The sequence below is a fragment of the Callospermophilus lateralis genome, chromosome 1 (assembly GCF_048772815.1).
Source record: "Callospermophilus lateralis isolate mCalLat2 chromosome 1, mCalLat2.hap1, whole genome shotgun sequence".
NCBI classification, from domain to species: domain Eukaryota; kingdom Metazoa; phylum Chordata; class Mammalia; order Rodentia; family Sciuridae; genus Callospermophilus; species Callospermophilus lateralis.
Window position 1 is genome coordinate 36,484,104 of NC_135305.1, and position 288,358 is coordinate 36,772,461.

Sequence of the window (288,358 nt, forward strand, 5' to 3'; positions counted from 1 at the left end):
AAAATTTTTAGAAACAAACAAAAATGAAAACACAACATACTATATAACCTATGAGATATAGCAAAATCAATATTAAGAAGGTTGTTTAATTTCTTTTTGTTGTATATGGACTTCTAATTTTCCCAGCACCATCTGTTAAAGAGGCTATCTTTTTTCCAATGCATGTTTTTGGTGCCTTTTTCTAATATAAGATAACTGTAATTTTGTGGGTTAGCCTCTGTACCAATGGTCTACCAGTCTCTTTTTGGTGTCCGTACCATGCTGTTTTTGTTATTATTGCTCTCTACTATAGTTTAAGTTATAGTGATGCCACCTGCTTCACTCTTCCTGCTAAGGATTGCTTTAGCTATTCTGGGTCTCTTATTTTTCCAGATGAATTTCATGACTGTTTTTTCTATTTCTATGAGGAATGTCATTCAGATTTTGATTGGACATGTTCATCATCACTAGCAATTAGAGAAATGCAAATCAAAACTACTCTAAGATTTCATTTCACTCTAGTCAGAATGGCAGCTGAATACAAACAACAATAACTATTGGCAAGGATGTGGGGGAAAAGGTACACTCATACGCTGCTGGTGGGACTGCAAATTAGTGCAGCAAATATGGAAAACAGTACAGAGATTCCTTGGAAAATTGGTAATGGAACCATCTTTTGACCCAGATATCCCACTCCTTGGTTTATACTCAAAGGACTTAAAAACAGCATACTATAGGGACACAACCACATCAATGTTTATAGCAGCACAATTCACAATAGCTAAACTGTGGATCCAACCTAGATGCCCTTCAGTAGATGAATGGATTAAAAAATGTGGCCTATACACACAATGGAATATTACCCAGCAATAAAAGATAATAAAATCATGGCATTTGCAGGCAAATTGATGGAGTTAGAGAAGATAATGCTAAGTGAAGTTAGCCAATCCCCAAAAAAACAAATGCTAAATGTTTTCTCTGATATAAGGAGGCTGATTCATAGTGGGGTAGGGAGCGGGAGCATGGGAGGAATAGATGAACTATCTAAATAGGGTAGAGGGGTGGAAGGATAAGGAGGTGCATGGGTTTAGAAATGATGGTGGAATGTGATGGATCTCATTATCTAAAGTACATGTATGAAGACATGAATTGGTGTGATATACTTTGTATACAATAACCAAATGATGAACCATGATAATTTAGAAAAAAAAACTAAATCCAAGAGCAGTAGAATTAATGAAATAATAAATTGGAGAGAGAAGAAGTAATAAAAACTCTCACAATAAATCAAAGCCAAAGTCCAGATGAATTTAATTCTGATTCTATGAGATTTTTAAAGAAGTAATAGTAATGATACTCAAATTATTCCATAAACCCAAAAGGGAAAGAACCATTCCAAAGTCATTCTATAAAGACAGTATTACCATGCTTCTCAAGCCTGAATGTGATTTAACATACAGAAAACTATTGACTGTTGTCTATATCACAATATCTACACATATATGGTATCCACATAGATGTCAAAATCCTGTACAAAATACTTACAAATTGAACACAACATCACATTGAAAAGATCATACCCCATGACCAGGTGGATCTCATTCTTGGAATGCATGGATGGTTCACTACATACAAATCAAACCACATAATAAGGCACATAAATAGAATGGGGAATAAAAGATAAATGATCACTTAGCAGATGCTTTTATAAAGCCGTTTATGAAATTTAACACCCCTTTATGATGAATGTTTAGGTATAGAGAGATCATAACTCAACGTTTTAGAGGCTATATATGTCAGATCCTTGGATAACATCATACTGAATGGGGGTAAACTGAAAGCATTTCCTCTAAAGTGAAGAACAAGACAAAGGTGTCTACTCTCACCACTCTTAAAAATCTAACTAGAACTGTTAGGCAAGATAATTTATAAAAGGGATACAAATAGGAAAGAGAGAAATCAAATTCTCCTTGTTTTCAGATGATCTGATTATGTGTGTGTGTATGTGTCTGTATGTAATATATATATTGTACTGAGGATTGCATTTAGGGGCACTCAACCACTGAGCCACATACCCAGCCCTGTTTTGTATTCTCTTTAGAGACAGGGTCTCATTCAGTTGCTTAGTGCTTCACTTTTGCTGAGGCTGGCTTTGAACTAACCATCCTTTTGTCTCAGCCTCCTGAGCTGCTGGGATTACAGGTGTGTGCCAGTTAATCAGGAAAACAAACCTAATTTACATTAGCTACAAAAAGTAAATCTGGGAATAAATATAACCAAGGAAATGAATAACTTTTCCAACAAAAGTGGCAAACACTGAAGAAACAAATTAAAAACACAATACAAACTGGAAAGTTCCCTCCATGTTTTTGGAGTGTGAGAATTAAAATTTTGTAAAAAGTCCATTCTATTCAAAGTGATCTACAAATTCAATATAGTCCCCCCAAAATATCAATTGCATTCTTCAAAGAACTAGAAAAATAAATCCACAGGGCAGCACAAAGACCTCACATGGCAAACGCAAACTTGAGCAAAAAAGCAATACTGGAAATATCACAATATCTGATTTCAAAATACACCACAAAGCTTAATAACCAAAACACTCCATTATTTTACATAAAAGGAGACAGACAGCCCACTGAAACAGAAGGTGGTCAGAAATAAACCCATGCATCTATGGGCAATTGAGTTTCAACAAAGATGCCAAAAATATACATTGGAGAAAAGACAGCCTTTTCAACAAATGGTCCTGGGAAAACTGAATATCCACATGCAGAAGTTTGAAAACCACCCCTATTTCAAACCCCGTAGAAAAGCCAACTAGAAAATGGATTAAATTCTGAAACTACTAGAAGGACACATAGGATAAACACTCCAAGATATTGGCACAGATAAGGATTTCCTGAACAGAACTTTAATAGCTCAGGAAACAAAAGCAAGAATGATAAGATGAGATTACACCAAATTAAAAAAGTTTCTGCTCAGCAAAATGCAATTAATAAAGTGAAGAGGCAACCTACAGATTAGGAGAAATCTTTGCCCGCTATTCATCTGACATAAGGTTAATATCAAGAATACGTAAAGAAATGAAAAAAAAAAAAACCAATAACAAAAGAATAAGTAATACAGTAAGAATGTTCAAATGACCTGAAGAGAGATTTCTCACAAAGAAGAGGTACAAATGATCAATCAATCTATGAAAAATACTCAATAGCTTTATTTATCAGGAAAATGTAACTAAAATCTATATTGAGATTCCATGTTACAAAAATGAGAATGGCTATTATAAAAATGAATATGTAAATAGATAACAAATATTGGTAAGGATGTGAAGAAAACATCCTTTTTACACTCTTGGTGGGAATGCAAATTAATGTAACCACTAAGGAACACAGTGTGGAGACACCTCAAAAAATCTCAAAATAGAGCTACCATGTGATCCAGCTAATTCATTCCTGTGTACATATACCTAAAAATTGAAGCCCATATTTGATAGTGATACCTATCTACCAATGTTTATTACAGCAGTGTTCAAAGTTACTAAGACATGGAATCAACCTAGGCACACATCTGCAGAAGAATGGATGCTAACAACATGGTATAATAAATAATGAAATATTCAGCAAGCAAAAAAGAATAAAATCATGTCATTTGCAGGAAAATGGACAGAATTGGAGGTTATCATATTAAGAGAGATAAGTTATACGTAGAAAGACAATATTGCATGTTTTTTCACACATGGAAACTAAAGCATAATTTTTTTAAAGTGACCTGAAAGTATGACTTTCAAGGATCAGACTTGGGGACTGGGAAGAAAAGGGAGGACAAAAGTATAGAAGGGAAGGTGAATGTGATAAAGCCACAACATATGCATGTGGGTAAATGCCACTGTGAAACTCACTGATTTGTATAATTCATATGTGTAGTAATTGTAATAAAAATTTAAAAATATCAAATTAACAATATATCTCTTAAACACTGTTTAGACCAACTTGCTTATATCTAGAGCTCTGTATAAGAACACAGAGTAAAAAAGCACACACAGATAGTACCAAAAAAATCTTAAGGAAGACTAATTTTCATATGTTTATATGAAATATTGAATTTGATTACTAACTTAAATTAGTAAAAAATGAAATACTTCTCAGCAATATTTAAATATACATAATAAAATATGAATAAATATGTTTTTTTGTATACATAACATAGTTTTCATTTAATTCTCTTGATTTTAAAATCCTGAAATACAAAAATCACTACAGCAAGACATGGTGGCATATGCCTATAATCCCAGAGGCTTGGGAGGTTGAGACAGGAAGATTGCAAGTTCAAAGTCAGTTTCAACAAAATGGAGGCACTAAGCAACTCAGTGAAACACTGTCTCTAAATAAAATACAGAATAGGGTTATGGATGTGGCTCAGTAATGGAATGCCCCTGAGTTGAATCCCCCACACCACCCACCAAAATCACTACAATAACAATTTTCACAGACACAGAAATACTTCCTGAAATCATAACTGGCAGTTAGTAGCAGCCTGATATTAACAGATTTAGCATTAAGGAGAAAACATTAAAGAACAAAAAAAAGTTGTAAAATAAGTTTTCCCATCAGCCAACTATAAAACTATTACTATTTCCACCAGCTCATCTTATAGGACTTCTTTCATGAGTAACTGGATTTCTCATGAGTGTCTGGAATTCCGAATTCCACATCATTTTTACACATACGCGCACACACACACACACACACGCACACACACACACACACACACACAAATGTTCTTGAGGGAATGGAAAAGATAAAAGTGAAAATTAAAATGATAAATAAACAAACATACCATTTTAACTTTAGAGATGAAAGCTATTTTTAAAAATGCAAGGACATAATTGGTTAATAGGGCCCATCACGGATTCAGGCACCAAGAAACTAACATGGTTTCAATAGCTTTATTGAGGGGTTCATCTCACATACACCAGGGTCAGAAGTCGTAAACTAAAAGAAAGCTGCAGTGTTCTCTTTCCTTTGGCTGAGTCTTAGCATTTTGGGAAGCTGCTTAAAGAATCAAGAATCAAAAGAAAGATGACTTGGGAGCTTATTTTGTAGAGAGGGATGCTTTAGTAGAAGCTTAGAGTGGGGATGCACTGGCCCTGTGTTAAGCCCTACAGCACAGGCATCACTAATTATTTATATCCTGCTGTTCAGCGTAAAACAGGCTTGACTGCCCTTACAACAGCTGCAGTCTCACCACGTGTGCGGCACCATGAACTTTATGTGTGAGCTTTCCTGAAGAGCTTTCAGGGGCACGGGGCACTACAAGCAGGTAGAATCATTGTCAGAAGAGCCTTCTGAAGAGTCCTGGTGCACAGGCAGCAATTAATGCAGGTGGTATTTTAGACAAGGGAGCTAATGAGCTTTAATATGCATGCAGGTGAGGGAGTGCTGAATCAGTAGAGCCATTAATGAACCTATGACAGCCTAATTAGCTAGAATTTAAAATCTATGGAATCTAATCAGAGGAGCTGAACACTGCTGCAAATCTGTGTATGAATGAGTCTTTCTAAATACTCCAATCTGTTGCTTAGTCACTGATTGATAGTAATTGCTTTTTTTCCTCTATTGTGTATAGGAAAATGCCCAATTTTGCTCTGATAGGGGAGGACACAGCATTGAAGTTAAATGCCTAAGATGTTTAGCTGCTTAAGTTTAATCAGTAGATGTTTAAAAAAAATCAAAGCAAAATTAATTTTCAACTCTGAATATAGATGATTTAAAATATACCACCAACTTCCTTATATATTGAATTGGCAAAGATGACATATCTGCTAATCAACTTTAAACAGCATCTCTTAAAAGTAAGCAAAGACACTGAAATATGCAAATACATAAAATACACTTATTAATCCATAATTTGTTTTAAAAGAGTTGATTTATGTTAGTTATTAGAAATAACAGGGCAACATAGTTTTATCAAATACTTGAGGTAAAAATAGTTATCTGAGATTAACAGGATTTATTAAGCCTTCTGTTTTAAAGTGGCTGGACTAAATGTTCTTTTACAAAATGAGAATAATTTTGTAAAGGTGTAGGGTGATATTATTTTGTAGTGCCCATTTGACTATAATTGATGTATAAAAGGTACAAGCAGTTTTTCTACTCTGACATTTCACCCTTGTATAGTACAATTCATCTGAAAACCTTAAAGAACTTTGTAGGCTCTGATTTATTGAGTCTTATAACACCACTGAGAGACAGGTCACTATGACTATCCTGGTTTTACAGTCAGCTCAACTAAGCTCCATTTGCTGAAGGTCACAGGGGAGTCAATGGAAGAACAATAAAAGGAGGCTCAAAAAAGCCCAGAGTGCTAGACCCTTACATTCCCTATTTGATAAATGGTGCATTTCACTATTCTGACATTTCAGATAAAAAAATCTATGTATCTAATTTTCTAATATAAACAAAAAAGAACTATAATGAAAATAGTTCAACAGGACTTACATTTAAATACTGATAGTTGGTCCCTACTTATGGTATTAACAGTTAAAAACTAAATGAAAAGAATTGTCATATTTCTTACGGTTGGTGGTAGAAGTAATTGTAAAATGCTGTTTCTGTTAGATTAGCTTCCAGGTACTAAGGTTGAAACCTAAAGAAGAGATGAAAACAGAATGTTCTCCATATTTTAAAATAGCTTTTAAAAAAAAGGAAGAAGGAGAAGGAGAAAAAGATGATGAAGAAGGAGGGAAGAAAATGAAAGAGGAAGGGAGGAAGTGAAGAGAAAGAAAAAGAGAAAAACAAAACACACATATAAATATATACATTCACCAAAAAAAAACTTTAGTGAGATGTCTCAGGAGGCACAACTTCCTTTAAGCTTATTTATTATTTGTGTGTGTGCATGTAATACATAAATAAAGGGAATGAGAAAATGTAGAAGGAAATGGACAATTTAAATATGTCAAAATAGTTTTAACTTATGTTCTAGCATTTCTCTAAATCATTTTTACTAGTTTAAAAATATGTACTATCTAAATCATTTTTACTAGTTTAAAAATATGTACTAAACGGACAACTTCATGCAATCTGATATTTAAATGAAATTCACCTGATTCTTGGTCCAATGGGTTATATTTTTCTTTCAAGTTGACAATATTATAGAAATTTCACATTTATTCTCATATCATCCATTATATATTATGAGCAAAATTACCCCTGAAGCAAATAGTTTTTAAAAACCTGATCATTAACAATGTTTAAAGTGTCCATTGTTTTGAAATAGCTAAGAAAAACATTGTCAAAACTTTAGTATGTTGCTGGAAAAAACATTTCTATCAAAAATACATCTAACTGCTAAATCCATCAAATTAGTCATTGTTTTCTTAAAGCAGTTAGCAACAAAAAAAAATGATCCTCATATCCTATTTTGTTTTCATATGCTATGATATAATATCACTTAATTTAAAATTGTCCATTATATTTGAAATAGTTTTTTTTATTGTTGTTCATATGAGAATAATTTGTCTTGACTAGCTTTATTAATACACTCATTAGTAAAATATTATATGTGCTATTAAGTGTGATCATATCTGTAGCATTTTATTGGTATATTTGATAGTTAAAACTGCTATATGAATTTCACTGATTGAGCAAGTTAGAATTGGGAGATTTCATGTAAAATACTACAAATACTTGTATAATTTTTACTTTTCCAATTAAAATCAAACATGAACATTTCATACCATCATTAATTTTTTTAAAGATAGCATTTATTTTACCAATCACCATTGCCTTAACAGGTTGGATTCAGAATATATTTTATGGTATATGCATCATATGTTTTGAAACAAATTAGTACTTGGCTATAGATTATTCTATACATTGAAATATTGCATTTAGTTAACCAACTTTCTTGAAATTTATTTAATTGTGGAAACCATAGTGATTTGAATATATGTAGTGAATGGAGTCATTATATTTATGAATCAATGAGTTGTATTAAGACTTTTTTTAAATTAACCTACTGTGGTAGTAGGTTCAGATATGTCCAGAAGTAAACATTTGTTTATATTAGAATCTTTAAAACCTCTTGTATTTTATTACCAAATATTTTATAACTATGGCTACATGGTCATTATGAATATTTGGGATATATATATGAATAGTTATATTTATTGGTAGGTATAATTTTAAACTTCTTTTAAGTAGAGACACTACGTACCTATTAATTCAGTTAGACATTCAATTTATTAATTTAGTACATAAAAACACATGTTCACTTAGAAAATATTTATTTTTTTATATGCCATTTACTGTGGTTGATATTCTGTATATAAAGATCAGCAAAACAAAAACAGTGGAGCATCTTGTCAAGTTTATAATGATAAAGTATTAACGTGAAAATTCTACAAAAGTCAAGTTCAGATGCAGGTTGGGAGTCTAATTTGAGTTGAAATGTTAGGGAAAAACTTAGAATAATATGTAATCAAATTAAGCAAAAAAAGAAAATTTTTAGAAATTAATCTTACCAAGAGTTGGTTATAAGGAACACTCTACAGAAACAATTCCATATGTGAATACTTTGAATATGGAAGGATCTCTTCTGTCAAGGAACCAAAAGATTTAAGTGGCAGAAGAGAAAGAGAGAGAGGAATATAATTTATGATTAATGAGTTAGATGTCAGATCATGTAGCAACTTGTGGCCAAAGTAAGAATTTTAGATTGTTCTAAGAGGAATGAAAAATTTTGGAGAAATTTAAATGTGGGATTTGATTAATTGGATTCATATTTTTTAATTTGTCTTGTTCTGTTCATGATGGATAAGAAGAGATAGAAAGCACAGTTTAGAGTCCAGCTTGAACACACTGTTGTTAGTTCAGGTTCTGAGACATTGCTGTCTTAGGATATGGTAGTAGCAATAGAAATCAGAAAAGGGAGAATTCAGTCTGTTTTGATGGCAGAGTCTCAATAGTTGGTGGAAGGTTTGCTTATGCTAGATGAGGGAGGAATATATGTCCAGAGAATGCCCACAGAATAGTGAGTAAAAACAAATCTAATTTGAAAGCACACTGTGGAATGAAAGAGGCAATCTTATCTGTATTTTGAAAATGATTTTGATAATCATATCAGACATTTAACAATATATAAACCAGGTATAGCAAAGAAATGTGGTTAGAAGATAAATATATGCATGGCAAATGAGTCCTATATAAAACATGGAAATAGGAGTGTCTTTTTGAAACAACAACAACAAAAAAGTAGGCTGAGATGGTTGATGTCCAAAAGGACAAATAAAGGAAAAATATGGGAAAAGATCCTGAGATGGAGCATCCAGGGATATAAAAATCAAAATAAGAGATTGTGAATTAATAAAATCTATGGTAAAATGCCAAGGAGAAAGGGTCGAATGTATAAAATGCTACAAAGAATGCAAGGGAGATGAGATCTTCTATTGGACTCAATTCATCTCCAATGCAGTTTGGTGAGATCAGTAGTTACCACATCGAAAACAGCCTCAGTGATGTGGTGATGTGGTGAAAGAACTTCAAATGAGATATCAGAGAACAGAAGAGTGAATAAACATACTTCCTTTAAATGATGGAAGAGTAAAATTTAATTTCACAACTATTTTTCCCTGAAAATTAATTAAAACAAAAACATAAGATTAAATACACACACACAAAGAAAACATACAATTAAACACACACACATGCATACACACAAACTACATAAGACACAATTTGAAGAAATCAAATGATCAAATGATCTTAGGTAAACATTTCAAATATGAACCAAAATAAGGGAGGGAATACAAAGCTAATACTCATTAGATTGTCATCACGAAATTTTTTTCTTAAAAATGAATTTCATAGTACTGGGAAAACCTATCCCAAAGTGCCTCTTGATTAAACAATTATAAAAGTTCATGGGTAGGTCACAGAGAATGGGGAGTGTACCATACTACTTGAAAATCAAAAAGCAGAGCCATCTTTTGGGATGAAAGAACAAATAGCCTAAAGTGATTTAATTTGCTATATACACAACTTTTTTTTTTTTTAAAGAGAGAGTGAGAGAGAGGGAGAGAGAGAGAATTTTTTTTTTTAATATTTATTTTTTAGTTTTCGGCGGACACAACATCTTCTGTTTGTATGTGGTGCTGAGGATCGAACCCGGGCCACACGCATGCCAGGCTAGCGCGCTACCGCTTGAGCCACATCCCCAGCCCTATATACACAACTTTTTAAAGAACACTTTTTTCTAGGCAATGTGCATAGGAATTATGAATTACTTTTTGCATAGATACTCAAAAAATAGAGAAATTATAGCATAGGAAGAATAATCTGAAAGAATAGAAAAACTCATCTAAGAAAACAAAGTAATTTTAAATATTATATTATTTAAAATCATCTCAAAGAAGAATTAAATTTAAATTTAAAAAAAAAGATTTTTAATTTTTAGAAAAAAAGATCAAAAATTAACAAAAGGAGAAAAGAAAATTGCCAATGCCAATAATAACAATGTGGAAAAGAAATACAGCAATATAAAAATATAGAGAAATGAGAAATTAAATCTAAATAAATATGCCAGTAAATTAAGAGAATGTCTAGTTTATAGAACATCTCATCAAAGTGCATAACCAAAATATTAAATAATTATGCAGGAAATTATAGATATAATAAAGTAATAAGAATACTCAAGATATGCATTATTGGTTTTTATAAAGAGAATAATATATACAATAAAATCAAAGATATTAGAAATTTTTCATAGAATAACTTAAAAATATTTATCATAAATGAAAAATATTTTATAATGATATAAATAGATAAATAGTTAAAATAGATATGCTTAAATAACACATATTTACTGATCTTAAGGAATAACTGAAGTATCATTTGGTCATCATGGTAGAGAAAACACATTATATAGTGGTAAAAAACCCTCTGCTTTTACATATTCCTTCATAGCAATACTCACTGCAGGATATAGTGGGACAATGTCTACAAAATTTTGAAAAGAAAGTATGAAGCAGGAAATGTCATGACAGAGATTTTATGTGATATAGGATTTGTATTAAAAAATAGATTAAAACAATGTGCAAAAATATGAGGCCATACCTTTGACTTTGAAAGAATTTTGTTTTGATGAACTGATAAAAGTCTTTAATTAGACATTATAGATATAATACCTTTAGTAAAAACTGAAAGATAGAAAAATAGTTACTATGTGAGGTCTTTGATATCTTACCTTGATTTTGATAATCATTTCAAAATGTGCACATATATCAAAATGACATGTTGTATACCTTAAATTTATGAACTTTTTAATTGCCAATTATGTATTAGTAAAATTAGAAAAAGGGAAGAATATTCAAACTTATTATATTTTATTAGTCTGTCAAATTACCTATTTAACTGTCCTTTTATATGCAATTATATATTTGAGTAATTTGAACCTAGGTTCACCGAATCCGAAGGTTATTTCTAGGTGTTGTGATGTTGGTCATTCTTTGTACACTTTGTAATTGCTCACAATATTTTAAAGAAGCATATAATATTATTTTAAATATAATAAAGAAATTTAAAAAATATATATATGAGGTGAGGGCATGGAGACTGAATATAAGAACTATTCTGTGAATTTTCTTTGTAAGGGATAGAAAATATAGATGACAAACTATAGTTGTTGAGTCAGTTCAGGCTGCTACAATAAAGTACAGAAAGGCAAGTTGCTTATAATGGCAATGTATTTCTTCTAGTTTTGGAGGACAGAGTCCAATATCAAAGAGCAGGTATAATGCTCTGTGAGGGTCCTTCTTCCTGGTGATGTCTTCATATGTCCTTCCTTGGTGTGTGCAGAGAAAGAGATGTCTTAATTTCTCTTCTTTTTATAAAGGCATCAATTCAATGGCAAGGGCCCCACTCTATGACCTATTTTAACTTTGATGTATCTCCCAAAGAATGTATCTCCTAGTATTAGGAATTAACTAATCTTAACTCCTTGTATTAGGAGTTAAGGATTCAACATATAAAATCCTATGCAGAGTGGGCACAGCATACAGTTACTAACAATGGGTTTTGAATGTGGATATGGTAAGTACATTTTATATGCTTATATTTTGTACTAATGGTGATGGATAGTGGTTTATTGTCTTGGATACATAGTAAGTCATCCCAAAAGATTACAGAATTCAACTGAAATTATTTGAAGAAATTTGTTGTGCCAGTTCCTATGTGATACTTCTAATTCAACAGAAACAGAAACAGAAACACCCCAGTCTTGAACATATTTCATTGAAAAGTAAAAATTAGAATTTGAAATGAAAATTATATATTATTACTACATTGCATGTATTTAATACAATGCATATACTGCTTAAATTTTGTATTCTTCAATTAAAGAGCTCTTTGTAGACATTCCTCAGGTGTTTGTTGAATCCAAGAAAAAGCAGTCAAGGAACTGAGAGAACGAGAAGAAAAAATTTCAAATTCCAATTTAAATTTAACAATCAAGTAAATCATACTGCTTGTTTGAGGGAATTGATTGACATCAAGTCAAAATCAAGAACAGAAACATAAGGAACAAAGCATAAAACATAATGTCAAAAGTTAAGGTGTTACACAAAAGAAAAGAAGAAATAGATATAATCAATCACCCCTAGTGAGACTGTTGACTTACCACAAATGTTTGTGACCCTGACTGCTGTGAACAGTGATTTGTTCTTTCAAATACAATAAGTAACAGATTTATTTATTTATTAATATCTTTATTTTGTTTAATTTATTTATTTATTTTTTTGGTGGTGCTAAGGATTGAATCCAGGGTCTCAAATGTGCAAGGCGAGCACTCTACCGCTGAGCCACAATCCCAGCCCAGTAACAGAATTTATATAGTGTACTTTAAATTAATCCTATAAATTAGTTTTGGAAGTAAAATAAGTCTTTAAATATGTATTTTTAATGCATGAGTCCATGTAGTAGCATTAACCTTTCTGAAAGAATTCTTATGTTTCAGTGTTCGAATACTAACCAATGTAATAATATTTGCAATTATTTTCTAGTATCTGACTATTGCCAAAGCTAGCAATTCTTTACAAACACATCAAGAGAAAAAATGAAAGAGAAAACAATGTGAATGTTTTTATGACATACTGTGACCTGAAGAAATTAAAATAAAAATTTCATTTTTATTTCAAAAAAAGTTATATTAATTTCAATCATAAAACCAAAAGCCAAGAAGACAGAAAAAATTCATTCATTTTTTTAAAAGAAATGAGCTTATGAAGCAATATATATCTTAGTGCTTAATTTGAGACAGTTTAGAGTCACTTAGCAATTACATCAGAATGAACACAAAATTCAATGACTATTTTTAGGTGGGAAATATTTGCCATAAAATAAATATCAAGATTATTACTGTAGAGTAATTAATGCTTTCTTTTAAAACTTTATTTTTAGAATTAATTTTAAATATTAACATTTGTCATGTTATTTTTTCAGTGTTAAAATTTTTGTGATTTATTTTTGTGTTAATGTTTCATTCTTATGATATTTGAATCATAAACATTGATATAGGTATGTTTCAATTTTGTGTGATAAATTATATAATCTTATTAATTATATGCTTGTAATAATAAACCACCTGTTTATCATTGCATATTATTAGAAAGGCAATCTCCAAAATATTTAATATGTACCTAATACACAAGCAAATGAAAAAAAATGAATGCTGTTTATTTCTACAATCACTCATTATTACTTCACAAATGCATAAAAAAGAACAGATCTTCAAATAAAAAATCATTTCTAACTTTTTTTTGGATACTTTTATATCTTTATTTATGGCAGCATCAATCACAATAGCCAAAATTTGGCAACAGTCTTCATGTATTCATCAATAGATGATCAGTTAAGTGAAGTATGGTATAGGCATACAGTTGTATATTATTCATCTGTAATACAGAATAAAATTCTGACTCATAATATAGATGAAACATTTTTAATTTCATATTTTTGGTGCATTATAATTATGCATAATGATAGAATTTGTTGTTACATATCTAATTGCACACAATATAGCAATGTATTTTGGCCAGTATCACTCCCTAGCACCCACCTGCTCCCTCCCGATCCCTGTTCTCTACTTATCTCCCTTTGATTTTCATGAGATCCCCAACCCCTATTCTTTTTCTTTTTTCTTTCTAGCTTCTCTAATATGAGAAAACAACATGAATGGGCAAATAAACAGAGGCTTCTCAAAAAGAAGAAATGCATTTGGCCAACGAAAAGAAAGGCTCAACATTATCAGTAATTAGGGAAATATATATCAAACTACATTAAGATTTTGTCTCACACCAGTCAGAATAGCAGTCATCAAGAATATAAACTATAATAAATGCTTTACAGAATGCAGAGAAAAAGGAACATTTTTACACTGTTTGTGTGATTGTAAATTATTATAACCACAATGGAATTCAACATGGAGGTTCCTCAAAAGACTAGGCATTGGAACCACCATATGACTGAGCTATACCACTCTTTGGTAGTTATCCTAAAGAATTAAGTCATCATACTACAGTGATACATTCACACCCATGTTTATAGCATCACAATTCACAATTCACATGTCCATCAGCCAATGAATAAAGGAAATGTTATACACACACACAAACACACACACACACCACATGATGGAGTATTATTGAACCATAAAGAAAAATGAAATTATGACATCTTCAGGAAAATGGATGGAACTTGAGGCCATTATGTTAAACTAAATAAGCCAAAACTTATTTTGATATTTCAAAATATCTTAATCATAATGGGATTTCTGTCACGATTCCTACTGTGAAGAGATATTGGCACTTACAGGAAAGGAGCATTATCTCCTTTTCTAGGTCTGTTTAGACAAGAACCTATCCTTGTTGCAACTCTCATGGATATCTATAGAGTAGTGGTCTTCCTTCGGTTGTATCACTTCTCTGTCTAGAGGAGTTAGGGGGAAAAGTCTAGAGCAATAGCATTTGCAATATATATGAACTGACTGATGTTAAGAGCAAATCCCAGAAAAGAAAAGTAATTGCACAAAAGTCCAGTGGACATCCAGTGACTGTGGGAAAGGATCTGGTTCTTGACCTGTGATAGGCCTTGCTATCATCTACATCTTCTTTACAGAAGAGTACCTAGTCAGTGATCAAAAGAACACAAGGACCCAGATATTCTCACCATCAAGCAGAGCTACATTCGTTCATTGATGGAGGTCCAGATAATGTACTGGTAAATTAATTTATCAGTTGGCACAACATTTTAATCTGAAACTATCAGAACTGATTTACAAATCAGATCTATGAAAACACACTGCCAAATTGAAAAACAATAATTTCTCCAGAATTACTGAGGTCAGAATTCATGGATGCAACAAGAAATTTGATTAAACGTGTCTAAGTTTTCAAAGACTCAGCTCCTTCAGCTAACAAAAAATGAAACCAAAGACATACCAGATCGCTGCTGCATGGCCTTTTATTCCCCCTTTTTTTTTTTTTTTTTTTTTTTTTGCTTCGCTTGGATGTGGAGATATCCTGTGTGACTGAGTGTCTCATACTGAAGAGTCAGCACTGCTGTTGCTGTTGAAAGAGCTATATTGAGCACTTTATTATGCTCCTCTGAAAAGCAGAATCAGTGATTATGAACAACTTACAGGACAGCTGAAAGTAGTTAAATCATTTACTTGTAATGCTCCCAAGATCTTAAAATGCGACAGTATATAAAACACATTCAGTCACTGCAGCACTTTTACACTCAGATGAACCCTCTGGAATCCATGGGAGTGTCTCATTTCATCCCTTTCTCCCAATTCTGTTGGAAAACAAAAGTATTCGCAAGTAGACAGTTTCCTACTTTTTTGCTGTGAACTCAAGGTTTAAGCTCATAGATTTCCAAATCCAGAAAAGCAAGCATCACTTTAATAAGAGGTCTTATGAGATTTTGTTTATTGATAATCATCAAAGCTCCATTGAGTGTTCAAGCCCAGTGTGTTCAAGAAAAGTCTGTCGCCAATCACCCAAATACCTTTAGCTTGAATTTATCTTCAGTAACCTTGTAGTAGACCCAAAGACTCGGTCTCTGTATTAGGACTCTGTTAAAAGCAGATGCCATCAGAATTCCCAATTGCCCAGGTCAACAATCACCATCACTATCATCATTGTCATCATCTTCAGTAGTCTTAAGGCTCTGAATAAACACTAATTAGGCCCAATTTTTAGCACCAATATGTCCTTGCAAACCTTCCAATGTGCCTTCTTGAGTGTGCTGCCATTAAGTTTTATGTGGTATTAATGGCCTTTTCTAAATTATTTCTCCTTTCCCTCTTATAGAAATTCCCATTGCCCAAATTCTTAATTATAATCTCTGATGCAAGGATTGTAGCCACTATTTTACGATTCCAGTCCCCACTCTTACTGTGCATTCCTTCTTACATAGCTACATTTCCTTGGCCCATAATGAAGATGTCATTGAATCTAACCTTAATCCTTTGGCCTCGCTCTTCCCCTCTAAAACTTTCTGAATGCCTCTCCATGTTGTCGGCACCTGTGAAGCTGCAATAATCCAGACAAAAACTACAAGTGTGCTAACTAGTCTCATTTTAAAATATAGCATAAATTTCAAATGGGCACCCAGTAGTGTCCTATGTGCTCATTAAATTTCTGTGAGTTTGCTTTTTCACTTACAAAAGTGATCACTTCAGACATTCTTCTAAATCATTAAATTTCCATCTGCTGATTCTTACAAACTACTTACACATACAAATACTCTTAAGTACATGTACACTTTCAGCCAATGATTTGGCTTTCCTTTTTTTTCCTTAATACTTAGATACAGTACTATGAAAACTCTCTTGTCTTTATATTTGCAATTATATCACCCTCTCAGTGTCTTTTGCACTCAATTTTTCTTCCCTAAATTATGTTGTATAATATTTTTCTACTCTTATCAGAAAATATTCCACTGTCTCATGGGCTTCCTTCATTGTTATAATTAATCTTTATCAGCACTATAGTTTAACCTTAATTTCATCTTCAGATGTCAAAAACTGTAGCTACCTCAAATTGGGGGACTTATGCTGTGATGTCTTACTGGAGCCCAGCACATACAACCAACTCTCTGTTGAAAATCTCCCCTTAGCTGTCTAATGGGCAGCTATGTGATCCTTTTAGGCATGCAGTCACCAGCACCTTGCATTTAGATTGGTCTCATACTTAGTTTAATGCTCAGCTCTAACTATTTTGAAATTATTGATGATTTATAAAGCAGGACTCTTCATTTTCAGTTTAAACTGGGACCCCAAGATAAATAGTCAGACCTATTTAGAAATCTCAAATTTAATATTGTCAAACAAAAGAACTGATTTTCATCTACCAAACTAATCTTTTCTCTTTTTATCCATTTTTTGAACTATCACCAGTATCTATTGGTTACTCAGGTATAAATCTAGAGGTCACATTAATTTTTCCTTTCTCCAATATTCAATATGACAAAAATTTGCCTCTGTTCATGCATCTACATTTTATCCCATTGTTCAATATAATATATACATTTTTTATGACAAAATTGGAGAGTTTGTATAAGCTCTATCTTGCAGTATCCTTTGAATTTGACTCTTTTCCATTTTTAATTCTTTTAAGCCATTTGCCATATAGCAGCCAAAAACACACATGGAAAATATAATTGCATAATAATGCTCCTTTGCCAATTTTCTTTTCCTGGTACTTTCCCATTGTATTTAAATACAAGTCAAACATTTTTCATTGCCTTTCATGAATTATCATCACCTCTTTCTTTGCCTTGATTAACTTCTTTTTTTTATTTGCTCTCTATTCTGTTTTCTGTTCTTATTTATATTAAACAGTTTTGACCTAAGAAATTCTTACTTGCTGATTTTTTTGTGTGAAATGTTCTGTCTCTGATATGTGCATGATCATGGCTGTCTATGTCCTGTCCTTACTTCTCATTTCAAATGATCCTCATAGAAAGAGATCTAGGGATCTTCCCTGACAAAACGGTCTAATTAGTATGTTTTCGACTACTCACTAGCTTAGCATAGTATTGTTATTTTTAAAAATATTACTTATTATATTTCAAATCATCTCATGTTTTTATGGAAGCTCCAGGACATCAAAAATCATTCACAGGGGGGGGTGGGGATGTGGCTCAAGCGGTAGCGCGCTCGCCTGGCATGCGTGCGGCCTGGGTTCAATCCTCAGCACAACATACAAACAAAGATGTTGTGTCCGCCGAAAACTAAAAAATAAATATTAAAAGTTCTAAAAAAAAAAAAAATCATTCATAGGATCCAAGATGTCAGACTAGAGAAAGGCTGCATTCTGTGTTGCTCTGTGACCTGGAATTCAAGTAGTGGGGATACTGTTTCTCTGTGAGGTATTAGAGGACCCATAACAGCTACTTTCATGTAGGAATCACAAGTGCCATGTGTATGCAGGTCTCCAGGTCTCAGCATCAATGAAGGACTCCTGGCCACTAGTCAAAACAGGACCTCCAGCTGCCGTGCCTGAACAGGACCACCAGCATCAGCACACATACAGGAAACTTGGCCACCACTTCCATGTGGACCTCCATCTACCAATGGGGGCCTACCAGTCGTCTGCATCTTGGGAAACTGCAACCACAGCCATAGTCCTCTACACGTGGTAGCCTGTACCTGGGGACACCACATAGAGTCTGGAGACAGCTGCCAGCCACAACACTGCATGCCATAGAGCTTCATCTCTGAACAGTCCCTACAGTGCTAGCATCCAGCCCCACCTTACCCAACACCCCATTGCTGAAAATAGCTGCCTCCATCTTGGGACACCTTTTTTACCATTTTAATTGGAGCAACTCCTAGCCTAGGACACTGGCTGAGGCTTAGAAGCTCTATCAAGGTACCTATAGACCTCAACTTTCCCCTCTCTCCTGCAGCCACTCACCTGGCACAGTGCCCAGAGGAGGCTGGTTTATAACTCTCAAAACCTGGTCCTGAACTTCCCAATACAAAACAACTCCCTTCAGCAGATGTTCAGACCCCAGAGTGCAGCAAACAAACCTCTGTTGAGAGGGTTTCTTGATTGGGAAGTAGAAAAGGAGCGGGTGAGATACAGTTTAGAAACTAAATTAGAGACCAGAAATTGTGAGGTCTATAGGTGATAGAAGGAGATAAGACCAGGTGCCCACATCACATGAGCGGGCCCCAGAGGAGATCCTTGGGGTGTAGTCTCTCACTGGGGACTGGCAAGTGCTATACCCCACTTCCAGACTCTCAGCCCCCAATACCAACCCTCCCACTCTAATAACTTTTACTATCCTGAGGGTGGAGATACCAGCACACAACAGACAATCCCACCTACTGGATGAGAAGGGAAGCAGGACAATGCTGATCTCCAACAAAAACAATGCTTATATCTTCCCTTGGGATTGTTTTTTTCCTCTTTTCTCTCCCTCTCTCTTCTCCCACCTTCACATCCCCAACATCTATGAAACCAAGTACTTTTCATGAATTGGGCTACTGAGGACTGGAATATCTGAATAGTATATTACAGTTGTGTTGAATATTTTTTAATCTTTTATCTTTTTTTACATTTTTATTTTTACTTAATATTTAGGTTGTTTGTTTTTTGTAGCCTCTATTGTCTTCCCACTTATTTTTCTCCCCCAAATCATTTTCTCTCTTTCTTGTGCTACTAACCAACTTCTTTAGATTCCTCTTTCATACTTCCTAAGAACTAATAATTCTATATCTTCACCTCCAACCCTCTTAACATCTCATCTTATGCCTATCCCTGGTTCTCTTTTTAAAAACTATCAAAACTGTTGACCCTTATCCAAACCTACTGTTTATGTTGTAGATAATAATTAAACTCATCATTTCTGTATATTCGGACAAAACCATAAATGTCTTAATAGCAACTATTTGGTTTAAGGATGTATATTGTTTGTATTGGGACCTGTTAGTATTGTTCTCTCCCTTAAAGGTGAGGTATTGGAATTCTGCAGGGATGCTATAAGTCTATAGGGTAAAAACTATAACACTTTGGATCTGCAGTGTTAGAAGGAAAAACACAGGAACTACATGAAAAAAAAAAAGTGCCCCAAACAAACCAAGAAACTACATTATTAGAATCCACAGCCCACACAAGAAAAGAAATTACAGAGAAGGAGTTCATGAAAAACATAATGAAAATGTCCTGTGAATTAAAGGATGATATAAAAGAGCAGACACAGGAAGAAAAAGATCATTTTGATAAAGAACTACATAAGCAAATACAGGAAGCAAAAAATTATTTCAATAAGAAGATGGAGGTTCTGGGAAAAAAAAGGAAATCTTTGAAATAAAAGAAACAAACAAAAAAACAAATTAAAAACTCAATAGAAAGAACCACCAATAGATTAGATCACTTGGAAGGCAGAACCTCAGACAATGAAGACAAAATATTAATTTTGAAAAGAATGTTGACCAAACAGTGAAAATGGTAAGAAACTGTGAGCAGAACATTCAAGAATTATGGGATAACATAAAAAGAACAAATTTTAGAATTATTTGGATAGAGGAAGGCATACAGTTCTAAACCAAAAGAATGAACAATATATTCAATAAAATAATATTAGAAAAATTTCTAAACATGAAGAATGATTTGGAAAATCAAATACAAGAGGCTTACAGGATACCTAATGTACAAAACCACAGCAGATACATACCAAGGCACATTATAATGAAAATGCCTGGAATACAGAGTAAGGTGAGAATTTTAAAAGGTAAAAGAGAAAAGAATCAGATTACATATATGGGGAAACCAATTAGGATATCTGCAGATTCTCAACCCAGACCCTGAAATCTAGAAGATTCTGGAGCAACATATATATAAGAAAATGGATGCCAACCAAGAATCTTATATCCAGCAAAATTAAGTTTTAGATTTAATTATGAATAAAAATCTTCCATGATACACAAAAGTTAAAAGAATTTACAACTAGAAAGCTTACACTAAAGAACATCCTCTGCAAAATATTCCATGAGGAGGAAATGAAAAACAATAATGAAAATCAGCAAAGGGAGGTATTACACTAAAGGAAAAACCAGTAAAAGAAGAAATCAAGTCAAGTTCAATACCAAAAATAAACAAAAATGATTAGAATACAAATCATGTCTCAATAATAGTCCTGAATATTAATGGTATAAACTCACCAATCAAAAGGCATTGACTGGCAAATTGTATTTAAAAAAAAAGACCCAATAATATGCTGCCTCCAAGAGACTTATTTCACAGGAAAAGACATCCACAGATTGAAGGTAAAAGGTTGGGAAATCATACCACTCACATCAGTTGTGGAAACAAGCAGGGGTTTCCATTCTCACATCAAATAAAGTAGACTTCAAGTCAAAGTTAATCAAACTGGATCAAGAAGGATATTTTATACTGCTTAAGGGAAACATACATCAATAAAACATAACAATTATAAATATATATGCCCCAAACAATGGAGCATCTATGTTCATCAAACAAACTCTTCTCAAATTCAAGAGTCAAACAGAACACAACTCAATAAGTTTGGGTGACGATAACACACCTCTTCCATCACTAGGTAGATGTTCCAAACAAAAGTTGAACAAAGAAAGTATATAACTCAATAATAAAATCAATAAACTTAGACATAACTGACATATATAGAATATTTTATCCTTCAATGAGTGAATACACTTTCTTCTCAGCAGCACATGGATCCTTCTCTAAAGTAGACAATATATTATGCCACAAAGCAATGCTGGGAGCCATCAGCCAAGTAGGTATGACAAATTCCTTGCCAGCTTACTCCCATGCTGTCTAGTGGAAGGACTTCTGAAAGGTGACCTTGCTCAAGGACCAGGGCAGGATCCGTGTTTAGGGTGTTCCCCCTTTAGAATAGGGCAGTTTAGCATAATAGGAGAGTAGGGTGTTTCCCCTTTAGAATAGGGCGGTTTAGTAATAGGAGATTAGGGTGTTCCTCTTTTGGAATAGGGCGTATCCTGCTGCTGAGTTCCTCTTGAGTGCTTAGGGTCAAACAGTATATTTTGGGAGACAGAAGCCCATGCGGAGTGGATTTGGGAGAGAGTGGATTAGGGCAGAGTGTGGATTTGGGAAGAGAACGTGGATTCCCCCAGAACGTGTTTGTAGACGGCCGGTGTGAGTTCGGGAATAAAGAATTGCTGTTTGAATCTACAAGCTGTGTGGAGACTCGTGATTTGTGCCCAGCCGAGAGACTGCGGCATCTGGTGGCCCGTACGCGGAACGTCTGAAACTTGGAGGTAAGTGAAATTCCTCGCCCCTGAGGGAAGGCGAAAGAATGGGTGAGCATTTCAAAAAACAGTGTGTTCTTGTTTTGATTTATTTTGTTTTTCTTTCAAGCTGCCTATCCCTAGAAATTTCTCAGGCAAACTGGAAAAAATGGTTGACTAAAGGTTTGAAGTTTGTCGGCCCTGAGGAAGAGAAAATTGATACAACGATTTTTTATTCTGTTTTTGCTTCATTCAGTTTCGGTTTTGTTTTGTGTTATCTTATTGGGTTGCGTTATCTTTATAGTAGATTAAAACAAACTGAAAAGATGTTAAGTAAATTGTTAGAGGTTCAGAACATGGTGAAAGACATTTTAGATCAAGCAAAAGAGAAGGTCTCTCGAGCTAGTCAGACAGAGGAAGAAAATTTAAAGGAAAAGGGGTTGTTAGGAAAAAGGCCACACCAGGAGGCTGTTACTAACTCCGTTTTATCACAAGAGGGTTTAATTCAACCAACAGCCCCACCGATAGAGACAGCTGAGTGGCCCTCAAACCCCGTAGTTGATAAATGGAATCCTGAGACAGGACCTCAAAGATTAGCATGCCCTGTACTTGAACAGGTAGGAGGGCAGCGAATTCACCATGCTTTAGATTTTAAAACAGTGAAGCAGTTAAAGGAGGCTGTAACAACCTATGGTCCCCAAGCTCCCTTCACGGTGAGCATGGTCGAGTCCATTACTAACTTGGACATGACGCCAGCAGATTGGGCTAGCATGTGTAAATCTGTGCTAAATGGAGGGCAATATTTGTTATGGAAGGTTGCCAATGAGGAATTTTGTGCAGAGACAGCTAGGAGAAATGCAGCAGCCGGTTACCCTCAAAGAAATTTAGAAATGTTGCTAGGAAAAGGACCTTATGAGGGTCAGCGGCAACAAATTGAATATGATCCTGCTATATATGCACAAATTGCTGCAGACGCAGTTAGGGCATGGAAGACTTTACAAGGACATGGAGATTTACAAGGTCAGCTATCTAAGGTAATACAGAGAGCTAATGAACCTTACGCTGACTTTGTAGATAGGCTAATTCAAACGGCTGCCAAAATTTTTGGGGATACGGAACAAGCAATGCCATTAATAAAACAACTGGCTTATGACCAAGCAAATCGTTGCTGCAGAGAGGTTATTAGACCATGGAGACATGAAGATTTAAACACATATATTAAATTATGTAGAGATATTAATGAACAAGGGCAAGTCTTGGCAGCTGCAGTACAACAGGCTTTAGATGCCAGGCCAAAAACATGCTATGATTGTGAACAAACAGGACATTTTAAAAGGAGTTGCCCCATAGGAGGAGGATTTAACAAAACTAGGTATCAAAGAAATAGAATACCGGGTATTTGCCCACGATGCCGTAGAGGGAGACATTGGGCTAATGAATGCCGTTCTCAAACTACCATAGAGGGTACTCCCTTACCAAAAAACGGAAAAGGACCAGGTATTTACCCACGATACCGTGGAGAAAGGCATCAGGCTCCGTTGCCAAAAAACGGACAGCCAGGCCCAATGCTCCGGGGCCCACAACCACAAATATACGGGGCAGTGGAGGAACCCAGCAACACCATCAGAGTAGTGCCCAGGACACATTGTCCATTAAATCCCTCATCAGACAAACCCGAGGGAGCGCAGGGTTGGACATCTGCGCCTCTGCCAGAGCAGTACTAACTCCAGAGATGGGAGTTCAAATCATTCCTACAGGAATAAAAGGACCTCTTCCCCAAGGGACAGTAGGCTTATTATTGGGACGTAGTTCATCTACATTAAAAGGACTTATGATAAGTCCCGGGGTAATTGATCCCGATTATGTAGGTGAAATAAAAATTATAGCTAGTTCTCCAAGAGGTATATCAGTAATTTCACCTGGAGACAGAATAGCACAGTTGTTAATAATACCCAGCCTACATAATAAATTTCCTAGTCATAGTGTAAAAAGAGGTTCCAGGGGATTAGGCTCCACAGGTGTAGATTGGGCTATGTTGTCTTTAAATTTAGATTCTCGCCCAATGTTAAAACTAAATATTCAAGGACACGACTTTAATGGGCTACTGGACACAGGTGCAGACCTTAGCATCATATCTAGTAAGGAATGGCCAAAACATTGGCCATTACAACAAGCCACTCAAACGCTTCGAGGCCTAGGAGTGGCTACTAATCCCCATAGAAGTGCAATGATATTAGATTGGAAGGATCCTGAAGGTTGTGAGGGAACTATACAGCCCTATGTATTGGATCATCTTCCTATAAATTTATGGGGACGAGATGTCCTAGATCAATTAGGTTTGACGTTAACAAATAACATCAATCCTAATGCCCCCACTACTAGGGCTAGACAAGGTTTTAGGAAAGAAAAAAGATTAGGAAAACAAGGACAAGGTACAGCAGCACCAATTCAAATAGATCAAGGAACAGACAGACATGGGTTGGATTTTCAGAAAGGGCCACTGAGACAATCAAAATTACTTGGAAATCAGAAAGACCAGTGTGGGTTCCTCAGTGGCCCCTGACTAAAGAAAAGATACAAGTAGCCCATGATCTGGTCAAACAACAATTAGCAGAAGGACATATACAACCTTCCATATCTCCCCATAATACTCCCATTTTTGTCATTAAAAAGAAATCTGGTAAATGGAGATTATTGCAAGATTTAAGAGTCATTAATAATGAAATGGTTATTATGGGACCTGCTCAATCAGGGATTCCTCAATTGTCTGCTTTGCCAAAAACCTGGCATGTTTTAGCCATAGATATTAAAGATTGTTTTTTTTTCAATTCCAATTCATCCCGAGGATAGTCCACATTTTGCATTTACTATCCCTGCATTAAATCATGAAGGTCCTGATCAGAGATATGAATGGAAAGTACTCCCTCAAGGGATGGCTAACAGTCCAACTATGTGTCAAATATATGTTAATAAAGCAATCCAGCCACTTAGAAATCAAAATCCTGAACTACAAATATTTCACTATATGGATGATGTATTATTGGCACATAAAGATAAAAACATATTGCTGGAATGTTATGCCACACTTACAAACTTATTAAAAAATTATAATCTAGAGATAGCAATAGATAAAGTACAATTAAATTTTCCAATTAATTATTTAGGAGTTCTATTATCCTCAACCATGGTCCGTCCACCAAAAATTCAAATACGAGTAGATCAACTCAAGTCACTTAACGACTTTCAAAAGTTATTGGGAGACATAAATTGGATAAGGCCTTATCTAGGCATACCAACAGGAGAGTTGGGACCTTTATTTGATATTCTAAAAGGTCCATCAGATCCAAACTCACCTCGCATGTTAACTCCTGAAGCAAGAAAGGCATTGAAAATTATTGAAACATATATGGAAAATATACATTTGGATAGAATTGATATAAGTTTGCCTTTATTATTTATTGTACTACCAACAAAAAATATTCCTACAGGAGTATTTTGGCAAGAAGGTCCATTATTGTGGATACATTTATCTTATTCTCCTAACACTATTCTTACTAGGTATCCTGAGGCTGTAGGACAATTAATACTCAAAGGAATAAAAGCAGCGAAGGGAGTGTTTGGAATTTCTCCCAATAAAATTATTACTCCATATACTATGGATCAAATTGATGAGTTAGCTAATGAGTTAAATACTTGGGCAATAATCATGTGTAAATCTAATGTTTCATTTGATAATCACTTACCATCTAATCCTTTGTTGTCTTTTTGGTCTAAGCATCCTGTAGTTTTTCCAAAAGTGACAAGAAAAACCCCTATCATGAATGCTCCAAATATATTCACTGATGGGTCAAATAATGGTACAGCAGCAGTAGTTACCCCTGATCAAACTTTTACATTTTTAGTACCCAAACAATCAGCTCAAAAGGTAGAGCTTAATGCAGTATTACAAGCCTTTTTAATGTTTAAAGATTCTGTATTTAATTTATTTTCTGATAGTCAGTATGTAGTTAATGCTATAGTATCTCTTGAAGATGCTGGTAGGATTTCCCCTTCTTCTACTGTTTTCTCTTTGTTTTCCACTATACAAAGTCTAATCTGGGACAGAAAAGATCCATTCTTTATAGGACATATTAGAGCACATACAGGATTGCCTGGAGCCCTTAGTTTGGGCAATGATTTAGCAGATAAAACTACACATGACATACATATTTTCTCTACACTAGAAGAAGCTACGAATTTTCATAAAAAATTCCATGTTAATGCTAATACTTTACAAAAGCGTTTTAAAATAACTAAGGAACAAGCCAGACATATAATAAAACAATGTCAAAATTGTGTGACCTTTTTACCACAAGTTAATCTTGGAGTCAATCCTAGAGGACTGATACCTAACCATATTTGGCAGATGGACGTCACACACTTGCCAGAATTTGGAAAATTAAAATATTTACATGTTACAATTGATACTTCTTCCGGATTTTTGATGGGCTCCCTTCATGCCGGAGAAAAAACTAAAGATGTTATAGCTCATTGCTTACAAAATTTTGCCACTGTGGGCGTTCCTAAACAGTTAAAAACTGATAACGGTCCTGGCTATACCTCTACCTCTTTTAAACAATTTTGCTCATCATTTGGTATTACTCATATAACAGGAATTCCATACAATCCACAGGGACAAGGCATAGTTGAAAGAGCTCATCAAACTATTAAAACGTACTTACTAAAACAAAAAGAGGGAATTGGAAAGGGGTATATATCCCCCAAAGATAAACTTAAAATAACCCTTTTTACTCTAAACTTTTTAAATTTGGATTCATCAGGACTTAGTGCTGCGGAAAGGCATATGTATCCAAAAAATGTGCATAAGCCTAAAGTTCTTTGGAAAGATATTCTAACAGGACAATGGAAAGGTCCAGACCCAGTGATTGTCTGGAGTCGGGGCTCTGTTTGTGTGTTTCCACAGGGAGAACAGCAGCCGATTTGGATTCCAGAAAGACTAACCAAAACGATTTCTACAGATCAAAAAGAAGATAATTTGACTCAAATCCATAACAGCTGATATCCAGAACTCCAGCTTGGCCATTCTTACATCTGCGACTGTGATTAACCAGGATGCTTTTTTCAATATCTATTTTATTATTGCATTTTTCCCACATCATAAGGTTCTATTTTAATTTTTTGAGCTCATACAAACCTAGGTTAATGTTTTTCTGATCAGTTTTATTTTTTGACTGTGGAGTTTTTAAACATTGCAATGGAGATTTCACCTAGGTAAAGCTACAAGGCCTTTATTATTATCTTATGTGTTGTACGTTTGTTTGCACATTTGTGTTTTGTGTTATATGTCTGTGTGTGCGTATGTCCATATTTCATATATGAGGAGCGCTCATGAGAAAATGGATCCAAATTATTATTATTATTTTTTTTATTCACGTGATTTAAATGGCTTAATTTAAATTAGGTAAACAGCTGTTAAAGATTGTTTTTAAAGGTGGTTAACAGATCTGCTTGTTTACTAATTTAAATCAGGTAAACAGCTGTTAAGGATTGTTTTTTAAGTAGGTTAACAGATCTGTTTGTTTACTTTCACCTTTCCTTTTCATTATATTTAATAATTCTTTTCAGGATAATGTCTTTTTAGCATCATTGCCAGAATTCCTATCTTCATCCCAATGAATATAACTCAACAAGTATGCTCAATCAAGGAGTCAACTTACTTTGGGAGGAAACGGACTTTGGGACGAGACGGACAGATTGATAGATTCCTCCCCTTTGAACTGCTTACAGAACTTGCCTGGACTATGTAACTACGTTTAGTGCAGCAAATTGTGGTAATGCTGGCATATCTTTGCTGATGGTGTCACCAGTGATCTTTGCTGATGGTGTCACCAATGATGCAATTTTTCCAAAGGAACTGTCAATTGGCTTGGTGTCGTGGCATTTCTGTATCCTCCTCCCTTCTGCTAGTGATGGTCTAAATTTGGGGGCCAATGGCTATATGCTGGACCGGCAGTCAGTGACGGGTATGATCCAATTGCAATGGTATCAACCTCAGACAGGAGGCTGACGCCTAAAGGTCAGTTACCTAAAGGTCAGTTTTCCGATGACGGGTAAGAGCCATATGTTGAATTGGACAACCTACCAGGCGCGGTCCTTAAGCCACATTAACCTCACTCCCCCACTGGCACCAAGGCCAAATTTGGGGGCCAACAGAGGTGAGGCAAAGAACCTCACCCCCCCACTGGTGCATAGACCTATCCACAAGTATGGCTGTATGCTGGACCGGTAGTCAGTGACGGGTATGATCCAGTTGCAATGGTATCAACCTAAGACAGGAGGCTGACGCCTAAAGGTCAGTTACCTAAAGGTCAGTTTTCCGATGACGGGTAAGAGCCATATGTTGAACTGGACAACCTACCAGGCACGGTCCTTAAGCCACATTACTTGTTGTTTAATTAATCAGAAGGGGGGAGATGCTGGGAGCCATCAGCCAAGTAGGTATGACAAATTCCTTGCCAGCTTACTCCCATGCTGTCTAGTGGAAGGACTTCTGAAAGGTGACCTTGCTCAAGGACCAGGGCAGGATCCGTGTTTAGGGTGTTCCCCCTTTAGAATAGGGCAGTTTAGCATAATAGGAGAGTAGGGTGTTTCCCCTTTAGAATAGGGCGGTTTAGTAATAGGAGATTAGGGTGTTCCTCTTTTGGAATAGGGCGTATCCTGCTGCTGAGTTCCTCTTGAGTGCTTAGGGTCAAACAGTATATTTTGGGAGACAGAAGCCCATGCGGAGTGGATTTGGGAGAGAGTGGATTAGGGCAGAGTGTGGATTTGGGAAGAGAACGTGGATTCCCCCAGAACGTGTTTGTAGACGGCCGGTGTGAGTTCGGGAATAAAGAATTGCTGTTTGAATCTACAAGCTGTGTGGAGACTCGTGATTTGTGCCCAGCCGAAAGACTGCGGCAAAGCAACTCTTAGGAAATATAAAAAAAAGTAGAGATACTGCCCTGAATTCCATCAGATCATAATGGAATGAAATTAGGAATAAATGATAAAATAAAAAGCAGAAGATACTCCAACACCAGGAGACTAAATAATATGCTATTGAATGAGCAAGGGATTGCAAAAGACATCAAAGAGGAAATTTAAAAATTCTTAGCGGTGAATAAGAACACTGATACAATATATCAAAATCTCTGGGACCCTATAAAGGCATTACTAAGAGAAAAGTTCATTGCATGGAGTTCATCCCTTAAAAGAAGAAATAGTCAACAAATAAATAACCTATCATTACATCTCAAAGCCCTAGAAAAAGAAAAACAAATCTACACCAATAACAGTAGAAGACATGTAATAATTAAAATAAGCTGAAATCAATGAAATTGAAACAAAACAATTGAAAATATTTACAAAACAAAAAGTTGATTCTTTGAAAAAATTAATAAACTTGATTAACCCTTAGCCATGATAATGAAGAGGAGACAGAAAACTCAAATTACTAACATACATGATGAAAAAGGAAATATCATGATGTACACTACATAAATACAGAAGATAACTAGAAATTATTTTGAAAATTGTATTTCAATAAAATAAAAAATATTGAAGGCATCAACAAATTTCTAGAGTCATATGATTTGCCCAAACTGAATAAGGCTGATATACACAAGAAAAAACATAACATTTTCAAGTAATGAAATTGAAGATGTCATCAGAAGCCTACTAACCAAGAAAAGCCCAGGAGCAGATGGATACACAGCTGAGTCCCACAAGACATTCAAAAAGAATTAATACCAATACTCCTCAAATTATTTCAATAAATAAAACAGAGGGAACACATCCAAACTCATTCTATATCACTCTGATTCCAAAACCAAAGACAAATCAAAAAGAGAAAACTTTAGACCAATATCTCTAATGAATATAGATGCAAAGATTCTCAATAAAATTCTGGAAAATTGAGTACAAAAATATAGCAAAAAGATAGTGCACCATGATCAAGTGGGGTTCATCCCAGGGATATAAGGTTGGTTCAAAATATGGATATCAAAAATTGTAATTCACCACATCAATATACTTAAAGATAGGAATCATATGATCATCTTGATAGTTGTAGAAAAAGCATTTGACAAAATACAGCACCCCTTCATGTTCAAAACATTAGAAAAACTAGGGATAACCAGGACATATTTCAACATTGTAAAAGCTATCTATGTTAAACCCTAGGCTGACATCATTCTAAATGGAGAAAAATTGAAAGCATTCTGTCCAGAAACTGCAACAAGACAAGGATGCCCTCTTTCACCACTTTTAGTCCTTGAAACATAGTTCTTGAAATTCTAGCAAGAGCAATTTTAACATAGTCCTTGAAATTCTAGTAAGAGAAACTAGACGAGAGAAATTAAAATGATACAGATAGGAAAACAGAACTCAAAGGATCATTATTTGCTGATGACATAATTCTATACCCAGAGGATCCAAAAAATTCCACCAGAAAACTTCTAAAACTAATAAGTCAATTCAGCAAAGTAGCAGAATATAAAATCAACAGCCATAAATCAAAGGCATTTCTGTACATCAGTGACAAAACCACTGAAAAGAAACTAGGAAAACTACCCCACTTAAAATAGCCTAAAAAAATGGAAATCAATGAAAGAGATGAAAGCTCTCTACAACAAAAACTACAAAACACTAAAGAAATAAATTAATGAGGACCTTAGAAGATTAAAAAATATCCCTGTTCTTTAATAGGCAGAATTAATGTTGTCAAAATGACTATACCACCAAAAGCAATATACAAATTTAGAGCAATTCCAATTAAAATCCCAATGACATTCCTCATAGAAATAGAAAAAGCAATAATGAAATTCATCTGGAAAAATAAGAGACTAAGAATAGAAATAGCTATTCTTAGCAAGAAGAGTGAAGCAGGTGGAATCACTATACAAGATCTTAAACTATACTACAGAGTAATAGTAACAAAACAGCATGGTATTAGCACAAAAATAGACTTGTAGACCAATGGTACAGAATAGAGGACACACAGACAAACCCACATAAATACAGTTATATAATATTAGACAAAGGTACCAAAAACATATATTGGAGAAAAGATGACCTGTTCAACAAATGGTGCTAGGTAAACTGGAAAACCTTTTGCTGCAGAATGAAATTAGGCCTCTATCTGTCACCATGCACAAAACTCATTCAAAGTGGATCAATGACCTAGAAATTATACCAGAGACCCTATGCCTAATAGAAGAAAAAATAGGCTCAAATAATCATTATGTTGAATTAGACCCTGACTTCCTTAATAAGTCTCCTATAGCACAATAAATAAAATCAAGAATCAACAAATGGGATGAATTTAAACTAAAAAGCTTCTTCTCAGCAAAAGAAACATTCAGTGAGGTGAACAGAGAGCCTACAGAATGGGAGCAAATTTTTACCACATGTACATCAGATAGAGCATAATTCTCTAGTATATAGAAAGAACTAAAAAAATCTTAACATCAAAAAACAAATAACCCAATCAATAAATGAGCCAAGGAACTAAACAAACACTTCTCAGAACATGATGTACAATCAATCAATAAATATATGAAAAATATTCAACATCTCTAGAGAAATGAAAATCAAAACTAAGATTTCATTTTACTTCAGTCAGAATGGTAACTATTAAGAATAGGAAGAAAAAGTATTGGCAAGAATATGGGTAAAAAGCACACTCATACATTGCTGGTGGGACTGCAAGTTGGTGCAACCAATTTAAAAAATAGTATGGTAATTCCTTGGAAAACCTGGAATGGAACCACCATTTGACCCAGCTATCTCAATCCTTGTTTTATACCCAAAGGACTTAAAAACAGCATACTACAGTGACAAAGTCATATCAATGTTTATAACAACACTATGTACAATAGCTAAGTTGTGGAACCAACCTAGATGCCCTTCAGTAGATGAATGGATAAAGAAAATGTGGTATATACACAGAATGGAACATTACTCAGCATTAAAAGAGAATAAAATCATGACTTTTGCAATGGATGGAGTTGGAGAAGTAAACCAATTCCCCTGCCCCGCCCCCCCCCCAAAAGCAAATCTGAATGTTTTCTCTTTTATTTGTATGCTGATCCATAATGGGGATTTGGGGGGAACTTTGGAGGAATGGAGGAACTTTAGATAAGGCAAAGGGGAGGGAGGAGAAGATAGGGGGCATAGAGATTTGAAAGATGGTGGAATGAGTTGGACATCAGTACTCTAAGTACATGTAAGAAGACATGAATAGTATGACTCTACTTTGTGTACAACCAGAGGCATATAAAACTTCTACACTCTATATGTACTATGCATTGAAATGCATTCTGCTGTCATATATAACAAATTAGAATAAATAAATAAATTTTAAAAAACATGCATGTACATTGTTTGTATGCCTGGAATATTTGCTATTTATGGAACTTAATGTACTTAGCATAACACTTCTCTTATTTTCAATGTGCACTAACTAGCATGTGTTATTATGCTAATTGTTTTATTATATGTAAAAGAATTTATCAACTTGCACACATTGTTAAATCAATGCTTTTATTAATTTTTTATATAACAATATTAATAGTCTTAAGACTTTTGAGATTGCTATTTATTCTTAGTCAATAGTGTGTGTTTCTTAATCTTTAAATTAGATCTCCACAGTATCATTTTAACAAAGGAACAATTTTGTTTGTTTTCAGATGTAAGATATAATATGTTAAATAAAATAAAATGAAAATATTAATCAAAATATTAATAGGAAAAACACATTCAGTGTGGCGCAATAAGGATCTCCAAAAATCTCCTGCTTCATTAGAGGAATAAGATTATGGCAAATATGTCAAAATCAGCTTTTTCAGAATTCTTAAAATTAACTAAAGACTTAAAAGTGTCCCTGGGGTGTCTATTCTAGACACAGCTGAAACTAGAAAAGAACAGTGAAGTTTGTGGTATTTTAATTTACCCTGATCCCATTATGCTCTTCTGAGCAACATCCTTGAAAAGTAGCAGTGTCACTGTAGCTGTGACAACCAACAGCCTGTTATATGCTGGGAAAGTGGAGAGTTCAGACTGTTACTGGAACTCCCCAAGTGTGGAAAGCTCAGAAAATTGTCATCATTTGACCTATCTACCATCTTCTTGGAGTTTTATTTAACATGATTTATAGATTGTTATGTGAAAACAATACTCTCCACGTGATGTTTATTTTTTTTAAGTTTAAAATAAATCAAGGAAATTGTTTTAATTTGCAGATGCTTGAGGTGGCAATAAGAGTGGGGGCAAACAAGAAGTTGAGCTAAAAACTTAAAACAAAAAGATGAATATAGAAACGTCCATAGCGAATAGCTCTGACAGAAAGCTCAGACAAATTCCTGGGAATGTAGGAGGTCAAGTCCATATGCAGGGCTGTGTGAAAGACTAGGAATACCAACTAGACACTAACACCTAAACCTTGGCTAACCGTCAGTCTTCCTCTAGTAGGGAAGGTTGAGGTGTACATGTTGACTTACTGTTATGGGAGTCATTCTGTAATACACAGGCATAAAGTCCCTGGGCAAAGGCTGAGATATGTATTAATCAAAGGCTTATAAGGAGACTTCTCTCCAACTACTACTAGCTCAAGACATTAAACAAGCAAGTCAAGACATTACTGGCCACAGATGATAAAGAATATGGACCTTGCAGAATTAATCCAGAAAAGTCACTAACAATGAGCAACAACAGCAAACCTAGGAAAGAAAGATCTGATTACCAGAGTTATCACGCTGTGTTATTTAAAATATTTAATTTGGGACAAAAGAAAATTGACACACAAAGAAACAAAAACACATAGTTCACTTATGGAGGGTAGAGGAGCATTAAAAGTAAATGTCCTAAGTTAGTCCAGACATTGGGCTTATTAGACAAAGTCTTTAACTCAGCTATTATAAACACATTCCTAGAATTAAAGAATATCCTTAAAGGAGAGAATGAAAATGACAACTCAGAAATAGAGAAAATTGAAAAAAGAGACAAATTATTTTAAACAGAACTACATAAAAATTCTGGAATTGATAATTACAGTAAGTGAAGAAAAAGTTTCACTGTAAAAATTGACATATTTGTACTTGCAGAAAAAGAGAAAATGTTACTTAAGTCAATTAATATTATATATTTGTAGAGATCAGAAGTTAGTGTGATAATATACTTAATGTTTAAAAAAAATCTAACAATAACTGAGAGAAATTGTATCTTTCAGGATGGCCCAACAAGAATAATAATTGCTGTCTCTCAGGCTGAAATGAAAATGCTACACAATAACTTAAATGCACATATAGAAGTAAAGAGACTAGTAAACGTAATTACATAGGTAAATGCAAAACCAAGAAAATATATATTTGATTATAGATCTTTACTTCTACATAATTTAAGGATAACTGCATGAAGTAATTATAAAACTGCATTGATGCACTTATAATATGCAATGCTATAATTTGTATGAGCATGATAGCATGAAAGACGATGGGAAGGAATGGAATAAGAGTGGAAATGTTTTCACATAATGTGGAAAGTAAATTCACATACTGTTGAAATTAAAAAAAATAAATGGATAGTAGTTTAAATCTTTAGGAGAAACTCTAAGAAACGTGGATATTAAAAGTTATAGTAAAATATCTGCTTAAAGAAAAAGCAGGCAGTAATGAGGGAATGAAGGAATAAAATGCATCAAAGGTGTACACACCCTAGAAAAATGGTGGATGTAAAATTTAATTCATTAATTAATGAAATTTCAATGAACTAAGCACTACAATAAAAGGCAGATATCAGAAGAACATTTAAAAAATTCATGATCTAACTATATGGACATATTTTAGAATTAAAGAAACAAGTAGTTTAAAAGATAGAAATATATATACCACACAGATAGTAACCTGAGTAGAAATGGAAATGTAATACCAAAATCATAAAGAGACACTTAGATGACTATTGTTACTAGAGACACAGAAGAAAAATTAACAAGTAAAAAGAAGCAACACATCAGGAAGTCAGAGCAGGAAATATAAATAAATAAAGAGCATCCAAATTAGAAAGGAAAGAAGCAAAACTATTTGCTTAGAGAGAACATGATCGTATGTAGAAAACTTTAAGGAATGTACCAACTAACTCTTATAACTAATAAATGAGTTCAATGAGTTTGCAGAATACAAGATTGAGACAAACCACTATTATTAATTGTACTTGCCATTCAGTGCTTTAGGTCTCTAGTACTTACTCATACTTGAAAATCTGGACCTTAGGACCAATATCTTCTCTTATCCCCTTCCACCTCAACCTCTGGTAATCACACATGTTAGACTTTTTTTTTTTTAATGATAAGCCATATTTGTCCTCTGTGTCTGGCTCATCTGACATAGCATAATGTCCTCAAATGTGTTGTATACATGAAATTTGCTGAGAGTAGATCCCAGGTGTTTTCACCACACACAAAAAAAACCTAACTATGTAAATGATGGATAGTTAGCTTGATTATAGCAGTTATTTGTAATGGATATTTATGTAAAAATGCCACACTTTACACTCAAAATATAGACAATTTTTATTATTTATCATTCTTCAATAATGCTGAGGAAAAAATTAAATATAGGAAAGTCCACTGTATATATATATTCACAAGCAAGTAACAATCTAAAAAATATTAAAACATCAAAAAGAACAAAATATATAATAATATTTTTGAAAAAGGAATTTCAAGACTTATACACTGAAAACTAATAATAGTGTTCAGGAAAATAAAGACTAAAATGAATGGAAAGACATATAACATTCATGGATTAGAAGATTTAATATTATTAATGGAGCAATCCTCTCCAAATTCATCTATTTAGTCACTGTATGTACTATCAAAATACCACATTTTTTGTAGATAGTTTAGCTGATCCTAAAATTCATACAGAAATACAAAAAAACCAAAATAGTCAAAATTATATTGAAAGAATAAACCTAAATTATTTACATATCCTATTGCAAGACTTAATAAAGCTAGAATAAAAAAGAGTATGGTCCTAGAATAAATATAATTACTTGGGTTTATGGAACAGAATGGTGAGTGCACAAATTAACCCTTATATTAATGGTTAATAGATACTCAACAGGTGCCAAAAGTTGCAATGGGAAAAAAAAATGTGTTTTTAACATGATGGTACCAAGAAAACTAGATATCCACACAAGAAAAAATGAAGTTGGGTTCCTAATTTTCAACATATAAAAAAATGTTAAAAATAAATAATGAGAGCTGGGGATGTACCTCAGAGGTAGAACATATGCTTAACATATATAAGATCCTGTGTTTGAACCCAATAAAACACACACCCCCACACACATACACATACACATACACAAATCACACACACAGTCATAGATTTACATGTAATAAGGTAATATTATATAAAAAATAACAGTAAAACTCTTAGAATATAACAGGAATAAATCTTTGTGGCCTTCTATTTGTTATTTTTTAGAGATGGTTCTAAATTCATAAAGATAAAATAGATGTCCTGCTTTATCAAAATTAGAAAATATACTTCAAAGACAGCACTAAGCAAGTGAAAATCAACTCACAGAATGGGTAAAACTGCACAACATATATATGATGAGAGATTTTTTTAAACACAGAGAGAGAATATTTTAATATTTATTTTTAATTTTTGGGCAGTCACAACATCCTTAATGTATTTTCATGTGGTGCTGAGGACTGAACCTAGCACCCCGTGCATGCCAGGTGAGCACGTTACCTCAAACCTTGGCAAATGATTTGAGTGAATATTTCTTCTAAAATGATATAAAATTGGCTAATAAGCTAAATAAAAGATGATCAACATCTTTATTCATTAGAGAAATTCAATTCAAATTCATAATGGTTTTGATTGTGTGTTCATAACCTTTATTATGGCTAACATAAAGTAAGATAACACCAAGTGTTGCAAGAATACGGAATCATTAAATGTCTCATACACTAGTGATGGGATGGCAATAGAACAGTGAATTTTAAATATTGCTTTATCACTCTCAGGAAGTTAAATATACAATTACCATGCAGTTTAGTAATTCCACTTAGGTGTAAATTCAAAAGTATTGAAAACAAATATTTAAATGCAAGTTTATATAAGTGTATTCTTAGCAGCACTATTCACAATTATCCAAAGTGAAAAAAACAAATGTTCATCAACTTCTGAATGGTTAAATAAAACATCTGTATTCATGCCATGAAATATTGTTGACATTAAAAAGGAGTGATATACTGATACAACAACATGAATGACATTGAAAACACGCTAAATGAAAATAGTAGTCACAAAAAGATACACACTATGATTTTATATCTATCTATACATGCATACACATACACATAAACTACTTATATCAGGCACATCACAAAAAGAAAAGATAGCATAATTTTATACACACACACACACACACACACACACACACACTACTTAGATCAGGCACATCCAGTGAGAAATAAAGTAGATTAATGATATTCAGGGTTTCAAAGAGGACAAATATGCAGTCACCAATAATAAGTTTGGGATTTCTGTTTGGGGTGATGATGATGTCCTAATGTTGAGAGTTTTGATTTGGGGAAAAAACAAACAAACAAACATTTATAAACTGTTGCTGGGATTGGAACTCAATACAGAACTTTGGAAAGCAGTATGGGGATCCTCAAAAGATTAGAAATGGAACCACCACATGACCCAGCTATAGAATTCCTCAGCATATATCCCAAAGTATGTAAATCAGCATATTATAGTGATACATGTACCAGTGTTTCCAGTAGCACAATTCACTATAGTCAAGTTATGGAACCATGTAGGTGTTGGTCAAAAGATGTATAGGTAATAAAAATTTGGCATACATATATAAATTGAGTATTTTCTCCAAACGTGAATATGTTGGAAACCACTGAACTGTGGATGCTAGTTCATTGTTCTTGAAACTGGATCAAAACTTCTGAGTTTTGTGAAAACCAGTTTGAACAGTTTTGATTACATTATTATTTGAAAGAAGATCATTCATTTGCAAAATATGCCTTAAAATGGTTAATTTATATTTGGTTACTTAATGGCTGTATGTGTAAAATTAGAACCCAAAGAAACCCTTATTGTGAAGGTATGATTTTTGGTGATACAATTTTCTTTCTTTATTTTCTTCTTTACTTTTTACAGTGTTTTTTTTTTCCATATTTAGTCTCAAAATTCCAATCTTTTGAGCAAATTCAACTTCAGAATGGAAATTCCACTAAAAAGTTGGTAAAACATGTTGTAGTTTTTCAAGAGCATTTAGATTGACATCTCCTAACCTTGAGCAGATTTCCACATTTGCTTTTCAGTCAAGAAGTTTCTCTAAAATAGGACAGGACTTCAAGTACATTATCAGCTGCAAATTCAATCTTGATGTAGTCTAGCTTTTCTATTCTTCTTCTAGTCATCTCGCCATGGGGATTGATTGCCAAAGTGGATTCCTAGCACTTATCTTACTCTTTGAAAACTTCCAAACCATTTTTGATTAAAATATATAAGACTGTGCTCCATTTTCTCTTTCAAATTTTAATGGAAAAAATTACTAGTAGTTGTCAGTACATAAGAAGTAAAGTAACTAAAAAGAGGTGTTTTCAACAATGTTTGCCCAATATTACAATTGTTGCTATAATAATCCCCAAACATAAAGAACGCATCTGTTCTGAAAAGGTCATACACTAGTCTTCCAAACTTTAGACCTACTCTATGTTACCTCTTCTAGTTATCACAAAAATATATTATGCATAATAGTTTGTTAGCCTTTCTGATATTTAAAAAATATATTCTGGGAAACATATTGCACATAAATCCTGTCACTATCTTATTTTCACTTCATTATTATCACTTGAAAATCCTTTAAAATTGGAACAATAATTATGATATTGCTTATCTCTGTGTATTGTCTATGAGCAAAACTGCAATACAATGCAGGATGTAAAGTAGTATCATTCAGAGAACATGTGATGTGGTGTTTGGAACACCCTGCTATCCATTACCTACTGACTATATGGCTTCCTTTTCCTCATTTTTGAAATAGCAAGGGATATATCCAAAAGTGTTTGGCATATCCACATCTGATATTCAACGTGATGCATTTGGTAAACAACAAAACCATCTGCAAGTGCCAAATCTCATTAATATTTTAATCAGAGCAGGGAAAATAAAGCAGAAAAACTGCAAATGTCCTAAATATTTATGACCTCTCCAATAAAAATTACTGTTCTCACATATCCTTCTTTTCCCAACATAGACCTTTATTTTAAAAAGGAACAACTGCTTTGATTTTACCTATTCTTTATATAAATACTTTTAGTTACTTCTAATTAACAGTTACTTTTGAAATTATATTTGCACCCAATGACTAGTACAAAGAATAATTTTGAGGCATATTTTCACTGTGTCCTATATAAAATAACATTACATTTCCATTTGCCTTTACAATGTATGAAAAGAAGCATATTATCTAAAACTTTCTGGCATTTATTTTTGATAGAATTAAAGGCATCTAATTTTCATATGAAATCAATAAAGGAAACATAATATCAATTAAGTTTTCTGATGGAAAATAAACACTGAAAATTGTTTAACAGAAATATGAGAAATAAACTTATATGGGACAAATCTTCTAGATATTCAACTCATTTAAATGCAGACAGAATAATATTCAAACTATGGTTAACTTGACATAATGATGAGCAGGCATAATTGTAGATTTACTTTATCATATCTTTGCAACTTTTCTTGGGTGCATATGTTATTATCTCTATAGTTAGTGTTTCAAGATAGTATTTTATTCTTACGACTTTATGTAATGGAGTTTTCCATTTTCATTTCTTATTTCTTGTCTTATGTGAATGTATATTCAAAACTTAATCTTATCATCTATTTAAAATGCTTTTACATCATCATGACTTTAATTTATGTGTTCTTATACAAGAATCAATTAACACATATATAATATAAAATAATCTGAAGTTATGTGAACATCAGACTTTAAATAACAAAAGATCAAGAGTTTTATCACTCTGTTGAAGACATGTGCAACTGGGTTCATCTGGGTTAAATCCTCAAGGCAAAGACTTTGTTGTTGTTTTTGAATGACGTTTTCCCAGTTAGAAATGAAATCAGTACCAGGAAGATCAGAATAAAGCAGTAGGAGATCATTGACCTAGAACTTGGCTCATATTCCAAAGACTGGGTTTGTTCACGGGGCATTGGTCACCATGTGGTGCTATTGTAACACAGCAGTCCTGGGTCTTTTTGCACAATGAAAACTAGCATTATGCCTGTAAAAAAGCATTGGTGGAAATATGAAGCCTTCATTCTTTATTTAATACATCTATAATAGCACAAGAAATAAAACAAGCCAATGAAAAATTATCAATGATAAATTGAATTTCTCTTCTAATGTTAATGTTCCTGATTTAACTTGACAACATATTTAAAATTCAAGTATATTAAGAAAAAATGACACCAGTTTTCCCCCCACACTCTCTCCATTTTCTTTTCTCTCTTGCTCTTACACAAACAGACATAGAAACACACACACACATACATATACACACAGATGCAGACACAAATATGTATCTAATTAATTACTGAAATAAATGATCTCACTATTTTTTTGAAAGAAATATTCGACAGAACCTCTCAAATTCTCCAAATGTATTATTGGTAATGGGAATGCATTGTAAACTGGGATGTTTGATAATTTTAGAATTCTGGTTTAAGCTTGAACAAAAAGTTTACTAGAAGAAAATATTTTTCTCAAAAATCTAGGTATTTCTTTTCAGAAATGTATCGTCTAGTGTCATATATAGCTTACTTTATTTCTGGTAAAAAGCAAAAATACTTTTGTGTTCTTGGATTCATTTTGGTGAATTGAAGAAGAAAATACCAGCAAAAATACAAAGAAACAGACACAAAATATTTTTTATTCTGGTTCATTTGAACATCTTGATCATTATTATTTCTTTCACTCCATCCAGATTCTGGATAATAATTCTTGCTTACTTGTGCAAAGCAGGAAATCATTTTTATTGCACCCATTTGCATAGTTAGTAAATGCATGTGTATATTAATACATGACATACATTCACGAGAAAGTTAGCAGTCAATTGTAGTATGAAGCTAAGTTAGAGAGAAAATTCTCCACTTTCTTGAGTGAATGAATGTAACAATAGAATCAAGTGACTCTTTAGGGCCTTTTTATGGCCACAGAGTCTATAATGGAGAATATATGATTATATGAGAACTCTAGATTTGTTGTTTTAAGTGGAAGAGATATTCAGGAGATAGCTTTACAGGGGATAGATCCTCATTTGGAGTAGTGGTGACATTTATTCTTTTATTTATTTTGTATATGCTTATCCTATAAATGCAAGCATGGCATTTGGACTGATTAATGACGAGGACTAAATAAGGCATGGGTGTGACCTATAGGAGTAGATTTAGCAGCTCTGTTGAGCTCTATCAGAGTGAGCATCTCCTGTTTATATTTTCAGTGCAACGGTTGTAAGAGTGAAAAGAGAGAAAATAAAAGAATCAGAAGAACATTCCCCTTGCCCTGGTCTCTGCAGTTGGCAGTGTGAATCCCTTCTGATAAGGAGAAATTAGGCACCTTATGTATGTTCACTTCCATGTGTTTTGAGATTAATTATAAATGCAAACAAAACACAAATACTCTATATTACAGTATATGTGATTATCATTTGTTCGAATTTTGGAAAAGCTTCAGAAAAAGCGAACATATTTTCTAGTAGAAATAAAAACCTACTAATTTCTGACCCTCTCTGGTCCCCAAGATAGTCTGTCATTTCAACTTTTCTTTGCCAGGTAAGCCAGATGTTGGACATATGAAAAAAAGAGTCAGTGCACATAGTCAGAAGGGAACCCGAAGGCCCATAGCAACACCTTTTTCTAAACTTCCAGGAAAACATTTCAAATGTCTTTCAATGGTTTTGTATGCATTTGTGTGTGCATTTGTACAAGGAGAATTCCTCAGGAAGTGAAAGGTTGACATTAAAACAAATGGACTAAAGGGGGATCTGATTAAAATTAGTTATTCAGAATTGCTGGAGTCCTCTATACAGGTCCCCAGAATGTGCACTATGTGTATACAGGGACACTCTGGATTTCTCCAGTAAATTGCTTGCATACCTGTAGCGGTGTTGAGTCCTTTAGGATGGGAATAACGTAGTTGTTTCATGTCTTTTATACTTGCAGTATTCAATATAAATTATCCCCTTACAGAAGTTTTTCTGACTACTATCTACTCCACACAAATTCCAAGCTGACACACTACAGTGATTTCCAGTGTTAAAAGAGGATCAAGGGTCTTCAAAATATCTCTATATTTTCATATCCTCGCTCTCCATTTATAAGCTCACTGATTTTGAATATATTATGTTCTGTGTCTTCTCATCTTTAAATGGAAACAATACAGTTAATGTTTAACTTCCTTGCAGAGTTCCTCTGCAAATTACTTGAAATGTTATGCAAATTACCTAAGAAAACAGAGTTTTAAACAAATGTTAATTCCAATGGAATTCTACATTAAAAACTTTACATTCTATTTTGTTGAACAAATATTAATTGAATACTACATTTGCTTATTATCCCTATTGTCTGGGTAGTCAGGAATCTATGTAAAGTGTTATTGATCCAACTTAAAAATTGCTCTGGGGCTGTAGCTCAGTAGTAGAGCATTTGCCTAGCATGAGCATGGCACTGGGTTTGAACTCTAACACTGACCAAAAAAAAAAAAAAAAAAATAGAGGAGGAATGAATGAAGAATGAACCAAATTAAGAATTCCGTTGTACATGCAATCCAGTTAGTATAGTCAGACTTTGCTTGTATTACAAATTGATGGATGCTTATGTGTTTCCAATTCAATATAATTAAGTCTTCACATAGACCATTAGTTTCTACTTCTTTAGCTGATTTTAATGATTGTCTTCATTATATTGATAGTGTGAATACATAAAAACTCATACTAAATTTTAGTGTCTTTTATATTAAAATTTATAGCTAATATTTTAATGAAAAGATGAAAATGCAATTCATTTTTTGAACTAACAGAGATCTGTAAAACTTTCAAAATTACATTCGTATATTTAAAAGCATTATTTAGCTTGGTTTTATATTTTTGTGGGCTACATATTCCATCCTAAACACTTTATTGTCTTTTGATATCAAAGACTATATTTCTAAAGTCCTTGTTATTATCATTTGTTTAACTTATTTTTTACTTTTTCTTTACTTTCCTTACTTCCTTTCCTTCTTTTTGTTCCTTATCTCAGAAATGTTACTCATTATACTGTACTTTAGAATGATATACATTTTCTTGGAAAAAATTTCCAGAATGGAGTCTTCATTGATATTATTATTATTATTATTATTATTATTATTATTATTATTATTAAAGAGAGCATATCTTATAAATTCAGGTCATATTATAAAATATGTGACTATATTTTAAAAATATATTTTTCATTAAACTATTAATATACTTATTATGATTCCTTTCTTTTCTTTATAACCATTCTAATATTATTTTACTTTTTAACTGAAGTGGAAATATGCTTATTAAAAATTTATAATTTAAGAGTATGTTGAAGCCCAGCTTGGCAAGATGAAAACAAGAGTTGAAAATAATACTGATGCTTATGGCTGCCTCTCTGGAAGAAAGCTGATGTTCAGTTTTCAGAGAGCCTATCACCCTCTCATTCATTCTGTGAAACAGGAATGTTGAATATCCATAGACAGAATGAAATTATATCTAACATCATGGGTATGGATGGTAGTGCATTAAGAGCAAAAACAGAATCCAGGTCTCATTTGATGAGGTCAGTACACTCACTAGAACATTTTTAAGATAACAATTCCATTGGTGATGATAATCTGTTAGAGAAACTTCTTCACTTTACAGGTAGCTCATATTTCTATATTTCTTCTGATTATATTTTAAGTGTGAAGAGATAAAGTAAAACTCTAATAAATACTTTTGCCATGCAGCATTACTCTTTCTTTGTTTTATTTTAAATATTAAAATTGTAACAGTAGAAATAAAATAAGGAAGTAAAATTTAAATTTAAAAATGCAAATAGGACTTCAACACTATATATAATGTTTCATCTTATTTTACATTTAAAAATTATTTAACACTATATATATACATCCATATGTATATATATATGCACATGTATATATGCACACAAAGATTTCATTTATTTATCTATATAATAGCTAGTGAAGAACTCTCTTAATATTAATATTTTAATAATATAAGTATGAAGGGAAGGATAAAACAAATTGTATAGTATTTGGAAAGAAGCAAATTCTCTAAGGTCCAGTGTCTAGAGGTAGATATATATTTTTTATACTGAGTGAGCTGAACATAATGGTCTGTTTAAAGTAGCATCACCATGTGATCTATCATAACCTTTAAGGAAACATAAGATTTTTACTGAGTGGATATTCTATAGTACAAAGGTGTCTTGAGCTTAACTGAGGTGTTGAAGGTATAAATGTTGGGAAATGGTCACATTTTTCTCTAACCTGAGTATAAAACCCACAAAATATGCTAATGAATGTATTTGGAGAAAAGGAAAGAAGTCAAGATTGATAATCTGCATGAACAATGTAAGAATGGAGTTAATATTTATAGAGATAAGGTAGACTGTGGGAGATAGTTACTTGAGTATACACTATCAGACTTAAGGGGAGAAACTCATGTCTTATATAGAGAGTTCTTAGTTGTATTATATTATACTTCTTGGATTTTATCCATAATCCCTAAACGACACATTCTCAGATGCCATAATCCCAAATGTTGAAATCTAGAAAGATAAAAATGTCTAGTGCCCAAAATCATGAAAGATCAAAATGCAAAAAATATAATTCTGAAAAAATAATTTTGAAAGTTCTCTAAAAGATACTTGCTTATATTTTAAAAATGGAATTTATTTGAGAAACAAAAGACACCAGAGGTTATTTTACACAATCAAATAGGCAATAGCATACAGACTCATATTTAAGATTCAAATGAGTTAAGAATTATGATCTAAACTTCTTATAAGGAAATAAGTCAAAATATACAATATATAGACACATATCACTATGGTTGGTGATTATGCTCACACAGCTTTAAAACCAGTGTCATCTAAAATACTAATGACAAGGAATCTAAGGTTTTTGCCAACATATGTCAAAGATGACAATGGATCACTTCCACATAAGCAATTGTCCAAAGAAAATAATCTCAAAATTTTGTCCTTCACAAATGCAAATTTATGATGTGATATCTCTTTATTTATTGAGGAAGTTTCAGTGTTTTTACATATCTGTACAATGATGTTGTAGTTTAGATACAAAATGTCCCCTGAAAGCTCATGTGTGAAAAACACTCAAGAATATTCAGATGTAATATGATTAGTTCACAAATGTAATCATATTAAATAAATAATCAAATCCATCTAAACAGTGGATTTATACATTTGATGGATTCATAATTTGAATGGATTAATGAGTGGTATCTAAAGGAAGATAGGACCTGGTAGGATAGTAAGTCACTGGGGATGTGTCTTGGGTGTTTTATTTTGACACCGGCAAGCAGATCTCTCTCTGCTTCCTGACTGTCAGGTACTAAGCAGATTTCTTTCCTGCCACACCTTCCATGATGTTTTTTCTTACAAATGTAGAGGTATAGAGGTGGCAGATGGACTAAAACTCTGAAACTAAACCAAAATAAACTACATTCTTTAAGTTGTTCTTTATCAGGTCTCATACTCACAGTGAAGAAAAATTGAGAAACAGATAGTTAAACACAAAGTCAGTGTTGTAATAATGCACTTTGGCAGAGTCAAATTTGCAAACAAAAGCATAAAATAATATTCTTTAAAAGTCTTTACATAATTTACAATTATGTAATATTGGAAATGATGGGAGGATGAAGTGTATGTCATAGCAAATTAAAAAACTAATGTCCACAATTTAAAATAGTGGAAATAAATAAAAGAAACAAACCAAAATAAAATAAAACTGAAAAGAATTTTTTATCTGTAAAAAAATATTACAGGGGTACATTATGGTCATATTTCCAGAGGTAATTTATTTTAACTGGTCAACTTTTAATGATCATTTACTATATTTTGAAGATGTGCAAAACCACAAATAACTGCCCTCTATTTTTTAAGACCTGACTCTCCTTCGGTATATGTTCATATTAATTTTCTACATAGCACTGGCCTTTTTGAAACACTTCTAAATTTTGATATATACTACCTTAATGATTCTCTGTTAATTTTTCTGATTTTCTGTATCATGCTTCTGTGTTTCTTAGGTATGCAGAAATCCATTCTACACACACACACACACACACACACACACACTACAAATGTTTGTATGTATTCTTTTATTAACTTTTAAACAAATCATCTAGCATGATGCACTTACCTTAACTGAAATGCTGACTATTATTTTTAAGAGCAAGTTATATCAAGGCACATAGTTATTTATAATCATTCAATAGTTTTCACTTTTTTTTTCAGAGGAAAATCCAATATTATTTTTATGGCATATACCATACACACTGCTTCACTGACCTTATCTCTTTTAATATTAATAGCCTAATATTCTTGCCTGGAAATTAACTGTATGTATCTCTATGATATATTTTGTAGCTATATTTTTCTATTTTCACATATTCCTCTACATAAATAAATTCTAAGTTCTGTTAAATTAAAGATGCAACACTTCCTTGGACTTAGCAATAATAATCAAAGTATATACATAGCAGATATGCACATAAAAGTTTTCAATATATATATGACACAATGAAAGTAGTTGCTTCCTTGATTTAGTATAATATTGGAATAATAGACATGCATTTCCAAGTGTTTCAGAAATATAATATTTCACTGAACACCTAATATCACATTAGAGACTATGTAGATTCTCAGGAGTCTGTTGGCTAATCCATCTTTTTTTCAACCACAAAATTAGTTTGACATTTCAGATTTTACTTCCGCCATATAAAGTAGATGTCAAACTATGCTTCTACTAAAAATAATGTCTAGTGTATGTTTCTAGTAGTAGGAGCCACTTGCTAATAGCATAAACAAGAGCACTATGGGTTCCACTGCAAATGACATTACCTGGAAAGGAGATTTCAGAAATATTTTTATAGGAAAATTAAACTATTTGCATGTTATGGGATAAAAGCAAACTAGGAGATACATTGTGAAGAACAAAACCAAATTCTTTATTTAACATACATTCCAAACCACTTAGAGATTTATATTTTTATAAAAGAGCTAAAACAAAGGTAAGATAGGTGGAAAAATGTCTGCAGGAATAACAAAGGATCAAAAATCTTATATAGAATTGTCAGATCTTTTAAATATAAAATCTTAAAAGGATTCAGCTAAGAATTATAAAAAGCAGGTGTTTGTTCTATAACCAGAATACCAGAACAATGAAAACTTCTGAAATAAAAATTGATGAAAGGAAATCTCATAAATGTGTCAGAAAAAGATAATTATTATCTCAGATATAAGCCAGATGCTCTCCTGTGGGCTGCATGTTAATATTCACAGTTCTGTTTACACCGAATCTATTTGATGGGTTATATATGCAGTATGTAGAGAAAGGTGATAATAACTGGACCATAGTAGAAGCATGATTTCAGATTTGGAGAAGTGTTTGGATACTGAGTATTGCATCTGGCTTTAAAATATGCTTTCCCTTTTAAGGCATGAATGATCGATCATAATTTTGTGACTTTTGTAAATTAGAGTTTTGTGAAATTCATCTTTCCTACAAAGTTCCTGCTTTTATATGAATGATAAAGTAGGTTATAGATGTATATTATATACAGCCTTGCAATGCCCCTTTGTTCAATTGATTCAAATTTTGTTATTAAAGGTAAATAAACAGTTATTAGGAATTATGTAAATTCTTTAGGAAATTAAATTCTATTCAATTAAATACTTATTTAAGTTTCTTAATATGTGGTCTGAGATGGTGTTAAATAATGGTAGCTCTGGATCAGGCAAATGATCAGTGATCCTAGGCAAATTAACCCATCAAAAAAGAACAAGCTCCAAATACTGACCAACGAGATGAACATGACTCAATCAACATCAAAATCAATGAGGTGGAAACAGTCTGCCTTCAGTGAAAATCAATGAGGGTGAAAATGAACTACCTTGAACTTGACTTTTACAAATTCAGAGCCTGTCTTGAATAAGTGAATTTCAGGCATAATGGATTCCTATCTCTTGCTAGTCCCTTTCTAATACCATAGAATTTAAGAATGATTCCTCATTATTGTACTTAGAACCTCTTATTATGGAAATCAACCAAAGCCATAGACCTGAAGAGTTAAAAATAAGAGCATCATCTATAAGCTCTGAAGGGTGACACCACTTAAATGGAAAGAATGAGCACATCATTAATAAACCTATAGGTGAACAGTTTACATGTCATGTTAAGAATCTCCTTACTCATTTCCATCCCTTTTCAACAGTGTAACAATACAGCAAAATATCTGTTCATAGGTGGCTTAAAAGAGGATTTTTAGATGATTAATAATACAGCATCATTTTGGTACCCTAGGTTTCCCCCCCAAACAAAATAAAATAACTTTGTTCTATGTTAGGGTCTGTAAACAAGTCAAGATGGTGCCTGGCATTTTGCCAGAGGGAGTGGTTTGTGAAGTAATGCCAGCAAGCCATTAAGTGTGGAGATTCCTTATTGGTTGACTGCTGTATCTAGTTTATGTTAATTAAGATAAGCTGTGTGTAATGTATATATACCCCTCCAGTCCTACAATAAATGGCTCCCACTCCTGCTGTATCAATGTACACAAGTTGTTTGTCACACCCCACCCACCCCCACCCCACCCCCCCACACCTGGTTATTTTGCTGCAGCCAGACTGCAGCAGTTCTGTTTAAGTACAGTCTGAAATTTCAATATTGATTCTTGGAAAAGGGGTGATGGAAAGGGGTCTGCAAACTGTATTCATTACTTAGTCTTGCAGTCTAAAAAATTCCTGCCATTCAACCCTCTCACTTTCTCCCCTAATGTTGAATAAAGGAGTGCCTAAGTTACTGATTCCAAAACCATATTACCTGTATACCCTAAGAACAATAGTTTTTTTTCCCCCCAATGCTATCTATGTACCTCCCAGTGAGTTTTCTGATTTTTCTAAGACATCAACCTGAATAATTTTGTCACCAAAATACAGTAATTCCCAGACTGTATAAATTCTTTGGAAATTGTAGCTTATAATTAATATTTATCTGATGTAGGGTACAGGATGTGTTACTGTAAAGAAATAGATGGTAAATATTCTTGATTTTGTTGTGTGTACAATCTGTCAAACTGCTTAATTCTGCTGAAGGACCCCATAGATACTGCCTAAGAATGAATATGGTTGTGTCCTAATACAGTTTTTAATTTTCATGTGTCAAAACATTATTCTTATTTGATTTTCAGTCATTTGAATTTGCAAAATTTAGTAAGTTGTGAGAAGTACAAAATGAAGTGACAGGCCAGATTTGCCTTCCAAGTAGTAGTGTATTAACTAAGGTGTTCATATTGTGTACTAAGTTGTTCATATAGTGAATTTTTATATATTTATGGACATATATATTTTAAGTTCCTCTTACAAACAAGTGAAAAAAATTAAACATATTAAAGATGCTGATGCTCTGTTTCCTTTACTATTCCATACAAAATATTAATCTATAATTAACTAACTTTGCTGATTAAGATCTTCTCTGGAAACATTGGTTGAGTTCTCTTAAAATACAGATTGAGTATCCTGGATAAAGCAAAATAAATAATTACTGTTCTCAAGGGTATCAGTATTAAATTTTTATATTTCAGCATAGATTGATTTAGATAGATTTTTGATTCTTCCATCATAATGAAGCAATTAAACTATAAACATACATGAACTTGTTGTTATCAAGGTTATCAGTTTCATTTTTTCAGCATACAGTTAGTGTTTTATGGTTGAATTTTTATGGTTGAATATCTTCTATTTCAAGATATGATATATAGCTATGAATTTCTACTATATTATTTACTTTTTCTGAAGTGGATATAATTTTCTTCAACCTTATTTCCATTTAGAGCTTGTTGAAGAACTACTTTAGACTACTCAGTGGTTGTTCTTGCCCATTCAATGGCCTGAACTGTAGGAATTTCAGATGTCATCAATGGTGGGCTTGGTGCTCTGGTTTTCAGAGGGGAACTACTGACAAGGCACAGGGTGTACCTACCCACCCACAAATCAGTCTGAAACTTCAGATTGATAGAAATGAACTCAGGGCTTGGGCAGCCCATTCACCCTGAAATTCCTTCATGGTTGCAGCTTTCTCAGCAATGGTCTGCTTTTCCTTTCCAATTTCTTCAAGATTTCTGTACAAGTTGAGATCAGACATCACCTCTTGTGATTATTCATAGGAGATGATATCATGGCTGCAAAGAACTTCTGGGGTCAATAGAGACCATATCAGACCTACTGAGAGAGCTCCTGTTTTGTTGCATGGGATGACAATGTCCACACAGTGCAGAGGAGAATCTGCAATACACACAGCAATGTTAGGCATGTTAACATGAGACTCCTTGGTAAGAGTCTGGTGAAGTTTCTGGGAGTAAAGTAACCAGCAAAAAGAATGGTTCTAGTGCAGCATCAAGCTTCAGCACCCTGGACTAGAATTCCTAGAGAATATGACACCAAGAAAGGTAGGGGTTTCAATGGACACAATGGCACAAGCTGCCAATAGAAATTTCTCCCAGTCCTCTTTAGATTCGTGATGTAGATACCACCACTTTACATTTTGTAGATGTACTATTCCATCTGGAAATCAAGATTGGTGCCAACTAAGTTGATTTTTGCTCCAAAAAATTTGAGGATGTCCTCCTTCATTACTAGGACATCCAGGGATCTGAACATTTTGAAAGTTTCCCTTTAAGTTATGATGGAAATTCAGAACAGTGACATATGGACCACTCTTTGGATAGCTATATTACATCATCGCATTCATTTATTGAAAATGTAACAAATTTTATAATCTTCAGTTTTTAAAACCAATAGGTCAATAGGATTATCACTCTTGTCTAATTTAAAATACTTTGTTTGGACAGAGTACCCAAAAATAACAATTTGAGTTTCGATTCTGTTCATTTTACTTATAGTTATTAATTGATTAATTCAACAAATGTTTTCTTGGTTCCTACAAATTATTAGATACTATTCTATAATATTGATTTACAAAATGGCTTTTTGTTCTTGTGTTGTTTGCTACTCTCTAGAGGCAGACTGGAGGTCAGAAGAATATTCATTGATGCACCAAGAAAAAATTTAAAAGTGCACTTTTAATTACAGAGTGATGACAAAAGAAGACTTGATCAAAATGACCCCATTAACATTTTTAGATCCTCCCTTAGGGAAATTTTTTCTACCTGGGAAATGAGGAATGTAGAAGCTGGATTTGCTAGGGCCCAGAGCATTTCAAGGAGAATTCGTCAAGAGTAGTATACCATTAAGCAGAGTAGAAGTAGAGGTTAATGGTAGAGGAGAGCCAGAGGATAGAACAATAAATTGGGACTCAATTTTTGCTTTTAGTTGAATGTAAAGAAAAATTGAGCTCATATTGGTGTAAATGATTAAAATAATTTGTAGACCTTGCTTCCCTTTATGTTTTTTTAAAAATTACTGTGTTCCAAGTACAATATTCCACAGGCTCTTCAAGCAACTTTCTATAAAGATAAAGAAAGACTCTTGACCCCCATGAATCCCCAATAAAATTCCCCTGTGTGTCTCAACCGCAGACTATATTTGATGTCTTTTTCTCTACCAACCCAATAACTATTAGACAGTGTGCAGCCATTGGTTTAGGCCTCACTTTTCTGAATCAACCACTGGCAAGACCATGTCTCAACACTGGAGAACAGGGACAGTGTGGTGACTGGATGGTTACTAGAAACAAAACTCACATTTATCTGGCAATAGACAATGATATGTGAGAAAGTGGTTGCAATAATAAAATATCTGGACTTCATCCTGTAAAGTGAACAACAGAAAGATATCAGTTTGTATTTCACAGGGAGTGTTCATGTAATCACATTTATAATTCTGTAAATTTTGTGTGTTTATCTTACTTCCTTTCTTTATCAGTAGCTGCAAAAGCATGTCTAAATTGACATGTTTCAATTTTTTAAAATTTGCATATTTTAACAGCTTTATTAAATGATTACTCAAATACAATTTATGCATTTAAATTGTATAATTCAATGACTTTTAGTATATTCACAGATATATCCAACCATTACCATAGACAATTTTAGAACTTTTTTTATTACCTCAAAAGAAACCACCTTAAGCTCTTCTTTCTTCCTTTTTCTCCAGCCTCTGTGCAGACACTGAACTACTTTCCATCTCAACTCCTTAACTCCTGACTTTTCAGATGAATGGGACCATACATATATGTGGCCTTTGAGACTGGCTTTTTTCACTTAGCATAATATCTTCAATATTCATCTGAATTTTAGCATGCATTAGTACTTTATTTATTTTTGTGACTGAATGATACTTCATCGCTTTATTTTATCTATTTGTAAGTTCATGGACTTTTGGTTTGTTTCCACCTTTTGATGATTAACATTTTATAATTGGATCATTTGGTTTTATGATATGGACCTGAAAGTGTCTTTTTAGATAGTCTGGATGTAAGTCTGTAATCAGATACACAGTCTGCAGATATTTTTATTTTCCATATTCTCTGTACTGCATGTTTCATTGAGGGAAAATTACATCATATTTTTGTAACTTAAGTTCCTTAAGGGTATAATTTTTGTAATTATAGAACTTATCTCATAGAATTTTATAAAGATTGAATGAGTTAGCACTTTTAAATTGCTTAATGGAATATCCATGAGAGTACAATGACCTTAACATATCATACATTTGAATCAGATGGGAAATAATATCTCATTTTTTCTGAGTATATAGGTTGCAGAATCACATTGGTCATGCATTCACATATATATACACAATAACAATAATGTTTGTTTCATGTGTAACTAATTAAAACAAATAAAAAAGTAAAAATTTAAAAAAGAAAATAAATAAATAAAAGAATATCCAAGTCATAATGAGTACCAAGAAAAAAAATTTTTTTCTTGAAGCACAGAAGGATCAAGATGAAGTTATTTGTTCTGGAATTGTAGTGGAAGAGTTAATCTAAAACTAGAAAGTTCATACTCCAGACTGTATTAAATACATTACATTGTTAAACCCTCCTTTATGATCTGCTATCAGTCTTAAACATACTACAGTTCTCAAAGTAAAAATGTATGATATATCTCTGAATAAAGTCTTTTAACCTGGTCTAACATTCAAATACTGGCTTTAATTAACACCTTCTGCTGAAGAGTTACAAGTATTTTTTACCCCAGATCTCTCTACTACAACTCCCAAACAATTATAAAGTTGTCTATTGTAATCACTACTTTTATATCTGGTCAACCTAAATGGTTTCAATCTTAATATGTGCAAAATGGAATACCCTCTTTTTATTCTTTGTTCACTGTCTCTAAATCTGTATTTCTGCCTAGTCATCCAACTCAGAGATCTAAGAGTTCTCCAGGAAATTCTGACCAATGTCTAATACAGTGTGGGTTTTATGTATAGATAATTTCCTCACAAACTGTAGACAAATTTTTAAAATTGTATTCTAATCCATGTCTAAAATACAAGTGTGACTTCTTTTTTCAGATCTAGCCAAAATAATAACTGTTCTTTATTATGATTATTAATATGCCTTAGTTGAAGTGCATGTATTTATTTTTGTTCTTTTTAGTTATACATGACACTAGAGTATATTTTCACGTATTTATACAAACATGAATTATTTTTTAATACTTTGCCTCACTTAACCATCCCAGTGTTCCATTACAAATGGGTATTACAAATGTGTACATCTGGCAGGAAGACACAAATCCAGCACAGATTTTCAATCATGAGACCAGAGTTACAGGAAAGCCAGAATATAGATCTAGAATTTGAAACCAGCTCCATCTCATTTCTAAAATAGTCCATATAACATTGTTTCTCCTCTTAAGTTCTTCTGCTGACCATTCTTCAGAATTTCCTGTGGAATCAGGTAGAAACCTAGAAACCTCTTGGTATGACTTACAGCTAAGGCCTTATGAGTTGTGGCTTCTCTCCAACACAGCCTGAGCACCTTTACAGACTGAGTTCTTGTTATGTTAAAGTCTTGCCTATATCCTTTCTTGGCCTTTGTTTCCTCTGTCTACAATCTTCTGAGTGCCTGCAGAGCCAGCTACATAATTAACCTGGATCGGTGCAAAATGAAAATTCAGAACCACTCCTTCAAAAAGCAAGAAAAAAGTGCTATTAATAGCACTAACACATAAAGGTTTTCTTTCTTCTATGGCCTCTGTCCATACATGTGAAATCATTTTAATTTTCTATTAGACATCATTTTAAGTAACAAAAAAGTTAAATTAAAAATTAGTAAAAGGAATTTTATCTGTCATCTTTCTTGTATAATGTTAATTCTTAAGACTACTATAAGGAATCACCAAAAGGGGGCTAGGAATATACCTCAATTGGTAGAGTGCTTGTCTTGAATGCACAAGGCCCTGGGTTCAATCGCTACTACCTTAGAGGAGAGAGAGAGAGAGAGAGAGAGAGGGAGAGAGAAATCACCAAGATTACACTATTTGTATTTTGTAGCTCATGTATTTCACTTTTACTAGAATAATGGGAAAGTTGCATGAAAGTAATTTAGCTGTTTTTATTTTTCTCTCTTTATTGTGCACAGGTTCTACCAACACTCTGCCACTTTGACTTACTGATAACTAAGGAAGCACTTAAATAAATAGGAAGCATGACTGCTCTCTTTAAGTTTTTCCTTATGCCATGCTTTTAAGCATAAAAAGTTGGGTATTACTGAATAGTAACATATGTAATAAATAATATAGTGTTCTCTGATAATTTGTGTTTCTTGTAACACTATCTCTTTATGCATTTGAATCAAGCTCTGGGTTGGAGGGAAAGCAAAGTGTCAATGTTATGTGATTACCTTCATTTACTGAGTCTTGCTGAATTCCCACACAACATAGTTTCACCAGAATATTGTGTTCTGGGGGTGTTGTGAATGCTACATGCAAATATAGTTACAAGGAACAATGGACTCGCACGGTCCGCTCTATGTATCTCTGACATCCATGCTCTGATGTCCCTTATAAAAGACAAGTTTAGGGATAAAATGATAAAGAATTTCAAGGTTGTTACACCAGAGCATTAAATAAAGTGCAGAATTTCTAAATTTTTTGGCCCTGGTTGCCTGGTTAATATTAGTTCTCTTTAAAAACTCTGCTTAGCTCAAGCTTTACATTGTTGAGCAGTCCCTCAATTCCCACTTATTGAATTCTCCACAATCTCTCTGAGCACAGGCTATACCTCAGAGGTCATTTATTTTAGCATCTGTCATTTATTTTCTTTATAGATTTATTAGCCTCTTACTTTATATGAGTGTAAGTATTTGACAGCAGAAACCTTGTTTTATTTCCTTTTGAAATTTTTCTCACAGCAGAGGAGGAAAATATATACTTATTAATATATATTATAGAAGATGAAAAAATATATGCATTATATATATACTTATTATATAAGTTTATAAATTTATAAAATAAATTTATATATAAGCTACTATATAAACTTATATATAATAAAAATATGTAAATTATATACTTATATATACATATAATAAGTAAACATCTAAGTATAGCTTCCAAGCTTGTTCTTAATTCTGATCTCAAGACTAAATTATTCAATCTACGATTTTACCCTGTATTTCTCTTTAATGCTCAGCTGTTAATAAACATTTGCAAGAATATTATGAAAAAATATGCCATATTATAGAATGAAAATTTAATGTCTTTCCAACATTCACATGTTGAAGCCCTAATCCCAACAAATGATATTTGAAGGCTTTTTAAAGAAACTAGCTCTAGATAAGTTATTAGGGTAGACTCCCCTTCATTAGATTTTTGTCTCTTACAAAAAGGGGAGAACACAGCATGTTCATATTCTCTCCCATATGTGAAGACACAACAAGAAGACAGCCATCTGCCATTTGCAAGTCTGAAGGAGAGCCATCACCAGGAACTGAATCTGTCACCACTTGGATTTAGACTTCTAGGCTCCAGAAATATGAGAAATTTTAACTACTCAGTCTATAGTATTTTGTTATGGCAACCTGAGGTAAGTAGTAGAATATATAAGCTATATAATGAGTTATGTAATGAGTTGGAGAGTTTACATATAAATATAATTGTTATTCCCTATGCTTCTTACTTTATTGTCTCAATATGCTTAAATATCATGTTTTCTAGTCACGTTTAACTGTAAGCATCTAGTCTTTTTCCATTTTGTTATTCAATGTATATACAGCAATAAAATGGAGAAAAGTCAATTTGAAAGCACCATAAAAGTTGTTAAGATTTTATACACTACACAATTTTAAATCTGAAAATATTCAATGCTGATCTTTATGATAAATTTTTAGTTGTGGGTTTCTTAAAAATTATTCAAATATATAAATAACCTAACTTATTTAGTTCTAAAAATTTTATAATTCAAATCATCTTTAGTGGAATATTTTTGTCAGCATTCATATTATGTTTTATATATAAACATATGACATATACATCAATCTATCTCTCTATAGATTGATGTATATGTCATATGTTTATATATATGAATTACTGTTAACATTAATTATTTTTCTTTAATTATAATTTTTGTCAAGACAATAACATGTTCAGTAAGATCTTTATTGGGATATCTTACAGAAAAATGGCCCAAAGAATTTAAGAGACATTGCTTTACCCTATTCTCAGAACTTTCGGCTTTCTAGAGTGTCATTAGGTGTCATTTATTTAGCCTCATAGATATAATAAAAAATATACATCACTTAAGACAATATATGGAGATAAATATCCCTTTGGGTGGATGCTTCTCTTCAAAGACCCAAAGATGAATTATTTTGAAACATATCTTACCCATTTCACCAAAAACCTGGTCCACTTTGAATGACATATTTTTCCACACATAATTTTACAATTAGAGGATAAGTATAAATATGTAATCTCTTAACAGATTGGATACATTTTTTACACAAAATATTTCTTTTAGCAGGAAATTCTTTTCAAAGTAAAAGAAAATCTCACCATATTGTGGGAACACATTTTTAAATACTGTGTCAGATAAAATATTTTCAAAACACATCGTGCTGTTAATTTAAAATTAAGTCTGGCCTGTTAACTGTGGAAAAGCACAGCTTTCATTATTCCTCTCAGAGCAAGTCTGCGAGCTCAGCTCTGTTGGCCCAAGGACCTTGAGGGCCCATTCAAACTTTCCTCCTCCCTCCTTTGAAATGGAACAGTTCCCTCTGCTCAAATGGAATTTATGTTCAGATTCTTTTAAGTTCACACTAAATATCTCATCAAAAATCAAGTGAACACTTCATTAATTGGAGTGTTGAGTAACTAAATTCCTTTCTTCAAGGCCATGTAACCACATCAGAGGAAAAAAATGCAACAATCATTTGCTGACTTTTCTATAACCTGGAAAAGGAGGTGGAGATGTGTGTGGTGGTGCAAGCCTAAAATCCCAGCGACTTGGGAGGCTGAGGCAGGAGGATTAAATTCAGTGCCAACATGTGTCGAGAAAATAGAGATGACATGACTTGACGTTACATGTGAAATCACACAGGGTTTGATATTCTCAACAATTTAGCAAGGATCTAAGCTATTCCTTGAGACCCTGTCTCAAAATAAAATATAAAAAGGTGTGGAGATGTGGTTCAATGGTAAAATGCTCTTGAATTCAATCCTGGCACAAAAATAAATAAATAGATAGATAGATGGATAAATAAATAAATAATAAAAAAATAAAGTAGACATTGACTTACTTCATATAACAAGAAATAAGTCACTCTGATGAGGGGAAAGAGTGATGGAAATTTATATATTCCCAGTAAAAACATATTATTATTGTTTGGAAATGAAGCGTACCCCAACAACTTGTGGAAGGCTTATTTACCAAAGCAGTGGTGTCCAGTTGTGGGGGCTTTGGGGGAGTGAATGGATCATGAAGACCTTGACGTCATTAGCAAATTAGTTCATGGTGTACTAATAATTTGATTCAATTTGAGAGATGGTGGAAATTGTAGAATGTGAGGCCTAGTTAAAGGAAATAGTTCACTGTGGGTTTACCCAGTAAGGGCATTTTTTTTGTTTCTGGTCCCTTCTGTTTTCCCTCTTTTTCTGCTTCCTGGCTGCCATGAAGTGAGCAGCTTCCCTCCAGTAAGCCCTTCTACCATGATGTGCTGCTTACTCAGCCTGGCTGACCACTGAGTACCCTGAAACCATGAGCCAAAATAAATCTTTTTTTCCTCTGAGTTGTTTTTCTCAGGCATTTGTCACACAACAAAAGCTGACTACCACACAAGTTGATAGATACACAGATGTGTTAACTGGTGGGGGTTTTTTTATTTTATTTTTTTACAAAATGGAATAAGATAGGGACTTTACATTTAAGTTGCTAAAAGAATGGCCAAGGAATTGTATATGGCAACCTTGGTATGCTCTGGGCAACAGACACAAGGATTCTGAAACATAGAAGGTAGATACCAGGAAGTTAAAAATCATGAACCCTGTAACTTAAGATCTCTTTCTAACCCCCTTTTGCAATATTCCAGAGGAAAACACGCCTAGCATTCTCCCTCAAGTATTTGGATCTCAGCTGTGACTTTAACAAGTTGGTTAGTGACTTTAATAGTGTAAACTCACATGGCCAAATGACTGTGTGTGTAAATCTACAGTGCAAAATTGTTTAATAAATGTGTTAATATTGGCAGGACAAGTAATCCTAAATTATCTCTTAATAAAATTAAGAATTCCATTAATTTATAGTCCATGTTAATAACATTATCCTATAAGTAATTAATCTGTCCCATGAAAAAAATTGAATAAATTTAAAATTCTGGATACTATTGGCCACGTCTCAAAGGATGGTTAGACTTTATCCAATTGAGTTTTAGCGTTTAGTTTATTCTAATTTATGGTAGTATGAATATAGGAAATTATTATTTAGTTGGATTAAGTGGATGTTTTCTTGCATATTTCTGTACTAGTAAGGGTCCATATGGTATACAAAAGAACAGTGAATAATATTCCAAATATTAAATCTGTCCAAATAATTTTAAATATAATAATTCTAAACATTAAAGCTATGCAAATATATTGAGCCATAATAACACTAACACATGTAAAAAATGGTTTGGTAGGATGATACATATTATTAGGATGAAATGCTAAATCATCCTGTGATTACTATTCAAAGCCTTTGGAAAATTATAGATCTCCAAAGATATTTTTAGTTCAATTTCAGTAGAAACATATCTTCACACCTACACATCATTTTTCTTGTATCTAAATGTTTCTTGAAATTATAGGGTGCAAAAAAATTATAACAGTAAAATCTTAGGTTCATGTTTTAATGGAAATAAAAACACACACTATAGAACATATATGAGAAAAAAATAATTTTATATAAATACTGAAATTTTTTATCTCAAGAACATCTGTGCACTTAAAATTTCTATATGGGTCATATATGTATTCAAATCAGACTTAAAACATCAGAAAATTAATATTCTCTAAACTATCATAAGATTTTTTTCTCCAATGGAACAAATTAATAGCCTTGATTAGAATAATTATCTGATAAAGTAGCATAGAATGGCCTTAGTGTACTGTATAAAATTTGCATCTCAAAGAATAATGTAATATGGTATTGCAGAATTTTGCCTGATGCTTATCTTTTATTATGGGATTTTCAACTGGTGAATAAGGAAAGCTGTTTTAAAAAAGATTTCTTAAGATAATATGTATTGACAAGATAATTTGTCTACAACATAGTTAAACCACCTGCTTTACTCCCTGGTTTTCTTTTAGGAATATAACTATTCTGCATGTGCTTTAAATTATTCTGAGGGCAAATGCTCTTTTCATGAATACCAGCTGTGCTGAGTAAATGCAAATATGTGTCACATTACAATTTACTGAAGGGACAGAGCAAAAGCAAAACCTTTTGCTGTACTAATTAATTGTGAATCAAAGCTTCATCAGAGTCTATTGTCTGTTGCTGTATGAAAATCTTCTAGGTACAAGGAACAGTTTCACAACATGCCAATTATATAAATCTAGGGATATGTAAGAGCTAATAAAGCACTAACAAACTACAACATACTGAAAAAATGGTCATTTTTAAAAACCAAAAATACTTCAATCAAGAGCTTGCATGATGGTAGATTATATACTAGTGCACATCAGTACCTACTACCTTGAGTGGTGACATCATTAAGAGTACATATTCATATTGGCTGGTAAATACTGCTTTTTTAGATTCAGGAAGTCAATTCAGTAAAAATTGACTATTGTTGGCACATTCTACAAATGGACAAAGCAGTCTTTAATATGGCGAGTTCACATTTTGTGGGAAAATATTTTATCAAGGTTGGTAAAAATCTTTAGAGGGCATCATTTATATAAATTATGATTAGCACTATATAAACATAACATAGACTCTTCTCTGAATGGAATGTCCTGAATCTGTGCAGCACTCACTGTATAGCAGTATGATGTTCTTTTGCAACAAGAATAATTGCCTAGAGATGACTAAGAATATATGGATGGGCAATTAATAATGCAAATGTTTCTGAAAAAAAAGTTAGGTAAAGGCTTTTAAATGGTATAATTATTTTGCTGGTTCTTGTACTGTAAGGAGGGACTTTTTTTTACCATGGTAAGATGAGAAAGGCATTTCAGGAAGAATGTGTAACATGTGCAAAGGAAACAGAACTGAGTTTATCATATGTTCAGGAAGTGAGCAGAGATCAAGTATGACTCTAGCTGGGAAGGGTAGAAACAGATACAGGCAGGAGTTAATATTGAGGGATTTTTATGAAATACAATTAGGAGAATGAGGTCATTATTTTGTAGACTGAAAAAAAAATATTCAGTCTGATTCCACTGTTAAAATGGAATGAAGACACTAGATGGAGTGAAACCAATCAAGAGGTTGTCATAGTTGAAGCAAGAAATGATAAGGGCAGGAAACTTGTCTCTCCCTTTCATCATTATATTCCCAGTGACAAGAATAGTACTTGGAACATAGAGTTGAACTAATGAGCAGACAAGTGGAGGGATCCAAGATGTGTCAAGAAAATAGAGCTGACAGAACTTGACATTCCAAGGGATAAGATCAGAATCCTTCAAATTACATCCTCTAACAAGCAATATTAAGTTAAGGGAAACTAATATGTTGCCCAAAGTTGTATTATTATATTTGGTCAAATTTTGATGACCTGAACACCTAGATTGATCAAACTGAATCACTTCCCATATTGTTTGCAACGCATTTCTGAGAGTGTACAATGGTTTTGTTTAGGCTTCTATATGTTGCGATTCATCTGCAGTTGTAAGGACTAGCTGTGTCTGTCTTGTATTGATTTGCACGCACTGATTCTGTGAATCTCATCTGAACTCTGTTGGACAACTTCATGCCTCTAGCAACCACAACTTTACTTTGTCTCCATGAGGTAGACTACTTAGCCTAATGTTCAACCTATTTTTTAGTCGATTTCCTGTTTTTTTAATTGTTTTTCTTATTTATTGTTACATATCTTTTTGTTCTTTTTATGTATTTTAAATATCTTGTTCCCTCATTTTAATAGTTTTGTATTTAATGGTGACCAATTCAACAGTTTTCTTTATGGTGAATATTTTTTGAGTCTGACCACTTCACAGTAAAAAAAAAAAAAAAAAAAAAAAAAAAAAAAAGTTTCACTAAATATAGGCAAATAGATATTTTTGATTATAGGACCTTGATTATTCAATTTTTCACTTTTTGATCAATAATTCCCCTGGAACTGATTTTTTACATGGTGCAAATAAGAGTTGAAGCTCTTCTTTTCTTTTCTTATGTATCTAATTAATTTACCCAATACCAGTTACAGACAACACAGTTCTTTCACAACCACCCTGAATATCTATCAGTGTACATGTTAGTGTTTGAACACTTTTTTCTTTCCATTGGTTTAATTTTTATCACACAATTTGTACTAGTGCCCAAAGTCATAATTACTGTTGCTTTACAAAATTTTGTATCATTATCATTCATACTATTTCTTCAAGATTGTTTGACTATATTTTTCCATATAAATTTTAAAATCATTTTTTTTCCCTAAATAGCACACACAAAAGATGGAGGCTTATCACTAAATCTCTGTAAATCTGGAGACAACTGACAATTTTGTAATGTGAATCTTCACAAATATTGACATGATTTATCACTATATTTACCAAGGTCTACTTTAATTTCTTTTAATATTTTATAGCAGTCTTTGGAAAGGATTTATATATTCTTTACTTGGTTTATTTCTAGAATTTTACAGCTTTTATTCTTGTATAAAATCTACTTTTATAAATTATAATTTGCTAGTGATTTCTTCCTTGTATATAAAAATATTTCTATGTATCAATCTTGTATCTAGTAAACTTGCTACAGTAAATTACTAATTCTTATAGTTTATCCATAGGTTTACATAAATTATCTTCATAGACCTTAAGATTTCAGATTTAATTACAGTTAAATCTTTCCGTTTCCTGTTATTTATTTAACTGATTGCAATATCTATAATTTCTGGCAAAATATAAAATAAAAAGATGGTAACAGACATATTAGCAATGAGACTCATATTTTATCTTAAAGTATTATGTGTGCTGGAATTTTAAAAATTGTTTAAGCAGATTATGAAGGGTACCTTTATTCCCAATTTGAAAACAAATTTAATAATACACAGGAGTTTATCATTATGATTTTATGAATCTGTGGAGATAATCATATATAGTTTATCTTTTAATCTATTAATGTGATTAATTAAATTGATTAATTTTGAAATATGAATCTACCAGTTTAAATAAATATTGATGGCATTAAAATATTCATTTTCAATGTTATTTATTTGTACTTCAGTTATGAGTCTAGCATTAAATATTAATACTATTAATGAAATTGACAAACAAGCTTATATTCCAGAGAAATCATTACAAATATCTGCCGGAATATTGTCCAGAATGGAAAATAAAGCAAAGGAAAAAAAACTACACAAGAAAAATGCCTCTTCACTGGGAGCTGTGGCACATGCCTGTAATCACTGTGGCTCAGATAAGAGCTGAGATAGGAGGATTATGAGTTCAAATCCAGTCTCAGCAAAAGTGAGGTGCTAAGAAATTCAGTGAGACTCTGTCTCTAATTAAAATACAAAATAGGGCCCCCGGGATGTGCCTCAGTGGTTGAGTGCCCCTGAGTTCAATCCCTGGTAGCTGCCCCCCACCCCCACCAAAAAAGAATAATGCCTCTACTTTTCAATTCTGTGGCACCAAAGCCATTACTAATAGACCATTGTTTCAGGTTTGGGCCTTAAGAGATATTAAATGAACTTTAATATAATTAAAGTTTAAATTTAATTTAAACATAATTATGTATAGAAATTAGTGACTGACTATATGCTAGGAATGAGTAGAAATGAAGAATTTGGAAGTGAGTGGAAATGAGGCATTCATATTTGGTTAGATGCTAGAGAAGAGCAAAAGGTAGTTCCCTAGGTCTTTGTCCTCAGCAGTGGCAAAGAGAGTGAAGATCTGGGATGTGCAGAAGGGAAAAAAGGAACAGAGAGAAAAATATTTTTTTGAGATATTTTGAAATGAATGTGGATTTGAGACATGAAAAAGTTATTTTGATAGTAGACAAGTAGTTTTTCATTGTTTCTTACTTTCCAGTACCATTTAAATTCTAAAATGAGCCTAGAAACATAATGAATTGTGTTATAAATAGAACATTTGAGAATGTCCATTTATTCCTATGGATTATAATTTCTATTAACTCTTAATCACTACTAAATAATAATTAAATAACACTTTTGTTAATATAGTTATTGAAGTAGATATTTGGATAACATATAAAAATATTGAAAGCCAGGTTAGAATATTCTTCCTCCATTACATATTAGCCATGTTGTCTTGGAAGTTCACAAACTTCTTAAAGCACTGATATATTTAATATTGGAGAAATAATTATATTGCCTGTTTCTGATAATGACTATAAAGGCAGTATCTGATGAAACCACAGTGATAAGTAATTCTTCATTATTGACTATTTGGTATTTAATCTGAAAAATGGAGAAAATAGTACAAAATAAACAAAATGAATATTTCTAAATTACTAAAAATTGCCAATAGTTGTTAAGAATAATTGCTTAAAAGTGCTTTAAATGTTGGATATTCCTTAGTACCATCTAAGTTCCTGATCTTCTATTGTTTATCTTTTTATTGTTGGATTTAAAAAAATTACAATCAATCAAAGTTAACAATGATTAAGGAGGTTGGACATCATTTTAAAAAATAACTATGGGTAGATTGTAGAAAAATCAATAGAGGGAAGGGGAAGGAGACTGATTTAGAATAAGATATATTCCATGCTTTTATAATTATATCAAAATGGATTCTACTCTCACGTATAATTAAAAAGAACCAATTAAGAAAAAGAAAACGATGGAAATGTCCTATTTCTATGATATAAGAAAGACTTTATTCCAGTGTTGGGCCATTATACATATTTCCATACTAGTTTCAATTGATTTTTATGTGAGGTCCTGGATTCAAAACCTAGCACCGAAAAAAATAAATAGATCTTCAGTTTTAAATCCCAAGAGATACTTCCCTGTCCCAAGATTCAATACAGAGGTGTAGACTTTCAGCTGCCACTATGTAGTATCTTTTACATTGCCATTTTAAAACAAAATATTCCTATTTCCTTAGCTTAGATGGCATATAATTACTTAAGAAATGTGTGTTGAATCTAAGCCAAATTTTGTAAATGATGAAAAATAGGAAAATGCTTCCAATGTGAATTTAAGAAATTTAGAATATTAAAAATTATCCCCCAAGCTATACTGAATACATTGTAACTTTTTGCTTAAATTATACTTCTTGGAATTATCAAAATAATGATAATCATTTTACTATAATTCAAATAGAACATTTAGTTGAATAACTTTTATAGTATACCACAGAACCTGGGATTAACATATTTTGTGACTTGAGAAACATTATTTCTTTTTAATTTTGAAATAGCATAAAGTTCAAATAAAGTACTGGGATGGGGAGCACAGTACATCACGATAGTCTATGTGGTAGGCTTTGTAGCTGTCCTGTCTGGTCTTCTGTGCTACTAGTTCTACCACCTTGTATAAAAGATTCAATCTATTTCTCGTCTCTCTCCCCGCCCTCCTTCCCTTCCTTAATGTTATAATTTGTAAAGCATTAAAGCACTAATTAATTCAAAATATGCACTTAACACATTTCCTGTCAGAAACTCCTGGGTTAATTGAAATTAATGTTCATTGAGCAGATGAATAAAGGAGAGTCTAAACTTTGGGTAAAATCTTTGCAAAGATTTCACAATGAAATACAGATTTTTACCTTCATACAGTGTTATCTTCTTCCAATCATTTCCAGACATGAACCATTTCTGCAGCATTTACCACTCAAATAACAGAATTCTGATATTGGCATTAGGTTTAGTCAATATATGGAATGTAAACTTAAATATTAGCATTGGCATGGATTCTATTAATATGTGTTACACATTCATGAGATGCATGAATAGAGCTTTGATTTTTCACCTCTGAATTTCAATAGTGAGTTGGTAATGTGTTATAACTTTATAACTAATCTGATACCCAATATCCTATCACTATTGTAATCTTAAATAAAATGCATATAAGCAATTCAGTTCAATCTAAACAGTTTATGGCAGCAATCTTTAAAATACTTAAATACATGTGAAATGTTTCAGTTGTCTTCATAAAATCTACAACACAACTATAGATGAAGATATAAATTCCATGATATTAAGTAATTTGACAAGGTTCCTAACATTGTAAAAGGTAAGGATCATGCTATTGGGTAGCATGTAATCTCTTTAAAAATTCTGTCAGCTGAGGAACTTGCAAGAAATTCATGATATATTTACAGGTAATTCAGGAACAGCAAATGAAGGGACTATTTACAAATATGAGGGTGGATTAAGAATAATAGTGAGGATGGGTCAATAACCTCTGTCTCCTAATATGGGATGAGATAGGAGTTGTAGCCATTAAAAGAAGAAGCAACAAACCCATGGTGACTGGACTGGGAGGCAGCTGAGAAAATAAAAATGGCAGACATTTTACACAATCCAAGCTGAGATGTGGATCCAGAACACAAGTGTATCTCTTAAGTAGGTAGGAAGTATTTGAGAGGATCCCTTGAGAAGAGAACCTTGATTCTTATATCATTTGTTGATTATCAAGCGTACCTCTTTGGGTTCTTTGGATAGTGAATAAAAAGGTTAATTTAATGTAAAATTAAGAGAATGTAATGCATTTACTAATTAATAAGTACAAGTGATAATGTATTATCAGAATTGAAATGAACAAAATCCCAGAAATCAACAGATTTCAACATACTCTTAGGAAACAATAGGTACTTTCCACTTGTTTCCATCTGCTACCCTCTTGCATCCATTTTTTTTTTCTTCAGAAACTACAAACCCCATGATGCTTCATTTTATTGTAACAGGGTACTAAAGTCTCAAGACAGTTCATTCAGAATGCGTTTTTATTTCAGGAAAAGTTATAAACCTGGTTGGATAGGAAGTAGACCACAGCAATCCAAAAAGAATGCTCATTTTCTTTCATGTACTATGTTGCACTATGACCACCTAAGGGTGGAATTATTCTCCCTTTAAAATATTGAAATACCTAAAAGATTGGGACATGAAACTGTCACACTTTTAAATCTTAAAAAAAAAATAATTTAAGTGTCCACCCTTGATCTACTTGATGGTGCTAGCTATACTGTATCTTTGCTGAGAACAAGATAAAAAATAAATTACTTCTTTAAAACATTGGAAAAACCCCTGTAATGTTGAAAAAGTTTAAACAAGAATCAGAAACTATGAGAACTTTCCTGAATAAAAAGATAAATATCTTTGAAAATATTTTTGTTATAAAAAATAAAAGTTCAGAAAAATCACAATTGCTATCTCTAAAGTTTAAGTGCTTATGCCTTCTATAAATCTACGACAAAGAAACAGGGTGAGGTTTATAATAAATGGATGACTGAAATAAAAGAAAACAAACTAAATTTAAAATTTAATGGTAGAACTAAAATATATAGTAAAGGAAGAAATATAGAAAAGACAAGTCTATGCTATGGATGATAAACATGAGAAACTCTCAATAATAGATGAAAAGCAAACACATTTTGAAAATAATACTTTTTAAAGAAAATTAAATTAGGAAATAGAGAACTTGGCTAAAATTTAGTCATGCCTATAAAATATATCAGATAACAGGAAACATAATTTTCAACATGTATGAAGAAAATATTAAATTAAAATGTCTAAGTCAACAACCCTAAAGGGAATACTTTGTTTAATTAATAAAATTGTTGAAACAAACACAGATTTAGTGAAAGTCTATTAAATTAACATTAATGATAAAGATGGCAAATATCCATACAGAATATTACTCATATTAACTATCAAATAAATATGGTTTCCTAGTAACAAAATAAAAAATACTCTATCATAAACAAACATATAAGGAAGAAGGATTTTGACAAAATAATTCTGAACTCAGTGAAATTTTAATAAATGAAGATAGCATTATGAATAATGATACTTTTGCATACTTGACAATTCAGAAAAAACTAATCGCACTATAATTTTGAAGGATATTTTACTTCGTTAAAAATAAATAATAATCCAGAAATAAAAAAAGTCATACTTTAACGCAACTGCAAGATTTGAAATTAACTAGGCACAAATTTAAATATTGGCAGGGTTTATGAATATAGTTTAAGTTAATTGTACATCTAAAACATGATAAAATTTTTATAAATTAAAAATGATTGATGAAAATATTTACAATCTTAAATGATATATATAATAAATTTATATAATAAAAATCTAGTCCATATTCCAAATTTAAAATTTCAAACACCAAATATTTTAACACATGACAGGTATTAAATTTTTGTTTAAACTAGCTATCGTGTAAAAATCAGTTTTTATTCCAAAATTTTTAATTTAGATACAAATCCACTATATACAAAAATTAGAAATTAATGAAAACAAATTTAGTTCCATAATAAACACAGAATATGAAAGCAAATAATACATCATATATTGACTAATTAAACAAAATAAAACCACAACAAGAGCATAAAAACAAAGGCATGGAGAGGTAGAACTATTAAACTACTAAAGCCACATAGTTTGTTCTATTTGAAGAAAAAATGTATTTTGATTTTATTCAAAGTTGAATTTAAATTTTTGCTATTTAGTGAAAAACTTTGATTTTAACAAATAAAGCAAAATAGTCAAGAATAGTATATTGCCTTTTAAATGAAGCAGAGGGGGTGGTCACAAAACCTCACAGAATAAGCAGAAGGCTCAGAGGAGTGCATTCTGTATTTCCCAACTTCATCATTTTCGCCAAAGTGATTACAAAATATTGAAATATATGTATTTTTAAGATTAATTAAAAAGTAAAAATAGTCGAATACAGAAATGGAAGGCAGGATTGATAATAAATACCCCCAAAATAGTTTGTTGAGGCAAATAAGGCATAACAAAGTGAAAGAAATGACTAATCTTTATTTAAATAAAACTTTATTTAAAACTTTAGCATATGAATGGAAATTTTAAAAGTATAACCATATAAACATTTTATTGGCACATTAATGTATTGTTGCTAATCTATGAGCTCAAAGACTATTCATAGATAATAATTTCAAAGTAGATAGGCATTAAAATATTCTAACAAGATTTTATCCTAATAGTTTGAGGAGAAATGAATATATTCCCCTTGGCAATTGTTTTTCTTCTCCTTGAAAGAAAGCTCAGTAATAATTGTATACCTTCATTTAGGTCCTTTTAGCATAATAATTCTAGGTATCTATACAAATGCAATCAGTATGACTGTAGAAAGCAACTTAAACTTGAGTTGTTCTTCTAGCAGAAACTGGAAGCAGTATACCAGGGTAATAGTAGCAAAACTCAGAAAATTTTAGTAAACCACCCAATATAACATCATGACTAAAATTTTGCATTAAAACAAAAAGTACTTAATGACCTCATATATGATTAAAAATAACACCAGGTGGAAAATCAGGATGTCACAATGTTGTCTCACCTACATAAAGACAAATTCATACTTATTAAAAAAACTAAATTGGGAAGAAATTACACTGGCATATTAATATTGATATTAGCCAGTGATGAGATTTTTACACTTGTTGTTGCTTAACATCTTTCCTAATTTCCTATAATTTAAATAAAATATCAAAAATCTATAATAATAATGAAAAAGAAATTTTAATGCAATAGGGCAATCCTGGTTTTTAAAAAATTCCATATAGATATAAACAAATGTATGTATATTTGTTTCCTACAAGGAAAAATGTAATAAAAAGCCTCATTCTTTTAACATAGTATCTTTCTCCAAAACTCAGTTGTAAAGAGAGAATTGTAAAGTTCTATGAATGCTACAGTTTGAAAGTTTTAAGGCTGTTTGTTCCCAAGAGGTTCATGTGTAGGAAGCTTGCATCTCAGGGTGGCAGAATCTAGATGGTATGACCTTTGAGAGGTGAGGCCTACTGGCAAGTGGGTAGGACATGGGTGGGTGGGGACTGTCTTCCAAAGGTATTCAAGGTGGTTCCCCATTTGTTTCCATGACTAAATTATAAAAATGTGAATCTGGCCCCTGAAATCATTCTGGCTTCCTGTCTTGCTGTCTAATCTTTCTACCTCATGTGTGTTCCACTATGACATTAACCACCACAGTATGGGGTGAGCAAAGGGTCCCTTGCCATACTAGAGGCAGCACCATACTAGTTGGATTTCCAACCTCCAGAACTGTGAGCTTATTATTTGTGACCTTTAATTTACTCTCTTTTATATCATATTTTCAATATAGGTAAGGCCTTAATAAATGTTGACTCAAAAGAATTTGTTTAAGAGTAATAAATAATAGTCTTATTTTTGGTTTTGAGATTAGGAACAGTACTTTGTTGTACTCATCAATCCTCACAATATTTATCAGTTTCACAGTTAGAGTTCAATAAAATGTTTTGAATAAATGAACTAAAAAAATTAAAATATTGATACACTGCTGTTGTTTTTTGCTAAAATTTATGTGTTTTTTTAAACCTTAGATATAGCAGATGAATGGACTAGGATTATACATGTAGTGGTAAAAGGACATGGATGAATGTATCTTTTTATTGTGTTTTCTTAAGTGGATCTATAAAGTGAAATAAGTAATGTACTACATTTTAGTTCTGAATATAAAATACCATATGCATTTTGAAATTTTGGTAGGGTGTTTTAGATTATATGTGATTATTGTCTCAATTTACCTTTCCAAAATCTTTCTGTTTTGTCTATAACTAACAATGTGAACTGTGTTTACAATTGACAATTCTATTTTAATCTCACTAAAGCCATAAAGAAAACATTTGAATAAAATGTTACATAATCATCAAGACAGTTTGATTGCATATCCTCTTCAAATTCCATATGCATGCACATTTTCTATTACTGCTAATGACAGTTCAGCTTGTGCTTTGAGGATGACTAGCATCCAGTAATTTTCAGAAAATGCACATATTGTTAAGTTCTACTTTTCTCCTTGTTCTGTCTTTTGATGGTGGTTGAGGAAACAAATTCCTAGTGTATCACTATCTTCAGTCTTACAAAGGGATTCTCCCAGTACTTTCAAAGTCTAATTATGTGACACATCATGGACAAAAATCTTCTTGTCTGGTAATGTAGCCCATTAAAAAACAGTTGGTTTAGTGGCTTATGTTTACTGTGTGATGATGAGTAACAGCATATTATTATCTTTTTCAAATTCAGAACCTCATTAAGGACATTAGCAGTACTCTTAATATTGAAAACTTCTTTAAGAATTACTTTTTTGTGTAGGGTACCAGGATTGAAATCAGAGGCACTCAACCACTTAGCTACAACCCCAGCCCTATTTTGTATTTTATTTAGAGACAGGGTCTCACTGAGTTGCTTAGCACCTGGCTTTTGCTGAGGTTGGCTTTGAACTTGTAGTCCTCCTGCCTCAGCCTCCTGAGCCACTGGGATTGCAGGTGTGTACCACTGTGCCCAATCTTAAGAATTACTTTTAATACCTCTTTAAAAATTTTAAAAATTTATCAACACTGAGTGATTTTATTTAGGGAAAGAATCAAAGTTTTCAATTATGTCTGCAAATGAAAGAAACTAAAATTTTATGTAAGTATGTATCAATTCTCCCTACTTCCCAATAATCAGAAATATTTGAGAAGCTTAAACAAAACACTAATGCCTCACCCATGCACCTAGTTAATTAAACCTGTGTCTGAGTCACACTTTGCATGAACAGACTGTTTAGCTCATGAACATTCAATAATCTAGCCAATAACATATATGGCAAAAAATAGACTGGTTTATCCACATAGAGTACAAAATTGTGTTACCTGACCATAATATAACCAAATATTTTTATCCATGACTTGCATTTTCAATTCACATATTATACATGAGGTGTGAAATTAAATAACCAACTTTGGGTTTACACATTAACCAGGGTTGGAGCTAATGTAATATAGATGTCTAACACAGAAAAACACATTGTATCTAGATTTGAATACATTTCTATTAGATAAGAAATAAATTATCAAGATGACAAAGATATTTTGTTTCCTTTTTACTTTTATAAAATTATAATTTGTAAGCCTAGAATTGAGTATAAAGAGAATTGTTTACAAAAACCTTGTGTTCAATCAGAGATATGAAAAATCATGTTCTATATGTGTAATAAGAATTGTGATACATTCTGCTGACATGTATTTAAAAAATAAAAGCAATTTTTTTTTAAAAAAGGAAACTTTATGTAACTCCTTCCTCTTTCTAAGTCTTTAATTAGCTATTTCATTATATGTCTTCCATAGAAATCTTGGAATTATATCAGCTTATCCTTTCCTTTTTGTTCACAATGTAAGAATTGGTAATCATCAATTTCAATTTAAGGCTAAAATTGCATACATTATTTAGGATTGGTTAATTAGTCATGATGGTCAAAATGTTTTCTTTTTCCTTTTACTGTGTTTTCAATTGACATGCCAGGTATGAAACTTAAATTTTCTTTCTTTTAAGACCACATAAGGGTTAGAAATGTTAGTGTTGATGGAAGTTGTCATTCTGTGCTCATAAAGTGCTTCAATGACCTTTAATTTTGATATGAATAAAGTTTGTTGTCATGTTCATGAAGACAAAGAGGCTTGTGCTGTTGAAAATGGAAGTTTGCTCTATATTTATCTTTAAAATGTGACTTTCTCACACTGTTAAATTTAACCCATTGTTGTTTAAAACTGATTCAATCCATATTCCTATGATCAAAAGTGATTAATTCTATTTCTAACTACTCTCAATCAAACTGGCATAAGCCTCAAATATTTTAATTATTTTTAACTTCCTGGTAAAATTTATGGGCAAGTATTCTAAGTTTTCAAGGCCAAAATCAATAAAATTGATGATATTTTATGTTTCCAATAATTCAGTCTGGAGAAGATGAGAACCATTAGGAAGTCTGTTAATGGAGGAGTATTAGGATTTAGAAATGAGGCATCTCCCAAAAGCTCATGTGTGATGCCGGTGTCTGGCTGGGCAAACTAGGGGGGGGGGTGGGGGGGGGGATGTGTGTGACAAGCAACTTGTGAAGGTTGATACAGCAAGAGCCGCTTTATTGTCGGACAGCAGAGGTATTTATACCTAACTCATTATACACAGCTTGTTTCAATTAACATCATCCAGAAACATCAATCAGCCATCAAGGAATCCTCATCATCTTAATTACACACAGCTTAACTCAATTAACATAAACTGCTGTCAGTCATTAAGGAATCTTCACACTTAATGGCTAGCATTACTTCACAAACCACTCCCTCTGGCAAAATGCCATGCGCCATCTTGACTTGTTTACTGACCCTAACAGTGTGAGACAGTGTAAGGTGTTCAGAGGTAAATAATAGGATGATGAGAACTGTAACCTAATCAGCGGATTCAGCCACTTGAATGGAATAACTGGGTGGTAACTGTAAGCAGGTAGGGTGTGGCTGGGGAAGTAGGCTCCTGCGGGTATGGTTTGGGGATTTATTTTGTTCCTGGTGAGTAGAGTTCTCTTTCCTTCTTGGCTATCATAATTGAGCTGTTTTCCTTCTCTCTGCCATTCCTCATGATGTTCTGCCTCACCCAGAGCTCACAGCCATTGTGTCAATCAAACATGGACTGAACCTCTGAAACAGTGAGCCAAAATAAACATTGCTTCCCCTATATTCCTTCTGTCAGATCTTTGGGTCACAGCATCACAAAGCTGACTAAAACAAGGGGTTGACCCAAAACAGTCATAGGAGGTTTAGGCATCAACCACTGTGTCTCAGGAAATTTGCCTTCTCTTTTTATCTTTCCTACCTAGACGGTAACTCACTGCAGTATCAAATAGAACTTCTTTTCTAACCTACTTTTATTTTATACCTTGATGAGAAATGTTCACTTAGTCTTTCATTTCTTCCTCTGGATACTGATTGATTGCATTTCTCTATACCTTCATAGCCTATCTCTGTTCATGAGTCTTGATATTATCTTGATTGATTAACATTTCTCTCACAAGACTCAGAAAATTCTTTATTCTTTAATTTTAACATATGCATTAAAATTAGAAAAGTATACTATAGTCTTGTGTAGTGGCAACTCACACTTAAGTTGTGTTGTTTTAGGATGGAAACCTGTATAGCAGTTTTCTTCTGTTAGGATCACAACATTGGTACTAGAATAACTATCCATACTTAAAGTACAGCACCTCATAAACCTGTAGTTCATTAGCAGATTAAAAACTTCCTACATTTTATCCTCCAGAAGCCTCCCAAGTAAAGCAACTTATGACACATGTACATGAAATCATTTTTTAAATTTTTAGTTTAATTTGTCAAGATCTGGAGTAAGTGCAAATAAACAAGCAAGGAAGCCCTATAGAGCATTACAAATCCACATGCTAATATTTGAAAATTAATGCTTATCTGAAACCCCAAACAACAAACACAAATTGATTCCTGAAATAATATGAAGAGAAAAAGCGAAAGCAATTTCCTCAGCAGAACAGAAAAGGGGAAACCAAGGAAGAATCCATCGTATATATTTCTAAATGTAAATACAGGAAATTGAAGGTTATATTGGATAATTCTAATGTCTGGAATTTTTAAACTTCTATTTGTGGACTTTAATGGAAAAAAAAAATGAAAATGCAAAGGCCTTATTTACTATGTAAAAAAAAAAAAACAATTTATGAATGAAGGTACTGTTACCATGTTAGCCTGAAACTCCTGGGAATTATGTTTGTAACTGCTACTAATACTATTTACACTAATAATTACATACTTTACAAATAGGGTGATATCAGCATATGTTTTCACCTTTTAATTCGATTGTGCTAATCATATAAAATTAGAGAATAAATCCTTTAATGATAACAGGTGTGCTTGTTAGCATGCTTAATGGGTATTTTGATTAGTTCATATCCAAAGTATGCAAACATTTTTGATTACCTGTATACAGTACAGCTTTATAGCAGAACTCTAAGATGAAGTCATAAAGAAATTCTGAATTGCAATTTGCAAAAAATCCTTCAGGTTAAAGTAATACCTTTGAGGAAAGGGGAAAAAAAATAAAAACTTCAGGCTGTTTCATACAGTTTAAATTCAGAGACTGATTACCTACTTAGAAAATCTGTCAATATTCTTAGCAACCATAGATAAAAGTTTAGAATCCTATTTATTTATCTATTAACAATGGTATTCACAATACTTTGTATGTTTAACTTGAAAATGAGTGGTAAATTCAACAGGATTTTCAGAGTCACACAATTAGGTAATACCATTAATTCCTGTTGACAGTCAAAATTCTATAATGATTGGCTTTTCATTATGTTATATGAATAAATACTAAAGAAAATAAATACTCTATTCTTAAACATATTTCTATTTTATTTAAATAATACACTTTAGACATTAATGTTTCTAAGCAATTTTGACTTTTTAGAAATATTTGTTTTTATGTCTTATGTGGTTATGAAATAATCTATAGAGGGAAGTGACAGGCTGACTGCTATTATAAAGCTCTGCCTTTATTTCTATATTAAGCAACAATAGCTTTGCTTATTCTAAAACATCAGTCTGTCAAACTCAGAAGTAAATTATTGCTGAAAAGTTATTTTTCCTTTTCTTTTCTCTCAAAAGCAGTATGTTAATTTAAAAAAGGATACAAAAAATGTATTACAAATGTTAAAACACACTGTATAGTGAATTGAACCACAGAAGAGAAACCTCTAATCCTATAAATAAGTGCTCTTGACTGAGCTCTTACTTTGCAGTAGGTAATGCAAGAAGATTTAAATCATTATGGAAACTATATGAGATTGACTGTGATCAGATCCTGTTTTAGATTTCATTAATGATATGACAGTTGAGGTTCAAAGACATTGCCAAATGAAATCTCATTAATAAAGATCAAAAATGTGTTTTGATGTCCTAGTTATGTCTTTACTTGCTTTGTGACATGTAGAACTTTTCTCTCACATAAAATTCATTTACATAAAGTTTCTCAAATGTTAAATGGGCATAAAGTCGTCTATCTTTATTTCCAAAATTAGCAAACATGTGGCTGAAATGCATAGCACGATCATGCATCCTGGTTGAAGCCATTACTAGTCTCTTCTCCAGGAGAATTTTCCTAGTAAGTTTTATAAAATCCCTAACCATGTCATATCTGCCAGTTAGAGATGAATTCCTTATCTCTAAAATTTAAACAAATTGTAAACACATTTTTGTGCTTTCTTAAGCAAGGGCAACAGATCATTTTCTAAATCAAAAGGGTTAAGTCCTTTGCCACAAAGCCCTGCTGATTATGCTTCCACAAACATTTGAATTGAAAATGTATGTCCTTATCACTGGGTTTTGTCTCAAGTTAAGATTAGTTATCACAAAATGAAAATATGCTTACCATTATTACCACATGTTTGAAGCCTGCTCATATTAAATTGTTAACATTGAAAAAATATTAAACAAAAAATCAAGTCAACCAAGTGAAATCCCAAAGACCTACACCTGGCAATCATATGTAGCAAAGCTCCAAACATTTGAAAGACCACCTAGGCCTGGAATTTCCACCTGGAGACTTTTGTATCAATGGTCAGTGCTTAGAACTTTTCCCCTTTTCCTCTCAGCTTCCTGGATTTATGGCACTTTGTAATTCCAGTCTATCCCAAGAAATCCCAGGGTCTGCAGCTAACATTACATATGTGCTGACAGCCTGAGAGCTATTTTTGAAATAAATGTGATACCTGGAGGCATCACAATCTCTGTCAAAGAAGTCTTACCAGGTTCTAATGGTAAGATGAGTTGTTTTTTTGATAATACATATGAAACTTTAGTGTCTAGATGGTATTGCCATTGTCCTAAATTAAAGTTTTATGTACTCTTATAAGATTTAAATGAATAATAAAAGAGAAATCTGTTTTAGGAAAGAGCTTCATATACAATCAACCTTATGTATTTTTGTATATTTATAGGTAAATGAGTGGCAAGAGAGGAATTTGAAACCTGATTGTGTTTTGGAAAGTTGAGAAAAGATTCAGGCCCTTTCCAAGATCCACACTTAGCCTAATATGTTGCCTGGGAATTTCCTCATGTGGAAAATCTCTTCCTCCTCTTGCTTACAGCTAGCTCTTCTTTCCACTCTCCCCCAGTCAGGCTTCCATATCTTCCATTTGCCCGCTTGTAATTCCTGTGTTAGTAGAACTCATAATCCCAGAAAAAGTAATTTATCATTACTGGCTTCACATTAGGAAGAAACTGCCTCCAGAACAACTGGTGGGTGGATAATAAGCTCAGTTTTGACTTCCTGGGCAGTATTGATTAAGAGTTTTATCAGAATTGCTATTCTTTATGGGACTAAATTGATAATTTTTTAAACGAAGTATTGCATTTCCTTCATTCATTGCTATAAAAATAGTGTTGTATGAAATCCTGCTTTAGTAATATATTTCAACAGGAAGTTTATGTCCCAATAAAACCATGACAGTAAGACATGAATATCACATTGCTGAGTTTAATATGTCACAGTAAAACTAGAGATAATACACTTTTCCTGTTCAGAAACAGAACACAAACATGTAGGCAGACTTTAACCATTAAACTGTATTTATAATATTTTCTCTAAGAAAATGTGATGCATGTTTTAATAAGAAACAAGAGAGTTAACTTTTGAAAAATAAATATTTTATATATATTGGAAATTACAGTGCTGGAAAAAAATATATTATTTCCAATATCATTAAGTAAATTAAAAACATATAAATATATCTTCATTGTCTTTTAAATGTTTTAATTATTCATAATCTTGTTTCCCAATTAGTTAATTTAAAAACTTTAATATGGCTAATATAGATATATTGAGATGTAAAAAAATGAAACTATTATGGCTTGCCATCTAGCCATATAAGAACAAAAGAGTAAAAAATAAATAAACATTTTATTAATTGTTATACCAGGATTATTTTTAAAAATATATTTAAGCGAAAGCCTCAGTTGTTGAAAGTCACTTAAAGTCAGAAAAAGCCAAAAATGTTACTTATATATTGTTTCCTTTTTATGTTAACGTCTGCCTTATATCATTACAACTACAGATTGATTGATTTATTGATTGATTTTGGTGGTGCTGGAGATTGAACCCAGGGCCTTGTGTATGCAAGGCAAGCACTCTACCAACTAAGCTATATCCCCAGCACCCCCAACTACCAATTTTTAAAAGGAATTCTGAATCTTCTGATCTATATTTCTGTGTACATACTTAATATAATTTATAAACTCACCAAATTTTCATATATATTAAAATATTATGCTAATAAAAGTGATTGATTTATCTGAAATAATCATTTATATTTTGATAGGAAACTCATAATGGATATTCATAAGTACATATGTGTGTGGTTACATGAATGCAATCACATGCACAGATGTATACACACAAACCTCCCATTATAATTTACAATGTTGTACAATAGTTTTTCTTACTTGTTTCTCACAATGATACTATTGAAATTTCTCCATAATTGAAAAAAATAATAATAACAATCTAGATACTAATAGTGAAGTAAAGTGAAAGGCTTTCCTCAATAACAGTGATCTCACCATGATCATTTTGCTATTCTGTGATAAACTTTATTAAAAAAAAATAAGGCATTTAATGAATTATGTTGAGATATTGTAAGTAGCTTATCTACTTGCAGAAAAATTCAAATGAAACACTATAAATATTTCATCAAGTTTAAAACTCTGAAACAATGAAGTGAGAATTTAAACAAAGTGATGGATGAAAAACGTTACCAAACTGATATTGGGGAACTGATGGGGATGATCACTGAACAGAAGAACTAACTAGAAGGATTTAATGGCAGTCTAGTTCAAGAATTGGTAAACTCAAAGGCAGGTTATCAAAAACCATTCTGAAAGACTTCCCCACCTTAGCAAGACCTGAGGAGTTTGACACTATTAGACCTGCATTACAAGGAATGACATTGCGAGCTAAATATCAACATAAAAGCATGGAAAGTGAGTAAATATAAAACTCACAGGTAAAGGCAAATGTATGTACAAATCTCTAATAGTGCTAAGTAAATAACTCTTAATTATTCTACAAAGTCAAAACACAAAAATGGTTAAAGAATTATCTGAATAGACGAATTGATATACAATATAAAAGGATGCAAATTGCATATCAACATAAAATGGGCAGGAAGAAGAAACATTGTAGAGTTTTTACATGCAATGGAAGGTGTTATTAACTTAAAATGGACAGTCATCACTTTCAGGTTGCCTTATACAAGTCCCATAGCAAACCACAAAGAAAATACCTATAGGAGATTAATAAAAGAAAAACAAATGAAAGCACATTAACATAAAACATCAGTGGGGCTGGGGATGTGGCTAAAGTGGTAGCAAGCTCGCCTGGCATGCGTGGGACACTGGGTTCGATCTTCATCACCACATAAAATGAAGATGTTGTGTCCCCCCCAAAATAAAAATAAATATTAAAAAATTCTCTGTCTCTCTCTCTCTCTCTCTCAACAAAGTCAGAAAGACAGCAAGTGACCAAAGAGAGAAAAACAGACTGTCAAACAAATGGAAAATGATTAACAAAATGGCAAAAGTCTGCTCCTAACAATCAAGAATTATTTTAAAGGTAACTGAATTAAAATTCTCAATCAAAAGACCAATAGCTGAATTAAGTAACAAGAAAGGAAACCCAACCATATAATGTACACAGGAGACTTCCTTAAAATTTAATGCCATACATGAGATGAAAGAGAAGAATGGAAAGAGACAGAGTATGCAATTTGTAAACAGAAGAGAGCAGGTGTGAGTAGACCTTTATGACACAAAACTTGAAAATGGTAACTAGAATCAAAGAGTGATCTCATATAATAAAAGGGTCAATTCACAATTAAATGGACAAAATATAAATATTTATACACCTGATATCACAGAACAAACTATATGAAAAAAACTGATGAATAAACAGAAATACAATAATTGTAGGAAATTTCAATTCTTTTGATTATGTTTAGATCTAGACAGAAAATTAAATAAACTGCAGATTTGATACTACTACAGATCAAATGGACTGGATGATGTAGACAGCATTTCAGGAACAGTTGCAGAATACACAATCTCCTGGAACACATGGAACATTCTTTAGGGATAAACTACCTGTTTGGTCACAAAACAAGTCTTGTTTTGTTTGTTGATTTTGGTTTTTGGTACCAGGGATTGAACTCAGGGGCACTTAAACACTGAGCCATGTCCCCAACCGTTTTTTGTATTTTATTTTGTGACAGGGTCTCACTGAATTGCTTAGGGCCTCCCTAAATTGCTGAGTCTGGTTTTGAACTCTTGATCCTCCTGCCTCAGCCTCCTGAGCCACTGGGATTACAGCAATTCCATGACAAGACAAGTCTCAACAAAGTTGTTATAGAAATGATGCCAACTCTCAATTCTGACCAAAATTAAACAAAGTGATAAATTAGTAACAAAAGAAACATGTGACAGTTTGAAATATGTGAAAATTATGCAACAGATGGTTAAAAAACCAATGGACTAAATAAGAAATTAAAATGAAAGTTAAAAATGCTGAGGTACAAAAAAACAAAAATGCAACTCACAAAAACTTACAGGATACAATAAAGCAATGCTAAGCAGGAAGTTTATAAGAACACTTCCATGAAAAAAGAAAAGAAAACAGGATTGAAAATAAACAGCTTCTATTTTACCTCAAAATACTAGAAAGGGAAGACCAAATAAACCCAGTTTGGGAAGGCAAAAAAATACAGATTCTAGCAGACCTAAAAAAAGAGAATGAAAAACCATAGAAAATGTCAATGAAATTGACAGGTTCCCCCAGACCCCGCAGAAAACATCAAAAAAGTTGCTAGTATTATTAATAAAAAAACAAAATAAATGGAGAATTAAAACTGATGCCACAGAATAAAAAGGACCTTCACAAAGTGCATGACTTAAAATCAATACATAAATTCCTTGAAATATTCAACCTGCCAGACTGAATCATGAAGAAATAGAAGACATGAACATATCTATAATGAGTAAGGAGACTGGATCAGAAATCAAAAGCCTCCCAAAAATAATTCCTCAGGACTAGAGTACTACAGAGTACCAAACATGAAAAAGCAGAATTAATGCACATTAATCTGAACCTCTGCACAAATAATTTGAAACTCATTTCATGATAACCTATACTGAAAACCACAAAGTGATTCTTTTAAGAAAAAAAGAAAAAATAAAGTGTGTGTGTGTGTGTGTATCACTGAAATGAAATTCTTGGTTAGTTTAGGTGCAAAAAAATCTCGAGAAAATACTAACAAACCAAATACAATAGCATAATAAAAGGTGATAAATCATGACCAAATAGAATTTATCCCTTGGGTAAAAGGATGGTTCCAGATAGTAAATATATTAATGAGCTATACTACATTAACAGAATAAAGGATATGTACTAGATAATCATATTCAACAGACACAGAAAAAACAAAATTTGATAAATATGACTTGTTTCATAATAAAGTCTCAACACACTGGCAATAGATGGAAATTACCTTAACATAATAAAAGCTGTGTATAACAACCCCACAGGTGATAGTTACCATGGTGAAAAACCTAAAGCTTTTCCTACAAATCAGAAGGAGGCAAGGAAACAGACTTTCTCCACTTTTGTTCAACACTCTGACAGTACTAGCAAGAACAATGAGGAAAGAAAAAGAAGTAAAGCATATAAATTGGAAAGAAGGAAGTATAACTTCCTTTCCCTGGAGATGACATATTTTCTGTGAAGAAAACCATAAAGACCACACACACACACACACACACACACACACACACACACATACACACATACTGGAATACTGGAACAAAATAGAAAGTCTCGAAAGAAACTCATGAATATAATGTCAACTAATTCTTGACAAGTTTGCCTAGAATACAAAATGGGGAAAGGACAGGATCTTCCACAAATGATGATGAGAAAACTGGTTGTCCATATACTGAAGAATGGGACTAGACCTTATCTTATGCCATATGTAAATATTAATTCAACACAGATCAAAGACTTGACTAAGTCTTAATAAAAACCTACAAAACTATTTGAGAAAACAAACCAGAAAAGCTTCATGATATTGGTCTTGGCAGTTATTTCTTGGATATGACACCAAAAGTCCAGGCAACAAAAGTAAAAGCAGATAAATGGGATTATATTATACTATAACTAAAAAGTACCAGCACAGCAAAGGAAAGAACTAGCAGAGTGAAAAGGTGACCAGTGTAAGGAGTGAAAATATTTGCAAAGCATGTATCCAATAAGGGATTAGCATCAGAAGTATAAATTAACTTACACAAATCAATAGCAAACAACTAAACAATTCAATCAAAAATGGCAAAAGACCTAAATAGATATTGTTCAAAAAAAGAGACCCAAATGACAAACATATGAAAAAGAGTTCAGCATCACTAGTTATTAGGAAATATGAAACAAAACCACAGTGAAATATCACCACACTGTTATGAGAATGGCTATTTCAGAGTGAGGTGGTACTGGTGTAGATGTGGAGAAATTTGCTGTCCACACACTGATAATGGGCCTTTATTCACAAGAATAGAAATTAGGATCTGAATTACAAAATTCCATGCTTATATTATTATGTTAAAATGGATTTTACTGTCATGAATATCTAAAAAATAAATTTAGAAATATGTCCTGATGGATTGATGGTTGATGTAAAATATAAAAAAAGAAGGATCTGAAAGGGACACTCCCACTCACTGTATCACTTGTCTCAATCACCAAGATGTGAAACAGCCTCAATGCTCATTTAGGTGGATGAATAAATAAAATGTGGTGTATACATACCAAGTAATATTGTTTAGCCTTCAAAATGTAGGAAATTCTGCCATATATGTCAGCATAGATAAATTTTGAGACTATTCTAAGTGAGAGAAGACATCTCAGAAGAACAAACACATGATTCTACTTACATGATTATTTAAAATAGTCAGTTATATAGAAGTAAACAGTTGAATCATCATGCAGGTGGATGGGTGAAAGGGGAAATAGCAAGTTGATATTCAAAAAAATAGAGTTTGGGTTATGCAAAAGTTTAGGATTTTGAGGTATGCTGTTTTGGTCAGTCTTTTCATTGCTCTGACCAAAAAATCCTGACAAGAATTATTTTAGAGGCAGAAAAGTTTATCTGGTGCTCAACTGTTTCAGAGATATCAGATGGCTGACTCCATGGCTTTAAACGCAAGAAGAGGCTTTGCTGAAGTGTGTGGAGCAGAAAAGCAGCACAGGACATGGCAATCAGGAAACAGAGAGAGATTTGACAAGACAAACAAAACTGATACCTTACCACAGGCAAAATACAAACCCAAAGACAAGCCCCAATAACCCTCCTCCTCCAGCCACATACTATCTGCCCACAGCTACCACCCAGTTAATCACTATCAGGTGGTGAATGCACTGATTAGGCTCAGGTTTTCATAATCCAATCTTTTCAACTCTAAGCTTTTGTGCATTGTCTTACACATGAGTTTTTTTGAGGATAACTCATATCGAAACTATAACATACGCTGTATAATATAGTGTCTACAGTTAACAATTCTGTATTGTAGGCTTAAAAATGTGGGAGAGTAGATCTTAAATTGTTTTCTTACCATAATAAGAAACTCTGAAAGATGATCCTGTGGATTTTTTTTCCTTCATGCTGTTAATGTAGTGTACGACATGTGTGGATTTTCATATGTTGAAACTCTCTTGTATTTCTGACATATATCCCACTTGATTGCCATGTTTAATCCTCTTATTGTGCTACTGGAATAGGTTTGCCAGTATTCTTTGAGGATTTTTGCATCTAGATTCATAAGGTATATTCATCTGTAGTTTTCTTGTGATATCTTCATCTGATTTTGATATCAAAGCACTGATGGCCTTTCAGAATAAGTGAAGAAGTGCCCCTTCTACTATTATGTTTAGAAAGAGTTTGTGAAGGATTAATGTTAATTTGTCTTCAAGTGATTATTATAATTCACTAGTTACATCTATTTGTTATAATTATTTTCAGATTTTCTATTTCTTCAGTATGTTTTCAAAGTTTGTTTATTTATAGAAATGTGTTCATTGTGTCTTGATTATCTAATATTATCAGTGTATGATTATTAAAACTACTCTTCTATTATCCTTTTTATTTTTGTGACATCTGTGATAATCTCAATTTTATTTCAGTAATTTGAGTTTTCTCTTTTTTCAATCTACCTAGCTTGTCAACTTTGTCTTTTCAAAACACCTATTTCTAGTTTCTCTATTCTGCATATACTTTATCTCTAATCTTTATCACTTAATTTTAACTTAGGGTTAGCTTGCACTTTTTTATTGTTATTATTTGGTTTCATTTCATCATTAGATGTGAACATGTTTATGATTATTATTTTTCTTAATTGACACTTTTATAAACATATAATGTCTTTCTTTGTCTTCCATAACAACCTTTTTTGGGGGTTGGGTACCAGGGATTGAACTAATGGGTACTCCACCACTGAGCCACATCCCCAGCCCTATTTTGGATTTTATTTAGAGACAAGATTTCACTGAGTTGCTTAACACCTTGCTTGTGCTGTGGCTGGCTTTGATCTCACAATGCTCCTGACTCAGCTTCCTGAGCTGATGGGATTACAGGCATGTGCCAATGAGTCAGGCTGCTTGTAACAACTTTTAAATCTATTTTATTATTCCTAGTTCAACTGTTTTGGGAAGGATTTTTTGTCCTTTCATTGCCAATCTATCTTTGCATCTCAAGGAAATCTCTGGTATCATGGAGTTAGATCTTAGTTATTATAATATTTTTTTAACTCTGCCTTTTTATTAGAAAGATTAGACTACTTATATTTAAAACAATTACATGGAAGGAATTATTTATTCCATTTGAGTTTTGTCTTATACTTTTATTGTCTCAATTTCTTCATTAGTAGATCCACCCACACCTGCCTCTGCAGGGCCCAGGCACACAGCAGGCCTGATCCACCCCTTTCCCTGCAGGGCAGACATTCACCAGAGCCTAGTCTTTGGTGCAAGACCACCCATTCGGACCAGTGGACTACAGCAGGAGATGAGATCCATCCCAGATGACTCACAACAGCCCACATAGGATCCAGGGTTTCACTATGCCCTGTTCACCTCTCCCCCAGCGGGGCAGACACTGTCAGAGCTTAGCCTTTGGTGCAGGGCCACCCCTTCCTTCCAGCAGACTTCCACAGGAGGTCAAGCCCAGTGGCCCAGATCTATCCACTCCAACTTACTCAGGTCCCAGACACAGGATACAGTAGGATCCATTGAGAGATACCAGCAGTGTCTAGAAGCCAACATCACGGTGAGGTCCAGACAATCTGCACAGGTACTTCAATAATACAGGGAAGAAACTGTAATATCTCAGGTCCACACTGCAAGAAAGGAAGACACATAGACAACATGAAAAAACAAGGGAGGAAAGTGCCCCAAATAAACCAGGACACTATAATAACAGAACCCATGATCAACGAAGTTGATGAAATGTCAGAGAAGGTGTTCAGAGTTTCATAATTAAAATAATCTTTGAATTAAAGAATCACCTAAATGAGCAAATACAAGCAAAAATTGATCACTCCAACAATGAGATAAGAGAGCAAATACAAATAGCAAAAGATTACTTCAAGAGAGAGATAAGACTCTCAAAAAAAAAGTCAGAAATCCTTGAAATGAAGGATACAATAAATTGAATAAAAAATTCAATGAAAAGCATAACCAACAGACCAGATTACTTGAAAAAAAGAACATCAGATAATAAAGACAAAGTATACAATCTGGAAAATAAAGTTGATCACACAGTGAAGAAAGTTAGGAACTATGGCAGAACATCCAAGGATCATGGGACAGCATCAAAAGACCAAATGTAAGAGTTATTGGGATAGAGGAAGGCACAAAGTTTCAAACCAAAGGAATGTACCATCTCTTCAATGAGATAATATCAGAAAAATTCCCAAGCATGAAGAATGAATTGGAAAACCAAATACAAGTGGCTTATAGAAAACCAAATGTACAAAATTACAACAGATCTACACCAAGTCACATTATAATGAAAATGTCCAGCATACAGAATAAGGATAGAATCTTGAAAGCTTCCAGAGAGGAATCAGATCACGTTTTAAGGGGAGACCAATTTGTATCTCAGCAGATTTTTCAAACCACACCTTCAATGATAAGAGATCCTGGAAACACATATACCAAGCTCTGAAAGAAAATGGATGACAACCAAGTTTCTTATATCTAGCAAAACTAAGTTTTAGATTTGATGATGAAATAAAAATCTTCCATGATAAACACAAGTTAAACAAATCTACAACTAGAAAGCCTGCACTACAGACCATCCTCAGCAAAATATTCCATGAAGAGAAAATGAAAAACAATGGTGAAAGTCAGCAGAGGGAGGGATTACACTAAAGGAAAATCAATCAGAGGAGAAACCAAGTCACGTTAAATACCAAAAATAAACAAAAATGGCTGGGAATACAAATCATGTTTCAATAATAACCCTAAAATCACCAATCAAAGACATAGACTAGCAGATTGGATTAAGAAAAACAAAAACAAAAACAAACAAACAAACAAAAAACAATATGCTGCCTCCAAGAGACTGATTGCATAGAAAAAAAAAATCACAGACTAAAGGTGAAGGGTTGGGAAAAATCCCACTCACATGGACTGCAGAAGCAAGCAGGGGTTTCCATCCTCATATAAAATAAAGTAGACTTCAAACAAAAGTCAATCAAAAAAAAAATAAATAAGGGCATTACATACTGCTCAAGGGAACCATACACCAATAAGACTTAACAATTATAAATATATATGCCCCAAACAACTAAGCAGCTATGTTCATCAAACAAACTATTCTCAAGTTCAAGAGTCAAATAGACCAAAACACAATAATTTTGGTGACTTCAGCACACCTCTTTCATCACTAGATAGATTTTCCAAACAAAAGCTAACAAAGAAACTATAGGATTCAATAATACAATCAATAACTTAGACTTAACTGACATATATAGAATATTTAATTCTTCAATGAGAGAATACACTTTCTTCTCAGCAGCACATGGATCCTTCTCTAAAGTAGACCATATACTATGCCACAAAACAACACTTAGTACATATAAAAGAGCAGAGATACTACCCTGCATTCTATCAGATCATAATGAAATTAAATTAGAAATCAATGATAATATGAGAAATAAAATCCACTCCAACACCTGGAGACTAAGTAATATGCTACTGAATGAACAATGGGTTACTGAAGACATCAAGGAGATTAAAAAGTTTTAGAAGTGAGTGAGAACACAGATACAACATATCAAAATCTCTGGCTATGAAAGCAGTTTTAAGAGGAGAGTTCATTACGTAGATTTCATTCCTTAAAAGAAGAAAAAGTCAACAAATAAATGACTGAACACTACATCTCAAAGCCCTAGAAAAAGAAGAACAAATCAACACCCAAAACAGCAGAAGACTGGAAATAATTAAAATCAGAGCTGAAATCAATGAAATTAAAACAAAAGAAAAAAATGAAAAAATTGACAGAACAAAAAGTTGGTTCTTTGAAAAAGTAATTTAAAATTGACTGACCCTTAGCCATGTTAATGAAGAGATAGAAAGAGAAAACTCAAATTACTAGCATACATGATGAAAAAGGAAATATCACAACAGACACTAAAGAAATACAGAAGATAATTAGAAATTATTTTGATATCTTCAATAAATACAAAATAAATTTCTAAAGTCATATAATTTGCCCAAATTGAATCAGAATGGTATACACAATTTAAACAGATTAATTTCAAGTAACGAGGTAGCAAATGCCATCAAAAGTCTACCAACCAAGAAAAGCCCAGGACCAGATGGATACACAGCAGAGTTTTACAAGACTTTTAAAGAAGAACTAATACCAATACTCTCAAATTTATTTCAGGAAATAGAAAAAGAGGCAGCACTTTTAAATTCATTCTATGAGGCCAATATTACTGATTCCAAAACCAGGCAAAGATACATCAAAAAAAAATGACTGAACACTTCACCCCAATATCTCTAATGAACATAGTTGCAAAAATTCTCAATAAAGTTCCAGCAAATCAAATACAGAAACATATCAAAAAGATCATGCACCATGATCAAGTGGCATTCATCCCAGGAATGCATGGTTGGTCCAACATATGGAAATAAATAAATGTAATTCATCACATCAATAGACTTAAAGATAAAATTATAGGATCATCTCAATAGACACAGAAAAAGCACTTGACAAATTAGAGTACCCCTTTATGTTCAAAACACTAGAAAACCTAGGGATAACAGAAACATATCTCAACATCATAAGGGCGACCTATGCAAAGTCCCAAGCCAACCTCATTATAAACAGAAAAAAATTGAAGGCAGTCCCTCTAAAAACTGGAACAAGACAGAGATGCCCTCTTTCATCACATCTATTTAACATAGTTCTTGAAACACTGGCCAGATCAATTTGACAGATTAAAGAAATTAAAGGGATACACTTAGGAAAAGAAGAACTCAAATTGGCACTATTTGATGATGATATGATTCTATACCTGGAGACACTAAAAGTTCCACCAGAAATCTTCTAGAATTAGTAAATGAATTCAGTAAAGTAGTAGGATATAAAATACATGCCCATGAATCAAAGGCATTTCAGTATATCAGTGACAAATCTTCAGAAAGGGAAATGAGGAAAACTGCTACCTACATTCTTAATAGCCTCTAAATAAATAAATTAAATACATGGCAATCAACTTAATGAAAGAGATGAAAGATTTTTATAATGAAAATTACAAAACCCTAAAGAAAGAAGTAAAAGTAGATCTTAGAAGATGGAAAGATCTACCTTGCTCTTGTATAGACAGAATTAATATTATCAAAATGATCATGTTTCCAAAATAACTATACAGATGTAATGCAATTCTGATTAAAATTCCAATGACATTCCTGATAGGAATAGAAAAGGCAATCATGAAATTTATTAGGAAAAATAAGAGACCTAGTATAGCTCAAGCAATCCTTAGCAGGAAGAGTGAAGCAGATGACATCAGATATTAAACTATACCAGATATTAAACTATACTACAGAGCAATAGTAACAAAAATACCATGTTATTGGCACCAAAAGAGACTGGTAGACCAATGGTACAGTATAGAGGACAGAGAGACTAACCCACAAAACTATAATTATCTTATATTGGGAAAAGGGGCCAAGAACATGCATTGGAGAAAAGATAGCTTTTTCAACAAATTGTGCTGGGAAGACTGGAAATCCATATTCAACAAAATGAAATCAAACCCCTATCTCTCACCTTGCACAAAACTCAACTCAAAATGGACCAAGGACTTAGGAATACAACCAGAGACACTGCTTCTAATAGAAGAAAAAGTAGGCCCTAATCTCCATTATGTGGGATTAGGCTCCAATTTCCTTAATAAGACTTCTGTGGCACAAGAATTAAAAGCAAGAATCAATAAATGGAATGGATTCAAACTAAAAAGCTTCTTCTCAGCAAAAGAAATAATATGTGAGGTGAATAGAGAGCCTACATCTTGGGAGAAAATCTTTACCCCTCACACATCAGATAGAGCACTAATCTCTAGGGTATATAAAGAACTCAAAAAGCTAAACACCAAAAAAAACCCACAAATAACCCAATCAATAAATAGGCCAAGGACCTGAAGAGACACTTCTCAGAAGCGATATACAATCAATCAACCAATATATGAAAAAATGTTTATCATCACTAGCAATTAGAGAAATGCAAACCAAAACCACTCTAAGATTTCATCTCACTCCTGTGAGAATGGCAGCTATTATGCACACAAACAACAATAAGTGTTGGTGAGGATGTGGGGGAAAAGATACACTCATACACTGCTGGTGGGACTGAAAATTGGTGCAGCCAATATGGAAAGCTGTATTAAGATTTCTTGGAAAATTGGGAATGAAACCACCATTTGACCCAGCTGTCCCTCTCCTCAGTCTATACACAAAGGACTTACAAACAGCATACTACAAGGACACAGCCATATCGATGTATATAGCAGCACATTTCACAATAGCTAAACTGTGAAACCAACCTATATGCCCTTCAATAGGTAAATGGATAAATCTAAGTGTGTCATATATACACAATGGAATATTACTCAGCAATAAAAGAGAATAACATCATGGCACTTGCAGATAAATGAATGGAGTAAGAGAAGGTATAGTTAGCCAATCCCAAAAAACTAAATACCAAATTCTAAGTGATGTTAGCCAATCCCCAAAAAACAAATACCAAATGTTTTATTTGATATAAGGAGGCTGATTCATAGTGGGATATGGAGCAGGAGGCTGAGAGGAATAGAAGAACTCTAAATAGGGCAGAGGGGTTGGAGGGGAAGGGATGCGGCATGGGGTTATTAATGATGGTGGAATGTGATGATCATGATCATTATTATCAAAAGTACAGGTATGCAGACATGAATTGGTGTGAGTATACTATGTATACATCCAGAGATATAAAAAATTGTGCTCTATATGTGTAATAATAATTGTAATGCATTCCACTGTCATATATAAATAACAAAACATTTCTTCATTAGTACTTTCTTTTGAGTTAAACTGAGTTTTTCTAAAATACCATTTTAAAAATTTATTTATTTATTTTAATTAGGTATATATGAAAGCAGAATGCATTTTGATCCACTGTACAAAATTGCAGAACAACATTCCATTTCTCTGGTTGTACATGATGTAGCATTGCACCATATATGCAGTCATACATGTACACAAGGTAAGATGTCCATCTCATTCCATCATCTTTCCTGCCTCCATGACCTCTCTCTCTCTTCTCCCTCCCCTTTGCCCAATCAAAGTTTCTCCATTTTTCTCATGCTCTCCATTATGATTGAGCATTTACTTATCAGAGAGACCATTCCACATTGGTTTTTTTGGGATTGGCTTACTTTGCTTAGTATCATATTCTCCAACTCCATCCATTTACCTGCAAATACCATGATTTTATTCTCTTTTATATTAAGTAATATTTTATTGTGTATATATGCAACAGTTTTTTTACCCATTCATCTATTAAAAGGCATCTAGGTTGCTTCTATAGTTTAGCCATTTATTAATGGAGCTGCTATGAACATTGATGTGGCTGTGATACTAGAATATGCTGATTTTAATTCCTCTGGGTATAGACTAAGGAGTGGAATAGCTGGATCAAATGTTGGTTCCATTCCAAGTTTGTAATCTCCATACTGCTTTCCAGATTGGTTGCACCAATTTGGAGTCCCACCTGCAATGCATGAGTGTGCCTTTTCTACCACATTTTTTTTCAATACATATTGTTGTTGGTGCTCTTGATAACTGCCATTCTGACTGGGATGGGGGGAAATCTGATAATATTTTTGATTCACATTTCTGTAATTACTAGAGATGTTGACCATTTTTTCATATATTTGTTGATCTATTATATATCTTCTGAGAAGAGTATGTTCATCTCCTGAGCCCTTATATTAATTTTTTTTTGGTTTTTTGAGTTAATTTTGGAGATTAGTGCTCTATCTGAAGTGCGTGTGGCAAAAATTTGCTCCCAAAAAGTAGGCACTCTCTTCACCTCATTGATTCGTTCTTTGGCTGAGAAGAAGCTTTTTAGTTTGAGTCCATTCCATTTATTAATTCTTGATTTTATTTCTTGCGCTTTGAGTCTCTTGTTAAGGAAGTTAGAGCCTAATCCGACATGATGAAGATTTGGGCCTACTGTTTCCTCTATTAGGCACAGGATATCTGGACTAATTCCTAGGTCCATGATCCACTTTGAATTGAGTTTTGTACATGATGAGACAGGGGCTTATTTTCATTTTACTGTATATGGATTTCCAGTTCTCCCAGGACCATATGTTGAAGAGGCTATCTTTTCTCTAATGTATGGTTTTGGTGCTTTTGTCTAGTATGAGATAAGTATATTTATGTGGGATAGTCTCTGTTTCTTCTACTCTTTATTACCATCAAATAGAATCGATATGAAATCATCAATATGAAATATCTGTTCTTTTACATTTTCATCCCTACTCCTCACATTGACATTCTCACAAATCATATATTTACATATTTTCTGATTATTGATATTGACTGATAATTATTTGTATATATTTGACTTTAGATATATAGAGAAATTACGAACTAAAAATGTAACATTACTGATTTTTCTTCCTTGAATGGGTACACATTACTCTATAGTTCCCTTTCCCTGATCCTGAAGGATGTTTTTAGTAGTTTTTTGAATGACAAAACTACAGATGCTCTCTTTCAGTTTTTTTATCTAAGAATTTCTTACTAACCACTAAACTTTTGAGAGATTGTCTTGTGAAATATAGTATGTATGGAGTGTGATACGTTGTGAACTTAAAACAACAGTTTTCTTTTATGTCAATACATACCTCAGGGAGTTAGTTTTATTTTCAACAGATTATTAACATCTTGTATAAAATAAGTGACACACACACATACACACACACACACACACACACACACACACACATATATATATATATATATACTGAGATATGGTCCTTTCAAATTGATAATGATACATAAATTAGTCAAAAATGTAACAGCATTTTGAATGAGTATTATGTGCCAAATTTTACAGTCCTATTAATTTGATAATGATACATAAATTGATAATTATGATGACATTTTGAGTGATTTTTGTGTGCCAAACTTTATACTAAGTTCTCTTCATATATTTGTATATTCTCACAATAACCCTTCTGGATAATATAATTAAAAATCTTTTTATATATATAAATGAGGAAATTGAGGTATAGAAAGGTGAAATACTTTACTTGAGATCAAATATTTCAGTTCTGTTTGAGTGAAGATTCAACTCTCAGCATCTGGTTTCCAGGATTGGTACTCTTTAATTTTAAGCCACTTTGAAATGACCATCAGTGATATCTGTGATTATACAATTATTCATTCTTGATTGAATGAAAAATTTGAGAAAAGTTTTAGGTCATGTGCTGAGATGCAGAGAAATATCTATATTGTCAAGTCTCTTAGACAATATCTTATATAAGGTATAAACAGAATGAACTCTCTAATAACTTTTGGAAAAATTAAAATTGAATGAATAAACTGAATGAATCAAAAATGGTGTACATGACTCTGAAATCAGACTTGTTTTAGAAGCTAATCTGACATGTTTTATTTTTTCAGGGATTTTTGATGGCTCATTTCTTCCTTTCTTATTCTTAAATCATGTTCTTATTGTCAACAAACATGCACTAACATTGATGATATCTATCATTTAATCCCCCTCATTAAAACAAACAAACAAACAAATATACAAAAACAAACTAGTGCATTCATTGATCTCCAGCTTTCCAGAAACTTGTCTGTTCTCTGTAATTCATGAGAAATAATTCGGTAGTCTTGAGTTTTCTCAGTACTCTGGGAAATATCTCATATGAACCAGGAAAAAACTCACTGAGAGCAGTTACTTGGTATTTTACCATCTCCAGCTTATTTTGAGTTTTGGATTTCTCTTTCAGATATTGACATTACATGGCTATCTTCCTTTAACATCTGTTTTCATAATTGTCCCTTCCTTTGTGTCTGTCTTGTCAACATTTGTCTTTTTCATAAGAACTGCACATGTATTATATTAGGGTTCCTATTTAGATATTTATTTATTGCAGTACTAAGATTAAATCCAGGGGAACTCTACCATTGAGCTACATTCCAAAAATCTTCCACTTCTTTTAAAAAAATTATTTTGAGACAGGGTATCAAAGTTTTCCAGCTGACCTCAGACTTGTGTTCCTCCTACTTCAACCTCCCTTAACACTGGGATATAGGTGTAGGACCAAATAGGGATCATTTTGAACAGATTGCCTTTGCAAAGTCCCTATCTCCAATAATGAATGGCCACATTCTGAGGTAAGAGTGGTAAGACCTACAACATACCATTTTTTTTGAGGGGGGGCGGAAGAAAGTTCAAACGATATCAAAAACCATAATAATTGTCCTGGTAACTTTATTTATTGAGGTTTAGATGGTTTCTGATTCTATCAAAAATATTGCAAATATTTCTGCTCATTTATAAATTTGAGGTCCTTCTTCAAATCATTATGTTACTGTAGCAGAAAATATAGAACAATAATTAAAAAGAAACAATCATGGAAAAGGATCAAATATCAACTTCTAACTGAATCTGTTGCCAATCTTTCCTTGATTTTTACATCCTTTATGTCCTTTACTGTAAAAATAAAGATTGTTTGGGCCCATCTCGCATCTGTTCCTGGAATTGCTGCTACTTGACATGAGTGTGATTGGCTTCAATGTTACTTCTCAGAGCCACGCAGGCCCTGAGGGCCTGTGGTCCCAATGGGGTGGTGCCAAGCACTCCATGGCTTCTTGAGGTGGTATTCCTACTGATGATGAGCAGGCCGATGACTGGGCTGGAGAGGAGGTGTTGACGGCTGCAAAGAATAAACTGGACCCATACAATACACTTCCCCCAAAGGCAGCTTCGGGCACCAAGGAAGACCCTAACTTAGTCCCATCCATCACCAACAAGCGAATTTTGGGTTGCATCTGTGAAGAGGACAACAGTGCTGTCATCTGGTCTGGCTGCACAAAGGCGAGAGTCAGCGATCCCCAAATTGTGGAACCCACTACAAGCTGATTCCCCACCAGTTTGCCCACTAGCCTCTGCACTCACTCACTCAGAATATGCTGTAAAGTTTCTTCTTTCCAATAAATTCTAGTCATTTCAGTGGCTCCCCTGCTGAAAAAAAAAAAAAAAAAAGGTTGGTTGTATTCTGTTATGTAAGAACAACATATTCAGCTGCATTCTATTTTCCATCTTGCAAAATCATGTACTATTGATTAAAATTTTGTCTTTTTTATTCTCAAATCCCACATTCTACTTGTCTCTTCTTTTTAGTCAGTAAGCCTGCTGTGCTCTAATATCCCTTATTAAGACATAAAACCTCACGGTTAACTAGATGCCTTTAGCTCTTTCATTAATTTATTATATTGCATATATTACCCTGACATTTTCAATATGAATAACATTTGCACCACTTCTCAAAACTTCTTAAAATTTTCAGTGACCACTGTCTTGTTGCATCCTGGTTCCAATTTGCTTAAGTACCCCTCAGCATTTGGCATATACCATCACTCAGTCACTTTAACACTCCCAAGACACTGTTCTAGTTATTATTAACATTTACATGAAGTTCTACCTTACATAACCATTTTCTATCCAACTGTAAATATTCTACTCTTTTTAAAAATATCTTCCTTGTTCTTTTTGTCTTCTTTAGATTCTCTTTAAGAATTTAAGAGGAATCATGCATTATATTCATTCCATGGCTTCATTTATCATCAACACATCAACTCTACTCTTGGCATTGAGGCTTCTTAATGCCTCCTCTCAGATCAGGGAGATATCTACCTATCTCATGGGTTTGTTCACTCAATCTGTATAGAACTTTATCTCTGAAAATCACAAAACTCTTTCTTGTTTCTCAGAACTGTAAGGGCATCACTGTTTACCAAGTGGTCAAGTAAAATTTCCTAATTGAGTTTATTTTGCCTCCCCTTATCTCTCCTTGAAATTTCAGAGAAATTTACCCAATAATAACAGTATTTTCATCATTGGGAAACAAAGATAGAGGAGAGTCAAACATATTTCCCTTTTCCCTCATATTATGGAATATACTGCAGCAATTTTTCTTTGCAACCTATTGCAGAAGGTTTTCTAGATGTGTGTACATATTTATAGTACCTTTCTTATGTTTCTTCTGAGATCCTCCTAAAAAGCATTTAATGTTATAGCACATCCAATTCCCAGGGAATCATATCTTTCCTCACCTCAGTTCAATTTGCATCATCTGCATTGAAATTGTACTTCCAAAGTAAAACACTGACCATTCCATCTTTCTCAGATTTTATTTTCAAAAGAATTGGGGATAAGACATCTCCATATATCTCATTTTCTTAAACATTATTCTTTGGCTTCCCATGTAAATGCATCTATTCACTTTTCTCTCTTCCAACCCACTTCACTGCTTGAACCCCTAACTTTTGCTTGTGAAGGATTTTGCAAGGGCTTTCTTACAGCCTATTATGTTTCCAACATTCTCCTCTTTGAAGTGTTTCCAAAAATCTTGTTAGAATGTTATTGATAAACTTTCAAGTTGATTTTGCCCATTTCTCTATCTTAAATTTTTCAAATGCTCTTCTTGTGTTTAGAATAAAGTCTAAGCATTGGGGGAGCTTTACTCAGCCATAGACAAGAATGATATCATGGTATTTTCTGGTAAATGGATGGAACTGGAGAACATCATCCTTAAGTGAAATAAGCCAGACATGGAAAGCCAGATGTTGAGTATTTTTTCCTCATATGCAGAAACTAGAAATAAATAGGGAAATAAATATCATGGATACCATGAAAATAGAGGGTGATCTGCAGAGTAGAAGAAGGGAATGGAGGGTGGGGAGAGATGAGAAAAGGGAGGAATTGGGAATAAAATTGACCAAATTATGCTATGTACATATATGAATAAACCACAATGAGTTCCACATTTATGTATATCTATGAAGCAACAATTAGGGAGGAAAACAATAAATAAATGAAACAAACATGAGTAGGAGAATGGGAGCAAGCCCCAGGGGGGGGGGTGATGGTGGTGGAGGGAAGTCTCAGTATAGAAGACTGAAATGGAGTTAATTGTATTTTATGCATATATAAATATGTCAAAAATAACACCTATTATGTATAATTATAATTCTATAATACATTATGAAATCATTTAAAAACAAAACAAAGCAACAATAACAAAAACTCAAAACCACTTTAAAACTGTTTATGGTAAGACGTGTTCAACTTTGCCTCTTCCAGCATTATGTCCCTCTTTCTTACCATTCTTTCTTTTTAGCATTGTAGTTCAGCTTCATTGATCTCTCATAGGATCCTGCAAAATAGCATTATCTGAAGATCTTCTCTGCTTCAAAACTTTCTTCCTGTACTAGAGCATTTTTCTCACCTCCTCTCCTAGGTAATGCCACATCTAACTTTTATCCCTTATATATTTATTTGAAGATGACTTCCACAGTGTTGCCTTCCTTAATATGCCTTTTACAATTTCCACTGGTTTTATAAGAGGATTATTGAACCTCATGAGTTTTCAAGCTCACAGAAGAGTTCCCTTGGCATGTACATCAGCTTCCCTTCTTATTGGAATATTTACTCTTTATAAGTTTGACTTTAATACTCTCTTGACTTATCTTTTATATGTAGTTTGGAAGAGTACTAATAGCCAATGTTACCTTCTCTGATTTCATCAGCTTTAAGAAGACAGAATCATTTTCTCAATTGTTCTCACTTCCATCCAATCAAGAAAATTCTAGCCAGGCATGGAGGTGCACACCTGTAATCCTAATGACACTATAGACTGAGGCAGGACAATTTCAAGTTAAGCCAGTCTCAGCAACTTAACAAGACCCTACTTCAAAATAAAATAATTAAAAAGTGCTAGGGATTTGGCTTACTGGGTAAGAGCCTCTGGGTTTAATCCCTAGTACCAAAGTGGGGAGAAAACAAAGGGAAAGAAAAAAGAAAAAGGAAAAAAAAAGAAAAGAAAAAGTATTTCTCTTTTCCTATCAGCAGCAAGCATAAGTATTTGGGTTTAATGTTTTTCTGCTTTCTGAGAGATTAAACAACCTCTTGTTAAATATGGTAGGTTCAGGGAAAAAAAGCTTCTAATCTTCATTCATCAATTACTGTATGGTATCTATAGATTAAATTTATGGTGATTTAAAAATAGTCTATTACTTGTCAATGTTGTGGCATCAAGAAATACTGAAACATTCATTAGGTGCCTTCAACTTTATAGTTCTTAAAGATTCAGATAAAGAAAGTGCATATGAAATGAGTTAATATGTTATGAAGCTGACAAAGAAGTACAGAAGCAAGCAAGTGAAAGATTTAAAACAGCTTTGGATTGGAACAGCAGTCCCTAGGTGGTCTAATTCGAGCAGAACATCGCCACAAGGCATAGGACCCCGGCATTGTTAGAAACCTCTCAAGTCATCTGCCATTTTGTCAGATGGAGAGCTTCCCCACCTCGTAGACGAAGCTCATCACAGCCTTGACAACGTTGGGTTCCACATCATTAGTTTCCATTTGATTCTATAGCAACAAAATAAGAGAAAATTAATTATAGTAGATGCTGGAAACCAAATAGTGGAATTAAAATCCCAGCATTCTCATTTAATGGCCAAGAAACAAATTACACTATTACAGCAGAACAGCTTTTTTAACCTCCTGTGCTGGTTTCTGTATTTTGTACAAATGTGGATCTTATACTCTGAAATAAACAACTTTCTTAAACATGAATTCTGGGACATTTCAGTGGAGAGTTTAGTCAGCGATTCCCTCCAGTATGTGAACCTTCATGAAGAAACCACTTCCACATTTCTGGGGGAAAACTACTTACCTCCTTCTGTTTGCTTAGTAAACAGAGTAACCCCTTTACTTCAAAATCATCTTTTCAATGGACTCAAGCTGGTGAGACAGACTGGAAAACACTGGCACCATCAGACAATTATACATTCCATTCCAATTTCACTCTAAGGCTGATTGAAAGAGGGAAGTGTAAACGGATCTCATTTTAAATGGAGCTGATCCAAATTGCTGGCTCAGAATAAGGTCAAAATCAGAAAGAGTGTGAAAGGGAAAGGCGGTAGGTAAATAACATAAAGACTCTCTCTTATTCTAATTCTTCCACCATAATTATGAAACTGCAAAATGAAAACTCTTGCAAAAAAGTACTTTACATAAATGACTTGTTTTCATTTCCTATACTTCATTTGCTAATAACAGTCTACATTAAGAAACTGCATTATAAGCTTTATTAGCAATTTGAATTCAAGGGTATGCTAAATTGAAAATAAAATACTCAACAACAATTTCAAACCTGCCATACTTTCGTCTAGTTTTATCTTTGATAGAAAGGGTAACATTTTCCAAATGACAAAAATATTAATATTTTTTTATTTTCCTGACATATGTGGTATGATTGTGATTTCCTTCAATTTATTCTTGAATTATCTGGAGAACACCTATATATTCTAGTACTTCTCTGAGAGGGTTCAGGGGAGATAGTCATGGATGTTTATAGTGTGCATTTCTTTGACAAGATATTTTTACCTGGTAGGTGGCCTATTATCTAAATCCCCAACCTGTTACCAGGTGATCCTCACATGGGAAACTGATTTATATAGTAGGTACCTTTGGAGCTCCTTTTTTATTTGTTTCTAGTTTATTGATAACACTATAATGACTCTTCAGAATAATCCTACCTGGGAGAAGAGTTAGGGTGAGGTGAGTCACTCAGGTGACAGAGCTAGAGGAAGCAGCACATCCAAACACATGAAATAACAGAAGCATTTTCTTAACAATATTTTCTTTTCAAATTTTATTGTAAATTGACAATGTATAATTGTATATACTTATAAGGTACACAGTATGAACAGTATGTCTCACAAGGCCAAGGGGAAACGTGGAACTGTCCAGAATATGCATTCACATGTTGAGGAAAAGCAGGAGACAGAGATCTGAGGGCCAAAGTCTGTACTGGGATCTTGGGTATTAGCCATGCAGCTTTCCTGAAGGAGTCTGACTGGTGGGTTGAGAGGGAGCAGCAGAAGCTCAGTGGAATCATGCTGTGACCAGAAGTGGCCACTGCCATATCTTTCAGTCCACAAAGGACATGGGTGTCAGTGAGAAAATCAATTAGCTTGTTCCTAACTATTCCACAGGGAAATCATCATCAGCAGGCACTTACATAGGGAGATTTCTGGATCCATCACCCTGAAGTACCTAGAGGAAGTAGAAGCTGCCTCATGAGTAGCTGACCCTTATTTCTAATATGAAGAAGTCTGCTTTCTATTCAAAATGGATTCTGAGACAACATAGAATTATAAGAATTCAATTATATAGAGAAGATAAGATGTAATTTGGATGCTCTAATGTAAAACATTTTTTATAAAGCCTTGAAAAATACTTTTAATTTCTAGAAGTCTCTTATTTGCCATTTCCTATCACATTTGAACTACTCTATTTCTTTTGTTTCACTGTATGATTTACCTTCCAGATGTGAGTCTATTTGTATACAACTTACAGAACTTCATCATATTGGAATAAATAAATCTGTTTCCCTGCGACTTCCTGAAGAGATTTTTTTCTATTGAAGGTCAGCTATCAAGTGTTTCCTTCTCTTTCTTCATCCATGTATTAAAATTCAACCTGCTTTCTTTGCTTAGTGTTTCACAAAGAAAAACATAAGAATTACTTTACGCATTGATCATGATTATTGCATTGTTATTTACTCTATGAGTAATTCTGAGATGTGTTTTAACTAAGCTCAAGAATCAAGTGGCTGTACTTAACTCATATCAATAGGAATGAATATAAAGCCCAGTATTTACAGGTAAGCATTATATTGCAAAGATTAGAGTGTGTGACAACTGACTGAAAATATCTAAAACAGAGAAATCATGAGTAAGTTACCTTGTTATAAGAAAAAATAGATAGCATATATAATTAAAGGAAACTGGGGCTGGGAATATTTGAAAATTGATATCAATGTCCAAAGGAATATGGAATAGGCATTATTTTCAAATGTCATATCAATTAAGCAACTTTATCTTCATGATAAACCTATATAGTAGGTACACTTATTCAGAATTGCTAAATAATCTATCAGTTGTCATTTATGACCTATTTTTTATCACTGTGTTCTCACTAAACAATAATATGATTGGAAAATAGTCTTATAGAAGAGCATTTCAAGTGTTTCCCCATTAATATTTTGACTCCTTTTTCCTTCAAGATGTACACAAATGACCATGGCATATTAGAGCTTTAAGTTTACATTTTTGTCCATTGCCTTTGATGCTTTTTACTGGTAATCTACTTCCAAGTAAGAAAGTAACTTAGGCAGAATAAAACAGACCTGGGAAAATTAGCATCTGGGAAAAATATTATATACAATTCTTTGGAAATACACACTCTGTCATATGATTAATGGTATTTCCTGATGAAATCCAGGTGACTTACATTCATTTGAACTATATGATTTTAATTAATAAAACAAGCCAATGACTACATATTTCCTTTCATCCAAACTAAGCTCCCCCCAAATAAAATCCTGGCTGGTATGCCTGTCTTGATGGAGAACACACCAAATTTTAATATATGTAAATGAAGCCAGGAAAATACATTCTCAACAAACTATTTAGATCAATTAGAAATGTAATATTTCTGACCTAATATCTAAATTCTTTTCATGAAGGGTTTAAGGGTTTTGATTTAGAAATTTAACCCAGAGTTTAAATGATGTGATCTACTCTACTAAAATAGAATGAACTTTCTAAGTGATACCATGACCCTGCTCAGTGTAAACAGCAATGATGTATGTTCATATGTTAAATATTTCCTCTCAATGGGAAGAATAGAGCAAGGTCCATATGAAATTGATTCCAGGAGAAATGGAGGCTTAGGCCTAGCACCACATAATGTGAGATTACACTCCTATGTGGAAACACAGACAGAAGAAGAGAAGGTCTTTGGAGGTATAGGGTCTTTTCAATGACATTCTCTGCCTACATAATCTTACCAACAGTTCACCTAACTCTATCAATACCTTTAAGATTTTCAAAAAGCAAAAGTAAAATGTTTTCATATAAATAGTTCTCTTCACCTTCACACTAAAATTTAATGGTAGTTTGATAATATTATTTTTCTTGTTTTCCCATTAAAGAAACAGAAATTGTGTTTAAGTTCTTGGTCTATTTTTTATTAGTTTTTTAATTTTGTTTCTTTGCTATTGAGTCATAGGGTTTCTTATATATTTTGGAGAGTAACCCCTGATTAGATGTAAATATTTCACAAATATTTTCTCCCATTCCATAAATTCTTTTTTTCACTATTTTTATTATTTCTTTTGTTGTATGGTAGATTTCTAGTTTCCCTTTTCCCATTTTTCTTTGTTGCCTGTGCTTTGGACACATTTTTTTTCTTTTTGCATAGAAAATATACAAATGGTCAACAGATATATGAAATATGCTTAATATCATCAATTATCAAATAAATGCAAATCAACATTATAATGAGTACAATGAGATAAAACCTGACACCTGTTATGATGACTATTCTCTATTATACTCTCTCTTTCTCTTAGTATATATAAATATATATGTGCATGTTGAGGGCTGAAAACAAGTCAAGATGGCGCCTAGCACTTTGCCAGGAGGAATGGTTTGTGAAGCAACGCCAGGGAGCCATTAAGATGATGAGAATTCCTTATTGGCTGACTGCTGTATCTAGATGATGTTAATTGAGTCAAGCTGTGTGTAATTAGTTAAGTATATATACCTCTGCTGTCCAGCAGAGAAGCGGCTCCTGTTATCTCAGGTGCCCGCTACTTTGAGTTCTCGCTCAGTTCCTGCTGAGTTCACTCGCAATAAAGTAGTTCCTGCTTGAACCTTCAAGTTGCTTGTCACCTCCTGGTTATTTAGCCCAGCCGTGCATATATGCATATATAGTATATATCAGTGTATTACATTTATGTATATATAATATTTGCAATATATAATATATATTTATTTTCTACATGTATAAATACACTAAATATAAATATGTGTGTGTGTGTGTGCACGCAAGAGCGTGCTCACTCTCTTCCTTCCCCTTCCCTTCTTTTCTGTTCTCAGAAGAGACCATAGAGTTCACCCCTAATGCTAACCCACCATGTAAGGACACAGAAAGAAGACAGCTGCCTAAGTTAGGATGGGAGCCCTTGTAAGGAAATAAATCAGCCAAAAACCTTAATTTTTGATTCTAGCATGCAGGACTGTGAGAAATACATTTTTTTTAAGTTACCCCAGTCTATAGTATTCTGTTATAGCACCTTGAGCTAAGATTGCCTGGGTATAAAATTTGTGAGAATCATTGCAAAATGAAAATGGAAGGCTCCTTGCTCAAAAAGCAAAGAGAATGTGCTATTAAATATACTAAAATATAAAATATTTTTGTTTTCTTTTCATGCTTCTCTGCCAAATTGTCAAGGTTGTGTTTTATTTGCCAAATAATATTCTAATGGAAGAAATTGCACAATTTTAAATTAATACCGTAAATTTTATTGTTCATATTTATATGTTGTGAAATACTAGTTATAAATATAAGAGCATTTAACTTGTATATGGAATCATGTATGCAGTCCATTCTAAATGTTCTGCGAAACTGTTTTCATTTTACTTTTTGGTTAGCACATTTTACCCTAATACTCTACTTTCAGCTGAAACAAAAAAAAAAGAGTCCAATGGATTGACCTATTTTTCTCTTTCCTTATGTCATCCTTTTCAACATGAATGATTAGCTAGGGTAAAGTAACATGGATAAGAAAGGACATTACAGGGTTTCTTGGACATCCATGTTTCTCAAAATGCTATTGTCTTCTCTCTATCTTCAAAATTGCTTCTGGATCAAATGAAAATTATGATCTTCCAGGATTTTCTATGTTTCTGGTTATACAATCATAGGCTTAACGCAGTTAGTGCTTGCTCTGAGTTTGATTAACTCCCATGCAGTATGCTCCACTGAAATTTTATGATCATGGGATATCCCAAAGACTACTTATGGATGGATCAGTAAAGAATGGCAGAAACAAACACACTGTTTGTAGCTCTTGTGCTCATGTTCCATCATCAGACTTCCCTTATAAAATACAACTTCATTGAAAACTATTAGATGCCACCAGCAGAGTATTAACCCAAGCATGGGGCTTTTCTGAACCATGGACCTCTGTATAATTGAAAGCCCATGACACACACTCTGCTTGCAGCTGTTTCATTCCTTCACTTGAGTGTGATTTGGTATGAACATTAATCTCCTTAGGAGCTTCCAAGTCTCATCTACAAGAAAATTCTCACTGTCTTGACAAATCTGGTACATTGCAACCTTTTTAAATTCATCTCTGGCACAAATGTTGCATTGAAATTCCAAAAAGACCTTTTAAAAAAGAATCTTTCATTTTTCTAAAAGATTGAGAAGACAAGAAAATTTCTGATTAGATTTAGTTCAGTGTTGAGCATTATAGTCTCAAAAAACTTGATACAAATTTTGTGAAATTGCATACATTATTGAATTTTCTTAATTTTGGCAAAATGTAGATAACGCATCAAATTTAGTTGGTTCCTGTAAGAATTATTTCTCATCATCTGTAAATTACCTAGCATAGTGTTTAGAATATAGCAAAATTTAAATAATCATCTTCATTATTATTATTTAACATCAACTTGAGGATTTTTCAATACAAGCCAAGCTTTTTCTCCTGTTTAAATGACAAACAAGGACCATTGAAAATGATGAGATAGGTTTGGAAAAAAAATCTCATAGGAATTTAACTAAATCATTGAAATCAAATTTGCAAAGGATTCAACCATAGATTTAACACAGCTGAAATGAACATTAGCAAACTATAAGAGTTGAATACATCACACAGAATAGAGACTGCAGTAAGACACATTTCCTGTGAAGGCACACTGGATTTACCATCTGTTTAATTTCTTCTGCTCAATTTTCCCTTACTCCACACACATAATGCTTTAAAAAACAAAGTGTCCTTTTGTTTTATTTTTAGACACTTGCAGATTTCTGACACTGGTCTTTTTCTCCATCTTAATCATTTTTATTCTCCCATTGTAATAGTCTCTTTCTGTTCCTTATACTAATTCTTTTGAATAAAATTTTTATCTTGCATATTCTTTCCCTTCTCGTCCAACTTCATTTTAGTGGTTGTAAGTGGGCACTTCACAGGGGTTTTTCCTCTATCAAGAATGTTTTTGTCTCTCTTTTTTCATCTAAATGGTTTTTCCTCAACAAGCAATCTCAGTTAAAATATAATTTCCTTAGGGAAAGTTAACCCTATGTGGCAAATGAGATCCAATTTCCCTTTTTATGAATTCTCAAAGCAAATAAGAATTTTATCCTTCTGTCATGAATCTTATAATATTATTTTAACTGTATGTCTAGCTTATTAATGTCATCTGTCTCCACCAGACCACTACCATCAACATTAACGACAACTTCCATGAGACAGGGATAATTGCTACTTTTTATTTTACTCCTGAAATTTATTTGCATTTCCTGAAATATAATAGATCTTCAACAAATGAGTTGATTGAATTAAGAAAATAAAGTGTAAAAGAAATTCAGTGAAATAAAGATTCAGAGGAATAAAGACACATTGTCAAAGCTGCCATTTTAACAAAAGCAATTGCTTTAATAAATGAATGATAAACAAGAAAAATATATGACAGAGATTAAAATAAGTTTATAAGGAAAAAATATTGAATTATAATGTAACAAAAATACCCTTTAAAGTAAATCTGTAGAGAATTTTTTCCAGAACTTACTAAAACAATATTTTATTCATATACAAGTGAAGACTTTGCATATTTTTTAAAATCCCAGAAAAGCACAGTGTCCCTATAAAAGCATCTTACTAATATGGTTGAATGTACCAATCAGTTTTTTATATTTTTGATTATAAATCACCATATATCACTTTTGTTCTTGATATGCAGCTAAATATGTTAAACCCTGGATATACATAATACACAGCTACTAGAATTTTATAGCAGATAAGCACAGTTATACCACAGTATTAAGAATCTTCATTTGGTGTTTCTACCATATATGCATATATCAAAAGATGTACTATAAACACACACTATTTTTGTCAATTTAAAGTTTATTTTTAAAATTAATGTATTAATAATTTATATTGAAGTCTTCTGGCAGGGTTGTTTGAGGTGTATCATCATAGACATTCATGTCCCCTCAGCCACACACAGCATACAGAATCATTGTGTTACTCCAGAACTGTATATTTTCTGCCCCTGAATTAACTGCCTTCCTCCACCCTCAAAATCCTGGGTTGCTGTGGTTGTGCCTTTTCTGTATTCAAATGGCTTGTGGGGTTTTGCCACTGACTTCATTCCTTCATCATGATGTCTTTGATATGTTTGTGTTGTCAAATGTTAAAAGTGTCTTCTTTTTATTGTATTACTATGTCTATACTTGAGCATCCAGCTATTTTGGAGAATTTTGGATCATTTCCTGGTTTCGTAGTTTGCAAATAGTAGAGATGTTGTAAGCACTCACATGCAGGTTGTTGTATGAACATAATTTCTCATCTCTTAGAGTAAATACTTAGCAATGTCATTTTCATTTTCACTGATGAGGATACTTGTTGGTAGAAAATGTTTAAAAAAGTCTTTCAGAGTTGATGGTCCATTTTATTCCTATTGGCAATGTAGGATAGTTTGGGTTGCTCTGCATTCTGGTTAACATGTAGCACTGTATTGATTATTTTTAAATCATTTTAATAGATGTGTAGTAATATCTTACCAAAGTGCTAATTTGTGTTTCCTTGAAGGCTAATGAGGTTTAAATCTATTCATGTGCTTTTTTGCCATCTGTATTCTCTTTGATTAAGTATCATTTAAGGTTGTTACTTATTTTTAAAATTTAATTGTATTGTTTGCTTCTTACTGTTACATATTGAGAATTTTTTTTTCACATTAATTCCCAAATATGCAATACTACAAACACAAATAAGTTAAAATGCATTATTCCTTTCATTCTTCAAGTAAATTGTATTGTAAATTTGGTTTCTGGCTTCATAAATTAATACATTCCAAATACTAATTTAATTACTGTCTTTAAGGAAATGCTAAATGGGAATTTGTAATATTTTTTTAAAAAGTCATCAATTCTCCAATCTCTTAATCCATGAAAGAAGATGGAAGACTGTCTTATAGTCTTATAGTTTCCAGTCTCTTAGAGAAAACTATAGCATGTCTATGGACAAATTCATGAGTTTAAAGAAGTAGATCAAGGTATGTACTTTGATCAATAAATTGTGGCAACATTGGACAGCATTGTACCTTCTGTCTAGAACACAAATATAAATGTATATTGGTTGCAGATAAAATAATTTTCCCATTTAAAAAATTATTTGAAAATAGAATTCTAATGGCAGCATCATATTTTTATGCTTATATTATTTATGTAAATAAATCCTATTATTCAGGCATTAAAGTTATTCCCAGTTATTTTGCTTGTTTGTTATTTTAAATAATAATATAATAAACATTAAATGAATAAAATTGTGCACATCTTATTTTGTTTCTCCATATATACTCAATATATACTCCATATATACTCAATATATACTCAATATATACTCCATATATACTCATATATACTTGACAAAAAGGAAATTCATCTAAATAATCTGCCATACGCAGTAAAATAGAGTATTTCAGTGAATCTATCTTATATATCATATGTCTTTAAGTTTCATGAGTTATTAATTTTCATTAGGAGATCAAGGATAACAGAGATGGGAAAGATATCCAGTTCATTACTTTCTGCTAGAAACAGACATTTTGAGCTTCTTTACTTACTCTACAAATCCCTTTAACCAGTAAATGTCATTGTCTACTTCAGAGGCAGTTTAGAAACTGCTTAATAAGATTTAGTGATAGCCTAAAATGGATTTGACTCTCTCCCGTAAGGTAAAAACGTAATACAATAAATAATTGCTCTAATGCTAAAGGACAAATGCTATGTCCAATGCTCTGTTCTGAGAAAGTGGGACTGCAGTTAGGAATGGCTATTAGATTATTTTAGATAATCCAACAGAGGTACAAATGGCACTCTAGAACAGAGTTTGTATATACATGTTTCTTGATATTATCTCAAAACCTTGTTTTAGTTTGGTTCCCACAAAAAAAAAAAAAAAAAAACTGTCATTGTTGGACTGCAGGACCTGTAATTGATGCCTATGACTCTTTGATTTTTGTTTCTGAGCAGTACCTAACATTTTTCATATTCTTTCCTCATTTTGAAAGTTCTTAGGTTGCAACAGAAAAATGTTATTTACATGGGTTAATTACTGAGATAAGTGCCCCATTTATTAGAAACTACATCTAAAAGCTGATATCAGACTTGAAAGTTTCCGTATGCTTGTTTGACTGAGGTATTTGAGCTTCCACCTGTCCAACATTGGTTGTAAATCTTGTCGAGAGCAGATTACACTATTTCAGCTCTTAACTCTATTAGTTCCTTTTGGAACACAGAATTGCAAAGGCAAGCACAATTTTTTTTTTAATTAAAATGTCTGCTGGACATTTTCAAATCTTCAAAAAGTTTCCTGTCAGCTTCTACTCTATAAATGTGCAAGTCTACTTTTGTATCATTTTGTTGGCAGCTGTTTTTTCACCTGTAATTCAGCATATGATTTCAGAAGCATCTGTGATCCCTAAATCTATATGGAGATTTGTGATGTATGCAAACAGATGTCTATCTGATATCTTCCCTGATGGGTGTGTATTATGAAGAGATGTATTATTGTCTGGTTTGGATATATCCATTATGTACATCACTATGGAGAAACACATATAATTGAAATAGGCACCTGAATACCACTAACACTCCTGTTTTCTAAACTCAGTGTTAAATGCAAACATTAAAATATCAGCATACATAATGGGGAAAGAAATATATTTAAGTATATGCATCCAATACATAACCACATAAGGGAATCTCTTATTTCACAATGGCAGGCTCCAATTTACATTAGTTACTTTGATTTTTAGACTGACGCTTCATCTTGTTGGTGTGCTGGGAGAGAGTCTGTAAAAATTACAACTATGTTTAACATTATTGCTAGTGTGACTGACGTCTAGGAGTCTGTTCACTGTTCTAGAAGTCATGGTTCAATTTATTTGTTATGTGCTGGAGGAATGAGAGATACCTGCATTAAAAATAATGCCATTTCTCTAAGCCTGGCTGTATCTGATAAGCTCTTCATTTTCAGGAATCTGTCATCTCTCACCCCAGTGTAGCTCTAGACTTCTCTGTGTTGGTTAATTAGGCATTACCTATGGAATTTGTTTTTAAAATGTCACATCCTCAGATGTTTTGAAGTAGTGAAAGTCAGGTAGGACCAAGAAATGTGTCAGTTGTATAAGATACAAAGTTGATTCTGACTTTTAAAGAAATTAAAACTGAGGAGAAAGCCCATGTTAAAAAACAATTTAATTTAGAATTTCTTGTAGTACTGAAACAACTGAAGTGTACTTCTGCTTTTAATTCTCTCCAAATCCAATGGTTTTCTCCCTGTTTAGGATAGTCATCAACCTGTGAGCCTTCACCTCAGCATGATCCAGTGCTCCCTAGAATGTGTGTCTTTGATATGGCACATCAAGTCACTTGCTATTGGACTACTGCCTCCCTGAGATTCCTCTTTCCCCAACAGCATCTCTTAGCCTTCTCAGATGAAGACTATTTTTATAACCATGTTCTCCGATTCTTGAGACAGGAAGACTAAATGGAGCCAACAAGTGCTTCTTTGTTTGTTTATTTCCAGTGGTAATCTCAGGCCATCGTTCATCTATGGTCACTCACTATCCCTAGTATTTGAAACATTCTCAGAAAAAGTTGTTGTATGCCACTGATAAGTATTGATAATGGATTGAAAGCAAACATGTTGATACATTGACGAGTAATATCCATCGTAATTAGTATATACTTTACTAATTTGCTGATAATGATCTTGTGAGTGTACTCCAGCCAAATGTGCACTTTTATAAACACATTAAAGTCTAAAACCGATTACTTATCTCTTTGACTGGTTACCCATTGCTAGACATATAAAATTTGTCTAGCATAGTTTTCTTTTCACAAAGTCAAGTTTAGTTGATTAACTGATGTTTATCTAGGTTGATACAAATTGACTGCTTCAGAACATGTCTTTTTGGTTATTGAGGTCAACATTTATTCCCCTTTAAAAATATGACAGTAAATTATGCCTTCTTCTGGTTTTCATGTACATTTGTCCCTTACTATTTTGTGTTGAAAATAGTATGATAGTTTAATAAATCCATCTGGGAATTTAGCAAATTACTCGGGATGAATGCTGATTGCTCGTCTGATTTAAATGAGCTTGTTTTCTTTAATGAAGAATCTCTGTCTTCTTTTTGGTTCAGTCCCTGTCTCCTTTGTTATTGGAAGAAATCTCTGTGATACATGATCACAATTGAACTTATTCATAGCAGTTTTCTAATTTAAAAGATTAAGTGACTGTTGCTAGAGAAAGAAAGAAAAGGAGGTAGAAGAAGAAAAATAGGAGGAGGAGCAGAAACAAGAAATAGGGGAGAGGAGAAATGAGGAAAACAACACCTGTGCTCCTTTGAACTCGTTAATAAGTACCTCAGAATCCAAAATGAACTATAGATGATAAAAGATTTGTTTCCATAATGTACTGCTGGCAAAAACCATTAGAAATCAAAGTGTGTTCTAGGATGTGCTTTATCCTCACTGAGATATATGAGTTTGACAATGGCTAGAGAGTGAGTGATGAGATATTCTGGGAATCCACCATGTGCCTGGCACTGCACTGTGTCGCTTGTGCCATCTGTACAGTGAAACAGCAATTTTGGCCCCATTCTTCCCATTTTATGATTAAAGAAAAGAAGGTTGAAAAAGGTTTTGCAAATTGACGAGCTATGTTTGAGATTTGAAATCAGATGGAGTGTATTATCATCTTATTTTCTGACATTCTCTCCCTTGCCAGACAACTTCACTGTTATTTTTTGTGCATATTTACTCATTGAAGTATAATTCATACACAGTAGAAAGCACATATCTAATGTGTTCAGCAGGATGAATTATGACCTTTTACACATCTGAGTAACAACCGTCCCCAAACAAGATAGATGCCATTTCTATCACACCAGAAAATCTCTTGGTGCTCTTTTTGAGTCATCAATTTCATATTTTTAGGAAGTAACTACATTTGGGTTTCTGTGTTCATAGATTAATTTGGTCTGTTATTATATTTTATTTATACATTATGAAAATATGAATGTCCTTGTCTGCCTTTTTTTGAAACTTAATGGTTTCAAGATTTATCAATGTGTTTTCCTTATTAAACATTTATATCTTTTTTAGCTGAATTTTAAGTCGTTTTATGAATATGACATTCTCTTATGATCATTTTTCCATTTGTGAGTAAATATAAGAAGAAGAATTGTTGGGCTATTCAAGTCCATGTTTTGCTTTATAATAAATTAGCAAATAGTTTTCCAAGGTGGAGGTTAACATTTTACACTCTCACCCACACAAATGCATGTAGAGGAGTTTGCAGTATGGGAGAGCTCCAAAGCTATGCACCATGCATTTCCCGTATTTAGCATGCCTCATTCTGGAACAGAGGAATGTACACAATTTATTCTGACAGGTACACAGTTCTCTTTTGGGTAGGGAGAATAGAGTGTCTACTCCCAAATGTAAGAACTTAGATATAGGTGAGATAAAATTAATACCCTTGGGAAGGGAGCAGTGAGCTTCAGGGAAAAGAAGACAAGCTATTCTGCATTCATCACTTTAGACTGTGAAGAACAAAGAGTTCTTGGGAGAGTAGAGACATGAGCCCCACAGCAAGTCAAGTCCATTTTTCAGAAGGCCCAACAAGTGTTGAGAAATCCAGGAATAATTTCCTTTCAATGCCAATCTACAAATTCAACACAATCCTAATCAAATATCCAGCAGTCAATGAAGAAATTGAGAAGTTAATTCTAAAATGTTTATGAAAATCATAAGAACAGGAATACCCAAAATTATTTTGGGAAAAATGACCAAGATTAAAGGAGTTTGCATGCATGTAACTCTCAATAGAGCTAAAATAATCAAGGCAAGATGATATTATTGGAATATAAATATCTAAATGAATAGTACAGAATAACGAATCAAAATAGACTCATATGGTAAATCGACTTCAACAAAAATGATAAGGTTTTATTTTTGAATTGGAAGGAAGAGATTATTTTAAAAATATGGGTGGGGACAGCACAATAACTGTTTTTTTTTTTTTGTTTTGTTTTTAGTTTTGTTTTGGGGGTACCTGGGAGCAAAACCAGGACCTTCACACATGCCAAGTAAGTACCCTTCCACTGAGCAACACTCCCTGCCCTACAACTGAATATCCAAACAAAAATAACAACAAAAAATCCCTCTTTGCTTTTTTAACTTTTCTCATTTCAAATTGTTATTTTTAGATCTACACTTTAGTAGAGTGTATTTTGACATATTATACATACATAGAGTATAGCTTATTCAATTAGGATACCATTTTTGTGGTTGTGCATGATGTGGAGTTACAAGGATTGTGTATTTATATATAAAGATAGGAGAGTTATGTTTGATTAATTCTACTGTCTTCCTATTCCAATCACCACCCCCTTCCCTTCATTCTCCTTTGTCTAATCTGGTAAAATTCTATTATTCTCCTCCATATTTTACTTTGTTGTGGGTTGGCATTCACATATCACAGAGAACATCTGGCCTTTGTTTTCTGGGGGTGTTGTCTTATTTCACTTATCAATATATTCTCCGATTCCATCCATTTACTGGCAAATGCCATAATTGTGTTCTTTGTGCCTGAGTAATATTCCATTGTGTATATATACATTTTTTATTCATCAATTCTAAGGTATCTACATTGTTTCCATAGCTTGGCTATTGTGAATTGAACTGTTGTAAACATTGATATGGTTGTATCACTATAATATGCTGATTTCAATCCTTTGGGTATAAAGGAGTGGGATAACAGAGTTAAATGGTGATTCCATTCAAAGTTTTCTAAGGAAGCTCCATACAGCTTTCCATAGTGATTGTACCAATTTGCAATTCTCCACATCCTTGCCCACATTTATCAGTACTTTTATTCTTGATAATTGCCATTCTGACTGGAGTGAGATGATATCTCAGTGTACTTTTAATTTGAATCTTTTTAATTGCTAAAGATGTTAAACATTTTTTTTTCGAATATTTTTTGACCATTTGTATTTCTTCTGTGCAGTGTCTGTTTAGTTATTTGAACATTTATTTATTTTGTTACTTGTTTGGTTTTTTGTTTGTTTGTTTGTTTGTTTTTGTTTTGGTGTTAGGTTTTTTGAGTTCTTTGTATATCCTGGAGATTAATGCTCTGAAGTGCTGACGATAAAGTTTTTCTCCTGTTCGGTAGGCTCTCTGTTTACATTTTTAAATTTTCTTTGATGTGAAGAAGCTTTTTAGTTTGATAGCATTCAATTTATTGATTCTTGATTTTACTTCCTGCACTTTAGGAGTCTTATTTAGGAAGTCGGTTCCTAGGCAACATGATGAAGACTGGGCCTACTTTCTTTTCTAGAAGATAAGGGGTCTCTGGTCTAATATCTAGGTCCTTGATCCACTTTGAGTTGAGTGTTGTGAAGGGTGAGAGATAGGGGTTCAATTTTATTCTACTACATATGGATTTCCAGTTTTCACAGCACCCTTTGTTGAAGAGGCTATCTTTTCTCCAATGTATGTTTATGGCACCTATGTCTAAAGAGTAAAGATAACTCTATATATGTGAGTATATCTCTATGTCTTCTATTCTATTCCCTTGGTCTTCATGTATGTTTTCTTTTTGATACTATACAGATATTCACACCAAACCTAATTGAAAATATTGAAATATCTAAATTTCTACTGGAAAACTAAGAAAAATACATGAGCCTTGAATCCTTTTAAATAGGTAAATTGCTTGAAAATAGGACAAAAAAATACAAATCATAAAAGAAACAAATTATAAAATGGGACATCAAAATTTAATATTCCATTCTCTAAAAGGCACACTTAACAAAATTAAAAAGCAAGCCATAGATCAGGAAAAAATACCCTTAGAGCACATATCTGGCAATGAACTTTAAAAGAATCCTATGTCCTTTATCACTTTACCAGCTTTCTCATTATTAGGGCAAGAGTGATGGTTTCTTAGAGCGTTCTACATCCTAATTGAATGCAGAATTTAAACTTTATTTCAGATAAGAGTATTGCAAATGTTTTGCCTTCAGCCTATACAATGCTGTTCAAGTGGAGGAAACGGGATCTAGTTGCTATGGTTTGAATATAGTTTGAATATGTTCCCAGAATTTCATGTACTGGAAGCATGGGTCCAATTCTAGCAATACAATGAGGCAGAGAAAGAGATAGGGTCAGGTGGATTATAACTAGGTGATGCTGGCACCATCCTCTGAAGAAATCAGTTTTGGTCTATGGAGTGAGATTGTTTTCCAGAGCAGGTTGTTATAAAGTGAGACTATATGTATACTTCTCCCCTTCTGCAGGCACCAATTCTCCTTCTGTTTCTCCATCATGGTGTAATGCAGCCAGTCTATTCTCAACAGGATGATGGCATTATGCTGTTTGGACCCTCCAGCCACAAGAATTTTCAAGCCAAATATACCTCTTTACAAATTAGGTAGTTTCAAGTATTTTGTTATAGCAACACAATACTGAGTATTAAAATAATGATTTCATTATTTGCACATTTACTAACTTGGGAATCAAAATTGAAGATCACCGGGAAATTCTAGCATAAGATCATATTTAAGATACATGAAAAAACTCATTCTTGTTTAAATTTTGGAAAAAAATCTCTTTGAAAATGTATTTTTTAAATATATTTTTTAAAAATTCAGCTCCCTTAACATAAAAGCCTATGTATACATTTTTTTCTCATCTTCCTACATTTTTTAAAATCTAAAAGGTGTGTGTGTGTGTGTGTGTGAGTGTGTAATGATATACAAAAAACTAAGATATCTTTCTACTTCCTATTTGCTAGTAATTTAGTTTTGTAGTATAAAACAAGACTAGAACAAGGTCTAAAAGTGGTATATCTAACAATTTTACACTGGGGATATTAGGAAAGAGAATTATGGTAGGTTACAAAAAAAAGTAATTTTAGAAAATTTACAAAAGCACATTATAAATTCATTCTATAACTTTTGTTCCAGAGAGCCCTTATTCATGTAGCTCATACATGTCATCATTAATATCATCAAGCCTACATTTTAAAATATTGAGAAAAATTGGTCTATTCACTCTTGTATCCGTTTTTTTTTTCTTCAAAATTTAAAATAGTTACCACATAAAAGCAATAAGAGACTTTTTTAGTTTAAAAAATGGTACTTAGTTTGTACCATTGGACACTGCTGGGAGTGCTTGTCCATCTTCCTCTATTAGATGTGAATAACTTTTAAGCTTTAAATATAGACCCAGGAAGAGCTCTTTATATAAAAGAAATCAAAATTAGCAACGAGGATCATCACCCTCAGGAATTTTGAAGCTCAGATAATTAGTTTACTACAGCTGTTGAATTTCATACTTCTGAAGGCAATGACACTGATAACAGCTGCAAAACGTTCACTAGTTAAATTAATTAGCTACTGGAATGTGAGTGGTAGAACAAAGACATCATCTTGACCATCCTAGTTGTGCTACCAGGCAAACCAGGGATCCTAAGGCCTTGTAAAGACAAGTGGGGCAGAATGGTTTTAATTAGGTGGTGAACATATTCTGCTTATAATATAGTCTATAAATAAGGAAAATATTTAAAAACTTTAACCAGAGAAGGTAGCACATTTAGGAACCTACAGTGGTTCTCATTCTGGTTATCATCTTCCTCTTGTGAGTTTGTGTCTATATTGACATTTCTGTAAATGATATATAATATTTAGTTCTTTTGGGAAACCATGGCATTTGAAGCATATTTGGGATGTGAGAAGTGATAGAGTTGAGAAAGTCAGGAGAAAATTAAACCTTTTATTTTAATTTTTTTTTTTTACTAAACTAAAATAAGATATTTTATTTAAACTAATCTTAAATGATGAATTATTTAAAATTTTATAAAAGCAATATATTTAATGCAGTTTGGGTGACTTTTGGGGTAAGATGATCTTTAACAGCTTTGATGACTCTCATAATGCCTATGTATTATGCAGCAAAGAAAATCCAAATTAAAGACACATTTCTTCTGATTTCTCCCTAGCTCATGATAATCCCTGTGTCCAGTAGGATGAGTCTGACCATCTCTTTGTGTCTTCTGTGAGTCAGAGTTTATAACAATGCATTGCTCTAGACCCTCTTTCTTATGCAGAGCTGTTTATTTTTTTTTTATTCCTTTCTCTGAGTCCAGAAACTTATTGTAGACAACCACAATTCCTGCCCTCCTGACTTCAATCTACAATTTCATTTCATCAAATATAAATGCTGAATGAACCACATAGTTTTCTGTATGCTGAACAAACAAGGGTTTGGGAAGCCCAAGAATCCTAGGATCTCAAAGTAAGTCTTGCATTATTGAGGATGCTAGGAGGACACTGTTGCAACTGTGGTCCTGGATTCTGGTCTGAGCCGAGATGTCACATTAATCAGAACCAATCCCATAGTATATAGTTGGTTGGCATCAAAAGTGAAATGGCTATTATCCTTCTTTACAGGGGATGAAACTAGAGTTAGAAAGGGGAAAAAAATGACTTACTCAAGGTCCCATGATTATTTTGAGGCCTCACTTTAAGGAAAGTGTTAAACTAAGTGAACGTTTTAGCTCACATTCTATATTCTAAGAATATTGTTTTTCACATACCCTTGAATATACTTTCAGATTTCATCTAGTTTCAGGTCAGTGCATTATTTGTGAGCCAGATGTGTAGTTAAAAGTTCTTTGGGGGCATATTATGTATGTTTCAGTTAGAACTGATCTAGATGATGCCCGTTTTTGTGTTGTGAGAATTTTTCTTCTATATTTGTACACGGCACAACAACTTTTCCTTTTTAAAGTGGGATCCCACAGATCTTAGAGTGTGCCTGATATCCATCGTTTACTCTCATGCATTAAGGAAGGAGATTGCCCTTCACAGAACAAACAGGAGACATGAGATGAGTTACATCACTCTGAGTTAGTTGTTACCTGTAAAGGGCCTAAAATTGAGAGCCACTGAAGAACTAAATTGGTTAGGTGGTCAGAGGGTGAGAACAGAGGTGTACAGATGAGAGTACAAACAGTCAGAAAACATTAAGATTGTATTGGCATATTGACATTAACATATTAGAGAATAAAGAAATTAGAAATTCTGTCTCTGTCTCTCAAAGACACTCTCAATTTATTTGGTAAGCTTATCTCATTTAGAAAAATTCTAACCACTAACGGTAATAGCATTGAGTTTTTGTAACCTCTGGCTCATGGGTATTGTTAGTGTTCCAATATTTTGTAGGCATTCCGTTAAGAAATGATTACAATATTCTCCCAGGTCTATGTTTCTGAAAGTATTACAAATATAATTTACTAAAAATAATACTTTTATCTTTATTAATGTATTTGTATAGAATGCAATGAGTTTCCAAGAATTGTTAACAACTGACAAAATGTTGTGGTAAGTGTCAATATATTTAGCATAAGGCTCTTTTAGAAGTAATGTACACATCCAAATAAAAATCAAACTGAATTTAAAATAGTTTTTTTTCATAGTATTTTAAGATTTTAAATACTAGCTTTCTTTAGATATAATTTACATAATGTTGTAAAAAAGGCTAAAGATAAACAGGCAAGGAAATTTTATTAAGGACCAGTGCACCAAGAAAAAAATTTAAAATAAGATTTTCTGAAGAAAAAGAGGGGAGTGTTAAAGTGCTGAGATGAATTAGTTGTAAAGTTCTAGAGGACATGATGGAGGAACTTGGTCCTCATGATTAGTTCATCCATTAATTGCTTATCAGGGTACCCTCTGCTACCCACAGAGACTGGTAGAGGGGCACTATGTTTCTTGATGATGACATTTCAAAGACATGGCTCTCAGATCCTTGAGAAAGACACTCCTGGGGTGTGAAACTATCAAGAGGTCCAGGGAAAATCTACATCTCAAAAAGTTCAGAGATAGAATTTACTGCTGAAATTTTTCTAAAGTAAGTTCTCTAACAGAAGACAGCATAGGACTAGTGTCAGGATCAAACCTATCTAAAGTTTTTTCAAAATGAAGTGAATATCATTAAGTGCATCTTGGTCGGGATCTCTTAGTATCAAATACATAATGACAGGAAAGGGAAATATGATTAAGTGATTATGGTAAAAATCATGTTAATATGTGTATTGGCCAATAATCATACCTTTCCATGATCTGAGATCCAGTATATATTCAGTCTACAAGGAAACACACACACACACACACACACACACACACACACACAAACACATACACACAAACACACACACACACACACAAACACATACACGAAGACTCACATGATGCTTTTAAAAATTCACCTGCCTGTCCTAAAGCTCATTGCATCCTGGTTGGGAACTGCTAAACAGAAGCTTTGCCCTCTGCCATGCACTTTAAGATGAGGCTGATTTCACAGTTATTCTGTGGGCTGTTGAAACAACCTTAGTTATATTGAGGAATAGCATGTTCCTAATTAAACTTCATCCTAACTATTGTAAATATTGAAGGAAGGGGAATTCCACTTTAGATCTGGTGTGTGTGAGTGTGTGTGTGTGTGTGTGTGTGTGTGTTACTAGAAATTGAACTGAACTTAGGGGGTCTGTGTACCACTGAGCTATATCCCCAGTCGTTTTTATTTTTACTTTGAGGCAGGGTTTTCCTAACTTGTCAAGGCTGCCCTCTAACTTGAATTTGTAGTTGATGCTACAGTTGTATATCACCAGATATGACTTAAGGTCTATTTTTAATATGCAAGGTGTTTCTGTCTATTTTACAAAAGCTAAAGAGTAGATCGGACAAGATTATTATTTTGTGAATTAAGAAGGCTTCTTAAAAATTGTAAAAATGACTCCTTTCCCTGAGTTTGAAATATTCTTACTGCATTTCAACAATTTAGATTCGAAAGCCATTAGTTCTTACTAGGAAAAGTAAGTTCCAAGAAAAATAAGACAAAACTACCACAAAACTGAAAAATAATTATTTAAAATAATTTATTGTTTTAAAATAATTTTGCTATCTTAGCAAGATGAGGAAATAAATAAATCACTGTGTATTTATAGACATTGTGTGATATAATAATAGAACTTAAAATATTAAATTTAAAGTTTAAAATGGAATATGAGTGTTTGGCAATTCAGTAATTTTGGAGTCACTCTTTCCAATCTATCACATTGTCCACAATGCTTATAGAAATCTTATGTTCATGTGCCACCAAATCATCTTTATTATGGCTTGAACACATATTCATTTTATAATTGATATTTGGCATTATATATTGAAAATGCAAGATTCTCCAAAATTACTGAGAGCTATGTCTGCATGGATAATAAAGAATGCTTAATACAGGGGAGGAAAAAGAACCTCTCTCAGATCCTGGTAAAATTCAAATTAATATTTTCATATCCTAGTGGATGTTCTATCTGTACTAGCTACACAAAAGGGTCAACTTCATTCTTCAATTTATTCTTGATGAATTCATCTTCGTGGGAGACGAAATTTGTCTGATTCTCACTCTTCAGTTATATCTAAATCGTGCTTTTTCTGTCAGCACAGCTCATGGTAGAAGTTACTAGTTATCCTGATGTATCAGAGAGTAAGTGAATCAGGATACAGCAGAGGAAGAAGGTGAAGTCTATGGCAGGTGCAGCATTGACCCCAGCTGATTGCTGTGGGAGTTTGGGATCTGGAAGGTCCCTTCAGAGTTTTACCGGATAGACTTAGGGTTTCCAGCCTGTGGACTCTCATAGGGACCAGCTTTCAGATGCAGACTTTCTGTAGAGAAGGAGCATAACTTTAAGGAATCCACTCACCCCGCAACCTCCCACCCCCGGTATAGGCCAACTCCTGCAGAGTGATTGAACTGTGAATTTTCAGTAACCAACACTTTCAGTAACTGGGAGAATGAGTTACTCATCCTGATGAAACGATAGAACTGTTGAATCAGGCCATCCACAGCAGATTTTCTCTCAGCATACAACTAAGCTATCTAGTGATCTTTAATATTGAACCTTATCTTTTATAACTTTAGAAAGATAGGCTTGGGCAGAAACTGTCTTTTCCTTGAATTAGAAATGACTTTAACAGGTGGAAATTATTTTAAACCAACATTTCTTGCTAAGAGACAGCATTTTTCTTTGAAAGGAGCTCTATATTCAGAGCCAGAAAACTAGCCTAAATTCTTTTGCTTATGTATGTCTGTCTGCAGATGTTTAAGAAATACATTTCTAAAAGTCCAGACCTAATGAGATAAATAAGATTAAAATAAAAGGTAGCTGCTCATGTTAATCAACTTACCAACCAATCAACTCAACAAGTGAAATGCAAATGCAATAGTTCTTTGATACAACAAAGTAATCAATAATGAAAACACTCGGACCAAAATAATTAACAGTTTCAGCAAAAATCTCATAATGTATCTAGATAAAGCTAAAATTATGTAAGACCTATAGGAAGATAACTATAAAACATTCTGAAGGACATGAAAAAAAATCTCAGCAAGTGAAAAAGCATCTTATGTTTCTACATAGTATGTTGTAAAGATGCCAACACTTGTGAGCTGGGGATTTATCTCAGTTGGTAGAGTGCTTGCCTTACATGCCAAAGCCTTGAGTTCAATCCCCAGTACCACCAAAAAAAAGTGTGTTGTAAAGATATCAATACTTTGTAAAACTATATAAACCAAAGTTTCTACCTCTTTTTTGCATTACAAGAAATCATCCAAACAGAATTTTACCAATTGTGAATGTTTAACTTTGGGATCTACTTATTAATAATACAGGTATTTTGGAATTTCCATCTAAAATCCAAGAAAAGAATCAAAAGGAAATACCAAAAATCAAAGACAGTATCAACGGAATGAAGAATGTCTTTTATGGGCTCATCAGTAAAACTGGACACAGCTGAGCCACAAGCCAGTGAGCTGGAAGACAAATCAGTGTCCTACCTATAAATTTCTGATATTAGAAAAGTTATGGTATGCACTCAGGGTAAGAATTTCTTGGGGATAATTTATATATCTAGGGTCTTGATTTACAAGCATATTTTATACTTATACAGTAAATAATAGAAGATATTAGAAAAATGTTAACTGTAGCTTGTTTTGTTCCTTTGGAATCCATTATTAACAAGTTCTTTGTTAAAACAATGGGATGGAGGGATTTCACATATCTTGCCTATTTAAGTGGTCCACAACACAAGTATTTTGAATGGTATTGATATAAAGGGAATCGGGAAATAGTTTGTTCCAGATAAGGACTCTAGGAACCTCATTTTTAGGAATTTCTCATCTGTCATTGTCCACAATGATCACCACACTGGTCCCTCTAGTTTCTTTTTTCTTTTGTGCAAACCAGTTAGCAAGAAATGGTAAAGGATTAAACAGAAAATATATGTTAATTACCTCAATTTCTGTTACCCAGTATTTTACACTGGCTCACAACAACAACAGTATAAGTCATTTAAAGGCCAGAACAAAACCGTCTGAAAATGCAAAAACCAGACTCATGGCCTGGGGTTGAGGCTCAGTGGTGGAGCACTTGCCTAGCCTGTGTGAGGCCCTGGGTTCAGTCTTCAGCACCACATAAAAATAAAATAAAGATCCATCAACAACAACAAAAACAAAATTAAAAAAACACCACCGGACTTATGAAAATATTTGCTTTTATTAGACTGGGAATTCAAAATAATTGTAATTGATATACTAAGGACTCTTAAGAAAAAAATGGACAACATGTAAGAATGATAATGGAAACCAAGAAAATATCAAAAGAAATAAAAAACTAACATAAATGAAGACTACCTCTGATAAGCTCTTCAACATGGCTGAAGAAAGAATTGATGAACTTGACGGTACATAGCAGAAATTTCTCAAACAAAGAAAAGGTTTTTAATGAAAAAAATTGCAATAGAAAATCCAAGAATTATGAAACAATTTCAAAAGGTATAACATGCATTATTGGAACATCACAGGAAGAAAGAGAGTGAAACAGAAGATAAATTTGAAATAAAAGTATCAAGAATTTTCCAAGATAATGATAGACACTACACCTCAGATGCAATAAGCTCAGAGAACACCAAATAGGATTAATATCTGCTTGGTAAGTTATACCTAGATATATTCAAACTTCAGAAAACCAACGACAAATAGAAACCCCTTTTAAAAACCCACAAGGAAAAACAACTTTTCTGTAGAGAAAGAAAAGTATTACATATGACTTCCTATCAGAAAGTATGCAAGCAAGAAGAGAATAATTTGAAATATTTAAGCTGTTCAAAGAAATGAGTCTGCAAACTTAGAATTCTATATTCAATGAAATTATCCTTCCAAGGTAAAGGAGAACTAGTCTTTGTTTCTTGCAATTAAAATCAGAGAAATCAACAGCAGCAGACCTTTCCTGCAAGAAATATTAAGGAAATTCTTCATGGAGCAGGAAAATTATATAGATCAGAAATTTGAATTTACATAAAGGAAAGCATCAAGGAAAAAATAAATGAAGTTGAAATGTTTTCTTTTCCTTTTTATTAATTGATTTTATTTTTTTAAAATATAGGACAACAGTGGAATGCATTACAATTGTTATTACACAAATAGAGAACAATTTTTCATTAAAAAAAACAATACAGGTATGAGCATATGTCTGCATATGATGGAGAAATCATTGCAATGAGAATTATTCCAAAGAGACAGCTGAGAGTTGAAAGTTATTCTTCTAACAGAAAATTGAGTGAGAAATGCTAAATCTCTGCTTGACAAAATAGAAAGAGAAAATAGTCATTTCAAAGGTAAAGAAAACATCATAAGGAGAGTGATTATTAATTTTAGAACTGATTTTTAGTTAGGCTGTTTCTTACATATGTAACTCTATGATCCACTCTGGTGTGAATATTCACAGGTATTTACATATTTATATAAAGTGCATTCATAATATTTGGAGAAATAGCAATATTGAGCAATCTAGATTATCTATGCATTATATATAACACCAATGAAACTCTTACCCCAGTTTTGAAGATATCAAGATTGCCATTTCTCAAATGACAAGATTTCCTTTTGGGTTGCATAGCAATGGGCTTACTTGGATCTGTCACTTTCTGTTTTCCCAATCAAGGGGGCTTCACATGGTCTCTCATTCTCTAAGTGTCAGCCCTTGTATTATAATGATGTATCTTGCATGCTGTTTGTGATTTTTTCTTTGTCTGACATAAAAATTCAGACAATTTCTAGCCCTTACATCTGACTACTATCTAGGAAACTATAGGAAACAGGAAAATATGAGAACTGTTCCACTGCTGGAAGGCAGAACCACAGTACATATGGCTGCATTCAGGCACAGGTACCTCTCTGCAGGATTGCAGATACATCTCTTTTCCTTATGCACTTCCTCTTCAAATCTTTCCTAATAATATCATACTTCTCTGTGTTCAATATTTTATATTAAATAAACTATAATTTGTCCAAATAAAAAGCCTAATAGAATAGCTATTTTTTAACATGGTGGACTTTATTATTAAGTGAAAAATACTTCCTATATAAGAAAATCTCATCTTTGAAATAAGATATTCTAAAAATACAAAATTTATCATTAGTTTTGCGAGTTCATTATGCACTTAATAGTTCGAATAATCACTATCAGTCAAGCTCATGTAAGCACGCACTCCTACAGAGCTCATCAACATTCACACTCACTCTCATATACATACCACTGCATTTACACAAAGAGTCACACACACTCACATGCCCACAAAATAAAATTCTTAATTTCTATTGAATCTAGTTGAAAAGAAGCAAAGAAATTTAAAATCTCTGAGGTAAGGGCATTTTTTTTTGTAACTAAAATCTTAGCACTAAATGATTATGTTAGTGAATAAATCAAGTTTGTTTTAAAGAACACTTAGTGAAGAGGCCACTACCTTTGAAAAACACACTAGATTCATTTCTGAGCATCCAATTATCTATTTGTCTTTTAAACTTCTCAAATTAAAAATAAAGAAAAACAAAGTCACTGGGAGTAGAACCTTGCTTGTCATCCATGGACTATACAAATTAGACACAAAAGATCGTTTCAAAAATACAAGAGCTCTCCAAAGCATTCCATCACAAAAATATTTAGAAATCAGCAGCGATTTAAATCAATCATCCTCCCCTGTAATGCTGATGAAGGAATTGTATGCTCTGTTTTCATGACAAACACATCATTAGTGTACATACATTTAAACTGATGATTTCATTCAGTGGAAGGGACATTAGGGTTAGAGTTATATAAAAAATCAAACCACATTTGATGTTTCCCAAATATCATGCTTTCTGTGGCCTAATCAAGATTTCATCAAATGTTTTATTAAGCTCTGTCATAGGAGCCCAGCTGAAGCTGGATGATCCCTTATTATTAAGCAAAAGTAAATTACATTCATTTTTGGTCTGAATTTCAATGAAATGATTCCTAAAATACTTGGGAAATATGCAGAGGTCACTGGTAATACCTCGGAAATGCTGCAGTGCATTCATGTGGCAGCAGAACTGAAATAAAGGATGAAGTTTAAAAGTGGTAGTTCAGCAAAAGAAACAGAACTATTATACATACACAGGCATCTCATTGTAAACATGATTATTAGGCAAGGATGGATGAAGACTTAGGTTTATTACAGTTTGGAATTTATTATATTTTTCCATGTAACCAAGAAAAATCAACAAAATAGTGGACTGGCCAAGTTTCATTACAAATATAAATATCTGATTTTTAGGGCAAATCCAGCTACTGTTATACTATTGGAAACAGCTTGAAAATTCAAAATATGTTCCAACATCAAAATACATCATATTTATGTCAAAAAGACATAATTTGAACAAAATCATTCTGAATTCTTTAAAGTCTGCATAAAATCCCGAAAGTCAGGATCGTACCTCATACCCCGGGGGTATAGTCTTAATATTCCCAGGAAATCTTTCTTGTCCTTTTTATTCTTACATTATGCTAATTATACTTCATCAGTAATAAAGTACATGTCCCTAAATACTTTCATAAGAAGTATGCATATCACCTGGGGAAAGATGCCCTCCCACCTAATTTCAGTGAATGGAAATAGGAACCCCACATGAACACTAACTTATCATCAATAACTAGAAAGCAGGATAGGGTCCTGAAAACCAAACAAACACAATTACATGATTACTAACAGGAGCTCTGGGTCAGACAGATGGACAGGTAGACACAATTAACAAAGAATATGTGTATCACATAAATGTCTAGGAGGTGGCTTCTGCTATAGAGGCACGCTCTATAATCAGATGGTTTAGATGACCCACTGGGTGAATGTAAGCCTTTTTTCCAAGTCACTCCCATATTGTATTAATTAACAAATGCCTTGCCTACAAGAGTAGAGGACATAAAGGGCTGCAGAAGCTTGGAATTCCTCTCATCAGAGCTAGTCTTTGCATATGTATTGCTAAGTGCTTGTCCTTCCACAGGAAAGGTGAACACTGAGCTGTCCGAGGGAATCATCATCAGAAAGTTTTATCAATCTGATGGCAAAATGCTTACATTGAATTATTCCTATCATGCAGGGGGAGTGTTGTGTTTTATTACTCATGGTAATAGAGACACAGTGCAAGTGTGAATTTGCCTTTCTTAACAATAATTTTGTCAGAAAATATCTGCAGGATTTTAGAAGGTTTTAAAAACACTTTGGTTTTGGTCATAACATTGCTCTGACAAACAAACTCATTTCACAGCAAAAAAAAAAAAAAAAGTGTGACAATAGAATCACACCCATAAAATTGATTGGTAGCACTAAATATCATGGATCTCAAAATCAATTGGTTTTACAGAATCATGTACTTGAGACTTATTTACAGTGATGCCTGGGACCTAACACCTTGTAAACTTGGGTTACTCATCTATAAGACACACCTACACTTTATATCATAACCAATATGCTATATAATTTCTCCAAGAGCCAGTATTTTTTGTCTAAGACCCACAGGATAGAAGTAGTAGATTTACTTTTGCTTTCTCACTAAAGTATATGAAAGTCAACTTACAGAAGTCTGTTTTTCTTCTCATTTCTCTACCCTTGGGTTCAATGGCCCTACTGCCCAAAGAGGGGAAAACATCTTTCAAGAAATCCAGCCACAATTCCACTAAATTTTAAGATGACCATTTCCCTGGCTGATTAGGTCTCCCCATACCAGTGTATCAATGGGCATAGAAAGGCTACTGTCTCTGGTGATTGATCCTAATTACATAGGGGAAAATGGGTTGACATTACATCAAAGATTCATGAGAACCATGTCCAGGGTGACTTCTAGAGCTCATATTCAATAATACACATCAATGAAAAAAATGCTTTTCTTACTATGTAGTCGGTGAGTGGAGCTGCTGTGCATATTTTACTTTGTGTTTTGTCTTCCTGCTAGCTTGGGCAAAAATGGTAAGTTGTAATTAAGGTTTTATGTAAGAATATTACTTAACTGACACCATCCTTGTGGAAAAGTTGGTAATCCTCTGTACTGAGATTTGACAGATTTTTCTTCTGAGCAAAAACAAGAATGGAGACTCAGTCACAAAAAAATGGTAATCTCTACCTGAGTTATTTGGTCATTTGGGTAATCTCAGAAATGTTAAAGTGAATGATCAGAGTATAAATTCCTTCATTTTATATTAGTATCTTTTTAATATGTGAACAATTTAAGATACATGTCAAAGTCATTGTACAGGATAAAAGTGAAATTGAATTACTCAATGTTACAATAAGTTTAGGGTAAAGTCTAACATGTAGTTCTTTTTACTTACTTATTTAACATATTTATTTATTTATTTTTTCAGTTTTGTTGTTTGAACCCAGGGGTCTTCTATCACTGACTTTTTTCATTTTTCATTTCAGGAGAGAGTTCACAATGTTGCCCAGATTGGCTTGGAACTTGTGATCCTCCTGGGTCAGATCCCTGAGTTGCTGGGGTTACAGATGAGAGCCACTATTTCCAGATTATTTATTTATTTATGGCAGTGTGGGAGATCAAATCCAGAGTTTTGTGCATACTAGTCAAGGGCTCCACCATTGAGCTACATCTCTACACTTCCAGACCTAACATTATTCTATGTTGTTCCTTGGAAGACCATTGTTAAACACTTAAGTAGCCACTTAACTTTTTGCTCTCCACATTTTTTTTGGTGCAGTATAGTTATATATAATGATGATTTTTGGTTACATATTCATACATGCACCCCATATAACAATACAATTTTAACCATATCATTGTCCTCAACTTTTCTCCCCTTTGTCCCCTCCTCCCACCCCTTGGTACCTTTTCTCTACTGATCTTTCTTTGATTTTCATGAGATACCCATGCCCTCCCCACCAAATTTTCCATTCTATTTTCCTCTCTAGCTTCTACATATGACAGAAAACATATGTACATTTACCTTCTGGGTTTGGCTTATTTCACTTTACATAATTGTCTCTAATTCCATCTATTTATGCAAATGACATAATTCCATTTTTCTTTGTGACTGAATACAACTCCATTGTGTAAATATACCACATTTTCTTTATCCATTCATCTGTTGATGAACACCTAAACTTTTTCCATAGTTTGGCTATTATAAGTTGTGCTTCTATAAACATGAATATGCATATACTAGTGTGGAATGATGAGTGTAATTCTTTAGGATAAATACTTAGGAGTGGTATAGTTGAGTGGTATGGTGGATCCAGGCCTAGTCTTTTGAGGAAGCTCCATACTGATTTACAGGGTGGTTGTATTGATTTACAAACACACCAACAGTGTAAAAGAGTTCTTTTTTCTCTACATCCTCCCCAGCAATGTGGTAATCTTGAGAACTGCAATTTTGACTCAGGTGAGATGAAATCTTAGTGTAGTTTTGATTTGCATTTCCCTAACTGCTAATGATGTTGAAATTAAAAAAAAATGTTGAACATTTGTATCTATTCTTTTTGAGAAATGTCCATTTAATTCATTTGCCATTTATTAATTCAATTATTTGATTTTATGGTGTAAGTTTTTTGAGTTCTTTATATATTCTAGATATTAATCCTTGGTCAGAAGAGTAGCTAACAAAGTTTTTTTTTTCCATTCGGTAGGTTTTTTCTTTACATTCCTAATTGTTCCCTTTGCTGTGCAGAAGTTTTTCTTTTTTTTTTTTTTTAATTTGCTGCCATCCATTTATTAACTTTATGCTATATTAATTAATAATATCAAAATAATGGCTATGTATGAGACTTTTGTATAAGTGAAAAGGTGTTTACAGATTTCTCAATTATATATGAAAAGTATATGAAAGAGAGAAATTGGATTTGAATTGAGCATTCATCTTAAAGCAATGGTAAATGCAGCAGGTAAGACATGTATCTCTGCATTCAAGTCTGTTCTGCAAATTTACACTTTGGGACTCTGAAGTCATTGTATACATTTCATTATGGGCACCTCAAAATGAAGGGATATTATTGTCCTTTATTGTAGTACAGAATAAAGATCATGGATGTTTTGTGATAAAATGTTGTGGAAGATATTCTACTTTCCATGGCTAGTAAATAACATGCTAGTGTTTTCCTAAACAGAGAAATCAATCTGGCCTACTATGTTAGAAATAGTGGGGAACATTTTCAGACTTAAATAATAGTTAATAGACCATAAATAGTTAATTTTCATCACTGTCACTGGTCAGTCAACTGGTCTTAATACAGCAATTGTAGTTATATTACATAATTATATTATACCAAGGATTTTAAATTTTAATTCTGACCAATATAAAAAGTTCTAGAAATTGTGAAGCTACTTAAACATTTCTTTAGTATGATTTAAACTGTAAGAATAAACTCCATTGTTATTACATTTCACCCCAAATTTTCATTATACTCTGCTTTCTAATACTATACACTATAGAAACTGTATTGATTTCATACTTCTGTCTGTTTGGGACACTGCTAATGTGACATTTTGTGATGTTTTCAATATTTCAACCATTATGTTCAGCTGGGTATATACAATTCATTAGGTTCTTATGGCAGTTTCATATACATTCATGTAGTGTGCTTTATCAAATACAGGGAATAGAAGCATAGCATCAGATTTATTATTAGCACCACTCTATGAGAATTAGCCTACTACAGATGATTTATGAACCAAATAAAAAGAAATATGAAGAGGACTGAGAAGCATGAACTATATCAATGACTATGCTCATTTATTCATTAAATAATATCTTTAAAATTCCCATTGCAACTCCTTCCACTTAAAATTTGACTTTAAATGAAAAATATTCAATGTCATATAGAAATCAAAGGCAGATAATTTTTAGTTTTGACAGAATCAGTTTTCAACATGTCACTTAAAATCTTGAATTATAATTAAGGGTTTCTAAATGAACTGTTTGTTTATATTTTCAGGAATCATGCAATCAATTGGAAGGAAAGATTGACAATATAAATTGTAGGAACAAATTATAGAAAATTACTTAATGTTTCCAGTGTCTTTCAATTTTTAAAAACTTTTCTGTAGGACATCTATGTATCTATTGGATTCATTTTAAAAGATAAAGCTTCACAAATCATTGGTTTTTGTCCTTTTTAAAAAATAATCTTTTGTTCTAAGGATTTCAGAGATGAAAAATCATATTAGGACTGGCATTATATTTTCTTGGGTATGTTTTAGGGTCAATGTCTGTACATGGATACTTTTTTTTGAGAGTCAATGATTTATTGAACCAATGTATATTTTCAGCAAATTGGTGTAACATCATGTTTTAAAGAATCGGTTTGGTTTATGTAGCTACTTTAAAATTCATCATATAATACTAAAGTAAATATTCTTGTTTCTTTAAGTGCTTTTATTTACAAAAAATCAATGTCACTTATATGGGTAGATTTTCAGCTTTTGTCATATTCCTGATATTTACTTTTTTATGTATTAAAAATGTAAAGCAATTACTTGAAAATATATTTCATATGCTATTTGGTTATGGGTCCCCCTCACCCTTGAGTGGAAGTTAGGTTGCTCAAAATACACAATATTCTGATAATAACTTCCTGAATCCAGAAACTGTAGCTATCAAATAAAACTTATTGACTCAAAAACAAAACATTAACATTTGATTTGCTGACTCCTTATCTATTTAACCTTATCTCTCTTTAGTTACTAAGACAGACTCCTTTCTCCTATCAGGTGACTATTCTCAAGAAAATTGTTATTCTAGTCTGAATCAATTTCTCCTTATTCCTTTCTTTTACCCAAAATGGTCTGCATGCTCACTGCCAATACTGCAGATTTCATCAGTGAAGCTTCCTCATAGAACCATCTTTTCAATAAAGCTTGCAACAGTATAAATTCTTACAAGTGACAGAGAAATGATTATCATCTAACTATTGACTTACACTTGACTCTGGCCAGGAATTTTAACTTCTACATGCTAACTACAGTATCCTTTAGAATCTCCAAATATGGGATATTCAGGTTCACAGCACTGCATGCAGCTTAGGGTCCACTCTCTCTAGAACAGCGAGAAGCTTGGGTATTTACTCACCAATTACTCTTGGGCTTATCAAAAATAAATTAACACACTGGACCTTCCTCATCTTCCCCAGCCTGAGCATACTCCTCCGATTAGGGAATCCCTCAGGCAAAGAACTAACAACTGCTAAAAGTAAAAAGCTATCAAGCAGCCTGCAAACCTGATGTGGGCTGGCCTCTCACATGGATATTCTGAAGTAGTTTTTATCCATTCTCCCAGAATTATTAGGGATAAAATATATTTAGAATCAAATGAACCAAAAGAATTTCAAATTTCCTTCTAATACTTGTGGCCTTTGTTCTTATGATATTAACAGACTTAGTCACTGAATTTATAGGATTGTTGTTTTTGCCCTCTGCGTAAAAACCTGATTCATGATTTGACAGAAGTAGCAACTGCTGTGAATCTTCTCTAAATCCCTAAAACTACTCTTCCTCTTTCCTACTTGATTTCTCTAAACTGGAAATGCGTAAGTTGATAGCATAACTTGCAGCACTTTAAGCTGAAATATCATCACTTTCTGAGCTTTCTATGAATGAATATCCACCTGAATTGAATTTCAAGCAGTCACTTGAGGTGGGAGCCTGGAGTGCCATTCTCTTCTTAGCTGAACTGCTACCAAAGTGACCTTCAATAAACTCATCAACCTTTTTATTCATTAGTTTCTCCTTTGTCAAAGTGAGTGGCTAAAATATATAGTTAACAATTGTACATGACTACAGAGAAGAGCAATGAAAAATAATTACCCTAAAAACTTAGGTTTTCTATAGAAACGTGTATGCAGAATTTTAATTGTTTTTAATGCTTTCTTTGTGAATTAGCTTGAATGACTGATGCATAGGTATTTTGTAAGTTTGGGTTTGTTGCTTACTTTAGCCTCATCCAAGATGGTTTCTCAAAATATATTAGGTTTTATATCTTTCCACCTAATGGAAGCTGATAGTTACATGGCTGGTTTCACCTAATGGAGAGATTTATTGCCATACTGAAGTGAAAATGTGATAAATGTATTTCCTAATTCAACCTTTTCCCAATCTGCATATTTCACATTTCAATCAAACCCAAATGACTGCCAAGCAATGATTTTATGCACTTGAATTATATCAAAAGGTTAGAAATATAAATATTAAGATCAAATATGAGTAAAATGGTTCTTATTAATTCTGGGAGCCAATTCTTGACTCTTCATTATTGCATTGAAATTTTTAAAATACAAGAAACTGCCAATTCTTTCAAAGAAGAAATCTGACATATATCAACTCTAAATAAGGAAGTTAACACACACTTTATTTTTAAAATAAAGAGAGAAATTATATAGGTTCAATTATCATGAATGTATTGCATTACTTCTTTTACATATTTTCCCATACGTTAAATAAATCAACAATTAACATTGCTCAAAACTCAGGCTATTGATTCTCTATTAAAAATTATTTTATGGTGGGGAAGTCTGAACAAGAATTAAGGTAGTGTCACTAGTATAACAAGGAAGGATGAGGTTGGCATATCCACTGTAGACATAAAAGGAAGAATCTATGTCTGCAATTATTAATTAAAATACATTGATAAACTATAGAATGCTGTTACTTAAGAAAAATTGTTTAGGGAATTAGGAAGTTGGATATTTTCTGAGTTCTATTAATAGCTGTTTTCTGGGGTTACTTCCTTATTATATCAGATAGTGCTCTCCAGGGAAATAAAACCATCAGAAAATAAATAGAGGTATATACATAGAAAGATATTTATTATAAGAAATTATATCATGTAATTTTAGAGGAAGAGGGATCTCATAATTGCTACCTGCAAGCTGAAGGCCCAGGAAAGCTAGCAGAATACTTGAAGTTTGACCCCAAATTCCCGAGAACTATAATGTTGGGGGAAGATGATGGTTGTATAAGTCCAGTCAGAGAATCAGCAAAACTTATGTTGGAGGAAAGGAGAAGATGGATAGTCTACCATAAACAGTGAGAGTAAATTGGCCCTCCTCTCCCTTTTTTGTTCTACTTAGTCTCTCAAAAGATGTATGAAATGGATGAATATCCATTCACATTGGCAATCTTTACTAAGTCTACCGCCTAAAGAATAATCACTCCCGGAAACATCTTCACAGATGGACACAGAAAATATATTCTACCACCAATTTGGGCATCACTTTTTCTGTCAGGTTGGTAACAAAAATAGTTATCACATTGATCCTGAAAATAAGGTTGAGCTTAAATGGTCTACGAGGTTTATGCCAGCACTAAGATACTGTGATTCTTCCATATTGTTGTTCATTGACTATAGCAAATTTGTGATTGTACTCCTTGTAACTTAGCCCTGTGAAGTCCTAAATCTGTCTATATTTATGAAGAGGATAGAATGAGTGAAAATATGTTCTTTTGTGGGCTTCTTTTGGTTGACTGTTTAAATATGTACAATAGATATGCAGTTTTTCTCACAGGGAAAGTAGGTATTCTCAAAGGGTATCAAAAAACAATGGAATTCTGGGATTTAACATGTCCCAGGTCACTCTTTCAAATCCTAGAAATATCAGAAATTAAACAAAAACAACATTTGTTTTGAGATGCTTATGGCCAAAGGAATTACTTTATATCATATTTGACCATTTGTAGTTCTGTTTTAAGATGTTTTCCTCCAAATAGAGTTCACTAGCATTGTTTTAGTAGATATATATGTGTTTGTTCCCAGAAAAGAAATCTAGATGACACAATGTGTGAAGTTAGTTGTTAATATAAAGTAATAGTTTCAAATTATTTTCAAATGATGACAAGAATTATCTTATTTGACTTTTGTGAATACCTTTATAAGTTCATGAGGTTATTTGAAAATTTTTAGCTTTATTTGAGTTATATAAACACTGAAATAAACAGAATTTGATATAAAATACTCGATATGAAATTTTCAAATCTCTTAGCAATCAAAATTCGAAGATAATCCAAATTCACAAAATCATATCATTTCTTATAATACCATACATGATATCAACAATCATAACATCATATGTTGTTTTCCATTTAAACTATTGGATGAACTAAATTGGTGTCAAGTAAGCCTGGAAAACAAGATGAAAGATTAAGAGAAAAATGAGTCAAGAAATGTTATATAAAGTCAAGTATGCTTTCAAAAAATGCCACAAGAGTGAGAATCAGATTATTTTTAAAATTTAAAATAAATAAGGCCAATATCAAATAAAAACTAAATATTTTAGTTTGAAGAAAACACATGAGAAACATGTAAACTTATCTCTTTAGTCCCCTTTCATTTTGTAAATTGAAGTATAAACACTGAGAAGTTCTGAAATGTGTAAACAATGAAAAGTGCTAATTTGGCAAAGTCAGTGAGGAGTTTTTAGCCATTTTATAAGCAAGCTCTCATTTCTCACCAGTTTATTGTTTACTTGACCCATTTATACAACTGGACTCAGGTCCATGAAAACAAAAGAAAAATCAACCAAAAGAAAGATCTACCTAATATGATATTAAAGATTAGTTCAAACTATTAAGTGTGAGAATAGAAGAGAAATCCAGAAATTATGAATTAAAGGAAAACAATTTTACCTTCTACTTCAGTGCTGCAGTCTGGCTGCAGCAAAATAACCGGGGGGTGACGAGGAACTTGTGTAGATTGATACAGCAGGAGTGAGAGCCATTTATTGTAGGACAGAAGGGGTATATATACATTCCACACAGCTTATCTTAATTAACATAAACTAGATACAGCAGTCAACCAGTAAGGAATCTCCACACTTAATGGCTTGCTGGTGTTACTTCACAAACCACTCCCTCTGCAAAATGCTAGGCGCCATCTAGACCTGTTTACAGACTCTAACACTTCAGGACTAGCAAAATACAAGGAAAAAATTCTTAAGAGTAATTGAATTGTATTTCTTCATTTAAAATCTCAAATTATTCAGAGAGTGATGCTAAGAAACTTCAAAAAAGTTTATAGGTAAGTCTCACTCTAAACTTAATACATAAAATGATAAAATATTTTTCAAAATATAAATTAGGATTGAAAGATTGCATGAAATTAAATAAATTGTTTACAGATTCCTTGAAAAATGCCTACTTTGATGACATAAGCTGATACTAAAAATTAAAATTGGAAAAAAATACTGAGAAGACTAAATTTTCTTTTCATCTCCTAATCTATACTAGAGAATAGACAAAAGGAAATGGATATTGCTCTCTTGGGTTTCTGAAGTAAACAATGCTTTCCTAAACTTCGGTCCAAAATTTGAACTCTATGATTATTACTAAGAGAAACACCATGGGATAGAGGCAGAATAGATATGCACAGTTCTCAATATTCTCAGAATTATATGAGGATTGCTAGCCTAAAACAAATAGTTTCTGGAATAAAGGTTTTTGGGTTTTGATTTCACACAAACTATAAATTGAAATAATTGTAGTAAACTAGCATTGTTACATTGTTTGTATGTACCCTTAAAAGGAACCCTACTAGCTTTGCTTTAATCTAGTTATTCCATATGCATTTTAGAATATTTAATTGTTTGCATTACCATGAGTCTCCAAGAATGCCCAGACTGTTGATTTAGTATTCATCTGACTAGTAGGACAAGTATGATAACAATTTTGATAACTTATAATTACTTAGCTGTCCAACAATGTGAATTTCAATCCATTACTGCAGAATATCCTGAGCATGTGGGGTTCTAATATAAAGCTGGTAGAAAAAAAAACAAAAAACTTCCAAACCATTCTGACAAAAAAGAAAGAAAGTTTAGAAGTTTCTTAAAAGAGTACATGTATGCTTACTATATGTCTTAACAGTTAACTTATTTTTTACATAGAGAAATTAATTGATATACTGATAGAAATATGCAAACATCAATTTTAATCTTAGTTTCATTTGTTACTTCCTCCAAATTGAGATAAGTCAAATGGCCTTTAAGAGGTGAGTAATCACATGGAATAGAACAGAACAATAAAAAAATGGATTGCTGATTATATGCAAAAAATTCAGGAATCTCAAAAACATTTTATAAGCTAAAGGTATTAGCACAAAGGATTATTTACTCTTTTGAGTTGATTAATTTCAAAATCCAGAATGGAATAAAGAGAAAACAAACATGTCTGTGGCTAGTGATCTTGGAAGGATTTGCTACAAACAGAGCAGTGAATTCTCTGAGGCTGGAAATTATATTCTATATCTACATTCGATCAAGGTTGCAGGATGTATACCTTTGTTGAAGCTAATGGGAAAGTTCTTCACTTAAAATAGGTACATATATTAGATGTAAATATACCACCACAAATATGATTTGAAAAAATGGGACTTAAAACAATTTTATGCAATTTTCTTTATTAAAAAAAGAAATGTGACTGTACTAATGTGTAGTATTCATTGAAACTAATGATCCTTTGCAGATCATACTAACTGAAATCACATATTATTAACCATATTTGCAAAAGAAAATATAACTAGTGTAACCATAAACAAGATTTCCTCACCATTTTAATGTTCTAGGTTCACAAATTCAACATATCTTAAAAATTTTGATTATTTAATTTATTAAATTATTTAATTTAATATACAACATATTAATATACAAGTTATTGTGTAAATAGGAGGGTAAAATCTACACAATAAATCTATGAAATGATTCTGTTGCATACATTCTTTGGCCACTTGATCCTTACAATCTCCAACTATTTGTGTAATCATAAAGCCACAAATTTTTATTCATTTTATTTATAATAAAAAAGTCATTAATATACACATTTTTGTTTTCTGTTGTGTGATGCCAATAAGTTATTTGACAATAATTACTAAGATTCATGTTGTATTCCTAAATATTAGACACAATTCTCTTGCTTCAAAATATTATTTTGGATAGAAATAGTTTTTTGAATGCCAATCAACATTCTGTGAAATTTTGAACAAAAAGTACACATCAGATTCACTACAGAACTTCTCTTGAGGGACAGTGTTAAATCATACTGCTCTTATTTCTGACAGTAAAAGTTCTAAATTTCATGAGTTCAAGAATCAGGCTACCATACATTCTTATATAAAAAGGATACTTAGTCAATGCATATAACACACATACACACACACACACACACACACACACACACACTATTTAAAACTGCTCAAAAGCTCAGATAATTGAATCCTGATATGGTTTAATATTACTATGTTGAAATCCAAAATGTAATATATTTGGAGGTGGAGTCTTTTGGAAGGAATTAGATCTTGGGACCAGAGCCCTAATGAATGCCAACCGAGCCCTTATTAAAAAAAATAAATAAATAAAGCTTAGGAGAGACACCTTGCTCCTTCTGCTAAGTAAGGACACAGCACTAAAGAAATGTTTATGAAGTAGGAAACAAGCCCTTAAATACACACAAAATCTTTCAGCCCCTTGATTTTGAATTTTCCAGCCTCCAAAGTATAAGAAATGAATTTCTGCTGTTTATAAGCTACTTAATAATCTATAATAATACTTAGATTATTGTATTTTGTTATGGCAACCTTAATGGACTGAGATACATAATTATCAAATTGTAATCTGTCTGAAATTAGGATATGTCTTTTAACTGATGCTATCTCATAGTAACTGAAGATAGGTGATAATAATGATGAAGCACACAAGAGCAATGTGAATAGAGCACAGTACATGATGACTAAACTAGGGAAGAAATGAATATGTATATAGCTATACACTTATACGTAATCTATAATATAATATATTTTTTATATAGGAATATAACATAAGATAGATTATAAGGCACAAATTAAATATGGGATAAATGCATAATATTGAAAGTGTATTTTCTTAAACTCATAATTCTAAATATATATAAACTGAAAATATCTCAAATGTATATTGAAATCATAATATTAAAATAACAATTTAGAAATCAACAAATAAATCATAATGTCAAAATGGGAGGAATTAGAAATATCTCTTCAAGAATTTCCTGTGAAAATAGGGAACATTGATAGGGATATAGAAGAATTGAGCAGCAAACTTAGCAAGTTTGATCTAAGGTTGATTAGAATGTTGCATTAAAATTGTGTGATCAGGGGCTGGGGTTGTGGCTCAGTGGTAGATATCTTACCTGATATGTGTGAGGCACTGGATTTGATCCTCAACACTACATATAAATTAAAAAAAATAAATGAGAAGATCCATCAACTACTGAATAAAAAATTTTTAAAAATATAGAGGTCAAATTTTTCTTGTGCACACATGGAATATTTATAAACATTTATGTCTTCAATCTGCATTATATATGCTGTATTTTGATATGAAACATGTTTAAAATAACATATTAAAAATCCCTCTAAATTTAAACCTTTAAATAGCAAATATCTGAGTAACTCATAGTAAAGGATAAAAAGAACAAAAAGAAAAGTAGCAATTTTAAATAAAATGAAGTAAAAATAAAATAAGACAATTAGATTATTAACAATTTATCTAAATTAGAATTTTTGGTAACATGTAGCTTTAAGTGCTAATATATGGAACAGTAAGAATAACAGCTAAGTGGGCAATCTGAGTAGCTAGACAACAATAAGTCAAATTAAGACTGGCAAAAACAATGATAAGAGAACAAAAATTAAGGAATAACAATTTATCATTAGAAGGAATAGAACTAGGTATCTAGTATTAGCCATTGTCTTATTGTCTATTATTTTCACTACAATCATTTTTTTTTTCTGGTGATAATATACATCTACCATACTGGGTCTTCATTTATTTATTACTGATGGAATTAAGTTGACACCCATTTAAATCATATTTCTTTCCATACCAACTGGATTGCCTTTTTGTTTTTCATTGTAGAGATTCTTTATTTCTGGATAAGTGCCTTTCAGTGTGTGTATGCACACATACATATTACATATAAAATATAAAACACACACACATTTTTCATATCACCCTCTTAATTGTATTGAAGATAAACTCTTAATTTTGTCATAATCTTTTTTGTCATTACTTTATTTTTGCAAGTTGTTTTGTTAAATATATTTGGCCTACTGAAAGATCCTACAGATATTCTCTTTTTTTTTTTCCTCTGTCACTTTTATTGCTTTCATATCCAGATTTACCTTTGCAGTCTACCTGGAATTACTTATGCATGGCATGTGATAGTACATCAAAACTTTTTTTTCTGTTCATAAGTTCAGTTTTCACATTACCATTTAATGATATGGTCATCATTTTTGCCCTTTTCCATTTGCCTCCCCTCTTGTCAATAACACATCATCCTAATTTCTTTTGTGGTAGATTTTGGTATCTGAGAGTGTAAGACCTTTAAGTTTGTTCTCCATGATTACCTTTCTATTCTTAGTTCTTTTTTACTCTCCATTCACATATTTAACTCAATTTGCCAACTTCCCCAAGATATTGCTAGAATTCTGATGAAAATTCAGTTCATCCACTAGAATAACTTTCACAGTATTAACAAATCTCTATTATTTAGCCTTCCCTTCTAAACACTTTTATTTTTCAGTCATTTATTTAGTTTGTTTTATTTTGTTCTCAATGATATTCTTATAGGATTCATACAAGTTGTACACATTCCTTATATTTATTGCTAGTGTAAGAAGCTATTAAAAACCATAAAATATTTTGTAGCAATATGGTGCATTAGATATGTTTGGGTTTTATATATTACATATCCAGCGACCAGATTACTACCCTTATTAATTGTAAATGTATCTATAGTTTTTATTAGAATTTATTTATATACAGTCATTCTATATGCAAATAATTAGTTGATATCTTCCTTAAAATATTTAACATGTTTTAATGTTTTATTGAACTGACTGGAATATTCAGTACACCTGCTGAACAGAATTATAATGAAGGTCATTTTAATCTCAATCCTCATAATAGGAAAAATGTTGTTAATGTTAATAGTTCACAAATACATATGTTCTATATTGTAAAACTTTTATAAACATCCTTTCAAGAAAAATTTATTATCTACTACAGCCTGCAGAGATGTTAATTCAGAAAACCAGCGAGGAGTTATGGGGAATTAGAAAAGAGAAACAGACACACAGAGAGAGGAAGGTGAGACCAGATGGGACATTACTTTCTGATGGAGAGTAATCACACAGAGCTAGCTCAGCACATTTATTATATAAGTTTTAACATAAAAATAATTTTCTGTAAGACATTTTTACAAAGCAAGCAGACTGAAGGATGAAGCTCTGGATAGGCAATTATAATTATACTTATTGAGTTCATAATTCTCTACCACCAGCAGCTGGTATCTGAATTCAGGGTCAAGACTGATAGTGCCATGGTATACACAGAACTTCCTTTGAGAAAGTGTCACCGTAGCAACTGAGGAGTCTCAACTTGTGCCTTTGCATAAGGAGTTCCCAGCACAGGAACACTCCTGTAGAAGAACAGTCAGAGATCATAATTTAAATCATCACTCTCAACAATTACCATCATGGTAATTATCTTATAACTTTTTAGCATGAATGAGTGTTGAATTTCATCAAATGTTTGCTCATTATATACCAACATTTCCCCTCCGTGTTAATTTGGTATTTTTTCTTTGAATCTATTAAGCAATGTCTTTGGTATAGACATTTGGTATTTTTTCTTTGAATCTATTAAGCGATGTTTTTGAGTGATGGATCCTTCTCCATTCTTAATATTTTATGTTTTGTGTGTTCTATATGTCTCTCTCTTGAGGACTCTTGTGATTACACAGATCCCATCCAAATGTTCTGGGATAATCTCTTCATCTAAAAATACTGAATTTAATTACCTCTGTAAAAACTTTTTTTCTTTTATGTAAGGCAATAGATTTAAAAAAATATATGGGAAGTGAGGCATAAATATCCTGGGGCCATGATTTTGCCCACTACATGCAGCTTGCTATATATATATATATATTTTTTTTCTTTTTAAAAATTTGTCTTAATTAGTTATACATGATGGTAGAATACATGTTGACACATCATACACACGGAGTATAAATTCTTCTGGTTATACATGATGTGAAATTACACCAGTTGTGTAGTCATATATGCACAAAGTGATAATATCTGATTCATTCTACTATCCTTCCTACCCCCATAACTCCTTACTACCCTTTACTCCCCTCTGCTTAATCCAAAGTACCTCATTCTTTCATAGCTTCCCCTTATTGTGAATTAGTCTTCTTATATTAGAGAAAACATTTGGCCTTTGGTTAATTGGAATTGGTTTATTTCATTTATCTTGATATTCTCCAGCTCCATCCATTTGCCTGCAAATACTATAATTTCATTCTTCTTTAAGGCTTAGTAACATTCCATTGTGTATATATACCACATTTTCTTTATCCATTCATCTATTGAAGGACATCTAGGTTGGTTCCTTGGTTGGCCATTGTGAATTGAGCTGTTGTAAACATTGATGTGGCTGCATCACTGTAGTATGCTAATTTTAAGTCCTAGAAGTGTAGCTGGGTCAAATGGTGGTTCCATTCCAAGTTTTCTAAGAAATCTTCATGTGGCTTTTCATAATGGTTGCACTAATTTGCAGTCCCACCGGCAATGTAAGAGTGTATGTTTTTCTCCACATACTTTTCAACATTTATTGTTTCTTGTATTCTTGAAAGTTGCCATTCTGACTGGAGTGAGATGAAATCTTAGAATAGTTTGATTTTCATTTCTCTGATCACTAGAGATGAACATCTTTATATATATATATTTGTTGATGAATTGTATTTCTTATTCTTTGAAGTGTCTGTTCAGTTCCTTACCCCATTTATTGATTTGGTTATTTGGTTTTTTGGTATTGAGTTTTTGAGCTTGTTGTGTATCCTGGAGATATAATACCGATCTTCTCCCATCTGTAGGCTCAATCTTTATTGATTGTATCCTTTGCTGAGAAGCGGCTTTTTATTTTGAATCCTTTCAATTTATTTATTCTTGATTTTACTTCTTGTGCTTTGGGAGCTTGGTTAAGGAAGTCAGTTCCTAAGCAAACATGGTGAAGATAATATCTTAAATACTTTAGTTTTTAAAGTATAGTATATTTACTGAATTTACCTCTTTTTCCTTAATTTATTAAGAACAATGTGGTTAAAAGCTCTGATTATGACTTTAGATGTCTTTTAGTGCCATAACTTGAACTTTATATGGTTTAAGTCTATGTAATTAGTAAACATAAATCTCATTTTATGATAGTTTTACTTTTGGCTCTGATGAGAAACTATGTAGACCTAACAATACTTTAAGTCCTATAATTTACATATTACTTTTATGCTATCAATTTTCAGATTATTATTTACCCACTAGTGCATAATTATTTTAAACAGTTCTCATTCGTTCAGTTCTGCTCATCCGCATTTCATTTCTAGTGCTCTTTAATTCTTATTAGCTATGATTCTTGCTCAAGAATTATTGTCATCTATCAAGAAATTCCTTTGGTGTATTTTTAAAGTTTTTGTCTGATGATGATAAAATCTCTGTATTTGTCTGAATATGTCCTCACTTTAATTTCATATTTGGAGGATTTTTTCTATGGATTAAGAGTTTAAAATAGACAATTTCTTTTCAACAACTTGAAAGTACTTATTGGCTCTATTTAATGTTACTTAATTCCTGTTAACAATATATTCCAATATAAAACACTCAGGAAGAACTATAATGTGTGTATCAAAATTTATTGTTTTTGTCTGGGTTTCAGATATTTTTAAGATACATGTATATCTAATTTTCTTTTTAGTAATTCTGACAATTTTCTTTCACTAATTTAATTTGGTATTTGTGTTCTATATCTTCTATTATTACTCTTATATTTTTCACTTTCCCCCTTTTTTGAAAGTAAAATAACTTGCATTCTAAGTCACTTTTCTAGGTCTCATATGTGTCACATTCTTTTATAATGATTTTTCTCTATATGCTTCATTCTACATATTTTCTTACTGCATATTTTTCCTGAAATAAACAAACAAACAAAAAAGTCTAATAAATAAAATTTATTTATTATTATTTTTAAATCTAATCCATTTTTAAGTCATCCAAGAATTGATTTGTGATCATTACCACTTAGAGTTTTATCATTGTTTTCTATAGTGTATATGCTTATATACTTTTAATGCTTATTGTTTTCTTTTACAATGGATATTTTTAATAATGCTATATATTAATACTCATGGAAGTAATCAACAGAGAATTCATTTTTATTCAAAGCCAATTTGGTTTTTGTAATTGTTTTTTTTTGCTTGAATTATTTCTCATATGGACATATTATTAAAGCACAAACAAGTTGATTGTGGCTAGAAGGAAGTAGCTTTGAACAGGTATAAATTACTTAGGTTAAAGACAGAGCACATGAGCAATATAGATTCTGAAGCCACTAAAATACCTATGTAGATACAAATTAGTCATATAGTTATGTATAATAAATCATAAGTCTTCTCTTTCCCATGAACATTAATACACTTGGTGTCCCTAAATTTGTCATAGTTTAAATGAAAATAATTTTGCTTCATAAGAAAGACAAATCTACATTGATAAAAGATAAAAGTATTTTAAAAGCAGAGCATAAATTGAAGGGAAAAAATGGGAATGTGTAAACAACAACAATAAAACTTTTTATAAATGTGAAAATACTTTGAAAATATCAGGGCAAATTTTAAATAATTAAATTTATGCTTGATTATAATATTATTAATTTAAGACATCTATTCTTTCTACCTAAAGTCAAACTTAGATGCCAATATATAATGAGTATTTTGATAAAACTATTGAAACTCACAGGAATTTGCTATGCAATTTTAATAGACAAAATTTAAATTTAGCAGTGGTAGTGACAGAAGAGGAAATAGTAATAAATTTCATCTTTGCATAAAATAAAAATTAAAGACTCAAATATATAAAATATTAAATGTATCTGAGTAAAAAAATCATATAATGTAGTAATAACACATCTAAAACTTTTCCTTCTGGGGAAATTTCCTTATCAATATTATTTTACACAAGGAATATTTTGTTTAGTATATGTACTGAACAGTTATGAATCTAAATGAACCAAGTCAAGAATGTCTTACTACTAAACAGTCCCAGAGAAGATTATATGGCAAAAGCATTTTGGTTTACTTACTTTTATATTTTTACAAAACATTCTTCACTGATCTGCCTCTGTGTCCTGGAGAACCACCACCGAAATACCTGTTCAATTTTAAATAGCGCAATACAAGCTTCATTATAGACAAAAATAATCCCCTTTGACCTTCAAAAGTACTTCACCACATACAACTGCACCCAGGTTCAGACTACATATAATATTTATAAAGATGATGGTGATGATAATGATGATAACATTATGGAGTGTTTATTATGTGCCAAGCTCATTCTTAAATGCTTAACATTCATTACCCATTATTCACAATAGACCTATAAAATACTGCAGCTTTAGCATGTTAAGTATCTTGCCTAACATTACTTTACCAATCATAGGGAGAAGTTGAGGTTTCTTGCAGCCTTGCCAGGGCCTAGACACATTGTGAAATATTTAACAATTTGATTCCTATAATATTTACTATTTACAGTTAAAAAATTAATACTTCATCAAAGAATATGTAAAAGTAAAGCACAGGATATTTAAGAGAACTCATACTTGGTTTTCAGATATCCCAAAGTAAAAAGTAAAATACTTTTTCTAAATATGTAATGTTACCAAACATGAAAAACTAGATATTAAACAGAGAGCAATGATAACTATATGAATTCAGTAATCATGTTAAGAAAACATTACTAAACTGAATCTATTATATGAATATTGTTCTCAGTAATTTTTCAATGAATCAAATCAGATTTAACTTATTAACTAATTTTTTGAATTTTGTGAGTTCTAGAATGACTATATAGTATAATAAATAACTTCACAAGTTTGAATGAAATCTTCAAATGCATCTCCATTCCAATTACATTGAATTAATAAAATCATAAATGTAATGTACTTCATTAAGTTTTAGAATTGTATGACTGAAATTGTTTCAGGCTAGTTCCATTCTCCAATGCACTTAATTGTCTGTTCTTGAGCATCCAAATATGTCACCTCAATATGAAACCAATAGTAAATGCTGGTTCTCGGAATCATTTTAAAAAATTTCATATTAGTTTTTGACATTCATACTTTGACCAAGACAGAATCAAATAATGTCTACATTCTTATTATTATTGACCAAAGTTATTACTTCATATAATATCCACAGATGTCATGAAAGGGTTCATCTTCATGAATTCTCAGCCTGACCTAGGTTATCTTCCACCCTCTGGAGATATACAGAATATTTTGAAACTATATATGAGACTCTGATGTGAAATTGTAATGTATAAGAGAGTACTCCACAACAAAAGTAATACAACAGAATAAAAATAATATATTTGCACATTAAATGTAAACTCATATTGTCAAAAGAATTAATGTATATATGTTTAGATTTAATTCCTTTATATGTTGATACTTTCTCACAGGTATCTTGGCAAAAGTTCTAAAAAAAAATTAACTTTCCTCTTTGTCATGATTGTCAAAACATAAAAGAGATTTTTTTAGGCATAGATGGTATTTTTTTCTACAAAATTTTTTTTATGAACAAAGGAGTTAACAATATTTCAGAGGCACAATAATTTGAGAATTTTTTTTGACTAACGTACATTTACTTCCATAGAAACTAGCACAAAATAGAACATCACAAGAGAATTTTGTCAGGTGAAGTTTTACATAAAATTTTTACATGAAAACTTTTTAAGAATTGTTTTCTGCCCAATATGGTGGAAGAAATGACCCAAGGTCATGGCACAAATTTTATGAGTAAAATCTTTACCTTGAGTGTTGAAACCTGCCTAGAGATAGAGGAATGTTTGGGCAAATATATCTTTGCATGTGAAAGCCATGAATATCAGGAGATGTTATGAATATGTTATAATCCACTAAAACTTATTACTGAGAGTGAAAAGGGTGAGTTTCACTGTGTTTTTTTTTTTTAGTGTGTATATTATGCCTTTCCATGATAAGCTTTTCTTCTGTGTCCACAGTCTCCCTTTTCTTTCCCAGAAGGACAAGATGAAAAAAAAAAAAATTCCAGTAAATTAATATAATTAAATTGTTAAGGATTTACCTTTAAAAGCCTACTTGAAATATAACTGTTTGCTGCTGTTATTTATAATAGAAAATTAAAAATTAATTTGTTATTTTTTTTCATTTTGAATTTATTTGAAATATATAATATTTGAATTTAAAAATTAGATTAACACATGAGAAAACTTAGCATACTGTTTGGTTTGAATTTCAGGAATCAGTGTGGCAAAGGCTTGACTAATACTTCCGGTACTGATTGCTCTGCATTGCCTATGCTCCATCTGGAATCTGCTCTTGAAACTGGTCAGAAAACCCAATTAACAGGAAGGCTTTTCTCTCTCCTATATTCTGGAACAAGAATATTCCTCTACTTAATGACATGAGCAGGAAAGTTCTGAGTTATAAAAATGTAAATGTTCTACTGGCATATCAATAATGTTTATATTTAAATATGAATTATACCTAGAAGCAAATGCACCTATTTCATATGGGAACAGAATCAGTGTTCAGAGGAAGTGACTTACAGTTTATTTCAAAGATCATGAATTACCACAAAAAAATAAGTGAAGAGAAAAAGAATTTACGATTAGATCATTGTAGCATTACAGTGAATTTTAGGAACAGAGTTAAGTTTTTCAAATAGACCTCATGTTTAATGCATGACAGTCATATTTACTTTATAAAATACTTTTTTATTTCTCTTATAATGACAAATTTGCTTTACCTCTTGGCCAGAAGTGTTATACTTCATCCCAAAAGTGATTCTATCCCAGCAGACTATACTGTTCAAATTGAAATTTTAAAACACAGTGTAAATCAGCCTGCTACTGGCATGCTCTAGAGGAACGAAGTTAGTTTTGTATAAATAAGGTAAAATCTTTGTGTTGTTTCCAGATATGTATAAATGACTTTAACAAAAACATGTACAGGAAATTACTATAATTAATAAACTGTGTAATTTCCCATATATTATAATTAGCAACATTGCAAAAGATTCTATATTATTTTGCATGCAATATTTTATTGAAATTGGAGGAAAAGAATATTGCCTAATTCAGTTATTCAATAAAAAATTCATATTTTGTATTACTTTTGATGTGATTTATTGTGCTTTGATAGGTAACAGATGCAAACAGTTGTATAATTTTATAAACTGGGTTAAATGGACCAGTCATACTTTATATTATAAAGTCATGAGAATTGGGAGACTGAAGAAAGGGGACTACAAGTTCAAAGCCAGTCTCAGCAAAAGCAAGGTGCTAAGCAACTCATCGAAACCATGTCTATAAAGAAAATACAAAAATAAGGCTGGGGAAATGGGTCAGTAGTCAAATGTCCTGAGTTCAATTCCTGGGACATCCCCCTACACCAAGTAGTAATGGGGAAAATCTTAAGAATCTCCCAAATTTGCACTATGCAAAACCAGAACTAAGTCTCCTTATATTATTGCTGATGTCCATGATATTAATAAGAAACCAGGGTTATTAATTATAGGACTTTTCTATTTTAAAAAAACTGTACTAATTCTAAAATCACTTTATAAGAAAGACATATGGTATTTTAATTTTTAAATTTAAAATTTTAAATTCAGAAAATTGATTTATTTAGGACTTAAAACTCAAAAATGAGTTTGTCACAGTCCCTAAAAACAATGAATAGGAAGCCAGAATTTGAGGCAATGTTTGAGTGCTTGCAAGGGCTGTGCTTTTTCGGCTATAATAAATGATACAGTGATTATTTATTTTTGACCAAAGACATACTCAGTCACAACACTCACTTTTGGAGGGAATGTGTGTTTTTTCAGTAGTATGTAGTAAAGTGAAAAGAATATCAAAGTTCTTTTGAAGCTGACAAATTTTATGCAGCACCATATTAGCATCTTCTCATGTCTGTATTTTACTAGTGATCCTCTTAGTTATCAACTATGTCATTGGCACATATGTATTTTTTCCTGGCCTGATGTTTATATTGTTTTTGGGAACTAGCCTTGCATTAAACATCAACTTTTGCATAATTTTCATAAAATGGGGTTATCAGTTGTGTAAACTGTGGTGGTATGGTTTTCGTAAAGAAAAAAAATATAAAATATTTTTTAGTTATACATGTACACAATACCTTTATTTCGTTTATTTATATTTTTGTGGTGCCTGGGATCCAACCCAGTGCCTTACACGTGTGAGGCAAGCACTCTGCCACTGAGCCACAATCCCAGTCCAAGAAAAAAAAATCTTTAAAGTTTTATTTAACATTATTTTTGGCAATTATTTATTGAGCACCTATTAATTGGCTGACATAAATTTGTAGTGATAGGCACTGAATACCATAAAGATTTACTGTCCTCATTTGTAATTAAGCAGGGATTCATGTTAGATTATCAGAAACTTATTTCAGTGACTTCAGAGATTTAGGTTTGATCTAAAGAATCAATTAATTTGACTCTTGCCTAAACAAGTGATGCTTCCCTTTAGAGATTTTTTTCTAATCATGGCATGAACTTATTTGACATTGTATTACTTTGCCACATCAAGAATGAGAATATAGGGAGACGTGCTATCAAAAGCTGTTAAATGAGCTGAGGATGCTGGAATTTTCAAATAATCAGTGGAAAATAATTCGGGTTTCATGCCTTGAATTCCCACAGGGCCAAGATAATAAACAATGGTTTGAGTTTATATTTAGAAGTTTCTGGTTGATGTATAGTTGAAGTAATAATAACAATTTCCTAACTACTACTAAAATTAAATAATCTGTATTTTCTCTAGTGTGGTTTTAGCAAACAGTTGCCTTGATGAAAATGTAATTGGCCAACTCCAAAGAAACTATTTAGACATCAATTTATCTTTTTAATTCTTTTTTCAAGGCTACATTTGGAAAATATATTAGCTGCCTAAAAAATTATCTGAGTTCTCAGAATGTTCCTTAAATCAGGGCAAGTATTTCCAAAATGACAATATTTTTATTAAACTGTAAGAAATATTTTAAAAACAAAAATTTGGAAGCTCCATTATGTCTAGTAGATTACTAAAACTTAAAACATATCTGTACTTTAGCCCTTTAATTTGGCATGCTGAGAATGTCTCTGGTTGAGTTAGAGAGAAAAATAAGTCACATGGTTGCCCAGCATCCACTACAAACACAGGAAGAAGTGAAAATTGAACAGTTAAGAATTAACAGAACTCTTTATTATGATTGAATATGAGGAGTTCCCCCAAACCCCATGTGTTAGGTAATATAGGAATGTTCAGAGGTGAAATGAGTAGATTATAGGAGTTTCAACCTCCTTGGAGGTAACTGTAGGCAGTTGGGGCAGGTCAATGAGGACATCCCTTTGGGGATTATATCTTCCCTGTGGCTTTCCTCTCTCTCTCTTTTTCTTCACATCCTCTCTCTTTCCTCTTTCTGCCATAAGCTAAGCAGCTTTCCTCCTTCATGCTCTTCTGCCATAATGTTCTGCCTCCTCTAAGGCCCAGAGCAATGGATTTGACAAACCAAAGACTGAAGCCTCTGAAACCCTGGAGATAAAATAAACATTTTCTCATCTAAGTTGATTTTGTTTGGGATTTAGTCACACGTACAAAAATCTGACTAATATGCCTGGTCTTTGTTAGAGGTATTTTTACAAGATATTTTTAATAGTTAATTGAGACATCTGGAAAAAGTATATGAGTTAATAAAAAATATAGTTTATAACTTGTACTGTATGCGTGTGTGTGTGTGTGTGTGTGTGTGTGTGTATTTCTTTCAAGGATTGCGTGTTTGCATGTTAGGTAGAATGAAGTGTTGTGGCAAAGAGGAAGCAATTACATAGTCATGATGATAGAGGAAACCCAAAAATCTATGGAGAATTGAGAGCAAATATAGGGAATACATAGTTGTGGCAAGGACAGTGACTTAAGAGCTGAGTCAGGAAGAATCATTTAGCACTAATCAGATGAAGAAAGAATGAGTGGTCTGAGACATTTTTTGAGATAGGTTCTGTTAAACTCGGAGGAATTTAGGAAAAAAAATGTGTAAATTATAACATGAAACATATTATACTAGGGCAGGAATGAGGAGGACATTTTTGATTCACTAAATATATGACCTTTGCTCCATAAACTATGTGCGAACAACTGATAAGCTTTTATGCAAAAGGGAGCAAACATTCAAGTATTTCCAGGTAATGGTGTATCAACTTCTACCTTTTGCATTTTCTCTTAGATTCAGTTATTAGGACATACTAACAAAGTTGTTATATGTCATTTTATCAATCTCTATCAGTGCTTTCTAAGATATCTTCAAGTTTGCCAGGCTGACTTCATAATGCAAATTCTTAGATCATAATAAGTATTCAAAGATCTTTTGAGGCAGCTGAGGACCATATCAGAAACTAGTCACTTGAAGACAAAGTAGGTCACCTATTTTGCTCATTCATGTGGCTGCCCCTATTTTCAAAACTTACTCTAAGATCATGGGGAAATATCTGGCATATTCCTAAAGTTAATTCATATTATTATTGAGTCTTAAACATTAAAGGCCATTCAGCATCTCAATTATCATAAATGGAAATGAGAAGGAACAATAGAAATAAAAATTGGAGACAGTAGAGTTGAAATGCTCTGTGTTCGTTGCATTGGAAAGATTTCTGGATTAGGTCAAAACAGAGTAATATCATTCCTTTAGGTTGTTAAATGATTATGGAATAAACTGGAGAAAGTCTCTCTAAACACCGTAGTTTACAGGACTGGTTCCTGTAAACTGAAGGAGAGGGCTTTTAATATAACGTCAGCATGTGCTGCAGCTATGAAGAACAGTGGTTTTACTTTTGTTAAATTTTAGGATTTTTAAAATTTATTAAACAGCTAGTCAAGATATCTGGAAAAAAGTATATGAGTTAATTAAAGTATTTTATAATGTGTTCAAAGACATAACAGGAGAATGCATTTAAGTTTCTTGAAAAAAATGTGATTTTTTAAAAAAAATCAATTTGTGTATCAAGGAAGCATTGGAAAATAGTACACACAAGATTGAAAATAAATATAGTGAATAGATCTCTCACAGCACAGTCGTGAAATAACATTCAATTCGTAAAAACATTCACTGATTCTTTAAAAAACAATGACACTTATTTAAATGCCAGTTTGAGCAAACATAAAAATTTCATAAAGAAAAGATATGTGCACAAACAGCCTAAAATGAAGGGATAATAAGTATGAATTCATGTGTTTACAGGTATATGCATGTGCATATTTGTGCATATATCAGATTTTGGAAATTCTTTTAAAATCAAATTTTTTTGTAGAATGCTTCTGTTAGTAAAGAAAACATTTACTTAAAATGTATCTGTTGTAATAAAGAAAGTTTTAATTTTATTATGTTTTAATTACATTGTAAAAATTAGGTGGGGGAGTGAGGCTGGATTGTGCTTCCCAAAATTCATATTTTGATATTTTGATGTCCCAGAACCTAGTACCTCAGAATGTGATAATATTTAGAGAGAGGGCCTTTAAGAAGTAATTAAGTAAAATGGCAGCATACCGCATGGGGCCCTAACCAAATATGACCTGTGTCCTTGTAACAGATTAGAATAGACACACAGAAAGAAGATCATGTGAAGAAATGGGGAAAAGACAGCTGTCTTCAAGCCAAGCAGTGAGGACTTCAAAAAGAAATGAATGTGCCAACACCTTCATCTTGGATGTAGAGCCTCTATAACTGTTGAAATAAAAATTTTTTTGTTTGATTTATAAGGTTCCCAGTCAATAGCACTTAATTGTAGCACTCCTAGCAAATAAATATACAATGTAAAATATATTTGTCAACTTCGTTATCGTTTAGGGTTGGTTGGAATGTGCTGTAAATTTAGCACACATAATGGAATTCAGAGCTTTGGAGTAATGAGACTCCACGAACATGAAGATGATGCATTGACTATTTGGCAAATATATTGTTTCTCCATATCCAAGATTTCCTTCTCCATGGACTCAAGCAACTTTAGACTGACAATAGTCAAAAAAAAAAATTAATAAAAAGTTTTGTCCCTACTGAACATGCACAGACATTTTTTTTGGTCATTATTCCCTAAATAATACAGTATACCAGATTTATATATAGCATTTACACTGTATTAGATATTATAGTAATCTAGAGATGAGTTAAAATACAGATGCTCATTCATTTAAGATATGGTTACATCTGATAAACCTATTGTAAGATGAAAATTTCACAAGTCAAAAATTCATGTGATACACCTACTCTGACAAACAATAAAGCTTAACCTAACCTATCTTAAAAGCATTCAGAACACTTGCATTAATCTACAGTCAGGTAAAATAATCAGACATAAAGCTATTTTATGACAAAGTGTTGGATATCTCATGTGATTTACTGAATAGAGTAGTGAAAATGAAAACTAGAATGGTTGTATAGATCTGCTTTCACTCCATTTTAAATTGGAAAATCATTAAATCAAATCCAATATCAAGGGCCATCTGAATGGAATTATGTGCCCAGGAATATTCAAATACTGCACTACTATAGGAACTTGAGCTTCTATTTATTTGGATACTCAAGGGGGTCCTAGAACCAATTCACAATGGATAATGGGGACCATTTGTAATACATTCAAAATTCTGAGACTTGAGCTAGAATATAATTGCAAAAGGAGTCTTTGATGGTATCCTTATTGACACAAGCTGATTATGCTGAATTAACTGATTTGGCTATGGGTAAGATTGGACTTGCTTACTTCCATTTAACTTTTTCAGAAATGCCACCTTTTTTTTAGAATGATAACTTCTTATTCACAATATTTTCTATGAATGTAAATACCTTTTTAAATTTTTTTTGTCAAGAGATCTTTATTTATGTGTATGCAGTGCTGAAAATTGAACCCTGTGCCTCACACATGCCAGGCAACTGCTCTACAACTGAACCACGACCCCAGCCCCAGATGTAAATACCTTTAAAAATAGTTACCATCTTTGTTCTGTAATTCTATTGCCAAACAGGCATATTTGTAGTTGAGGGATAGAGAAGAACAATAATAATGAAATAACCATGCTGTAGCCATGGTTATTAGATTAAGGAAAATGCTATCAAAATATTTTGTCACTTATTTGTCATAAAAAAGGAAAGGTGAGTAAAAATTAAATTATCAAATACTAATATGAGATCAGCATTTCATGAAGTCTTAGAAATTAAATTTCATGTTTTTATTTTTTGGTATATGGCTTATAGGAATTCGGCTTAACTTAAAAATCATTAACTTCCTAGAAAACAAAACAAAACAAAACAAAAACAAAAACATACATAAAAAATACAACTTCATGACTTTTGTTTTTTGTTTTATTTTTTCAAAGATTTTGTGAAAAGCAAAAGCAAATTAAATATCTTCTACTCACCTGTACACAGTAGGATATTTCTTAAAGTTAATAAAAATCTCATTTTGCTAGTAAATTGAACATACTTTAAATGCATTAAAGGTTCTGAACATTTGAATTTTATATACTCAAAGTTGGACACATCTGTATTTCTATTAATCATTCATTAAATGTAAAATGATTCCTATGCTGGTGACAACAGGAACACCTACAGGGTAACTGTTTGAAGTTGAGGCTTTCCTGATTTCACTCCTGTGCTTCCATGTCTTGTAGGAAAGGAAGTCATAATTACCCAAAAGATGGTACATTCTGTCAATTTCTCATTCATTAAGGAATTGATAAACAGTAATAAAAAAAAGGCTGTTAGGCAAAAAGTAGATAGAGAAAATATTGCTATGTCAAAAGTGAGTGGAAACTCCTTTAATCTAATTCCTAAAATAAAGAAGTGGAAATTCAGGCTCCTTCAAGGTCATAAATATACTCACTGGTTAGAGTGTTGTGGCTTAGTAGTCAGGGCAATGCACAATGCCTAGGGAATCTAAAAAATAAATAAATAAATAAATAAATAAATAAATAATAATAAAAAAGAACCCGTGGAGGGTGGAAGAAGCTTGCAAGAATTCTTACCTTTGTGATGCTTGGGAAGCCCCTGGAAATTTGGCAGGTGTTAGCTGTGAGTTTCATTTTAGAGAGGACATTTTTGTAATGAGAAAAAAATTTAAAAAATAACAGAAATTTATTCCTAGGCTAAGCCTTTGTTCCTTAGCCTTGCTTTGGCAGCACAAAGATAGATCACCTACTGCTGGATCCCTCTGTCCAGCAGCATTGACCATGAGGGGCTACCACAGAACAATGTATTTTGCCCTTGAATCCTGGCCTCCTCCTTTACAACTGACCCCCTCCATTTTATTCAGTACTCAATTTCTGCCCAATGCCACTGTGGATACATGAAAGTGTGGTGTCTGGAGATGGCCCAGGCTAGATGTAAAACAGAGATTCAACTTGATCAACTTGGTTTTCCCCAAACTGCATATCATCAAATGCCACCTGATCTACTCAGTTTTATAACTCTCTCCTCCTCCTTCTCCTCCTCCTCCTCCTTCTTCTTCTTCTTCTTCCTCTCTCTCTCTCTCTCTCTCTCTTAACTTGGAAGGATTTTGGAAAATTCTTACATGTGTAGCCCTGGGGATTATATCATTTATCTAGCTCAGAGGCGTGTGTAGGCTAGTCAGTGTTGCTCATTCTGAAAATACAGTCTCTTGAACTCTCTCTATATAAATTACATAAAAAGACATGTGGACTTCATTATTTCCCATTTTTCAGCCCTGAATATTTATTTTGGTCTTAATTTCACATTTATTTAATCATGTCAGTGGGATTTTGGAAAAGAGTGGGGTAAACAAACATATGGACTCAAATCTCTCCGCTGCTTTTAGGATAAAATTCAAATGCACAGGCAGGGTTTACTAAGCTCTTCTTGCTGTGCTTGCTTCTCATCTACCTTTGAAATTCATCTTTCGTGCTTATTTCCTTCAGTCCCTCAAATGTACCATGTTCTCTAGCACCTTAGGTCTTTGAACCTGTGACTACCTTGCCAACAAAAACATTGATTTTGTTTATATTCAAAACCGTTCAGTTCAAAAAATGTCTGTTTAAGTAATGATCTTTACATTGTATACTTGTAAAACATTTTATAGATTTAAAGAAAAAAATAAACACAGTGTCATTACTTTTGTTAGCATATTTTGTGGTTTTGTGAAAAGCAAAATTACAAAAAGTTTCTAGCCACATATGTAGCCTATATTCTCAAAATATATTTTTCTCTTTACCAAACTATAATGTATGCTAAAGTACAAAATATTTTGTGAAACATGGCTTTGTTTATTTCTTATATTTAAAAATGTATTTCTTTTCCTTCCTTCCTTCCTTCCTTCCTTCCTTCCTTCCTTCCTTCCTTCCTTCCTTCCTTCGTTTCTTTCTTTTTTGGTGGTTCTGGGGATTGAACCCAGGGCTTTGGGCATGCAAAGGAAAGCAATCTACCAACTGAGCTATATCTCCAGTGCAAGTAAAATGTACTTTTAAAATTACACATGAAGATCAATTATATGATCAATTATCCTGGAGGCAGGTTCATCTGGGGCCCACTCTAAGGGAAATTAATTACTTACTCTGTAGTATATATTTTGCATAATATATTCATTCATCTGATAGTCCTTTAACACAAACTGTAAGACATGTATTCCCTTGTACATGTATTTTGCCTAATGATATATGGTTAATTTACATTGTAGAAACCCTTTCTCACCTTATCTGGGCCATGGTATTAAATATATTTTTGTCTATGTGTTTATTTTGCTGGCCCCAATTCAATCCCTCACATCAATCTTATAAAATGTATACATTAACTGTATACATATTTTAATGATTATAAATGGAGGACATTGATATAATGAGTTATTGCAAATTTGATTATTTTACTGATGTTAGAAGGATGATACCCAGTTGAACTATTACTTTTTCATACATGTATTACTTTTTCATAAGTTCTATTGGAGCAAAAGAAGAGTTTGTAAAAATATGCTCGGTTTGGGTTTCAAAGAGGTTTTTCTATGTTAAGGAATATATACTTTATTTTTTTTAATGACTGAATATTTTTAAGGACTAAGACAAGCTTTTGTCATTTGTATATGCATGTTTGATAAAGAGTCACCTATACAGAAATATGAACCAGATCCATATTTAGTATATAACTTAGCACATAGATAGCACATGCATTTGTTCCTCAGTATCCATGTGCAGATTTGCATCAGGACCCTTCTTGGCAATTGTACCAAAATCTAGGTTGCTCAAATACCATAAAATGCTGTGGCATTTGAATACAACCTATACACATCTTCCCATTTACTCTATCTCTAGATACCTAATAATAATACCTAATATGTTGTTATAGTTTATGGTTCAGAGAATAATAATGACAAAAATGTCTAAACATGTTTATAAAGGCATGATTTTTTTGTTTTCAAATATTTTTAGCCCATGGCAGATTGAATCCAATGGTACAGAATTTATGGATAAATAAAGATTGAACATACAAAATGAATAAATATAAATATATAGACAGAGGAATAGAGAGAAAGAGATATATTACATATATGTATATTACTATAAATGCACTTAAAATTGATTAAATGCTATTTAAAATTCAAAATTATAATTAAGTTAATAATTTAATAATCAAAATGAACCTATGAATTGGATGTTATGTTTTTCCCTTTTTACTGATTAAAAAAAAAAAGAGAGAGAGGGAGAGAGAGACGCACAGATGCTACAGCTTGTTAGTTCCATAGATGAATTTGAACTCAGATAATCTGGTTCAATCATCATGCTTTATTTTACTACACAATTTACTTGTATTACTTTATTCATAATGTTTTAAAGAATTTTCAATAAAACTGACAGACTTAACAACATACTATATTACTTGGAATTTGTATTTGATGCACTTTCATAGAGTCATTGACTTGTAAAGGACTAAAATATATTGTCCACTTCTTTTTACTAGGCTACCAGGGCCCTATGATCTGGGTATGAAAGGTAAGGACCTTTCAATTTACTTCTGTTTGCATCTCTGTACCAGTTAATTCTGGAATGGCATGTTATCCTTGCCTTCAGACTGTGCAGTGGCCTTCCTGAAATATGTGAATTTTTCAGATTTATTCATAAATACTTCTATAAAGCATTTACTGACCTTCAAGATTGAGTTGATGCCTTTCTCTTTGTGCCCCAAGAACCTTGTAAAGAATATTATCATAGTGCCTATTACATTTTATTGCACTTATCTTTTTTCATGCATCTGCCTCTGTCAATTTTACTGTGAACAAATGAGGGCCAGATCTCTGTCTCATTATTCCTTTGTACAGTTCCTAACATATATTGGTAGGCAATTCATTTAGGAAAATGCCTAAATGAATACATGTGTGATTTATATGTCTGGAGCTTTATCACTGAGACATAGTGGAGTGTCCCAGTATACAAAGTATGGACTATTGATGATGCTTGTCTTATTTTGGTTGAAAAGGTTTGTCCTTAATGATTTTATTTATGCCAGCAGAGCAAAAGCAGATCTGTAGTTGCTTATTTTTGGAAAGGTTCTTTCTACAGAAAAAAAAAATGACAAGGTAATAATTGTTACCTGCTTTTAACATTATGGACTCATAGCCCATTGACAGTCAGTTCTATCACTGCTTCACTAATCACTCTTCTTCTCTACTGGAAACTCACACTACCAGGAGAAAGGCAGAAGGGTTTTGTAATCCATGCCTGTTCTCATTGTTTTATAATCTGAGGCAAGGGCAGAATAGTAAAGCAATACTCCTTAGAGTCAAGAAACTGACTCAGATCTGCTAAAGGAGTGCATTAGTCTTGCTCCAGCTAAATTCAATTAGAACCCCTGTGTGAAGTTCTAACTATTATAGAATTTTCTTCCCTCCAAATTAACTTCTTGTAGATTGTTTCTTCTAACAAGGTGAAATAAGTCCATTCTAATTTACTCAGAAAACTCAGGTACTAAACAACAACAACAACAACAAATTATCACTCCAAAAGATTCTAATATAAAATTTCTAAAGAGCAAATTTCTTATTTGGAAAATGTTAAAGGAGTTTTAGCATAACAGATACAGTATAAAATTTGTGGACCTTTTATTTCTTTGTCAAAAGCTAACATAAAACTGAAGATGTAGATTTCATGGCATTGCAAAATTTCCAAAATTATTTGCCCACACAGAGATGTGGTAAGTGAAGTATATAGGAAAATTTTCAACTTAAATATATTCTGTCATCCTAAATCCTGATGATTATTAAAAGTTAAATGTTATAGAAAAACTTGTCTTTTAATTGTAATTTGTGAGATTTTGAACTAAAAGTAAATCTACAACAATAACTTCTAAATGTTGGAATTGCCATATTCATATAAAAATAAATGATTATTACATTCTTTTGTTAGTGAAATGCCTATTACTTTTCCTTTTGTTAGTGAAATGCCTATACTTTTGAAGTATATGTTCCATTTGCTATCAGAGAATATTAAAGCCTATGAATACTGTGTGGACTATAATAATAACAGTTGCAATAACATAATCATCTCAGATTATTTTAAATATTTTATTAGTGAATTATACTTATGTATAATAGTGGAATACATCTTGATATATTCATAAATGCATATAACATAATTTGTTTCATTTCAATTCCCAGTATTTTCCCTTTTCCATTCCTCCTCCCTCCCCCGAAATCCTTCTTCCACTGGTCTTCCTTCTATTTGTTATTTATTAAACTGGTATATTATAATTATACATTAAAATGGACTTCACTATGCACATAGCATGGTTTGGTCAATTTCCTTTCTCATCCCTCTTCCCTACTCCTTATTCCCCTTCCTCTACTCCACTGTGCTGTTTTCTGTTTTCATGAGATCTTGTTTTAATAAAATTCCTTCCTTTCTTACTAGCTTCCATATAAGAGAGCAAAATTCAACCCTTGACTTTCTGAGTGTGGTATATTTCACTTGGCGTGATATCCTCTATATGGCTGAATAAATCTCCAGTGGGTGTATGTACCAAATTTTCTTTGTCCATTTGTCAGAATATTTTTAAAGTCCTTACTCCCCATTTCAATTTAATAAACATTTGAATCTAACCCATTGCCTTCCTTTGACCATTGTCATAGTTTCAATGTATCATTAATCATTGAGAGAATAATTTATAGTGTTTTGTGTCCTGCCTTTACTTCACAATTGATTAATATCTGGCTTCTGCCTGTCACAGACACTTAGAGTAATTGAGACCAACATCAACAATTTCTACATAATTGTTACCTACAATCCAGTTTGATTTGTTATTTTTTTGTAATTCACTTTTTCCTTAGCTGTATGACATTGCCAGTTCCTATCTTGAGGCAGGACAGGATGGGTCATGTAGTAACATATCAACCCTGAAATCCCAGTGCATTAACCAAGTCAAATTTCTATTTGCTTAGGCCAGTTTCAACATGGACTTCGCAGGGAAGTTTGTCCCACTTGGTTACTCCATTTGGAGAATTTTGTTTTAAAGCTTAATTGCTCTTAGAAGAGAGCTAAGAAGGAGATATCCTGGCTCTTAACTGCATCATGTTACTAATGCTCAGAATCTATTGGTCAGAATTATTCCTGTGGTCCCAAATGAAAGTCAAATGATGAAGTTTGATGACAACCAACTGTCTCTGCTATGTCCTGCTCTTATTCTAGCACATTAGGCACACCTTTCCCATCTCCTGGTCATCCTCCATCACCAAGAACCTATTTTTACTATTTTTTCAAACCAATGGGTTTTCCTATAGTTAGTTAATTCTGATAAATCCCACCTGTTTATCTCTATTTTTTGCCGGTTGTCTAAGTTTTTGGCATATATTCTCATGTATCACAGATATAAAACCTTAAAATGCCACAGGTACCTCAATGTGTTTAAGTTGCAGCCATCTTCTCCCATCTCAAGCATCCCCTTCCTATGTGAACATCCAGGTACCCAGAGAAACTTGTAAGCCTCATCAACTGCTCTTTTCCTCCCACTGACCACAACTCCATCATTATAACTTCTAAATTCTATGTAAACTTTTAAATTCCACTTCCATGCCATAGAAGAATTATGTTAATGGAAATACAGGAACTATCTTTAAAGTATTAAAAATCAAACTTGAGTGAAAAATTAGGAAGCTGTTCCAGAGACCAGGTAATTTTGGGTAGCTGAAGCATGTATTTAAAAGTTTCAGTACAATGTCAGTTTTCCATAGGTTGAAGACAATGGTTACAGGGCAATTCTTATTGTTTTTTTTTAAATATGGATTTATGTATTTAAAAACATAATTTTCACAATGACTGTTAAAACCCAACAACAATTAACCTATAAAGAGAGAGCTAATATAATGCTTTAAATCTCACATTATGATTAAGTTCTTCTAAAACAAAGACATTTACTATAAATGTTCTTTTTAAATATGACCTTTCCTTTTCTTCTAATAGGACTAATCAAGTCAGTTGACTGTGGTGTGGCTATTCCTGCAATATCCAATGAAGAACTTATTAATAGCACAAAGTTATAAAATGAATTTTAAGAAGTTCTTTCTAATTCAAAGTTTAAGACACAAATGTATTCACAAACTTATGCTTTTTATTGTTATATGTATACTGCTTATTATTTGGTATATCTTTTTCTTTTAAAATTAATAAATTCCGTAAGTTTCAAAATCATCAAGTCTTATATAATTGCATATATAAACAAGTGTGTTGGTGCACATCTTTAATCCCAGTTACTTAAGAGTCTGAGGAAGGAAGATCACAAGCTCCAGGTTGGCCTAGGATCAAGACCCTCTCCCAATATAAAAATTTAAAAGGGGCGGGAGATACAGCTCAGTGGTAGAGTGCCTCTGGGCTGTTCAATCACCATACTGCAAAAAACACTGTATACGTATTTAAATTTATTCAGTTATTATATCTATAATAGTTAAATTTATGGAATCCCCTGAAAAGTGCCTAAACTTTTCTGAACATAGTATACCCTGAAAATATTACAGAGTTCCCACAAAGAAAATGATAAAGGTTGAAAGTTATCTTTATGACAGAAAATAAGACAATATGTTAAAAACTGATGGAGTCATGACTTTTAGCAAGACAGCTGTCAGTTTACAATCAAAAGGGAAAACATTTATAGGGCTTATTTAATAATAAATGTCAACCCAATTCAGAGAGCTGTGATACAAAGTGATTAGTTGTGTTAGCTTTTCATTACTGTGACCAGAAAACCTGACATAGATAAATTAGATGAGGAAAGATTGATTTTAGCTCATGATTTCAGATGTTTCAGATTATGGTCACCTGACTCCATTGCTTTGAGCCTGAGGTAAGGCAGAATATCATGGCAGAAGTGCAAGATATAGGAAAGCTGCTCAGCTCACGGTAATGGATGAGGAGGAGGAGGGGAGGAGGGGGAGGTGGAGGGGAGAGGGAGGGGGAGGAAGGGGAGGAGGAGCAAAGAAAGGAAAGGGACAAGTTATAGTCCCAAGGGAAACGCCCAGTGACATATTTCCTCCAAAAGTCTACCTGCACCTCCCAGTAGTCCATTATTAATCCATCAAATGAATTAATCTACTGATGAAATTAGAGGCCTCATGATACAATCATTTTCTAAAAGTCTTGCCTCTGGACATTGCTGCACTGGGACCAGGCCTTAACACATGAGATTTTGAGGGGCATTTCAAATCCAAACATATCACATACACACAAAAACACAATACTGTTTTTATTTGGTATTGCTGCCAGTTAGTTTGCTTTGTTTTCATAACATCTTAATTTAGACCTAATTAATTTATAATAAGCTGCACTAATTTAAAATATACAGTTTGATTACTTTTGACCTCTTTGTCTCTATAAAACCATCGTTACAATCAATATGTTGATCACATACATCCCTCCAAAAGATTCCCTGAGCTTCTTTGTAGTTTCTGCATTCCATTTCCCCAAGTGCCCTCATCAATTCTCAGAAAATCATAACCTGTTTCTTTTTCTGAAGATTGGTTTGGATTTTTTAGAATTTCACAGAAATGGAATTCAAAGAATAATTAAATTTATGTCACTTGGTTTCTTAGTCCCAGAATAATTTTGATATTAACTCGGGATGTTGTAGTTTTCAACAAATCATTATATTGTTATGACTAGTTTTTCATTATAAGGACATACCATGATTTCTTTATGATTATTAATGAACATTCAGGTTGTATCCTGGTTTGGGCCATTATAAACTCAGTTTTGATAAGCACTCGTGTCTGTATAATCCTCTTAAGGATATAGACTTTCATTTCTTATGGGCTAAACACTTCGACATGAGTTGGCTGGATCATTTGGTAGATGCATGTTTATTTCAGATGCTCCACCTTGCTACAAGACAGCTGCCTGATTTTTGCATTCCCACCACAAAGCACAAGACTCACAGTTTCTTCCCATTTATCCTCTCATCATTCATTATTGTTGAAATATCTATTTAAATATTTTGATAATATTATTTGATTTTGTGTATAATAATTGAGTTTTGAGAGTTTTTTCATATATTTTTGTCGAAACCCCTTGCCCGCAAGGAAGACGCAACTCAGGAATCTTCTTTCAGCAGTTTATTCAGGCCTTGATTAAAGTATCTTCTAGTGACCCCCCTACTCCCGAGCGCCCAAGCACAGCCTAATAAAGCCTCCCACGTACCAATCTTAAGCCGCCACGTGGATCTTTCTCATAGGGTGGCAAGGGATAGCGTGCCAACTCTCCATAAAAGGAGTTGTTTACTACAGGCCACAGTGGAAGCCGGCGCCATCTTCTAATGGCGGCCACAATCTACAACAATGGCTTACCACATATTTTTGGTATAAGTCCTTTGTATATATGCTTCACAAATATTTTTTGCTCTGTCATTTTTCTTTTCAATTTCTTAACAATGTCTTAAAACATTTTTAAAATTTGAAGTTTAATTTATGATTTTTGTTTATATTATGGGTCAATCCTTTGGTGTAATTTCTAGTGTTTAATGACTGAGCCACAATCCCCAACAGGAGTCTACTTAAATTGTTTAGTTGCTGAAGCTGCCTTTGAAGTTGAGACCCTCCTGCCTCAGTTTCCCTAGTAGCTAGTATTACAGGCATTTGCCATCAAACCCAGCCAAAGTTGATTTTTTAAAAAAACAAATGGATATTTAATTATTTTGCATCATTTGTTAATAAGGTTATCTTTTCTCCCCTGAATTGTTCTCAAACATGAATGGAAATCATTTCTTCACATATGCCTACTTGTACTTTTGTGTTCATTTTTCTTTTCTATTAATCTATTTACCTGTCGTGACAACAATAACACTCTCTGAAAACTATGAGTTTAAAAGTGAGTTTGGGAAGTAAGTAGTGCAATCCATTCAATTTTGTTCTTCAAAGTTATTTTGACAATCATAGGAGCTTTGAATTTTCATCTGATTTTCAAAGTCACCTTTATGGTTTGACTTGTAAAGCTTTCTGGGTATTGGTCTGCATGGCAGTAAATCTACAGATCAAATTGTGAGAATTGTCATTATAATGCTATTTAGTGTTTCTACCTATGTATATGATCCCTTGTTATAATTATTTTTATTTTCTTTAATTTATCTAAGCAATTTTTATTTTATTTTCCTTTCCTCAGGTCTTGAGGATCTTTGTCAGATGTATCCCTAAACATTTCATATATCTTCTATGGTAGTGTAAGGAAATGTTATTTTGAATTTAATTCATGACTTTTTACTTGCTAAGCATATAGAAATAAAATTGATTTTTGTAATGCCCTATATCCTGAAAGCCTGTTCAACACACACATTCATTTAAGTAACTTTTAGAAGGTAGATTTGAAGGGATTTGCTACATAAAAAACTAGTCTGTAATTGAATAAAGACAGTTCTTTCTTACAAATATTTCTTCTCTATTTATTTTTATCAGATTGGTATTTCATTGATTCCTAATCTGATCTTGCTATTTCCTTGCTCCTTCTACTTGCTGTTTATATTTTAATTTTCATTTCTGGAGGTGGAAGCTGAGATTATTGTTTTGAGTTTACTTTTTTAATAGAGAACTTTATAGATTTATAAATTTCCCCATATGCATGCTTTAGTGGTATTTTATAAAGGTTTGTATTTCTATAAATTTTTATCTATATGTAATTTGAAGTGTATTTAATTTGGTTTTGAATTTTTATTTTATTATTATTTTAAAAATATGTAATTTACCTTTTTTTAAATTTTTGAATCATTGTGGATTTTCCAGGGAACCTTCAGGACTTTTATTTAATTTAACTAATTTTTTGATCCAAAATATACTTTTATAGATGTGAATTTGTTTACATTCATTTTAGAGGCCAGAATGTAATGTATTATGGTAAACATTCCATTGCACTTGTCAACTATGCACAGTAAACATGCATGTAGTTTATAATCATCAGTAGCATCAAAGTCATAAACACATTCATCACCTCCCAAAGTTTACTTCCAACTCTTTATCATTATCATCATCATTATTATTATTATGGTGAGAATTTTTCTTAAGACTTTCCTTCCTAGCAAACTATGTGTACTGTACAGTTTTATTAGCTATAGATACTATGTGGGTATACATATCCCCAAATGCACTGAGTTGAATACATGAAACATGTACAGGCTTTTGCCCATCACACCTCAATAAATTGGTTTACAAAAACACATGACAAATCAAAGCAAAGCAAGCAAACAAAAATAATATGTAGGCCTCGTGCTGTAGCTTTGTGGCAGAGTGCTTGCCTAGTACATGTGAGGCCCTGGGTTTGATCCTTAACACCACATATAAAAATAAACAAGTAAAATAAAGGCATGCTGTTCATCTACAATTACAAAAAAAATTAAAATGTTCTACAAAACATAATAATAATATATGGCCTACCAGTTTGGGGTAGGAGTGTTTCATAATATTCAATTTGGTCAAATTGGTGGACAATTTTATATATGTCTTAACTTTCACCCTAATTGCTCATGTAATAATTCAGAGAGAGGGGTCAAAATCTCTGAAATACTGATTTAATTATTTCTTCTTGCCATTCCTTCCTTCAATCTTTTGATTCATTTATTTTGAAATTCTATTACTAGATGCATTAACTTTAAGGATTATTATGTTATCTTGATGAATTATCATTTGGAACACTATGTAGTAACTTTTATTACTGGAGCATTACTGGAAATTAATTTTATCTAATATTAATATAATTCTTTTTTTTATTCATATTAGTCTTATCTATTTTCTTCCATTCTTTTGGTCTTAATAAACTTGTTTTCACATATAAACTATGCATATTATAAACAACATGTAGTTTTATTATTTACAATTTAGCTTCTCTTTTAATTGTGTTGTTTATAACATTTACACATATGGAAATATCTATAGAGTCAGGTTTAAGTCAATCACCTTGTTATTTGCTATTAATTTCAGACATTTTCCCTCCTCATTTCCTTTATTGCTACTTTCTTTCCTGTTGGTTGTTTTATGTTTAGTGTTTAGTCTATGCTTTTTATCCCCAGTTTCTAAACCAATACTCTGCATGCTTCTGAATACTCTTCTGAATATCTAATACTCTGGGAATTTCGAGGTTTGTCAGTATGGCCAGTGAACATAGCTATTTGTCAGACTGACTACTGTTACTTCTAATGTGTTTGGGTAGCATTTTATCCATCATTAGGTAATATCCTCAGATATACATTCAGATCAATAGTCAGCTAAATAATAATTGAGGATCCTTATCAGATCTCAAGAAATTATCACAAAGTTCATTCTCTCCATTACTCTGTTTGGTAAGCATAGCCACTTTCATCACCTGGAATTTCAATTCCATCTCTTCAGCTTACAGTTTTCAGTGGATGTTGCATATTTCCTGTTCCCTACATTTTGCCAGGGATACTACAGATGTGATATTCATATTACTGTCCCCTGTCTTTCAGGAATCATTATTCTATAGTGCTTTATGGCCAGTGTCCTGAAAATCATTGTCTCATACCTTTCTTCTTTTTCTGTTTGATTGTTTTTATTTCAGCTGCAAATTAAATCTAGTCTTCTATTACCTCATACTGGACAAAGGAGGCATTCTCATTTAAGATAAGTTGTGATGGGATAATTCAATATTATATAATTTTGTTTTTACATATGCTTTCCTAAATACTTGACTAAAATGCATGTACTTAACCAGTTTCTGGAAAAACCTGAATTTCTATTAAATGTTTGTGTCTTTACTTTCCAATATATTCTGCTCCATAAAAAATAAACCATTGCTTTTAATAAATGAATTCAGAACATTTACTTTAAGATAGATATGTTATGCTAATTATTATGAAGTTTAGTATAAAGAGATTTGCTTGTACTTATTTTATTCTTAAATTGGATATAAATCACATATCAAAGGATGCGGCCTCCAAATCACAACAGCTCACAACTCCCAAATCATCTTGCACACTAATGCAGAGGAGAGGGGTATGAGCAATTATCCAATAGTTGCTTACTATCTTCTATTTCTGCATCTTGTGTGAACTTCATCTGAAATTTTTGTTTCTCCCTTCCTTCTTATAATGAATATGGAAGGCATCAAAATATCTGTCCATTAAAATGTGCACCTTAAAATAACTAGCAGCTGTAAAAGAAAATATATATATAAAGTCAGTCTTGCTGAAAGAGGGAAACAGGTTAAAAATTTTGTTTAACTTGAAAAATAAGTGACTATAAAATTTTCCTCTTTGAATGAGGCTAATATATTTTACCTTGTTCCATTATTTCTTTTTTGTTTTGTTTTTCATTGTATACAATTGTCTTATCAGTAAAATTTAATTTCTCACAGATGTCTTGAATTTTATTAATAGTACATGATCACATGTATTTGTTAGGCAAATCTATATTCTACCTAATTTTAAGTGTCAGTATATCATACAACTTTGATTACAAGTTTAATAATTGAAGCTAAGGTTGACCATACCTCATAATTTTCTTCAAGATAATTTTGAGCAATACTATTGTCCCAAAGGAAATTGAACAACTTTTAGTTCTCAAAAGTGTGATGGTTCAGATGATACGTAAACAGCCTCATTTCACCAAATGATAATGCCAAAGCAGAGCAAAAATACTGAAGGCTCAAACACACCAAAGAATTAAACAATCAGGGGCTACCAAAACTTGAAAAGGATACAGAAAAGCACAAGAAATCTTGATTTCACAATAAAATAAGATTAATTTCTTTCTAGAACCCAATCTCCACTTTCTCCTTTCCACCTATCATTATTATCATCCTTTTCTTCCCAACCTGCTTCTATTCTTTCTCATATTTATTTTCAAAATTAATCCTAAGTGTTGAGTATATTCTATACACACAATGTTTATTCACTTTAAAATTCAAATTTATACCTACAGGAATATGGCATTTCAGTTGTACTCTAATTTAGTCCTTTGAATGATCTTAACACTTAGTTCAAGTAAAACGTGTGAAACTTTAAGAAAAGTGAACAATTGAAAATGTCAAAGAAAATTTGATTACTGATATGATATTTAAATGGTAATAAAGACTCATTCTTTTGATTACTTATTGAGCATGTGCATTTCTAATAAAGCTGGATGGATCTCAACTGGAGAGGTCTAAACATTCTTGGTTTCTATTAGACATATTTGTAAATATTAAACATAGAGTTATATGCATGGTATTGGACTATAATGCACATATTTAATATTTTATAAGTCACATGAAAACAAAACATAATTTAGTACATAAAAATAAATTTGTTTTAGAAAGATAAGTTTTATTTCTGTTTACCTGTTATCAGGTTTAAATAAATGGAATCGTAAAGTATTTACAACAGAACTATCTTTGGATTTAAAAGAAATACATGATTTAAAAACAAATCCCTGATATTTTATATTGTTTTGCACCTGTTAAAAGTGATATTACACCTAATGCTTTAGAAAAACAAGTTAGTCGGAATGTAATTTAAATAAATGAATACAAAATGTAAGTATTTAATTTTAAAAAACTGAAATTGCAGCTTTTGGTTTTTCCTTTTTCTTCTCTTCGTGCCTATACCTACAAAGACCCCTGTGGTTTAAATAACTAGTGTGTGTACACTAATAAAAATCCCATTAAATTAAATGGCCAGTAGGCATGTGGAATGTCCTGTCGCAATTTCAGAAGACAGTTTGTTACCAGACACCCTGCTATGAACATTTTATTTTATCAGGGTTAAGAAAAACATTTATAAAATCTATTTATTTCTATTTTAAAAGTTTAGAGGATCCTGGAAGTGGTGGTTCTATAATTTTTCTCTTCATGGAATGAAATGGTTGGGTGGTTTCCACATCAGGCACTATGTAGAACACCCTATAGCAAATGTATATAATCAACATGATCGGTCAGTAATTTTCATTCTCTCCACTATTATTTCTTTCTTCCATTTGTGAGCAATAAAAGTGGCAATTCAGTGCATATTGTATTTTAGGAAAGTGTTTACAGCACACACTGTACCTGTGTTCTGACTAAAATAATTTCTGAAATATATAACTGTTTTTTTTCTTGCAAATGTTCTCTGCTTCACTTCAAATCTTACTTTTTAAATATGAATATGAGTTCACTTTTTGTGAAGGTAGAACATTTACCACAGTTTAAGGGAGCACTTTCAGGGTTAAATGTGTGACATGCATAATAACAGGAAAAGTGGAGGAGAGAAATGAAAGACATGCAGAGGTTAGAAAAATGATGAAGAAAAAAAGAACACAACCAGACAACATGTAGTAATTCTCTGTTCAAAAAAGCAAGATCTCAGAGATGGAGCAAGAAATATACTGTAAAATCAAAGCATCAAATTCCACCTTCTGACTAAGAAAAACTAAAATTAAAAAAAATATGAAAGATTCTCTTTATTTAGAAGGAGTGTTTGGTAAACATATCATTGCCTCTGTGTCCTCAGAAGACAAGGAGAAGAGTATATGTAAAGAAATTAGGAACATGTAAAATGGATGTTGGATGGAAGAAATGGACTTTTAACTGCATTGAGCAAAGAGGGTATTCCTGCAACTCACAGACCCCATACAGTTTGCATATGGAGTCAGCACTGGATGGTAGGTGATCTACAGAAGAGAGAACCCAGTGTACCATACAAAACTCAAATAAAAAAAGAATCATGCTTATAGACAAGGTAATGGATTTGCAGACCGAGGAACTCACAGAATACCTAATGTACAAACTAACTACTCATAAAGCAATTGATAAGCAGGACATAATAGTTTTAAGTTAAACCTCCACAATAAATTCTATGTGAAAAGAATACTGATTATATTTCTAGAATTTTCAGCAATACTAGGACTGGGGAAGGAGAGTGTTTCAAACCAATAGTAATTGCTGTAATATTATTTTTGAAAATTTAAGTAAAAACCATGTGAAATATTGTGTGCAGAATAAACAAATTTAATTGAATGAGGCATCTGGGTTAAATAATTAATTAATAATCAAGAAAACTGAATATGATAAACCATGTTATCAACCATTGGATTTTGGTCTTAAAGACAGTTTTCAGTCCCACTAGAATGAAGTTGGAAAAGGCTAGTTTAAAATCACCAGACAACACCACCTATATGTACTCCTTGGAGAATTACTTCATCATGACATGGATTAAAACACATTATAAAAGCAATCAAGAGGCATTTGACATTGTGGTCTTGTAGTTAAGGTTATAATCCTCTACTGGGAATCTGTTTTATTATACAGTTGCAATTTAAATATGTTGTGTCACAACCTTCTCATCTAAATAGCAGTTTTAATAACTCAGTAAAATTTTTAAAAAGCACTGATAAGTTTACAATGTAAAACAAGGAAAATAGCAAAACTAAAGAAAACCAGGAAGTGAATAAAAAAATTCTAGGATTCTGCTATTTTTGTTTGTTTGTTTTATTACCTCAGTTTTGGTTTGTTCAAAATAATCTATGGGTAGACTATTGATTGGTTTTTCTTTCTTTCTTTCTTTCTTTCTTTCTTTCTTTCTTTCTTTCTTTCTTTCTTTCTTTCTTTCTCCTTCTTTTTTTTCTTTTGTGTGTGTTGCTGGAGATTGAACAATTTATTTATAGGTGTTGCTGAGAATAGAATCCAGTGCCTTACACCTGTGAGGCAAGTGTTCCACTGAGCCACAACCCAAGCCCTTGAAAGTAATTTTTTAAAAACCTGTAATCTTAGTGACCCAAATTGAGTTAGAATGTTGTGAAACTCCATTTAAGGATTTCAGGCATATCCTACTAATATAATCTGTGGATAATATGAACCAAGCTAAGAGCTACCACAGATAGATTGCAAGGCCTCGGGCAAGAAACTTAGCACCTACGTGCATGTGCTTCCATGTCCTTATTTTAAAAAATGAAATTTAAAATTCCTGAAAATAACTTTTCAACCTTTGGGAGAAAATTAAGCTCTACTGCTCTCTGGATAAATCCAAGGGTGATTAAGTCTCTTGGGAATGAAGAAAGAAGCATGTGAATTTGTGCTTGTTATAGGGGAGGGCACCTCTGGTTACAGATGGATGTCCCCTTGCATTGGAGTTCTGCCTCTCTGTTCTGAGAAATGCTGTATGGACTACACTCTTGTTTTTCCAAAGCTTGATTTTGCTTCAGAAACCTCTTTCCCTTGGCTCTGTTTTGCCACAATTATAGTTTCCTCCTCTGCTTTATTCAAGAGAAGGCTTTTTAAGTGTCTGACCCTAGACTGCTGTTCTGCCAGCTGTACCTCACAAGGTCTCAGGCAAAGGAGAGCCATTTGGGCAATACACTGTGCCACCCCAGCTCTCATGTACCTGAAAAAATGTTACCTTCTATCAGGACATTACTATAAAGAGGTGGGGACTGTGTAAGTGCATAAGGCACTATCAAGTTGAAGCACACTGAGTCAGTTATCATGATTATGATTTTATTGGAATAATGAAAATATAGTATATGAAAAAATGTAATAATTGTCATATTATGATTATTAACTACTAAGACTCCATGCTGTGTTTTCATTAAACTTGTAAAGTTCACAAAGGTGTGCATATTTTTTTACGCTGTTCAGTGGATAAGCACTTGCAGTTATGCTATATCAACGAGTGTATTGGATTCAAACTTTGCTAAAAGAATCCAGCTTAGAATAGTGAAAGGAATGATAGGTGTGACTTTCACAGTACACAATACTTGTATTAGTCAAGGTCCTCCAAAGAAACAGAACCTATAAGGTTTAGTTGATAGGTAAGTAAGTAGGTAAATTGATAGAGGTGTAGATAGATAAGCAGAGATCGGAGGAAATCTGTCATAAGAAGAACTAGCAGTAGTCAGTACTGAGAACTTACATATATCAATGATATTCTCTGATTTTGCCATTTCCTAAAAAAAAGAACACTGTGATGTTGTGTTGCATTATAGCTAAAATCCTCATAGTTCTGCAGTAGTCACCATTTGCAAGCCATTGTGTTAACTTTTCCATGACTTATAGGATTTTTTTGTTTATCAAAGCCAGATAGTATGCTAAAAGGAGAAATTTGTGTTTGTAGTGTGATTCAAAGCATGTCAGAAAATGCTAAGGAAGCTAATTTGCTCTCTAGAGACCTATTAATAAATCAAATGGATGCTTCTCCCTGATGAGGCATATAAGTTAATTAAGATGATTGACCCTACTTTAGTTAGATAAGAAATATGAACAGTATTAAGCTGAGATTTATGTCAGAAGTTATGGAGCCAGTTTCATATATTAAAGAGGATGAAGGTCCCTCTATCAACTTTTTTAAAGTAGAGTTGATAATGACTGTTTATGTAAAAAAAAATGACTGATCAATAGGTATTTTGTTTGCATATTTTTATATGATAAATCCAGTGAAGAACTGATTTCACAAAATAATATTTTCAAATTTAGATTTCCATATTTGTTAGAAAATCTCATAAAAGATGATGAACTTGCTGATGCTTCTTCGTCTGTGTGTTGTAGCTGGAAACTGCATGCGTTGTTATCATCTGGTGGATGCAGTAGAAATCATGAGCATAAGATCTTTTCCAACTCTATGTATCTTTTAAAATCAGAGGAACATAATTATATAAATGTTTTTTGATTTGCAACTTTATTAAAAGTGTCCCACCAAAAGTTTTTTAACCTTTGTACTAAAATTAATATAAATATTATATTAGGAACCGTTGTTGCTCAAAGTGTGATCTGTGGACTTGCAAAATCAGCCATACCTGGAAGCTTATTAGAAATACAATTCTCAGAAGTATAAATTCTAATCTGTATTTTAATAAGATCTTCAGGTGATTTGCATGCATATCAAATTGAAAAAGAACTGATAAATATCATAATTATATTTCATTTTAAAATAACTATAATGTTCTAATAATTAACTACCAATGAAATAACACTCTATGAAGATTCATCATATTTATCCTATGACATTTTTAATCCCTGCCACGACACTTGTATTAGTTAAGGTCCTACAAAGGAACAAAACCAATAAGGTATGGATAATAGGTAGGTAGGTAGGTAAATAGATAGATAAATAGATAGATAGATAAATAGATAGATAGATAGATAGAGCTATAAATAGATACATAGAGATAGGAGATAATTTTTTATGGGTATTGGCTCACCCAGTTTTGACGCTGAAAAATCCCACCATAAACCACTTGAAAGCTGAAAAACCAGGAAAGTCAATAGTACAAGTCAATCAGTGTCTGAGGACATGAGAACCAGGGAACTCACTGTGAGTTTGATGCCAAAAGGCTAAGAAGCGATCAGAGCTTTTGGTTTTAGTATTGGAGTCCAAAGACTTGAGAACCAGAAGTTCTGATGTATGAGGGGGCAGGGTAAGATAGATATCCTAGGGGAGAGGAAGATGGCTGCGAAAGGAGTGCAGCACTCCCGTGTACTGCGTCACTGAGCAGGAAAAAGACAAGGTAGAATGGATAAAAGCTAGCTTGTTAGGAATTTCCAGCAAAATTGGGGTGCTCCGAAACCTAGAGGAAGGATTTCCATTGCATAAGGACCTGCTACTGGAGCTCAAACGCGAGAGATTTGTCCGCACGGAGGGTCACGCTGCGTATGCAGCAAATCGCCCTGCGGCCAGAGTCTGCGGCGCTCGCTGGGAAACGACGGTAAGATAACAATGCAAAGATACAGTGCTACGGATTCTGCAGGCTCCCGCCAGCTGTGCAAATACTGTACTCAGAGCTGAATTCTGGGCTTGAGACGGGGAAGGAAGCCATCCAATTCGGTTCTCCACATCGGTCAGACCACAGAGGAAGCCAGCGGCCACCATCTTGGAGAGCTGACGTCATCATCTCTGTTTTTTTTTTTTTTTTGACTGATCACAGCTCTTTCAGCTATAGATCAGAGGGGAAAACTTAAGGGCCCCTCCCAGCTCTCCTGTGAGCGCAATAGCCAGACCGAGGGCGGCACTGAGCCGGCGGGAGCCGCGGCTTCGGCGAGGGAGCCGGCGGCAGCGGCAGCTGCGGCGAGGGAGACGGCGGCAGCCGCGGCTGCGGCGAGGGAGCCGGCGGCAGCCGGGGCAGCGGCACAGGAGCCGGCCGGAACCGGCGGGAGCCGCAGCAGCGGCGCGGGAGCCGGTGGGAACCGCGGCGGTGCTGGCACAGGAGCCGGCGGGAACCGCGCGGCGCGGGACTCCCAGCTACCGCTCCCACCAGTGCTGACAACTGAGGTCTCTTGCACCGACTCGCCTTGGCATGGGACTCACGGCTACAGCTCCCACTGGTGCTGACAACTGAGGTCTCTTGCATCAGATACGGGGGCGTGGCTACCAGAAGGTAAGCAAGTTTGCTGGGGGAGCTCAGCCCCAAGCTCTACAAACTAAGGGCCTGAGGGAGGCAAACAAGGAGAGTGTGCCCAGGCACTAATGAAACAGCTGCTCCACGCGTGTGCAAGGTAGGCAGAACTGTGACCACCGACAAAACAGGTCCAGTGGACTGCCAGACACATCGCTCAGGTTGGGGGAGGGGCAGAGCCGCCGGGCGCCTGCAAGTTACGCAGACCTGCGAATCACCAGCTGATCAGACCCAGCAACCGCGGAGCGGCAGAGCCACCCCCGGGCCTGCAAGGTAGGGGCACTTGCCACCCACCGGCAGGTCAGGCCCAACAAATTGCGGAGGGGCACAGCTGCCCCACGAGCCTGCTAGGTAGGCAGAACCCTGACTACCAACAGAACAGGCCCAGAGGCCGGCCAGACACATCGCCCCGCCCCAGTTGGGGGAGGGGCAGAGCCGCCGGGCGCCTGCAAGTTACACAGACCTGCGACTCACCAACAGATCAGGCCCAGCAACCGCGGAGCGGCAGAGCCACCCCCGGGCCTGCAAGGAAGGCGCACTTGCCACACACCAGCAGGTCAGGCCCAACAAACTGCGGAGGGGCACAGCTGCCCCACGAGCCTGCTAGGTAGGCAGTACCCTGACCACCAACAGAACAGGCTCAGAGGACGGCCAGACACATCGCCCCGCGCCGGTTGGGGGAGGGGCAGAGCCGCCAGGCGCCTGCAAGGTAGGCAAACCTGCGTCTCACCAGCATATCAGGCCCAGCAACCCGCGGAGCGGCAGAGCTACCCCCGGGCCTGCAAGGTAGGCGCACTTGACACCCATTGGCAGGTTAGGCCCAGCAACTCTCGGAGGGACACAGCTGCTCCACGCACGTGCAAGGTAGGCGGAACCGTGACCACTGACAAAACAGGCCCAGTGGACCGCCAGATACATCGCCCCAGTTGGGGGAGGGGCAGAGCCGCCACCAGCGCCTTTTAGGTAGACAGACCTGCAACCAACAGACAGAACAGGCCTAGTGGCCAGCGGAGGGGCAAAGCCACTGCTCACACCTGCAAGATAGGCGGACCTGTGACCACCGAAAGAACAGGCCCATCGAAAGTACAGGCACAGCGGCCTCCCGGCGTGGTAGGCACATTGCCTCAATTGGAGGAGGGGAAGAACCACCGCCAAAGCCTGCGAGGGAGACTTTGCAGCTATACAAGAGCAATATAAATATATAGGGGGAAAAATCAATAACACAACAGTTTCACCAAGCAGAAAGAAACGCGATCAATATGAAAAGACAAGGAAAGAAAGGACCACAAGCAATGCAGGTCAACTCAACTTTAGAAGAGGTAATTTCTGCAGCAGATGGAATGTCAGATAAAGAATTCAGGATATACATGCTTCAGATGATCTGGAGTCTCAAGGAAGACATTAGACAGCAAAATCAGTCAATGAAAGACCACTTCGACCACTTTGACAATCAATTACATAAACAAATCCAAGAAGTAAAAGATCAATTATACAGGGAGATAGAGGTTATAAAAAACAAACAAACAGAAATCCTGGAAATGCAGGAAACAATAAACCAACTTAAAAACTCAATTGAGAATACTACCAGCAGAGTAGAACACTTAGAAGATAGAACATCAGACAATGAAGACAAAGTATTTCAACTGGAGAAGAACATAGACAGCTCAGCAAAGCTGTTAAGAAACCATGAGCAGAACATTCAAGAAATATGGGATAACATAAAGAGACCAAACTTAAGAGTCATTGGGATACAGGAAGGTACTGAGGTCCATACCAAAGGAATGAGCAATCTATTCAACGAAATAATACGAGAAAACTTCCCAGACTTGAAGAATGAGACAGAATCCCAAATCCTAGAAGCCTACAGGACGCCGAATGTGCAAAATCATAAGAGATCCACACCTAGACACATTATAATGAAGATGCCCAACATACAGAATAAGGAGAGAATTTTAAAAGCTACAAGAGAAAGGAAGCAGATTACATTTAGGGGTAAACCAATCAGGATAACAGCTGATCTTTCAACACAGACTCTCAAAGCTAGAAGATCCTGGAATAACATATTTCAAACACTGAAAGAAAAGGGGTTACAACCAAGAATTGTGTATCCCGCGAAATTAAGCTTCAGGATGGAAGATGAAATTAAAACCTTCCATGATAAACAAAAGTTAAAAGAATTTGCAGCTAGAAAACCATCTCTTCAAAACATCCTTGGCAAAATATTACAGGAAGAGGAAATGGAAAATATCAATGAAAACCAACAGCGGGAGGTAGTACAGTAAAGGGGGGGGGGAATAATCAAAGAGGAAAACAAACCATGTTTAGTAACATAAATAAACAAATATGGCTGGAAGAACAACCCATATCTCAATAATAACCCTAAATGTTAATGGCTTAAACTCACCAATTAAGAGACACAGGCTAGTAGAATGGATCACAAAACAAGACCCAACAATATGCTGCCTTCAGGAGACGCATTTGATAGGAAAAGACATACATAGACTGAAGGTGAAAGGTTGGGAAAAATCATATCACTCATATGGACTTCGGAAACAAGCAGGAGTGTCCATACTCATATCAAATAAAATAGATTTCAAGCCAAAGTTAATCAAAAGGGATGAAGAGGGACACTACATACTTTTTAAGGGAACCATACACCAACAAGACATAACAATCATAAATATATATGCCCCAAACAATGGTGCAGCTATGTTCATCAAACAAACTCTTCTCAAGTTCAAGAGTCTAATAGACCACCATACAATAATCATGGGAGACTTCAACACACCTCTCTCACCACTGGACAGATCTTCCAAACAAAAGTTGAATAAGGAAACTGTAGAGCTCAATAACACAATTAATAACCTAGACTTAATTGACATATATAGAATATACCACCCAACATCAAGCAGTTACACTTTTTTCTCAGCAGCACATGGATCCTTCTCAAAAATAGATCATATATTATGTCACAGGGCAACTCTTAGACAATATAAAGGAGTAGAGATAATACCATGCATCTTATCTGACCATAATGGAATGAAATTGAAAATTAACGATAAAAGAAGTAAGGAAAAATCATGCATCACTTGGAGAATGAACAATAGGTTACTGAATGATCAATGGGTTATAGAAGACATCAAGGAGGAAATTAAAAAATTCTTAGAGATAAATGAAAACACAGACACAACATATTGGAATCTATGGGACACATTGAAAGCAGTTCTAAGGGGAAAATTTATTGCTTGGAGTTCATTCCTTAGAAAAAGAAAAAACCAACAAATAAATGATCTAATACTTCAACTCAAAATCCTAGAAAAAGAAGAGCAAAACAACAGCAAAAGAAGTAGAAGACAAGAAATAATTAAAATCAGAGCTGAAATTAATGAAATCGAAACGAAAGAAACAATTGAAAAAATTGACAAAACTAAAAGTTGGTTCTTTGAAAAAATAAATAAAATCGACAGACCCTTAGCCACGCTAACGAAGAGAAGAAGAGAGAGAACTCAAATTACCAGCATACGGGATGAAAAAGGCAATATCACAACAGACACTTCAGAAATACAGAAGATTATCAGAAACTATTTTGAATCCTTATACTCCAATAAAATAGAAGATAGTGAAGGCATCGATAAATTTCTTAAGTCATATGATTTGCCCAGATTGAGTCAGGAGGATATTGACAACCAAACAGACCAATATCAATTGAGGAAATAGAAGATACCATCAAAAGACTACCAACTAAGAAAAGCCCAGGACCGGATGGGTATACAGCAGAGTTTTACAAAACCTTTAAAGAGGAACTAATACCAATACTTTTCAAGCTATTTCAGGAAATAGAAAAAGAGGGAGAACTACCAAATTCATTCTATGAGGCCAACATCACCCTGATTCCTAAACCAGACAAAGACACTTCAAAGAAAGAAAACTACAGACCAATATCTCTAATGAACCTAGATGCAAAAATCCTCAATAAACTTCTGGCGAACCGGATACAAAAACATATCAAAAAAATTGTGCACCATGATCAGGTAGGATTCATCCCTGGGATGCAAGGCTGGTTCAATATACGGAAATCAATAAATGTTATTCACCACATCAATAGGCTTAAAAATAAGAACCATATGATCATCTCGATAGATGCGGAAAAAGCATTCGACAAAGTACAGCATCCCTTTATGTTCAAAACTCTAGAAAAAATAGGGATAACAGGAACATACCTCAATATTGTAAAAGCAATCTATGCCAAGCCTCAGGCTAGCATCATTCTGAATGGAGAAAAACTGAAGGCATTCCCTCTAAAATCTGGAACAAGACAGGGATGCCCTCTCTCACCACTTCTGTTCAACATATTTCTCGAATCACTGGCCAGAGCAATTAGACAGACGAAAGAAATTAAAGGCATAAAAATAGGAAAAGAAGAACTCAAATTATCACTATTTGCAGATGACATGATTCTATACCTAGCAGACCCAAAAGGGTCTACAAAGAAACTATTAGAGCTAATAAATGAATTCAGCAAAGTGGCAGGCTATAAAATCAACACGCATAAATCAAAGGCATTCCTGTATATCAGCGACAAATCCTCTGAAATGGAAATGAGGACAACCACCCCATTCACAATATCCTCAAAAAAAATAAAATACTTGGGAATCAACCTAACAAAAGAGGTGAAAGACTTATACAATGAAAACTACAGAACCCTAAAGAGAGAAATAGAAGAAGATCTTAGAAGATGGAAAAATATACCCTGTTCATGGATAGGTAGAAGTAACATCATCAAAATGGCGATATTACCAAAAGTTCTCTATAGGTTTAATGCAATGCCAATCAAAATCCCAACGGCATTTCTTGTAGAAATAGAAAAAGCAATCATGAAATTCATATGGAAAAATAAAAGACCCAGAATAGCAAAAACAATGCTAAGCAGGAAGTGTGAATCAGGCGGTATAGCTATACCAGACTTCAAACTATACTACAGAGCAATAGTAACAAAAACAGCATGGTACTGGTACCAAAACAGGCGGGTGGACCAATGGTACAGAATAGAGGACACAGAAACCAATCCACAAAACTACAACTATCTTATATTCGATAAAGGGGCTAAAAGCATGCAATGGAAGAAGGATAGCATCTTCAACAAATGGTGTTGGGAAAACTGGAAATCCATTTGCAACAAAATGAAACTGAATCCCTTTCTCTCGCCATGCACAAAAGTTAACTCAAAGTGGATCAAGGAACTTGATATCAAATCAGAGACATGGTGTCTGATAGAAGAAAAAGTTGGCTATGATCTACATACTGTGGGGTCGGGCTCCAAATTCCTCAATAGGACACCCATAGCACAACAGTTAATAACTAGAATCAACAAATGGGACTTACTCAAACTAAAAAGTTTTTTCTCAGCAAAAGAAACAATAAGAGAGGTAAATAGGGAGCCTACGTCCTGGGAACAAATCTTTACTCCTCACACTTCAGACAGAGCCCTAATATCCAGAATATACAAAGAACTAAAAAAATTAGACAATGAGATAACGAATAACCCAATCAACAAATGGGCCAAGGACCTGAACAGAAATTTCTCAGAGGAGGACATACAATCAATCAACAAGTATATGAAAAAATGCTCACCATCTCTAGCAGTCAGAGAAATGCAAATCAAAACCACCCTAAGATACCATCTCACTCCAGTAAGATTGGCAGCCATTAGGAAGTCAAACAGCAACAAGTGCTGGCGAGGATGTGGGGAAAAGGGTACTCTTGTACATTGCTGGTGGGACTGCAAATTGGTGCGGCCAATTTGGAAAGCAGTATGGAGATTTCTTGGAAAGCTCGGAATGGAACCACCATTTGATCCAGCTATTCCCCTACTCGGTCTATTCCCTAAAGACCTAAAAAGAGCACACTATAGGGACACTGCTACATCCATGTTCATAGCAGCACAATTCACAATAGCAAGACTGTGGAACCAACCTAGATGCCCTTCAATAGACGAATGGGTAAAAAAAATGTGGCATTTATACACAATGGAGTATTACTCTGCATTAAGAAATGACAAAATCATAGAATTTGGAGGGAAATGGATGGCATTAGAGCAGATTATGCTAAGTGAAGCCAGCCAATCCCTTAAAAACAAATGCCAAATGTCTTCTTTGATATAAGGAGAGTAGCTAAGAACAGAGTAGGGACAAAGAGCATGAGAAGAAGATTAACATTAAACAGGGATGAGAGGTGGGAGGGAAAGGGAGAGAGAAGGGAAATTGCATGTAAATGGAAGGAGACTCTCAGGGGTATACAAAATTACATACAAGAGGAAGTGAGGGGAAAGGAGGAAAACTATAAGGGGGAGAAATGAATTACAGTAGAGGGGGTAGAGAGAGAAGAGGGGAGGGGAGGGGGGAGGGGGGATAGTAGAGGATAGGAAAGGCAGCAGAATACAACAGACACCAGAATGGCAATATGTAAATCAATTGTTGTGCAAATGATGTGATTCTGCAATCTGTATATGGGGTAAAAATGGGAGCGCATATCCCACTTGAATCAAAGTGTGAAATATGATATATCAAGAACTATGTAATGTTTTGAACAACCTACAATAAAAATTAATTAAAAAAAAAAGATAGATATCCTATATCAAAAAGAGAGAATTTACTCATCTTCCACATTTATAAGTATATGTTTACTAGCTTGACTAATAAAAAATCATCATCATATCACCCCATTTTATACTCTGTATTCTCTAACTTAAGCAGGTCTAATTACTCTTTCTATCTCCTCATTCCATTTTCTTACTCTATTGGAGACCTATTGACTTCTTTGTTTCAGGGTATGCACTTTAGAGCCTCCATATCTGCTCTTCTCTGCATGAAATTCTTTTCTTCACAGGGTGTACATAGCTACTAACTGTTATTGATTGCTTTCTAAAATATCATATAATCATAGAGTTCTGTTGCAACTCCAATCAAACCCCTCTATCCCTTGATCAGTATGCATCCTCATTCTGCTGTATGCACTCTGTTAACATGTATGTATCCCAAAAAATTTATGTATTGATTTATTTATTATTATTTGACTTGCCCAACTAAAATAGAAACTCCTTTAGGATAGCATCTGGTCTGTATTCACAGTAATGTTAATGCTTCCCACACATAGGAAAGTAATACATGTTAGCTTAAAATATGAGAGAAGCATTTGCCTAGCTCCTTGTAAATGGAGGCAGAATCCCTCATCTGTTCATGTTCTACTTCTCTGCAATTATTCAATCTGCATAATCTAATTGAAAATAGTTTCTGGGTGCATCATCATAAGCCATTTTGATTGTTTTCTTATTTCAAGTTTATCATTGATAGTGAAAAATCAAAACAAGAAAGGGTCCCTTTATTTCAAGTTATTGCATTCAATATGTTTTACTTTTAATTTCCCAGACTCCATCTGAGTCCTAAAAGTAGATCTGACTCAGAAAACAGCTATCTTTTCATATTTCCTGACACTCTTGTGTGTTGGGTGGGACAATGGGATTGACCAATGGGCTGGGAGGAAAAGTGATATGTTTCATTCCTGGCCTAGAGCACTTAGTTGTTTGACTAAAACACTAGAATGTTCTTCTCACTCTGATACAATGTTTGAGACAGTAGTTGCTCTATCAGTCTGTTTCCATGTAACTGTAAAGAATTGAAATCCTTAGCAAGGGAAAAAAGTCTTTTATTGTTCAGATCACCAAAATTTCATTAAAAAAAACAAAAACCTGCCATATAATTTAGCCTATTCTGGATGCTAACAGCAGTTGCCAATCTATACTCCAGTTTCTCTATCAGGATACATGTTTCCCTAACCAGTGTTTGTTTTATAAGCTCTTGTAAACCAGGAAGTGAAATTCAGTCATCTTTGATTTTTGTTATTAGTGCTTGACATAGAATGGATCTCTGTAACTAATGAGAAGAATGAGAGTCAGAGAATTCATACATGGAAAAATACTACAGGAATGTAATCATGAAAAAAGGAAGAAATAGGTAGTAGAAAATATTCAGGGAAAATATTATAAAAATCCCATCTTCCCTTACTTGAAGTATTCTGTCATATGAAGTAGCAATTCTCCACCTAACTAGAAGGTAAAGGCTAGGAAAACTAAAGAAAGTACTTTCACATAATGCTAGGGATTTTGTGGTCTATATTATTTATGCCACAGAAAATTATAAAGACAATCTAGTAATGCATATGGTCTCAGATATGAACTTCACCTATCATGAATGTCTCATCAAAACAGACAAAGGAGAAAAAAGATATAGAAAATGAATTCTACTTGTGGTGCATTGTGTAGTATGAAAAATAGAATCAGATCTGTATAATGAAATTATAAATAGGCATATGTTATCTAGTAACAAAGAAAAAAAATTAACAAGTATAGATCATAAATAATTGAACAAGCTTCTCCTGTGGAAGTGGAAAACTAACTCTAGGTTGATTTAAAAATTCTAATTTATCACACCCTATGTGCAGTCTCACATGTATCTAAGATAATGGCACTGTAGATTGTGTACAGCCAGAGAAATGAAAAGTTGTGCTGCAGTCATGTACAATGAATCAAAATGCATTTTTCTGTCATATCTACCTAATTAAAATATAAAAAGAGACAGGTTGAAAGTGCCTTTGGAATTGGTAAGACCACAATCACCTCTGGCTCAGAGTATAAAAGTAAAAATTCCTTTGAGCAGAAACCAGTGAAGGCTACCTTCTTGCAAAAAGGGGAGGGCTATGAAGGTGTTTCACACTGATCAGATTCTCAGGCATTCAGAGGCTACTGCAGCCTTGGTCCCTAGAGGCTTGGCTACTTCTCAGGTGACAGCAGATCTTGGTATCAACCACATAGTGCTAGTTTTGTAGGATTGCAGGAGGCTGGAGTTAGGGGATTATGGAGGTTTCCCCAAGATTTCAAAGGAAGGCCTGGGAGGCCCAGTGCAGTAGGATTGGAGTCCCTGTGGGCAGACCCCTAGAAGATGTGTGGAAATGTGAGAAGAAAGCTGAAGCTGCAGTGGTGACTCCTGAGATTAAGAAATGATAGTAATGTGGACTATCCATCAAGGAGAACTATAGGAATTGAGCACAGACAACCCAAGAGAGAGGCTATGTGGTCTGCAACCAGCAAAGCTATAGTGGTAAAGTCCTTTGGAGAAAATGTCACAATGTCAGGTGCCCTAGATGCTGGGTAGATGTGGAGCTACAGAACTTGTTTTCCCAGCTGGATTTTGGTCTTGCTTTAGTCCCGTTTCTTCTTTCTATGCCTCTATTTCTTCATTTTGGATTGGAAGTTTCCATTCTGTTCTTTCATATATTGGATATATGTAATTCGCTTCTGATTTTTACAGAGGCTCATGCTGAGAGTTTGCCTTCAGTTTTAGAGGAGGCTCGGACTTGAACTTTTGGATGATTTTTTGAACTGTTGAGATTAGGGAAATCTTGGAAATTAACTAAATGTATTGTGCATTGAGAGATGGCTATGAGCTTTTGGAGCTAGGGGCAAAATGCTATGGTTTAGATATTGCTCATGTGTAAGACAATGCAAGAAATTTTAGAGGTGAAATGATTGGGTTAGGAGTGTCTTAACCTAATCAGTACATTAATCTACTTGAATAAATTAAATGGTGATAAGTATAGGCAGGTATGTTTTGGCTGGAGTATATAGGTCATTGGGGGTATGCCTTTGGGGTATATATTTTGAATTTGTAAGGGGAGCAGTCACATAAATTCTCCACTGATAACGGACTGAAACCTCTAAATCTGTGATCCAAAATAAATCTTCTGTACTTTAAAAAAATAAATAAGATAAAATGAAAATTATTATTTAGTATGTGGTTATGTTTAAAATATGTTTTGTAACATATAACCAAGGTATTTATTGAATTTGAGAATGCATAAATCACCATTTCAATGTGTCAGAGGAGTTTTGCTTATTTTTGAGTTCCTGGGTAAATTTTTAAGAATTAAGATGTTCAAATCCTGTCTGAAACAGTCATTTGACCCAGCTATCCCTCTCTTCGGATTATACCCAAAAAACTTAAAAACAGCCTACTACAGGGATACAGCCACATCAATGTTTATAGCAGCACAATTCACAATAGCTAAATTGTGGAGCCAACCTAGAAGCCCTTCAGTGGATGAATGGATAAAAAAAATGTGGCATATATACACAATGGAATTTTACTCAGCAAGAAAAGAGAATAAAATCATGGCATTTGCAGGTAAATAGATGGTTTTGGAGAAGATAATGCTAAGTGAAGTTAGCCAATCCCCAAAATACAAATGCCAGAAGTTTTCTCTGATATAAGGAGGCTGACTCCTAGTGGGGTAGGGAGGCGGAGCATGGAAGAAATAGATTAATTATAGATAGGGAAGAGGGGTGGTTTGGAAAGGGAGAAGGCAGAGATTAGCAAGGATGGTGGAATGTGATAGACATCATCATCCAAAGTACATATATGAAGACACGAATTGGTGTCAACATACTTTATATACAACCAGCGATATGAAAAATTGTGCTATATACATGTAATAAGAATTGTAATGCATTCCTCTGTCATTTACTTTTTTTTTAATCAATTAGAAAAAACAGATTAGATAATGCTATAGCTGTACCTGCTCCTGCCTGGTCACTCATATTGCTTTCGGAAGTCCACCATAATGTCTTATGATTTAATCATATATAACCACACATAATAATATACATAAAATGATAATAATTCAATGTGCTATAGATTCTGAGCTCTAAAGCAAGGAGTTACCTTATTCAATTATAGCATTTGCATATTTCCACACTAGATTGTTATACCAACTTGAATTTCATCATTTGCAAATTGCTTTCAAGCATGGGCACTGGGACATTATCTGGTTGTTTTGTTGTTATTGTTTGTTTTTGTTTTTGTTTGTTTGTTTGTTTGTTTCTGTTTTTCCCCTCTCTCTCTATTAGGTATAAGGGATTAGGAGCTTGAAAATGTCCAGAGAAATCATAAAGGGTAATGTCCCAAAGGCACATTTTGTATACAGGTGCCCCATCTGTTCAGTGATAACTATTGCCATGATTCTATTCTTTAAACTTTCACCAAGGAGCTCTAGCAGAACAAAAGCACATAGGGTTCTTTACCATAGCTTACCTTTGAAGTTGTCTTGGAAGGGAATTAACCACTGTGAGTAAGTGGTTCTCACAGAAGTGTCTTTACAAGTACTAATATTCCATTGCTTTTCCTTGTCTTTGTTCCAAATATTCGAACTTTCCTTTATGGTAAGTTGCCACCCTAATTCTTCTTGTTCTAATTAGTTACACATGATAGCAGAATGCATTTTGACTCACTGTACACATGTGGAACACAATTTTTCATTTCTCTGGTTGCACATGGTGCAGAGTCACACCATTCTTATAATAATACATGCATATAAAGTAATAATGTCCATCTCATTCCACCATCTTTCCCAGCCCCTTACCCCCTCCGCTCCTCTCACTTACCTCTGCCCAATCCAAAGTTCCTCCATTCAACCCATTCCCCTACTCCATTTTGAATCAATATCCACTTATCATGGAAAACATTTGGCCTTTGGTTTTATGGGATTGGCTTACTTCACTTAGAATGATATTCTCCATCCATTAAGTAGCTGCCGCAGTCTGGCTGGGCACAAATCATGAGCCACTGAAGCAGGAACAAACTTTATTTTTGAACTGCAAGAAAACACTTCACATATGCTCCCGGGGGAATTCTCCTGAATGCCACGCTGCTCGTCCAGGAACCCCCAGCCAGAAATATATCTCCTGGAAAAAACCTCCTCCTGCACTTCCCCAACCAATGGGAACTCTCGGGGAATCCCCAGGAATTCCCACGAGAACTCCAAAGTAGTGGGAGAACTCAAAAGTAGCAGCGGAGGCGGATAGTAATGCCTCTCCTGTCAACCAATACTGTTGGCAAAATGCCAGGGGCCATGCAGACTGGGCCGTGGCTCTCAGTAAGTAGCAAATGCCATTATTTAATTCTTCTGTATAGTTGAGTGAGATTCCATTGTGTATACCTACAATAGTTTATTTATCCATTAATTTATTAAAGGGCATATAGATTGGCTCCACAGTTTAGCTATTTTTAATTGAGCTACTATAAAATTGATGTGACTGTGTCACTGTAGTTTGCAAGTTTTAAGTCCTTTTGGTATAGACCAAAGAGTGGAATAGCTGGGTCAAATGTGGTTCTATTCCAAGTTTTCTAAGAAATTTCCAAACCACATTCTAAAGTGATTGCACCAATTTGCAGTCTCACCAGCAATGTATGAGTGTATTTTTCCCCCAATAGCCTCGTCAACAGTTATTACTTGTATTCTTGATCATTTCCATTCTTATTGGAGTGAGATGAAATTTTAGTAGTTTTGATTGGCATTTCTCTAACTGCTAGAGAAGTAGAACATTTATTTCACATATTTGTTGATCAATTGTATATCTTCTTCTGTAAAGTGTCTGTTCAGTTTCTTAGCCCATTTATTGATTAAGTTATTTGTTTCTTTGGTGTTAAGTTTTTGTGTTCTTTGTATACCCTGAAGATTAGTGCTCCCCCTGATGTGTGTTGGGTGTGTGTGGGGGGGATAAAGATGTTTTCCCATTCTTTTGGCTCTGGTTTCATGTTATTGTTTCTTTTGCTGAGAAGAAGCTTTTTAGTTTGAGTCTGCCCCATTTATTGATTCTTTATTTTACTTTTTGTGCTTTAAATCTGTATAACATATTTGGTAGTGTGGCCATTCTTAATTCTACCCCTCCGAGGAAAAGGGAGATCTTTCCATCTTTTAAGGTCTTCTTTAATTTATTTTTTAGTGTTCTGTAGTTTTCATTATAGAGATCTTATGCCTCTTTTTTATGTTGATTCACAAGCATTTTATTTTATCTTTTGAGGCTATTGTGAATGGGGTCGGTTTTTAATTTCTCTTTCAGAGGATTCATTACTGATGTACAGAGATGTGTTTGATTTATGGATGTTGATTTTATATCCTACTAATTGCTGAATTTGTGTTTTAGTTCTAGAAGTTTTCTGATAGAATTTTTGGATCCTCTAAGTATAAAATCTTATTGTTGGCAAAATATTGATAGTTTGGTTTCTTCTTTTCCTATTTGTATCCCTTTAATTTTGTTAGTCTCTGTAATTGTTCTGGCTAAAGTTTCAAGGAATATGTTGAATAGAAGGGTTGGAAGAGGGCATCACTGACTTGTTTCAGTTTAGAGAGAATGCTTTTCTTCATTTATAATTATGTTGGCCTTGTGATTATCATAGACATCTTTTACAATATTGAGGTATATTCCTATTATCTCTAGTTTTTCTAGAGTTTTGAACATGAAGGGGTGCTGTATTTTCTCAAATGCTTTTTCTGCATCTATTTTGATGATCATATGGTTCTTATCTTTAAGTCTATTGATTTGATGATTTACTTTATTAATTTTCATATGTCAAACCAAACTTGCATCCCTGGGATTAACCCTACTTGATCATGGTGCACTATTTTTTCAATATGCTTTTGTATGTGATTTGCCAGAATTTTATGAGAATTTCTGCATCCATGCTCATCAGAGATATTGGTCTGAAGATTTTATTCTTTGATGTGTGTTTGTCTGGTTTAGTATTGAAGAGATACTTGCCTTATAGGATGAGTTTGGAAAGGTTCCATCATTTTCTATTTCTATGGAATAATTGGAGAAGTATTGATATTAGTTCTGCTTTGAAGAACTCAACTGAGAATCCAGCTGGACTTTTTTGGTTGGTAGGCTTTTGAAGGCATTTTCTAGTTTATTGCTTAAAATTGATATGTTTAAATTGTGTATGTCCTCCTGAATCAATTTGTGTAGATCATACATTACTAGAAACTTGTAGATGTCTTCAAGATTTTCTATTTTATTGGAGTATGAATTTTCAAAATAGTCTCTAATTATGTTCTGTATTTCAATAGTGTCCATCACTATTTATTTTTATCTATTTGTTTTTCATCACAAAATTTAGTAATTTTAATTTTCTCTGTCCTTTTCTTTGTTAGTGTGGCTAAGAGTTTATCAATTTATTTATTTTTCAAAGAATGAGCTTTTCATTTTGTCAACTTTTTTCAATTGTTTCTAGTGTTTCAGTTTTTGTGATTTCAGTTTTGATTTTAATTTCTACTACTATTTTTTGTGTTGATTTATTCTTCTTTTTCTAGGGCTTGGAGGTACAATGTTAGGTCATTTATTTGTTGACTTTTTCTTCTTTTAATAAATGAGCCTGATGCAAAGAACTTTCCTCTTAGCACTCACTACTTTCATTCTGTCCCATAGATTTTAATATGTTGTATTGATAATCTCATTTACCTCTAAGAAATTTTTCTTACTTTCCTCCTTGATGGCTTTTGCTATCAGGTGTTCATTCAATAGCATATGATTTAGTCTCCAGGTATTGAAAAATCTATTTCTTATTTTATCATTGATTTCTAATTTCATTCCATTATGATCTGATAGAATACAGGGTAGTATTTCTATTATTTTGTATTTTCTAAGATTTGATTTGTGCCATAACATATGGCCTATTATAGAGAAGAATCCATGTGCTGCTGAGAAGAAAGGGTATTCACTCACTGATGGATGAATTTTTTTACATATATATATCTATTGAGTCTAAATTATTGATTTTATTATTTAGTTCTATAGTTTAATTGTTTAGTTTTTGTTTGGAAGATCTATCCAGTGATGAGAAAGATGTATAAAAGTCACTCAATATTGTGTTGTGGTCTATTTGATTCTTGAAATTGACAAGTTTGTTTGATGTACATATGTTCTCCATTTTAGGGGGCATATATCTGTATGTCTTGTTGGTATATGGTTCCCTTAAGCAGTATGAAATGTCTTGTTGGTGTATGGTACCCTTAAGCAGTATGAAATGTCCTTTTTTTTTAATCCCTGTTGACTAAGTTTGGTTTGAAGTTCACTTTATCTGATATGAGTATGGAAACCCCTGCTTGTTTACATAGTCTATGGGAGTGGTATGTTTTTTCCCAACTTTTCACCTTCAGTGTGTGAATATATTTTGGAGGCAGCATATTGTTAGGTCTTTTTTTTTTTAATCTAATTTTCCAGTATCTGTCTTTTGATTGATGAGTTTAGGCCAATAACATTGAGAGGGTTCCTATTAAGACATGATTTGTATTCCTGGTCATTTTGGTTCTTAACTTGATGTGTTTTCTCCTTGATTGGATTTTCCTTTAGTTTAGTTTCTTCTTTTAGATGATTTTCATTGTTGTTTTTTTTTTTCCTCCATTTCCTCCTCATGGAATATTTTGGTGAGTATGTTCTGTAGTTCAGCCTTTCTAGTTGTAAATTCTTTTAACTTTTGTTTTTCATGAAGGTTTTTATTTAATTCACAAATCTGAAATTTAATTTTGTTTGATATAAGATTCTTGGTTGGCATTCATCTTCTTTCAGAGCTTGATATATATTGTTCCAAGATCTTCTAGCTTTGAGGGTCTCAGTTGAGAAATCTGCTGAGATCTGAATTGGTTTCTCCCTACGTGTAATCTGATTTCTTTCTCTTGTAGCTTTTGAAATTCTCTCCTTATTCTATATGCTAGGCTTTTTAATTATAATGTGGCTTGGTGTGGATCTGTTGTAATTTTGTACATTTGGTGTCCTGTAAGCCTCTTGTATTTGTTTTTCCACTTCATTCTTCATGCTTGGGAAATTTTCTGATATTTTTTCATTGAATAGATTGTCATTTCTTTTAATTTGTATCTCTGTGACTTCTTCTATCCTGATAATTCTTAAATTTAGTCTTTTCATGTTACCCATAATTCTTGAAAGTTCTGTCCATGGTTTGTTACCATATTCACTGTATGGTCAACTTTATTTTAAAGATTATATATTTGTCATCATTGCCTATGGTTCTATCTTCTAAGTGATCTAGTCTGTTGGTGGTGCTTTCTATTGAGTTTTTAATTTGTTTTATCATTTCCTTCATTTCAAGGATTTCTGTTTGTTTGTTTGTTTGTTTTTCAAAATCTCCATGTCTTTATTGAAGTAATCTTTTGCTTCCTGCATTTGCTCTTGTGTCTCTTTATTGGAGTGATCAATTGTTACCCATATTTGCTCTCATATGTCATTCTTTGCTTCACAGATCATTTTAATCATATATATTCTGAACTCCTTCTCTGACATTTCTTCTACTCTGCTGCCAATGGATTCTATTATTATAGCATCTTGATTTGTTTGGGGAGCTTTCTTCCCTTGTTTTTTTCATGTTGTTTATGTGTCTTCCCCTCTAACAGTATGGATATGAAGCACTACAGTTTTTACCCTATAGACTTAACTCTCCTTAATGGTTTTCAATACATTATCTTTAAGGAGGAGACCAATATTAATAGCAACCTATGAAAATAGTATTCAGCCTTAAACCAAATAGCTCCTATTTGGACATTTACAGTTTGGGCACAATAAACAGAAATGGTGTGTTCAATTATTATGTATAATATGAACAGTATATTTGTAAAAAGGTCAACAGTTTCTAATAGTGACTAAAGAGAGAACTGAGGGTTTGTAGGATGAGACATTTATGAGGTACGAGGTAAGAATATAGAGGTATTAGATCATAAAGAGCATGAAAGAGGAATCCAAAGAAGCTGGCTGTTAGCAGGAGCAAAGAGAAAAGAGACTCTAGAGAGACAGATTAGAAATATATACAGAGTAAAACAAAATAAAACAAAAAACAAAACAATAACAAAAAAATTAAAAAAGAAAAAATTATAAAGATAAAAGAATATATAACAAAACTCTAGTATATTTTTCACATATCCCAGTCTTTGGTAGCCTGATTCATAAAAAGTACTTGGTTTCACAAATGTTGGGGATCTGAGAGCAGGAAAAGAAAGAAAAACAAATCTTGAGGGAAAATTGTTCAATTGTTTCTGTTGGAGTTCAGTATCTTTCATGCTTCCCTTCTCATCCAACAGGTGGGATTGTCTGGAGTTTGCTGGTATCTCCACCCTCAGGATGGTGCAAGTTTCTAGGGTGGGATGGTTAGTCTTAGAAGTGGAACTCCTGGACATGGGTATAGCAATTACTGTTGGAAGACTGTACCCCAGGAATCTCCCTTAAGATATGGAGCCTGGTTTTAGTCTCTTACATCACCTGTGGCCCCCACAATTCCTGGTCTCTAATTTAGTCTCTAAACTATATCTCTCCCCCACCCTTTCTAACTTCCCAATCAGGAAACACACTTTCTCTCTCTCTCTCACTCTCTCACTCTCTTCAGGTCTTGAGGACTGAGCACCAGGGGTGCTCCTCTTGTAGAGAGCTGTTTTATATCAGACAGATCAGGACAAGACATTCAGAGCTGCAGGGGCCATGGGGCTTTAATTGATGGGCTGGATTGGTGGCTGTGTTGGGGGCTTGGTAGACTGTAGATACCTTGATTTCTGTCTTGTAAGCCCCAGCTGGTGTCCCAAGATGGAAGCTGCCCTAACTAAAGATAGAGCTGGCCATAGTGGAGATAACCCAAGATGGTAGCAGAGGTGTCCTAAGATGGAGGTGACAAGGTTCAGAGATGGGGCAGCCAGGGAAGGCCATGTGTTGGCATTAGGCAGCCTATTTGAAGATGCAGCACTGTATACAATGCTGCAGCAGGCAGCTGCCTCCAAGTCCTATCTGGTGTCCCCAGGTTGAGGCTACCACATTGAGTAGGTTTTTTTTTTTTTTTTCAATTGCAGTTGCAGTTGCAGTGTCCCAACATGGAGGTGGCTGGGGGAACCCCTGTTGGTAAATGGGGAGCTGGGCAGGGTTCTGTGCAGGTGCAGGTCTAAGGTCCAGCATGGGTGCAAGTCCTGGCATAATCCATTCCTGGACACTATTTTCAGCCCAAAAGTTTTATGTGTTGGATTACTTTATGTGTTTTATTCTTAAAATAAATAAGCTAATGATATTCAAATTATACTTTGTCTAGGTTCCAAGAGCCTATTTTGGAAGTTAGAGTGAAAAAAAAAAACTGAAACTAAATTAAGTATTTACTTCTTAATTTCATATTACCATTTAGAAAAGGATCCTAATTCCCCAAACCTTCTAAATGAGAAAAGGTAATCAGAATAGAAAAGCTTAAAGATGGATTGTTTTAATATATCTATAGATCTTAGTATAACTATATCCAAGGCATAAGCAATGAATTTTCATCCTTGTTTTCTTATGATCTAGCAGAATACATTGCTTATTCTGGTATCTTTGTAATTATATGTTGCATCAACCACTAGATAAATATGGAATTTATTAATAGTAGTTACAAGGGAGGAAGCATAGTTTAAAAAATATATCTAAAATATATTAATATGCTTTTTAAGAACATAAGCATTTATGAAATGTTTGCTCAAAAAATCAGATAATATCCAACATATTATGAGAAATATCCAACAGATCTAGTTGACGCAATGTACAAAAATTATGACCTTTAAATTTTGTTAAAGCAACATTTCAGAATAATTCTGGAGAGCATGTTAGTATACTCAAGGAAGAAAAATGTATCAAATATCTTTATTTCTTAATAAATCATGCTAACATTAGTATAATAATGTTACACAATATGGGAAAATAAAAGGATACCATTGATTTAGTTTAGGAATGTATCCAAATTGTATATTGTTAAACATGCTCATATAAAGAGTCTGTGTGTAGACTAACATGTTTTCTAGATTTTGCCTACCACTGATACAGTAGGAAAAGATGGTCAAGAGGCAACACTTTATTAGTGGTGCCCAATCTAAAGGAATAAGTCCCAATGCCTAAGCCCCAAGCACAGCAGAGCTTTTACTTTTATACATAAGCAACTTTGAGATACATCAAGGAAAGGAAGTTGGTGATTCTATAGGAGGGTGCATTACACATCCATGATCTGGATACAAGCTTTTCCAAAACCTAGGGTCTCTTAGCTCATTGAATTTAGGGTCTTTTAATGTACTAAGCCTAAAGAGGTTTGTTCTGTCCCAGATACTTTCTTTCCTGCTTCCACTACTTCTGTCATCTCGTTACAGAAGTTTAAATGTCAGTAAACAGAAATGCTGTGTGTCAGCATGCAAAACCACAGCCTGTCAGTGCTTCAACTGCTAAAGTTTACATTGTTTTCTGCCACACTAGTGGCCCAGAGTTAGAGAAAATGAGAGAAAGACAGGTGCTCAGGCAATTGGATTATTGCTAACAGTATTTTAGCACACTTACTACCCTGAATGTGTGGACATTAAAATTGTGGCTTCATAGTCAGAAGCAAATTTTTCATTAAGCTATAAAGCTTAAGTTTTAGAACCCTTCACCCCCAGACAACCATTAGAGAATGAGCATGCTCTACAGAATTTGCACTAGAAGTATGAGGGTGATTGAAAAGAATTGAGGTCTGCAATATATGGAGCCAAAAGTTTAGTCTGGAAAATTCTTCATCTTCCAATATATGTAAACTGTAAATGGAGAATTTGATTATCTTCAAAAAAATCATCAAATGTAAGTTATAGTAAATTTTGATTGAACTGGAAAAAAAGATTACTTGTTTCACTTTTTTCTCTCTATTGAAAAGATATTTTTAAATCGATGCTAAATAATAACAACAACAACAAAGCATCCACCTTAAATTATGGAAAAAAACAAAGATTACAGATATGCTTCTAAATTAATAAAAATGTTATTTTTTTTTGCTTGTATTTGTCAACATTTAAATAAGCATGCTATATGCATTTGTGGATATCTATGTCCAAACCCTATGAATAGGCAAAATGAATATGTTAATGAAACATCAAATGTATATTTTGTTGTGATTTATTTTCTTGTCCTAATTAAATATTCAATTATATACTTCATTTTCAACTCATGATTTTATTTTCCTTATGAAAGTATCTCCAAATTTTATCATTCAGGTCTCACTAAATGTGAGTCTACCCTCTCTACTAAATGGCTGCCCACAAGAAGAGGCTCCTGAGTGTCAAACTAAGAAAAAAAATCATAAAGAATACATAAAATATGTTAATACAACAACTGCATATGGACACTACTATAATTTCTGGTTAGATCAAGAGATAATTTTGTTCCTTAGGACAATTCACTCAACTCTTTGAGCATCCCTTGGTCTTCATTTTCTATAGGTGCTTTGCTTTGTTACTAATTCAAGCACCATGGCACTCTCAACTTTTACCATAACCTCACCATTAAAGAAGATAAATTCATGCTCATATAAACATGGATCTATTCAAAATATGTACAAAGATAAAGAGCAGAAACAGTTGTATTAAAATATACATCTATCTGGTTATATCATTCCCCTAAAACAGAATCAAAAGGAATGTCTTTCAGCAGTTAAATCCATGGAGAAAAATCATCAGGTCAGTTACAGCTTCCATCAGGGACAACAGGGACAACTCTACCTGTTTTGTCTTTCATTCATTCTATCATCCCCCTTCAATCTCTAAATTCACTTGAATCTCCAAGCAGCCTTATTGAAATATTGTATCAGAAATTATTTGATTATATTATTTGATTAGGCAGAAAAAATTTTAATAAGCCTTATATGCAGTCATGTTCTCTTAAACCAGATAGTGTCTATTAATATTTATTGACAGTTTTACAGTAAAAATATTTTCACCATAGCCAATTTCAGACTACCCATGATGTCACTAGTAGTCAAGACAGAAGAAAGGGGAGGCATTAGTTCTCCTAAGACAGTAGGAGCTGCTCCAATACCCTACTTCTAATAGACAAAAATCTTTGGGAAAAAAAAAAAAAAACAGGTAGGTAGTGAGTTCTTCTACAGTATCAGTTAGAGCATCATTGCATTATTTAAAATTAATCATCTACACAGTCTGTTGGAAAATGTTGTATATAGATTTCTGTATCTATTGCTGTGTGGTCAACAGCTTGTTCACCTTCAAACAAGGTGAGTTGATTAGAAAGCTTTATATTATTTATTAAAAATTGATAATTCTGTTTTCTTTTAAACCAGATTATATTTCCTGTCCTGTCTCCTGTTCTATGTAGTCGGGTGAGCAGACATGTCAGTTTAATTGTTTCTTGCTGAATGCTTTGTCCCTCTGTTTTCTTTCACTCTTTATTTCTTATATGAAGCCAAATGATCTATGTTTGGCATAATAAGAATTGCAAATGTCCTTTGGAGCAAAAGTCATTTTTATTTAGTAAATAGAAGGCATGAATAATGAACAATACAAGAAAATTGTAAAATAATTAGGAAGCGGTTCAGAGGTGCTCATTTACAACTGAGGAAATTAAAAATGCAAATGCATTATTATCACAAAGGTAGTTAACAGACAAATGAGTTAAAAAAAAAGAGCATTCCTTCTAATTCATCATTGTTTAAAAGACACCTGTGAGTTCTAGCAGGAAAAGACAAGACAGAGAAATGCAGATGGTCACATTTTGTATTATATCCATCACATTTTTTTATACTCTAATTAGAAGGGGGAATCATTCTCCATAGGAAGAAGATACTGCTTATTTGAATATATGAATAAAAGCTGGTTGATGCAGAATTCAAAATATTCCCTGTGTTTTTTTGTCTTTGTGATCGGGGTGGCACAATATTTATTTTCTTTGACTGAAGGAAACTGTTGGCAGTCTGCTCCCAAAGATCTATATTTGGACTCTGAAAATTAAATAAATTTCAATTTCCTCTTTTGTTCTAAGGCTGTGTTTATTGGCATTGAGTTATATTGTGATTTCATAAGATGCTAACCTAAAAGCAAAATGTTTGCATTATCAGATTAATCTTATTTTAAATGTTACCTTAAAAGTTATTTGTGACATTTATCTTTAATTATTTTCTAAACACATGAATTTTTCAATATGATCATCCTAAGAGCAATATCTGGTCTAAAAGTGAGTTCTACTCTATTAAGCAGTTTTGTAACTTCATATTTGTGCTGACAGTAATCATAACCATGTAAGAAGATACATAAATAGATTTTTCTTTTGTCTTTAAATTTCAAATTTATAACAAGAAATATGAACACCATGTTAAAGGAAAATAGAAAACACCTAAATGTAAAGTGGAAAATTAAAACAGGGAAAATAGTCCTGTATTTAAAGAAAATGTTAAGATTCAAAGGAATACATATTTTTGTTTTTAGTGATGAGTAAAGGCATCTATGTTTGCTTACGTGCACTTAGGTATTTCCTAAATCTATTTCTTTTCCTTGCTTCAATCTCACTTTGGAAACAAAGGAAGGGAAAGCAAACTATGCAATTATCTAATATAGTCTGATAATTGCACTTTTTTCTCCTCACCTCTTCCCATAGTTTTTCTCTGATCCCTTCCTTTTGCCCTAAAAGTAAACATGAAAAAGAAATTTGATCAATTATATTTAACACACCAAGGACATAACTTCGTATAGAATACTTTGTACCATGGTATCAAGTTCAAATCTGGGCACAATTAATTGTTGCTGCATTGAATTTTGTGCCACCAATATCAGAACTAGTTTATTGGTTTGCTTTTAGACTCTTCCTTGCTTTTAGACTCTTAACCAGGACTACAAAATTGGCATATCATAATAAGTAACTCATCTCTAATTGTGCAGATGAGAGGATGATCTTAACCAACTAATGAAATATATCTTTAATATCATTCTCTTCATAGACTCAATCACAGTGTCATCAATAAATCTTTTTAAAATTATCATTATACTTCCTTGCCTAAAATTAACAGTGTGTCCATAACTAAGATTGATTATTAGTAATGGAAAGTAATATATGTTAACTACATAAAAATAATTGCACAGGATTTTAGAAACTGATTATTAATTTGGAAGGTGTCTAGCATGTTATGGGACACAAAACACAGATCAAAGGCTACACTGTATTATTTTAATAATGGTTTAATATCCTGAACTCCTTATTAGTCTGATAAAATCTACTCTACCTTATGCACAGTAAACTACTGTAGTGTAAACTGTTTTGACCAAATGTAACTATCATTTAGTATACATTATAGCACATAATAAAAACCTATCTCTGGTACTAAATTGAAAGTAGTGCTTTATAAGGCTAATATATTTACATGGTTGGAATCCAATATTTTTCTCAAGTATCCCACTGGTTTCTGCTTCTTTTTTTCCAGCCCACAACTACAAGGTAGCTAAGAATTACAACTTCAGGGCAAGCAGGTCTAATGAGACCCTCCTCTCTAAGTTTTGTACAGCTTCTTCCTAAATTCAACCTCTGCCTCTCCACTCTTCTCTGCCAACATAGCCATCTGCCCTCCCATCTCCCAAATTACAGACCATATTGAACTTCTCTCCTCATTTTTTAAAAATTTACTTAGTTTTATCTCCATAGAATGTCACCCTTGATTTCAGTTTGTATTTCTTTCTCTCTAAATATATAGAGAAAATTATACCCAATTAATTTGAATCATTCATTTTTCTTAATAATAAAATTATAGGAAATAAGATGAAGATAAATAAAAGTACTGAAGAAATTATTAAATTCTAATGTATTTGGAATCTGGGTTAATTGCATAATATTCCCAAGCATAAAAAAATCATATTAAAAATCTCACTATGGTGAGGTTAGAAATGTTAATATAAAAATGGTCATATGGGTGAAATTTTAACTTAAATATAACATAAAAAGAAGTCCTAAAAAATGGGCAATTGCTAACAAACCTTCAAAAATAAATTATTTATGAATAGTTTAAGTCATATTAAAATATAGTAATCGTAAAATCAGCAAACATACTTTTGATCCTAGAAAGAAATAATAAACATTCACCAGGACTACAACTAAAGACTTGGTTTCCAGGTGAAACACTGAAGGCATATTTTGCACAACCAGTTTTGGAGCACAGCAAATATCATCAACATGGAATTTTTGATGTTTAGGGCAGAAAATAATTTTATATATAATAAATAGACTGTTTAAAGTTAAAATTAGCTAGAATATTCTCAGTTAAACTGTTAATTATTTACTAGGTTTAATGAATGGGGCATCAGATACAGGATCCACTTGTCAACCTTTATAAAGTGCCTGTAATTGAGATTATTAAGCCTGTGGAAGGAAGCAAGTTAGAATAAAGTATGCCTTTAATAGACTACAGCTATACATAAATTCATTTTTATAATTTTGCCAGAAATTACTTCCTCAATTATTACTCTGTCAATTTGGCTTTAATTCCTCACAAAATTGTCTGTGGAATTTTTTAAAAAAATGTTTTTCATGGTCTCATATACACATTCATGATATGGCCTAATATTTTACTGCATGTGACAAATAAACATACTCCACAAGGGGAGCATTGTTTATTATGATGTTTTTCTTCTATAGCTTAGTCATTTTTCAGTGTTTATTGTCAGACAGTTTAAATTCCCAATAACCTCATAAACTTCACTCTTATTTTACAGTTCTAAAATGCTTGTGCTAACCTGGGGCTTCTGGTCATAATGAAAGTATTTCTTACTTAATTAAAGCCTCTTCTTTTCTTATCGCATATATAGTCAGTGCAGAGTTAAAGGCTAATATACTTAAAATATCAATATTCCTTAATCAATTCATTAATCAATAATTATAAGGTTAATTTCTAGTCCTGTCAAATAAAAATAAAAACCAAAAAATTTGTAAAATGAAATATAATATATATTTTTAAAGATACTATGAGACTCTTATAAACAATATAGCCATAAGTTAAAATAAAAAAGGGATGGGCAGGTGGTGCATGCCTGTATTTCTAGCGGCTTGGGAGGCTGAGGCAGGAGGATTGAATTTCAAAGCCAGCCTCTTGCAGTTTAGCAAGGCCCAAGCAACTTACCTGATCCTGTCTCAAAAAAAATTTAAAAGAAGGTAAGTAATTCAGTGATGTAGCAACCCAGGGTTTAGTCCCAAGGACCCCCCCCCAAAAAAAAATCTATATCTATATCTAATCTAAGAGTGTCTGCATGTGTGTAATATAAAAAATCCTAGAAAGCTATAATTTACCAACATCTGAACTAAGGAAGAGAAAGTAGAACCTGTAAAGTCCTATAACCATTATATAAATTCAATTAGTGGTAATAGCATATATTCACAAAAATTCAAACTGACAGGGTTTCTTCAATTAATTCTTAATAAAGAAATAATTAATTTAAATTTTATGGAAACACTTTAAAATATTAGGGTAAAAAAGAATATGCTTCTCTACTTTTCTGTCTTGCTTCCAAATCCTAAAAAAATACTAAAAAAAGTTATCCTCACAGAGGATACAGAGAGGAAATACAGAGAGGAAAACTCTTCTCAGTTCATCAAAAGAGAAAAGAAAATGAAACACACACATCAACAAGATAATATGAAGATGATTCCATGTGACCAAGAGGAATGAGCTAACATTAGGAAAACTTTTTATTACATTCCATAACACTACAAGATGAAGAAAAATACATGTTCACATTAATACATGCAGAAAGCATATTTAATTATATATAATGTCTATTCATAGTTATGGCAAATGAAAAATAAGAAAATTAGTAAAAAAAGGCATTTTTAAAATCAGATTTAAAAGTTGAAAATAAATGTCCAAATATCATAGCTAGTAGTGAAATGCAGAAAACCTTTCCTATGAGTACAGAAATAAGAAAATGATGACCACTATTGTCATTTCTATTTAACATTACTATAGAGAGTTCTAGTCACTCAGCAAGAAAAAACATAAAAAGAATAAAAATCAGAAAGGAGAAACACAAGTATCATCATTAGAGCAATACATAGTTATGTACATTAACATTGAGAGGATAAAAATTAATCATTAGAATTTATAGTTCAGATACTACAAATTTGACAGAATCAATATCATTTGGAAGCCTGCATCAAGTACTAAGAAAAATTATTTTGTTAAAAGAACATTATTTTTATTGGCACAAAATGTGACTTAATTGAACATTCAGAATACAGCTAATTAATGTTGCTGATGAAGGAGGGAATAGATGGATATATCAACAAATGGTATCTATTTGACAATAAAGAGAGGGGGAGGAGAGAGAAAAAACAAATACAGACAATGAAGTTGGGCTTCACTGTCATACCAATAAATAACTAATCAGTCCCCTGTGGATTACAACCCAGAACAAGAAAAGTGAATTAAGCTTTTTTGGGGGGAGGTAGCAGACAACTTCATTTTCCTCAGACCTATCATGCTGGTGGGTTTCTGTTAACTTTCAGCTGCTAATTGGAAGGATCTGTTCTTGAACTGTGTGAGGCAGTACTTATGCAAGGTTTTAAGTGCTGGAAACTGGAAAATTTCCAGGAGTTGCACCCAATGTGCACTTCCAGGGTGTATCCAATGACTGACTCACTAGTTGTCATAAAATTGCATGGGCTTCTTCTTCCATTGCATGAAATAGTTCATGGTTGTGTATATTCTACCATTTCTTGCCAGGATTAAAATCCTGTTCCACCATGAAATGTAGCTTAATGACATGTGTCTTAGCTGTTTTCTGTTTTCTATATCATGTATCCAGTTTTCTATGAATATATCTTGCATGTCCCAAAGAAACTGATTACATTCAAATTCTTGGCTCATGTTATTCTTCTACAGAAACTTAAATTAATGAAGTTGATGCCAGAAAAATTCCTCAGACTGAGATATACTCAGAATAAGATTCCAGAATTGTGTAACTCACCAGAAGGTGGCAACAAAGATCTGATTTGCTTTGGATAAGTGATTTAGTGGCTAGCTCCTAGGATGCTGAGACATAATGATGACTAAGACTTTATCACATGTGATTAATTGGAAAGGAATATAGATGGAAGGGCATAAACTGGCTTCCTCAGTCTCTCTATATTTTGGACATCTGAGACACACCCACAAGTCTCTTAATCCTAAACATCTCTCAGTTCAATCATTTTGACAATTCAGATTAGCCATCACAGATGGCAAAGATAATGATAAAAAACATGAAGTGGGATAGTTGTTATTAAATGTCCTTGATGTATTTAATAAAGGAAATAGCATGCTTACATCAGCTGACCACCAACATAGCATAGAGTGTTGAAAACAGTATTTCTGTATGATACCACAAAAAGGGGCTTTATGCAATTGGGATTCAAAATACAATTGTGGGAATAGCAAAATTGCACAGAACCCTTAATTACAGCTCCAGCAAGTGTTTTATGCCCAAATCAGGGCTCTGACCCCTGACAATACAATGCTTGAGTGGATATGCTATAGAATTTTAAAAATCCAGAGTTCATTGCATTCTTTGAGAGCTCAGATTTTACATTTTCCACAAGAAACTTAATAGCCTCACATGTTTAAGAAACATTCAGAGATCACTTCAGGTGAAAGCCCAACAAAATGGTGCTTACCCTTCTTGAGATGTACCTCCACAAACTTTCATGTCTTTAAAAGCAGTAGGAGTTTCAACCTGGAAACACTGGGACAAATATAGTCTTAGTTTCATGTTGCTATATCAAAATATCATAGGCTGGATATTTTATAAAGAAAAAAATTATTAGCTCAAATTTTTGAAAAATCAAGATCATTGCCCTGGCATCTTCTTGGCTACGGTAAGGGCTTCTTTGTGGTTGGCATCAAAATGGCCTGAACACTTGCAGATTGAAACCCCAGGCAAATGCCAGGCTGGCTTAAAACAATCCATTTTTATGGGAACTAACCAAACCTACAAGATTTGACCATCTTCCTCAAGACAGCATTAATCCACTCGTGACAATGAGCCTCATGAGCTGATTACATTGCACTGGGGCACACTTGTTAAAGGTTCCACCTCCTCATCACTGCCACACTGAGAACCAAGCTTCCAGCACACGAAACTTTGTGGAACAAACCACTTTCAAAAACTCCTTGTTTTTATAAAGAAATAAATTAATGTATTAATAAAGTTAATCTAAACATAAAATGTCTAATTTAAACTTAAAATTAATCTAAAATATTCTTTATTATTTTATTTCACATGAAGAAACATATAAGCAGAACAGATAAGAAACACTCAAAGGGGATCTCATGCTACTAGACTTTCAGTGACTTGGGGGGATGTAAAATCATGAACAGCCTCAGATCAACAGCTGTTTGCTCAAATGAGGTTAAAATGTACTCTGGAAAACTTGGTTACTGTTTTGTTTGCTAAACTCACACAAAACTTTGTAAATGTTTTGATTCTTATGATTATGTTATTCTGCTGTTGTACCCCAGTTTTGGAAAACTTAGTACAGTTAGACTCCTGGACTTCTAGAACCCATTATAATATCTGGGTTTGCTTGGTTGAAATTGTTACATACCTGCAAAAATATATCATGGTTACCCAATTTCATTTGGGTCCAACAATTATTCATAGGTGGATGTTTACTGCTATTGGGATTGTTATGCTGCACTTGCTGCTGTCAATACCTGCCCCATTTTTTGGTCCTATCAGCATTACAAAGAAAAGAGATATCATTCATCCAGAAGGCCTTAAAAAACAAAAACAAAGGGGGAGGTGTTGTAGGTATTCCGACAGTGGAAATAGACAGGGAAGCATTCCCCTGTGAGCAAACTGGGGTGGGGCTGGGGGCTGGAGCCCTGATTCCCAGGATAGGAATGCCCAGCCTCCACCCCCTGAGGCTACTTAGATAACTATTATGGTGCACTACCTGGTTTCCATATTAACATCCTTGATTGTGAGAGGCTCTGTATTTGCATTAACCTGGACCTTATCTTAGTTAGCTAGCACCCAGGGTTAAAGGAATGCTGGTTAAATTGTAGCCAGGTGTGATTGGTAGTATGTAACCTTTTTTGAGTTAATAAACTCTGCAGGAGGAAGGAGCAGACACATCACTTCACTCTTGTACTTCTTTACAAATTCACTTCACTCCTTTCCTCTCCACCTCCTGTCTGACTGCTTCTACCAGGTCTGTGTCTGTTCTTTTGTGCATTTTCTCACAGGTATTCCTCCACAGGTGTTGCTTTACACACATACAGGGAGATACTATGGGAAAATGAGGACAGATAACAAGGTGATGTTTCCACAAAGGAAAGCCTAAGATTGCCCAAACTGCCATTCAGTAGCTTGAGGAAAGGCGTGGACAAAAGAATATTCCGTAGAACCTTACAATGAACCAACCAAGCAAGAACTTGATTTCAGATTTTCCATCTCTAGAACTGTGAGAAAATAAATTTCTGCTGTTTAATCCACCCAAGTGATAGCAGGCCTGGAAAACTAATACCTGAAGCTTTGTTTCAAAAATTTTAACTATTACAGAGGAATAGAACCATAATTTCTAAAAAGATTTTTGCTAATAGAAGTGATCCTTGGGTACATTACCAAATGGTGATAAGGAAAGCAATGAGATGTAGCCAAAACTTTATTTCAGAAAGACAAGAATAATTAAATTTCTGGTATGGATTATACATAAAAGAGGTTGCAAATTGTACTCCAAGGTGTCCTATTTTTTCACTATTATACAAACTCTATTTACTACCTTATTGGAATTGTGTAAGATTGAATAACTTAGTATATTTAGGTTTAAAACTAAATCTGGTAGTTAGTTTTCATTCAGTACATGGTAAATATCAGTAATTTGTAGTTTTTTTAGATATAGTATAAGCTGAAATCTATGATATTATAATATAATAAATTATAATAAATTTTATTATTAAATAATAGTCAACAGTCATTATAAACTATGATGCATTGAACCTTAATGTAAATCAATGAATGGATTAGAAGATTGCAGAGCAATACATGCATATCAATTATGTCTATGTAATATATGCAAAAGCATTTCAAATATTATTTTTCTTTTCCCTTATATTTCAAAGGGAATACTAACTTATCCTTAACATTTTCTTTTTCTCCAGGTAAATATGTTAAAAATTTTGTATGTTATTGTAAAGTGATCTTACAAATGTCAAAAGTATGTTTTCATGGATAGGAAGACCAGGAAGGATCAGAGTAGTATACAGTTGATTTCATTTGAAGTAACTCTGTAGTATGTGCTTTATTAAATTACCAGAAACATATATTTATTTTAAAACATTTTTTTCCAAATGTAAACAAATGAGGGAGATACATTTTAAAAACAAGGACAAGAACAAAAAAAGAGTTAAAAATTAATAACTTTCTCCATGAAATATAGAGCAAAATAACTCATTAAACTATTTGTTACTGAAGAAAGAATGGTAAAATCATCAGAGGTAAAACTAAATTTAGGAGCAATAATTATGAAATGAATGTGAAATTTTTGTGATCATAAAACTTGGAAAATAAGAATGAAAATTTTAAAATTAAATATCAGTAACAGTACAAAGTTAAGTGGAAGATAATATATTAATTCTATATTTATAGCAGGATGACATTAATTTATGTTAACATTTGAAACATAGTTCTTGATAAAATTTAAATTACAAAAGATATTTTAGGATCAACTATTCTTTCAAAGTATGTGCATACATACATACATACATACATAAAATTTCCACCATCCTTTATTTTCTAAAAAATTCTTACTAAGAGCCAGATATTACCACCACTGCCACAATGCCCACACAATTCACCTTACTTCATCTCATTGAAAGGAGATAGGTAAGGACAATACAGTTCAGTTCAATAAGATTTTTTTGAGACAGATCACATTCACATATTTTATTATAGTATATGGTTATGTTCTTTAATTTTTATTATTGCTATCAATACCTTTAATTTATAAATTAAACTTTGTTGTATATATGCATGCATAGGAAACACATAAACTATACAGAGTTCTATACTATCTGCTGTTTCAGACATCCTTTGGGATCTGGGAACACATTCCCCACAGATAAAAGGTGACCAGTGTTCTTATGTGCCTGTATATGTGTATGTTTTCCTATGATATTAATAAATATATTAATCATAATAAAAATAATAAATTTTTTATCTGTAAAAAAATCTGTCTGTAAAAAAAAATCTGACTAAAGTAGCTTTGGAGGTGAATACTATGTAACAGTTTGAAATGAGTAAGGCATGTGAGAGAACAAAGAGAAAGGTCATTCAGTTGTGTGTATAGTCTTTTCTATTTTGCTAGATTATTCAAGATAATCACAGGTTAGTTCTAAAAATAATTTAGACACAGGAGTTGCAATAATACTTTCCAAAATTTTTTTTTAATGTAATCAACATTCCATTAACCTTTAGTGTATATAGGATTTGAGGTGCAGAAACAATGAGGAACAAAAAAGGAAATAACATTCTTTTTTGGTTAAACAGTCTAATTTATAGTGAATAAAAGTTAAGTCACTGAAAAAATGTGGTCTATTTACCATTCACTTGGTTTTGTTTAATGTCTCCAACTTAATATAAAGCAAAAACACTAGGAATCAACTTATGTACCTCATCTTGTTTGCCTAACCCATTCCCAAATTCTCTTCTCCTTTTTCTCCCCTTACTTGTTCACTCCAGAAAGAGACAGCAATTCTGCAAAAGAATCACATAATTTATGTAGATTAGAAAGATGCTACAAGATGACAAGTGTAATGTGGTACTCAAAACAGTAAAATACTCTTTTTTTTGCCTATAATCAGTTTTTCCTTTCCTTTTTTATCTTATCATTGATTATCATACTCTGTTACTTCCTATCTATCTCCTTTCTTTTCTTTCTCCTGGACTCATTTCTACCTCACCCTCTAGGCAACCAGCTCATATAATCTCCATTCTCTTTTTTTCTAAGAAAGCGTCAAGTCAACTCTCATGAAAGAACTATGCCATAAATAAGATTTTTACTTTCCAAACTAAATCTGTATCCCTGGTTCTTTCTCTGCAGATCTACCAACTTACAGATACAGAAATTGTTTCCATTCAAAAAGGTAATTTAGAGTACACATGTTCAACTTCAAATAATACAATATATAGATATATTTTCTTTTTAAAAGCTTTGCATCTGAAAGGTATGAAAATCTCAGAAAAGTCCTATTAGAAAGAATAAATTAATTTCCCATAGTGTCTAATAATTTCAGGTAATAGATTATGCATAAAAATAAAACTTAGCTAATTAGAGGTTCTCATCTTATCTCAAAAATGTCTTTAGATCCCCGAAATGTTTACTTATTCAGCCACAAATTTAATTCAATATGTCAAAGTCATTTGCTACCCTCTTATTCGTCTTCAGATCATATATGCACTTTGAAATTGGCACTATAAGGAATCACAGTTTTAAAATTTTGATCAGGACTCAGATCCTTTGCTTGGCACAGGGTAGTACAGGATGGGCAGAACTGTGAAATGAAGTAAGTCTTTCTTTGTCCCTCTCCTTCACACCTTGGTTAGGAGAATTGAGAGGCTTGAAAAGCAGCTGACCTCTCCTCCACACAGGCATCTGGGACATTGAGCACCAACTGTGCAGACTGTGAAGGAAGTGTAATAGTAGTAATTATGTGTCCAGCTCTTTGTAAGCTTGCAAGGATTAGCATTTAATAAATGTAAAGTCCATCAAGGTGATAAACCAAAACCTTTGTGAAAGCAAAGATTGCCTCTTTGATCTTCACACAGAAAATCCATATTGAGAATATAAGAAATCCAGATTCTTCAAGTAAATTGCTTCTCAGATAAAGAAAACATGAGTGGGTTTGCAAGAAAATCAAATGTTCTCTCCTTGCATATGCGTTGAAATTTCTGTGACAGAAAGTAAGATGCAAACTAAAAACAGAAATTTCCATTCATTACCCTTCATAAATGCACCCAAGTTGCCTTTGAGTCATGTAAACTATTTTTCCATTGCTTCATTATATTAAGTTGTATACAAGGCTCAAAGAAGGTACCAGGGGTGGTCTTGGATGGTTGAACAAGTCTTTCTGTTTTAATCACAGTGCAGTCTGACTCAGTTTCCCTGCCCTTCAAAATCTATCTTTCTTTCAATTGAAGCCACCTTCTTTTGCATGTCTGCACATATTTAAAAAACAATGAGTGCAGAAAGATATGAAAATGTATTACAAATCTAAGTATTGTAAGTAATTATGCCTCAATGAATATCCCAAATTGTCAACTAATACCAAGTAATAAATATGTATAAAATCACATCAAATTGAAAAGAATTAGGCCTGGGGGATTTAAAGTTTTTTGAACTGTCTCCCTGGTTTCTTGTCTATCTGTGGCTTCCTGGTTCTAATAGCTAGGGCTCATCTTTGTCTTTTGGATTCAAAGCTGCACACCAGAAATCTTAAGCTGACACCCTTCACAATTGAAGCTCAAGTTCAACTCTACTGAGCTCTCCTTAAGATCAGAGTTCTGTGCCTCTGTATATTTCATGAACCACTTCATTCCTTGTTCATGTGTTTCTTTTACTTGCTGGGTTTTGTCTGCCAAACTTAACAGTATTTTTCTCTATGCACCAAGTCCTCCAGATACAGGGGGTTCTAGGTTTCAGCACACACTTTCACTCATTGAATTCCATCTTTCTCAAGATGTGAAAGCCTTTACATCCTTGAACACCTAATTATCTTCAGGGGAAAAAAAAATCACTTCCTACTATCAATTGCTATTTTCTGAAAGTTAAAGATGTTAAAACATAACTTTACTTTGCTCAGTTAATGAAGACCAATCTTGAAGAGATTACTAAAATCATTTGATTGATGTAGGATGCATTTTCAGCTGTGTATATTCAATTCATTGAGATAGCTCTTACACAACAGAATAAAAATCAATTTAACTGCATTATACCTATACCAATTTGGTCAGTCTCTATTCCAAAATCAGCAACATGTGATACATTGGCAAATAGCCTTTTATTTAGTTACAAAGACAGTCAAGATTGAAAACTATAAGATATAAAGTACAATAAAATAAAGATTCTAATTATTTTTAATGTCCACAAAGAACTGGTTTCTTTCTCCAGAGTGACCCCTGTTTATTTCCTTGTAATACTTCATCTAATCAAGCCAGTGATGTGAGCCTTATTGTGAAAGCTTAACAAATTAAATTATTTCATCCTTCACTGAATAAATACAGTGAAGATTCTTTGATTCCAAAGAACTTTAAGTAAATGTGTTGAAGATAAATTAGTAATCATATCTCATAAATACTAATTTAGTTATATGCAATTGTTTAATTTAGAATATTGACCTAATGGGTAAAACAAAACTCTTTACATTTTAAAAACTACTAAATTCCACTCATTTATCTTTTATTTCACACACACACACACACACACACACACACACACATACACACACACACACACACACACAAAAAAAAAAAGGTGTCATGGAACTTTTGCCTAATTCAAATCCACAAATTGAGTCTAGGTGTTGGTTCTCATTCTTTTGATTTAGTCTAAGTAAGTATGAAAGAAGAATTTTATTTTTTCTCAATATGTGTGACAAGCTTCCCACTGGGCTCATAAATAAAATCCATCCTTGCTAGGAAATGTAAATAGAAAAATTTGATCACGTTTAAGCTCTAAACTTCTTATAGCAAAGGGGTACTAACACATTCATCAGTAGAGTGTAAGATGGATTTGAAGAAGTATAACAAATTTCTTTAACTTAAAAATATGCAGACACAGACTTTAAATACAGATCAATTCATGTATCAAATTTCAAAATTTCAGATTTATTGGAAAGTAATTATCAATTTCATTATTAGCAATGTGTTTGATGTGTTGATTCATACATATTTACATATGAACTTATATAGTCACTTATATATGATTTATTTATAAATATATGAATCATACATATGATTTATATATATGATCTTAGGCAATTCCATTAGCTGATATTATATTCTGATCTATTATGTATCTTATATGTTGTATTCTGGAAACTTGAAACTAGTGAACATAAATAAAATAGAAAAATAGGTTAGACAAACAAACACTTAAGTACCTTTTTTTAAAAAATCCAAAACCAAACTAAATGCAACATATCATTATGGTTTGATTAGATAATACTTATTGTTGGTACTCTTTGGAAATATCAAATTTCTCTGAATTAAATTGATAATAGCAGGATATGTTATCTCACTGTGCTTTTGGTTTACATGTTAAATGACTGATGATGGTGAACATATTTTGATGTTATAATTGGGAAAACATAAATTCTTTTGGAAATAGCTATTTAAATATTTTTACCATTTTTAAACTGGTTATTTGGCTTTATTTCTTGTAAGAACTCTTGCATATACTCCGTATGTTAGCTGAAATCACATATATATTTTGCAAGTATTTTCTCCCATTTCAGGAGCTGTCTTTTCACTTTAAATGTATTCTTGGCAGCACAAATGTTTTTAATTTAGATGAATTATAATTTATTTACTATTTTTTTCTTTGTTGGTTATGTTTGAGGAGTAATAACTGATAAATTATTGCTTAATACAAGGTCAGAAATATTTACTTCTATATTTTCTTGAAGTATTTAAAGAAAATATTTAGTTCTTGCTTTTGAGTAATCAATCCATTCAGAGCACATTTTAGTGTATGCTGAGAATTAGGGACCCAGTTTCACTAATTTTCAAATGGATATATTGTTTTGTAAAAACCAGTGTGGTTGGGATGTGGCTCAAGCGGTAGCGCGCTGGCCTGGCATGCGTGCGACCTGGGTTCGATCCTCAGCACCACATACAAAGATGTTGTGTCCACTGAAAACTAAAAAATAAATATTAAAAAAAAATTCTCTCTCTCTCTCACACTCTCTCTTTAAAAAAAAACAAAAACAGTGTTGTCAAAAGATTATTATTTCTCCATGGAACTATTTCAGCATCCTTATCAAAATTCAATTTTCTATAAATGGGAATTTAATTCAGGACTATCTACTGTATTCCATGATCTTATATCTATCATTATGCCCAAACCCCTTTTTCTTAATTGTGTAGATTTGTAGTAAATTTTGAATCAGGGAAATGTGATTTCTCTGACTTCATTTTTGTTTTTCCTCAAGGCTATTTTGGCTCTTATGGGTTCTTGAGTTTGCCATATAAATTTTAGAATCAACTTGTCAATTTCTGAAAACAACAAAAAGCTAGCTGATATTTTGATATGGATCACATTAAATCTATGGATAAGTTTTAGTAGTATTGTCATCTTAACATGAATTTCTTTCACACAAGAATACAGATTGCCTTTTAATTTATTTATATATTCTCTACTTACTTTCAGTAATGTTCAGTGTATGACCTCATACTTGTTTTAAATTTATATTTATTGATTTTTTCTATTTATATTGAATTCTTTATTTTTTAAAATTTTAATTGCTATTGTATAATAGTATAATTGATTTTTTGATATTGAACTTGAATCTTCCTTTCTTCCCATACTTGATTATTAACATTTCTAGTTTTTAAGAAAATTACTCAAGACTTTTGGTATATAATGTAGCATTTTATTATTTTCAAACATATTTGAGAATTATTTGAATTACATTTTCTTTTCCAATGTGGGTACCTTTTATATATTTATTTATTTTTCTAATTCCCCTGGCTTAATCATCAATAAAATTTTAAATAAAAATGTTAACAAAGGATATCATTGTTTTATTATTGACCTTAAAGAGAAAGTTCTTTACATTGAAACATATAGTATTACCTGGGATTCTTCAGAACTGACCCTCATAAGATTGAATGTTGTCCTTAATTCCTAGTTTAGCATTTCTATCACCAAAGAATGTTAGCTTTTTAATATTTTTTTCTGTATTTATTAAAGTAATCATGGGTTGTTTTGTTTGTTTATTTCTTTGGTCCTATTCATGTTTTGTATGGTTCACAAAAGTGGTATATTACATGCAATGATTTCAGTATGAAGAATTAACCTTTTTTTCCTGGGACAAATGAGATTTGTGCATGTTGTATATTCTTCTTTACATGTTGCTAGGATTCAGTTTGCTAGGGTTTTCTGCATGTATATTAATAAAGGATATTGGTTGCTTATTTTCTCTACTGGTTGTATCTTTGTCTGGTTTCAGGGTCAGGAAAATATGGGCCTCACAGAAAAAAACAAGGAATGATCTCATGCTTTTTAGTTTTTTTGGAAGACTTTGTTAAGGTTTGTGAATTTAACTTTAAACATGTATTATATTAGATTTTATCAAATAATCCATCAAAACCTTGTTTTGTCTTTATGAGAATATTTCAAATATTTTTAAATTACAATGAAATCTTTATTTTTGATGTGTTCAATCAGGTTTGCTACTTTGTCTTTTAGGAATTTTTATTTTTCATACAGTATCTAATTCATTATTAAACAATCATAGATAGTAACTCCTTAAAACTTTTTTATTTGTGTAAAACCAGTGATAATGTTCTCTATTTTGTTCATGATTTTATTATATTTAATTGAATCTCCTTTTTTCTTAGTCAGTTAATCTTGGTAAAGTTTTGTTAATGATGTTGAACTTTTCAAGAGGTTAATTTTTGCTTGTTTGGCACCATTTTTTTTAATATCTTCTATGTTTTGTTAATTTCTGTTCTTAAACATAATATTCTTATTCACAGTATTCCTTCTTTTGCTTTTTAAAATTTAGTTTACTCTTCTTTTTCTAATTTTCTTATGGTGTAAGTTTAGACAGTGATTTGAGATCTTTGGTTTTGTAATAAATTTACTCATTCATATAAACTTCCTGCTCTATGCTGATTTTGGCGTATCCTAGAAGTTTTAACATGGTATATTTGATTTATATTTATCTCAAAACATAATTTCCTTTGTGATTTCTTACTTGAAAAATTAATTAGGAATATTTTTAATTAATTAGGGATATTTCTCTTCAACTTCCTTTGGTTAATGATTTGTAATTATATTTTATTGTGGTTAAGAAACATATGTTTTAAGATTTCAATACTATAAGTATTTTAATATTTGTTTTATTACATGATATATCCACTATTTCTCATAATGTTGAGTCTGATTTGAGAACAATGTGCATTTGCATTCAGCTGTAGGGCAGAATGTTGTATCTGTATCTATCTTTCTACCTATCAATCTATCTATCTATCCAACTATCTATAATACTACAATACTTGAATAATGCCATAATTCAAATAAAATCCTACATGTTTAGTATTATTTAAATCTCCTATTTGTACATTGAAATCCCAGTTGATCTATGAATGGTTGAGAGAACAATTTTGAAAACCAAATATTTTTGTTGAATTGTCTCTGTCTACAATTATGACAGCTTTTGCTTCATTTATTTTTGTATTTTATTCATAGCTGGATGTATGTTTATAATTGTTTTATCTTCTCAATGAACTTATTCTTTTATCATTATAAAATATTCCTTTTGACTCTAGCAACAAATTTTTCCTCAGGTCCACTTATTATCATAGATGTGTCAGCTCCCTTTTAAGTTATATATCTGTGCACATCCTTTAATTTCAACTATTTAGGTCTTTGAATTTAAAGTGTTTTTTTTCCTAGAGAACATGTATAATTTGCATTATATTTTATTCACTCTGCTCATCTCTGTCTTTTAATTAGTGTTCAGTTATTTTAGTTGAACTTAATTTTGGATATATTCCTACTATTTAATATTTATTTTATATATATTTGCTTTCTCTTTTGTTTCTCTCTTCCTCTTATTGATTATTTTTCTGTTGCATAGACCTTTCCTAGTGTACCATATTTATTTCCTTGTTATTTTATTAATTATTTTCAATTTAAAAGTTATTTTCCTACTATTTCCCGTAGGGATTAAAATGTGCATGTTCACTTATGAAGACCTACTATAGATTAATAGTAATAGAAAGTAATAAATAGTACACTTGTTTGTTCCTATATAACTTCATTCCCTCCCTCCTTGTTTGTTCTATTACTGGTACAAAATTACATTTTTACCCTACCAAAGCTGATTTGTAAACCATTGATTTATCCCATTTTCTTTTAATTCAGGTGGATGAAAAATGGTTACCAACAAAACATGCATTTCTGCCTTTTATATATATCTATGTGTTTTCCTTGACTAATGCCTTTTATTTTTTAAAGTGGAATCTATTTAGTGTCTTGTATTCATTTATTGTACAAGGAAAAATTCCCTTTAGTTGTTCTTTAAGTGCAAGCTTGCTAGTAGCAGATCTATAGGTTTTTAAATTATCATATTATTTATCAGTGATAATACATTGTCTTCAAAAGTCTTAATTTGCCCTTCATTGTTAAAGGAAAGATTTGCCAGATATATAGTGATTTGATGCTACTTTTTTTTTCTTTGCCCACTTTTTTATAATTTAATTTTTAAATTTGTTTTAATTAGTTATACATGATAGTAGAATACATTTGGACACATTATATATCCAAATGGAGCACAGCCTCTCCTTCCTCTGGCTGAACATGGTGTAGAGTCACGCCAGTTGCGTAATCATACATGTATGTAGGATAATGTTCATCCCATTCTACTGTCCTTCCCATCCCCACACTTCTTCCCCTCCCCTAACTCCTCCTGCACAATCCAAAGTTCCTTCACACCATGGCATTATTTATTAGCATCTGCATATCAGAGAAAATATTTGACCTCTGTTTTGGGGTGTTTGGCTTATTTTGCTTAGCATGATATTCTCCAAATTCATCTATTTACCTGGAAATTTCATAATTTCATTCTTATTTAAATCTAAGTATATTCAATTGTGTGTGTGTGTGTGTATCACAATTTCTTTATTTATTCATCTGTGGAAGGTCAACTAGGCTTGTTCCATAGTTTAGATATTGTGAATTGAGCTGCTATAAACATTGATGTGGCTGTGACACTGTAGTATGATGATTTTAGGTCCTTTGGGTATAAACAAAGGAGTGAGAGAGCTGGGTCAAATGGTGGTTCCATTTCAAGTTTTCCAAGGAATCTTCATACTGCTTTCCATACTGGTTGTACCAATTTGTAGTCCCATCAGAAATGTATGAGTGTGCCTTTTCCCCCACATCCTCGGCAACACTTACTGTCGCTTGTAATCTTCATAAACGCCATTCTAAGTGGAGTGAGATGAAATCCTAGAATAGTTTTGATTTGCATTTCTCTAATTGCTGGAGTTGATGAACATTTTTTTTTCATGTTTTGTTAATCGATTGTATTTCTTCTTCTGTGAAGTGTCTTCAATTCCTGATCATTTATTAATTGGGTTATTTGTTATTTTGGTGTTTAGCTTTTTTTAGTTCTTTATATACCTTAGAGATTAGTTCTCTATCTGATGTGCAAGTGGAAAAAATTTGCTCCTATTCTGTAGGCTCTCTATTCACCTCACTGATTGTTTCCTTTGCTGAGAAGAAGCTTTTTAGTTTTAATCTACCCCATTTATTAATTCTTGATTTTAATTCTAGCACTATAGGTGTATTATTAAGGAAGTAGGGGACTAATCTGATATGATGAAGATTGAGGCCTACTTTTTCTTCAATTAGGTGCAGGGTCTCCAGTTTAATTCCTAGGTCCTTGATCCACTTTGAGTTGAGTTTTGTGCATGGTGAGAGATAGGGGCTTAATTTAATTTTGTTGCATATGGATTTCCAGTTCTCCAAGCTCTATTTCTGAAGAGGCTATCTTTTCTCCAATACATGTTTTTGGTGCTTTTGTCTAATATAAGATAACAGTAATTTAGTGGTTTCAGTGTCTGTGTCCTCTGTTCTGTACCATTGGTCTATTAGTCTGTTTTGGTGCCAATATCATGCTGTTATTGTTAGTATTGTTCTGTAGTATAGTTTAATATCTTGTATAGTGATGCCACTTGCTTTACTCTTCTTGAATTAAGAGACCCAGAATAGTCAAAGACATACTTTAGCAAAAGGATTTCTTTGACTATTCTGGGTCTCTTATTTTGCCTGATGAATTTCATGACTGCTTTTCTCTATTTCTATGAGGAATGTCATTGTGATTTTGATTGGAACTGCATTAAATCTGTATAATGCTTTCAGTAGTATGGTCATTTTGAAAATATTAATTATGCCTATCCAAGAATAAGGGAGATCTTTCCATCTTCCAATGTCTTCTTTAATTTATTTCTTTAATGTTCCGTAATTTTGTTGTAGAGGGTTTTCACTTCTTTTGTTAGGTTGACTCCAAAGTATTTTATTTTATTTATTTTTAAGACTAGTGTAAATGGGGTAGTTTTCCTTGTTTCCCTTTCAGAGGATATGTCAATAATATACAGAAATGCCTCTGATTTATGGGTGTTCATTTTGTATCCTGCTCTTTTGGTGAATTCATTTACTAGTTTTAGAAGTTTGCTGATGGAATCTTTTGGAATTTCTAGCTATAGAATCATATCATCGGCAAATAGTGTTAATTTGAGTTCTTCTTTTCCTATTTGTATCCCTTTAATTTTTTTTGTCTGTCTAATTGCTTTGGTCAGTGCTTCAAGAACAATGTTAAATAGAAGTAGTGACAGAGGCATCCCTGTCTTGTTGCAGTTTTTAGAGGGAATGCTTTTCATTGTTCTTCATTCAGAATGATGCTGACTTGGGGCTTAGCATAGACTGCTTTTACAATGTTGAGGTATGTTCCTATTATCCCTAGTTTTTATCACCCAGGAGTCATAGGAATGTGTGCTGCATTTTGTCAAATGCTTTTCCCTCATCTATTGAGATGATCATATTGTTCTTATTTTCAAGTCTATTGATGTGATGAATTACATTTATTTGTTTCCATATGTTGAATGAACTTTTCATCCCTGGGATAAATCCCACTTGATTTGGTGCGCAATCTTTTTGATATGTTGTTGTACTTGATTTGCTAGAATTTTATTGAGAAATTTTGCATCTATGTTCATTAAAGATATTGATCTGAAATTTTCTTTTTTTGATGTGTCTTTGCATGGTTTTGGAGTCTATTTTGGATTCTATTCTGTCACTTGAAATTGATCTGTTTAAATTGTGTCTATCATTCTAAGTAAATTCAGGAAAATAATATGACTCTAGAAATTTGTAAATACCTTCAATATTTTCTAAATTATGGAAGTAAAATTTTTCAAAATAATTTCTAATTATCTTCTGTATTTCTATATTGTCTATTGTGATATCTCCTTTCTCATGTTAGTAGTTTGAGTTTTCTGTTTTCTTCTGTTTGTTAGCATAGCTAAAGGTCTGTCAATTTTATTTATTTTTTTCAAAGAACAAACTTTTTGTTTTGTCAATTTTTTCATTTATTTCTTTTGTTCCAATTTCATTGATTTCAGATCTAATTTTAATTATTTCCTGTCTTCTACTGTTTTTGGTGTTGATTTGTTCTTCTTTTTCTAGGTCTTTGAGATATAATGTTAACTCATTTATTTGTTGACTTTTTCTTTTTTTAAGGAATAAACTCCATGCAGTGAACTTTCCTCTTAGAACTGCTTTATAGTGTCCCAGAAATTTTGATATGTTGTATCTTTGTTCTCATTCATCTCTAAGAATCTTTTAATCTCCTCCTTGATGTCTTTTTGCAAACCATTGTTCATTCAGCAGCATATTATTCAGTATCCAGGTTTTGAAGTAGCATTTATTTCTTATTTTATCATTGATTTCTAATTTAATTCCATTATGATCTGATAGAATTCAGGGTAATATTTCTACTTTTTTGTATTTTCTAAGAGTAGCTTTGTGACATAATATGTTGTATATTTATTGAAGGATTCATGTGCTACTGAGAAGAAAGTGTATTCGTTCATTGAAGGATGAAATATTCTATATATGTCAGTTAAGTCTAAGTTATTGATTGTATTATTGAGATTCATAGTTTCTCTGTTCAGCTTTTGTTTGGACATTCTATCCAGTGGAGAGAGAGGTGTATTTAAGTCACCCAGAATTTTTGTGCTGTAGGTCTATTTGACTCTTGAACCTGAGAGAAGAATATGTTTATGAATGTAGACATTCCATAGTTTGGGGCGTATAACTTTATTATTGTTATTTTTTTTGATGAATTGTTTCCTTAAGCAATATGAAATATCCTTCTTTATTCCTTTTGATTAACTTTGGCTGGAAGTCTACTTTTTTGATATGAGGATGGAAACCCCTTCTTGCTTCCACAGTCCAAGTGAGTGGTATCATTTTTCCTAACCTTCCACCTTCAGTCTGTGGATGTCTTTTCCTAGGAGATGAGTCTCTTGGACGCAGTATATTGTTGGGTCTTTATTTAAAATCCAATCTGCCATTCTATGTCTTTTGAATGGTGAGTTTAGGCCATTAACATTCAATTTTATTATTAAGACATGATTTGTATTGATACCCATTTTGTTTATTTTTGGTATTTAACTTGACTTGGTTTGTCCTTTGATTCATTTTTCCTTTAGTATAATACCTCCCTTTGCTGATTTTCATTTTTGTTTTTCAGTTCCTCTTCATGGAATATTTTATAGAGCATGTTTTGTAATGGGTCTTGGTGTGGATCTATTGTGATTTTGAACATTTGGCATCCTGTAAACCTCTTGAATTAGGTTTTAAAATTCATTCTTTATATTTGGAAAGTTTTCTGATATTATTCATTGAATAGATTGCTCATTCTTTTGGTTTGAAACTCTATTTCTTCCTCTATCCCAACAACTCTTAAATAACTCTTAAATTTGGTCTTTTATACTATCCCATATTTTTGTATGTTCTGCTCATGGTTTCTTACCATTTTCATTGTGTGTTCTATATTCTTTACAAGGTTATATATTTGTCTTTATTGTCTGAGATCTTGTCTTCCAAGTGGTCTAATCTGTTGGTGATACTTTCTATTGAACTTTTAATTGGGTTTATTGTTTCTATCATTTCAAGGATTTCTGTTTTTTTTAAACCTGTATCTCCCTATTGAAGTAATTTTTTGCTTCCTGTATTTGTTTATGTAGCTCTTTGTCAAAATGGTGTTTTGCTGCCTGTATTTGCTGTATGATATCATCTTTTAATTTGCAGAACACTTTAATTATGTACATCCTGAACTCCTTATCTGTCATATCTTCTGCTATCCTGTCCATGGATTCTAATAATGTGGTACCTTGATTTGTTTGGGGCACTTTCTTCCCTTGTCTTTTCATATTGTTTGTGTGTCTTCCCTTCTATCACTGTGGATCTGAGGCATTACTGATTTTACACTATAGACTTATTGTGCCCCTGTAGGAATCCAATACCTCTCTTTGATGTGAAAGATAATGTTATCAGATCTCAATATAAAAAAATATATACCTTAAAAAAAGTTTGCTAATAAGACATTTACAGTTTGTTCATAATGTACAGAAATTGTGAACTCAATTATTATGTACAATAAACTCAGTCAGTTTGGAAAAGGGTTTACAGTTTCTGATGGTAGACAAAGAATCAGGGGTGAGGAGTAGGATGATATGCTGAGCAGGTAGGAGCTGGTGATACAGAGTTGTTGTATCTTAGGCAATGTGAAAGAGAAATCTAAAAAGGAAGATTAGTATCAGGAGAAAGGAGGGGAAGTACCTTTGCATAGACAAATAAGTGGGAAGACAGTAGAGTACATAAAATAAGCACACATATATTCAAGAAAATATTAAAAATGTTAAAATAGCAGAAATTGGTGGGAAAAAGAAAAAATAATTAAAAAATAAAAAAGAATAAAAAGAATGTACAAAACAATGTAATATACTATTCAGTCATCCCAGACCTCAAAATTCTAATTCATGCAAAGTAAATGGTTTCACATATGTTGGGGATTTGAGGTCGGGAGAAAAGAGAAGGAGAGGGAAAAAAAAAAAAGAGGAAAAAAGAAATCTTGTAGGAAGACACAGTGCTTGTTTTGGTTGGTTACCAGTGTCTTTCCTGCTTCCCTTCTCATCCAATACATGGAGTCCTCTATTGTTAGCTGGTTTCTCCACCCTCAGGATGATGAAGGTAATCAGGGTGTCACTGTGTTAGGTTAGCAGCTGCTGGGGAGAGTGGAGAGTTAGAAATTGGGTACCTGAAGATGGTGATGAAGGTGGCTCAAGGTGGAGGCTCCTGCTTTCAGCAGTGTGGTGTCCAGTCAGGTGGAGGGAGCCTGGTGATGGTTTTGGATGATGAGTTCAATGGAGAGCTCTGTGGCTTGCAGTGCCAGCTGACATCCAGAGCCCGTGTTAAGTTTCTGTGTACAGACAAACTACTGCACATAGGGGATAAGTTCGCTGCTGCAAAGTCCCAAGATGGTAGCAACCAGGGGATTCCCCATGTTGGTAGATGGGGGTTTACACAGGGGGTGGCGGCTGGAATTCTTACTCTCAGGAAGCTACAGGGTGTCCTCCGTGGGAGCGGTGTCTGTTATTTCTGCTTCACTGGGTGTCCAACAGTTTTTCACATGTGCTACTACAGCCACTGATGGTCTCACTCCGGTATCCAGTAGTCCTGCATGGGCAAATAGTTGGGAGACCTACTTTAATGTTGAGGCCTGGAGCCCTGGATGGGCACGGTGCATGGTTATCCCTGCATGGGTTGGGGGCAGGAATATCAATGGCAGATAAGTCATATTCTCACAACTAGAACCTGCAGAATGCCATCTCCCTCTGACCCGCCATCTTGGAACTACCTTGAGTTCTTTATGTATCTTGGAGACTAATGCTCTGTGTGGTGTGTGGTAAAGATTTTCTCCCACCTGTAGACTTCACCTTTTTGATTGTTTCCATTGCTGAGAAGAAGATTTCACTTTGAATTCATTCCATTTATCAATTCTTGATTTGACTTCTCGCACTTTAGGAGTTTGGTTAAGGAAGTCAGTTCTTAATGATGTGCTGGAGATTTGGTTCTATTTTTTCCCCCAAGACTGACATCATTATAAATGGAGAAAAATTGAATGCATTTCTTCTAAAAATTGGAAAAAGACAGGGATACCCTCTTTCACCACTTCTACTTAACATAGCCCTGGAAACTCTAGCCAGAGAAATATAACAGACAAAAGAAATAAAAGGAATATGAATAGAAAAAGAAGAACTCAAACTATCACTATTTGCTGATGACATGATTCTATATTTAGAAGATCCAAAAAATTCCACCTGAAAATTCCTAGAGCTAATAAATGAATTCAGTAAATTAGTAGAATATAAAATAAACACAAATAAATGCATTTCTGTACATCTCTGATAAATTCTCTGAAAGAGACATTAGGAAAACTACCACATTCACAAGATCCTCAAAAAAAAAAAAAAAGAAAGAATACTTGGGAATTTATTTAACAAAATAGATGAAAGACCTCTACAATGAAATCTACAGGACATTAAAAAAAAAAAGAAATTGAAGAAAACCTTAGAAGATGGAACTATCTCCCTTGCTCTTGGATAGGCTGAATTAAAATAGTCAAAATGGCCATACTTCCAAAACTGTTATACAGATTTAAACTCCCAATGACATTTTTCATAGAACTAGAATAGAAATGTATATCAATGGTACAGAATAGATGACACAGAGGCAAACCCACATATATACAGTCATCTCATTACTAGACAAAGGCATGAAAAACATACATTGGAAAAAAGATGGCCTATTCCACAAATGGTACTGGGAAAACAGGAAATTCATACATAGCAAAATGAAATTAAACTTGTATCTCTTACCCTGCACAAGAATCACCTGAAAGTGGGTGAAAGACTTAGGCACTAGAGCAGAGACCCTGTGTCCTTGCCCACTTTTAAGTTACCATTCCACTGCTTTCTCACCTCTGTGATTATTCACCAGAGTTTATTATTATTCTTCATGTGTTTTACCTGAACACAGTAAGTCACCTCTCTGAAAGTTTGATTCTCTTTTTCTTTAGCTATCAAGATATATTGGGAAGTCTCTGCATATGAATCTTTTGATTTTATCCAGTTTATACTTTGTTGAGATTATTGAATGTGAAGTTAATGTACTTCATCAAATTTTAGAATTCTTTACCATTGTTATTTTAAGTACTCTGCTCTTTATATTTTAATTCAAGTAAATTTTATAAAAATGAAATATTTCAAGGTAAACCAGTATCACTTTTGTTTTAATTTTAATTATTTACTAGAATCCAATGCATATTTTAAAATTAAAGATGTAATGATTAGGTTTCACATTTTTTAAATTTTAATTTTTACTAACATTTTAAAATAAATATTTTTTAATTATAATGTGGAAACTGTATCCTTGTTGAAATTCTTCTTTTGTCTTTTGAAGTCAGCTTGGAATTATATAAACCTGAAAGCAATCACCTGTTTCCATTGTCAGAACACATTAATATATACCTTCTTTTTTAAAGATAAAAATCCTATTTAATTACATTTATTCATGTAATAAGAATATAATACTTAAATTCCTAATTGTTATCTATGAGAATTATCTGGACACACATTAAGAAGAAAAGAAAATATTTACATAATATATTGATTTTGCAACTTGGAAAAAATAATATATAAATTATTTCTGCTGGTTGAAATTTTGAATATTTATATAGTTTTGATCTTCTAAAGTGTATAAAGTGGTCTTAATATTAGAAAAAAATTATGACAATGGCAAATCTTTGTTGACATTGATTTATTATACATAATTTCTGATTAATCTACCATACTATTTAAATTATTATCTTCATTAAAATTATTTCTGCATAGTGATTCAAATCATTCACCAGATGATAATGGCAGGAAAGGTTATATTGAAACTCACTTCTAATATTCACTGATGAAGCTCAGACAGTGTATGTTTAACTATCAGGAAGTGTTTGGGTATTGAAATTTTTACCTCTGATATTCCATATCTAAAATGTTCTTAATTGTTTGGCCAAAAGGATACTACAAAGGTATCAGTAGCCAATTTCTGGTAATAAACTACCTGTGTGATAGTTTGATAAAGCTACGAAACTTCAGGGGTGTGGTTAGTTCATCTGTTAAAGCATTTTTTATTCAGGCACTTCCTGAAGAACCAGGAAGTTTTGACATCTCATTTTTCCTACAAGACCCTGACTTTCCCTATGATAAGTCATTACTATGACTGTTACCTAGCTAAATAATAATCTTCACAAAGGAAAAAGTGTTCATTTTCACTTCACAGAGAAGATAGCAGACTGGTTAAACATTATAGATAAAATTATAATTGATGTCTATACTTCTATTATCTTGAAAGTGTCTTACTAAAGTTTTTGGTTCAAGAATAAAGTCTAATTGCAAGTACTGAGGGAGTTCATTTGTGCAGCCTTTTCAGTCTTTCAGTTCTTATTGAGGGTACTCAAAGCGCATGATGCACAGTTTTATTCCTATTAATTTGTTGTAAAGTGTTTATTTTATCAATATATATTTTATTTATTTTGGCTATATTTTATATTTTTCTCAATTTTTTATTATGCAATATGTCTTTTTACATATTGTAGAACTGATGTATCTAATGACATTTTAAATTTTATTTAAAGTCTTAAAATCACACCATGGGTATTCTTCTGCTCACACAGTTTTGTTTATTTATTATTCTATGTGGAGTAAAATTGAATATTCTTATTTTGTTATACAGTTCCAGGGACCTTCTATACAAACCCACCCTCTGGACTCATAATTGTAATTGGCTTCTTTATTCCAGCCACCCCGACCTCTGTACTATTCCTTAAACAGGCCAAGCACACTACCACTTCAAGGCTGTTTGACTTCCTGTGCCCCTTGGCTGGAACATTCTCAAGCCAAGTTAACAGCCTATTTACTTACTCTTAGCCACTGTTGAAATGTCAGTATCAGACAGACCTTATGTGATAGCAGAATTATTCCTCTAAAACATGGCCAAAATTTAATTTCCAGAAACTATAAATATGATATGTTACAAGGCAAAAAGGAGCTAAAATTGCAGATGGAAGCATTATAGTCAGTCTTCTGAGCTTTAGATGAGGAGGTCGTCCTGGTCCATTGGAGTGATTCCGGTGTAAACCCAGGATCCTTCAAAGTGGAAGAGGAGGTGAAAAAGTTCAGAGAGGTGCCTTGTAAGAACTTGGCCCTGGATGCTGACTTTGAAGTTGGAGGAAGAAGGCCAGCATCCATGGAGGAGGGGCAGCCTCCAGGAGCTGGAAAAGTTAACCACACAGATCCTGTTTCAGAGTCTCTGGAACAGAACTCAGCCCTGCTGACACCTTGAGCCCTGTGGGACTCAAATTAGATTTCTAGCCTGTAGAAATAGAAGATAATAAATTCATGTTGTTTTCAGCCACCAAATTGTGGTAGTGTGGTGTAGCTGCCATAGGAAACCAATACACTTTCCTAGATCAGCTTATATAAAATAGCACACCTGACCCATCACTTCACTATTCCACATCTTATTTCATTTCATAGCACTTATGATATAGTATAACATAATATAAAGTAATATATATGTACATATCATTACTGTTGATGTTCATGTTAGTAAATTATTCCATCTTTCTCCAATACATTTTTATTCAAGTTTTATTATACATTTCTATTGAATTTCTAAAATTACACATGAATATTTCTCCTCTATAAACTCTTATAGAGTTCCTGTAAATTTTTGAAATTTTTCTTATAACACATAATCTGTTGTGTGCACTTGCTATGCTTCCATACCTGAGTCTGCAATTAGACAATTAACTTTTGTGAAAACTGCATTTAGTTTAGCTTACAATCATAATGAATGTACTCATTATTTAAAAATATTTACCTTGTTTCTCCTAACTGACAGGTATGAAAACAAGACTGATAAGTATACAGGGAAATAAATACAGAAAGTGATACATGCTGTGAATAATTAAAAATAATTCATAATAGAAAGTATTTGGGAATAGGGATGAGAGGGAGGGCAGGCATTTCCAAGAAGGCAAGCTCTGTTAGAAAGGCTTCTGGGAGAAGCTGCCATTTGAGACTTAGATAGCTATGGGCTGTCTGAAGGAGAGGCATTCCACAAAGACCCAAAGTGGGAACAAGCTTAGGATGGTGGAGTAATAAAGAAGCTCAGTATGGCAGAATCAAAAGGAACATAGCGGGAATGGCATGGGTAAAACTGAAGAGGGATCATATTGGTAAGGTGAAGAATGGGATTTGAATTGTATTTTAAGCAAAATGAGGATCCCCAAGAGGGTATTAAAAAGGATAACATGCTCAGTTTTATGCTTTACAATACTATTGATGTTGTAAGGCAAGAGTAGAAGCAGGAAAATCAATTAAGCTATGATTTCAATGATGGCAGCTGGAGATAAGGGTGGCATAAGGGACTGATGAAATGGTTCAAATACCAGCATCTGCCCAGGAGGCTGACAAAGCAAGAACTCCTGGTCCTTCACTTACACAATCATCTTCTAAGACCATTTACCTCATTCCATATTCATAGCTTCATTACTTTTTTCTTAAGAAAATATGGTCCCAAATTATATAATATTCAGGTTCCACAAAATCTGAACCCAAAATCTTTGGCACTTATAATATATAAATATGTTGCTAAATGTATAAACTATACATCTTAGGGTCATCATCAATTTCACACACACAAACACACACACACACACACACACACACACACACACAAACACATACTTTCTGCCTTGAATCATTTAAAATCTAGATAGAATACAATGTCCTATAAATCACATAGGTCAAATTCCCAAAGGCCCTGGGATTATTGGATTGAGAATCAATGTAGCCAATTCAATTGTTGCAGGCTCTGCATTCCAAAGAAGTTTGACTTGAACCAATGTTTCTTAAACATTTCATACTAAAATCTTTTGCCAAAATGTTTGAGAGACTGAAGCTGCTCTGAATTGAGGTAACTAATTCAATACTATTGATGTTGTAAGGCAAGAGTAAGGTAACTATTTCAACCAAGGAATAGATTTTCATCAAAATACACTGATTACAATGTAAGAGACCATTTCTATCTATAGCCAGATCCATCTGGATGGTAATGTTCATTAGTTAGAAAGTGGAACATCCACATGTTTTCCAACATATAATCATCTGAAATCTAAAGAGTCAATCATGCTATTTTAAGAGTCTTAATGTGCCTTTATAACATATATGGAAATAAGAGTGACCTTAATTATATATATGAATTAGATAGGTATGGGCTGTCTGAAGGAGAGGCATTCCACAAAGACCCAAAATGGGAACAAGCTTAGGATGGTGGAGTAATAAGTAAGATCAGTATATATATATATATATACACATACATACATATATGTCAGTATATACTGACCTATAGTCTTTAGTGTGTGTGTGTGTGTGTGTGTGTATATATATATATATATATATATATATATATATATATATATATACTGGTCTTATATATATACTAAAGACACTCTTATATATGCCACAAAATCTGCAAATCTATTTATTTATTTAATTATATTACTGGGGATTGAACTCAGGGGCACTCAATCACTGAGGCACATCTCCAGCCCTATTTCATATTTTATTTAGAGACAGGGTCTCACTGAGTTGCTTAGTGCCTCACTTTTGCTGAGGCTGGTTTTGAACTTGCAATCCTCCTGCCTCAGCCTCTGGAGCTGTAGGGAATACAGGTGAAATGTTAAAAACAAATTCACCGTCCCATATTTGTAGAGCAGACTTATGCAAAGAAAAAAACAGAATGAATAACAGAAGCAGTAACACCATTATGTATGATTCCTTCTTTTCTGTTTTCAGGTTTTATTTCTATTACCAAAGAGTACATACAGATATAAAAAATAGTACAAATGAAAGAATGCTCCTTCATATACTGCTATTCGTTCCCAAGACCCAGAGATAACCCCTGAAAATAATTTGATCTGGATCCATCTAGATCCCACACAAAGGCATGCACACATGGAACACATGAGTACACACATACCAATACATGTGCATGTATAGTTGTTTTACAAAGATGAGTTCAGTCTATAAAGTCCCTATGGCATTTCCATTTGCAATACAGTATACACATAATTATTTAATTACACATAAAACTTTTTCTCTCTTCTCTGTTGATAGCTCTATATTAGTCCATAATAAGTTAATTGTTAATACAATAATTCACTTACAACATATAATTGTTTCCTTTCTTTCCCCCATGAAATTATTGATTTGTTACCATGAAAATTTTGTGCATATATTGAATAAATTTCTGGAGAAATTCCTTAGCAGAGAAATTGCTAAGACAAAGGCCATTCACATTTTGTATATTCATGATTAATGAATAATTGTTCAAAAAGGCTATGCTAATTAATTTTTCCTTCAAAACATGTTTGACAATATCCTTTTCTCATGCAACTGCAGACTACTAAGAAAAAAATATATTCTTTAAAAACTTGTATTCTCCCTAGAGTTACAACTTTCTTATTTTTATTAGCACTTCTTTTTTCCCTCTACTTATTCCTAATCCAAAGTCCAATTTTTAAAATAATCTCTCAAATATAAAATTCTTATATGACCAAAGAAAGCAAGTGATATATCCATCTTTGAGTCCATATATTGTTTCTTATTTGTTCTTTTTAGTTATACATGACAATAGATTGTATTTTCACACATTTACACATACATGGATTACAATTTCCCATTCTTCTGGTTGTACATGATGTGGAAATACATTGGTTGTGTATTCTGTAGTCCATATCTCAGTATGGGACTTCGTAGTCCCCTGAGAACTTACATTTAGATGTTTAGTGCAGAAATTCTACTGGTATTCTGTGACTTCCTTGAATATTGGCCTAGGAAACTCCTGCACTGCTTGCTGATATATGAGCCCCTATTTCTGAGAGGTGATGTCTTCTCTCCAGCATTGTTATCTTACTTCAGGAGCAAATACATTTTAATGACTGCAAAGAAAGCACTTATGAGAAATCAATTAATTTATATGTCTGAAAATTATTTAGTCTAAACTTTCATTGAATTTATCACTCAGTTGGGTCTAGAATTCTAGATGAAAATCATTTTTTGGACAAATATTATTGTCATTGGGAATATACAATGAATTCTGGACATTTATAAAAATCTCAATTTTTCCTTAGAATAAACTTCTAGAGTTGCCTCTCTCTTGGGTATATTATTTTCTTGACAATCACCTTTGGTGTTTTTTTTTTTTCTTCATGCATTGTAACACAGATCTTATGGTTCAACAAACATCTTTTTAAAAAAATATTTTTTAGTTGTAGATAAACACATAATATCTTTATTTATTTTTATGCAATGCTGAGGATTGAATCCAATGTCTTACACATGCCAGGCTGGCACTTGACCACTGAGCTACAGCTACAGTCCTCAACAAATATCTTTTTAATACAATTTTTTGGATAATATCCTTTCTTACATTTTTTTCTCTAATTTTTTGGAAGACTATTCTGAAGAAAAATTGTCAGAATGACTCTCAATTTTTTCATTTTCCATTTATTTTTATTTTTTTGTGAGATCCTCTCAAATTTAATTCGCAAGAATTTCTTATCTTAGATTTTTAGGAGCAGTTTCTTGACCTTCATTGTTTGACTGTTTCTTTTTTTTAAGAGTATTTTGCTTTAGTTACATTATGCAATATTTTTTCTCTATGACAATATTGACTATAGGACTTCTCAGCACTCCCCAAGATTTTTCTTCTCCTTAATTTTTCTCTTTCCTCTGACTTCTACATTTTATATTAGAGGACTTTGACAAATATCTGATGATTCTTGGCTCTTTATTTATAATAGCAATACATGTAAATGTTATTATCATTTTAGTGCAGGACCAGGGTATAAAAGTCTTGTTGACTGTGTTTTTGTGGTCTCCTTTTATGGTGTGTTTCCCCCAAGATGAATTCAAAGTCTGCCTCATAAGTTAAGGTTTATTTGATATTTGGACTAGAGGCTAAACCCTTGTTTGCAGTAATTTTATGCCTCTTCCTAGCTTGTTTCTGATATCCCTGAATACAATTCATCCAGTATAAATTTCTTACAAGAGTGAAAAAATGTTTGCTTGTAAGATTTAAGAAGGGGTAGGGACCTGACTCATTTGCAGATGATTGCTGGGTCTTAGACATGAAAAACAGTCCTTTAGCTGTAGTTTTTCTGTGTCTCCTTGCCTTCAAATGTACCTGGTGCCTTGACTTTCTGAAGTTTTATTGCATAAACCATTTGGCTTTTAAAATTCTTTTCAAGTTCCAACCCAGCTCCCTCAACAGCAGCACACAACTTTTGGAAGCAGCAAAATTTGCTTTCATTTTGCATACTCCACAAAATCTGCATTTGACAACTCTTTCTATCTCTTCCCTTTTGGATATTTATTCAATTGGTGTTATTACAGTAGAGTTTTGGGAGGATTCAGATATAAATATATGTGTTTGATCTTCAAAGGTTAAAGTTAAGCCTTATTAATTCTGATTATAAATTCAATAACAGGTTAATGTTTCTCTTTACTAGGATTTTTGTTATACCAATACTGACTTGAAACTTTCTTACTACCTATTGGTCATACACATTTTTGCTAAATATTATAATAATTTTTGTTTAGTAAAATGTATTTTACCAATTCCAAAAAAGAATTTTTTAAACAATAATAAACTTCCATATGATATTTTCTTTTCCACAAATGTATTCTTTGAGTTGAAAAATTGTATTAAAACTATGCCAAAAACCCACAACTTTTTTTTAATAATAATAATTTACTAAGTATTCAAGGAGAGAAACATTTGTAAAATATGTTGCATGCATCATTGACATTGAATTGATCAATTATCACTATCTTGGGAACATATAATATGAATTAATAATATGCATGAAAGATTGAAAAGAATAATGTTGAATGTCTTTATATTTGGGAAAAACTATGATAATTAATTTTTTGTTTATTTTTCCTATTTTCATTTTTAATATTTCCACATCATAAAATAATCCTTTTGTTTTTGAAACAGATAAAAATATTCATATAATTTTTTCTAATATGGTGAAGGAAAGAGAAAAGTTATTTTTTCTTCAACTTAATTTTAACACTTAAATTATTTTTAAAATACATATAAATAATGGAAAAAATCCTCAAATAACATTTTTTAAATTTTTTGAAGTAGATCCAAGATATTCATCATAAAAATTTAAATATGCAATAACAAACACAGAGCTTAAGAGGCATTTAGTTCATAATAAATAAAAAGCAAACGGAACATGAGAATTTTGTAGATATAAAACAAAGCCTTAAAAAACTTATATGATTTTTGCAAGGTAAAGAGTCACTCATAGCTACTAAAATTCTGGATGTTTCTCTTTTTTGAATCACATTTGGTATAGGAAAAGTCATCTTCAAAGAAGTTTCAAAAGTAGAGTCAAAACTTAAAATAAATATTGACAATGTTCAAATAGCCCAACTGGTTGGCTGGGGATGTAGTTCAGCACTTGCCTAGAATGGGCAAAGCCTTGGGATCAATCCCTAGCACTGAAAGAAAAAAAAGATTTGAAATATAAAACTGAAGATTATAAAAAGATGTTACTTGAGATATAATTGCTAATGTAATTTAAAATTAAAAGTAATAAATGGCATTAATTTTGGTGTATTTTTTCTAACATTGAAATGATAGACTATATTTGGAAAGAACAGTCCAAAGATGAAAAGGGTCATTTTGGCAAGAATTTTCAAAGAGTCCCTTCATTAAAATTCCTAATAGCTCTTCATCTTTTGATATTCAAATCACTCTTTTAAGAATCTCTTCTTATCTTGTACATTTATCTAGTTATTAACTTGATAACTCTTCTAGAATTTTCATATCTCATGTGTTGATGGTTTTGTATGTGGTTTATTAGTTCTTCCAAGTCACTTTACTAGATTTCATGAAATCTTCCAGTATTTGTGAGATTAACAAATTCCTTATTCTTTCTGCTTTCCATTTGTATTAGAAGATTTTTCCAATATTGGAAAATCATAGAAGATGCTCTGTGACATAGATAAAAGTGTGCTTTGGCTAAATGGAATATATTAATAAATAATCAAGTTATTAGTGAATACGTTTGTGTACAGTAGCTTTCCTGTCAACTGCTGGAGTTGAAATAAAGGGATCTCCTATACACAAATTTATATGTTATCTATTCCCAATTGCTACAAACTCTATTTTTATTCAAACTTCCAGTAGTTCTTGTGCCTTAATGAGCTCTTCATCACTGTTAGTTCCTGTTGAAGCTGGTGAAACCACTACACCCATCCCATAATTACTCTTTCCCAGCTGTCCTGGGCTTGCCACTCCCCGCATTACAAACAAATGCCCTCCTCTTTCCACCTTTCTTACCAAAATGTCTAACATAACAGAAGGTAAAGCTTAGGCAAAGATACAATGGGCTATCTGCTAAGTTGCATAGGTATTAGGATGTAGGTCCCATAGACTGTGAATTTCCTTTGCTTAAAATAAGCCTGGAGAAAACTATTGTGAGCATTAACATATTATACACTACAACACACATATATTCAAAGGGAAAATATTAGAGATATTTTTTAACTGAGAGAATTTTTAGTCTTTAACATACTTATGTACAAGATGACTCTTCAACATGGACTTGTTTTGTGCAGTCTTATCTCAACATTTACTTGAATTCACTATTTTTTTCAAATAAGATCTTGGTCGGCTATCTTGAGAATGTTTTGAAAAACATTACCTAGAAATTCTTTTTCTCAATTACTTTTTAATCTTATTACTTTCCTAACAGTTTAGCATACCACATAGACCGTACTCATAGAATTAAGATACACTTAGTATTTTATACAATCTTATGAGTCTTCATGTACCAATGCATGTATATAAAACCCAGTTCAACTAAAATTCCAACTTCTTGATGAGACTTTTGTGAACCTTATTCTCCTGGATTGCTTGTAGACCTATGGTTCTCAGTGAGTGGGGGTGGGAGCCATTTTTCCCCAAGGGGACATTTGGAAATATCTAGATATGTTTGTGGTTATCACCATTTGTGGAAGTGTAAAAGGGACTGCTACTGGTATCTGGTGAGCCAAGGTAGAGGCATAGATAAGCATCTTCCACTATCAACAATGTCAAGTCTGATAAAGATTGGTGTCCATGCCTGTGCTTTCTGAAATCCCTTGTCCACAAACCTCTCAATTAATATGTTAGTAAAAATTTGGGAATGCCCAAGTTAAACTAAAAAACTAGAAGATAACATTAATATGACTTTCCTTTCAGGTAAAATAAACATCTACTAGGAAAAGGCAACTTTTTCAAACCTCTAAAGTGTAAACCTAATTATAAACTCTAAATAGCCCCAAACAAACACTAACTGAACTTGATAGGTAAATTAACACCGTGGGCCAATATGAGGCAATGCTCATGCCTTGACACTTTTCTTAACATTTTCCCTCCTTCCTAATACTTAGATGGAAAGCGAATTTCTAATTCTTATTCTACTCATTACTTAACAGGAACACTGAGGTCACAGCAAATAAAGCACTATGAGTTAATGAGAACAGCTTTAGCCAAAGAGGAGGTATTTCTCCAAGTACATCCAGTGCTTCACATATATTAAGAAACCCCAGCTGAATCGATTTAATAATGTTGGGATTTACACAATTATTACAGAACCTTCATTATTCACCCAGTCTGCGCATACCACAGCACAAATGAACATCTCAGTCTGGTGGTATTAACATTGCCATTTTCTCACCCATTCCCAGACCATCTGCTCCTTGCTGATCATTCACTGCTTTAACATTTAACAGTTACCCAACTGCAACTTAGCAGATTTGTGTACTTTTGAAAACAGCTGGTTTAATAACTGCTTCAGAGCTTTTGGATAAAGAAATTATTTTGTAGTGCTTCATAATAGTCTTTTTTTATCGGTGCCTCTGAGGGAAGAGTATTACACTTGCTCCATTTATGCATTTGCAATTGCTCATAATATTTCTTGTCACATTTGGAAACATATCTCCAGTATTTATAACACAATAATGTAGGAAATCTTTATTACCCTCCTTGTTTTTGCTGTTTGTTGTTTTTAAATGTCTCTGAGGACTGGAGTGAAACCTTTGCATGAAATAATTTAGAGTAGCACGGCTGTATAAATTTGAGGTGTCTCAGAGTTCCAACTCAGTTGCTATGCTTTATAATTTTTTTCTTTCTCAGTAATGTTTCTCTTTTCCACTTTGTTAAAGAAAATACAAAAAAAAAAAAGAAACAAACAAACAAAGAAAGGAAAGAAAAAGAAAGAAAGAAGAAAGAAAGAAATTTTTGTTTCAATATTCCAGGGCTCTAACTAGATGCATTACAACTAGGGAGTGTCTAAGATAACTTCCTGCATAGCTACTCTGCTAATGACCAGAAAATGTCCAGGTAATGCTTCTGAGTGCTAGTACTTTCCTGTATTTTTCATCTGAATTGGGTTATACATGCAGTATTGGGGTTATACATGTGAAAATTTAGTGGAATATACCTTTTACATTCTCTATTTCAACAAAAATTTTAAAAAATAAGCAAAAGCGAAAACTTTACTGAGTTCTCCCAATAATTTTAGTCTAAGTTCTAAACTCCTTAGTCAGAAAATCTTTTGTGTTGACTTCTGACTGTGACATCAGTCTAGTAGTTGACCATTGCTAACTTTGCACTTGCTATCCAGTGATACAGAGATATTTTCAGTTTCTAATATAAATTGCTGTTTTACTGTCTATAATTTTCCCATAAGTTCTCTTCACCAGTGGTGGTGTTGGGGTGTGACTTTCTCTTCAGGAATCCTCCTCACCTGTAAACTCATGTCTACATGAGTTTACAACAAGTGAAAGAAGCTTTCTAGCAGCGCCTTCTAAAACTCTTAGCACTATCAACTTTCTGATCTGTATTGCTATTTTATTATGTTATATTCCCACTGATTCATTCACACTTTTGTCTTTCATAATAAAGTGAAATCCCAATTTTGCTCTATTTAGTCAGTCTGCAAGTCAGTATAATAAACCATTTTATAATTCTACAGAAGTGGATAAATTACTCATATATGCCGTGTTCTGATGAAATCAGACAAAATAAAGCAGTTTTGAAGAAGTTTTTTTTTTCTTTTTTTTTTTGGTTTTCAAATGAAAATTGTTTTAAAATTGTCTATTTCTATGTAACATGAATTCACAAACCAATGGCATAGAAGTTTGAGAACTCCCCGTGGCACAGTTTATGTGGCTGAGGAGGTTGGAAGCAGCCTAGCTCAGTTGTTCTGAGCCAGAAACTACCATAAGCCTGCAGTTGAGATGTGGGATGAGCTATGGGCTGAGTTTTCAAGATGGCTCACTCACATGGCTGTTGGCAAGAGGACTAGGTCCCCTCTGATTGTTGGCTAGTAGGAGGCTTCAGTTTCAGGCTAAGTGGATTTCTCCAAAAGACTGCTTAGTAAGTATTCCAAAAACAAAGCCACTGGTTTCCCTGTAAGTGAAGATAGAGAAAGACAGACTACATGTATTCTCACTCTTGAAAGTCACACATTTTTTCTTCTACAACATTCTATATTAGAAAGTAGCCACGAAATCTGGACCCCAATAAAAAGAAGAGGATATTAGTCTCCATCCTTTGGAAGACTATAAGACAATGTGTGGATTCAATTTTAAAGTTATCACAGTCTTGTTAGTGTTTGGTGTTTCAAGACTTCTGCTGTCAGTGAGATTCTGGATTCATTATTTCAACCATATTTTTTTTTTTTTAAAAGAGAGTGAGAGAGAGACAGAGAGGGAGAGAGAGAGAGAATTTTAATATTTATTTATTTTTTTTAGTTCTTGGCGGACACATCTTTGTTTGTATGTGGTGCTGAGGATCGAACCCAGGCTGCACACATGCCAGGCGAGCGCGCTACCCCTTGAGCCACATCCCCAGCCCAACCATAAGCATTCTAATTTGGTATTAAAATGGTACAAAGTAAAGTTTAATATAGTACGTGGGATACAAACATTTTTTTCCAATAAAAATAATTTAAAAAAAGAACCATTGCACTGATAAAAATTCTTCTGATTATTGCCACTCTGTGAACAAATACTCAGAAGGAGAATGTTTGTTTTGCTCCTTTCTTCTCCTTTATTTTAATGTGCTTGTCAAAATTAACTTCTCTCTAATATTAGATGAAAAAATTCATAGTTTATAGAAAAGTCATTAAATATACCTTATTTTCCTTTGATTTTTTTTTTTAATTCTCTGAAGATATCCTAGAATGTGGTAGTTTCTAACTGCTCTGCTTGTGATGAAACGCAATCTCTAAAGGGACACACAGTCTACAGGGAATAAGCTATTCTTGACCAACTTATTTGGGCACTCCTGAGACCCTCATGATATTGATAGATAGACATATCATTACAGCTTTAAATAATCTCAATTATCAACATACTATATAAGTAGATTTTACAGCATTTTATAAAACATGATCTCTAGCTGTTACATAAGTAAATTTGTTGAGTTAAAATTTCTGTCATTTAGAATATTAAAAGTCAGACATTCATCTGTGCTTTTCACTTATTAGCCCCAAATAGCTTGCAAAAAAAAAAAGAAGAAGAAGTTGGGAGTTTTATTGTAGTTGTTTTCTTTTTCATATACTGTATTACAATGAACAGATTGACATAGTGAGTTTCAATAAATTTCTGTCATAATGTTAGAGCATGTCTAATAAAGAAAGAACAATATATAGGGAATCTCTTATATAAAAGTAATATTTTACTTTTGCAAATTTTCATAGACATTCACTGAGAAACTATATGTACCTCAACTCATAGGACCAAGTACTTAAGAGAAGTGATTAAGGTACACTGTTTTCCTATAACACTGAGATATAGCTTCTGCATTCTTTAAAGTCAATGTAAAGTTTGACAATGAATAGTAAGTATTGACAAAACTACTTAATTCATATTTCAGCAGAAGCAAAATAACGACATAGGCCAAGATGACTTAGAAGATTGGCCTCCAACCAATTGTTCTTTATATTCTGGTCTTTCTTTAGAAAATAGAAAAAGAAGAAATAAAATATATACAATTAATGATTGAAAAATATATATGTTTAAAAGCACTGGCAATTTCAGCTACATCTTATGTATAATGCAATGTCCACTAATAATCAAATTTTAATTTTTGGTTTTTGAACTGTAAATGAAAAGAATATTTCAAAGTAAATGGAATATAAATTTACTAGACAAACGCATTTTTGTGGGAGTTTGTGATTTATTTAGTTTTTTTAAAATATAATTAGGGGAGAGCTCAACAGTTCTGTAAAAAAAGGAAATAATTCACTGACCTCAGTTTTTCAATTGCAAAATAGTTGTATATTATTCAATAAATAAATTCTAATATTTGTTAATTAACATTCTAGATATAGTCTTTTTTAAAATAAAATTATTTTTGTAACTGTTTTATTTTTACTTATATTCCTTTTTACTTATATTTTATTTCACTCAAAAATTCTTCCTTTTTTGTTGGTAAAAAGCATTTTGTGTAAATATGTTTATTTTTAGAAATTAAATTTTTATGTGAATTTTATATAAATTTACTTACTTACATGTCTGAAACTACCTCCCACTGTCTTTAAAGTTTCAGGGATTTTGTTATTTTAAGATATATATATATATATATATATATATATATATATATATATATATATATATATATATATCGGAAGCTAATAATTGGTCTTAGAATGTTATAAAAGACAAGAGACTTCTGTTTTGAGTCAAGATGGTAACAGTGGACTAGATTTACCTTGTCACATGAAAGAAACACAAAAGACTGAACATACAAAACATGATGTTAGTACTCTAGGCACTAGACATCAGAAAGGAAAGGAAATGAATCCTGAGGGACAGAAAATGAACAACTATGACCTATGACAGATAAAAGTTTTAAGGAAGAACAACAACTAGAAGCAAGTTGCACAGACTGAGAACCTGAAGATCTGCAGATATATGATATTCATTGAAGTAATTACTAAAACCTGCATGGAAGGAAATCACCTGAAGCAAAGGAAAGAATCTTTTAGAAGGCTTATAAATGAGCTCCTAGCCCTCCCTTCATATAGGAAGTAGAATGGAACCTGTCTCAACCAGTCAGACTAGAAAAGATCTAAATTCACAAGGAATTAGTTAGTTAAAAGTGTCTTGGTTCTGTAGAGGGCAGTAATTAGACCAAGATGATTTTCCTCTGGTACCATTTGCTGACCATGTGCTGAACCTCTAAAACCATAAGCCCATGATAAACTTTTCCTCCTTTGAATTGTTCTGGTCACAGTGATCGAACCCTAACACACACCTGCAAAGCCCAATATATTTAATATTTAATGGTCCATTGCATAAAATGTTTGGCAACCCTTATCATAATACCCATTGCTCTGTTACAACAGCTACAAAAACTAGTCCAACTAAATCTTAACTTAATTGTACATTAGTTTTCTAGTTGTGATAAAAGTAACACAGACAAGATGGATTAAAGAGCAGACACTTATTTTCTTCCAGTTCTGGAGGCAAGAAATCTGACATTAAATTGTCAACCCTGTTGCTTTCTTCTGGAGTTTCACTCCTTGTCTTATAAATGGCTGTCTTCCCAAGGTCTTCCATTTGGGTGTGTCCATTTCCTAATCTCATCTTCTGAAGACAGTCAGTTACAAGATTAGGGCCCACTCTAATGACTTCATTTTACTTCTTTAAAGACTCCAAATACAGTCACATTCTGATATACTGGAGGATAGGATTTCAGTCTAACAATTGAAGGGGGTATGATTCAACCTTTATCAGTGAGATTTTTTTTCTGAGAAAAATTTACATTTCTTACTAATAACCCTCCACTTCCTTTTCTTATAGTTGCATTTTGACTACCCTATTTTGGGCTGCAGAGCTGATTTTGCTTGATTCGGGGTATTTGACAATTTGAATTTAATGTGAAGTTCATTGTATTCTCTGTCCATTGTATTAAATATATGTAGTTATGGACAGATATACTGTCTGTCTTTATTAATCAAAGTAAATTTTAAAGACAGGTAGAAATTTAGATTAGTGGCTGTAATTTTTTTATGAGAACATGTCATTAAATCAACTTCTTTTTCCTGCCTTCTTTTATTTATTTAACAATAGTGAATGTAGTTATTTTGTAACCTTTATCTGAAATCCTAATATTTAATCTTGTATGGTTCATTCTTTTGTTTATTTTTAAGGTCATTTTTGTTCATTATTCTGTCTTTTTACTTTTATTTTGATTTTTCAAGAGCAGTAATATTAGTGGGAACTCTATTTCTGGGACTAATTAAATCTGGGTTTCCTTAAGACATACTTTCCTCAAAGGGACTGTTCCCACCCTGCAGAGAAAGAGTAGTGGGGAGGAAGGGATGGGGGAGATCAATTAATGGCCACTAAGATTCAGTTAGAAAGGAGTAAGAAGTCTTGGTGAGTTGGTACATACTAGGGTGATTATGTATACTGATAATATTCTGTATGCTTCAGGAAGCTAGAAGAAAGAATCCTGATTTTTTTTTATAAAGATATCATGCATACTTAAGGAAATAGTTATATTTATAATTAAATATTATATTTGTCTGCATGTATGGAAACACCACAGGTACTCCATAATTATGTATAATTTTTATGCCTTTATGTAACTGTTCAATTAATTTAACAAGAGTGAATCAGGTCTTTTTTTAAATGGAATTCACAAAAAAATTAAACAAACTTATTTAAGGTAATGAATATGTTAACAACTTGAATGTGCTAATCATTTCACAATACATAAAAGGATCAAAATATCACATTGTACACCCTAACCCTACACAAATTTTATTTGTCAACCATATCTCAATAAGGCTGGTTAAAAAAAAATGTTGAATGAAAAAAAAAAAAAACTTCTGATTTCTTATGACAGAACCAACTAATTTGTCAAGGAGGCTATCTGAAAACTTGGTGTTTTATAAAACTATATAAGAATATTGATGTATTTTATATTGGCTTTTGGATGCTTCAAAAATAATGACACATTTGGGTATCTTTCCATTTGGCACATAATAACTAAATATATTTGTGAGGCACAATGTGATATTTTAGCATATCTACACATTGTATAAAGTCTGAATCAATCTAAGCAACATATCCATCAACTTAGTTACTTGTATTTTGTGTGTGTGCATGTGGTGAAAGTATTTCAAAACCTTCTCTTAGCAATATGTTTTTTTGACCGAATATAATCCACAGCTCTTTAGTGGTTTGAGGACATCCATTAGCTTTTATCTGCCAGTTAATTACTCCTCACATGAAACTGCTGCTCCTTCCTAGATACTTAATCAAATTGAACAAAATCTTCTGGGGTTTGCTTGCTTATAATCACAAAATCACACAAAGCGAATGACGGGTGCAAGATAATTTCAAGCAGATTTAAATATCATGAATACCTTTCTGGGAAACTGTCAACAAACTCAGCTTTCTGGGTATCCAAAGTTCAATTAAGATTTCTAGGAAATACATGGAGTAATTCTCCATGTTTGCCCAATGATTTTCTATGTACTTTTAAAAAAGGAGAATCTGTTTTCTTTGTTTGTAGTATTTACACAATAAAACAAGCAACAACAACAACAAAAAATCATCACCACATAGAACAGGAAAATATTATTCAATGAATTACACCTCCAATTTGTTTTTTAATGGATTGATTAATTACTTCATTTGTTTTGGTACTGGGTATTGAACCCAAGGGTGTTTTACCATTGAGCTATATTCCCAGTCTTTTTGCTTTTTATTTTGGGAAAGGGTTTCACTGAGTTGATGAAGTTGGCCTTAAACTTGTGATCCTCATGCCTTAGCCTCCTCAGTCATTGGGATTACAAGCATGTGCCACTGAGCCTAGCCAATTTTTTTTTTTGTATAGAATATTTTTCTTTAACTGTATTCTGTAAAAATTATAGCCAATTAGCAAGTTTTATAGCAAATAGATCAAGAATAAAATTCTGAATTTAAATAAATAAATTATATGAATGTTAGCAACTGTATTTATATAATTCTTTAATCTGATTTATATTGAATGTTACATATCTCATCATCAATCTACCTTTCAATGTCTAGAAAATTCTAGCATCAAATTATATTATTTGTATTAAAAGCCTATTGAAATAATGGGAAATTTTTAATAATGTGCTATATCCTTTTATATATGCAATTATGAATGAGAAAATAATTTGAAGTTTTTTTTTGTTGTTGTTGTTGTTTTGCAGTATCACTAAACACATTCCAAAAAATTCTTAGAAGTTAAATTTTAACACAAAAGTATGTATTCTCAGTTATATCTCTCTGAGAGCATAATTTGTCTTCTGAAGCTTCTATAATTTATCATTATGATTTTACATTGCATTTGATGATCTGATTTAACTCTAAGTAGCTGTTTTTCTTTTTTGGTGGGGGCAACAATGATATTTAGCTTGATTTTATTTTATTACATTTTCTATGAAATTTATAATCCATCCATGTGTTCTCATTTTTTTAAATCTATTACACAGGTTTCTTTTTTGTGCATCTATAAATGCCTAACAAAAGCTTCAAAGAGGATTGTAAGTGTATAATATCAGTAACCTGATCAAATAGAGAGGTTGCTTTCACACACATACACACACACACACACACAAACACACGTACTTGCATGCACATTCCTACTAGTTTACACTATTGAGAGAGAGAAATAAGGCATTTAAAGATGCCACAAAAGAGGGGAAAAAACCATAGTAAGTTAGTAGATAAGATTATTGATATTTACACTTGCTTGTTGCTCCTCAGGATGTTCTATATAAGTTGATACTGAGCTGGAAAAAAGTAAATTTCTATTATGTATATTAAATAAAATGAAGTAGAAGTAAATAAAATCTGGGGACTGAGGTTGTGGCTCAGCAGTAGAGTGCTTGCCTAGCATGTGTGAGGCTCTGGGTTTGATCCTCAGCGCCACATATGAATAAACAAAGTAAAAAAAAAAACCAACTGGCAACCAAAAATATTTAAAACATCTGAATTAATTTTTTCAGTATTATTATAATCTATATCTCAGTTTAAATTATTTTACGATGTCTATACTGTATAGAAGAATTTTGGAGAGATTAATGATTGTTTTTTTAAAGGGAGATAGAAAACTTCAAAGTGTTTATTCACTTTTTCTTTCATTCATCAATTTAATAAATATTTATTTTGAATATATTTTGAATATTGTGTTAAAATTGGGGATTTCCTGGGATTATAAGAGTTCTACCACTCATGTTACTTGCTTTTTATTTGTAAGGTGCATTTAAAAAAAGCATACAAGCATAATTGATTAATAAAATCCATAAGCATAAGTGATTGCCCCCAAAGTACCTAAGAAGTGCACATTCCTATTATTGATACAAAAGTCAATAAAATAGTCCTCCAGTAGGGAATAACAAATTTCCCATTGGAGGGGATCTTAATTTGGCAAAACTATCTGGACTGTGGTTCTCTTGCCATACACAACTTTTTGACTGGAGCTGTCTGTGGATAGCTTGTCTAAGCTTGAAAGCTGAAAGAGATCCTGAAGGCACTGAAACATAAAGACTATGAGGTAATTTTCCTCCTTGAATTCAAATGAAATTTCTTCTGGAAGAGAGATTTACATGGCATATTGCCATGGCTTTTACAAGTTAAAGTTGGGTAGAAAAAGCCATAGAGCTGCTTAGATAATGAGAATGATAGAAATAATAAACCTTCTACTGGATTGGCCAAAGAAGTATTTGATGATTTCAAAAGTTTGGTATGTAATATTGAAAAATATACTATGATTAGGGATGTGGCTCAGTGGCAGAGTGCTTGCCTGGCATATATGAGACCTTGGATTTGATCACTAGCAACACAGCACACACACACACACACACACACACACACACACTCTAGATTAGAATGGAATAAATAATATGAAAATTGAGCAAAGAAGTTGAAAATAATATGGTATAAAAAAGAAGAAAGATATAATACAGGAGATATTGGTTTGATGAAGAAAAGGTATGTTCATTTCTGAAAGAAAATTGATTTTATAAGAGATAGTAGACAATTTATGGATATCAAGGTGGTTACACAGTACAGAGGAAGTGAATGAAGATGTAGGAAATAAAGAAAATGATGAAAAATATACAATCTATAAGAAAAGATATCAAATTTTAAAGAGACTATAATTTGATATGAGTATAAACACTTATCCTTTTATAATAGGGAAAAGGAGAAGTCAGGAACTATTGCAAGTGAAGATATATTTGTTAATGGAAAGGTAAGGTGATTTTAGATATTTTGCTACTATTTTCTCAAAGGTTTCTGATATAAAGAATGAACTATGAGAAAGAGAACCCGTTATCTCAGAAAGTGAGGAATGAAGCTTCAGACTCAAGGATAGTTGATCTTTTAGTCAGTATTTAATTACATAAAAGCTGTGAATAGAAGAAACATACACAAAAGAGATTATGCAATGAATTATACATAGACAATAAGAGAGGCAAGGGAATTTCAAATCTGTGATTATAAAGATGGACAATAATGAGAATTAATGGTTTTGTAAAATCAGAGAGTTCTAATTGTAAATGAGGTAGAACAAGTTATTTTGACAGATGGGAGATGACTGGTGTAGATAGAACAGCAGAATTTCAGAAGTGATTCACTTTTTATCGTAAAACTGAAAATGGCTAAGTGAGATGACACAGAGAAAATGTCATTAGAAATAAGGACACTGGGAAATGAATTGATGGGTCATCTTCCAAGAGGACAGCAGTAGGCATTAAAATAAAGATCATTATCCAGGATCAAAAATCTTTAAGAAATGAAATAGAGTGGCCAAAAGATAAGAGTGGCAAAGGTCAGGGACTGTCAGAAGAGATAGATGGTATCAGGAGGGATAAATAGTATTATACATACTTTGGAGCAGAATTGATGTCTTTAATTTCCTCCCCCTACCCCTTGCCTAGGAAAAAGGTAAGAAGTGGAACACAGACTAGTGGGGAACAGAAAGGTCACCAACCTCATCTTGTTTGGGCTTAAATGCTAGGCATCAAGTCCATGAGGTCTGATATTTGGACAAATTTAAAAAACAGGGATAAAAACAAAAAAGGAAAAAATGTCTTGTTCTAGTCTTTGTGAAGAAAAAAAGACACTCCTGTGTCTGTCTGAGTCATCCAATTTTAGAGCTTATTTAGTCTACACTCTTAATTTCATGGAAAAGAAGACCAAAGCTTATACAAATTGATGTCTCAAGCACATACAACTTGTTGCTAAGGACATCTCACTCCCAATCTTGAGCTTATTCTCCTAACAGATGGATTTGCAAGAGGCAGTACTAGTTCTAGATTGATCTCAGTACATTAAATACATTAATTTATTTGGGAATATATAAAAGCCCAAACTAATGTTATTCTGGTGTAGGAAGTGCTTTGCTATAAGGATTTTCAACATTAAGAAAAAAAGCGACAGCTCTGGCATGCATAGTCTTACTTGAACAAAAGCAGTTCCTTTGTTCTAAATTTCCATGGCATTTACAGGATTTGATGCTAATAAAGGAACCAAATGGGCAAAACGTCATTAATGTAATCTCAAAAATAGTAGCCTTGCAACTGGTTAACGGTTTTATTTCCATCTGAAAAACTTCTTTGCCTGGACTGAGGTAACAGGAAAGAAAACACAATGTTCTTCTTATTTGTGGTTTACAGATTGATCACAGCAATGCTACATCTATAAATAAGCTTCTATGAGAGTCTTGGAAGTCCTGCCACAAGTCCACTGTCACAGTTTATTGGCTAATCAGCAAAGAATTGAAATCTTGATTGGCTTTATTTGTTGGCTGATTGAAACACTGAGATAGGAAGTAGTGGACAGATTAATTAATTTGTGCTGGGGAATCCAAAGTTAATCTAAAGAACGCTGTCACCTTGATTGATGGTTGGGTAAGAGAAGAAGTCCTTAAAAACCACCATGAATCATCACTCTTGGGACACCTAAATACAAGGTTTTTCTACTTAACTGATTGAATTCTACTGAATGATACTGAATACTGTTTTCGTGTGCAAAAAAAATGTATATATTAAAGGTGGACTACTTAGGACAAAGAAGAATAAACAAATGATTTTAATTAAAGCAAACAATTGCATCTCAAAATACCATCATATAGAAGAAATATGAAGTTCCCCTTTACTAATATATACCAATGCTAGTTTTGTAAAGTATTTTAAAATGACTTTCAAGATAACATCTTTTACAAATTTTTAGTAACTTCCACTTACAACTATAATTATAGGATGATGTTTTCATTCTAAAAGAACCAGATCAAGTTTTCATGCATATACAATGTATGAGCAAAGCAAAGAAAATATGAGTATCTAATAATTCATACCCTAGCTCATAACTTTCCACTGAGCATTGGAGGGAAGAGAGACTGGGGAATGTATGAACCTTGATAAATTGGATTAGCTGTCTGAAAATTATAATCAAAAATGAAGTTTCAGATGAATGTAAATTTTTTTTTTCCGTGAATGCAAAAATGAACAATAAATAGAATCACAGATTTATGGTTTTATATGATTAAAACCTTTACCCTTTACTTCATATTGGGAGAAATCTAGATTACTGAATTTTAATATTTTGCATTCACTTGTGTTAATTAGTTAAATTTCATTTAACTTGAGTTTATAATCTTCATCATATTTGGAAATAATACTTGGACACTAATTACTGAAATTTTTTTTCTGTCTACCTTCTCTATTCTTTAATCCTCCAGTTGAACACACATTAGGTTGTCTAAATTTGTCTGATATCTGATACTGTTTGTTTGTTTCTTTTTTTGTCTTTTAAAATTTTCTATGTATTTCATTTTGGATATATTACACTGATGTTGTCAAGTTTATAACTGTTTTCTCTTTGGTGAAACCTAATCTGCTAGTTATCTAATTCAATGTACTTTTTAGCTCAAAGATTTTAGTTTTGATTCCAAAAGTTCAATTTGTACTTAAAAAAAAAAAAAAAAAAAAAAAAAAAAAAAAAAAAAAACAACTTTCCTATCTTTTCTTAGCTCTTTGCAATACAGAACACACTATAATTGTTTAGTGTAAGAAGGACACAGTGGAGAAAAGCTGCACACTACTTATGACCATCAGAAAGCCAAGACAGGGGGGATGACACCCCAGGCAAGATGAATCCTTTCAAGGCACACCCCCAAGGACTTATATCCTCCAGCCACATCCCCCCTGCCTATAGTTACCAACCAATCTTAGTTTGCTCTAACTTATTAGGTTATAGGACTCACAGTCTAATAAGTTCACCTCTGACTATTTTTGCATTAAGGCAGGAGCTTTTGGGACACCTCCCATGGAAAGCATAATAGCAGGCTATGTGTTCTCTGTGACACCACTCAACATGTTTTCAAAGCAGGAAAGCAGACATAGACTATACATAAAGGAACGGCAATGCTGGGTTCTAATAGTGTTTGTATTTGTAAACAGTGTTTAGAAATACAGGCAGCAGACTGGATTTCGGTTTTGGGTATAATTTGCTGACTCCTGTATGGGGAGATCAACAGAGAGGATATTGATTTCAAAAACCATCAGAGGTGGCAAAGTTGTTAAAGCATTACTTCTGAGGAAGAGGCATGTAACTTGGAAGGTGAAGATACCCTGAAATTTTGGATGGTGAACAAAAAGAAAGAAGCAAGAGTTGGATGACATAATGACCCCTATTGTCTCCACATTTCACCTCTTCCTTAAAAAAAACTCAAAGTGCTGTGCCAATAGAAGAGGGTTCTTTTGATATTAAAAGAAATTACAAGCCACATAGACTTTGCACCTTTGTCTACATACAACTGTCATTTATAGTCAATGGGAAAAAAAAAGATATTTTAAGCAGAAAAAAAAATGAAAGAAAATACCCAACCACATTTTCTGTAAAAAATATGTAATATAAAATTTAAAATGCCAGAATTTGGGGCTTGGCATATGTAGCTGTGACCTTAACAGAGAAGAAGAATCCATTGTACAAGGTGGTGGGCATATTGGCAAAGATGGCACTAAGGTTTAGTTATGAGGTGGCCCCAAAAGCATATGTGTGAGATATTGCAAGAAAATTTAGAGGTAAATGATTGCCTTATGGGAGCCTTAACCCAATTAGTGCATTAATATATTTGAATTGATTAAGTGCATGGTAAACATAGCCAGGCAGGATGTGGCTAAAGGAGGTACATCATTGGTGGTGTGACTTTGGAGTGTATATTTTGTCTCTGCTCAGTGGAGCAGTCTTTCTTTGCTTGCCTGGTAACTATATCCTGAGCTGATTTTCTACACCACCTTCTTCCCCCATGGTGTTTTGCTCACCTTGGGCTCAGAGCAATGGAACCTAGTATCTATGGACTAGACTTCTCAGCCTGTGAGCTCCATATAAACCTTTCCTCCTCTACACTGTTCTTGTCAATTCTTTTGGACACAGTAACAAAAAAACTGACTAAAACTGATGGGCTTAAATACTTACTTTCCACTAATGCCTGTTATTTGAAGACTTTGTCACTGGTTTTTATCATAAATGAATAAGAAGAGCAGCAAAGCCAATAAATACAAATCTAAGAAATTAAATTTCTAAGTACATCATGAAAAAGTATTTTCCATTTATTCATTATTTATTTATTTGTTTATTTATTTATTTTTATTTTTGGTACCAGAGATTGAACTTAACAGTGCTTAACCACTGAACCACATTCCAACCCTTTTTTTGGTTGGTTTGTTTTGTTTCATTTATATTTTATTTCTAGACAAGTTCTCATGAAGTTACCTAGGGCCTCACTAAGTTGTTGAGGCTGTCTTTTAACTTGCAATCCTCCTGCTTCTGGCAGTATAGGAATGCAACTGGCTTTAAAAAAAATGTCTTTATTTAGTTATTCAAGCACACATGACAGAAGGAAGACAGATCCATACTTTACTGTTTTTTTTCTTTTCTTTTCTTTTGGAACTTATTGCCAAGAAAACCTCAATGTTAACATGCAGAATACTCTCTGTCCAATCTCTAAACAACCAGTGGTTTCTGTATTCTTTGAAAAGTTGGCCTCTAAATTCCAGGTTTAATATGGCAATGAAGGATAATGTGCAAAGAATAACATTTTAGAATGCAAACCTAGGGGCTATTGAGGTCACTGATGCTTAGTGAGGTAAATTGTTCTTGGCCAGGAACTGGAGACTTAATGAACATCTTCTACTTCCTTGTTATATAGAAAATAGTTTTCATTTCTTTATTATTAAATTGCTAAATTAAATTGTATACCTTTTTGGTGTAAAACATAATGTTTCAATATGAAAATACACTAGAAAAGAGTCATTTTGTCCCTTGTGCACAATATAAAAATGAATGAGTTTTTGCCACTGTCATTCAATTTTAGGTCACTAGACTAGGTTACTGGACAATGAGACAATAAGTAAGAATTTGATTGTGAAAACTTACCAAGCCCACTTCTAGGTCCAGGAGTAGCTACAAAAGAATGTATGATTGTGAAAAGTAAAGTTCACTTTCTATATGGTATTAAGAATGTGCATGGCCAGTGCACCCCTGTTATCCCAAGGGTTTAGGAGGCTGAGGCAGAAGGATCATGAGTTCAAAGCCAGCCTTAGCAACTTAGCAAGGCCCTAAGCAATTTAATGAAACCCTGTCTTTAAATAAACTATTAGGATGTGCTGGGATGTGGGTAAGTGGGTAAGTACCCTTAGGTTCAATACCTGGTACCAAAACAACAACAACATAAATCATAAATGGGGACTATCAAAAGAGTGGATTGTAGCTAAGTCATAATTTTATACCACCAATCAATTATTCCTATTTGTTTTGTAAAAAATCCCCATATGTTACCTGTCCACATTTCCCAGGCTTCATTTACTAACTTCTTTTACAGTCAGGTGTGATCATAAGATGTAGTTGTGGCTGGGGACTTCTGAACAGAAAAATTATTTGTAACTCCCAAGAAGTCTGGTTGAAGACCTTCACCCAGCTATTTCTCATACTCTTTGGAACAGATCCTTTGGTCTTTCTACTGTCTCCACCCTCATGCCAAGAAGAATTAAATAGGATCCCTTAGCTTTCTCATTCTGTTCTGTGAACTTGAGTTTGTTAATCAGTGTAGCAGATGCAGGGTGAAATGACTTTATTGGATATTATTTTATCTTGGTAATACTTGTTTTTATTAGTTTTTCTTTGTGTGTGTGTGTGTGTGTGTGCACAAGTGTGCACACACGCGTGCACACAGATGTTGGGTTTTTAGTAGTGTTTTGTTTTTACTTTGTTCTAATATTATGAAACAATTTCTAGTGTTTTAAAATCAATCTATCATTAACATCATCATCATCATCATCATTATTATATTATTATTATTTATGTGCACTGGAACCTAATCTTCAGTGATACAAAATGCCAAACGTGTTTTTATGAATGCTCAGAATTCCTTTCTTGGTGGGGTTTTCAGCACAGGTAAAACTAGAAACACCGGAAAAATGCTTGTTCCTGATATTCAAAGTACCACTAGCTGTGACAGAAAGTAATTGCAACTCTAGACTATTGCTCTGTAGGATTGAACTATAGAAACCAAAAAAACAGGATATCATTTCTTCAGCATTTTAATGAATATCTAAATTATACAGAAATTAGTTGAAAAGTCCAAATAACTGTGTATCTAATATAGATTCAAGACATTAATATTTATTAACAGGTTGACTCCTCCTTGGATAAAATAATCCTAAATTGTTAAAAATTAAAATCATTCCTGGTTTTTAGAAATTAAATCAGTTTCAAATTATGTGTGTAAAATATATCTACCATTCTCAAACTTCTTGTTGCAATGTTCTTAAATTAAAAATGTGCATGATCACTGTTTTCTATTTTTTATTAATTACTTATTTTGTATTGAACTGCTGTAACTTTGATATACTGCTATTAATGGGCAGTGCCCAAGTAGAGAGATACAGGAGGGTGATAGAGATAATAGATATCAAATATTTGGGATAAAAAACACTACTAAACCTTCCTTTTGCTTTGTAGACAGAACATCACGACTTCTCAACTATTCCATTGTGTAATAAAAAAAAATTACTTATTGAACTTTTAAGAAGTAACTCTTAGAGTTTAGTTGAAATTTATGTATATTTGTTTCTGTAGTTCAGAATGGTAACCACAGGACAACCGTGTAGAACCTACTGACATATCTTCTGCCATGGTTATATTCCATTTTACTAGGTTAATCTCTTAAATTATTATTAAAATTGACCTTTCATATTCCAATAGTAACCTATGAAAAATTATTTAAATCTTGAACCACATTTTGATCTATTAATTCAAGCATCTTTGTTTAAAAGGTCAAATCCTATTTTCATGGTGCCCAAGGTGCATTTTTTTTTAAAGAGAGAGAGTGTGTGTGTGTGTGTGTGTGTGTGTGTGAGAGAGAGAGAGAGAGAGAGAGAGAGAGAGAGAATTTTTAATATTTATTTTTTAGTTATTGGCGGGCACAACATCTTTGTTTGTATGTGGTGCTGAGAATCGAACCCGGGCCGCATGCAAGCCAGGCAAACGCACTACCGCTTGAGCCACATCCCCAGCCCCAAGGTGCATTTTAATGTCTTTGAAATATCTAGTCAAATATCATCTGTAATTGAACAATATATATTTTGAAAACCCTTGCTCCTTTTAGAAAGCTTCCAATTTAATATTATATTAATAGAATACTTGACCATCAAGTAACAAATATAGTTTCTGGGTAGAAGATAGTGTGGGCAGCAAGAAAATATCCCTGATGAGAACAACTAAATATCTATCAGAAAAGTTTATATTACACAAAAATTATGTACTCAAACACATGAGAATGTTGATGATATAAGTGATTTGATGCCAAGCAAGTATTTTAAGTTAAAAGTGCCTAATTATAATAGAAATCACTGATAAAAAGTATGCTTTATCAAATTTGTATTACTCTGGAAAAGAAATCTCTGCACACTGGAGATAATAATGCATACATAGTATGTACAAACATACACATGTGTGAGTGATTATATGTATACACACACACACACACACACACACACACACACACATATATATATATATATATATATATATATATATATTTGAAAGGAGTTTTATTTAGAGAACCTAAAATACTGTTAAAATTCTTTCCTAAGAACAAAATTAATCACATAATAAGGTGAACTAAAATTTTGAATCAGCACATCAGCAAGTAGTATATATAAATCGCAAAGATGAGACAACTCACTAAAAGATTTTACTATATGTGTGCTAGAATTGCTAAAATTAACAAGAGTGACAAAGCAACATGTTTGTGAGGATTTAGAATAACTGAAACTCTCATGTTTCTTTTGGGAACACAAATGGCATAATCACTTTGGAAAATAATTTGGCAGATTTTTATATCTATAGTGAAACACTGGTACAGAATTCCACTTGTAGATATTTACCCAGGAAAGTGTGAAAAATTTTAAAAAATTGCCAAATAAAATGTAGAAAAACTAAAAAAAAATGTTACCAGCAATATAGAAAAGGAAAATCAATTTCAGATATTTTACTATTATATGTTAGTTTTTCAAAGAAAACAGACCATATCCACTGATTTAGAGTAGAAAAATATCAGTAATATAGTAAAATAGTATTAATTGTAAAGAAAAACATTTTAATTGAATTATTTTAAGGTTATGCCATCATTAAAAATAAAAATGGGGCACTAAAAATATACAACTGGTGAATTCACAATACATGTATCTTACTAAGTACTCTTATTTTAAATAACTCCTATAACTATAAATCAATGATGCATTTAGGCAATATAATCAGAGTTGGGGAAAAACAGTCATTATATAAAAAGAATACACAAAAGGGTAATGAACATATGAAAATCTGTCCTCTTTTTATCAGTCATTAGGAAAATACAAATTAAACCAAAGACCATGCTGGGATATTAGTGATCATTTGCCAAAATGGTTGAAATCAGAAAATAGGAAAGTAGCAATTTGATGAGGATATTGGACTGAAATTCTCATAATATTGTCAATGACAGTGTTGAAATGTATATAGCCACATTTCTTCTACACATGTACATATACGTATTTATATATAATATATAAATTATACTTTCATATGATATGAATATGTATATATAAATATAAATATATGCATATTATACACCCAGTGGAAGTTTGTATGTTTGCCTAACAAAACAAATGTGGGAAATTATTTGTGGTAATATTTAAATAATTGCAATTTGGACCAAAACTCACTTCCTTAGCAAGACCCTTCCTCAAAATAAGAAATATAAATAAGGGTTGGAGATGACATATCTCAGGGGCAAAAGTATTCCTAGGTATAACCCATTGTAGCAGGAAAAAAGCCGGGGGGGAATGAGACCAAATCAATGATGAACAATATCACAACTACAGGCAGTAATGGATATGGTTCATGAATATAAGTGAAAGGACACAGATGAAAAATACGCAGATTGTAGAATTTCATATTACTGAAGTTCACAAGGAAGTCAAATTCACCCATGGCTTTAGGAGAAATAATATTAAATTAGGGGTAGGTGACTGGAAATTCTCTCAGGTGCTTCTGAGGTTTCTTGATCTGTTGCCTCATACATGTGAGGCAAGCCCTCTACCACTGAGCCACAACCCTGGCCCTAGAATAGTCTTATATTCACTTGTGATATTGTTTTTAGAGAGTTAAATAAATTTCCAATACCTTTTAATTATTCCATATACCTATATATAAAATATAGGAAAATTTAGATTTCTATATCTTTTATAGTGCTTTGGAGCTTTTAAGAGAGTACACCATATATTTTATAGAAAATGTGTACACTGAGATTATTTTCAGCATTGCATTTTTCAGATATACAAATCTGAAGTGATTTTGAAATTAAATGACATTACTGATTATAATTCAGCTACATTGTCCATTATGAAAAATATCCCACACCAACCAATAATACGTTTTTTAAAATTTATGTTTTGTTGACTTTTATCACATGCAACCATGCTTAATATTTCACAAAGCAACAAAATATTAGGCAACTGACATTTTTTTTCTATTGGGTTCCCCATTTATTTCCATAGCTTTGTAACAGGGCAGTTTTATCAAGTGACTTGAATAATTTATTGGGTAAAATCTGTGTCATAGATTTCTATAGATAAACTTAAACATTGCTTAATTGCAGATTATTTACTTTAATTTTTTAATATATTGGTATGGCAATTAAACTGTCCATCACACTTTCCACTTATTGATATCAATAATCTGAAAGATCATATTTTATCTGTACTATCATTATGCAAAATTGAATTTGAAAGATTATACTACATTTTATTTTATATTGAACATTCAGAGAATAAATATGAAGGAAAATATCTTCTTCTGATCTTGATATCTGGCAATCCATTATCTGTGATTTTGAGTCTCTTATTTCTTTAATTCAGGGCGTTTGAGCATGCTTCTGGGATAGCCTTGAATAAAAACTCAGAACCAACAAAGCTACTAACAGTAGTATTAGTACTGATGATACTAGCTTCATAGAATATGTTTGGAAGAGTCCACTCCCTTTCTACTGTTACCTGCAGGTTTCATTCTAGCATTAAAATCTAGCTAAATTCGGGCTTAGTCATATCTTGGATTTATTTTCTCCATTTACAACGATGTTAGCTTTGAGTTTGTCATATACAGCTTTTACAATGTTTAGGTATATTCCTTCTATCCCTTTTTTTCTCTAGTGTTTTAAATATTAATGGCTGCTGTATTTTGTCAAAAGATTTTTCTTCAGCTATTGAAATACTCATGCAATTCTTGTATTTAAATCTATTTATGTGATAAACTATGCATAGTGATTTCCATATGTTGAACCAAACTTGCATCCTTGGGATGAAACTGATTTGATCATGGTGCACCATCTTTTTAATGTGCTTTTATATGTGTTTGGCAAATCTTTTATTCAGAGGTTTTGCATGGATATTGACCGAGGATATTGATCGGAAGTTTTTTTTTTTTTCTTTAATGTGTCTATGTCTGGTTTGGTTATCAGGATTAAACTAGGTTTATAGAATGTGTTTGGGAGAGTTCACTCCTTTTCTATTTCATGGAATAATTTGAGAAGGATGATTGGCATTAGTTCTTCTTTAAAAGTCTGGTAGAACTCTCCTGAGAATTCATCCAAACCTGGACTTTTTTTTCCTGATAGGCTATTGAGGTCTGCTTTAATTTTCTTACTTGAAATTGGTTTGTTTAAATTTTCTATATCATTTTGTTTCAATGTGGGAAGTATATCTCTAGAAATTTGTGAATATCTTCAAGATTTTTAGTTTATTGTAGTATAAATTTTTAAAATAGTCTCTGTTTATCCTATGTATTTCAGTTGTATCTGTGGTGAAATTTTTATTTTCATCATGTATTTTAATGATTTGAGGTTTTTGTCTTTCTTTTATTAGCTTGACTAAGAGTTTATCAATTTCATTAACTCTTTCAAAGAACCAAATTTTGTTTTTTGATGAAGCTCCAATGGTCAGTAAATACATGAAAAAATGTTCAACATCTCTAGCAATTAGAGAAATACAAATCAAAACCACACTGATATTTCATCTCCAGTCAGAATGGCAAATATCTACAATACAAGTAAAAATAGATGCTGGTGATGTTGGGGGGAAGAATGCACACTCATACATTGCTGGTGGGTGCAACCACTCTGGAAAGCTGTTTGAAGATTCCTCAAAAATCTAGGAATGGAGCCACCATTTGACCCAGCTATTCTACTTTTTGGTATAGATGCAAAGGATTTAAAATCAGCATACTTCAGTGACACAGCCATATCAATATTTATAGCAGCTCAGATAACAATAGCTATTCTCTGGAATTAACTTAGGTATCCTTCAACAGATAAATGTATGAAGAAAATGTGGTGTATATATATACACATGGAAAATTACTCAGCTATAAAGAATGACTTTATGACATTTACAAATAAATGAATGGATGTGAAGACTATCATGCTAAGAGAAATATATGAATCCCAAAAAGCAAAAGGTGGAATGTTTTCTTTGATAGGTGGAAGCTAATCCACAATAAGAGGAGAAAAGGGGAGAAGAGTTATTCAGTAGACTAGACAAAGGGGAATGAAGGCAATGGAGGAGGAATAGGAAAAAGAAAGATAGTGAAATGAATCCAAAATAATTTTTCTATGTACTTTTATGTATATACCATAGTGAAACTCACCATTTTGTGCATCCATAATAATATATATATATTTCACACTTTTAAAATTACTTCAAGATGAATCCTATTACCATGTATAACTAAAAATATACAATAAAATAAAAAAGAAATGCTAAGTTATCTAAGCAATTTCATAGCATGTAACTTTAAAAATATTAGTTGACTTATCGGTCTAATCAAATCACTCTGTATTAACAGAATTTTACTGTTATAAATAAAAACTAGGGGTTGATTAGAGTGGCAATGTGAAAGTCACTAAAAATACATGTGTCTGTTACATAAGCTTTGGGATGCATTACATAAGAATGTTATTAATATAACAAAGCTAGGTTAAAATAAATCAACATCTGCATGTAGCAAATGAGGAGGAAGTAATCTTGAGCAACTTGGTCATGTACTATAAAAAGGGGAGTCAAAGCCAGTCATTATAGAAGACCTGTAAACTCTTATTAGTGAAGAGTCACATATTTTAAACATGTAAGATAAATAGTCATGCACTATCTTTTAGCACAGCTTAGTTTTTGTTGAATATCACCTTTATGTTAGTCATATTCTATCCTAAGTACAAGAAGAAACATATACTCTTTACCTAAACACATCTTACATTCCAATACAGGAAAAATATGTAAATAAATATTGTGTAGAAGTACATGTCACAGTAGAAGTAAGTTGTCTGACTAGAAAAAGAAGGATGTAGATAAGTTTGTCTAAACTCAGGAAATAAATAATGTAAAAAGTAGTTGATATCTAAGTAAGATTACTAAATGATAGAAAAGAATCTGCTCTTCATAAGAGGGATATAAGGAATCTCAAATACAAAAAAGCCAAAGCAGGAAAATATGAAATTGCATGATAAAGGCCAAGAATAATTAGTATTTCCAATCTTTTGGAGCTGAAATGATGGGGATAAGGGATAAGACATGGATAAGATATACCATTGAAATGCAGGCAGGGTTCTGATAGTGAAGCTTATACACAGTATGAGCAAGTTTGAATTCTAATTGGTATGTGATGAGAACTATTGGAAAAATGTCAACATTGTACTGATATATCCAAGTTTTCATTTTATAAATCCAACTAATTCTACCAATAAAATGAATGAGGGGAAGAGATATCATTAATTGGCAGAGGGATAGTGGTGAGGATTATAAAAGATCAAGTGAAAGATTGTGAATACATAAGCTGAAGTATTTGCATTTGGGATGGAAAGAAACTGTTCAGGAGGAAGAATAAGCAAGATTTAATAACTTGTTGGAGTTGAATCAATGAAGAGTATGGACTAAAATAGAGTCTAGCCGAACTTCTAGGATTCCACATGAAAAGCAGGTGGTAGAGATGGATAGATATGTCCTAGCCATTAATAGAAAAAAGTATAGGGACTTAGATTTCTTGTCAATTGAGAAATTGTCAGGAAAATGACTTACCATGAACATAATCATGGAAATAAGTTGAGAATCAGTTAAGCAATTGAATTTTTTGCAAGCACAATTTTAGTTGTGAGAGATACATATTGAGCTTATAAAATATTGTGCAAAAGTGATATCTTGGATGAATAATAGAATCTATTCAAATACTGAAAGAAAAACTAAGGTTTGTGGAGATAGCAATCAGGATAGTTGTAGGGAACACAGGGACCATATTCTAAAATTTTCCTAAGTAATCTAGATTATTTCCATCTTACACATTAATTATCTGTATGTGTTAAATTTATTCTCTCAGGTCAGTTTTTCCAGGTGAGATAAGGTCATTCTCCACTTGGAACTTAAATGTCTATAGTCACCAATACAACAATCTCCACTTTAAAAGTTTGAATTGAGAGAAGAAAAGAAAGGATGATATTTGGCCTATCTTGACCCAAGCATTCATCCCTGGATGAATTATTGAGGCCAGATGAAGTACTATTTTGGGATCACCTTAGTCACTTATACCAATCAGTGTTTGTTGAAGAAGCAGTCTCAGATGCATTGTCCAATAAAGTTGTATAGTTACCTCATACTGAATAGAGCACAAAATGTAGATGGATCATGTTACTAGAAGGGGAAATAAAAATGGAGAAAGAAAATCTGTCTCAATAGAAAGTTACAGAGTTTTTGCAGATATAGGCAAATAGATAAATGCTAAAAAGAGAATGTGGTGAGAAACCTGTTTCACATTTGAACATTGAAGAGACTTAGAATAGTAAATACAAGCTTAATTTTCTATGAAAGATTAAAACAAGGCCAACATTCAGTATGGAATATATAGGGAGAAAGAAGCTACTTAAATATCTAATGTTTGTGAAAAACGCTTCTTAAACTGTGACATAGAAGTAATGCACCACAGAAATTAAATTTATGCATGTCACATATTACTTGAAGAATTTGTGAAATTAATAAGGTATTTTTAAATTTGTTATTCAACCCAAATATTTTTATTGCAGCCTGTCTCTTCTTTTGTTTATTGCTTACCAATGGACCCTAGCAAGTTTGGTAACCTACAAATTTACAAGTACAGTGGACTTAAAAAATGTGAGAGCTAGTATTTCTTGCAAAGGTTTACAGAGGGTCTTTCACAGAAGGATAGTTTTTTAAAAATAAAATTTTAGAATAAATTATCATTGAAAATATTTCTTAAACTTCGTTTCTAAAGGAATTTCTAAAATCCATTTTAAAACATTGTTGATGATGTCTATTGTTCGTTTTAAACCTAGGGAATTCTTCCAACATATTAGGCAGATACTAGTTGATTTGTACACATCATTTGCTTAATCCTCACAACGAGATTATATAAAGTGCTCTGCAAATATAAGTTATTGTTCAGAATTATGTAGCTAAAAAGTGAGCTGTCTTGGAAGATTATATAATTTTGATATTTCTTCTTGCTCTAAGATAGTGTTTTTTTCAATATTGTAAATTACAGCCACTGCCTTCATTATATTTAGTAAACATTTTATTTTATTAAGTGCTTACTATGTTCCAAAGTAGCATGATAACTGCTATTATTTAGTGATGAGATACACACATATAGCCACTCTTTATATGGGATACATTATTATGCAGGATCTACACCTACTTGTGTGTGCAGATTCCTTAACTGATGCAGCAATTGTCATCACAGCTATAGATGCATTCTTAAGGAAGAGCGAGGGAAGTTGCAATGGACATTTTCATTTTTAGGAATTAAAATATGTATTGTATCAATAAAGTTTCTAGGTTATAAAATCGTGTCTATTTATAGTCATTATAACTTTTTCCCCAAGGAACTTTTAGCCATTTGTGATTATCACTATCTGAACATGTTGATAAAATCAGGAGCAGGCTCAAAAATATACATACCTTAGTGAGCTCTCTGGGAAAAGTAAATTCCAGAGATCCAGCTGCTGCTGGCTTTTTTTTTTTTTACTATATGTTTACATTTGTTTAGACAATGGCATGTAAAAAAGAAGCAACAGAGAGTGCAGGATGTAAAATAGAAGAGGAAGAAAGATGAAAACAAAGTAACACTCTATAAATCATTCATTTTAAAAGGTAGTGTTGTGCATTTTTATTAGATAATATACTTACATAGCCATACTTGGTGTCGCACATGTAATTTTTAGGACATATTTTAAAGATATTTTGACATAGCAAATACTATAACTCTGGCCTAAAAAATGTTTGAATAAATGAATTAATCTAATATGCCATTTATCACCCTCCTTTAAGCCAGAAGTAAATTTGAGATTTTGTTATTTGACATTAGCAGTTTCCAATGACTATTTCTCTTTCCTACAGGGTTCATGTTAGGAAACTCTACTTTTAGATTTTTTCCTTTTTTGAATGTATATTTTGTTTCTGTAAGAGTAGCTTCAAACTTATGTATAGATAGATAGAAAGATAGATAGATAGATAGATAATGATATTTAATGTACTAAACCAAAGGCAATTTTGTACATTCAAATATAATTGTCATTTTAAAAAAAGTTTCAAATTTGTTTACTGTGAACCCTGCAACAGTCTACCTTGAATACACATTATGAGAGAAATTTATTTTACTCAGAAATACTCAATTGAAATATTTTATACATAAATATTTATTTTATACATAAATATATTATGTAGAAATAGTTCATCACAAAAGAATCTCACATGCTTTTGCCACTTCTCAGCCAAGAGTGATAAAGCATAACAATATTATGAGATACATGATACAGGTAAATGCATACAAATGTCTTTTATTAACATTTTCTTAAAAGCAATTGATTTCATTGTTTGAATTTCTTCATCAGGTACACTTGAAAGTTAATCAATAAGCTGTCCTTGATTCTAAAGAATAGCATGTAGCACATTAAATGGGATTCTTACCTGGGAATCATGGAGCAGACATATATGTATGAATTCTGTAAATTACTACAGAGGGCTTTGGGCTATATTTTTTCACTTATATATTCTTCATGGACAATAATACCTGCCCTCCAAATTTGGAGTAGGAGGGACAATTAAGTGAAGATATATGTGAAATGTGTATATTGTAATTTTTTGTGTAGACCAGAGAGGAAATATGGTACAGATAATGGTGATTCCAGAACAGTTTATCCACTTCACATTTGCCAGCATTTTGCAAGTAAATATGTTTTGTTTTGTTTTTTAAATTGTCTTTGGGCATAAATGGCATGTGTCATTCAGAGCATGACTATGCTGAGCAAGTGTGTAACCCTAGAGTCATCTGTTGTCTCATGCTTCCTGAGTAAGTTTTATATTGGGTTTGAGAAGTGATATGGCGAGGATTATCATAAGGGACCTACACTGCGCAATTTGGAAGATGAAGTTGCCAGCAATGAAGCGGAGGAAGGTTATTACGTGAGGTAGATTTGGAGGAGCATAATAGGAATTTAGTTTTGATAACCTAAAATATGTGATGACCATTTGATGTCTAAGTGGAGATGCCATTTAGACCACTGGATTAATGAGTATAAAGTCTTGTAGAAATTTTAGTAATGGTGAAACAAATGTGGTAGTTGGTGTATGCATGATGCCTGAATTCATGGGACTAAGATTACCAAGATACTAAATTTAGACATAAAGGAGAAATACAGACATAGCATCTGATTATTCCATCCTTACGGGATGGTATAGAAGAAAAATACAAAATGGAGACTAAAATATACAAAAGAGTTAAAAGAAATTTCAAAATTACATCATGTGCGAGAAGTTAAGTAAAACAAGGAGAAGGAATTTTGCAACTACATCAAATAGGCTGATAGCATAAGGGAAATAAAAAATAAGACGAATGACCACTGGAATTGGAAATATGAGGTTCACATTATCAATTGCTGTGTAGCAAGCTATCGTAAACATTCAGGGCTTAAAAAATAAATTTATTATTATTGGTCTTAGTCCTGTGGGGTCTGGAATCCCCTGAAATCTCCAGTAGGAAGGCTGGCACTGCGTACACTGGTTTTGGCTGAACATGACGCATTTTGGTCTTCTGATACACAGAACTGAATGAGTTTTTATTATTTTAAGCCACTATGGTTATGGAAAATTATTATAGCAGTAATATACAATTAACAAAGCCTGCCAGGTGAAGCACCCACTTGAGATCTCTCCATTTGCCTTAAGTGTCTGTGACTACGGGGTCTGGTTCCAAGAAAGTGTGCCCTGAGAAAAAGTTATCCACGGAATGCGGGAAGAGTCTGCAACACTTTTTATGATCTATCCTATAAAGTCTGAAATTGTCAATCGTGCCACAGATTATCAGTCAAATAATTAAGATAAGCCTGGATTCAGGGTGAGGTGAATTAATCCACCTATTGATGTGAGAAGCAACATGTTCTACATAAAAGAAGGAATCAGTGGCAGACATCTGATAAAATGTCTATAATGGTAGAGAAGAAAAAGAAGACAGTGATGATATGAAATCCTGATGGGAGTGGACTTAAAGAACAATCAGAGAACATAAGTGGAACACAAAAACCTAGGTAAGTTTTTTGAAAAAAAACTTCTGCAAAGAAGAGCAAAAATGCCTTTCTTAACAGGAAGAAAAGGGTGATCAAAGAAAAAAAATGGATGAGAAAAAGAACATGTTTTCATGCTAATTAAAATAATTAAATGAGGAGATAATATTTTTAATTAACATATACATGTTATATATGTAATTTTTAAAGAAAGAGAGAGAGAGAGAATTTTAATATTTATTTGTTTATTTTTTTTAGTTATCGGCGGACACAACATCTTTGTTTGTATGTGGTGCTGAGGATCAAACCCTGGCCGCACGCATGCCAGGCGAGCACACTACCGCTTGAGCCACATCCCCAGCCCTGTATATATGATTTTGATATATACATATATCAAAACATATATGTATATATCAAAATTGTTACAGAATGATTATTGCCAATTATTTCCTTATAAGAATGCACAAATATATTTTGAAGGAATCCAGCCTATACTTTGTTTCTAAGAAAATAGACTCTAATGAAAGGTAAGGTGTTTTTACTTACTAGGTGTGTGCTATGGACTCAATTATGTCTCCCACAAAATTCAGAGCTACGTGGTCTTGGACAGATAGAGCTAAAAGATCAGAGAGTACCCTGCAGAGTGTAATATTGCCACCTTGGTGGGCTTGTGGGGCAGAGTAACTAAACAAATATCTAATGGGATTTGCCTTGCTAAGTGTTGGACTTGCTTGAGACCTGGCACTATTTCCTACCATCCATATTTTCCCTTTGGGGATGAAAATGTTTGTCTTAGGTCTGTCCATCATTGTATTTTTTGAGAACTTGCCAGCTGTAAAATATATTATATATATATATATATATATATATATATATATATATATATATAATTTTTTTTCCTCCTTAGGATGAATCATGCCTTGAGACACACATCTGACTTAGATAAAAATTTAGATTAGATTTTAGACTTCAGAATTGATGTGGGAGTGAGTTAACACTTTTGGGATTGTTGTGATGTAATGAATGTGTTTTGAATGTGGAAGTAGATGGATTTAGGGGGTTGGGATTAGAATACTATGAACTAAATATTTTTGTCCACTGCCAAATTCAAATGTTGAAACCCTTAACTTCCATGTAATTTGATTAGGGGAGGGGCTTTTAATAAAGAGATAATTAAACTGGGGTCATAAAAGTGGAGCTGTGATTCAATAATATCTGTGATTCAATAGTTTCTTCATATAGTACCCTTATGTGAAGACAGAGAGACATCACACCAGATAAACCACAGATCTTTTTGACACTGTATACGCACTAATACATAGTGAGATAGAAAATTGTCAAATTATTATAACTCACTTAAACAATCTGGGTAACTAAGACAAATGCATAATTATTTTTTCTTTGCAATGTATGTAATGTCCCAATTTATTTAATTCTATACACATGAAAATAAACTTTATGTTTGAAATAAATTAGATACAATATCAATATATTAAACTTTTCAGAAAAGCAAGAAAATAATTTGTAGTTGACACTGAGATATTGCAGATATTTTTGGCTCTTCATGTGTATCTTTGGCTGTTTGTAACATACTCTTTGAATAATGGCCTTCCCATGAATTTAAGAAAGTAAATAAATTTTAACAACTTTTTCAACTACCACATAGGTAACTTATGTAAGTATTTTTTCTTTATTTAAATCCAAAATTAATAAGTAAAAAAAACCAATGTCTTCTGTTTAACATATTTGCTTGCATAATATCACTATTAGAATGTTAAACATATCTATAATTGTTTTCTTTTCCCATCTCTATGGAGAAAAAGACAGAATGGATTATTCAAATTGTTTAAATTCCTTTGAGACTTGGGCCTTACAGCAATACTATAAATTTTGTTTCCCCTTCAAGGTTGGTTGCAATGTTGGCCTTGACTTAAAATCCAAGACACTATTGGAAATGACAATGATATTGAGCTCTGACAAATTGAATTGTTCTCAAGGTATCAGAGGATGACTAATAAATCTGCAACCTGATACAGAAACTATTCTATAAAAGATATTCTTTCCTCTTGAAATGTTTGTGATGGTTTTAAATGTTAATACCACTTGGTTTACTTGACTTGTATCTTTGGGGATGATTGCATTCTTCTTGTTATCAATATCCACCTGCCTATGATAATTCATTTGGATGAAAATAAAACTGAGTACTATTATGTCCTTTTTTTTTCGTACAGTGTAAGATTTTATTTTTATGTCATTTCCTTATAGGAATTGGCAAGGTACTTTTTACTACTATATTTTGTGTTGCTTTGCCAATCCATGAAAGTTAATGTCATGCTTTTATAAGTCTATTTCAAGATTATGACTTAAAATTTGTCATTTTCCTACTGCATAAAAATAGGTAAACACTTTTGCTGATACCAGAAACAATGAGAAGGCACATTTTAAGTATACATTTTTGGAAGTTTAATGGAAAGATTCATTGAAGAAATTGGTTTTGAATATTTACCTCTTAATATTAAGATTATACTTGAACAGGCTATTCAATAGTCTATTTTGAAGATAGTATTTTGTTTGTAAAGATATTGCATAGATTTCTTCTTAAATTTCTTGAGTTTCATTTATTAACATATTTCTATGACTGAGGTATTTGGAGAATTAAATGGCTTACTCATAACATCTAAAAGAGGCTCTGAGGTTCAATTCAGATACCTTCTTTAGTCAAAGGTTGCTGCTTCATTTTGCTTGAATTTCACCTGTAGAGACTCTAGCCTTTTGATGTATTGTACAAATACACATTTTCAATACAAAGCATCTTATCTGTATTTTGCACCATAATAATTGAATATGCTAGAGTAGGAATTTCAGGGATGCTTTATTTTTTCAAGTATATGTCTCAATTTTCTAAACAAAACACATACTACTTTAATTCTCTGAAACGATACAGAATCTAAAATAAACAGAAACACCTCAAGATATTTTGAAAATCTCTTACTCAACATTTTAATGAGATAAAAGGCAAATATTTTTGCTCATGGAAAAATACTTATAATTTCTTGGGATTTAAGTATAGACTGGTTATTATATTTACTACTACTATATTGTATAATGGAAATTTGGTAGGAAAACAGATCTTTATTCTCAACACACACATACACATTCACACACACACAGTATTTGAGGCAAAAGGTGAGTTAACAAACTTGCTAGTGGTAATCAAGTTACAATTTAGCACAATTTGCACATCAATTAAATCATCACGTTGTATAAGTTAAGTTTATGTAATGTTATTTGCTGCATATACCTCAATAAAACAAAAAAAGAAGAAATACGATTTTTTATTTTCCAATACATAGACTTGTGTTCCTTAACAACATAGATGTAATCTGAGAAATGTATCATTAAGCAATTTCTTCACTATGAAAATACCATAGAATGTACTTATACAAACCTAGATTATAAAAAAGTAAACAAATTTAGTATAGTCAAAATGTACAGTGTTTATAAAGTCTACAGAAGTATGCTTTTAATATCCTGGATCTTTACATTGATCAACATGTGAGGGAATGTAAAGGCCCAGGATATTAAGAGTCTACTTCTGTAGACTTTATAAACACTGTACATTTGACTATACTAAATTTATTTATTTTTTTCAATAATAAGTTAACATTGTTTTTTAATAATACTTTTACTCTAATTTTTATTTTTTTTTAATTTTTGAGTTTTTTGTACTGACACAACTTAAAACACAACACATTGTACAGCTATGCAAAATTTATCCTTTTGTATCTTTGTAGTGTGAATTTTAATTGATATTGCTTATTTCTCTTTCCTTTTTAAAACTTTTTTGCTTAAGACAAAATCATACGCAGACACATTAGCCTAAGGTTACATAGGGTCAAGATTGTCAACTACTCTGTCTTCTACCTCCACTTTTCCTCCCACTGGAAGGTCTTCTCGGCAATCACACACGTGGAGCTGCCATCACTGTGATGGCAATGTCTTCTTCTGGAATCCCTCTTGAATGGCCTGCCTGGGCTTTCCTTGAGGATGTGTCATTCTTTTTAGAAATGTGTCGACTGTGGTTTTCTTATGTATTTATTTATTTTTTTCCATCTTGAATTTGCTGGTAAGCAGGTCATGGACCATGAGCATTTCTATTAATGAAAATCTTTCAGTGTTGGGGTCCATGCTTTTAGACACATTTAGGAGGTTGATGAGGTCAGCAGAAGCTTCCGCTAAACCCTTCACTGTAAATTTTCTTGGGAATTAGTTATTTTCTTCTTTGTAGAAGAAAAATATATTTTTCTGCCGCAGTCTCTCGGCTGGGCACAAATCACGAGTCTCCACACAGCTTGTAGATTCAAACAGCAATTCTTTATTCCCGAACTCACACCGGCCGTCTACAAACACGCTCTGGGGGAATCCACGGTCTCTTCCCAAATCTCCACTCTGCCCTAATCCACTCTCTCCCAAATCCACTCCGCATGGGCTTCTGTCTCTCAAAATATACTGTCTGACCTAAGCACTCAAGAGGAACTCAGCAGCAGGATACGCCCTATTCTAAAGGGGGAACACCCTACTCTCCTATTATGCTAAACTTCCCTATTCTAAAGGGGGAACACCCTACTCTCCTATTATGCTAAACTTCCCTATTCTAAAGGGGGAACACCCTAAACACGGATCCTGCCCTGGTCCTTGAGCAAGGTCACCTTTCAGAAGTCCTTCCACTAGACAGCATGGGAGTAAGCTGGTAAGGAATTTGTCATACCTACTTGGCTGATGGCTCCCAGCATCTCCCCCCTTCTGATTAATTAAACAACAAGTAATGTGGCTTAAGGACCGTGCCTGGTAGGTTGTCCAGTTCAACATATGGCTCTTACCCGTCATCGGAAAACTGACCTTTAGGTAACTGACCTTTAGGCGTCAGCCTCCTGTCTTAGGTTGATACCATTGCAACTGGATCATACCCGTCACTGACTACCGGTCCAGCATACAGCCATACTTGTGGATAGGTCTATGCACCAGTGGGGGGGTGAGGTTCTTTGCCTCACCTCTGTTGGCCCCCAAATTTGGCCTTGGTGCCAGTGGGGGAGTGAGGTTAATGTGGCTTAAGGACCGCGCCTGGTAGGTTGTCCAATTCAACATATGGTTCTTACCCGTCATCGGAAAACTGACCTTTAGGCGTCAGCCTCCTGTCTTAGGTTGATACCATTGCAATTGGATCATACCCGTCACTGACTGCCGGTCCAGCATATAGCCATTGGCCCCCAAATTTAGACCATCACTAGCAGAAGGGAGGAGGATACAGAAATGCCACGACACCAAGCCAATTGACAGTTCCTTTGGAAAAATTGCATCATTGGTGACACCATCAGCAAAGATCACTGGTGACACCATCAGCAAAGATATGCCAGCATTACCACAATTTGCTGCACTAAACGTAGTTACATAGTCCAGGCAAGTTCTGTAAGCAGTTCAAAGGGGAGGAATCTATCAATCTGTCCGTCTCCTCCCAAAGTCCGTTTCCTCCCAAAGTAAGTTGACTCCTTGATTGAGCATACTTGTTGAGTTATATTCATTGGGATGAAGATAGGAATTCTGGCAATGATGCTAAAAAGACATTAACCTGAAAAGAATTATTAAATATAATGAAAAGGAAAGGTGAAAGTAAACAAACAGATCTGTTAACCTACTTAAAAAACAATCCTTAACAGCTGTTTACCTGATTTAAATTAGTAAACAAGCAGATCTGTTAACCACCTTAAAAAGAATCCTTAACAGCTGTTTACCTAATTTAAATTAAGCCATTTAAATCACGTGAATAAAAAAAAATAATAATTTGGATCCATTTTCTCATGAGCGCTCCTCATATATGAAATATGGACATACGCACACACAGACATATAACACAAAACACAAATGTGCAAACAAACGTACAACACATAAGATAATAATAAAGGCCTTGTAGCTTTACCTAGGTGAAATCTCCATTGCAATGTTTAAAAACTCCACAGTCAAAAAATAAAACTGATCAGAAAAACATTAACCTAGGTTTGTATGAGCTCAAAAAATAAAAATAGAACCTTATGATGTGGGAAAAATGCAATAATAAAATAGATATTGAAAAAAGCATCCTGGTTAATCACAGTCGCAGATGTAAGAATGGCCAAGCTGGAGTTCTGGATATCAGCTGTTATGGATTTGAGTCAAATTATCTTCTTTTTGATCTGTAGAAATCGTTTTGGTTAGTCTTTCTGGAATCCAAATCGGCTGCTGTTCTCCCTGTGGAAACACACAAACAGAGCCCCGACTCCAGACAATCACTGGGTCTGGACCTTTCCATTGTCCTGTTAGAATATCTTTCCAAAGAACTTTAGGCTTATGCACATTTTTTGGATACATATGCCTTTCCGCAGCACTAAGTCCTGATGAATCCAAATTTAAAAAGTTTAGAGTAAAAAGGGTTATTTTAAGTTTATCTTTGGGGGATATATACCCCTTTCCAATTTATAAGATTAACTAGGCTTCGAATGACGCAATCTTTCCTCCGTCATGAAGGCATCTTAACCACCTTCAAATTAACCTTTTAAAGCCTTTTAATTATCATCTATACTGTACTTTTAAATGTACTTTTTCACCACCTATAGCTTCACTCTTTTAAATGAGGCTTAGATTCTGTTTAAATCACTTAATGTTAGTTTACATGGCTGCCCTTCAACCAAAGGCCTTTTTTACTCCGTTAAGAAGCTTTGTCTCAATCTGCCATGTACAAATATCTTTTTCTTCTTACTTCCTTTCTCACACTTTTAAGGTAAGTCTAGTTTCCTCAAAATCTTTTTAAATGGCATTTTACAACTTTTTACTTTACCACACAGAGATTATCTCATCTAGAAACATTTATTTTTCTATTAACCTTTTATATTAAAATATATTTTCACATCTTCAATCTTTTAATATCTCTTTTCTAGGCATTAACCCTTTTTATAAATTCACATTCTGAAATAACCCTTATAAAATTTCTGAATTAGACAAATTACTCCACTTTAAGAAGATGAAAGACTTTCATGTTTTTTATGATACTATAATACTGTAATTGAAACCCAACTGAAACTTCTTATACTCTTTGTATATAAATTACACCTGATAGACTCTTAACACTTAGTAACCTTGTTTCAGCAAAGACACAGACTAAAGCAAAATTAAACTTTTTTCCATTCACCAATTTATGAAGACACACATAATGTTTAAACATATTACCTTATGGAACTTAATAAGTAAAGAGTACTTGATTTCATATTTAGTGGTTGATATTTTAACACTTTAGCTTTGTAACTTGGTCAGATGTCTGTAAAAACCAAGATCTTAGACAAATGTAGTAAACAGAACTAGCCATCTCTTTCTTGTTGAAGAAAAATCCTTCTACAGGATACCATGATGGTCCCATTGATATATTTAACAACTTCTCGTTTAAAAGCCACGGGCTGCATTTTTGTATTGTATCAACATATGCCCTAGCTGTTCTTGGTCTTACTGGGGTGCCTTTTTTCTCTAACAATTTTTCTTCCTCAGAGGTGAACAACTTCAAACTTTGAGTCAACCATTTTCCCCAGTTTGCCTGAGAAAGTTCTAGGAACAGGCAACTTGAAATAAAGACAAAATAAATCAAAACAAGAACACATTGTTTTTTGAAATGCTCACCCATTCTTTTGCTCTCCTTCAGGGGTGAGTAATTTCACTTACTTCCAATTTTCAGGCGTTCCGCGTACGAGCCACCAAATGCCGCAGTCTCTCGGCTGGGCACAAATCACGAGTCTCCACACAGCTTGTAGATTCAAACAGCAATTCTTTATTCCCGAACTCACACCGGCCGTCTACAAACACGCTCTGGGGGAATCCACGGTCTCTTCCCAAATCTCCACTCTGCCCTAATCCACTCTCTCCCAAATCCACTCCGCATGGGCTTCTGTCTCTCAAAATATACTGTCTGACCTAAGCACTCAAGAGGAACTCAGCAGCAGGATACGCCCTATTCTAAAGGGGGAACACCCTACTCTCCTATTATGCTAAACTTCCCTATTCTAAAGGGGGAACACCCTACTCTCCTATTATGCTAAACTTCCCTATTCTAAAGGGGGAACACCCTAAACACGGATCCTGCCCTGGTCCTTGAGCAAGGTCACCTTTCAGAAGTCCTTCCACTAGACAGCATGGGAGTAAGCTGGTAAGGAATTTGTCATACCTACTTGGCTGATGGCTCCCAGCATTTTTCTTTCACCTCTTCTTCAGCATTGCTTTCCTGTTCTGATCCCCAAAACTCACAATTAATTATTCCTTGGAGCCACCTCTGAAAGCACCTTGATATCTTCCTTCTCCGCACCCAGGTTAAAGCCATCCTCAATCTCACCACAGTCCTGTTGATTTTCAACTTCCATATCCTTGACAAATCCCTTGATGTCACAGATGAATGAACCTCTTCAAAGTTGTCTTTAAGATACCATTGTACACTCCTTGAAGATATCACCTTATGGTAGAATGAGCCATCATAGATGTTAGATTCTTCCAATATATTCTCAAGGTCTCTATCAGTCATACAAACAGCTTGGGCAAAAGTTCTCCTCAGATAATACACTTTAAAAGTTGCTGTAATAATTGTAATACATTGGTTAGTTCAAAGAGGTAGTGTTTGAAAGGAGAAAAACTACATTGATATTGCTATGAAGTTCATCAATAAAAGAAAGATGTACAGGACATTACATCAAGAAGCTAAATCTTGAAGGGTATGTAATGAAAAGTACAAATGGTAATTCTCTATTTTGTTGGATTAGCAGTTCAGGAGAACACTTTGAAAGAGAACCTGGGTCATGCAAGAACTCTTGTCTGTACAGTACCCTGGAAATTGTGCATTTTGATATGCCTGAAGGCTGTGGGATTCTAACCATGCTAGTCACAAGGGATTTCAACTTGTAGCCTGCAATACTACCCCGACTGTTATTCTGTCATTAAAAGTCACTAGAGATAGAATGGATAGCGGGTAAGGGGAAAAGTGAGAGTTCAGATTACGAGTTCCAAAATTCAGTTACCAAGGAGGAAGGGTTCTGGTGCTGCATAGGACAGTACGTAAGCATAGTCTAAAAGAATTTTAAATATATTTCTAAATAACTAGGAGAATACTAGACTTCTCAATACATAAAGAGGCTGAATGTTTGAGAAGAAGAAAATGCTAATAACCCTGATTGGATCACTGTACATTTACATATATATCAAATAATTATATTGATATTTCAATATCAATATCATTTTCATCCATATGTCTGAGGTACAGTCAGTACCTCAGACATATGGATGAAAATAATGTGTCAAAAAATTTTTAAAAATAGTTAAAATACTTGAAACATGGCGTTTACTTTGACTCCTTATTGATGAAACTCCTTTCAGGTATCCATTTCCAGAAGAGGAAGTTTAATTTATATCAAAGATTTGTTCTGAGAAGCCATTTTCCTCCACCAGCAGCTTATCTGAATTTTTCTAAAGTTATTCATCTGCTTTCACATCAGCACTCACAAGCTCACCATTTGCTTTCACATTTTATACTGAACAGTGGTACTTTAATCATTTAAACCACCCCGAGCTAGTATGACATCAGTTATGGCATGTCACTTAGATGTCTTCCAAAGGCTCATGTGTTAAAGACTATTAGGAGTTGGTGGAACTTTAGGAAGTGGTCCTAGTAGAAGAAAATTAGGTCACAGGGGAGTGTACTTGAAGGGGACCTTGGGGTCCTGGCCCCTCCTTTCTTTTTGCTTCCTCAACTGCATGAGGTAAGCAACATTCCTCTAACAGGCACTCCCTGCCATGCTGTTGCCACAGGCCCAAAGTGAAAGAGCCCTGAGACACACTGCTTGCCTGGGGCTGCCTAGGCAATTGTTGTTTCAGGATTTATTTTCCCATGCTTGGCCATCCAAGTACTCAGAAACGACTGCAGCCATGATGCAAAGGGCTCAGCTACTGTTTCAGCAGGTGGTGGACCATAGTATTACTCCCCTGGTGCTAAATCTGCAGGCAAGCAGAATATTAAAGTTATTGGGTCATGGAGGAATCTGCCAAGGTTTCATGAAACCCTGAGAGGCCAGGCAGTGTTTAACAATGATAGAGTTACTGCAAGCAGATTTTGACAGGGCAAAGTGAGAAACTGTGAAAGTAAAACTGAAGCTGCTATGGAGACACTATGAAGTTACAGATTCCACGAATATGGAACACTGGCTGAAAAGAACTCCAACAAGCCCAAAAGAGAGGCTACATGAGATACCTCCAGAAAGGCCATCAGAGTGAGCTCGCATCAATGCTGCCTTGCGCTCTGGATGCCAGACGTGAAGTTACAGGATTTAACATTTGCACTACTGGATTTCAGTTTTGTTGTGATCTAATCATTTATATCCTCATATTCCTCTCTTTTGGAATATGAATGTTGATCCTATGTCATTGTACCTTGGAAGTATATAACTTCTTTTTCTTTTTTCTTTTCTTTATGTTTTACAAGAGCTCACAGCTAAAGTTTTACATTAAGTCACAGGAGACTTTAGACTTGGATTTTTTTTTTTTTTTTTGCAAGCTGGAATAATTAAGAATTTGGAAACTCTTGGGTATGAACTGAATGCATTTTGCACTGTGAGATGGAGGTGAACAGGAGCCAGGGTGGAATATTATAATTTGTATCTTAAGGGTTCCTTCCCCAAAAGGCTCATATGTTATTGGTTTGGTTTCTATCCAATTATGGGTTAGAGAAACACCATTGTGAGTTAAAGAAAACTGTCAGGGGTGCAGCCTAGAGTAAGAAATTTAGGTCACTAGGGATATGTCCTTGAAGAGCAGGAGTACCCTAATTATTATTATTATTATTATTATTATTATTATTATTATTATATTATTATTATATTCTCTCTCTCTCTCTCCCTCTCTCTCTCTCTCTTCTCTTTGCTTTCTGGCTTCCATGAAACATTCCACTGCCACATTTCTACCATGATGTACTGCCTTGTCACTGGCTTAAAATCAGCCTGCCCAAGTGACCATAGACTGAATTCTCTGAAACTGTGCCAAAATAAACATTTCCTATTTTATATAGATTTATCTCAGGCATTTTGTCATAGCAATGAAAAACTAATACAGAAAACTGACACCAAGAGGGAAGTTCTTGCTGTGACATTATCTGACAATGTTGTCCAGAAGACTTTGGATTTGGTTTGCAGAAGAACTTTGAAAATGTTTGCAGAAGCAGGTTAGAGAAAGGTTAAGTGGAAAATAATGGTTGATTGTGTTGGAAACTTACAAGATTTGAGTACTGGTAAGAATGTGGGCAGTGAAGACCAGTCCCATGAGGTTTTACATAGAAATGAAGACACTGTTGAGTTTGGACTCGAGGCTTTTCATGTTATATCTAGGCAAAGAACTTGTCTACATTTTGTCCATGCCCTGAGATTTTATGGTAGGATGAGTTTAAATGTGAAGGATTAGATAATCTGGCAGAGGACATTACAAATAAACATAGAATTCATGTAATAGCATTCGTATTGCTGACTGGTTGCTTTTATTCAGATTTATAGTGAGATCCAGGTGTAAAAACCAAAACCAACCCCATCTCCCCCCCAGTCCCCCCACCCCCCTCATCCTCCACCCCCCAAACAAAACAAAACAAAACACAAAGATTTGAAGACCTTTCAGTATTGCCAGAAAAGATCCCTGTTTAAAACTGAAGGCAAGGAGGGCATGATTGCTAAAGAGATCACCATCATTACAAAGAAGTGAAGTACTTTGTATCAAAACACAGGAAAAGTGCTTGACAGCTTCTTAGGACTCTATTCTGTAAGACACTACCCTTCACTGACTCCAAGATTTTCCTCTGAGAAAAGAGTCCTGAAGCAACATGCTCACAGAATGGCCTAGGGAGTTGGCGGTCAGGGACACACAATAAAATGTGTGCCTGCCCACTTGTGCGCGCGCGCACACACACACACACACACACACACACTCACCATGTGCATCCATGGCAATCAGATGCTCCTTGGTCAAGGTTTGAGCAGGCCTTTGAGTGTAGCTCCCCTGGCGGCAGACCTTGGCATCACCCACATGATGGCAATTTTGTAGTCCTGAAGAATTAAAATTAATAGAGTCTCATAGTTTGAAACTGAAGTGTCCTTCCAAGGCTCATGTACTAAAGGCTTTGTCTCCAGCTGATGATATTGTTGGAAGCTAGTTGAACACTTGAACACTTAAAGGGTGGGAATTGGTAGAAGGAAGTAAGTTTACCAGTAGCATGTCCTAGAAGAATATATTTTGTTCATAGCCCCTCCATATCTCTCTCTCTCTCTCTCTCTCTCTCTCTCTCTCTCTCTCTCTCTGTCTCCTGGTCACCATGGGGTGAACCACTTTTCTCCTCCACAAACTCCTCCTCCACATACTCCCTATCATAATGTTCTTCCTCATCATAGCAATGGAGCCAGGAATCTATGGGCTGAAACCTCTGAAACCACGAGCCAAAATAATAAAATAAGTATTTCTTCCTCCTCAGGTATTTTGTCACAGCAATGAAAACCTGACTTTCCATGGAGGCTTCACCTAAGATTTCAGAGGAAAACCTGGGAGTCCAGGCGTTATGGAGCACAAGTGAAGGCCCTGCAAACATACTCTGGAAGAATGATGTGTGAAACTGTGAGAATGAAAGTTTTAGTGGTGACTTCAGGAAGTCAGAGATGACAGAACATGAAACACCTGCTGAGGGGAGCTATAAGTATCAAGTGCAGTCCATCAGCTCAAGAGAGGGGCTTTAAAGGCTGCAGTCAGTAAGGTTGTACGATATGCGTTTTGCATTATGAAATGGACATTGGTCTTTGGGGACCAAAAAAGAACATTATGGTTTGGATCATAAACATCCTCCAAAGCTCAGTGTTTGATGGCTTGGGCCCCAGATGTTGACACTTTTGGGAGATAGTGAAAATTTCAGGAATTGGGGCCTAGTAGAAAACAGGTCGCGGGGACATGGCTTTAAAGTGATATATGAATCCTTTCCCTCTCTCTGCTTCCTGGCCACCATGAGGTGAGCAGCTTTGCTCTACCACATGCTTCAGTCATGATGTTCTGCCTTGCCGTAGGCTCCCAAACCACAGACTAAAACCTCTAAAACTATGAGCTAAAACAAATGTTTCCTCAGTATTTTATCACAATGACAGAAAGCCCAGCTCAGTGGCTCAGGAGGCTGGGTCAGGAGGATCACAAATTCAAATCCAGCCTCGGCAACTTAGCAAGACTCTATGTAAACTCAGCGAGACCCTGTCCTCTAAATAAAATAGTGTTAAAAATGCTGGGGATGTGGCTCAGTCATTAAGCACCCCTGGGTTCAATCCCTGGTACCCCTCCCCTGCCTCCCCCCCAAAAAAAACTGACTAACAACAACATAGATGAATCCCAGGCTTTTCTTGCAGCATTGCAAAAAAAAACATTTTACTTTGGATGTGATCCTCATGGTGCTGAGAAGATTGTCGGTTGATAGAAGTTTCTCCATAGCTAACACAACTCAAATTTGTGTTGGTCTGTTGCCTTCAGTGCAGAACATCTTTAAAAAAAAAAAAAAAAACTTGCATGACTTTGTTCTTGCTCTTCAAGATAGTGGCTATGGTGGAATGTGGCATGCCCGACTTGCCAGGGATAACTGTCACTTGTTTTCCACTTTCATAGTAATCCTTGATCACTTTTATTTATTTATTTTTTCAGCTCAACCACTCAATGAGTGCTCCGACTGGCAATATTGACTGTGGGTTGTGTATGTTTATGGACCATGCTGAAGAAAAGAACGTGTGATTAAATCAAGAACAAGGGATAGTGATGCTATCAAGATATGGTAAGTACAAATGTGTGAGCTTGTGGCAAACATACCACTATTGCTCTACCAAAGTGAACATTGTTTTAAAAACTAGAAGGATTGTACTCTAAAATAATGATAAGAATATAGTAGAGTCAATCCATACACCAGTAATGTGGTCCTTCATCATCATGTTTTTCATACTCTCATAACTCCACATGGTATGCTTTCACAACAGGCAGCACAGTAGGCCTGCTTGCACAAACACCACCATGAACATGTGAGCAGTGCATTTCCCAAGAAAGTGACTATGACTATCACATCACTAAGAGAGAAGAATTTGTTGGGTTTTATAAGACTTTAATTGTGTACAAGGCTTATCATTGACCAAACCATTATTGCACATCACTGGACTGTACTTCTTTACAAATAAAAGGGATATATTTTTATAAAAAATTGAGGTGTAGCAAACTGGGAATAAAAACGTAATGTTGCTAGGAATTTGTCTAGATTTGGAAAGAAGCCATAATTCTCTGTGTAGAGAAGGGTGTGAACTTCAGGTGTAGTTAAAGTAAGAGAAAATGGATGGCACATTTCATTCATGCTAGAGGAAAACAACTCCTGGAAAACGTTCTTCTCTCCAGGGACGTGGCAGAGAATAGGATGCAATCCTTTTTTTCTTTGACTGCCGCTTCTCTGGAGAAAGGATCCAGACTAGTTCTTTTGATTTAAACCTCTTTAGTGGCAACAAGTATTAATGTTTGAAAGATTCATTCCTGCTTAAAAAAGATGGTTTATTCTAATTCATTCCCCAGCAACTGAGCTAGAATAAAGCAGATATTTTGGGAAAAAAATCAATTATAAAAGAATTCTAATAGTGCCCAAAGTACCACTTCTACCTACCCACTCATTTGTAATTGTTAGGCAAACAATAATAAAGAATTTGGCTCCTGACAGAGCATTTTAGCAATTAAACTTCTGATGTATCAGACTGCCAGCTGTGGAAATGGGCTTCTTGGCTTCTATTTTTTAGTTACTTATAACAATTTGTTTAATTACTGAACCATAAAACAGACAAAACTCATTAAGAAATGGGATGCTAGGCAAGAAGTGCAGATGCATATTAGTTGTGGCTACCACCTGTGGCAAGATTCTCCAGCTCACTTTATCAAAAACACTCTGAATTTGTTCAGAGCAAAAGTGAGTCTATACACAGACAGGCTGCCTGTGTACACACCAGAAAGCAGGCTACATCTGCTCTTGCAGATTCTCGCCCATTGTGCTGTGTAAAGGGACCCATATTGTCTTTCCTACTTTTCCAAAAGAAATAGCCCCTATTTGCTTTTCTGGGAATGTGGAAAGATTAATTAAAAGAATGGAAATAGTACATGTTGAGTCTACTTTGCTATATTTTTATCTGTAAAAATGAGGACATTTAAATTTGTGTTCATGTACATGCAGTATTTAATCCATCAGAAATTATAAAGTATCTGCTATAGGTCACATATGTGTTTATGTTGAAGAAAAGAAAAACAACAACAAAAAATCACAAGACTAGAATTCACATAAATCAATTTGCTGTATAGTTTTTCATTTATACTGGTTTAACTTAGTAATGAACCTCTGTGAGATAAGTCAAGAGAAAATATTGGAATTGATATAAATTAATTGATATAATTTATGAGGCAATAAAGATGGTTTTTAAGTGAAAAACCACAAATATAGTCAATGTGATATATTCTTGGCACTTGATTATTCAAACATCTTAATAATATTATTTAATTGGAGACCAAGCTTGGAAAGTGAGCTTAACTGAGTTTGAAGTTCTACCCAGTGCTCCCCAAGTATGGTGGGCACATAAGTCACTGAACCTTTATGTCACTCAGATTGTCATATGCATTTGTAGATAATCACACTTTTATTAAGGGGTTGGGACTACTACACCACAAGTTTAACATACATCTCAATGCCTGGCACCTAGTAGAATAAATATTGTTGTTAATTTCCTTTTAGGAAGTTACCTTACATTACACAGAGGTTAATTTGCTACACAATGACTTTGGAAGTGACAGATTTAAATATATTCTTGTTTTAAAAGTTGTCAAAGGATTCTTATATTCTCCTGTATGTTTTGGGTTATTTTGTGGTGTTCTGATGTTAGTCTTTTCCAAAAGATTAAACTGATAATCAAAGGACATACTTTGAGAAACACTACGATAAAATTTATTCATTCCCCTAAATTAAGAATTTGATGCCATAATTTTACCCTAAATTTTGATCTAAAAGATGATATCTATACAGTGAGACTAGAAACACAATTATTTTACCATGAATTATGTAATATATACATGTCTGTGATTAAAATATTAATTTTAATAATATTAATTAATCTATATTTCTTTAATCTATGTTTTCATATATAGGTTCTATAGTCCCTGAGGCAACAATTATCATAAATTTGTCACCATAAAATTTTCTGCTATTTTATGATTTAGAATGTGTTTACAAATCTTAAGTATAAGTCATTTTATTTTGCCTGTTTAAAAAAGTTATGATATGGAATAGGATTATTTATACCCTTCTATAATTTACATTTTTCTCTCTCAAATTTGTTTTTGAGGTCAAAACAAAATGCATATGTCAATAGTCTATTATTTTTCTCTGACATGTTTTACAGTATATATCTACAACAAAACCATTTAAACTATGGTTTAAAGGTTCTTAAAATTTTTATTAGGCTGTTTATTATTACTTGAAAAGAAATTTAAATACACACAAGAATACACAATAGAAATTGAAATAAACACAAGGTATTCTAATGCAGTGACAAAAAAAGAAAGAAAAGAAAGCAAATATAGGATTTATAAGGCAATAAGTGAGAAAATACAATCATTAAAAATACTCAAAAACGAAAAGGAAGAAAAACTTTAAAAAGTATGACAGATATAAATGAATTATAAGATTATAGAACTTACCCATTAAATATAAGTCATCTACAGAACTTAATTAAAAGGCAGAGATTTTTAGATCAGGTAAAAATCATAACTCATCTATATGTTATCCACAAAGAATACTTCAATATAAAAACAGAAAATGTTGAAACATTAAAGTACAGAAAAATAAATTCAATGCTAATAAAATTTTGTGTGACTATATTAATATCAAAAAGTATTTTTGAGAGCACAGAATATTTTCTAGGTTAAAATATTTTACTTCTTATAATTTGGTTAAATTACTAGAAAGTCATAATAATAATAACACTAATTAACAAACTTGTACCATAAAGAAAGTAAAACAGAATAGCAAACAAAAATGGAAAAAAAATCATGTATCCATGTGTTTCAGTATTTAATGGAACAAGTGAACATAAATTTAGTAATAATATACAATGGAAAATGTTATCATCCAAATGGAACTACTGACCATGTGTATAATATCCTACTCAACAACAGCAGAAGACCCATTTTTTTTTCCTAGTCGATATGGAATATTTACCAGTATAAAGCACAATCTTTGTTATAATAGTACTCCCATTAATGCAAAATTCAAATCGCATAAAATATGATCCCAAAACACAATGGGATTAGATAATAGAAAGATCTCTAGAATAAAGAATCACCTCTAAGTAACTCACAGCTGAAAGAAAGAAAACTCAAATGGTATTTAGTGTATACAATCATTTATTTATAATGATAATAAAAACATTGCATGTTAATATCTGTCAATTATGCTTTTGCAGTATTTAGTGATGATAATACAGTGATGAATACCTTTTTTAAAACCAAAGTTTTAAAACAAGTATTTAATTTTGACTTTTAAATATTATAACAATAAGGTAAACTTAAACACAAAGAAAGAAGATACACATAGTAAATATTAAAAAGGGACCCAATAAAACAGAAAACAGAAGAAAGAAACTCATTAATATACAGAGCTGCTTTTCTAATATCATTAAAAATATAAACATTCTAGATATAATGATGAGGAAAATCAACTCAAATGACCTAAGATATCCAAATCAATTAGGAGAGATGTCATTTATTTACAGATTTTTACAGGCTAAAAGTATAACACTATCATCAATTTATGCTGCAAATTTGGCAACAGAAATGAAATAATTTCTTGAAATATATACACTGACAAATTATGCTAAAAGGTAATTAGAATAGTAAAACAACTGATATTTATTTAGGTTGAACTTTTAAAAAACCATTCCCCCAAACACCTTCAGATTTAGATGGCTTCACAGGTATTTTTTCCAAATACCAAAAGAAGTAAAAATGCCAACACTCCAAAAAAATTTTCTGAAAAAAAAAAATAGAATAAAACTAATAAATAAATAAAGAAATAGACAAATCAATAAAAACATTTCCCTGCTAACTCTGAAGTCAGTAAAAAAAAAAAAAAATCAAATCTATCCCATGAAAAGGAAAAAAATAGGCTGATGTTCCTCATGAATTATAAAATTTTATCCAATAGAATCCCACAGTATAGGCATGGTTGAGGAGTGCTCAGGAAGCATCTAGGGTTCAGAGACTCTGGATGTGTCTGTGAGGGTGTTTCCAGAGCTCACTGCCATGTGGACAGTAAACTGAGGGGTGGACCTGCTCTGAAAGTGAGTGGCAGTTTCCGCTAGGTTAGGAGATAGGATGCAATAAAAGCAAAGAAGGAGGAAGCCACAGGGACGCAAGCTTGATTCTTCTTGAGCAGGTGTGTCTCTTGTTGTTGCCACCTCATGAGAACATGGGACACCATCTTCTTCACTCTTTCAGCATAAACACTCACCAGGGATTCTCCAGGGATTCTCCAGGGATTCTCCAGGGTGTTTGCAGTGTCAACCTGGGGCTGCATCATGGGTCCCTTTCCTTCTGAGGCTTCAGGTTCCTGGCCTCAGCAGCTGCTGCTTCCTCTGGCTCTCCAACATGCTCATGTCAATTGTAAGACTATCCAGTATTTAATTGTATACATCAGTCTAATGAATCCCATATTACAATCATAATAATATACAGCCCATTGGTTCTATTTCTGTAGAGAATATTGACTAATACAATATATAAATATAATAATATTTTATGACTAAGTGGAGTTCATTTCATATCCAAATGTTAAGTTTTCCTTAACATTTGAAAATCAGAGAAATTTACTGCATTAACAGATATAAAACAAAAGCCCCATGGCCATCTCAATCGGCTAAAGATGATTTAGCAAAATTCAAAATCCCTTTCAGTAAAAAAAAATTAAACATATTCAAAATCTCCTTCATTAAAAAAATAATTAAAAATGACAACTTCTCACCAAATTAAAAATAATTTTCTACAAATACCTATAGCTATCATCATATATATCTTGATGGATTTCTAAATCTTTCTCCACATTATTAGGACACAAGCACAATGTCTGTTTATGTTGAAATTCATTGCTCTAGAATTTCAGGAACTGTGATTAGGGTAGAAAAAAAATAACATCAATATTGGCTGTGAGAAAGCAAAAATGGCTATGTTTAAAAGGGCACGATTTTCTATGTAGAAAATCCTATCTTTTTTTATTGGTTGCTCAAAACATTACAATGATCTTGACATATCATATTTCATACATTTGATTCAAGTGGGGTATGAATTCTTATTTTTACCATGTGTACAGATTGCAGGATCACATCGGTTACACATCCACGTTTATACATACTGCCATACTAGTGTCTGTTGTATTCTGCTGCCCTTCCTATCCCCTTCCTATCCCCCCTCCTCCCCCCTCCCCACCCATCATCTCTCTTTACTCCATCTATTGTAATTCATTTCTCTCTTTTTGTTTTTTTTCTCCTTTCCCCTCACATCCTCTTCTATGTAATTTTGTATAACAATGAGGGTCTCCTTCCATCTTCCATGCAATTCCCCTTCTCTCTCCCATTTCCTCCCACCTCTCCTCCCTGCTTAATGGTGATCTTCTTCTCATTCTCTTCCTCCCTGCTCTGTTTTGAGTCGCCCTTCTTATATCAAAAAAAGACATTCAGCATTTGTTTTTTAGGGTTTGGCTAACTTCACGTAGCATAATCTGTTCTAATGCCATCCATTTCCCTGCAAATGCCATGATTTTGTTATTTTTTAGTGCTGAGTAATATTCCATTGTGTACAAATGCCACATTTTTTTTTTTTATCCATTCATCTATTGACAGGCATCTGGGTTGGTTACACATTCTAGCTATTGTGAATTGTGCTACTATGAACATTGATGTAGCTGTATCCCTATAGTATACTTTTATTAGGTTTTGGGAGAATAGTCCTAGAAGGGGAATAGCTGGGTCGAATGGTGGTTCCATTCCCAGCTTTCCGAGGAATCTCCATACTGCTTTCCAAATTGGCTGCACCAATTTGCAGTCCCACCAGCAATGTACAAGTGTACCCTTTTCCCCACATCCTCACCAGCACTTGTTGTTGTTTGACTTCATAATGGCTGTCATTCTTACTGGAGTGAGATGGTATCTTAGAGTGGTTTTAATTTGCATTTCTCTGATTGCTAGAGATGGTGAGCATTTTTTCGTGTACTTGTTGATTGATTGTATGTCCTTCAGGTTCTGTTCAGATCCTTGGCCCATTTGTTGATTGGGTTATTTATTTTCTTATTGTTTAATTTTTTTAGTTCTTTGTATACTCTGGATATTAGGGCTCTATCTGAAGTGTGAGGAGTAAAAATTTGTTCCCAGGATGTAGGCTCCTTATTTACCTCCCTTATTGTTTCTCTTTCTGAGAAAAAACTTTTTAGTTTGAGTATGTCCCATTTGTTGATTCTTGATTTTACTCTTGTGCTATAGGTGTCCTATTAAGGAATTTGGAACCCGACCCCACGAGATGGAGATTAGAGCCAACTTTTTCTTCTATCAGACGCAGAGTTTCTGGTTTGATCCCTAGCTCCTTGATTCATTTTGAGTTAACTTTTGTGCATGGTGAGAGAAAGGAATTCATTTTCTTTTCGTTGCATATGGATTTCCAGTTTTCCCAGCACCATTTGTTGAAGATGCTATCCTTTCTCCATTGCATGCTTTTAGCACCTTTGTCTAATATAAGGTAGTTGTAATTTTGTGAATTGGTCTCTGTGTCCTCTATTCTGTACCATTGGTCTACCCACCTGTTTTGGTACCAGTACCATGCTGTTTTTGTTACTATTGCTCTATAGTATAGTTTGAAGTCTGGTATCGCTATACCGCCTGTTTCAATCTTCCTGCTTAGAATTGCTTTTGCTATTCTGGGTCTTCTATTTTTCCATATGAATTTCTTGATTGCTTTATCTATTTCTGTGAGAAATGTCATTGGGATTTTGATTGGCATTGCATTAAACCTATAGAGAACTTTTGGTAATATCGCCATTTTAATGATGTTAGTTCTGCCTATCCATGAACAGGGTATACCTTTCCATCTTCTAAGGTATTCTTCTATGTCTCTCTTTAGGGTTCTGTAGTTTTCATTGTATAGGTCTTTCACCTCTTTTGTTAGGTTGATTCCCAAGATTTTATTTTTTTTTTTGAGAATATTGTGAATGGGGTGGTTGTTCTCATTTCCATTTTTGAGAATTTGTCACTGATATACAGGAATGCCTTTGATTTATGCATATTTATTTTACATCCTGCCTTTGCTGAATTCATTTACTAGCTCTAGAAGTTTCTTGGTAGAACCTTTTGGGTCTACTAGGTATAGGATCATGTCATCCATGAATAGTGCTAATTTAAGTTCTTCTTTTCCTATCTTAATGCCTTTAATTTCTTTCCTCTGTCTAATTGCTCTGGCCAGTGTTTCGAGAACTATGTTCAATAGAAGTGGTGAGAGAGGGCATCCCTGTCTTGTTCCAGATTTTAGAGGGAATGCCTTCAGTTTTTCTCTGTTTAGAATGATGCTAGCCTGAGGCTTAGCATTGATAGCTTTTACAATGTTGAGGTAAGTTCCTATTATCCCTAGTTTTCTAGTGTTTTGATCATAAAGGGATGCTGTATATTGTTGAATGCTTTTTCTGCATCTATTGAGATGATCCTATTGTTCTTATATTTAAGCCTATTGATGTGGTGAATAACATTTATTGATTTTAGTATATTGAACCAGCCTTGCATCCCAGAGATGAATCCTATTTGATCATGGTGCACAATCATTTTGATATGTTTCTGTATCTGATTTGCCAGAATTTTATTGAGGAGAAAATCCTATCTTTTTAAATGTAACTTGAAATAGTAATCAAATTCAACAAGTTTTTTAAAAAAATAGTTAATAAACAAAAATCAGTCATATTTATATATTAGAAAGAAGCATATGGAAACTGAGTTTTTCTATTCATTTATCCATAAAAGAGTACATGACCTATTCTCTAACAATGTAAAATATTGATAGAAAAATTTATTATTTAATAAATAAAATTATAAACCATATCAATAATTTTGAATTTTTAGTAGTAAGAGATCAAATATGACCATGTTAATTAAAGATTAATATAATTGATCAAAATTTAATCAGGCCATTTCCTTTTCTAGACACTAATAAAGTAATCTAGAAGTCACATAGAAATTCAAATAACATAGAAGATAATAGAATAGCAAAATCAAAGAAAAGAAGAAGACTAAACTACCTGATATTTCTGTTTAGTTTACCTTTGTTTTGGTCTCCCAGATAATATTTATTAACTTTTTTACTTTAGTGCTTTATTTGTTTTATTGTAAATTTTTGCTATTTGGAATTTGCACTCTGAAACTACTTGACATGTTTGTGATTTTATGATTTAATTTAATTCACTCTAAATAATTTACACCACTTCAAATAGGTAATCGGGGTGTTTTTACATTAATAAATTATGATTAAAGACCTTGATTATACTATTTTACAAATTACAACATAAACTCAGGATTAATTTCTGAACTGTTCTTTGATTTTTTTTGATGTGAATATTAGAAAAGACTACTTAAACCTAAATCAAATTTTAATTTTGTGTTTTAACTTATATCTTCCAATGTCAAAGTTGAAGACATTTAGAAAATCATATGAATGCTGTGTCTAAGTGAGCACCCTAAAGCAAACTATGAAAACATAATATAAATCTCAGTTGTCCAGTAATGCAAGTGATTGACAACCTATAAACCCAGACCTTAAAACAAAGCATTTAAGAAATTTTCTGATGAAATTATTAAATATAACCAATGGAAAAACTAGTACATGACAGTGTTACCTTTGCATATTCATTTGTTTTGTGATGATGAATATATGGAAAGTAAGAATGTCCATAATTCCTTGGAGCTTTTTCTTTCTCTAAATTCTCAATTCATCACTAATGAAAAATATCTTATTCTTCTTTCTCTGTCATGCATACATTGACTACTGAAATCAGGTTGGGTAACTTTTTTTTTTTTTTTTTTTTTGTACAGGTGATTGAACCCAGTAATGCTGAGCTACATCTCCAGCCCTTTATAAATATAGACATAGATAGAGGTATAGGAATAGGTATAGATATATAGGAACAGGTTCTTGATAAGTAACTTAAGATCTAACTATCTACATTGCTGAGGCTGGCCTTGAAGTTGTGATACTCTTTCCTCAGTATCCCAAGTCACTGGGATTACAGGCATATGCCACCATGCCCAGCAGGTTGGGTAACTTTTTAATGCTGAGATAAACATAAATCAGGTGGATTTTGATATCATTCTTTTGACACTTCATTTTATATAGATATTAGACTATCCAAACAATTATTTTAAACTGAAAAGAACCTGTGACTTATTTTATTAAATGATCTTCATAGTAAACTGAAAAATGTACTAATATTGGAAGCATTTATATGGCTATTTCACACCCCTTTTATTAAAATGCTTGACTTGTTCATAGATAAAAAAAATAATTTGGAATAATTTTATAACATAGCTAAAACTGATATAATGTTTAAGCTAGTATCCCAAATAATTCTTGAATATTTCTATTCTTAGAATACAATATTGGAAGAACAGAACTTATGTATACTGAATAAAGTAGTTGAAAATAATGCCAAATAATTGTGGATTAACAAGGACACATGGCCAGGCATGGTGGTGTACACGTGTAATTTAAGAAGCTCTGTAGGCTGAGACAGGAGAATTGCAAGTTCAAAGCCAGCCTCACAACAGTGAGGCGCTAAGCAACTCAGTGAGACACTGTCTCTAAATAAAATGTAAAATAGGGTTGGGGATTGCCACAGTGTAGCTAGGCACAAATCATGATCCGCTGAAGTAGGAACAAACTTTATTTCTGAACTCCACCAGCACACTCCACACGCTCCCCGGGAATTCTCCTGAATGTCACCCAACAAGATAACACAAAACAAAACCGAAACAGAATGAAACAAAAACGGAACAAAAAATCATTTTATCAATTTTTCTATTTTCCTGACATATGCATTTGTGGTCTATTTCTATCTCTTCCTCAGGAGCAAACAACTTCAAACCTTGAGCCAACCATTTTTCCCAGTTTGCCTGAGAAAGTTCTAGGGATAGGCAGCTTGAAACAAAAACAAAACAAATCAAAACAAGAACACATTGTTTTTTGAAATGGTCACCCATTCTCTCGCCTTCCCTTAGGGGCGAACAATTTCACTTACCTCCGAGCTTCAGGTGTTTCCCCCACTGGCCGCCAAACACCAACCAGAAAATCCTCCCCCAGGCTGTGCGCGCACTCACTCTCGGAACCCCGCGAGAACTCGGGAACTCCAAAGTAGTGGGCATCCAAGGCAGCAAGAGCCATCCTATTACCAGACAGTGAAGATCTAATATACAATTGAATCAATCCAGCATCATCTTAATGGCTCGCCTCTCAACCATTACTTCTGGCCAAAATGCCATGCGTCATTCTGCTCGGCTATGGCTCTCAGCAGGGGATGTGGCACAGTGTTCAAGTACCTCTGAGTTCAATCCCCAGTATCCAAAAGAAGAAGAAGAAGGAGGGGGGGGAAGAGGAGGAGGAGGACACATGGTTTCATAGACTGTGTTGTATCCTTAATATTACAATGTCTGTGATGATTAAAATGATGAACAGTTTCTGCATCTATCAGTATGACAGGGAATTCAATATTATGTTTAGGAAAATAAAAGGAAGAAAAAAGAAAACACACTAGTTAATGGAAATTCTAATGAAGTAGATTTTACTTTAAATTTTCTCAGAAATGAAAGCTCAGAAAAGCAGAACCAAGAAAAGCAAGCTCAGATTCTGGTATTGATGGACAGTGTGGCACCATCTGCTTAATGTAATTTATTCTACATAATTCAAGTATATTCCCTGTGCACATCATATTTTTAATATTCTCTTTGCGGCTATTTAGAGCAAGTATTTTGGCACTCTAGATACTTTCTCATACCTTGATATGACCTAAAAACAATTTGTCAGACTACGTTTTCTGAATTGGCATTTGGCAGATATAATCATTATAAGCACATATGTTATGAAAATTTTCTAATTTCAGATAAAACATAAAACATCATTAAAATGATTTTTGAATAGAGTTTTTCATGATATTTTAATATTAAAAATATTTTGAGATTACATTATTATTTTGAGGAAATTATTCACTGTAATACACTGTAATACACTTATGCAATAAAAAATTCTAATTGTTAGAATGTCAAGTAACAAAGTGTAAACTTTTATTTAAAGAGAGAGAGATAGAGAATTTTTTTAATATTTATTTATTGATTTTTTTTAGTTTTCGGGGGACACAACATCTTTATTTTATTTTTATGTGGTGCTGAGGATCGAACCAGCGCCCCACGCATGTCAGGCGAGCGTGTTACTGCTTGAGTCACATCCCCTGCCCACAAAGTGTAAACTTTTTAAAAAATGTCTTTAGTTATTATCTGATAAAGTTAATTACAGTACACCTTGAAGCCTAGTTCATATTTATTCAAAAAAATGCTTTCTTTTCAGCACAGATTAATAAGAGTGTTGAGTTTTAGAGAAAGTAACATTAAAATTAAAATGGATATTGGGCTGGAGATGTGACTCAAATGGTAGCGCGCTCGCCTGGCATGCATGCGGCCCAGGTTGGATCCTCAGCACCACATACAAACAAAGATGTTATGTTCTCCGAAAACTGAAAAATAAATATCAAAATTTCTCTCTCTGTCTTTTCTTTCACTGTCTTCAATGCTGTTAACTTCCAACCCCATTAGTTCTGTGCCCAGATTCTGATTTGGTACTGAAGCTTGCAGCAAGAAAGGGGAGGTGGAGAGTTTAGTTTACTCTCTTTTTTCTGGCTATATTCATTCTTCCCTGGTAGATTCCCTGGTGCAAATCTCAATTTCAGGGTTGAGTCCGTGGAGAAACACAGGGAGAGTTAGATATAATAAGCTGAATTTATCACAGGTAGACTACTTAAAGCTAGTGTTGGGGTCCTCCTTGGCAGAATGTTCAATACTGACTTTTTTCACTTACAAAGTGTGTGTGTGTCTCTCTCTCTATCTCTCTCTTTCTCCTCCCATATAGTAAGATATTCCTTTGAAGTTCTCTAGTTTCAGATGGAACCTTATCCATAATGATGTCAGCTCTTTGCAGCAGGGCATCCACTTTCAGTTAAAAATGTTTTGTTTAAACACATTATTATTCCTTATTATACTACTTGGCAAATCCTATCTTGAACTCTGGTGCAGGGCACCAATAATTGCACCATAAACAGTGACAGTAAATCTGCCCATTCACGAGGATGTTTTAGATCCACATTGTGAGTTCAAATCTTAGTCACAAGAAACTCAAATTTTTGTTCAAGTATGCTCTGAAAGACAAAGATTTTACACCAAACTTTGGTAAATTACTGAATATAACCTCTCTCCTGACTTGAAATTTTAAAGCAAGTCAATTAACATTCCCATTATTCTCCCAACTCTAGAAGACACATGCCAATCTCTCAAAAGGCTTTGGAGTTTCATCTTCCCAAACACTTATGATATGATTTAAGGAGAGAGGAAAACCCCATACTCATGAAATCCTGAAAGATTTGTAGAGGAAGCACCATAGAACACTGACAAATTATTTCTAAGAAATTCTTACTCCTAGAAGCTTAAACTTGAACTAGAGAATTAGATTGGATAAGCTAAGATTACTATTTTCATAGTGCCATAACAAATTCTGTTTAGAATTGACTACCACTTTTCTAAGCTTTGACTGAGACTATGATTTTAAATGAGAGTTATCTACATGCTTTTCCTTATCCCAATTTGTCCCATTCTTAAATTGTATCAAATTTATAGACATGCTACATTACTTTTTAATTGAAAATCTGATTTGAAAATAAAATACATCTACTAAAATTCTCTGAGAAAGGACAGAAATGGAACAAGATTGTTGAGGACAAAATAATCCAACAAAGTTAATTTTTCAATACGACACATACATGGAGGTCAGTCAAAGCAGGTAAAAAGAGTGAGAAGTATTAGGATTTGGAAGGGAGGTTAAATTATTTGCATCAATAAAGAGTATCATAGGTAATATTTATGTCCTCTCATTTTAGAATAATAATACTGACTCTAGAGATACACAAAGGAGGGTGGCTTATAACCAAGAATGAAATCAGAGTTGAGCACTAGTTAGAATTAAGATGTGAGTAATTATGACAATTTCACTGTAATCAAGTTAGAACTAAATGCATTCTGTAAGCTAAATATTAAAACCACACTAATTGCTTTACTACTCTTGGTTATCTTGACATTTTAAATGTGTGATGTACCATGGCTTATTGTCTTCCATCAAATCAATAACCATTTATTAAATGCCAATGCTAAGCTTTATCCAAAACTAGACACTAGAGTGCATTAAACTAGGTAATACTTTGGTCAAGGTTGCATACCAGAGAGAAAAAAGCTTTAACATAATTCATTGAAACATATATTATGTGCTAAAATCATAAAACTAAAAATACTTAAAATCTTTAGCAGCAACACTGAATTTAATGTACTTGAATGGTGAAATAATCTACATAAGCAACAGTAAAGTATATTTTCTCTGTTCTCCAAATAATCTTACTTAGTTTTGATGTGCAGAGTTCCAAATAAACGTGCATCAAGTAGCACACTTTAGTTAAATATTCCAATATGCATTCATAAAAGCATGTGTTTGAAGATGCCAGTGCATAGGAGAGCTCATTCAATAGAAACTAATGGTGTCCAGCAGAGAATAAAGTAACTAATTGAATTTTGTAATGTAGCCAGAAACACGATTTTCAGAGAGTGTGGTATTTGCAAACAAAGTACTTTATTATCTATAATGTTGAGAAAGAGCACCTCAAAGAGGACTTAAATCTTCTTTCACCAAAGTGCTTTCTTTACAACTACTAATGGAGAACAGATACACTCTAGTGCTTTTGATATAAATATTTTGAGTGACAATTTTTCCTTTCAGCTTTATCACAAGTTATTTTTGAATTACAATGAGAGTCAATGAGAAAGGAGAATATCGTGCATTATTTGCAGTTTTATAGATACTTCATAGTTAGGAGGGAGCTGGCGATCAAGACTCCATCTAGATTATATATTTCTCATTTAACATTGGAAAAATCTCTTATTCTGCCCATAAGTTTTTACTTTTTATTAAATATAAATACTTACATATGTACTTACATTATTTAAAAGCAAAACAGACAAGAACAAATAAAGGTGATACTTTATCATATCTATCTTATACTAACTACCTTAATAATAGATCATTATGCATGTGATTTCTACAGTCTATAGAAATGTACAATGTCTACATTCATTTGCTACATTCAAGTAACTGTGGATAGAGTAAGATTTTACTTTGTTTGCAAGTTAATGAATTAGCCTGCCACAGTTTCATAGGTGATGACAGCACATACAAGATTCTGGATCAAACACAAAGAATAATCTATTAGTCACAGAAGTATGGTCCAGAATACCCATATATTTTTATTTTGCATCAGGTTCCTAATCTCTAACTCACAGTGATTTTAGAAGCATCAGATAATACCTGAACATGCAAAATAAAATGAGTTGTATTGCAGGATAAAAGCACTGAATTTATGGAAAAGAAAAACGTGTAATGGCAATCAGATATTTGCCCCTTGTTCCAGAAGGAGCCCCTATGTTTTCTAAGGGTGTTTGTTATATAAACATTATTTAAAATATAATTCAAGAAGACAATTGGCCTTTCTTTAAAAATGTGCAGAAGTTAAAGATACCTGTGGAGAATCTTCTCTCAACACTATATCCATGTGACAATGTGCTTTTTAAAAATATATAATCATACAATCTGTGTAAAAGAATTACATGCAAACTTCTCATGTGAAATGATAACAACAAGAAAAAAAATTTAAGAATAATCTATTCAACTGAATTACCAACAATTTCATTATTTTCTTCCAGAAAATCAAGGACTTGATTTGGAATATCATGTGTAAACACAAGTCAATATAACAATATGAACCTAAAAGGAAATTTAATAAAACATTTTAGAACATATAATGGAACAATATTTTGAAAGAATAGCTTAAAAAGATTAAATAAGATTTATTCCAATAATAAAAAGTTGGCAAAATATTATCATTTATTTAATTTTAACTCAATAAATATTTAATTAGCTCAACTGTATGCAAACATGGTAATAAATATGTATAGAGTGGAAAATGAAAAAGTAACAATGTTTTAATCTTATTATATTAAGACTCTTAGAAATATGTTGTAAGGGTCCCTGAACCAGGTTCCATGCTATTGAAAACCCTACTCTTGCCCTCAATGAAGTCATGCCCACAACATGAGGCCATGAGTCACTTTTTTTTTTAAAAAAAAAAAAAAACTTTTTTAGATGTCCATATCTCCCAATTAAATTATACTGTAACCACTTTAATGGCCTTCTTCAGAATAATCTGTTTTAGAGTAGAACCCTTCTACCTCTAGACCTGGAAGTGATAAAGTTGGGTTATCTTTTGTTGAAGGCAAATACCTTGTTTAAAGC